This window comes from Pelobates fuscus, chromosome 1, assembly GCF_036172605.1.
Source record: "Pelobates fuscus isolate aPelFus1 chromosome 1, aPelFus1.pri, whole genome shotgun sequence".
NCBI classification, from domain to species: Eukaryota; Metazoa; Chordata; class Amphibia; order Anura; family Pelobatidae; genus Pelobates; species Pelobates fuscus.
The window spans coordinates 248,284,235-248,572,592 of NC_086317.1; the positions used below are offsets into that span (position 1 = coordinate 248,284,235).

The 288,358-nt window shown below is 42.5% G+C and overlaps 1 protein-coding gene and 2 pseudogenes across 1 annotated transcript; 1 reads left to right on the forward strand and 2 right to left on the reverse strand.

Moving 5' to 3' along the window:
* Positions 1-820: 820 nt before the first annotated feature.
* C1H1orf94 (chromosome 1 C1orf94 homolog) lies at positions 821-146,539 on the forward strand. Its single transcript, XM_063444548.1, has 6 exons — positions 821-1,201; positions 10,357-10,542; positions 28,310-28,491; positions 64,903-64,965; positions 143,833-144,029; positions 146,438-146,539. The coding sequence occupies exons 1-6, from the start codon at positions 853-855 to the stop codon at positions 146,514-146,516; spliced, it is 1,056 nt and encodes a 351-aa protein (XP_063300618.1). The 5' UTR covers positions 821-852; the 3' UTR covers positions 146,517-146,539.
* LOC134600777 (F-BAR domain only protein 1-like) lies at positions 49,234-50,214 on the reverse strand (annotated as a pseudogene).
* On the reverse strand, positions 50,106-51,829 carry LOC134600786 (F-BAR domain only protein 1-like; annotated as a pseudogene).
* Positions 146,540-288,358: the final 141,819 nt, after the last annotated feature.

The following is a 288,358-nucleotide window of genomic DNA, read 5'->3' on the forward strand; positions in this document are numbered from 1 at the left end:
CAAACAGTACACACATCCATGTGTATGATAATACACTGCTTGAAAACACTGCATTAGGAGTGGTATTTCAGACTCATTAGGCAAGAAGGTGGAAATAGTTAAGTATTGATATATCTTATTAGCCAAAATAGCTGAATTGGAGAAAGTCAGCTATGCGTTAACTTCGACTACTTTGGCCTAAAATTTGAAATTCACTCTGAATTCACTTTACATTCTTACTTTAGTGAATGATCCTATAAGTTTACCATTATTTACAATCAGTGTTATTCACTAAAGTGCGAATTTAAAGTGAATTTAAAGTTAATTTCAAATACAAGGTCATATCCGCCAAACTTGAAAAGTAAGCTATGCTTTTGGTTTGGTTACTCTCGCTTTTAATTCTCACTTTAGTAAATAACCCTGATTGAATATTTTTTTCAGGTAATTTGATTTAAATGTTATGTGGTGGAGCAACCTGCGTCTATATAGTATAATTCTTGAAGCTTAACATTTTGAGAGGAGTTGAAGTCAAAATCCACTATTTTAAGAGTAATTCTATTGAGTAGGAGATGCAACCAGTAAGAGACTTCACTAGATGTTATAATTTTTCATATAATTAGTAATCTAGTTTTGTGTTTACTACTAGCTGCTTTATAACATTTATCTACCAACAGGCTGGCAAGTGGAAACAAAAAAGGAAATGAAATGGATCTCTTGGTTGAACAAGAATACATAAGTCTTATAATTGACAATGCCTTGAGTGCAGAATTGAGTAAGTTATCACTTGACCAAAAAAGTGAAGAGAAAGCTCGATCTGTATCATTGGAAACAAACGATCCAGATTTAGCAGTAGAAGAAAAAAATAAGCCAACAATGGTCAATGGAGAGAGTAAAGTGACAATTCAACTCATGTCTTCAACAACAGCTCACAACATGAATACTTCTAAAGTAAAGGACATGGAGGCCAAGAAAGGAATCACCTCTATTGCACCGACCAAGAATGAAGCCAATAGCATAGTAAAGTCAATTGAAACAACCAGAGTTGTGCAAATCAATAAAGACACAAAAACTACCAAAAACCTTAAAAACACCACAGTTTCTAGTAGTGAAGTTGACAAAATCCAGGATAACAAGGTCATCTCTGAAAAGAAAAAACTCCCAGTATTTTCCATGCTCTGCTCCAAAGCTAATGTAGATATTCTACAGCATAATACTAATTCAGGTAACTTGATTATATATTTTTTCTTTAAACTACGTTGAGTATAAGTATCTACACATTTACACACACACAGAAAAAAAATAGACACGTGGGAAGTGGAAGGAGCATGATTCTAAATAAGTAAAGTATACAGTGAGGGAAAAAAGTATTTCATCCCCTGCTGATTTTGAAAGTTTGCACACTGACAAAGAAATGATCAGTCTATATTTTTAATGGTAGGTGTATTTTAACAGTAAGAAACAGAATAACAAAAAAAATGCATGTGTTTAGTACTTGATTGCAAAACACTTGTTGCGAATCACAGAGGTCAGACGTTTCTTGTAGTTGGCCACCAGGGTTTGCACACATTTTATGAGGGATTTTGTCCCATTCCTCTTTGGAGTCTCCAAGTCATTAAGATTTTCAGGCTGACGTTTGGCAACTCGAACCTTCAGCTCCCTCCACAGTTTTTCTATGGGATTAAGGTCTTAAGTCTGGCTAGGCCACTCCAGGACTTTAATGTGCTTCTTCATGAGTCACTCCTTTGTTGCCTTGGCTGTGTGTTTTGGGTCATTGTCATGCTGGAATACCCATCCACGACCCATTTTCAATGCCCTGGCTGAGGGAAGGAGGTTCTCAACCAAGATTTGACAGTACTTGGCCCCGTCCATCAACCCTTTCATGCGGTGCAGTTTTCCTGTCCCCTTAGCAGAAAAACACCCTAAAGCATAATGTTTCTTCCTCCATGTTTGACGGTGGAGATGGTGTTCTTGGGGTCATAGGCAGCATTCCTCCTCCTCCAAACATGGTGAATTGAGTTGATGCCAAAGACCTCGATTTGGTCTCATCTGACCACAACACTTTCACCCAGGTCTCCGCTGTATCATTCATATTTGTTCAGACGTTAACTTCAGACTTACATGTGCTTTCTTGAGCAGGGGGACCTTGCGGGCACTGCAGGATTTCAGCCCTTCACAGTATAGTGTGTTACCAATTGTTTTCTTGGTGACTATGGTCCCAGCTACCTTGAAATCATTAACAAGATACTCCCGTGTAGTTCTGGGCTGATTCCTCACTGTTCTCATGATCATTTAAACTCCACGAGGTGAGATCTTGCATGGAGCACAAGACTGAGGGAGACTGACAGTTATTTTGTGCTTCTTCCATTTGCGAATAATCGCACCAACTGTTGTCACCTTCTCACCAAGCTGCTTGGCGATGGTCTTGTAGCCCATTCCAGCCTTGTGTAGGTATACAATCTTGTCCCTGACATCCTTGGACAGCTCTTTGATCTTGGTCATGGTGGAGAGTTTGGAATCTGATTGATTGATTGACTGCTTCTGTGGACAGGTGTCTTTTATACAGGTACCAAGCTGAGATCAGGAGCATTTCCTTTAAGACATTGCTCCTAGTCTCAGCTTGTTACCTGTATAAAAGACACCTGGGAGCCAGAAATCTTGCTGATTGATAGGGGATCAAATATGTATTTCACTCATTGACATGCAAATCAATTTATAACTTTTCTAACATGCATTTTGTATGGATTTTCTTTTTCTGTCTTGTGCTGTTAAAATACACCTACCCTCTAACCTCCTGTCCAATTTATGATGCTTATCCAGTGTGTGTTTTTTTGTTGCTTCTCATTCTGCCACCTTTTCTTTTTTTTCCAGTTTTCTCTTTTGTGGTGTCAATGCCATATTTTAATGTATATTTTGTAATGTCTGTTACTATAAAACTCTTGTTTCCCATCTATTTATATATCTCTTCCCTTAGCCCCTTAGTCTTTGGTTGTCCCCTATTACATTTGTGCTTCCCCCCTTTAACTTTGTTGTCATGTGATATTTATGACCTGATTTCTCTCCAACTGCTAGCAGGTATATTGCAGTTAACCTTGCTCTCATATTAAAAAGTGCTTGAGCATATGTGTGCCTTAATGCTTTCCAGTGCTGGCTTCTTGGGGTTTTTTAGCTGCACAGGGCACCACGGCAACAGGAGGTTTAATTTACATGTTTTGTTTTTGTATGTATGAATGACTGAGTGTGTTTACTGTGTATGTGTGTTTGACCGCTTGTGGGACTGACCTAAAGTGCTTTCTTGTGGGTGGGTGTGTGTCTGTTTGTGTCTATGTCTGTGTGTCTCTGTGTCTGTAAATTTGGGTCAGTATGTGTCTATATCTGTAATCTGAATCAGTGTGAGTCTGTATGTGTTTATCTGTAAGGAGGTGTCTATATGTGTACTATTTAAGTGTATGTCTATATGTCTCTGTATGTGTGTACCTGAATGTCACAGTGTGGAGTTATTTTATTTATTTGTTTGGTCCAATTAATGCCCCAAATTTTGATTGCCCTTCAGCAATTTAAGCAATTAAAGTATTGAGCAGAACCTACCCACAGGCGCACAGTCCAGCTTTTATCAAAAAGCCAGTTCAAATCCAGGTAAATCCAAAGTACTCTAGCACATCTTTTCTGTATCAATGTCCATTTATTTAACTTACCAAAGTGTACAGCAACGTTTCAAAAGGTAACACAAAGACTGCTATTACCAATTGAAATATTGCTGTGCACACTGGTCACTCAATAAAGGGACACTGATTGAAGAAGGATGTGCTATTGTGCTGGGTATATGTACGTCAACTCTCATTCACATCCCATCTATGTACACTTTCACCCAGTTACTCAACCTCCCACCTAACTTCAAATTTAATGACACTCAATATCTATAACCTCACCTCCAATCCATGTACACCCACCTCCCTATCAACTCCGATCCAGTACCAGCACTTTTTTTAGTCTAGCTCAATAAAGAAAAGAAAGCGTCTTGATCCTAATTTCCCTACAGAACACCACAATTATGGAATAACCCTCAAGACTAGAGTTGAGCGAACCCGAACTGAAAAGTTTGGGTTTGTACCGAACATTAGGTTTTTTTGGACCCCGGACCCAAACACGGACATAGCACAGTATGTTCGGGTTGGAGTTCGGAGTTTAATGACGCGTTTTGAAAGGCTGCAGAGCAGCCAATCAACAAGCGTTTGACTCGTGTGCCCTTAGAAGCCATCACAGCCATGCCTACTAAAGACATGGCTGTGATTGGCCAGTGCAGCAAGTGACCCAGCCTCTATAGACGCTGGTCACTTAGTATTAGTAAATTATGCCCCTACTCACTATACCGCGAGTAGGGGAGTGTCTATTAAACAGTGAGCAGCCTGTGGCTGCTCACTTAAAAAAAAAACAACAACATTCCCCCCTCCTGAGCCCCCACCCGCGACACGCGAGTGTGGGCTTTTAAACTAAAGGGGGGCCTTTTGCCGCCACCAAGCCCCACCCCTGAGTGGCGGCTGGGGGCCCTAAATACCAATAAGGGGGGCCTATTGTCCCCCCTGGCCCCCACCCCTGAGCGGTGGGTGGGGGCCCTAAATAACAATAAGGGGGGGACCTAATGTCCTCCCCCCGGCCCCCACCCTGAGCGGTTGGTGGGGGCCATAAATAAAAATTGGGGGGGAGGATTAGGCTCAGAGCACTCTGATTGGTGGGTTTAAGCCATCCAATCAGAATGCTCTGACGGGTAAATGAAGAGACTGACAGGTACGTTTCTACATTTACCTGTTACAGCACTCTGATTGGTTGGCTTGAAATCCACCAATCAGAGTGCACTGTGTCATTTTACACAGTGTGGGAAAGTTCTTTGGAATTTTCCCACGCTGTGTAAAATGACACAGAGCACTCTGATTGGTGGATTAAGTAACCAATCAGAGTGCTCTGTGTCATTTTACACAGCGTGGGAAAGTTCTTTGGAATTTTATTTACGGCCCCCACCCACCGCTCAGGGGTAGGGGCCAGGGGGGAGGACATTAGGTCCCCCCCTCATTGTTATTTAGGGCCCCCACCCACCGCGCAGGGGTGTGGGTCGGGGGGGAGGACATTAGGTCCCCCCCCAATTTTTACTTATCGCCCCCACCCACTGCTCAGGGGTGGGGGTGGGGGGGAGGACATTAGGTCCCCCCCATTTTTTATTTATGGCCCCCACCCGCCGCGCAGGGGTGGGGACCGGGGGGAGGCCAGTAGCCCCCTTTATTGTTATTTAGGGCCCCCACCCATCACACAGGGGTGGGGCTAATAGGTTGTTTTTTTACAGTGAGTAGTTACTGGCTGCTCACTGTTTACTAGGCACGCCCCTACTCGCGGTATAGCGAGTAGGGACTGAATTTACTAATACTAAGTAATCTTTACTTAGTATTAGTAAATGTGGCTGAAAGACCAATTTAGGTGACCAATTTAGGTCTTTCAGCCTTTTGGTAGATAGCTCCCTAATATCGTGTGAATTAGGGAGTTATCTACTAAGCGGCTGCTTATTTTATGTTATTGTTAAGTGATTTCCCTATCCATATTTGTTTGCAGGGCACTTGTCCTACTCTTAGCCCCATTTTACTTCCTTTTGCAGCTCTCTAGCCCTTTCCAGGAGTTTTTTAGAGCCATTTTTGTGGCCAAAAGTTCGGGTCCCCATTGACTTCAATAGGGTTCGGGTTCGGGGTCAAGTTCAAGCCCGAACCCGGACTTTTTTTCAAAGTTCGGCCGAACCCGCCAGACCCGAACATCCAGGTGTCCGCTCAACTCTACTCAAGACACTTATAAATCTACCCCTGCCTAAAATCTTTAAGAGATCCATCTCTACTTATCTCAAAACACAGAATGCACCTGTAATCATGGTTGACTATATTTTTTATTGCTTTAAGTTACACAATTTTAAATAAAAAAGGTAACCAAATAGAACTTTTTATTGCTTTAAAATACACAATTTTAAATTGTGTATTTTAAAGCAATAAAAAGTTCTATTTGGTTACCTTTTTTTATAGGACCAATCTTATACTTATTTTATTGTATATACACTTTTTTTATTATTTTTCCTGGCATTTTAATTGTATCCTGTTTCAAGCAATGCATAGGTGGGGATAATTCCACCAGTGCTGTGTCAATAGAGCATTATTTTCTGCTCTTCCATTGTGAGTATATTTTATTTTATTTTACCTATTTCATTTACTTTTCCAATTGAGAGCACTATTGCTATTTTTATATATATTCTGTGGAGTACGACGGAACCAAAGTCGGACGGATGGACCCACTTCTCCAGTATATCCTTTAGCGGGGATTATACCGCTAAGCACCCTTCATCCCAGAGCTGGCCTTAGCTCCACCAAATGTGAGTGTACTATCCTCCTTTTTATTTATTTTACCTTTGGAGCTACAATATTTCACCATTGGAAGTTTTTTCGTGTTTTTTATCTTCACATATACGGATTACCTACAACCCGGACGGATCAACTCCTGAGGATTGTACACATACCCTATCCATATACCAGTGAGACGGCTTTATGATTTTTATGGAACATTTTATTATTTGATCTCTACTGAACATTTAAACACTTGGATGGACTCTGTTTTACCTACTTTTTTATGGTGTTTTAATAGAGACTATAATACCTAGGTTTATATATTTTATATATATATGCTCTATCTATATACTTGTTTTATCCTATAAGTCTGCATTGATTCATTTTGGCGCATTCTTGCACTACTGTTGTTGATATTTGCACAACTATACTGCATAGAAACATAGAATGAGACCGCAGACAAGAACCTTTTTGCCCATCTAGTCTGCCCAATTTTTTTTCTAAATATTTTTTAGTCCCTGGCCTTATCTTAAGTCTAGGATAGCCTTATGCCTATCCCACACATGCTTAAACTCCCTCACTGTGTTAACCTCTACCACTTTGTCTGGAAGGCTATTCCATGCGTCCGCTACCCTTTCTGTAAATTAATACTTCCTGAAATTATTTTTAAACCTTTGCCCCTCTAATTTAAGACTATATCCTTTTGTTGTGGTAGTTTTTTTTTTCTTTTAAATATAGTCTCCTCCTTTAATGTGTTGATTCCCTTTATGTATTTGAATGTTTCTATCACATCCCTCCGTCTCATCTTTCCTCCAAGCTATACATGATAAGAATGATAAGATCCTTTAACCTTTCTTGATAAGTTTTATCCTGCAATCCATGAACCTGTTTAGCAACCGAGATGTTTAGATGTCTGTTTAGATGTCCGAATATCCAAAATTTGTCTGAATGAAACAAATTGCACATGTCTACTGTTTAATATCCTTTCTGTGTACTCCTTCCAAAGTATCAATTTCCTTCTGAAGATACGGTCTCCAGTAGTGCGTACAATACTCCAAGTGAGGTCTCATCCGTGTTCTGTACAATGGCATGAGCACTTCCATCTTTCTACTGCTAATACCTTTCCCTATACAACCAAGCATTCTGTTAGCATTTCCTGCTGCTCTATTACATTGTCTGCCTACCTTTAAGTCATCTGAAATAATTACTCCTTTCCTCAGATGTTGAGGATAGAAGGGTATCAAATATTCTACACTCTGCCTTTAGTTTTTTACGTCCAAGATGCATTATCTTGCACTTATCCACATTAAATGTTAGTTGCCACAGCTCTGACCATTTTTCTAATTTACCTAAATCATTAGACATTTGGCTTATCCCTCGTGGATCATTAACCCTGTTAGTATCATCAGCATAAAGACATACCTTACCATCAAGACCTTCTGCAATATCACTAATAAAAATATTACAGAGAATGGATCCAAGTACAGATCTCTGAGGTACCCCACTGGTAACTAGACCTTGCTTCAAATATACTCAGTTGACTACAATCTTCTGTTGCCTCTCATTCAGCCACTGCCTAACCCATTCAACATTATTGGAATCCAAACTTAAATATTACAGTTTATTGATGTGGAACAGTGTCACAAGCCTTACTGAAATCTAGGTAAGCAGATTGGCTTCTGCATCACCCTGATCTAATATTTTAGTTACCCAATCAAAAAAATCAATAATATTAGTTTGGCATGATCGCCCTGAAGTAAACCCATGTTGTCTCTGATCTTGAAATCCATGTGATTTTAGATATTCAACAATTCTGTTCTTTAACATGGTTTCCATCACTTTCCCCACGACTGAATTAAGACTTATTGGCCTGTAGTTGCCCGACTCCTACCTACTACCTTTCTTGTGAATGGGTACAACATTCACTAATTTCCAATCTTCTGGGACTACTCCTGTTAACAATGATTGGTTAAATAAATCCGTAAATGGGTTTGCTGGTACACCACTAAGATATTTTAATAACTTTGGGTGTATCCCATCAGGCCCCATCAATTTATTTGTCTTTACTCTTAACAGTTGAAATAGAACCTCTTCCTTTGTAAACTCACATGTACCAAATGACCTATTTGTCCTTTTTCTTAACTGAAGTCCCTCTCCTTCATTTTCATATGTAAATACTGAACAAAAATATTCATTAAGGCAGTCAGCTACACCTTCCTTCTTTTGTTTTTAATCTAACTAAATCTTGTTTTACTTTTTTTTCTTATTTATGTATCTAAAAAATGTTTTATCCTCCTTTTTTACTGACTGTACTATTCTCTCTTCTGTGTGTGCTTTGGAGGCTCTTATAACTTGCTTTCACTCTTTCTGCCTAAGCTTATAGATCTGTATGTCTTCCTCACTCTGTGTTTTTTTTGTAATTACTAAATGCTAACTTTTTTTTTTTTTTTTTTACTATTTTGGCCACTTCTGCAGAATACCACAGAGGTTTCTTTTAAATTTTCTGCTCTTCCTGACAAGCCTAATGGAATTTTCTGTTGCTTTCAGTAGTGCAACTTTTAAATAAAGAGCAAAAAAATAGTACAGTGTATATAAGGGGCTTAACAGTGATATTCGTGATTATAATTGTGATACCAGCAGCTATTGCACACTTAATGGATATCCCAAAGAATCCAGTAAAACAAAGAATATATTCAAAGAATGAACTCGGTGTTTGGGTGATCGACCCCACCTCCCAGCACACAGTTTCCAAAAGTGCAGCCCTTTAAATATATTTACACTTACCCCTCAGTACATATAGGTGTTAGATAACTGGCTCCAAGTAAGGTGAGCCAGCAATTTTATACCAATATATATTGATTGTTGAAAAAGCCACACCTAGATTGTTTCTTTGTCTGCTTTATCTCCATATTGCTGCTGGGAGAAAATATACAGAAGAAGATTTCCTGGTGGCACCTAAAAGACCCAGACTCTCTTTTTGTTTAGAGCCAATATAGAAAAAGGCTCTAAAAATGTGAGTTTATTTATACACTCACTTTAATATACACTTGTAAAGTAACATATTACACTATTATATATTTTTCTATTCCTTGCATGTGGAAAAATCCCATATATGTACTGAGGGGTAAGTGTGAATATATTTAAAGTTCTGTACTTTTGGACTCTGTGTGCTGGGAGGTGTGGTTGATCACCCAAACACCGAGTTCATTCTTCAAATTTTAAATAATCCCATTTCTCCTGGACTCCATTGGACTACATCATAATCAGCCGCCTCTACACACAAGCAGCCTTCAAAAGCATGCACAAAATCCTTTTCTGCCCCTGTCCCTCTTTATCCCAGATCCCAGTTATGGAGACACCAGAGACAAGTCACCAACAATTGTAAGGTTTATAACAGTGAAACCCAGTGTTTTAACCCCTTAGGGACCAAACTTATGTAATAAAAGGGAATCATGACATGTCACACATGTCATGTGTCCTTAAGGGGTTAAGCTGTAAAGCTCTGTTTTACATTACTGGGAGATTTTTTGTGGCAGAGCTCTGTGATACACTCATACACACCATGCACTTCAGTGAGGTTTTTTTTTTTTAACATCTTTAGCTTGATTATTGCTGCTTTACTTAATAATTACACTTATATTTCACTTCAAAGTTAACAACTATGAGTAAAATTTGTATTTTTATTAAGCTTTCTAATATTTTAGTTTTGGGGTTGATAAGAATGGGAGATGGTGGGCAATATGGGGCAAGGGGTGTGGTCAGAGAGTGGAGCTGTGATATAAGATATTTTGCACAGGGTGCCTAAAGGCCTAAGGCTGACCCTGGTTCTGTCTACATGCTGATTTATACTTTACTGTAAATAATTGATAAAGTAAACATTGGATATGATGATCTAAAACATTTCACAAAGCACTGAATTTTTATAAATGAGGAATATTTGTTCAGGTGTGTGTGTGTGTTCAGTAAAGGTATAATACTAAAAAAAGTTTTTATAAAAAATATTTCATTCTAGAACATGGACAAAACTTACCAAAGACATCAAATAGCACAGAAAAATTATCAGATCAAAAGACTTGTGGATCTGACAACAAAGATGTGAGCCTCCCTCATGCTGAGATTAAAAAATACAATCTATTTCAATACGAACCTCCATTTAAAGTTCCAGGTCTTAAGGCAGGTGGCAAAATCGAGACCCATGGTAAGCATTTACAACAATAAAAGTTAAAAACTCTTTAAAAAAAGGGGCATAAATGATGTATGACTAATCCTTTTAGCAATTATACTTCACATAACATTGTTAGTCACACCATTGTTAGTCACCTGGATAATTTTTTTTTTTTGTAAATTGGGTGGGAAAATTGTGACTCATTCTTCTCAGGTATGTTAAATTGATAACTCCTATACATTGAAATAATTACAGTCAAAGAATTGAAACAAAGTGTACTCAAAATGTATGCATATGTCTCAATATGTAAGTGTCCAAATTTTCTAAAAAAAAAGTCATCTGTTTTATAAACAGGTTTGTAGAATAGTATGTTTTTTTGTCATGTTATAGGAAGCATTAAGATGCGTTTGAAGGGGTCTGTCTGAAATTTACCTCTGGTTATAGATAACATTGCAGTGTAAGCCATGTTATTATCCTCATTGATGTTAGTGATACTATATACCAGTATAGAGGTAGACAATCTTTGGCACTCCAGATGTTGTGGACTCCATCTCCCATAATACCCTTGCAGTCATAATGCTCGCAAAGCATCAGGGGAAATGTAGTGACTAAGGGAATAAAGGGTATTGATAACATATGTTGTGGTCCCACCTCCCACTAAACTTAACTCTTCCTGCTCTCATCTAAACAAAGTCTATAAAAAAATGACAAGATCTCGTATGGCATTGCATGGCAGGTGTACTTTTAAACAGGGGCAGAACTTTAAAGATTCTCAGAACAAGTAAACCACATGCCAGTAATGTTCTGATTTGTTTGTAGCAAATTCCTCTAGCTTGGTTCCAACACAATCAATGGTCAAGGAACTCAGTCCTGTTGAAAAAGGTAATTGCACAGCATACTGGACTGGACTATTTAAAAACTTATTTAGAAAAAGTTAAAGAATACAAAAAGCAGATTTTAACATACAAACAGCTCCATAGACATGTTTATAGATTGCAACTAACATCTATTGCCATAAGCATGCATGGCAGGTGCTTTATAATTCCCTTATACATGCAACCTAGGTAGATCGTATTTCCAGTGCTGACTAAGCAAACCAGAAAGCAATGGAAAAATGAAACTTAATAGACTTTGCTCCCTGTTTTTCACACCTTACTACACCTTACTATTTGATATCAGCAGTGCTACATTAATCCATATATTCTTTGCCAAGTTATCTGGGTGTATGCAGAGAACATGCTAAGTTATTCACAGAAAATGTTAACATTGTCAAAATACCATGTATATAATTTAATGCATACAGATATTGCCATTTATATGAAATTCAAATACACAAATAGTAAATATAAAATAAATAAAATAAAATAAAGACATAGGGAGGCTAAAAGGTGAAAGGCACGCATATTGTAATATCCATTGGTGGCAATAACTGGGGACCTGGCAGCCAATGTCTACCACTATCCCATTGCCAAGCAATAGTGAAGAGTATTATATTAGTGGTACTAGGGTTTTTTCAAACAGTGTGACCGGAAGACTAGGATCCCCCTGGTCCTGTGAAGCAGTTATTCATTAGATCATGCTCTAATAAAAGAAATGCCTAGTCTTCTGGTTACACATAATTATAAATAATCCCCAGCATCCCCTAAAATCCAGACCTGAAATGAAACTGTTGCCTGCATACACACTTCCTCTGAAAAGTATTGAAGTGAGACATTAATAGCTAACAAAATAATAAGAAAATAAAGAATGTAATTAATACTTGTTTGTTGAAGTCTTGCATGAAGGTCTATTTATTTTCTTCACAATAAACAACCGTCAAATCCAACTGGAACTGTTAAAATAAAACTAACTGTTCTCAAAAGAAAAAAAGTTGCATTAAAGAACTAAAAACACCAAAAACATCAACTTTTTTGTCATACGGTAGGTGTGAGATAAACAGATAAAATATAAATAGTCAAATATCCTGCTTATTTTTATTAGTAAGAATTATTTTTTGAAATCATTTTGAATATTGAATATTTTACAATAATAATAAAAAAAATAATGCATTTTTAGCTAATTAGTTTCATAAAAACCCTACCGACTGTACAAATTGTGTCTGCATGTGGATAAAATGTCTATTGAAAATATGCAGGTGGCCTGGACGAGCATGGTGCAGGACGCACACTGAAAGAGCTCCGCACCCCTGGCCGCCTAAATAGCGAAAATTAGCCACAAAAACGGGAGAAAATGGTCCGCAATAAGAGACAGCTAACAGCAGAGACAGCGGGAACAGACTCACCGAGAAGACACACGGGCCCGATGGATGATTTCGTCGCTACACCACCCGACACGCGAAAACCGCATGGTGAGCACAAAATGGCGCCCGCCTCTCCAACAACGCAGAACGAGGGAGAGCCCCGCACAGAAGTCGCACAGGGTAGTGAGCTAGCCCAGATCAGGGCTGAACTGGCACACATCTCTGCCAGCATGCTCACCAAGGCAGACACTGGCACCCTAGTGCAGGAAATCCGAGCCGCAATGCGTGGCGAGCTCGCTGAAATGCGCTCTGACCTGACTGCGCTCGAGCAAAGAGTGGATGAAATAGAGACAGCAGCCCAGGGTTGCGATGAACACCACAGGGCAACAGAGGTGGCGGTTACAAGACAGGGCAACATGCTCCTAACGCTCCGCAGGCAAGTGGAAGATCTGGAGAATAGGAGCCGGCGTAATAATATCCGGATTAGGGGCCTGCCAGAAGCGGACGCAGCTCAGCTCCAGGCAACGCTAATTGCCTTATTTCAACAGATACTACGGGACCAGGCCCCTGAAACACTCCGTGTTGAGAGGGCACACAGAGCACTGGGCCCTCTACGACAGGATGGCAACCCCAGGGATGTAGTATGCTGCCTAACCTCCCAAGAAGTGAAAGATCAAATAATGGCCGCTGCACGTGAGCAGACCCCCATCAGATTCCGCGGGGTCGAAGTTTCACTCTTTCAGGACTTGTCCGGCCTCACACTAGACGCTAGGAAGGCCCTGAGACCGGTGACGAGTACCCTCCGTGATAAACGCATACCGTACCGATGGGGCTTCCCATTCAGCCTCCAAGTGAAACACGGTAATACATGGCTCACGGCCCGCTGGCCAGAAGATATCCCACGTATGCTACGAACACTAGGCCTACCATCCGTTAGAGTAAGGAACTGGATCCTGGAAGAAGCTGTGGCAACACGACGAGACCCTCTGGTCCCACAGGCACCTATACCCGGCAACAATACCCCACCACGTCGACGAGGGGGCCCAGAGGGCCCGGAAGAGTAGGCTCCAAGGAGAGGTCGAGTGGCCGGGGATTTGGTGAGTCCTGAACACACCTGGGGACATATACACTTCTGGGCAATGGGGATCACAAGGCAACGGGGGGGGACTGGACACTTGGGGAGGGAGAGGGACGAGGGTATCTAATGTCGCTGATAGTTCTCCCATCTCCCCGGACCCTGAGGAGACACTGGGAACCAGGAGACTGGCGGGCTACTAACCTGAACTGCCATCACTGGGCACGGTGGACACAAGTTGGGTGGCCAACACATGCAACCCCTAGATGGGGGATTTGGGTGGGGGGACGAAGGGATAATATTGCCTGGGGAGGGCACATCTGCTGACCTACTACAACCCCAATAACGAAGCAGCAGCTCAATATGTTCTCTGGTATAGGCCCGATCGGGGCCCCTCTTGTCAAGGTGGCTGACGTGCCGCCTCTCCTCTCATAAGGCCTAGAATCGGTACAGTTCAGGGGGAAGGGACTGCCCCAAGATGGCTCCTAGAGACATATGCCCCAGAAGGGTCCAAGGGGGAAAAAGAAAAATGTGTATGCACTGTCAGAAATGTTATGTGATATTATGATGTACAGGAGAGTGGAGAGGGAATGTATACTGGTCGCAGAGGTCCTAATGCTTGATATTTGTCGATACGACTTGCTGTCCTAGACCGGGGGACCCACTCATGGGATAGATGACTGTTACCAGGAAGGGCGACGGAGCAGGAAGGGGACCCGACGGGCCACAGTAGACACACATATATATTTGGGAACGGGAGACTGTGTAGTGAGAAACAGTGATCTATAGTCACCAGCTGAGAGACAACGTCCCGTACACCCAGGCCCCCTAGGACCCCCCACAACTACGCGACGCAGTAGGCATGCGCCTCCCCTTACTCCAACGGTGAAGCCCGGGGACAAGATACATACGTACCTAGAAAATTCCAGACGCGCCCGACCCCACCCGGTGAACTTACCCCCCCCCCCGAGAACGATAGATGCCCCCAGGAGTCTAGGGACCCAACCCCATGCCAACTGCTCACATTCACTCACCGCTAACATACAAAACAGCATCTCTCTGTTCGGATCCTTATGCCTCCCGTTAAGCCAAGACACCGCTGGCCAGGGGGGTGTGTGATAGTTGGTTTATATTTCTACTTATTACTGTAACCCCGCAGACAGGGGAATTGAGAATAGCACTTGCTAGTAGTTTTTGATCACGCTCTTTTTGTATAGTGTCTATTGCCTGCAACTGTGCTCCAAGGGACCGGATCCCCCTAGACAGGCGCCACCCAAAGGTTGACGGGGGGGGCCGGGGGACGCACCTCTTGGGCGTCGCACGCGACACCCCCGCCACAGGTGCCGAATCATACAGGTCTGTATTGGGCCTGACAAACCTCCCCCACCTCCCCCCCTGCACCTATCCCTAACCCATTCCCCTTCCTAAGTAGGCTCGGGACCATGGGGTCGGGGTTTACGCCCGCTCCTCTGCGCGTCTGGACGTGTAACGCCCGGGGCCTGAACGCTCCCGAGCGGAGATCCCATCTGCTACGAACCCTGTGGGCCGACAGGGTGTCAGTCGCCTTTCTCCAAGAGACTCATTTCAAAGGCACGGAAAATCCAACGCTAAGAGACTCGCGATACCCGGTGGGTTTTATCGCGAACCACCAGACAGCCAAGAAGGCAGGAGTAGCAATTCTGTTCGCAAACACGATACCATTTGACTGTGCAGACACCCTAGCCAACAACATGGGACGCTATCTATTCGTAAAAGGCACAATAGCTGGCTGCTCGTATACCTTTGCAAGCGTATATGCCCCGAACACCCGCCAAGGCAGGTTCGTCCGACAGACACTAACTAAGTTAGAGAGATTCAGAGAGGGATTCCTGGTGGTTGCAGGGGATCTGAATGTGGCCCTGGAACCGAGGAGCGACACCTCCAGAGGCGTTAGCTCCCTCACACGCCAAAGTTTGCAGACCATCCGAAGAGCCCTCGGGGGCTCCGGACTCGTGGACTGCTGGAGAGTGATGCACCCTGCAGACAGGGACTTTACCTATTATTCCACGGTGCATCACTCGTATAGCAGACTGGACTACATACTGGTATCCCAGGAGTTTCTGCCTAAGCTGATAACAGCAGAGATTATGCCAATGACCTGGTCCGACCACTCGCCTGTCTCGGCTACACTTGAGTCCCCACTATTTCGACCGAGGGACCGTCAATGTAGGTTGAACGAATCGATCCTCAATGACGCACCAGTAGTCGCGGAACTCCGAACGCCCCTAACAACCTTCTTTGAAGAAAATGAAACCCCAGAGACATCAGCCATGACGGTGTGGGAAACACACAAATGTGTCATCCGGGGACACCTCATCAAAATATGCACCCACAGACAAAAACAACAGCGCCTGCGCGTGGCCGAGTTAACGGCACAGATAGCGACCCTGGAAGCCACACATAAGGCCTCCCAGACCGACACGGACTACAAATCCCTCCTAGATGCGAGACGGGCACTGAGGGACATTCTCCAACGCAAACTCCAGTACACGATACGCAAATCCCAGCGCTTTTTCTACGAGTATTCGAACAAATGCGGCCGTTTACTTGCTAGAGTTCTACAGAAGAGGCGCAGAATGTGCCAGATCACAAAAATTAAAAATAGAGACCAGACAACCACCCAAATACCAGATAAAATTCTGAGCGCCTTCCAAGGGTTCTACAAAGATCTGTACAACCTACCGAGGGTTGACACCCCTGACGCCCGATGCCTCCAGGACACACGCATAGCGGAATACCTACAACGACACGTGGAGAGGACCCTCACCCGAGAAGAAACAGCCACACTGGAAACCCCCATCACAATCGAGGAACTCCAGGCAGCGCTGAAAGGCTCCAAGACGAATAAGGCACCGGGACCCGATGGCCTACCGGTGCGGTACTTTAAAGAGCTTGGAGACATACTCATGCCCAAGCTCCTGCTGGGTCTCAACTCCCTCTTGGAGGGGGGTACGCTCCCTAGGGATACCCTAGCGGCTACAATTACGGTAATCCCAAAGGAAGGCAAGGACCCGACCAATTGTGCCAGCTACAGGCCGATATCACTATTGAACGCTGACCTGAAACTTTTCACGAAGGTCATAGCAACACGCATAAGCTGGGTTCTGCCAGAGCTGATACATCCAGACCAGGTTGGGTTTGTCCCAGGTCGAGAGGCCAGGGACAACACCATCCGAGCCTTGAATATCATACACGCCTCAAAACAGTCGTTGCAGAAGGTCCTTCTCCTCTCAACAGACGCGGAGAAGGCCTTTGACCGGGTAGACTGGCACTATATGCTAGCGACACTACAGACAATGGGCTTCGGCCCTCACATCCTGGCGTGGGTCTCCGCCTTATACACGATACCATCCGCTAGGTTCAGGGTGAACGGCGCACTGTCAGACCCAGTGCACATACGCAACGGAACGAGACAGGGATGCCCGCTGTCCCCCCTTCTGTTTGCCCTCTCCTTGGAACCCTTCCTGGGGGCGGTCAGACGGGATGGGGGCATACGGGGGTTTGCACTGCAAGGGCAGGAACACAAAGTGGCGGCATATGCTGATGATATGCTGTTCTTTATCAGCGAACCACTGGTCTCCCTGCCAAGTCTCCTGAGGGCCTTTGAGGAATACGGACAAATATCGAATCTAAAATTAAACACGGACAAATCGGAGGCTCTTCCCATAACTACGGGCGATACGATGACTACCCAACTTAAATCACAGTTTGCCTTCACATGGTGCCTGGAAAAGCTATCATACCTTGGCATCTGGCTACCTGCAGACCTCTCACGGCTATTCACTCACAATTTCGCCCCTATACAACAGAAACTGGGCTCGGATTTAGCCAGATGGGCTGGATTATGCGTATCGTGGTTCGGGAGAATGAACGCGATAAAAATGAATCTCTTGCCCCGTCTGTTATACTTATTTCAGACTATACCTATCACTATACCAAGGACCTACTTCAGAACCATGGACACAGCCATTTCCAAGTTTGTCTGGCTCTCCAAGGCACCAAGACTGAAAAGATCGCAACTGCGACTACCAAAGGCGCAGGGCGGAGTGGGACTCCCATCACTCCTGGACTACTATAGAGCCACACACATCCATAGAATTGTTGATTGGCATGCCACCCGCACACGGAAACAATGGATACAAATGGAACGGCTCCAGATGGGAGGCTCACTGCCAGCGGCAATATGGCTGAGTGGCCCATTAACCTCAGTAAGAACCCGCAAGCACCCACTTATCGGTGCGACCTTGCGAGTTTGGTACTCGATAAGGACTAAACTGGCGTGGACAACGACCCCGGGGCTCTGACACCGATCACACACAACCCGGACTTGGCGGGGGGACTATCTCCACACGACGTAGAGGCATTTGGGGACGCGGACTGGGCATACATGTATCAGTGGTGCACGAACGACGCGCTAAAGCAACTACCGGACCTGATCACCGATAGGGCACCAACGGGGCTTGAAAGATTCAGATATTTCCAAATTAAATCGTTCTATCAAGCCCTCCCAGGGAAACGCCTACTACATAGACCCCTCACAGAGTTTGAGAAACTATGCACGAAGCGGCAACACCTATGCAGAGGGATCTCGACCATATATGCGATGCTGATATCCTCCACACAACATGCACCTTTGAAACACATCGTACGCTGGGAGGAAGCCACAGGGGTAACATTGACGGCCCCCCAGTGGACGAACATTCACATCTTGACTCACCAAAGCTCTATTAGCTCCAAACAACAGGAACTCAACTATAAACTATTGACCAACTGGTATAGAACCCCAGCGAGAATACAACGGATGATCCCGGACTCATCGCCGACATGTTGGCGATGCAACAATGAAGTAGGCACAGCTCTCCACATTTGGTGGACGTGCCAAAAGATAACCCCGTACTGGCAACTGGTACACACCCAGATCGAACATATCACGGGCACAGTTATCCCCCTGCAACCACTTCAGATGCTGCTTCACCATACACCGCTACCCATCTCGATATATAAAAAGACTCTAACCAAACACCTCCTGAATGCTGCCAAGACGCTTATTCCGACACGATGGCGCACCACACAGATACCCACCCTGCAACACTGGATGGACAGGGTTGAAGAAATACATGCAATGGAACAGCTAACCGCCGCTCTCAATGGCACCACAGAAAGATACATGCAGGTTTGGATGCCCTGGATAACGTATATATCGAATAGACCACACTAAATACCAACACAGACTCCTGAAGTGAGATCGAAACAGGGAACGTGCCGGAGGGTCAAACCTTGGGGAGCCTCTTCGGGCCCTGGAGGGGTGCCCGGCTGGACGGTCCGGAGGAATGCGGGGGGCCCCGGCCTAGTTGGCGAACGAGCCTTCCCCTCCCTCCCCTCCCCCCTCTTTGCCACACCACCACCCTCCCACCCTGACCACCCCGACCCCTCCCCTCTCCTCTCCCCCTGAACACACCGCTCCCTCGAGCAACTTACAGGCTTAGGGCATACTAAGTCGAGGCTTTCGCCTCTTATATGTCACCTTGCAAAAGTTAGGGCTGGGCCGCACTTAGGCCCTACAGATCAGCTCCGAACCATGGACAAACACCATGACCCGGGGAGAACAATTGATTGAGGACAACAGGGACTAGAGGCTATCTGTACAAGGGACACGAGGGCCATTGGCACTTGCAGAGAGGCATAAGGAATCCTAGACCCTTACAAGTTACAGACTGTCTGCTGACCACCACCGACTACCCAAGCCGCCAAGACTGACGCATCCCACAGGCGGCTAGCAAGCTCAGACCCTACAGTCCACACCACTGGCAACGAAGGGGGGAAAGGTGACTGTGAACCCAAACGGAACACAAGTACTAATGCTGCTGACTAATGCTTGCTGCCCAAAGGTGCACTTAGCAAACACAATGAGGTCACATCAGTTACGGACTGACAACTATCCCCCCTCAGTATAGGAAATCAATAAAGAAGGAGGACAGAAGGGTGTAGTTCAGGGACGACAGATGGGAAGACAGATGAAAGGGTAACTCGGAGAGACACCTACACTGCTGTCCATAGTCCCAAGCTGACACTCCCACCCGACACCTCTGCTAACCCACTTGGTTATGCTGATATGCTTGTGAAATATACTTACCATGTGATTTTGGGTCTTACACCGCTAAATGTAAGGACGATGTAATGGCGAATGGGGTTACCCCTCACAATTGTACTATATACTGGAATAGACCCTACCGGGAGACGAGTGTGTATCCTTAACTATGTTATCGATGTTTATGTAAAACGTATCCCTTGAACCTTACTATATGTCTTGTTTGTTTCTGAAAAACTTAAAATAAAGATTGACTAAAAAAAAAAGAAAATATGCAGCAATCTATAAAAGTATGCACCATTAAATAGTACCTTTGAAATAATCTGATATTACTTATCCCAATGAATAGGAAATTAGCTGTACAATGTAAAGGGAATTCCAAGAGAATTCAAAGTAACTTTTTAATTAAAGGCAATTAGGAGAACTAAATTAATTCTCAGTCAATTCTGTTTTCAGTTTGTCTATTTTGGCTTTAAATTATAAAATTCGGGAGTGTGAGGCTGGACCGTGGAGCCATCTCATTCAGCTCCGGTCCTGAGCCCAAATAAACACTGATTTACCTCTCACAAACCGACCATCTGCCCCTCAAAATAATATATCTGAATAGAGAAACCAGCCAGCATTATAAGGAGACCAGTCGGCGGCTGCAGACCCCACAAATGTGAGAAATCTGAAGGCTCGGGCCTACTTGATGGCATGAACCTGCGGCCTATTGCTGAGACTGGAAACACTCTGCACACGCTCCGTGAACAATCACGATATGGCAGTGAGTTTCTTTCCCAATGTACAAAAGGCGACCAGAGAGACCACACTGCGGCCCCGCACCAACCAGGACCGGGGGGGGGGGGGGGTGAGGGTGGTTATCCAGGTCACTTGTTTACTCGTTTTAAACTGCAAGTTTTAAACTGCAAGTTTCCACGCATACGATCATGGTTCTCAGCCTGCAATTGAGAAACGTTGGACACAGCTTTGCCCGTATGTACCCAGCCACTATATTGGAGGCAACACTCACACTGCGAAAACTCCCTTCCTGCCTTACCAAGGAGCGGATAAGACGACTCTCAACACACTCACCCAGGAGACTGCCCACGTATCACTCAGGTGCATCGAGGGGATTGCCGACAAGCAGTGGCATCATGAGTACTGGGCGGTCTTTGGTTGAACAGCAGCGACATCTACCTCTAGGAGATCCAGAGGTCTGGAGGGTGTTGCTTCCGTTGCTGTGAGCTTGGCCGGGCTGGACTGTGGGGAACTGCAGCGGAACGGTGGCTGCGGGGCCGTGTGGACCATGCTTAGGAGAAGTGGCCGGCAATAGAGGTGGCCCATGGAGGTGCCATGTCTGACCGAGACTCTACCGGTACAGTGGAGTTGCAGAGGCCGTCCGGTTGGTCGTATCTAGGAGAGGGTGGTCTCATGAACTGGGGGTTCCTCGAGTGCATGCAGTACCGAGAAGCTCATGGCTTTACCTGGTGTAAGGTGTTAGTGCATATGGGTGCCTGTTGGTGCATTGGGTGTGGCCCTACAGAGGCTTCACACTACTCCTTACTCTCACGCGGGAACAGGGGCATGAAGGGAGACACGAGACACATTCTCATGCACGGATAGCCCCCACCTAAGGCAGAAAGCTATTCTTATTTTATTTACTTAATTATTTATTTATTTATTATTTTATTTGTCTTCTTTAATATATATAACCTGGACACACATGCTTGGATCAAGATCACTGGGGTTCACAAGAGGACCTAACTAGGAATCTTTACGTTGGGCCTTATGCCACAGGCCCCTCCTCACTCTCAGGGGCACTCTTCCCCCTTTTTTTCTTTTTTCTTCTTTTTATTTTATCGCATTATAACTGTCCGGATCTCTAGCGGGAGATATGCACGCTACAAACCTAACACATAGTCTAAGCTGTGGATCCACAACCCCAACAGCAGAATAGGGTAGATCATACAGCCTACTTAATGACATTGCTTTTGTCACACGACAAATCACCAGCAACCATTGGCTCACAGGTGGCAACTAACATGCGGGCTGCCCATGCGCTGTATCCTTCTTTTCGCACGTTAAGGCACAATGTTCACAACTGTAACCCTGTATATTGATTTAGTTCTTAGTATTACACCCTTTTTATTTTTAGAAAACACATACAGGAAAAAGGATAGAGCAAATGAGAATTAACAATCAGACATACATAAGCGATACACCATGTACTGATACACGCTTCCAAAGCTAACTTGGCATTTTACATATATGACTTATTATGCTGCATTGAGCTCTCGTAATAGGAATTTATTCCCAAGCTTATATAATTTGGATAGCAGATGGGCCTGAGGCACTGTTGAAACCATGAGATTTCTTACATACCAAATCCCATATAATTCCGTACCAATTATTAGTTAAGTCTATAAGGAATTCGTTCATAATTTTCATGTATTTAAACTAGTATTAATGCCGGTTCCTGAAGTTACCACTAATAGTCCTACATATTTAATTTTTTCGTTAGTTTTGAGTTCATTCAGCACATCTATGCAAATGCTTCCAACCTTCATGCAATATTCTCCTGCAATATTATCGTATGCCATATTTTACTGCAATACGTTCACACTCCTAACTACAAACGTTTGCAAATAGATACGGTCTCCGTAGTTTACTTTTATTGATGCGTTATTTTTAAGTTTTGTAATTACATTATTGCAACCACGACTAACCTCACTGCATTTGAATACTGCAATCATATTGTACATCAGTCTATACTGAAACATGTCCACATTTCCTACTGCAAATGTATGTAAACTGATGTAAATAAAAACACTTCTTGAATAAATGATAAAATTAACTTTGAATTCTAGGTAATTCTGGCTTTAATGAATAATCATGTATGTGTACAATGTTTCCCCTTTGTTTCTTGGTAGTTCCACTTGTCACCAGTATGAGTTACACTCACTTTAGAATACTCTAGAGTCTAGGTCCTAGGAGAGTACTTATTGAAAAGAAATATCTAATGTAACCCTTCAAAACACATTTTAGTTAAATATAGACTACTTCATTGGAGTTTTCTCAAAATATTAAGTGCTTTAAAATTGAGATCATAACCTTATTTTGAATGAAAATGTGGACCTTTATCTAAAACTATTTTATTATTGATTGACAAAAGAACTGCTATTTAAAAAATTTACTAGTCCAAATCTTAAATTTACCAGATTTTATTAAAAGTATGGTAATGACTAGCACTCATAATACTAAGCCATCAAGGGATACACTATTGTCTCTCTTACTGCCTTTCTCTCTTTCTCTGTTCAAATAGACATACCGTAATTTTGTGAAAATGACTGAAAATGTCAGAATTTGGTCTCCCCAAACGAATCTGCAGCAATTGTACTAAAGCATTCGGTGTCCATATTAAAATTGGTGCTTTTTCATACAAATCATATATAAAGTATAGGGTTCAGGAAGATTCACAAAGCACCAATTCTAAACTGAGTAGAAATTGAATGCATCCGGAAGGATTCACATTAACAAATTATCATTCAATTGCTTTCATGCCAGCAAACAATAATTTTCAGTACCATTAGCCAACCAGCAGGCAAATATTTAAACAGCCCTGCAATGGTTATTTATGTGGTCGCCGGCCGGTGCTTGCTAGCCAACTGCCACATTGATAATAATAAATAACGAAATAGATAAAACACTTATGGAGGTCAATAAGTCCTCCATATTACAATAAGCCGGGCGGGACATGTCTAGTAAATATTTCAAAATGTTGACTGGGCAGTCAGTGCGTGGACATTGTATTTCACAATAAACAATAGTGGATGGACAGAACACTTTCCACCACCTTCCTCCAGCGGTGGCAAGCTGGTAACATGGGAAATAGCTGGATAGTTCCATAACAGCGCTGTAGTACTTTACATTACGTGGGGAAAGCCTATATAAATGCTTCCACTGCTATTAGAGCTTAGTCTACCAGTAGCCCCACATGTGTGAATACGATTTTATTCTGTTGCTATTTAATATTTTTGTAGTTTTTTTTTATATTTGCGATCTGGCTTTTTTTTTAGTTGCATTGTGGGATTGATGGATTTTAACGAGAGGAGAGTGGTTGGATATGCTTTTATTTGGAGGGGTGGACATGCCACCTATAGGTATCATGATCTTGTCATGATGAAGCAACATCTACCTCGCTATACCCCTTTGGCATTGCATGCTCTTGAATCAGGTAATTACCACCAGCGTGGATCAGCAGAATCAGCAGTATAACTGGTTCCATCACATACCGCCGAAGTGATCACTCCAGATAAAATTGCTGCCAGGGCAATCCCCTGATCCCACACCACCTAACCTGGTGATAGGGAATACCAAGATTCTGGTCATATGACCTCTGGTCTGCCTGACCAGCTTGCCAATAAATAAAAGAATGCCCAATGATTCAAACATGTAGAGAATAACTAGAAATAATTATAAAAGGTGCAGGCATACAAGGGAAAAATACTGATGGATGGTTGGCGGATCTGGGCACCAAAACATTGGGACCCCAGGCACAAGGAACACTTCTTTCCTAAGGGAACTTATTACACACGTTTATGTTCCTGCGGCCTTCATCAAGACCCAAACCTCCATGAGGAAGGCGTTCTGTGGTAACATCCCAAAGGGGTGTTTTAGAGGACCGGTCGACACCGGGGCCATGTCGACAACCACTTCGGGACATCTGACCCCGGTATCTCGCTATCGCTAACTCTATTACCTGTAAGGAGCGAGAGACAACCTTCTGGTGCTCCAGATGATCGGACAGAGAACATAGAACGTGCAAATTCGCTAGTTACCGTTTTCCTCAGGTAAGCACCACTAGGGCATCATTGACTGTACTTTCTACTACGTTCACAGGAGATACCATCGCATCTAGGTGGAAGACATTCAAACCTATTAAGGAACCTTTTTCACGTAGACGACTGGCTTGCGAATCTGGATATGAAGACAGGTCATGTTGATTCTTTTCCACCCCTCCTGACAACGTTATCTAGGTTTCCTGTGACACGACCAACCGCGGCTCTTCACCTGATTCCTCAGCTCGGAAAATAGGGGGCTTCATGAAACTACCAAAAAAAGTGATCAATTACGTATGGGGAATGCGTCGCATTATTTTCCTGGACGATACCCTTCTGTTCAATTCAGAGAATTCAAGACTGCGTCAACACACTTCTTCGTGGTCCGGCTGGAATTGTCGTGCTTTCGTAATGGATGATCAACTTCTTAGGATTCATAAGCGACTCTGCATCTTGCACATGGACGCTTTCCCCTTCAAAGGTATCCTCTACCCTTGAGGAAATTCACACGATCCTCCATTGCAACACCATCACCTTAGACACACTCGCACGGATTGTGGGATACTTCCCTCCTCCATCCAGGCTATCTTCCCAGTTCTGCTACGGTACTGGGACTTCCAGCAATTCCTAGTAAGGTTTCCTCAGGCAAACGCCTACAATCAACTGGACTTCATTCTGGTGTCTGATACCAACTTGTTGGGCTGTGGTTGACAGAGCTTGCTTGCGAAAGCGGGTGCACAACTCAGGAATTATCCCTTAAAATTGAATGCCTAGAAACTTTCAAGCAGTACTTCACTATCCACAGACTGTTAAAGGAGTACTCCATTTGTTGCATCCTACTCCGAAGGGACAGAACGTCAACAGTAAAGTATACCAATCGCCTGGACAGACCCAACTCCTATAAGACATCATTAAAGGCTTCTCAGATTTCTGCCTTCCTCGCAGAACCTCCCTGGGGGTGGACTATCTCCCGCGAGAGAGACACATCTCAACTCGGATTAGTTCTCCAACCTTTAGAGGGACGCCAGAATTCAGTGTTCTCCAATTGGCACAATGGTGCACAATGGTGGTCGCACTCTTGCCAACTGGGCCTCTCTGGGGGACGTATGCTTTACCCTCCTTCGCAATGATTGTGAAAATTCTCCATCATCTCATTGTTCAGTGAATAACACTACCTTGGCCGTTCCTCTGTGACAGAAAAAGTCTTGTTGCCCGGACCTTGGGGGACTGATCTGTGAGAATCTCCTCCTCCTACATTCATATCTGACTATTCTCATGGACTCAAAAGGGAACCCACATCTTCTATTCCTGGAGGGTCAGCTGACCCTGGTGGCCTGGACTCTTTCTGGGGTTCTTGGCAGATTGGTGGACTATCGCAGGCTGCTAGGGACCTCTTAGGAGTCTCTTGGGACACAGGGACGTGATAATGCTACCTCTCCATATGGGCGTTCCTGGTCTGATTGGTGTTTGGAACAGAACCTCGATTCATTAGGTGGTGGTTTGGACAGTTTCTTCCTTAGCCTATGTCCTGCTCTGGGGACTGCTGATGGACAAGGAACCTCTTGTGTACCATCCACCCAGTGACATCCATCTCCGACATATGGGATGTGGAGGTCGTTCTCCATTTTCTATGGGACTGGGCATCTACTGATGTTTTTTTTATGCTTGGTCTGGTGTCTTTCCGTCAGGTACCGGATGTTCGGGCGTTCAACAGGGATGTTTCTTCCTTAGCCCCAACATTCTATGTTTCTGGTCGCACTATTCGGATTCTTCATAAATTTTCTATTCCTTTCTCAGAGTTAAAATTGCAAAATACGAAGCGTCCTGTCATGTGGTAAAATTGTAGATTATGCTAGTTTTAGTGTACTAACAATATTAATTTTAGTAATGACAGGAGGCGAATATTTTCCCTCCCTTCTTCGCTATCCCACCCTTTCTGTTCGCATTCTTTTATATGTGTCACTGGTCTAAGGTAGGTTAGGCTCTTAATGTTTTGTCTTTACATCGATGATTGTACTCCAATTGATCTAGAATTTGTCATTGGAGTTTTACATAATGGTTTTTCAGTTATCAGATTGTAGTTTACAATTTACTACTATGGAATGGTGTACACTGTGCGTTACTTGGATTTCCACGTTCATGACTACGTGTCTAAACCTGTCACACATTGTGGTTTCAGTATGATTCACCCCTGCAGACATTTGGTTGTTCTTATGAAATTCTCTGGAAGTTTGCTAACACTAACACACTAACCCTAGCACTATCTAATAATGCCATTTTAGGGTTCTGGGGACAATAAAAAAAACACACAAACTTGAGTCTTGTGTTTTATTATTTATATATAAATATAAATGTATATTGTAAGAGCCTCTTATTTGGTATCTACCAGAAAGTAGTAACCCACGTGCAGTCTTTGCCCACTATATATAAATACAAGTTAGAGATGGTCTTATAGAGGAATACAATGTTGACGTTTATTCCATTACTAGAAAAAAACAAACATCAAGCATTGTCAATGTTTCAGTCCCAGCTGGGATTTCATCATCTTGATACAAGTGTCAGGAGGGACTGAGATGTTGACAGTAAATACCTTTCACTCAACAATTATTACTTAGATGTGTAGTATGTACCAAATTCATGAGTTAATTATATATATCTTCCCATATCTGTTCAAGCATATCATATAAATACAAAAGCTAGTTTTGACTAGCAGCTATATATATTTATATAAACTTACAGTATATAAACTTCTTTCGGTTATCAGGTTTTCTGATTGAAGTTTTTTCATATTTCTTAAATGTATCTTTAGAGATAAAATATATAGTATATACAACCACAATGTCTTACATACAAACATTAGACCTTATATAAAATATCTTGAAGAGCAAATGATTATTGATCTACTAGGAAAGGTATGCATTATACTAATCTGTGTGAACATAAATCATGCTTTTCATTAATTAAGCTAATTTCTTTCTGAGCTGACATATAATGTGTGCTGCTGCTGTGCAGCTCTTTTATAGCAATCTATGAGAAAACATTCACATACTGTATATAGTAACCTCATGCACAATCTTGTACCTTAGAAGCCTGGTGTGTCCTTTTAATGAATCTAATGAAGTTATATTTCAAGGGTTTAAACCAGAGACTAGAAAATGATAAAGGTCTGAAAATCTACTAATATGCGTAAACTATACCTAGGAAAGTCGGCTGGCTAAGGCATAGTTTCAGTCTAATTTTTGCAAGGAAAGGCCCACATTTTGATCACTGGTCCTGGTTCCCAGAACCTTTCCCGATCTTCTGAAAGCAACCTTCCAATTTCATTTGAGACAGATACTATTGATACTGCACCTGAGATGGAATGAGACCAGGTATTACGAAGGCATGCCTTTAACACAATTCGTGTCACTCACACATCACATGTTGGCTATGCCCCTTCCCATTGACTCTTGCTCCAACTTAATACTTGCCAAAATTTCCATATTTGCTGTATTTTCCTCAGGTTTATCATTTTAAGAATGTTTACTTGTCCTTTACAGCTAAAACATCAACATCTTCTACTGTGGCATTGAGAGCAACTTTCAGAAGCAATGCATATTATGGCAGCCATTATTTCACCTCGTATTCATCATATATGGCTGCCAATGCTGTGATACCTTCATTCCACTTCAGCTCGCTGCCTTATCCTGCTCCTTTAGTCCCTTTTGGAACACATTACCAGGTAGTATTTCATATAATTAATGAGATTGGTATTGTTTTCACATGTGTTAATAAAGTGCTAAGAGTTACATTTATCAAAGGAATACATTAAATGGTTTTAACAAAACACTGTTATTTTAGTCAGAGTAACCTTCCTATCCTGACACCCAAAAAAGTTAAAACTCACCTAAAATGCTTCACATACAGACTACAAGCACCATGACCAATTCAAATCAGTGAGGTGGACATAGTGCTTGGAGTACTCCTTTAACGTCAATAAGGACGGAAGTTTGTTTATATTGATGGGTGAAATATTTGTGAAATGTTGAGGTAGTTTTTCTTGCTGTAGTTTTACTGTCGGAAAATATTGAGATAGTGTTTATGCATGTACTAATCATATAATAATAACAGCAAAGTATTACCCTATGAAATAGGACTTAAGGATGTAAGTATCAATATTAATACATTAAGTCATTGGTTTATGATAGAGGAATCCTTTGTGTTGAAATGGCAGAGCTATGGTCTGTGAAGGTAGTATGTGTAATACTAAAGTATATTGAAGTATAGTTGAAAAACCATATATTTAGAGTGCCTCAGAGTCTATTTGTGTTTGTGAATAAGAAAATATGCGAGAGAGAGAGAGAGAGAGAGAGAGAGAGAGAGAGATATTTAATATATATTTAAGTGGCGGGAGGCTAAAAATAGAGCAGGCAGATACGTGCACACAAGAAAATATATTTTTTTTCCTCACACCGCCTTCGTGGTTTTTTTTTTTTTGTGTATTGCTCATTCTCTGGTCTAAGGGTTCTGGCTAGTATCTTAGCTGTTCCTAGAACTGCACTCTTCTGGACTTCTGAACAGCGATCTCAGATGTTTTACCTGGAATCTGCTGAAACCACTCCCCCAACTTGGGGATCACTGAGTTCACAATACGGGACTACAACTGCCTTTACTTTCTACATCCCTCCTAGCTCCTCTTTCAATCCTTGATATTTTTCTAACTTCTCCTGTTTCTTCTTAATGATATTCTAATCGTGCGTTGGGACATCCAGCACCATTGCAGTCTTCCGTTCCTTGTCTGCCACCACAATGTCATGTTGGTTGGCCACTACTTGCTTGTCTGTCTGGATATAAAAGTCCCACAGGATCTTAGTCCTGTCATTCTCAACTACCCTTTGAGGAATCTTACATACATATAGGCAGAAGTATTTGAGCAGATACTTCAGTACACAATTCCAATAACTTGATCATGCCTCTCAACATATGCTGACACTGTGTAACGGATTCATCCGCACATATAAATGTTTATGATGGTATTTACCGTCCTGACAGGAATAGTTGTGCCCATCTGCAACCATGCGCCTGGATACGTGATGAACCCAGCATGTCTAGGGATGCCGGCCGCTGCAGATCTGTCACTGTATAGCCCCATGACCGCTCACGTTGATGACGATGTCGGAGTGCGTGTGACGTCACGTGTGCGCACATTTTGGGGTCGAAGGTCGGTCACAACCAATCGGAGTAATAGGAGGGTTATTTAAACTAATTTTTGCATTCACTCATTGCCCTGTCGTGGTTTCTGCCTGATGGTAATCCGAGAGTGCGTTCCTGATCTTGATATTTTGGTATTTGACTTTGGCTTTGTTCTGACTTCCCTGATTTCTGGTATCCTTGACTTTTGGCTTTCCCTCATCATTGTGTCCCTTTCTGTATCCCTGACCTCGGCAAGTATCCTGACTATTCTTTAGTATGCTAAGTCGGGCCATTCTAAGACCCGGTATCACGTTACCTTTTAGCCCTAGGTGTGAAACAATTCTGCATGCTAGATCAATTAGTAATACTGACACACTGCTACTGCGTGCTGGATTGTCTCAGAGGTCTTTTTGCAAAGTTTGCATCTAGGATATTGCCTGGTGTGGTAGACCTCCACATCTATTGATCTGGTGCTGAATGCCTGTTCCTGAGCTACTCGGATTAGTGCCTCAGTGCTGTTTTTCAGTACTGCATTTTCCAACAACTGGTAGGATTTTGTAATGTGAGCCACATCCACTATCTGCCCGTGGTACATCCCATGGAGAGGTTTGTCTTGCCATGGAACCTCCTCGTTTTCTGCATCAGAAAACGTTGTCTCATGCATCCCCTTAGCAGTTCATCTTTGGGAGTCATCTTGTGTACTTGTGGATGCTCTGAGTTTCATCCAGGACTGGCTTTGACACACATCAGACTCAGACCTCCTTCCATACTGCTTGTATATAGTCTCTGGGTGCTGGATTCTATTCATATTGAGTAGGTTCTGGGTGCTGACATCAATGGTGACCAGCTCTTCTCTTAAGCAGGTTATTATTCCATTTAGGTACCTGATGACTTGTATGGTAAATATGTTGATGGCTTGAATCTTGTTCTTGCCATAGAGCTTGGACTTCAGGACCTGTCTGACTCTCTGGAGGTACTTTCAGCTTCCTCATGATTGTCATGTATTTGTGGTACCCCCCTCCCCCTCCCAGATATTGTAGCTGTTCTGTAATCTCCAATTTGACCTTCTGGTACATAAACCCCTTCTGTCCTGATCATCGTCCTTCTTTTTGTTATTATCTGCTCACACTTATCTAGCCCAAACAACATTAGGATGCCCTTGCTCTTTATCCTAGCTAATTGTATCAATGAGTCAATATCCTGCTCACTATTGTTTTAATGCAAGGTCAATTTTACTTGTTGATGTGGTCAGCTTGATGTCGTCCATGTAGAGTAAGTTGCTGATGGTGGCACACATCTTGAACCTGTATCCGTATGCACTCTTTTGATGATCTGGCTAAGGGTAGTTGAGGCCTATGCAGAACCGCCTTGGGGATAGTGCATCACCTTGGTATATGCCACATTTGACGTTCACTTGTGTTATTGTCCTGGAACTAGAGTTTTTTTCCACTTGCCCATCGAGTTCTTGATGAAGACTCATATTATCTTGTCTCCTATTGTCTTGTTTGTGGCATTGTGCCATAGGTTTTCTTAAAGTCAATCCAGGCTGGGCACACATCTGTTTGGTCTTGGAATCCCATGTGACTGCTTGGTCTACCAGCATCTGGTGTTTTGAGTCTCTGGTATTGTTTCAATTTCCCATTTGAGTCTTGCTCATGTACAGACTCACTTGTCCTTGGATCTAGGAGGCTATAATAACTGACTGAACCTTCCATGTCATGGAGAGGCAGGTGAATGTTTGGTAGTTAGATGGTGTTGTTCCCTTCTGTGGATCCTTCATGATCAGTATTGCTGTGCCTTGTGTTAGCCATTTAGGGTGGGGGCATGCTACTAGTAGCTGGTTCATTTGTGCTGCTAGGCTTTCATATAGCATTGTTAATTTATTTTATCAGTAGGTGTTGGTCATACAGATCCTGGGGCTGACCAACTCTACTTGTGGGCTACTCATTGCTGGATATCTCCCACTATAATGGTGACTGTTTCCTGTTCTGGTAGCATGCAGTGGTCTGCTTTCAGGCATAGTAGCCACTGGGCCTTGGTGTTATGTAATATTTCTTTCTCCCAGATGTTCATCCAGTACTGTTCAGTCTCTGCTCTGAGTGTGTCTTGGGTGGACACATGGTTACCCTGTAGCTGTGCATACACCTTGGATGGTTATTTTAAAACAGGGCATTTATTATTTTACCCTTTGCTTCTCTGGTGTAACTGCTCAGTCTGGTTGCCAGTAATGTCAGACTTTTCTTAGCAGTTTCCAGTGCTTCTGGTAGATGCATACCCTTGTAGTTCCTCAGTAGGCAGGATCTATCCTTGATCTATCCACCTCTGAGGTGGATGAACTAATCTTTTTACATTTTGCCTTTATCTTGGCTTCCAGTCTCCATGGTTGGTCTTTTGTTTTTCTTCCAGCCTGAACATGTAGTCAAGTGTGTTTGCTGTTGTAGTAGCAGTCAAGCAGGTCTAGGTTCTCACTTCCTGCCCAGGATGGTTTGTTCCGGTAGCTCACTTATCGTCATATTGCCCTGGTTCCTTAGCATCTGACGCAGATTTTGTTAGTCCGGGCAACGCCCGAGTTGGTATGACTCTCTTTATTCGTGTTACTGTCATATGATTGAGATAAACAATGAAACAGGGTATAAACCATTAAATGTCCAGATATGTAATAGTTAGCACAGTGGTAATGCAATTTCTTTATAAATCCTTATATTTCTATAGCAAGTTCTCATATATGCTGTATTGTACAATATATGTTATGGAAAGTCTGACATTTTAATCCTTTAATATTTTAGTCCCTAAAATATAAAAAAGCTACTAATTAAGAACTTTGTTTAACAACCCTTTGACTCAGAAGAAATGTTGCCCATTTGAGCAACAGAGATTAAGCATTGTATCTATTGTAAGCCTTTTTGTTTTGATAAAAATAAAAAAAAAGTTTATTGTCAAATGCAGAAGATCATGGTAAAAATGAGAAAATAAATAATTCAAAACTGCTTAGAATTTTCTTTGTGGTAAAGTCAACAGAAATATTGCTTGCTTGATTGTGCCTTTCCACTTCCATCTGTCATTTTTAATACGCATCATTGTTCCATGTATGAGAACTGATTGCAGGTATAACAAGATATCCATATCCCAGAGACTGCCTGTTAATTATCATACAATTGCCGCCTGTGCACACACTACACACGCTAGCCACGTAACCAGCCTGAATGCTAAAATATTCTAACACTAATTAATAATATTTACAGTGACAGCCGCATTATCCTCTTTAGTTATTTTTCCCTACCTGACTCAGAGGTGATTGTCTGCAGTAATGACTCAGTGACAGTATCTGCAGGTGACCTTAACATTCACGTTCACTAGGCTGAAGCCTTTTAATGATGAGCATGTTTTTAAATAATGTGTTTGCTCTCACATTTCTACATATAGACAGATAAACTTTTGTCTAACACATTTTTCTTGAAAAAATAGTTTAATAAACATTGAGTGTACAAAACATTATTGACACCTTATTAAAACTATTTTCTCTGGGTGCAAGAATCAAAGCATGTATTAAATTCATGCGCATGTTATTTGGGGCTCTAAGAAAAACTGCCAATATAAGACTCGTGCACAGTGAAAAAAAAGAAAATAGTTTTGGCTGAACCATTTTTCCTGATAAATTTTTTTTATTTTTTTTGATGAACAAATTTTTGGTCATGTGGCTGTGCGACTTGAATGAATTTCATTAACAACTAAACATTTGAGAAAACGAATCAGACAAATCAAAAGGGTAAAATATATAGTATATGAATATAGATTTATTTTTTTCTTACTGCTCCTCCCATTTCCATCTATTGATCACTTCTAGCTTGATCTATGAATAAAGTCAAGATTTAGTGTCTGTTTCCAAAAATAATCACCTTTTTTCTCATGAGTCATCTCCTTTTTGGTACCATAGATGGATTTCTGAATCACAAATCAAAACTAATATATTTGTCCATTGCAGAATTTGTCTGGTTTGTGATTCAACTACATTTCAGCTCATAGTTCAGGAATTCAAACAATCACCTATTTGGCCCAAAGTCAGATGAATTGCAGTTTGTAACAAAATAAATCTCCAAGTCTAGTAACAATGCCTACTACTTAAAATTGCATTCTTGGTGGCCTGACAAGCTTCCGTTTGGAATGGACCTATTTGGAATGGACCTTTTTCAGACTTTGCCATGGTTAGTGTGCTCATGTACTTTGGTGCGGTTTCTCTTCTTGCAGACAGACGATTCAGTGATTTAGTTATGTCAAATGATAAGAGAGTGTGTATGTAGTGCTGGGTTAATAGATTATCTGAACTACGTATTGAGAAGACAATGAAATATTATAATTATTATCATTTATATAGTTCCAACAGATTCAATGCTTTACATTATTAAGATTACTTTAACGGCAAATAAGAGAAATATGGGCAATGTTTGTTAAGATGGAATTGGCATAATTTGGCAACAGACTGCATATAAAGCATGTAGGTAAGGCCCCAATAAAAGATGGCATCAAAATAGCGAATTGGAAGAACGACATGATGTCTGTGCCATCAACTTACAGGGAGAGCAACAAAACATGGGATTAGTATCATAAGGAGGGAAGACATCTAGGGCTTCTGGAAATAAGAAACCCTGGGACTGAAGGTCAAGTGGATTATGAATGTTACTTGAACCTCAGGGCGACTTTTTGTAACTTAATATATCTATAGTTGGTATCTGCTTTCTAGACTTGCACTGAGAAAAAATTAATTTCGACTGAACCACTTTGTCTGACAATAACAAAAGTTCAGGATGGCAGTATTTTGTGCAAATGGCTGTTTTTTTATAAATACAAATCAAAAATAAAAAGACTTGCTTGTAGTAATATATAACAATAATACTATTTCTTCTGTAGAAACCTATAAAATTACATGGTTGTGGTATCCATTCCCTCTCCAGGGTAACTTCTCTGACCTAGAAACAGGGTTGATTATGCTCTCGTACATGTTTAACCCCCATATATGTTAATACATCTATATAGTTTGCTAGGCCAGACTATCTGCACTAGTATTTCTTCATGTTATTTTGTATAGGTCTCTACGTAAGATATATTATTATTATTGTTATTTTAAGTATAAGTATTATAAGTATTACTACAAGCTCATCTCTTTGTTTTTGGTTTTGTATTGTTTATCACTTTGTGGGGTGAATGCTGCTGGTTGGTTTATACACATATTTGTTTACACATACACTCATTCAATTAAGCACTGTCCATGTTTTGGGTTTGATGCAGGGCCGTCTTTAATATTGACTGGACCCTGGGTAACCATTTGCTTGGGCCCCCTGGACTCTGCCCCCTCCCTGGCATGCAATCACACTATCCACCCCAAAGCAGTGGCAGAACTAAAGTACAAAGGGTCTAGTGCGAGAATTTTTTGGGCCCCCCTATTATCGCAAGCTTGATCCCTATCTGTCGTGCAACTACAACAATGCTTTGACAGCTGGGGCTCTACCATTTTCCCATGCTTGTAGGGCTGTGTATAGTACTGAGTAGTGTTTGTGTGTTTAAATGTAAGCGTGTTTTTGTATGGAGTATGTTTGTGTGAATGTAGGGAATGTCTGTGTTTGAAAGTAGTGTTAGCATTTGAATGCAAGCATACATATATGTGTAGTGTTGGTTTTGACCGCGGTGGTATGTTTATATTTAATTTTGGTGCTTAACACAGAGGTGTGCTTGTATGTAGTGTTGACGCTTCAATGTAGGAGTATCTTGGCTTTAACTATAAGACATATTTAGTTTACACTTATACTAGCCCAGTATCTGATACATTCAGAGATAACTATTCTGAAGAAATCCGTTGTTTAGATTCATAATTCTTGTGGTTGTACTTGAAAACAAGAGAAATCTCAATGTATTTGACCTGGAATAACTCTTTCTTAATAAATAACCAAAGTGAAAGAAATGATGCGATAAACAATATGATTGTCCAGCTTAACAAAATATGCACCATATCACGGGTCATTCATTTCAGCATAGGTGGAAGACTTATATATTATTTCGGGTTCATCACGAGTTAAAAGGGCATGCATGCTCATATGAATGACTGTTGAATTGGGGAGTAAGTTGAGTTGGGTTGCCATGGTTCCAGTATATCAAGGGAATTCGTACAACAACTAGGAGAACAATGACAGAACATGCTCACAGCTATCTGTGTCACAAAACACTAGACGTAATCTCCTCTGTTATTGCTACAAAAAAGTAATGCAGTATAGAGGGATATCAAGGCAACTTAATACAAAAACAAACACAATGGAGGTTTCAGGGACCATATGTCTCACCTGATCTGATTTAATTTCATCTAATGTTTTCCATCCACTAGTTGTGCATGTGTATATACAGTTTGGAAAAATTATGGTCCTTTCTAACATGGAATTTAAATGAATCTGCACTCATTTTCTACAGTATCTTATCTTCTAATCTAACTACTGAAACTTCTAGAAGGTATACTTAACCAAAACATGCACGTTTAGATTATTCTGTTTCATAAAAAACAGCTAGTTTCTCAGTCAGCTGAAGAGCCAATCTGTAGAGATGTGGTATTTATTATAATAATGTAATATAATATATTGTAATTGACAATGACATTACAACTCAGAGATTAATAAATGACATGCACACACATTTGACAGTAACAGTGTAAAACCAATGATGAATACATAGTAACATTTAAAATTTGCTTTGGGATGTTGGGAGTCACTTTCCTAAATATACATCACAGAGCAGAAGTACTACAAAAATCTAAAAATTAAAACAATGTTGATTTTTTTTTTTAAATTAAAATATGCATTGCAATATCTTTTTAAATATTAAACAAAAATGTCCTTATGCTTATTGCTGCATTTTTACCAATCTTAATGAATTGTGTTGTTAAAAAATAAATGAAAAAACAATAACTGGCAAACAGAGTATCACATTGGGTCATGTATCCAGCATCTGCAATTTAAACTCAGGCAACAGCAGATATCAAACTGTTTAAGCTGTGTTTTACTTACCTAGAAAAAAGATTGTTATCTGTCCAATGGACCATTGCATTGCAAATCATTATACCCATTACTGAAAATTTAGACAATGCTTTATTGGAAAGAGCATTTTATAAGATGTCCGCTTTGGCATCTCTCATAGTCTGCAATATGCATAAGGACATTTTTGTTTAATATTTAAAATATATATATATATATATTTAGTGATGTCCCGAATGGTTCGCTGGCTAATAGTTCCTGGCGAACATAGCGTGTTCGCGTTCGCCACGTATGGCGAACATATGCGATGTTCGGTCCGCCCCCTATTCGTCATCATTGAGTAAACTTTGACCCTGTACCTCACAGTCAGCAGACACATTCCAGCCAATCAGCAGCAGACCCTCCCTCCCAGACCCTCCCCCCTCTTAGACCAGGGGTGGGGAACCTTCGGCTCTCCAGATGTTTTGGACTACATCTCCCATAATGCTCTTACAGGCATAATGTTAGCAAAGCATCAAGGGAGATGTAGTCCAAAACATCTGGAGAGCCGAAGGTCCTAGACAGCATACAATTTAGATTAATTCTGAAGCTGCATTCATTTTTTTTTTTTTATTATTTTTTTTTTGTGTTTGTGTTTATTATACATTATCCTCCATAGCCAGTAACCTGTGTTTATTATACATTATCCCCCATAGCCAGTAACCTGTGTTTATTATACATTATCCCCCCATAGCCAGTAACCTGTGTTTATTATACATTATCCCCCCATAGCCAGTAACCTGTGTTTATTATATATTATCCTCCCATAGCTAGTAACCTGTGTTTATTATACATTATCCCCACATAGCCAGTAACCTGTGCTTATTATATATTATCAAAAAAACAATTTGTGCTGGCACTCAATTAAGTGTTAGGTGCCGGTATTCGAGGTATAACCCTACTAAGAAACCTCCTAATCAATATCATAAACAAATATGAATACCGCACTCAATCAATAGCATAAATAAATGTTAAACCTATGCTTAATTTCATAGTATTTATTGTAAAGCTTATAAGTATAATTCATAAAGATAATGGTATTTCATCAGATTGGCACATAATTCATCTTATATACACAAACTATGTACAAATATCTATCTAGACACAGTATCTTCCTATGTGTAATAAATAGTTCAAAAAAGTGAAAAAAATGGAAAAAATTGGAAAGAAAAAAAGAGTCAAAAAAGAGAAAAATGAAAAAAAGGCAAAAAAGAAAAGAATAAAAAATGAAAAAACTGCAAAAATGAAAAAAATGGAAAAATAATGAAAAAATGAGAAAACTGCAAAAAATGAAAGAGATGAAAAAATATAAAAGTCCTAATAAGTGGCAGTCCAGTATATAGTGCACTATATGTTTGCCCACTATCTGTGGGTAGATCTCACCAATGTCGTCTGTTTCTTTATGCTGTATCCTGTAGGAAGGTGCTGTAGTCTGTAAGAGATGGTCTGGATGGAAGGGATGAATAAAACGATTTCCTGATGGTAGAAAGAGTAATCACCACTCTGTATCCGCTGGTGGTTGGTCAGATCTGTTTGTAGTCAATGAAGTCAATCGGCAGTATAAGGCTCCTTTGGAGATGGACTGTAGTTGATAGAAGGGCTTTCCTTGTGAGCTTTCCTTGTGAATGGGCTGCGCGCTCGGGACATATGCGTCCCTTCGGTGGCCCCAGTGTCCGTGCTGTCAAAAGGAAAACATCAGGGTTTAAATATCCTCAGATTAGGCGGCAAACCCTGCCGCATTAAGTCCACGGTCCTACTTCCGCATTCCGACGCATACGTGCGTCATTGCGTCATTGCGTCATGCGTATTTCACACAACTTTATTGAAAACGAGCATTCTGATAGAATTCTTAAGCTAGCGAAAATACAGGTTGTTTGTGTTACCACAATGCATTTACAGATACAAATGTGAATCGGACCGTGCAGTAGGGATCTATATATAAACCCCAATGAGAATAAGGATATAAATTTTATATAAACAATGGATTAATATGTACACCAATGATAATGCATAGGTACTGCATCAATGGATGCATATCTTATAGACAGACTTGCATACACTTAAAACACAGAATAATATATTGTATCGTTATGTTAATGCTCACCTGTAACAGGAGATCAAGAGGGAAAAGCGAAATCTTGTTGTGAGAAAGCTAGTTGGGTAACCAGCTGTATGAAAAAGAAAGAACAACTATTATATTCTCCAATAGAGATTTGGTTAAAACTGCAAAAAATTTTTAAAAAAATTATACAAAAAATGTATTAAATAGACAATGAAAGGGAGGGGGAAGAAAAAGTTTTTTAACAGGTTTATTAGGAAAAGGTAACTAGTTCAATGCAATCGACCTGTCTACTATGACCCCACTGTGTCCTTAGACCCTGTCTGTGGGGGACCCTGTAATAGCGACAGGTAGCGGACCCTTAAGAGTCAAATTGTTGGCAGGAAAGAGCCACGGACCAAAATTGGTCAAGGGGAGCCTCTGTACGGAGCACAAAATCCCAGATCAGACAATAGTGAGGATATCGGGATATAAATATTTTATAAGAAATGTTTAAGGTCATAATCCTCATTAAGTCCTAGCGGTGACAGAGTCTCCAAGATACTGATCCATTTGGTCTCTCTCTGGAGTAAGAGCTTCTGTCTGTCTCCCCCCCTTCGTAGGGGTGGGATTCTGTCTAGGATTTGGAACCTCAATTGGTTCACGTTGTGGCCATGTATTTTAAAATGTCTGGGTACCGGAGCTTCCACTTTATTGTGTAATAATGCCGCCCTGATGCTCCTTTTGTGCTCCCCTATCCGCTCTTTCACTGGCCTGATGGTCTCCCCCACATAAAGGAGCCCACAGGGACACTTTAGAGCATACACGACAAAGTCCGAATTGCATGTATAATAATCTTTAACAAAAATTTTTTTACCTGATCTAGGATGAACAAAATATTCCCCCTTAATGACACTGTTACAATGTGAACAGTTAAGACAAGGAAAGGTGCCCTTCTTGGGTTCTGAGAAAAACCTAGTCTGTTTTTTAGAGGTACCAATATCTGACTTCACTACCATGTCCCTCAAATTGGAGGCCCTCTGATAAGTAAAGAGCGGTGGTTGTTGGAATATCGGGGGTAGTTGGGTATCTCCCTGGAAAAGTTGCCAGTGCTTCAATATAACTTGTCTAATGTCCCTATTGAGTGGGGTATATGGTGTGACAAGTGTGAGTCTTTCTACTTTCTCTGTGGTCCTGGTTCCCGATAGAGTATCTTGTCGGGAAAGGGTATCAACCCTCTGTCGCTGGTTATCAACCACCTGTGTGGGATAGCCCCTCTCTATGAATTTTTTGGCCATATAGTCTAGGCCCGTAATCACCTTATCCTCCTGTGAGACTATTCTTTTTACCCTTAGTAGTTGGCTATATGGTAATCCATTTTTTAAATGTGTCGGATGAAAGCTGGAATAAGTCAGTAGATTGTTGCGGTCAGTGGGTTTTATATACAAATCACTCTGCAGGCAGTTACCTGCCCTCTGGACCTGGACATCCAAGAAGGGAACAGTCGTAATGTCGCAATACATGGTGAATTTAATGTTAGCATCAAGTGTGTTTAATGAATCAAAAAATTCCTGTAATTGGGCCCTCGTGCCGCTCCAACAAATTTTTTTGATTCATTAAACACACTTGATGCTAACATTAAATTCACCATGTATTGCGACATTACGACTGTTCCCTTATTGGATGTCCAGGTCCAGAGGGCAGGTAACTGCCTGCAGAGTGATTTGTATATAAAACCCACTGACCGCAACAATCTACTGACTTATTCCAGCTTTCATCCGACACATTTAAAAAATGGATTACCATATAGCCAACTACTAAGGGTAAAAAGAATAGTCTCACATGAAGGCCGCCCTCTGAAGTCTCTGCGCATGTGCGGCGAAGTCGCGCATGTGCACAAGGGAGCAATGACGCTTCTCTCAGAGAAGCGTCCTATCGGGCCCCGCGATTTCGTCATTTTGACGAACAAGGGGGCGCGGCATGGTTTGGGAGCTCGGCGCTGGAACGGAGGTAAGTTTTTAATATTAAAAGTATTGAAAGTACATATAAAAGCAAGAAGGAAGGCTGGGGGACCTGTCTTTCTTGCTTTTATATGTAGACTATAGAGTCCCTTTAATAATATGCACTGGAGTGTCAGTGTTGATGGAGACCGAAGCTGCCCCTATTCTAAATGAAAGACCCGAGACATGGATACAACCCAATCTTAGGAGTAGTGTTCTGATGTAGAAAATGAATTTAGCCGTAGTCAGAGGGATTCAGTGAGAGTAGTGGTGAAATGTGTGTGGCATGACTGAGTGTGGGTAAGTAAGAGTCAAGTATTTTAACTAGGCACTAGTTCTAGGTGGGATAAAGTGGTATAGCGGATGGATGAGTAGTTTGGTTCGTTTTAGAGGTTTGTAGAGAAAGTATATAGTCAGAGGCGGCTCTCTAATTAGGCGGTTTAGGCGGCCGCCTAAGGCCTCGCGCTGGCTGGGGCCTCGCGGCCGCCTAAACCGCCTGTTGGCAGAGTGTGTCAGGTCCTCGGTCAGTGACCGAAGACCTGACACCTGGAGGGGGCCCGGCGGCTTGCCCAGTATGCCGCCGGGTGCGAGGCCCCTCCTTGCTGCCAGGCCGGCCACCGCAGACACTGGTCTGCAGCTCCGCAGTGTGCAGAGCTGCAGACCATGTGACTCGCGAGAATTGGCCAATCAGAGCGTTGCCGCGGGTTACCACGGCAACGCTCTGAATCTCGCGAGATTACACGGTCTGCAGCTCTGTGGAGCTGCAGACCGGGAGCAGGGGCCACCGGACCCCCAGGGAGCCCACTGGACCACCAGGGAAAGGTAGGCTCACCCACCACCATCACCCCCACCACCCTTAGCTTCACCCACCACCACCATCACCCCCAACACCCTCAGCCTCACCCCCACCACCATCACCCCCACCACCCTCAGCTTCACCCCCCACCATCACCCCCCACCACCCTCAGCTTCACCCCCCACCACCACCATCACCATCACCCCCCACCAACCTCAGCTTCAACCCCCACCACCATCACCCCCACCACCCTCAGCCTCACCCCTACCACCATCACCCCCACCACCATCAGCCTCACCCCCACCCTCACCATCACCCCCCACCACCCTCAGCCTCACCCCCCACCACCATCACCCCCACCACCCTCAGCTTCACCCCCCACCACCATCAGCCTCACCCCCACCCTCACCATCACCCCCACCACCCTCAGCCTCACCCCCCACCACCCTCAGCTTCACCCCCACCACCATCATCACCCCCACCACCATCACCCCCCACCACCCTCAGCTTCACCCCCCACCACCATCACCATCAACCCCCACCAACCTCAGCTTCAACCCCCACCACCATCACCCCCACCACCCTCAGCCTCACCCCTACCACCATCACCCTCACCCCCACCCTCACCATCACCCCCCACCACCCTCAGCCTCACCCCCCACCACCATCACCCCCACCACCCTCAGCTTCACCCCCCACCACCATCAGCCTCACCCCCACCCTCACCATCACCCCCCACCACCCTCAGCCTCACCCCCCACCACCCTCAGCTTCAACCCCCACCACCATCACCCCCACCACCCTCAGCCTCACCCCTACCACCATCACCCTCACCCCCACCCTCACCATCACCCCCCACCACCCTCAGCCTCACCCCCACCACCATCACCCCCACCACCCTCAGCTTCACCCCCCACCACCATCAGCCTCACCCCCACCCTCACCATCACCCCCCACCACCCTCAGCCTCACCCCCCACCACCCTCAGCTTCACCCCCCACCACCATCAACCCCACCACCCTCAGCCTCACCCCACCACCACCCTCAGCTTCACCCCCCACCACCATCAACCCCACCACCTTCAGCCTCACCCCACCACCATCACCCCCACCACCCTCAGGTACACCCCCCACCACCATCAGCTTCACCCCCCCCACCACCATCACCACCCTCAGCCTCACCCCCCACCACCCTCAGCCTCACCCCACCACCATCACCCCACCCTCAGCCTCACCCCCCACCACCCTCAGCCTCACCACCCCCCACCATCACCCCCACCACCCTCACCATCACCCCTCCCTACCATCACCCCCACCACCCTCAGCCTCACCCCCACCACCATCACCCCCACCACCCTCAGGTACACCCCCCACCACCATCAGCTTCACCCCCCCCCCCCCCCACCACCATCACCCCCACCAACCTCAGCCTCATTCCCCACCACCATCACCACCCTCAGCCTCACCCCCCACCACCCTCAGCCTCACCCCACCACCATCACCCCACCCTCACCCCCACCACCATCTCCCCACCCTCAGCCTCACCCCCCACCACCCTCAGCCTCACCACCCCCCACCATCACCCCCACCACCCTCACCATCACCCCTCCCTACCATCACCCCCACCACCCTCAGCCTCACCCCCACCACCATCAGCTACACCCACCACCACCATCAGCTTCACCCCCCCACCACCGTCACCATCACCCCCCACCAACCTCAGCCTCATTCCCCACCACCATCATCCACCATCACCACCCTCAGCCTCACCCCCCACCACCCTCAGCTTAACCCCCACCACCAACACCCCCCACCACCATCACCCCTCACCATCACCCCTCCCCACCATCACCCCCACCACCCTCAGCCTCACCCCCACCACCCTCAGCTACACCCACCACCACCGTCACCATCACCTCACCACCATCACCCCCCACCACCCTCAGCTTCACCCCCCACCACCCTCAGCTTCACCCCTGCCCACCCTCAGCTTCACCCCTGCCCACCCTCAGCTTCACCCCTGCCCACCCTCAGCCTCACCCCCACCACCCTCACCATTACCCCTTCACCCTCAGCCTCACCCTCCACCACCCTCAGCCTCACCCCACCCTCAGCTTCACCACCCCTCAGCATCACTCCCCCCACCACCTTCAGCATCACCCCCCTCAGCATCACCCCCCACCACCCTCAGCATCACCACCCTCAGCATCACCCCTCACCACCCTCAGCATTACCCCCCACCACCCTCAGCATCACCACCCTCAGCATAACCCTCCGTCACCACCCTCAGCTTCCCCCCACTCACCATCACCCCCTCCTTCTCACATCACCCCCTTCTCACTCTCACATTACCCCCTCTCACTCTCACATTACCCCCTCTCACTCTCACATTACCCCCCCACTCTCACATTACCCCCCCCACTCTCACATTACCCCCCTCTCACTCTCACATTACCCCCCTCTCACTCTCACATTACCCCCTCTCACTCTCACATTACCCCCTCTCACTCTCACATTACCCCCTCTCACTCTCACATTACCCCCTCTCACTCTCACATTAACCCCCTCACTCTCACATTACCCCCTCTCACTCTCACATTACTATCACCCCCTGCTCCCTCTCACATTACCATCAACCCCCCGCTCCCTTTCACCATCACCGTCCACTCCCTCTCACCATCACACCCCCCGCTCCCTCTCACCATCAGCTACCCCATACACATAGGGTCTCAGACAAAAACACAAACATGCTCACAGAGACATACATTCGCACACACAAGGATACTCTGTCAGACACACTCTCAGGCACATACACAGGTAGACAGTGCGTCAATGTGTATATGTGACACTTTTTTGTTAGTGGGGCCTCATGTTTGCGTTTCGCCTAAGGCCTCATAAAGTCTAGAGCCGCCTCTGTATATAGTGATCATGATTTTTAGCAATATCCATTATTTTTAAGGTGGTCCCAGTGCCACCACTCATATCTGGTGTCACAATAGCTTGCATTTAAAAAAAAACAAAAAAAAACTTTTTTGACTGTAATATAATAGCAGTCAGTTTCCTTCACACGTGTGCGTTTCAGGGCCTGCCAGGGCACAGTGTCACACCAGTGCAACTCATATCTGGTGTAACAGTAGTGTACATTAAAAAATAAACTAGAAATTTGACTGTGAAATAATAGCAGTCAGTTTCCTTCACACGTGTACGTTTCAGGGCCTGCCAGGGCACAGTGCCACACCAGTGCAACTCATATCTGGTGTAACAGTAGTGTACATTTAAAAATAAAAATACAGGGGGCTTGTTGTCACCTTTCGGGGACCCTTGGTGTTGTACGTGGCTGGGTGGAGGAAGAGACCTTCAATGACATCAGTGAGGACAAGGAACGGGACATGGCTAGCTTGGTATCCAACCTTGTGCAAATGGGGAGTTTGCGGTTGTGCAAATGGACTGTTTGCGTTTTTTTGCGGTGCATTAAACGGGGAGTTTGGTCTGTCACTGTGAACGCGGCGTAACCCTTACACTACCTGATCGATACAACATCATACCTGATGTTTTAATGCACATTATTCCAAACAATTTAGGAATGTTAGGTGATTTATGCCCTTTATGGATTAAAACCAGACTCTGCATCAACTATGTAATTTTCCACGGGAGTTTTGCCATGGATCCCCCTCCGGCATGCCACAGTCCAGGTGTTAGTCCCCTTGAAACAACTTTTCCATCACTGTTGTGGCCAGAAAGAGTCCCTGTGGGTTTTAAAATTTGCCTGCCTATTGAAGTCTATGGCGGTTCGCCGGGTTCGCCCGTTCACGAACATTTGCGGAAGTTCGCACTCGCCGTTCGCGAACGGAAAATTTTGTGTTCGCGACATCACTATATATATTGTGATTGGGAAACAATGCAGTGTTTGTACCACCTACCTAGGTAAACTCAGTTGAAGTGTGCCAGAACCGTTGATCAGGCTAGGCCTGTAAATAAAGAGGGCCTACCAGATGAGTAAAATAATAGAGTTAAAGGATATACAGGGTGGGACTTGTCCATGATACCCATGGTAGACTGTGCCGGAGTGAAGGAGTATGGCAACCCTTGTAACCGGGCGTAGATTGACGAATACTCACAGTAGAGGCACCCTCATGTCACTAGAACACACTAGGGTAAGCCTTCCCTACACACCACCATCATATATTTATTATATATATATATATATATATATATATATATATATATATATATATATATATATATATATATATATAAATATATACATTAATATCTTTATTATGTCCTTGTTATTTTGGTTTTGTGCAACCTTCCCTTATTATTACCAATATTACAACATTTGTATGTAAGTTGTTCATTATCTCTAAGTCTAGTGCAGTGCACCATCTGCAAAAATGATTGATACAACATTAATTCACTGACATGCTAGTTAGAGATAAAAAAAAATCACAGGTTGATTCCCTAGTGATTTAAACTGCAAAGAGGACAGTTCTGTGCTTTTATATCATGTATTTCTAAAGAATGTATAGAAAATGTTTTATTATAGTCAGCCTTTCCCTATTTTCACTCAAAGCAAGGCATATGTTAGTATACTTTCTCCCAATACACAGTAGTCATTGCGCTTCTGGAATTCTCTCCACTTCAAATCCTAATCCCTCTTTCGAAATACAAGTCAAATCCTTATGAAGTCTAACATACAGACTAGCCTAAGGCCACCAATCAAAGTGAGCTTTAAATCTATGTGCATTGATTTTATATTAAAAGCTACAGGCACACCAGAAGACTAGCATGAGTGGTATTAATATGAAAATCAATACAAGTAAATTTTCAGTATATTTTGATTAGCTGAGCCTTTTTTCATTGCCTGTGGCTTATTCCAAACTTTAGAAATTTGAGTTCTTTTAATTCTGGTTTGTTTCCTGCATACTGTGAGGTTTTGATTTGTTGATAATTAGAACATTTCTATGTTGCATTACACATTATAAGAAGAAGAGAAATACCACTAATAACACTTTAGGATTTTTAAATAAATTATGGGAATTTGTTATGCTAACTATGAATTTGATGAATGAGGCCCATCCTTGGATATAACTAAGGCAAAGGATCTCTCATAGTCTGCAAGAACAGGCTGGTTTGTGATGCATAAACATTTACTAACTACACGTATTAATTTGTTTCCAAATTGCAGTCTTGCCTATTGCATTTATTTAAAGATAAACATAGCCATGGCATTAGCAACAATTAGGAACACTATCGAATAAAACAAAAATAATTAAGAATTTATAATGTATATAAAGTGGCTTAGGATCCTGTAAAACTGCATTCAATCATGAAGTTTTGCATAGGTATTTATTCACCAGATGCAATCCTAACAGACAAGCATTGAGATTAAACCCAATTTTACTTACAAAATATAAATAATCAACTCAAAGTTAGCCAGAAAAGCATCTTAAGATATGTAATGTTTTATTTTCCTGACTGTAGGCAATTTTTTTTGTTGACTAAAGATAATGGAATTTTAAAATAAAATCGATTTGTCAAGTCCTCCTCCAGTCCATTGCTCCGTTGCCACATTAGAAGGAGACAAGGAGAGAGGAGGAAGTAGATTGTTGAGCAACACAGGTGAAACATAACTGAAGACTTGTGTATCATCTATATGGATATGGAAACTAAATTGGAACCATCTACTATTCTGTACCACTCACTTGATTTTTCATGCAAGTTATTAAGATTTGAATAAGGGCCAGGCGGCACTTTGACAGGGGTGGCATTTTACCACACCTGTACACTTTAGCTAGCCTGCAATATGTGGTCCTGGCCGCCTATTTGCATATATATTTATAAATCTTCATAAAGGCCTGAATGGGTCGAAACGTTGATTATTTTTTGCACAGATGATTTTGATTTGAATTAAAACCCTATCAAATACAGATTTTTTGGATTTAAAACCTTGGAGTGCACCCTTTATTTTTGCTTACTATACATTCAATGTGGGTTTGCACTCAGGCAAGTGGATTTTTAAAAAAATGTTGTATGTTGAGTGCCAAGCATGTCACAAGAGTCGTACCCCAACATGCAGGAAAGAGGAAACCCAGAAAAGGTGGATCCGAAAGACATATTCCCGAGCCTTAGAATTGCCGGACTTAATTTATTAATACAACAAGAACCAGGGTCAAGATAAATAACAGTCAGTATTACAGAAATATTCAGAGTCTAGACAAAGCTGGGTCAGGATACCAAAAATCATGAGTCAATTACGAAGCCGGGGTCAGGATACCAGAAATCACGAGTCAAATATGAAGCCGGGGTCAAGATACTAGAAATCGCAAGTCAAATACGAAGCCGGGGTCAGGATGCCAGAAATCACGAGTCAAATAAGAAGCTGGGGTCAAGATACCAGAAATCATGGGTCAAATACGAAGCCGGAGTCAGGATACCAGAACTCACGAGTCAAATACGAAGCCTGGGTCAAGAAACTAGAAATCACTAGTCAAATACAAAGCCGGGGTCAGGATACCAGAAATCATGAGTCAAATACGAAGTCGGGGTCAGGATACCAGAAATCACAAGTCAAATACGAAGCCTGGGTCAGGATACCAGAAATCATGAGTCAAATACGAATCCGGGATCAGGATACCAGAAATCACAAGTCAAATACGAAGCCGAGGTCAAACATAGGAAATCACAAGGGAATCACTAGGAGCGCTTAACCAGGTTCTAACAGAAACCACAATAGGGCAATGAATGGGGGCTACAACAAGCCTTAAATAGACTTACCTAATTTCTGATAGGTCCACATCATCACTGTGATCGAAAACAGATTAGAATTGCAATGATGACATGGTCACTTTAAGAATGAGCTTCAATAGCAAAAATTCTGTACATACATACATTATGTGCAAGTGACCATCTCATTACATACACGCTATGGAAAAGTAACACATTTATTTCCATAAGTTCCGAGTGTTAGTAACTGCCAAGTACTTGCCACCCCGTTTCAGAAGCCTGCTACCTAGGTAGCAGAGGAGTTTCACAATGTTGTAATCCTTCAATAGCATGTCACTGTACTAATGTTTACAATTTATCTGAGAGTTACTTGATACTGGGTGTGCAAGTCTGAAAATGTTTCATATTTCACAAACTGCAAGATCCTTTTTGCTAAAGATTGAGCAAGCATCTTAAAATGTCAAAGGTTTCCCACCATAGGAGGTACGCATATTAAAATGGTGGCTATGCCAGGCAGGGATCAAATTTTAGTTCATCCTGTCCCTCCCACTTTATATATTTTTGATATGACCAGCATGGAAGCTCCTGCCAAAAAGTGCAATTTTGAAGGTGCTTCAATTGCAATAAGTTCAGAAGTAGATTGATCTCAAACAGGTCGAAGATGAGCAAGCCAGGGACATCCTTCAGCAAACTACCTATTTACCTGCTGCAAACTTTTTCTTGACCAGCGACATTCTGTATCCTGAGCCCGCCAGTTCTATATCCACACCTGACAAGTTACTATCCTCACATGTAAACTGAGCCGCTGCTGGAGAAGGATTGCTTTGAGAGCAAAGTGGCTGCCATCGAGCACCTTACCTTCCCAAACCTTCTCGTTCCTTCCAGGATGATATTTGTCGGATCTGCCAGATCAGCCGTCAGGTTGGACAAAGGTTTTACTAGGGGAAGCATAACTTTAAGGTCACACAGGTCAATCCTGTTCAGCTTGTAAAATTCATTGGATGAGGGGCCACAGATCCATGAAGAGGAAAGATGCAGTGGTGCAGCAGAAAGGCCTGGCTTAAACACCTGATATATCAGCAACCTAACATTGTAGTATGGAGCAGTTTGATGCTCTGCTAGGTTCTGCAGATAACATGGCATGTTCTGCAGATAACTTGGCATGTTTAGCCAGAAATTCCTAATGTTTGGGTCACTCTGAGAAGGGTATAGAAAAGTTCAGGATGTCAGAATTTGGAGTGAAATACTCTACATAGGAAGTGTGAACCAGCTGGAAACTAAGCACTGGGGGTGGAGTGCTGCCCGCAAATACCTGGAAAGGATATTGTGAGCTCTCCAGAAATGTTAATCTATTCTATATTCCCCCCTTCAAATGCAGCATGAACATATTTGGTATTTCACTGAAAGTGATTCCTGAGATCCTAGGATAACTGGATTTGGCCCATGTGATAATCCTCAATCCTAAGGATGGAGGAGAGAAGAATCCATGATCATTGAGTGAAGAATACTAAGTTTTGTGTCAACAGGGACTGATTCATAGGAATATTCAGGTTACAACTCCTAGGAATATGGGGTGCTTTGACTGAGAGCTGAGTGTGAGAACAAAAAGGGTCATGAAGGCTTGAAGAGTCCCATGCATCAGGTTTAGGGGATGATGATTCCATGTTTCACAGCTTTGGTATGACTGGAGGACTATGGGCTGTTATTTCTTCCTCCCAGGCTTCTCTGGTTTCAGAGGTTTGTGTTTCAGATGTCATAACAGTAGTGAGATCTGCTGGAGAGTCTGAGCAAGAAGTGGGAGCTAGAAGAGAATCACCAGGTGAAGAGTCATCATGACGAGTCCAGGGTCTAGAATCTGGTGACGGTCCAGAAAAAGGGTGAAAGGGAGAATCTAGACCAGAGTCTTCTACATTCTCAGGGGAGGAGGAAGGAAATGGAGATGGTCTGGAGGTGAGATTGTATGCAGGATACCCTGTGAACCGGACTGGCTCAAAAGCAGATTCCAGTAGAGGACCAAATAAAGCCTGCAACGGAATGGATCAGCTTTCTGAACCTGCATCACAATTGCTGGTTAATGTGGATGGCGGAGTGTTGGAGTAATTTACAGCAGTTTTATCTGTTTGAACAAGTCTTTGGGAGTCTTCATTAGTAACGGCTACACCCACTGTTGTCCGTGTAGTCTGTCGCCGAACAGACACCCCAGCTGTTGGTGCTTGTATCAGACATCCCACTGTGTCTCATAGACTCTGCATCTAAACGTCCTGGTCCCCTTCACCGTCTCCAACCTGAGGGAGCTTGATCAGAAACCGGAATTGCCAAGGCTCATCATCATCGTCAAAATCAGAGTTACTTGAGGAACAGCAGTTAAAAGCAGAAATGGTTACATTTTCGGATTGTAAAACCCTCATCATCTACATCAGGAATCTCCACACATACTGTCTCGGAGGATTCCACAGGGTGAGTGTCTCTCTCTCTCTGGCTGAAGCCTCGAATATGGAAAGATTTTGACCATGTATGCTTTACAACTTCTATAGACATGGGGAAGCGAACACCTTCAAACTCCACAGCCTCTGGATGCTCTGTTCCGGTACCATTAGTTTCTGCAAACCTCCTGATCAGTTTTTTCTAAAGCTACATTTTCCATATGGTGTTTAAATTCTTGAACCTGCCCAATTTGCACGTGAGTGTCTTTCACCAAGCACAGTGCTCTGTCTGTTACTATAGGTGTGTACTGTATCTATATCATTACACAGTTGCCTATGGCATTTCATTAGGTTAGGTATCCTTTTGGTTTATTCACTTAACTGTGAGTTTGAACTTTCCCATATCCCCTCTGTATCTTCTCTGCCTTTGATTGTTTTTAGTCCTGGATGGTTACCATTGGTGTTGGGTGTCTGTGATTCTTGGACTCTGCAATTTAGGTACCTAAGTAGATGTTTTTATTTTGCCGGCTTTGACACATTGGTTGTTTATCGCTTATGGGTGCTCTTAGCACTACTAGGGGGCTTATTCTATTTCTCGATTTCTACTGTGTCACTGTCCCTTAGTGGGAGCACAGATTATTTAGACATCTGGTTGGGCCCTACAGCCTCACGCATCCCCCCCCCCCCTCTATTTGTCAAGGGTACCTATGTACAGAGGACCTCTCGGAAGGGGTGCACAGCCCATTTCTGGTTAGATCTGCACTGGCCAGCCAATCTGTGCCGCCAGTGGATCCTGCAATTGCTGTGGATTAAATGACTTTGCCTCCTGCATGCCTACAGGACTAACCTCCGACATGGCTGCCTTCATACCCAGGCCTGCTACATCTGTGCCACACTGATTGGCCTGCTGTGATTGTGCAACTCGTATTGGCCTGCTGTGCCTGTGCCACTCTGATTGGCCTGCTGTGCCTGTGCCACACGGATTGGCCTGCTGTGCCTGTACCACACGGATTGGCCTGCTGTGCCTGTGCCACACGGATTGGCCTGCTTTGACTGTGCCACATGGATTGGCCTGCTTTGACTCGTTTCCTAAAGGTTATCCCCACGGAACCTTTCACCTGGTAATGCTATTAGCAGGTGTAGATTCATGCGATGGAAAGCGCCTCCAGGAGAAGGGTTTTAGGCCAGGTTCCCTCAAGCTCTTCTAGGATGGGGCGCTAGAAGGGCCCTTCAGACGGCAGACGACTCAGCTGAGTCAGACTCTCCTAGGCGAGAAAGGACAGGTGCACAGAGGTGCTACTGGAAGGGTGAAGTCCCTGAACCACGCTCCCGGTAGGGTAAGGCTCTGGCAAGGCATCTGGACCCAATGCTTTTGGCCTTGCAAGCCAGGCACAGCCGCCTATATGGCACAGGGGAGGAGGTCTCCGTACCCTTCCCACCCATGACAGCCCTAGCTGAACGGCGGGCAGACAAGTTTTCCCCTCGGAGAGAGGGGACGATTGGAACAAGGACTATGATGCCAACACCCTAGTGGCAAGGACGACAGGGGATACATCCTCGCAAGGGGCGACGATGAGCGTAGTAGACAAGCACGCTTTCCTGTACTCCTCCAGCGATCCCGGGTTCACCCTTGGTAGATTCGACATCTAGGTCTTCGGAATGGTCTCTACCCGAACATCTGGCGCGATTCGGACACTGAGGGATCCGCAGACTGCTGGAGTGAGAAATCAGCAGGAAGAGTCAGGCGGAATGCCCAGGCCTGGCTCCTGGTCAAGGTAGCCATATCCCTGAAGTTCGGAGCCTGGTCGCCACGTATATGACGTGCTCAGGACAGGACCCTGAGACTATGGTCAAGCGCACCCTGAGACTATGGTCAAGCACACCTATCCACGAAGCCCACCTAGACCTGTTTTTCCCTACGGAGCTGGGCCCTGTGCCCCTTTGCCTGCTGGCTTCAACCACCTGGGAGGTATCCGACCCCATACTCCCTCGAAGGGTACGAAGGAGATCTACGGTTCCGTTTTTTCTAGGCAACGATTCTTCCGGACGGTTTTCTGTCGGGAGTTGGACCTGAAGACGAATTGGTTCTCCAGTCTTTGGAGAGACGCCGGCGAGTGTAGGATCTCTCGTCCCACCCTCCTCGAGACCGCAGACCGGCGGAATCCGTCAGCGGTGGACCCTTTCCACCTCACGGATGAACAAAGGGGTCCCGATCTGCTTCCTCAGGCTCATGGATCATGTTTTGTTCAGGGCTGGATGCTCTCCTCCAAGTGTGTTCGGCATGGGGAGTTGATGCATCACCTCCGGCTGGTGGCATGGACTCCTTCAGGGGAGCCAGGAGTGTTGAGCCGTTATCGCGATCAGCCTGTGGGATTAGGTGAGGCCATTTGTTGGCATGGTGGCCCGAGTGTAGTTGGGCCCGGAGCAGGATCCAGATTGCTTTCGGGTCGTGTAGCCTGCGTTTCTGGACTTTCGGTCACTCCTGTTTGGCCTGGGATGCTAGTATCATTTGACTTATATAGCTAGATGGACAGTCCATGTACCGATTGAAGGTCTTCACATTGGTCAGGAATCGCTGGTTGACGGATGTCTCAGAGTTAGGTGATTGTCAAAGGTTTTTTCTCTAGGTCGTACGTGCGGTTTGTCGTTCCTCCAGGATTGGCCTTATACACAGGACTTTTCCTTTGTCGACATTGTTTTGACATCTTACTACCTTTTATTTCTTTTGGGCGTGTTTCGGGCGTCCGGGCATTAGATGTTGATGTTTCTTTTCTTCTTCGGAAGGGGTCACTTTCAAGCTTTTACAGCTATATTCTACCCGTATTCCCACGACCTTCCTAGACTCTGCGTGGCGACAACGCGGTCTCGTAAGTGGCGATCCTTTCACTCTTCTTTCTCGTTCTGGTCAGTTGTTGATTTCTTATGTCAGTGCTATCCAATATCGTTTCCTTTTTCAGCGCTTCTCGCCAGGACATCATGCATTTACTTCTGTTTCCGAGGAGGTACCTTTTACGTATTTTAGGTTGGATCGGTTGATCGTGTTTCTTTCGCTTTGCTGTCTGTTATAAAATTGTAGATTATATTAGCTTTAGTGTAACTATAATCTTAATTTTATTAATGACAGGAGGCGAATATTTCCCTCCAAGTTTCACCCTACCCTGGTTTCTTGGTTTGTTTTTATTTGACCTGCTCAAACTGATGGTCTGTTTCCAACTCTGTGTCTAGGTAGGTCAATTATATGCCTTCCTAAGGGAAATCAAGGTATTATTTTCGGTATGCTGTACTGTCTGTAAGTGATTATGGGTCTTCATGTTTGCACAGTACGTTTCATTCAGTGTTGTACTGTCTGTAATTGACTATGGGTCTTCATGTTTTCACAGTACATTTCATTCACTAATGAGTGTTTAGATTCTGTTTATCTCATTTCAGTTTAATGGTTCGTCTATGGATCCGAGTTCAAGTTTTTCTTCGGGATAAAGTTCAAGGTTTTATTTACTTTTCTACGTTCGTTTCGAGTTTGGATGTCAGTCTTCAGCTGACTTCATTTGAGTTCTTAGGATGCTATTGTTGTGTTATTTGTTCATGTACTTGTTTTGTCGCAGCTTGAAAGAGGAAATAGTTATTGTTATTTCCACCATTGTCGTTTTGTCCTTGGCCATTAGAATTAGGCTGGGATGGCTGAGACTGTTGGGAGTTATTGGAAGTAGATTGGTTGTTTCTGTTTCCATATCTCCTATTTTCCTGAGGATTGCTTCTCCATTGGGAATTGCCTTGGTTCTTATTAAACCAGGGATGTTTATTCCCAATGACATTGGACTTTTCAGAGTTATAATCAGAGGAATTAACAGGATTGCTTATGGCATTTTCCTGTTTCTGAGGTTTTGGAATTTTCAGAACCTCAGAATAAGTCTTCTTTTTCTGTTGGGTTTCTAAACCTAACTGAATTTTAGTCTCTGACACCATTTTATCACCAGGTTTCTTAACCTTTTGGGGATTATTGCCATGTGCATGGTGTATAGTATACAATTTCATGCACTGACTGACTAGCCATTCTAACTGTAACTTACAATCATAATCTCTTGCGAGATTCATTTGTATGTCTACCGGCATAACATGAAAATACAGATCTTTGAATTCTGTACTTTCATACCTGGCTTTCCTTTGGGCCACATAATATGCATTTTTATAAATCAAAGGTCCATGTAATGTACTATTTCTTATGGATGTCATCATACATGCCCAATGAATTCATGGCTCATTCATAATTTCCTAGGTGTTCTATGCGTGCTATGTTTTTTAGCTGAAAGCAGTAGGATTTGACGATTGAATGGATATGAGGGGTGAAGGAGAGGTCAAAGTCAAAGAGAACCCCTAGGTAGCGAGCCTGCGATGTAGAGCTGGTGGTAGCATCATTGACTTGGAGGGAAAAAGACAAGCAACACTTGAGGGATGGAAGACCAGAAGCTTTGTTTTGGACATGTTAAGTTTAAGGAAATAAGAAGCCATCCAGTTGGAAAGAGCAGAGAGGCAGTCAGAGACACAAGTCAAGAGGGGCGGTGAGAAATCAGGGGAGGACATGTAGATTTGCATGTCATCCGCATAGAAATAATATAGAAAGCTGAAGGAGCTGATGAGTTTACCAATGTAGGCAATTTAGATTGAGAACAATAGGGGACTGTCAGGATCGGGACAGGGATCCAACACGCAGAGTACAAACAGTAGCCAGATACGTATACCGGACCTTAGAATGGCCGGACTAACGTAAGTAGTACAGTATAGAATGGTCAAAGACAAGCCGAGGTCGAGGGTAACAGAAGACAGGTAAGCGAGAGACAAGCCGAATCAAGGGTAACAGAGATAAGCAGAGTAAGGTAAACAAGCCGGGTCAAAACCAAAAGGGATAATAGAATACACAAGCACTGAGTGACTAGAACAAGCTAGAACCACGACAGGGCAATGAGCTAATGAAAGAAGCTCTGTTAAATACCCTGTTCAGAGCAGTAACCACGCCTCCGAGGCTTCCTGATTGGTCCTGCAGCAATTGAGTGACAGGTCATTCCGGAGGAGTGTCCTGCTGACAACTTCCTGCCTAGATGCTGTAAAAGGCAGTCACTCCCTCGCGGCCGGCCTTGCATGACCGGATAGACCGTGGGGAAGGGTGCCATCAGGCCATCTGGATGGAGGAACAGCTAAGTCTCTACCTCTTTCGGAGGTAGAGACCACAGGTACCCTGACAGTACCCCCCCTCTCAGATACGCCCACCGGGCGGAATACACCAGGGCGAGAAGGGAATCGAGAGTGAAACGCCCTGCGGAGACGGGGAGCATGCACCTCCTCCTGAGGTACCCAACTTCTCTCCTCAGGACCATAACCCTTCCAATCGACCAGATATTGCAGTTTCCCCCGGGAGATTCGAGAATCAACGATGGAATTGACCTCATACTCCTCCTGACCCTCCACCTGAACTGAGCGGGGAGGGTCGATCGTGGAGGAGAACCTGTTACATATTAATGGTTTTAGCAAGGAAACATGAAATGAATTAGGAATGCGTAAGGCATTAGGCAACGCTAAACGATACGCAACTGGGTTAATTTGAGACAGTACCCTGTAAGGTCCAATATATCGAGGAGCAAACTTCATGGACGGCACTTTTAACCGAATGTTTCTAGTACTTAACCATACTCTATCGCCTGGAACAAACACCGGTGCTGCCCTTCTACGTTTGTCAGCGTGTTTTTTAACCAGCGTAGAATTGTGCAGAAGGATTTGTCGAGTTTGATCCCACAACTCTCTTAAATTGGCAACATGAACATCCACCGACGGTATCCCTTGAGAAGAAGACTCCGAAGGAAGGATGGAAGGATGAAAGCCATAATTCAAGAAAAAAGGGCTAGAATGCGTAGAATCACAAATGAGATTGTTATGTGCAAACTCCGCCCAAGGAATCAAACCGACCCAATCGTCCTGGTGTTCTGAAACGAAACAACGTAAATATTGTTCAACTTTTTGGTTAGTGCGTTCAGCAGCTCCATTGGACTGAGGATGATAGGCAGAGGAGAAATTCAATTTGATGCCTAGTTGGGAGCAGAATGATCTCCAAAAACGGGAAACAAATTGGGAGCCTCTGTCAGAGACAATCTGGGAAGGTATCCCATGCAAACGGAAAATCTCCCTGGCAAATATCTCCACTAATTCGGGCGAAGATGGGAGTTTAGGTAAGGGAATGAAGTGAGCCATTTTAGTAAATCTGTCTACCACAGTGAGGATGACAGTCTGCTTTTTAGAGATAGGCAAATCAACAATGAAGTCCATTGCCAGGCAGGACCAAGGCTTTTCAGGAACCTCTAAAGGGTGTAGAAATCCGCATGGAAGCGAATGGGGTAGCTTGGTCTTGGTACAAACTTCACATGCCCCGATGAATTCTTTAATATCCTTGCGTAAGTCAGGCCACCAAAAATCTTTAGAGACCAGCGCATAAGTCTTGCGGATGCCAGGATGCCCAGCCACCTTACTGTTATGGAGACAGCGTAGCACCTCCAGTTGGAGAGCGGCAGGAACGAAGTGTCGATCCCCAGGGGTCTGTTTGGGTGCCAAATGCTGAAACTTCATGATCTCAGAAAGCAATGGAGAGTGAATCCTGAGATTCGTGTTCGCGATGATATTCCCCTTAGGAACTATGGAGGACAGAAGTGGTTCAGTTATAGTGGATGGTTCATATTGACGAGACAATGCATCGGCTTTAGAGTTCTTAGATCCAGGTCTATACGTAAGTACATAATTAAAGTGAGTGAGGAACAAGGCCCAGCGAGCCTGCCTGGCGGACAAGCGCTTCGCCTCCCCAATATAAGACAAGTTCTTATGATCCGTTAGAATAGTAACAGGGTGTAGTGTCCCTTCCAGTAAATGTCTCCACTCCTTTAAAGCCTTAATGACCGCTAACAATTCCCTCTCCCCGATGTCATATCTGTTCTCAGGCCCAGAAATTTTTTTAGAGAAGAAACCACAAGGGTGTAACGGTTTATCCACCCCTAACCTTTGGGACAGAACAGCCCCAACTCCTGTCTCAGAAGCATCGACCTCGAGCAAGAAAGGCAGAGTCGTCTCAGGATGAACTAGAATGGGAGCTGAGGCAAAAAGTTCCTTGAGAGTCTTAAAAGCACCAAGAGCTTCCTCAGACCAGAACTTAGTATCAGCCCTTTGTTTGGTCATATTGGTAATAGGCGCAATGATAGAGGAGTAACCCTTAATGAAGCGCCTATAGTAGTTGGAAAACCCAATAAACCTTTGGATAGCCTTGAGTCCTTTGGGCAAAGGCCAGTCTAAAATAGATTGGAGTTTACCAGGATCCATTTTAAAACCTTCCCCAGAAATCACGTACCCAAGAAAGTCTACCTGAGCCTGATCAAAACTGCACTTCTCCAATTTGCAGTATAGACCATGTTGCAGAAGTTTGTGTAACACCTTTCTGACCTGTCTATGGTGAGTCTCAATCTCCTTAGAGTGTATTAGTATGTCGTCCAGGTAAACAATAACACAATCATGCTGAAACTCCCTAAGTACCTCATTAATCAAATCTTGAAATACTGCAGGAGCATTGCATAGTCCAAATGGCATAACAGTGTATTCGTAATGGCCATACCGGGTATTGAATGCCGTCATCCACTCGTGACCTTGCTGGATTCTCACCAAATTGTAAGCCCCTCTGAGATCTAACTTGGTGAAGATTTTGGAGCCCTTAAGACGATCAAATAACTCGGTAATCAGTGGGATAGGATAGGCATTTCTGACAGTTATTTTATTCAAGCCTCGGTAATCGATACAAGGTCTCAGCGTGCCATCCTTCTTCTTAATGAAAAAGAACCCCACCCCGGCCGGAGAAGAAGACCTCCTGATAAATCCCTTTTCTAAATTCTCCTGAATATACTCCTCTAGAACCGAGTTTTCCTGAACAGACAAAGGATATACATGGCCCCTTGGAGGCATAGTCCCGGGTAGAAGCTTAATTTTACAGTCAAATGACCTGTGTGGCGGCAAAGAATCGGCATTCTTCTTGTCAAACACTGCCCTTAAGTCTAGGTAAAGGTCTGGTATTTGTCTCTCTGTGGACTGAGTAGGATTCTCCTGTATGTTAATATTAGCTAATGGAGAAACCTTGCACAGACACCGATCCTGGCAGCCCTGGCCCCACGAGAGTATCTCCCCTAACTCCCAATCGATAATAGGGTTATGTTCTTTCAACCATGGGTACCCCAGAACTATGGGAACGGAAGGAGACGAAATGAGCAGAAGAGATAAATTCTCCACATGTAGGACACCAACACCTAACTCAATGGGTATGGTCTCACGAAAGATAACAGGATCTAGTAGTGGTCTACCATCTATGGCCTCAACGGCCAAGGGTGTCTCCCTTAGCTGGGATGGGAAATTGTTTTTACTAGCAAAGTCTTGGTCGATAAAATTCTCAGCAGCACCGGAATCTATCAAAGCCATAGCCCTTACTACTTCCCTCCCGCAAGTTAAGGAAACTGGTAGCAGAAGCCTGTGATCTTTATAATTAGGAGTAGAGGACAAAATAGAAACACCCAAGGCCTGTCCTCTAGAGAGACTTAGGTGCGAGCGTTTCCCGGGCGGTTAGAACAGTTCGAGAGTAAATGACCCTTAACTCCACAATACATACACAAACCCTCTCTTCTCCTGTACTGTCTTTCCTCCTCAGAGAGGCGGGTATACCCTATCTGCATAGGTTCAGGAAGCAAAGATACCGTGGAGTCAGGACTTGGAAAAGCGGGGGCTAACCTAAAAGAAGGTCTCCGGTTCCTCTCTCGAGTGTTCTGTCTCTCTCTTAAACGTTCATCTATACGAGAGATGAACGAAATTAAATCCTCTAAATTCTCAGGGAGTTCTCTGGTAGCAACCTCATCAAGGATTACTTCAGATAAGCCATTCAAAAATACATCCATATACGCCTGCTCATTCCACTTGACCTCCGACGCCAGAGACCTGAACTCTAGTGCATAATCCACCAGTGTTTGGTTCTCCTGTTTCAGACGCAACAGTAATCTGGCGGCATTAACCTTTCTACCTGGAGGGTCAAATGTTCTTCTAAAAGCAGTTACAAAGGCGTTATAGTTATAAACTAATGGGTTATCGTTCTCCCATAATGGGTTGGCCATCTCAGAGCTTTCTCAATAAGTAGGCGGATAATAAATCCTACCTCTGCCCTATCTGTAGGATAAGAGCGAGGTTGCAATTCAAAGTGGATACTAATTTGGTTTAAGAAACCACGACACTTCTCAGGAGCCCCACCATAGCGTACTGGGGGGGTAATGCGAGAAGAAGCACCCACTGTGGCTACCTCTAGACCTGAACCGACAGGAGAAACAGGGGTATTACGTATCTCCTCTGGTGGGTTATTGGCACGAGATAATAGAGCCTGTAGCGCAAGCGCCATCTGATCCATTCTGTGATCCATGGCTTCAAACCTAGGATCAGGAGAAGCCAGCTGACTGTTTGTACTTGCAGGATCCATTGGCCCTGTCGTAATGTCAGGATCGGGACAGGGATCCAACACGCAGAGTACAAACAGTAGCCAGATACGTATACCGGACCTTAGAATGGCCGGACTAACGTAAGTAGTACAGTATAGAATGGTCAAAGACAAGCCGAGGTCGAGGGTAACAGAAGACAGGTAAGCGAGAGACAAGCCGAATCAAGGGTAACAGAGATAAGCAGAGTAAGGTAAACAAGCCGGGTCAAAACCAAAAGGGATAATAGAATACACAAGCACTGAGTGACTAGAACAAGCTAGAACCACGACAGGGCAATGAGCTAATGAAAGAAGCTCTGTTAAATACCCTGTTCAGAGCAGTAACCACGCCTCCGAGGCTTCCTGATTGGTCCTGCAGCAATTGAGTGACAGGTCGTTCCGGAGGAGTGTCCTGCTGACAACTTCCTGCCTAGATGCTGTAAAAGGCAGTCACTCCCTCGCAGCCGGCCTTGCATGACCGGATAGACCGTGGGGAAGGGTGCCATCAGGCCGTCTGGATGGAGGAACAGCTAAGTCTCTACCTCTTTCGGAGGTAGAGACCACAGGTACCCTGACAGGGACCAAGGACAGACCCTTGGGGAACACCAACACAGAGTTATTGGGGAGAAGAGGCAGAGCCATAGAAAGAAAAACTGAAAGAGCGCTGGGAGAGGTAGTAAGAGCACCAGGAGAGAGTGGTATCTCATAGACCGAGCTTACGGAAGATGAGAAGATGTTGATGATCAACAGTGTCAAAAGCAGCAGAAGGGTCAAGGAGAATTGGGATAGAGTAGTGGCCAAGGGATTTTGCAGTGATAAGAGCAATGGACAGATTGTATTAGATATGAGGGAAATCTGCTGTAGTGGGTGCAAATGAGCATAGGACAGAGGAGGGAGTGGGGTTGGAGGAAAAATTAGCAGGGCATGGAGAAAGAAGAGAAATCTCTTTCCTGATTGTAGAAATATTCTCAGTGAAGTGGGTTGCAATGTTTGTGGCGGTCAAGTTGGTAGGAGTAGGAGGAGCAAAAGGGCAAATAACAGAGTTAAAAGCATGAAAAAGGTGTTTGGGTTCACGGGAGAGTGTGGCTATGAGCGTATTGAAGTAGTTTTCTTTTGAAGAGGAAAGAGCCAGACTGTAGAAGCGCAGCATAAATTTATAGTGGAGAGTGAGACTTTCTTCAGCAGCATTTATCAGTTCAGGATCATTTTTGGAGGTATTAGGTCAGCTTGGTGTGCCAGGGTTGTAATTGGGGGCATTTGCTGCGTTTAAATGTAGGAGGTGCCACGATGTCTAGTTGAGAGGGGAGAGTGTAGTTGTAGAAGTAGGTTGCAGTGTTAGAGCAGGAGAGGTTTGAGATGGGTGAAAAGAGACTTTGGAGGTTGGTGGAGAATCGCTGTAGGTCCAGACAGTGTAGATTTCTGCATGACTGACGTGGTGAGGGAGCTGTAATTTGGGTATGAGGTATGCCGATTTCAAAGGTCAGCAAGTGGTGGTCAGATAGAGGAATTATACACACACACTGTACACACACACACACACACACACACACACACTACATTCATTACACACACTGTATCCACTATGCACAGACACTGCATTCATTATACACACTGCATAACCTAATGGATGTAGGCTTGTTTTGGTGGGTGTGGTTTGGTGAGGGGGGACAGCATTTCATTCAGGCACCCTTTGGGCTGGGTTGGCCCTGATTTGAATATGTATGGCTTGAAAATATGCCCTACACTTAATGCTTAGTTAGTGCAATCACTCAGGACCACTCCAAAAACCATAACTACTACAGGTTGCTGTACTTGTTATTGTACCTGAATTGTCCTGGTACCTCTGCATTGTAAGTAGTCAAACCCTTTTAGAATGTTTTGACTTCTTACCTGGGGTCTGTGGGAAGCCACTTCCCACCTCCACTACTCTCCACTCTGTTGGATCTAAGCTAATTGGCAAAGTACAATCAGCTGTGGCTCTTAGCCAATAGGCAAGCCCCACTCTGCATGGCTTAGCTGAGATATAATGGAAGCCCTTGCTTAGGAACATCTAGTTCTCTGTTGTTAGTAATGGAGAGATGGAGTGGCACCTGTGGACCTCGGGTAAGAAGCCAAGTCATTCAGTCTTCAGAAATGGCTTCACTACTTGCAATGTGGGGTGCAAGTAAGCTGTTATGGTGCTAGGAACATTCCTTTAAAAATATGTTAAACTAATAAACAATGTTATTAGACAGTATTATGTTTTATTGACTACCGTATATACTCGAGTATAAGCCGAGTTTTTCAGCACATTTTTTGTGCTGAAAAACCCCAACTCGGCTTATACTCGAGTCAATAGTCTGTATTATGGCAATTTGCATTGCCATAATACAGACTGGGGCTGTGGGGGCTGCAGAGAGATGTTACTTACCTGTCCTGCAGCTCCTGTCAGCTCTCTCCTCCTCCGCCGGTCCGTTCAGCTCTTCTGTCAGCTCACAGTGTAAATCTCGCGAGAGCCGCGGCTCTCGCGAGATTTACACTGGGAGCTGACCGAGGTGCTGAACGGACCGGCGGAGGAGGAGAGAGCTGACAGGAGCTGCAGGAAAGGTAAGTAACATCTCTCTGCAGCCCCCACAGCCCCCTCCTACACAGTGCCCATCCACTGGACCACCAGGGAAGGAGAGCCCCCCTCCCTGGCCAGCTAGCAAGCAGGGAGGGGGGACGAAAAAATGTATATATATTAATAATAATAAAAAAATAAAAAAATAATAAAATAAAAATAATAATAAAATAAAAAATAATAATAATAATAATAAAAAAATGTAATGAAACAAAAAAAATATTAAAATAATAATTAAAAAATAAAAATGCCCACCTCCCACCAAGGCTCTGCATTACACACACACATACACACACACTCATACACACACTGCACTCATATACACACACACTGCATTCTCATACACACACACTGCATTCTCATACACACACACTCATACACACACTGCACTCATATACACACACACTGCATTCTCATACACACACACTGCATTCTCATACACACACACTGCATTCTCATACACACACTGCATTCATTATATACACACACTGTAAATAAATATTCAATTAATATAATTTTTTTAGGATCTAATTTTATTTAGAAATTTACCAGCAGCTGCTGCATTTCCCACCCTAGTCTTATACTCAAGTCAATAAGTTTTCCCAGTTTTGGGGGGTAAAATTAGGGGCCTCGGCTTATATTCGGGTCGGCTTATACTCGAGTATATACGGTACTCTAAAATAAATACGCTATCTTTCTATGTTTCCCTGTTTCTGTGTTTCAGTTACAAATACTTGCCAGATTTATTTCTCAAACTTCCAAAACATAAGACATTATTAGGTTATAGCCATATTTGGTCTTACAAATTGACAGAAAAGACAATGGATGGTTCATGGATACCTTCTGTATGGTTAAGGAGAAATTGATGACCAGTATGTCTTCTTTGTTGGAATTATACAAGCAGAATAACAATGTCACAACAAAAGGAATATCAATCTTTTAAACTGAAGGAGCTTCAATGGCAAACTTGAGTAAGTGCATGAAAGTAAAAGGTGCTTTCATGCAAGGAAATTCAAAATAGTTAGTACACTGATAATCATGTCATATATCAGAGATGGGTGCTGGGGAAAGCTGAAGAAGAAAAGGACTTTAAATGAACACTATAGTCACCTAAATTACTTTAGCTAAATAAAGCAGTTTTAGTGTATAGATCATACCCCTGCAATTCCACTGCTCAATTCACTGTCATTTAGGATTTAAATCACTTTGTTTCTGTTTATGCATCCCTAGCCACACCTCCCCTGGCTATGATTGACAGAGCCTGCATGAAAAAAAAAAAAAACTGGTTTCACTTTCAAACACATATAATTTACCTTAAATTGAACTTTAATCATATACAGGAAGCTCTTGCAGGGTCTAGCTAGCTATTAACATAGCAGGGGATAAGAAAATCTTAATAAAACAGAAGTTGCAATAAAGAAAGCCTAAATAGGGCTCTCTTTACAGGAAGTGTTTATGGAAGGCTGTTCAAGTCACATGCAGGGAGGTGTGACTAGGGTTCATAAACAAAGGGATTTAACTCCTAAATGGCAGAGGATTGAGCAGTGAGGCTGCAGGGGCATGTTCTATACACCAAAACTGCTTCATTAAGCTAAAGTTGTTCAGGTGACTATAGTGTCCCTTTAAGCAGGTTACTTAGGGTGTACAATTGTAGAAAATATTTAATGTGAGATTATCCAAACTGAATCTAATTGATATTTATATCTGTCTGTCTTTCTGTGTGCAGTATATCTATGTTATTTCAACTGGAATGTTATACAGTATCATTGTTATCTAAATTATTATTGTCTTTTCTATGTTTCAGCAAAGACCTCCAATGACTTTTGTCCCAAATCAAAACTCACAATTTGGATACTTCTCCAGACGGGTAATATTTTCTTTTTTCCTGACAGTAGCGGTTTTTACTTGGATTTTACATATTTTGATATATGTTCTTTTATGCTTAGAACATTCAGGCTTCATACAGATTTACTAAAGGGTCTGGAATAAAGTACTAATCTTTTATTTACATTTTCTGTACTGATATAAGAACTCTTTAGAGACTGTCAGGTTGATTTAGTAGACCACAACACCATAAAAACTAGCTTTGCTTCTACCTACTGGTTACCTGTCTTAATGTGGTACAAAGATGAGGCTCACCAGTAATATGTTATTCTTCGATTGCAGTTCAACAGGACTAAATAAATTGGTCCTGTCTTCATAGACATGTTGCTTAACCCCTTAGTCACACATGACATGTGTGACATGTCATGATTCCCTTTTATTCCAGAAGTTTGGTCCTTAAGGGGTTAAATGGTTATGTGTCTGCCCTTATTTTGTTACCAATCTGTTTTACAGTTGATGTAGATTAATTTAGAAATAAACAAATATGTTTAAATGTCTATCTGTTCCTGTCCAAATCTGAGATGATTAAATTGCGTATACGCAGAAGTAAGTTCACACTGACACATGCAGTTCAGGTTAAAAATAACTTCAGAAGATTTAATGGCATCTGGGAAAACAAACAGGCTTGCAAGCCCTTATAAGACCAAAATGACATCATCATTGAATATCAGATAATAACAAATAAACATCATTAATTGGATTAAATGTTAAGTGGCTATGTCAGAGTCCACCCATCAATATTATTAATTGGATCAAGAACTAAGTGGTTAGCTAGGTGTCCTCCCACCGGGAGGTGGTATTGTTCTGGACACGGGTGTGGACAGATGGCTCAAGCGCCATCTCTCCCAGCATGAGGCTTACTCGGTGGGAAGGGGGGCTTGAGCGTCATTTTGGGCAGTTAGTGATGTCAGACTCGTGGTCAGGTGCAAGGTTCTTTTATGAATAGAACATTTCATTAGGCCGGCGTTCTCATGGCCTTCAGATTATACTATGTTGCAAATTACAGGAGATTCAGCAATTCCGGGGTTAGTCGTCTTTACAGAAAATACAGTCTCTATTCATTACACTAAATGCTGTTAGGAAATTCTGTCATGTAATGTGGACAAAATGGAGGGTCTGTCATAATGTGAGGTTATGTGAGATTAAAATGGAGTTAGTAAAATAATTCAATACAGGTTTAATAAAGATTTTTTTCAATAATTCTACATCAGTCCCCCCTATGAAATGTTAGATTCTAAAAGATAAACTTTATTGGTTAGTTCCAGAAGACATGTTAGCCCAAAGGCACAAAACCCTATGAAGTAACGGTTCTTAAAGTCTTCTTAGTTCTTCAGAGGGACATCATAAAATAGACTAGCTTACATTACCATATGGACTTGTGTTATCTGGCGTATAGGCACAACAAGTCATGGTGACAGGTAAACGTTGTTGGTTGCAATAGATATAATAAATGCAAATCAAAATATTATTATTAGCAGTGACGGTTGGGAAAATGGACTCAAACTTTTCTATAACTGCAAAATCATCTGGTACCCCCCCTTGGCACACCTATGGCATCAATATATATATATATATATATATATATATATATATGTGTCAAACTTTCCGTTTAGAGGGGTGCTCCTCTTTATGTTCTGAAGCATGAATGTGGTGTGTCAAGAGTACCTTGTCATGTATTATGTGTATGGACATAATAACCTTGGCTAGGGCACATTTGCTTATGCATCGTAGTATTAAACCTGTCCCACACTACATCAGTGTAGGTGGACTCGGATCATTTAGTCAATATTAATATCACCACAAACTCAGGATGGGCAAATAATCCTGAGGAAGCTTGGCGTTTGGATCTCTTTAGCTTCACGAGGTCTCCTTTTGGGGTCCCCGGCTTTCCATCGATGGCAGGTGGTCAGGCATTATTATGGCCATCAACCACCTACTTGTTGATATCTTTTTGTTTTCTAACAAGTCATTTTTCCTTTAGAGTCAAAGGTTTGTCAAAATCAACAAATGTTACTTCCCACGTTGCAGAGAGAGAGTCTTGAATCTGGAACAATGAATCCACTGAGTGATCTCTGCAACTTTCACAATGCACTATTGGGTATATGGTCTTGGTTGTCACATTGATGACCGGCTAGGCTTCTGGCCATCCTGACAAAATGTCTATTATAACTAGTGCATATTTGACCCAGCAGCTCTTTGTCACCTGGATTCTTGAAAGGGATAGTGAGAGTTAGCTAGGTGCTTAGGATTCTCCTCCTCTTCTGCCTGAGCTGTCCTTGGCACAAATAACACAGGATCGTCAGTAACTGATGATTAGAGGAGTAATTCTAGGTGCTTTAGAGTATTTAGAGATCAAAGAGTTCATGAGGGTCTTGGATAGGTATAAAGTTCCATGGGCCCACTGCCCAGTACATGTTTTTGGGTAAACAGAACTTGAGAGTGTTGGAGTACAGCCCGTCTTCAAGGGTTGCCCCTTTCTGTTTTTCCAGCTTTGTATTTCTTCAGGGTCAGCAGCTGCTTGCCATTCTTTCAGAAGCTTGAGATCTGTGGGTAGGATCTACATGGTGAGTATAGAAGTTTCTTCAGCGGACACCCTTCTGTCCACTTCCCTTGGTGCACTTGTGGCTTGGTTGGCAGCTTGGTCAGCTGAGTGGTGCTTCTTATCTTCCAGATTGATCCAAAATAATGTGCTGCACCCAGGGCATATCTTGAGTGTAGATATTGGCATGTCTTCCTTCAGGCATTTTCCATGCCACTGAGAAGGCTGTCAATTCAGCGTCTTGAGCAGATGTGGGTGAGGAAAGTGAAGATGCTTGACGTACCTGATCTTCTGTAGCAACAGCAAATCCAGTATGGTACCTTTCCTCTTTATCCGCAAACAGAGTGGAGTCAGGATCTGGTAAAGCTACTGCATGCTCTGTTGAAAGGTGTCTTGTTTCTTCTTTCATCTGTTCAAAGCAACCATGAGGAGCAGTAGAAGAGGTTTCCTCACCTATTTCTGTGTGAGATTGGGGGGTATTTGTCTTTCTATTTACAGTTCTCTTGCTGACCCCCCTCTGTAGAGAGTTGTAAATTGATTGTTAGTGTTTCATGTTTTGTTCTAATGAGTCAGGTTCCTTTCATGAGATTTCTGGGGACTTAGTGAAGAAAAAACATGAGGGACAGCCACCTCCCAGTGATGATACAGGTGTCTTACTTCCATGGGAATCTGGGTCAGGACCGCACTATTTCCTTGAGAGTGCCCAAAACAGTTCTTTCATGATGAAGTGCACCTCCACCAGTCTGAATAATTTTTCGTTAGTGTGGTATTCCCCCCTGGGAAGTGGCGGAAGAGTGGCCAGAGCAACTTTTCTTCAAAATATAATGTTGTCAGGTAGAGGACAAGGTGGAGTAGAGAGAGGAGTAGGAGGAGGAGAAGGTGGAGCAGAGGGAGGAGAAGGTGGAGTAGAGGGAGAAGTAGGAGGAGGAGAAGGTGGAGTAGGAGGGAGGAGTAGGAGGAGTAGGAATGAGTAAGAGGAGGAGGGAGGAGTACGAGGAGGAGAAGGTGGAGTAGGAGGAGGGGATGAGAAGGTGGAGTAGGAGGAGGGGATTAGGAGGAGGAGAAGGAGAAGGAGGAGGAGAAGGTGGAGTAGGAGGAGGGGAAGGAGGAGTAGAGGGAGGAGTAGGAGGAGAAGGTGGAGTAGAGGGAGGAGTAGGAGGAGGAGTAGAGGAGAAGTAGGAGCAGGAAGAAGGAGTAGAAGGAGGAGAAGTTGGAGTAGAGGGAGGAGTAGGAGGAGAAAGTGGAGTAGAGGGAGGAGTAGAAAGAGGAGGGAGGAGTAAGAGCAGGAAGAAGGAGTAGGAGGAGGAGAAGGTGGAGTAGAGGGAGGAGTAGGAGGAGGAGAAGGAGGAATAGAGGAGAAGTAGGAGGAGAGAGGAGAAGGTGGAGTAGGGGGAGGAGTAGGAGGAGGAGTAGAGGAGAAGTAGGAGGAGAGAGGAGAAGGTGGAGTAGAGGGAGGAGTAGGAGGAGAAAGTGGAGTACTGTAGATGAAGGGGAGGGATCGGTGGAAGGAGTAAGCGGGGGTGGGCAGGTAAGGGAGCAGACAGGTGATGTAGCAATGGAGGATACATCAGAAATCAAGACTAGATAGAAATGCAATGGGGGCTGCAAATAGCCCATGTACAACAACTATTAACTGGCCCTATGCTTTCCCTAGAGAAAAATAATAAAAGGCTAACATGCTCATCTTGTCTGCACAGGCCTCGAACATTTCACTCCGTGGGTGCCCCGCAGTGGCTAACCCACTACATCTCCCACACCAGACTTGTACCCGTGGAGACAGACGCTATCCCTGACTCTCGTTCTTTATTTTATTTATATCTAACATTTCAAAATGTAATTCTTACTTATATCACAAATATACATTATCACTATTTTATGTCTTGCAAATGGGATAAAACTTATTCTACTCTTCACTGATAATGTATTATTTTTTTTTTTTTAAACATACAAAATAGACAAATAACATTGTCTTCTGCGAAATAAATGAAAAAGATAATGGAGATTTTGTTAGGCTTATAAATAGCTATACATTAATTCACATTTCTTGTTTTCCAGTTTCTGGCTGTTAATGACAATGTACAATGTAATAGAGCAGCAGGAAACGCTAGCAGAGTGCTTGGTTGCATAGGGAGAGGTATTAGCAGTAGAGAGAGGGAAATGCTCATGCCATTGTACAGAACACTGGTGAGACCTCACTTAGAATACTGTATACAGTACTGGAGACCATATCTTCAGAAGGATATGGATACCTTAGAGAGAGATCAAAGAAGGGCTACTAAACTGGTTCATGGATTGTAGGATAAAATTTACCAGGAAAGGTTAAAGGATCTTAACAGGTATAGCTTGGTGGAAAGACGAGACAGGGGAAATATGATAAAAGCATTTTAAATACATAAAGGGAATCAACACAGTAAAAGTGGAGACTATATTTAAAAGAAGGAAAACTACCACAACAAGAGGACATAGTCTTAAAAATAGAGGGACAAAGGTTTAAAAATAATATCAGGAAGTATTACATTACTGAGAGGGTAGTGGATGCATGGAATAGCCTTCCAACTGGAGTGGTAGAGGTTAACATGGTAAAAATGTTTAAGCATGCGTGGGATAGGCATAAGGCCAAGCACTTGCTGCTAGTAACAGATCTAGAATCAATACACTATAATGCCCAAAGTCTCAACTTCTATGCATATGCAATAATAAAATATCTGGGCTTACAACAAAAATTATGTTAGTCAGTCTTCAAACTTGGAGGCAAACATTATCCAATAAAAAACAGACTGGAGCACACTCCCCCCTTATCCATTTGTTAATAGTTATGCTTATAATGTTAACTGGTTCCTTTTCAATTAGATCAAAACATTTTGAAACCAATCCTTAATTGTATTACCATTTGTTCAAGAAATCTTTGTTTATTAGAAATTTATTTTAGTAAATATTCTTTAAGATAACCCTTCTTCCAGCATGTTATCAATTTTTGTACACAAAGTTAAAACACATTTGTTACCTACACGTGAATCGATACATATATATTCTATCTACGTATTAACCATCACTTGTCACAGACACTTTTCTGATATAGGGAAACTAATAGCAGGATTATTTTAGTAATTGTAACTTTCTTGTTCATAATATGTGGGAATTAAGGAAGACAGCATGTCTTAGGATAGGATGAGCATGGTAGGAGTAGATCTCGTCAGCCATGGATGGCCAGAATTGACACGATATATGGGCGGATATGACCTCACTAAGGGCAGAGTGAGGGCACTTAAGGACAACCTCCTTTTGTTCTAGGGGCCATTTTCTTTTAGGGCATTTCAGCTTTGCACTAAGTTATAGCCTAATAAAATAAATCAAAGAAGCAACATTCTGTTCGGCAAAATGAAATACTAAACTGTGGACAGACTTGACGGATTAAATAAGACAGTTTAAAACATTATACATTTAACAGCCCGTGAAGCTTTGAAATAACATGGTGCAAAAAAATAAATAAATAAACTCACGGAATGCAACTAACCTCCCCCACCACTCACCAGCCATCAATCACCCAACACGTCCAAATACATATACAACGCCACGGAACCTGCTGGCGTCACACAAATGGCAACAACAACAACAATACACAAACCCTAGAAACCTCCTATACGACACATCACTCCTATGTAAGTAGCAAAATACACAATTAGAATATTTTCTAGCAAAAACTTCCGTTGCCAACCCAGTATTTTCTAAATAACTCTACGGAAGAAACAAATCTGAATTTACAAGCATGCAACCCCCCTCCCTCCCCCCCGAACCTCCGCACACGGAGACCAGAAGCAGGAGGGGAGAGGGGGGCAAGAGAGGAGAGAAACAAGCACAGGCACAAGTTTTAACCATGTCACTGCTGGAAGGACAGTAACCAAACAGAAGGATAGATACATTACAATTATTGCAAAAGCAAAGAGACACAACAACACAACATTTAGTAATACTCTCAGTGAAACTCAATACAAAACTCCCACCCTCTACCAGGGTGGCCTTCTGCCATCTAATGGCTGACACAAAAATACAAAAACCCCACAGCATTTAAGATTGGATGGGGATGGTGACCGTGGTCAGCTACATTTCGGTCATTACTGACGGGATGATGGGAGTGGTCACCTCCTGGACGCCATGACAGGGCTCTGGCTGGGAGAGCCTTCCAATAACACAATTATTATAATATACATACATTCTTAACCCTTTGTGATCTATTTCTTCCTCAACCCAACCTTCCTGCTGAATAGCTTTTGCTACTCTGTACCAGGCTTCTACTTGTATGAAGCAAATCATTATCTGTAAGCTTGCTTTCTTCTCTGTTAACAATCTGCGCCAGCACTCTGGCTGCAATCTACCACATGAAGGCACAGCAATTTTACACACTTTAGGAATCTTTTCAACTCCTTTAACCATCTCTTCACCCTCTCTATCTTCAACTAGCTCACACGCTAGTCAGCCCTTACCGGGCTTTATATTCCCTGTCCCACTCCCCCTATAAAAGGCGTCCCAGATATAGAGGAAAAAGGTTTTAAACAGAGTGTCTACAATGGTGGACTGCCACTCGAGAGGGGTGGGTCCCCCCAAGTGCGTCTTCCCAAAACGTAGACTAGTCACTAATTGGAGCGAGGTGAGAAGTGTGTGACCAATCACTTCTCTCACAAGAGAAATAGGAGTGGATAGTGTAAATAACACAGGAAGTATAGAAAAGGTAAAAGTAAAGTGGAATTTTAGAGACAGACACAGGAGTTTGAATGACTCCCAATTAAACAAAAACAACAATACAATTGAAATACAGTGCATGCATCACAGTTCAAATAAAATCAACAGTAATCCCTTTCCTTTACTCGTGTGACCAAAGTCACCTCCCTCAACCTCGTAGTGTCCCCGCTCGGAGAATGACTTCCTCAAGTCTCACTACCAGCGGCCACAGGAAACAGCAACCATCTCCGACCCGAATCCTGTATAGCCTCGCTCGTTACAGCAGTCCACTAAGTGTGGCCACCTCTATCCTCACTCCCGTAGCGCCCCTACGGACCCACCCGTAAGTCTCACTACTACGTGGTGCTGGAGACAAGCAATACCTGCTTGAATCCGCCCGCCACAAATAAAATTGGAATTCCACCAGCCTCAGCGCTCGAAGCTGGAGGGTACCACCTCTCTGCAAGCAGAGTTATGTGCACAATGAGGCTAGATAGGCTATCAAAGTGACACCAGAAGGACCCCCAGGAAACTATGAGTCTACACAATCTCCACAGATCCAACACCCTCTTTTTCCTTACAGCCACAGCCACGAGGCTCCTAAAAGAGGTAAACAGGCAAAGAAGACCCCCAGGAAAACTTCCACAGGTCCACCCCCCTTTTTCCTTACAACCACAGCCACGTGGTTCCTAAAAGGAGTAAACAGGCAAACAGAGGACCCCAGGCAAACACCCCCAGGTCCACCCCCCTTTATCCCAAAAGGGGTAAACAGACAAACAGAAGACCCCCAGGCAAACACCCACAGGTCCACCCCCCTTTATCCCAAAAGGGGTAAACAGACAAACACTCTACCCGGGTATTTAAGCTAAAACAGGCCAATACAAACACACCCAGGCAACAGATAGACTAAATGCAGGTAAACAAGTGAGTAACAAGACACCGGGCAAGATATTACCTGTCTTTGATGTCCTCCCGGGAAGCAGTCACAGACACGTGGACAGGTCAATCAAAGGGGTTGGAACATACCGGTGGCTCTGCAGAAGTCTCTACCGTGTAATCAGAGGTGATCAGTCTCCCTTCCTTCCCCCCGGATTCCTCCGTCCAACAGCGTCTTCCTTAGGACGGCTTACCGGCCAGAGGCCAGAGCCCGGTGCCCCACGTTCTGGGCGCCAAATTGATGTAGATTAATTTAGAAATAAACAAATATGTTTAAATGTCTATCTGTTCCTGTCCAAATCTGAGATGATTAAATTGCGTATACGCAGAAGTAAGTTCACACTGACACATGCAGTTCAGGTTAAAAATAACTTCAGAAAATTTAATGGCATCTGGGAAAAAAAACAGGCTTGCAAGCCCTTATAAGACCAAAATGACATCATCATTGAATATCAGATAATAACAAATAAACATCATTAATTGGATTAAATGTTAAGTGGCTATGTCAGTGTCCACCCATCAATATTATTAATTGGATCAAGAACTAAGTGGTTAGCTAGGTGTCCTCCCACCGGGAGGTGGTATTGTTCTGGACACGGGTGTGGACAGATGGCTCAAGCGCCATCTCTCCCAGCATGAGGCTTACTCGGTGGGAAGGGGGGCTTGAGCGTCATTTTGGGCAGTTAGTGATGTCAGACTCGTGGTCAGGTGCAAGGTTCTTTTATGAATAGAACATTTCATTAGGCCGGCGTTCTCATGGCCTTCAGATTATACTATGTTGCAAATTACAGGAGATTCAGCAATTCCGGGGTTAGTCGTCTTTATAGAAAATACAGTCTCTATTCATTACACTAAATGCTGTTAGGAAATTCTGTCATGTAATGTGGACAAAATGGAGGGTCTGTCATAATGTGAGGTCATGTGAGATTAAAATGGAGTTAGTACAATAATTCAATACAGGTTTAATAAAGATTTTTTCAATAATTCTACATCACAGTGATAATCATGTTGCTCTGTTTGAGTTTCTTCTTGAGCATCCGTGTTTTAGCTATGCAACTACATAGAGTCTCTCTTAGCTGGAGGTGAATGGCATTTCATAGTTGATGGAGAAAGCAAAGTTCTAAAAAGTGAGGCTGTCCAAAAATGACTGTAAAAGTGATGTGTATGGTGTTGTAGGAGGGTAAGAGCTGCTATTTCATTGGTGTCAAGGGGAGAATGGGGGGTGGGGGAGGGCAAGCCAGGCAGACTGTCTGAGCTGCATTGCCTTCTCAAAGTGTATTTGATGGAAGCTTGCTGATGATTCCTATGTTCTTAGCACTGTGAGGGTTAATGTTAAACTAGGAATCTTTTCTATGAAAAGGTAATACATATGTCAAAAAGTCTCTCCACCCCCTCAATGAATAGAAATTGTCATCTAAAGTAGAAACAGCAAAACAGTAAGTATGCCTGTTTTGTCAGACTTTGTATGGGACACAACCCCTCCAAAAAAAACAAAAAAACTAATTCTATCTCTCAACAGGTTATCCGTTTAGGTTCTGGAGAGCCACGTTGCTCACTGGTTTGCAGTCAATACCAAATAACAGTGCAGTCAATACCATTAAAAATAATTTAAATGAATAGACTTCACCATGCCCCCCAAATAAGTACAAGTGAGGTTTTATACCTCCCCTATGTCCTCAGTAGCAGTCAGTGGCCATCAGGAAGCAGTCAGTGGCTGTTATAAAAGACTAGCAACACTTGCTATTTATGTGCAAACTCCCATAGATCAGAGATCTCCCCCTCCGGCCCGCTAGCACTTTGCTGGCAGCTGGCAGGGAGAGAGAGGGAGAGAGGACCCGGGGTAGTTAAAACCTGCAGCTCCGCTGGGTTCTCCTCTCGTGAGCTCGGAGTGTTGCCATGGTTACTATGTCAATGCTCCGAATCTCGCGAGAGTGAGCTCTAGCAGCACCTGAGGCTGCTAGAGTTCACTGTCACCACCAGGGCTTCCCCACCAGGACCACCAGGGATTGCAGGAAATGTCCCCCCTCCCAGGCAGAGGTAAGCAGGGAGGGGGGATATCATGAATTTAAAAAAATAATATAAAGTATATATTTATTAATTTGCACTCCCACCGCCACAGACCCCACACCACACAATAGCTCCCCCATACACACACACTATCCCCCATACACACACACATTATCCCTTATACACACACACATTACCCCCCATACACACAATTACCCCACCCTAAAACACAACTACCCACCATACACACACACACACAATACCCCTCACACAGTGGCGTACATACCAGGGTCACAGGGGTCGCGTCTGCGACCGGGCCCGGACCACCAGGGGGCCCGGCCGCCCTGCGACCTGTTATGTACCCACTGTGGCCAGCCTCTTCCCCTGGGGGTCCCAGGAGCCGGCCACCTCAGGGCCCACCGAGGCTGGACCTGGTGTCATCCGGCGGGCAGGCTGGCGGGCGCGCGAGGGAGCACTCTCCTCTGAGTGCTTCCTCTTCAGCTTCCTCGCGCACCACACTGATACCGGAGCAGGAAGATGACGTCATCTTCTGACTCTGGTATCAGTACGCGGGACGTGAAGGAGCTGAAGAGGGAGCACTCAGGGGACAGTGCTCCGTCGCGTGCCCGCCAGCCAGATAGCCCGCCCAGCAGCACCACCACCACTGGACCGCAGGGAATCCCCTCAGCACTCCCAAAGGTAGGGAGGCTGGGGGGATTCAATTTAAAAAAAAAATGTGTGTGTGTGTGTTAGTGTGTGTGTGTGAGTGTGAGTGTCAGTGTGAGTGTTAGTGAGTGTGTGTGTTAGTGTGTTAGAGAGTGTGTGTGTGTGTGTGTGTGTGTGTGTGTGTGTGTGTTAGAGAGTGTGTGTGTGTTAGTGTTAAAGTGTGTCAGTGAGTGTGTTACTGTGTGTGTCTGTTAGTGAGTGTGTGTTTTGTAAGTGAGTGAGTGTGTATGTATGTCTGTCACTGAGTGTGTGTCTGTCAGTAAATGTGTGTGTCTGTTAGCTAGTGTGTATGTATCTGTTCATGAGAGAGTGTGTGTGGGTTTTAAGCACTTACCTTTCTCCAGCGCCAGACTCCCTTGGTGCTGGGGATCTCTCCGCCCAGATCCGCCACTCAGCTCCGAATGCCCATGCGTGGCATTACTCAATGCTTTCCTATGGACGTTCAGTGTCTTCTCACTGTGATTTTCACAGTGAGAATCGCAGAAGCTCCTCTAGCGGCTGTCAATGAGACAGCCACTAGAGGCTGGATTAACCCTCAGTGAAACATAGCTTCTAGAGGGACCTGGCACCCAGACCACTTCATTGAGCTGATGTGATCTGGGTGTCTGTAGTGGTCCTTTAAGTGTATGTGTATCTGCATGCACTGGCGTACATACCGCGATCGCAGGGGTCGCAGCCCTGTGACCCCTGCAACTAGGGCCTAGATTGTTTCTTTACAAAATTTACCAGTGCCACTACCAAGATTAGGGGCCCAGTATATGCCGCAGCGCTGTACATATATACAGAATAATGATTGTTTTTACTTGGGGTGCCTTGGAAAAATATTGAAATATTAAGGGCGCCTTGAACCTAAAAAAGTTTGGGTACCACTGGCTTAGAGTGTAAGCTGACACTCTGAACTCAATCGGCGACTCCCCCATCCGAGGCAATCTGAGGATTTCTGTTTCAAGAATTAGAGAGAGAGAAGCAGAGGTTTTGGAGAAGAGCTACCTGGCACTGGATTCAAGACTTTGGGGTTAACCTCTGATTGTAAGCCATCCAATTAGAGTGCTCTGATTGAAAGTTGCTTTTACATATGTCTGACTTACTTTTCCACTGATCTAGTAGTCTCTAGTATTGACTCTTGTCTTTGAAATTTCATTTTTTGTCAGCATTTTTCTATAATGTAATCCTAATCACAAGACGCATGCACCTCACCCCAATGGCTATTGCGTCTTGATGACCCGTGGGTTTCTGTTTTCTTTTTTATCCTACGGCCTCTAATTTTTTGTTTTTATCATGACCAGATAATTGTATCCTTGATGCATTAATACTCCTCAGAAACGAAAGTTAACGTTGTGAGAAATGAAGTGATTCAAGGCAAATGTTGCCTTTCTTTAGGAAAGTTATTTAAATAGATCCCATTCACTCAAGCTTACAGATACAATGTTTAATAGGGTACATACCTATGATGTGCTCCATAAACATAATGGGGTTGCATTCATTTTCCATAAATGTTCCCAATTTCACATATTGAATACTCTCAGTGATTCAGAGGGTTGCTATTTGTTAGTCTCAGGAACAATGGGGTCTCATAAGCCAAATTTTCTTAATTTATATGCCCCGAATGTTCCTGAGGCAGATTTCTGGGACAGGATTACAATGATGCTGGGTCCTCTTATGGAGAATTGTGTGCTAATAGGAGACTTTAATGCAGTCTTGTGCCCGGCAGTGGATAGGAGTGCAAAGCTTGGAGTGTTGTGCCCACACTGCAGGTTTTAGGGAGACAGATCCTTTCACATCCATCGAACAAATATGCAATGTAAGGGAATGCAGTAAAGATTTAATCTCACTTTTGTAAACACACTTATGTGAGGAGCCTTCCGTGTAGGGTCCTTTAAAATATATAGCAAACTGGGAGTCGGATTTGGATGAGGAGCATGAGGGTGGAGAATGGGAAGATATCTGGGAGGCAGGGAGGAGCAGATGTTTAAAATTCTGTTTCAATGGCATGTCACCCCTGTCCTGTTGTATAGAATAGGGACGAATCTAATTTAACTTTGTTGGAGACAGTGTGGTCACAAAGGCACATATTTTTACATTTGATGGGATTGGCCCATGTTGCATGGCATTTGGAAATGTGTGAGGGATCTTGCAGCTGCTGTTATTCAGAGGGCTATAGACCTCTAACCTTTGGTGTTCCTATTCTCCTGGCCTACCGATGGCTTGCCCAATCACAATAAAAAAAATTCTGAAACTGATAAATTTAGCAGGCTGGATGGTTTAAGACTGACCCTCTACTGATACAAGAGGTTACTCTGAAAATTGAGGAAAATCTATTGATGGGCAAACTGACTTCAAATGTCAGAGGCTCCTCCTCCTTTTCCAAAGTTTGGGATCCTTGAAGAGATTATGTTACGACCAGAACATAGGGACTTTATTGAATGATGGGTCGGTGCTGATGCATCATGGCACTCCCCACCACCCCACCCCTTCCTTCTTCCCCTTTTTCTGCTTAATTTCTTGTTTTTTTATTCTTACTATGGTTTTCTATATTTAAAAGTAAAACATTTTCCAGAGGTTAGTGAATACACTCTTAAAAAGAGCATTACTGTGAGTGATGTACTTATCAACCTTTTCCTATTGACGTGTTTTGTGTATGATTGTTTTATACAATTGTTTTTATGTTTATTGTACACTGCATATTGCTTGCTTACCTCTTTAAAATAAATAATGAAATAAATAATTGGTAAAATAATTTTTTTTTTTTTTTTTTTTTTGTGTTAGGAATGCTTTGTTGGGAATGCTATCATTGGATATGTCTTATAATGGCACAAATTGCACTCCAGTAAGAGGTTTATATCATTATTTTTTGGTCATCATATAAAATAACTACGGTAATTAGCATGTTATGACCTCAATAACTCACAAATAGGTAAATTTCTCAGAAAACAAGTGGGTTGTTACAGATATAATTGTAATTTTTTCCCATGACCCTTTAATGAGTTCAATATGGTTTGTGACTATGTGCTATTACTAAGAGGTAGTATAGTGCAGGGTACAAATTGTATGAAGGTAGTTCTTGGCCAGCACAGAAACTAATTATCTTTGCTGAAGACATGATCAGTTATCAGTTAAATGTAGGGAAAACATGTCCTCATGTTCTCTGCATGTTTTAATTTCCTATCTGGAGTTAGTTATAAATCGTCCTTTAAATGTGTTTAGCAGACATTAAAAACAGGTGATAAAACCCCGTTGAGCATTAAGGTTGAGTCTTTTTGGGGAATTCCTTTTATATTTGGACCTTTTTTATATGACTGAATCTTGCTAGATAGGCGTCATCCATGCATTACATTCAGTAGATTCTAAGAAAGTGTAATATGTTGTCTTTGGGTGTAAGGCTTTCTCTGTAATGGCAAATACTTATATCACACGTAAGCATTAGGACCTATGCATTGGACAAGCATTTTAACATTTATAATTTCTTGGTGAGTGCTTCTAGCACAGTTTTTTTGGGCTTATTCAATGCCTCCACCGCTTCCCTCACCCATTGGCAGTGGGTGGGTCTTATACTAGATAACCATGGAGATGGACCTAGTATCAGCTGTCAACCCACTGGTGGTGGTTCGGGGCTATAATAATAATATAATAATGACAATACTAAAATTAATTCATGGTCCGCTGCTTGGTTTGCTAGGTGTCACCAAGTCCCTTGCCACCCCCATTAAGTTAATGTAATCATATCTGCCCCCTCTATCTAATAGTAGGAGGGCCAATAAACTAATAACAAATAAAATTATCTGCAGCTCCCAAAAAGTCCAAACTAAAATTTGTAATAAGTGTTGCAACTGTTGTGGCGAATGTAACCATGGTTTTCGGAGGTGCCTGTTTGCCAGCCTCCTACCCTGGGACTATGGGCCCTGTGATAACCCATGTTCAAAAGTACTGTTTCTGCCCCTTGGACTTTTAACTGGAACAGATTCAAACATGTGGTGGCGGCCATCTTAAATTGTCCAGCAGTGTTTTGTCATCGAGTGTATGGAACTGTTTTGGACATAGAACCATGTGCACGGTGGGCCAAAAATAAGACTTCCAGGAAATTCCTCAACCCCTGAACTGATCTGGGTGATTTTTAGATATGTTGTTCACCCAGATCGGGGCTATCAGTGACTTGTATGATATGATCAGTGATATGTTGTATTTTGGGGTACTTTTTTGGGTTTGTTAAAATTAGTTTTTTCTGCTTAGAGTTAATTCAGTTAGTCCATTGTCTTCATTAATTATATAACAGGCAGAGGGGAGGGATTGTGAACACTGTATGAGAGTGACTGAATGTAAAACTATGTTTTTATTGGCTTGTTGTTCCTGTGTCCCTGTGCCCCACAAGGCCCACCTGGGTGGAAACCTTGTGGGGAAAACTGTATAAAAGACCAAGCTTTTCAATAAACCCTCAGATCTGCTGAGTTTCTGTTTAGAGCCTTGTCTCATGTGTTGGGGGAAAGGCTGCATCTGCCCTGGGGATTGCTATATCACTATACTCCCCAGGGATTATAATCACTGAGCTCTTTTACTCTTTCTTGGAGGAGAGGTTCACCCACTGGAACCTGGAGCCTTGTCGTAGGTCCAGGGTGGGTAGAGGACGGCGAGCTCCCAGCCAAGCTGTAACGCTGGATGTGGGGATTGTGGTGCTGATGGTGTATGGTGTAGTGTTTGCAGTCCTCGTTGAGCACTAGGAGCATCCGTAGGCAGAGGTACCAAACCGGGGTGCAGGAATCTCTGTTACACTGGTGGTTAGCGGTGGGATGATTGCATAGTGCGAGGAGCAGCTCGGAGGCACCGGTAACATATGGAGTTATAATTAAGGGCAACGCTTGTCCCCGTACAGTGCCCCTGACTACAGCAATCATGACGTATTGCTTTGAGGCCGACGCCTACTTTGATGAGGTAGACAGGCGGCTAGCCAGATATGGCCCAGATCCTTCGACAGAGACTATCACAGAAACCATGCAAGAATTGGACGAGGAGAACAGAGTGGCGCGGTGCTACTCCCTCAGGATGTATGAGTTACAACAGCAGTGAGACTGCGGTGCTGATGGTGTCTGGTGGAGTGCTTGGAGTCCTCGGTGAGCACTAGGAGCATCCGTCGGCGGAGTTACCCAACCGGGGTAGAGGAAGCTCCGTTAGAACTGTTATAAATAAAATAAAAAATAATCCAACAGAAAAAAAATCAAAACCACAAAGCAAAAAAAAATAAAAATTCATGTTCGCTGTAAAAAGACTTTGCGCAGAATGGGGCTTCAAAATGGGATAAAACTTTAAATTCTTATTGATTGGTTGGCTTGATTAACTTCTCTCAAGATTTGCTCGTCATACACGTTCATTAACTTGGGTACATCAGTTCCCTTTTGCCAATAATTATGTTCCGTATACAGCCCTTTTAATTCCTTTATGACATTTTTGGATTACGATTTTAACGGAATTGTATTCTCTCTTTTCTTCATTTCCTTTTTCTCTTTTCTATCCTTTCATCCCTTTTCTGTATTGACTACCTAATGTATTTCCTTCTTACACACTGATGCCTTCCACTTTATCATTCCTCAGGGTTCTGTAGCTTGTGGCTTTTCTGTGTACTGCAATCTTTAAATAAATTGTCTATCAATGCCAATCTTAGACAAACATGCTGTTGGTATGTGTGAAACATCTGTTAGTAAATGATCAGATCCAGGATGAGTTACGGAAAATTAACTATATGAAAAGACTTTCAGATTTTCTAGAAAACTGCTGTCCCAGTCAAATACTTAGTAAAGAACAGTTGTAAAGGAGGACATTTTGCAGATGTCTTTGCACAGCCAGGCATTCTCACCTCCCAAGGATTTTACAATTATCTTGTAATATTAAAAGTGAACTTTACATGCATTTCTATATATTAGGGTTGTCACCTGGTCGGTATTTAAAGGGACACTCCAGGCACCCAGACCACTTCTGCTCATTGGAGTAGTCTGGGTGCCAACTCCCACTACTCTTAACCCTGCAAGCGTAATTATTGCAGTTTTTCATAAACTGCAATAATTACCTTGCAGTGTTAACTCCACCTCTAGTGGCTGTCTACTAGACAGCCACTAGAGGTCACTTCCTGGTCCATAGCACAGGAAACCTGTGCTAGAGCGTCACTGGACGTCCTCACGCTGTGTGAGGACCTCCAGCGTGGCTCAAAACCCCCTAGGAAAGCATTGAAATTATTTTTCAATGCTTTCCTATGGGGAGACGTAATGCGCATGCGCGGCACTGCCGCGCATGCGCATTAGGTCTCCTCGGCCGGTGGGCGGGATCAGTCTTTCCCACCGGCCGACGCAATGGACAGGAGGAACGTCGCGGAGGAGGAGACAGCGACGAGGGACATCGCCGCTGCCTCAGGTAAGTGACTGAAGGGGTTTTCACCCCTTCAGTAACCGGGCACTGGGGATGGGAGGGAGAGAGACCCTCCAGTGCCAGGAAAACGGATAGTTTTCCTGGCACTGGAGTTCCCCTTTAATGCTATTTGGCAGATGCCACTATTGCAAAAATACAAAGGCCAGTATTTTTCTGTGATGTGACTGTGGGACAGTGGTGAGAGAAAGAGCCAGAATATCTTATTATTAAAGACATACATAGATTGCCATATACAGTTGAGTAGACACACATTCATAGTATAAAGACACTGACACACAGACAGTATTTTCGCATTATTATACATACATTTAGACAAAGTATACACACAGTGACACACACACTCAGAAAACAGTAGGCACACGCTGTTATACACTCATTTAAGCAATGGCACAATGGTTTATACTCACTACTATACACACACTAATTTAGACAGTATGCACACACTGCTACACAGGGCTGCCACCAGACATGTTGGGGCCCCTAACTCAGCTCAGGGTCTGGGTCGGCCTCCAAATACCGCCCACAGGAATACACACAGACACAAACACACACACTGATACAAAAGGACACAGATACATACTAACAGACACACATACTGAAACAGACATACACGCATACAGGCAAACATACTGACACACATACTGAGACGTACACATATATATATAGACACACATACAGACACAAAGGCATACATAGTGACAGACAGACACATACTAACATACATACAGACACAAATGCATGAGGACATAAAGACACATACATACATACACACTGACAGACATACAGACACTGACATCCATACACACATACACAGACATACATTCATAATGGCATACAGACATACATACATACATACATACATACATACATACATTCAGACTGACATACATGCATATATACAGACATACTGACAGACATACATACATACTGACATACATGCATAGAGACATCCATACACACAGACATACGTTCATAATGATATGCAGACATACATTCATACTGACATACAGACATACATATATACATACATAATGACATACAGACATACATACATACAGACATACATTCATATATACATACATGCATACATATATACATGCATACTAACAGACATACAGACATACATAATGACATACAGACATACATTGATACTTGCATACAGACATACAGACAGACATACAGACATACATACTGACAGAGACACACAGGCTCTGGCCTATCAGGTGTCCAGTAAAATGCTAATCCGAAAAGGTTGTGAAGGACAATCCTCAATTTATGCATTGCAGCACGTAGAGGAAGTGATTTCAGGTCACTTCCTCCCAGCACTTGTGAATGGGAATCTACACAGTAGAAGAGCAGCTCGCAGTTGCAGCTCCTGTCCTTGACATGTACCTGGCCGGCCTGGTCCCATATGGAACCCAGGATAGTCACCCACACTGCTAGATATACACAGAAATGAAGAATAACCCTCCCCTCATACAAATAATACGGACAGCCCACACACAAACATACACACAATCCGCACAAACACAACACCACTAACAATTCTTATACATGCACACAACCCCACATGCAGCTTCTCACATGCAATACCCCAAACAGCCCCCACACACTACCAAACACACAATGTGACATATCCATTCACACACACAATTCCACAAGCAGCCCCCATACACAACTCACATTCATATGTATCATACACAATACCATAAACTACTCATGAACATATACAATATAATAGCTAATATATGCAGGACCGTCTTTAACGTGGGGCAAACTGGGCAGCTGCACCGTGAGCCACGCTGACCTCAACTATTTCTAACCCCCGGCCGGTAATCCGCACACTAAGAAGGCCCACCAGGTAGCCCGTGCACAAAGGGCCACCCGGTGGGCTTCTGTCAGCAGGGGCCCGGTGGCGCGCTGAGGCGCTTTAACAGCGCGAGCGGGCCCCTTGCTTTTTGGAAGCAGGCTGGGAGGAAGTGATGGACGCACATCACTTCCTCCCACAAAGAGAGGAGCGCGTGGGAAAGAAGAGTAGGCAGAGTGGAGGGGGGCTGGCCGAGAGAGCCAAACCCCAACTCCCAATACCTTCAGCCACCAGCTGGAAAGGTAGGAAACTGGAGGGTGGGTTTTAAAGTGTAAATTTTGTGTGTGTCAGTATATCTGTGTGTGTGTGTGTGTATGTCTGTGTCAGTATGTCTGTCAGTATGTCTGTCAGTGTGTTAGAGTGTCAGTATGTGTGTGTGTCAGCTTATCTGTGTGTGTCGATATATTTGTGTGTGTCAGCATGTCTGTGTGTGTGTGTCAGCATGTCTGTGTGTGTGTCAGCATGTCTGTGTGTGTGTCAGCATGTCTGTGTGTGTCAGCATGTCTGCGTGTCAGTATGTCTCTGTGTGTCAGTATGTCTCTGTCAGTATGTCTGTCTGTGTGTGTGTCAGTATATCTGTGTGTGTATGTGTGTCAGCATGTCTGTGTGTGTCAGCATGTCTGTGTGTGTGTCAGCATGTATGTGTGTGTGTCAGTATGTCTGTGTATCTGTGTGTGTGTGTGTGTGTTTCAGTGTGTATATATATATCTGTGTGCGTGTATATGTGCATACATCTCAGCATTCACACACTAACACTACACACAAATACACCCCTGCATTCAAATTTCAACACTACGTACAAACACATGTCTGTGCTACAGACCAAAATTATATGTAAATACACCCCTGCATTCAAAAACTAACACTACACAAATACATGCTTGCAATCACGCCAACACCACATACAAAAATATTTCAGACAAAAACCTGTTTACATTCAAACACACAAAAACTGCTTAGTGCTAAATACAGACCTGGATACATGGGTAAATGGTAGAGCCCCAGCTGTCAATGCATTTCTGGAGTTGCACGAGAGATGGGAATCTACCTTTTAATCATCCGTGCAACAGGAAGGCCCAAAAAAATTATTGCACCTCTCTACTTTAGGTCCGCCACTGCGTTGAGGTGGAGGACGTGATTGCACGCCTGGGGAGGAGGGACAGGGTTTAGGGTCCAGTCAACATTAAAGACGGCCCTGCATATACGCACAAATACAACGATACAAAGCAATTACAGTAAAAATAACAAGCAGAATACGGCAGCATACACACCTCAATTTAAAAATAATAGGACCGAACAGAATGTGTCCCGGACCCTCACAGACGAACAAAAGGGCTGCAATGGAAGAACCTATCTCCCTGGAGGAACTCAAACAAGCACTCAAGATTGCCAAAGTCCATAAGGCGCCTGGCCCAGACGGCATATTATAAAAAATTCCAAGACATCCTGTTGCCACACCTCCTAGGTAGCCTTAACCACCTGCTAGACGGCGGCCGCCTCCCGAGAGACACACTGGCAGCCACCATTTCACTCATCCCAAAAGACGGAAAGGACCCGACGAATTGCTCCAGCTACAGGCCGATTTCCTTACTCAATGCGGACTTGAAATTGTTCACCAAAATATTGGCCATGAGGGTCGGGCGCGTGTTGGCTACGGACCAAACAATATCAGACCAACAATGGGAGAAAATCCACGTACTAACACACCAAGGCACACTCAGCTCAAAAATCCAGGAACTTAACTACAAAATTATGGTCAACTGGTATAGGACCCCAGCGAAGCTACATCGCATGAACAGAGAAATCCCTGACATCTGCTGGAGATGCAGAGTAGAGGGAGGGACAGACCTCCACATCTGGTGGTCATGCCCCAAAATCAAGCAATACTGGAAGCAAATTCACTCCAAGATCAAGAGCATAGCAGACCCGGACTTACCGTTCCAGCACCTACCGATGCTACTCCACCACACCACACGCCACATAGCTACCTACAAATGCTCTCTAACCAAACACTTGCTTAATGCAGCAAAATCTCTCATCCCTACCAAATGGCGCGCGGCGGAGCCACCGACTGTGGAGCAATGGATGGACCGGGTCGAGGACATATATAACATGGAATCCCTCTCGGCGTCGCTGCATGGCACGGGAGACATATGCGCTATCACCTGGTTCCCCTGGTGCACCTATATAGCTCGGAGACAAACCGCAGCGGCCGGGGACGGACGCCACCCAGAAGCGGAGAACTAGGGAGGCACTTGACCCCCCCCCTCCCACAGAGACCACAAAAGATAAAGACAGCCTCACACTCCCTCCCCCCCTTTTTTTTCTTTCTTTCTTTCTTTCTTTCTCTTTTTCTTCTCCTCTCCATCCCTCTTCCCTCTCTCTTCCCCTATCCCTCCCCCCCCCCCAGTCGGGAGGTCACAGGCCCCACGGGGATGGAACAGGGACGCAGAGGGAGAAGAGAACCCATGGTCCAATTAGGCGTACCTATGGGGAACATAGGGGAGGAGGAGCTCACCAGGAAGGGCCGGTCAGGGGGGGGGGGCGGCCTCTGGGGTCGGACCCCTGGGTCGGGAACAAAGCTATGACTGACAGATGGGACAGACGGACGCACCTGACCAGGTATCCTGGCCAGCCCGGACGTACGCACACCCAACCGGGGACCAATCTGGGGGGCTGGCCCTGGGTTGCTCCACCCAACACCAACATGTCTTAGATGGGTCCCCAAGACCGCAACAACCAGCGACCCCTAGGCATGCTACAACTTGGGAAACACCTCTCCGACCCGACGAAGTAGAGATAACCTTCTCTACGACACTGACCTAACCCCTGACATACACTACTACACTACTACACCGACCAAACATCCTACAACCATACACGCAGCCTACGAACATGCTTATCCTGAGGATGACATGACTCAAGGTTAGCGGACCACTAGGAAGTCAACTCACACCTAAAGGACTTCTCAAACAAGGGCTTCAATGTACTTCATGTTATACCTGGTTACTCGTTAGTTCCCTATGTTCACTAAAAAAGGTGGCCAGCAGAAGTTATATGAAGAGATATATCGCACGAGGCCACACCTGATGTGTGTAAATTCTAATGTTTACCTTTTTTTTATTCTGTACCCCATACACTCTACTGTTTCAATAAAAAAGTGATTGGTAAAAAAAAAAAAAAAAAAAAATAATAGGACCGGCACGCAATGGGACATCACAATCCTATATCGGCACAGTGCTGCTAAAAGGTTGCCTACCCCTGGTCTAGAGCAATAAGCTAGCACCTGTCCTGCATGGACATATAAGTAATTATGCAAATGAACAAAAAAAAATCTTTTCAAAGAAAGCTCTTTCCAAAGTAGCTCTTTTCTAAGTAATGCTAAAGTGAATCGAGCACTTGAAAGGGACAGGGGAACTGTCATTTACATGGATTTTAAATATTGTGTTTATCCATTTCTTAAACTTTGTAAAGATTTTGATTTCTCATCTGGTTGGATATAAAATTCATTAAAACTTGCATTTAGCTTTGCATTTTGCTGATTATAACTATGGCAAAGAATTGGTATAGTTTTTGGTACCTTCTTGGGTTTTTAAAGTTACATTTTATTGTACAGGTGAATAGTTGAGTTTCATTTTATTTTTATAAAAAAGTTAAAGTAATTTGTCATTGGATATTTTAATGAAAAATGTGAAATGTGGTGAAATTTGATAAAATATGAAATAAGGTAGGGTAAGGAGTAAGTGTACCTAGAGACTTGGTGTGTCTTAATGTACTTCCAATAATGGAACCATATTTCTTGAAAAAACTTTTTGAATAGCGCAATATCAGATAAAATTATTTGTAGATAAAAATGCAAAGTTATATCTATAGTGTATTTTGAATGAAAATAAGTGTTAGACATTCACTTCATTATCCATTCTTGGAAGAACATAAGTCAATTGTTTGCTTTACTTGTAGGGATAAATTAAGGGAATTTAATACTTAACTAATTTCTATGACGGGTTTAATCCCATGAATCTTTTTAACCTCTCAACATCTCTGATAGATATTCTATAAAAAATTCACCAACCCTTATATGAAAAGGAAAATATCTTGTTCTATGTAATCTTGTGCTTTTTGCTCTTGGTATTTAGAGTGCCATATTAACTTGGTCTACTGTCTACCCAGAGTGCTGGCATCCTTACAATGTCAACATCTAATGAGTGTGTTTTGTGGGCTGGGTTGGTGTACAGAGCAGTACCCTAACATGTGGCTTATTAAGAAATTAGCAATGCCGAGTTCCATCCGATCACATGATGGCGTGATGACGTAATTGACAATTGTCATCACGCCATCACGTGATCGGACGGAACTCCAAGTTCCAGGAAGTGTAACCTGCAGTGCCGAAAATTGTTAAAGACTGGTAGATATCTTTTACACAGCACTGACATATGGTTATTAGACTTCTATATGGGAACGGTGATCTTGGATTTTATTATAAGAAATAAAGGTTGTTTTACTTCTGATTGAGCTGGCATCCTGCTACTTTGCATTATCATTCAAGTCCTGGGTTGTGGACTACGAGCTGTATAAGTTAGAGCAGGCTTCTACTGCTCTTTCTTTGTGAGTGATATTCCAATTTTAATATTGTTGGTTTTAATACTTATTTCTTAAACAATATTATACTATGTTTCTCCTTTTTGTGCCTTTCCTTAAATATGTTCTAACTTGATTCGGAGCACCAAAGGAGATATATATTTTTTCTGTAAGTTATTAATTTTGATATTATTCTTTCACTATTCACTTGCAATTTTGCACATATGTTATATTTATTGAGTGTGTTTATATTGTGTATGCACTCTTTTCTGCACTATTTTGAAGCACTAATTTGCACTTTCAATTTTTAAAGGTACAGCGCACCTTTTTATTTGTATTTTCTGTATGGTGTTTTGTGAGCTTGTACACTCTTAGGTGCTGCTCTACCTTTATTATTTTAGTATTTGTACTAATATTTAGCACTTTTAGCGCCTTTTTTGCTTGTTTGTTTTTTTAGTCTATGTACACATATATATACACACACACACATACATACACTGCTGTGTGTGTGCTGTGTGAGGGTGGTGTTAGTGTGACGTGTGTGTGAGGGTGCTGGTAGTGTGCTATGTGGGTGAGGGTGTTTGTGTGTGTGTGTGTTTGTGAGGGTGCTGTTAGTGTACTGTGTGTGAGGGAGCTGTTTGTGTGTGAGGTTGCTGTTTGTGTGCTGTGTGTGAGGGTACTGGTAATGTGCTGTGTGTGTATTTGTTAGGGTCCTGTTAGTGTGCTGTGTGAAAGTGCTGTGTGTGTGCTGTGTGTGGGTGTTGTGTGCTGTGTAAGGGTGCTGTTTGTGTGATGTGTGTGGGTGTTGTGTGTTTGTGAGGGTACTGTTAGTGTGATGTGTTTGAGGGTGCTGTTTGTGTGTGAGTGTGCTGTTTGTGTGATGTGTGTGTGAGGGTGCTGTGTGTGTGTTTGTGAGGGTGCTGTTAGTGTACTGTGTGTGTGAGGATGATGTGTGTGTGCTGTATGTGTGTGTGTGCTGTATGTGTGTGGTTGCTGTGTGTGTGTGCTGTATGTGTGTGCTGTATGTGTGCTGTATGTTTGGGTGATTTGTAGAGGTGGGGGCGGATTAGTTAATAAATATCCCCCCTGCCTTCGTGTAGGGAGGGGGGACCGTGCTGCTGCCTTCCCTGGTGGTCCAGTGGAGGTGGGGGCAGATTGCTTAATATCCCCCCTCCCTTCTTACCTTATGTAGGAAGGGGGGATCCTTGTTGCTGCTGCTTTCCCTGGTGGTCCAGTGGAGAGTGAACTCCAGCCTGCGGGGCTAGAGTTCACTCTCGCGAGATCTGAGCGTTGCCACGGAAATGCTCAGATCTCGCGAGAGGAACCCGGCAGAGCTGCTGGCTAGAGCTCCCCGGTTCCTCTCCTGCCTCCCTCCCTGCATGTGGGTCGGTGAGGGAGATCTTTGATCTCCCCACAGACCCATGGAGGCTTAGAGCAGAGCCGGCGCTTGGATAGGAGGGTTAGCTACTGTCAGAATCTAAATAGCTTTAAAATCCTATAGTCTCGATCTATGAGAACTAAATCAAAAAGCATAAGTGTCTCTTAGTATTACACCTTGGTATGCATCGTTATTCAATAGATCTCAGCATCTCAATATGTGATAAATGAAAACGGCATCTAGACAGTTGTTTCTGCAAAGTAAACTGACACTTTCCTAGTGCTGAAGCTAAGACCCCCCTGTGCCTTCGAGGGCACCAGTCGCTAGTCCAACTGAGCTAGTGAACGCTAGTATTAGAGTGTTGACAGAAATTAAATGAAAAAGTAGATAGATAAATCAATAAACTAAGTAGCAAGGTAGCAGGTCCATGTGCTAGTCTCTAGGTCATAGGAATAGCATGCTAAGAACCCCTGACACGCGCGTTTCGCCTGACCTGGCTTATCAGAAGGGAACCGGTCGGTACACAGCATGTGGTTTAAATATGGGGAAAGATATTCCTGTTGGTGCAATGTGGCAATTTCTAATTGGTGAGTTTGAAGAAACGTATATGATGATGCAATAGTAACTCCATCGGAGGGAGAATCACCTAGGTGAATTCAGTTAACCCCTTCCTGAATGTCTGGAATCAATCACAATCTTCCTTAGTGTATGTTAAGTTAAACTTAGAGTTTAGCCTTTATCATAAGGATTTTAAGCTACTTAGACTCTGATTGAAGCTAACCTTCTTATTAAACATTAGACTGTTTAGTTCTACTACCAAGTACTACCTTGCTATAGTTTCTACTTAGTAGCTAACAATATCTAATAATTAGCATTGGCCGTTATTCAGATTGATCTTACTGGTCTGATTCTATACAAGCCAAGCCACCTGTGTATTTCTCACCAGCCCTGTGTAGACTGTCATTCACTTTAGATAGTCCCCAGTATCAATAGGACCTTTTCTGATTCAGGTATACGCAATGTATGGCAGGCTAGATAGTTTTCTGATGTAAGTAAGTGTCAGGAATAATAATAGACGATACCCTAGCTTGCATTCTTTGCAGAAGAATGCTTACAATCTGTATTAGCAGAGACCCTTTGATTAGTGCATCCTTTTGCTGCGCATGTGCACTAGCCTCACAATACTTTCATATGGGATAATCTCATATAAGCCATAGAAGCGGATCTTCCTGGTAAGACAGGAGCTGCGAGGGAGAAAAGCTAGGTAAGATATCTTTTTTAACCCTGGCAGTGCTCGCCTAAATGTGGACTAGGACATGATTGTGTTAGGAATACACATTTGTATTCCTAACTCTATAGTGTTTCTTTAAATTAATTCTGAATTTAAAAGGTCCGTTGGAAAAAAAATGTGAAAGCACTGAACTCAATTTTTATAACTGGGTTAATTACTTGGCATGACATTAGATAGACAGCGCCTGTTTCTTTTTCTCTTTGAGAGTTATTAAAACTTAAAAGTGTCCTATGTGAGTAATACCAAATCATAGATCCCAGAGATAGATCAAAGATTTTGACCCCCAACTGTACTTCAGAGAAATAGCAATCAAATGGAAGAATAATTTGTAGCAAATCCCATATGTGTTTAAATATAAAGTATTATTATATGTTGGGTTTGGGATCTTGTTTGTCATTCTAGAACTGTAAATTTGAGGACATGATTAGTTTGACAAGTATTTCCATGTGATGTTTTCCATTGTCAAAATGTTAATTCTGACAATAATTCATATATTAGAAATTTTTTTGTATGTCTCTAGCTAAATATTTTTTTTTAATTATTTACTAATTTATTTGTTTAATAAGAGCCTTTTAACAGCAAATTAGTCTACAATATGATAATGGAATTTCAATACAATGTCACGACTAGTAATGTGGTCCAGCACGCAGAAACTATGTAAACATATACATAGGTAAGAAAAGGAAAATAACAGGATAGAGCGTAAACCGGACCTTAGAATGGCCGGACTAATACGCTAGAGACAGAGAATGGTCAAAGGGAAAGCCGAGGTCAAGGAAGCCAGAAAATACTCAATACCGATAAAACAAGCCAAGTCAGGGAAACCAGAGATCAGAATAACCAGGGAAACGCCAAGGATCAGGATACCAGGAAATCAGAATAACGGAAATAGCACTCTCAGGAAATCAGGAAACTGAAACCACGACATGGCAAAGTAATGGGAAAAGCTAGGGGTTTAAATACCCCTCTCTAGGCTATGATTGGTCAGAGGGCGACCTCTGACCCCAAAACGTGCATGTGCGTTGATGTCGTGACGTCACGCACACGTTGGTATAATTTTCGTGGGCGGAGCTACTCTTAGGCGTGACCACGTGGTCGGCGCCATGTTTGATTCGGGCGTGATGCCCGGAAGAACGGAAGGAGCGGTTCCCGGCTCGTCGACGAGCAGGTAAGCTCGTGTTGTCGGCGTGGCCGTGCCGGTCGGGCACGGCCGTGAGGCTCGGCGGGCCGGTGACCGCAACAGTACCCCCCACTCGAAGACCGCGCACCGGGCGGGAAGGACCCGGCTTAAGAGGAAAGCAGTTGTGAAATGACCGGATAAGACGGGGTGCATGGACCCGGTCAGCAGGAACCCAACAACGTTCCTCGGGACCATAACCCTTCCAGTCAACGAGATAGGACAAGACACCTCTGGATAATTTGGAGTCCATGATAGAACGGACTTCGTATTCTTCTTGATCACCCACTACCAAGGGCGGAGGAGGAGTGGATAACCTGGTGTAGCGATTGCAAGTAAGGGGCTTGAGCAGAGACACATGGAAAGTATTTGCAATTCTCATATGAGCCGGAAGTGCCAAAGAATAGGTCACTGGATTAATACGTTGGGTAACTCAAAAGGGACCTATGTACCGAGGGGCAAATTTCATGGACGGGACCTTAAGCTTGATATGTTTTGTGGAGAGCCACACCCTGTCACCTGGAAGATATACAGGATTAGCGCCCCGTTTTTTGTCAGCTTGGGCCTTTGCTCGTAATGAAGCTTTCTGCAGAGCTGAATGGACGGAATCCCAGGTATCATGAATTGATTCCAAACGGATGTTCAAGGCAGGAATTTCCGTGTCTGAGAATTCAGAAGGAAAAACAGTGGGGTGATAACCCTGATTTACAAAGAATGGACTATGATTAGAAGATTCATGAGTGGCGTTGTTCCTGGCGAACTCAGCCATGGGTAAGAGCTCACACCAGTTAGACTGATTGGCATTTATAAAGCAACGTAAATAGGCTTCTAGAGACTGATTCGCCCTCTCTGCTGCTCCATTAGTTTGAGGGTGATACGCCGACGAAAAGGAGAGTTCAATGCCTAATTGCTTACAAAAGGAACGCCAAAACCTAGAAACAAACTGGGTACCTCTGTCAGATACTATGCTTTTAGGTACACCGTGCAACCGAAAGATCTCTCTCAAGAATATTTGAACTAGATCTTGAGCAGATGGTAATTTTTTAAGGGGGACAAAATGTGCCATCTTTGTGAACCTATCGATAACCATAAGGACTGTATTAAACCTGTTTGAACTGGGTAGATCCACAATGAAATCCATGGCTAAGTGGGTCCAAGGAGCACTGGGTATGGGCAGTGGTTGTAAGAGTCCAGGAGGCGATCTAGGAGGAACTTTAAAAACGGCACATATTTGACATGCCCCAACATATTCTTTGATATCGTTTCTAAGAGCAGGCCACCAAAACCTCCGGGAGATGGCAGAGAGGGTTTTATGGACTCCAGGATGGCCTGCTGTGAGGTTGTCATGGAACAAATCTAGTACCTTCTTTCGAAACTGAGGTGACACATACAGTTTGTCCGGAGGTTTTCCCACAGGTGCCTGAGTTTGATCTGCTATTATGGCACAGAAGAGTGGAGAAGACACTTCGGTAACTGTAGTGGCAATGAGGCATTCAGGAGGTATAATAGGATATATCACCTGTTCCGGAGCTTCATCTGTCTCAAACTGCCTAGAAAGTGCATCTGCCTTGGTGTTCTTAGTACCAGGCCTGTACGTAATTATGAAATTGAATCGGGAGAGGAACAATGACCATCTAGCCTGACGAGAGGACAGTCTCTTAGCGTCCCCAATATAAGCCAAATTCTTATGATCAGTAAAGATCAAAAGTGGCTCTTTGGAACCTTCCAAGAGATGCCTCCATTCCTTAAGGGCAAGTACAATGGCCAAAAGTTCCCTATTCCCTATGTCATAATTCTTCTCTGCAGGTGTGAGTTTGCGAGAGTAAAATCCACAAGGATGTAAAGGTGTATCAGGACTTTCTCTTTGAGACAGAATGGCTCCAACTCCTGTCTCTGATGCATCCACCTCTAGGATAAATGGTTTGGTTGGATCAGGATGGGTCAGGACAGGTGCTGAGGAAAATAAAGATTTTAACAGTTCAAATGCCTCTCTTGCTTCTTTGGGCCAAGATGTACAATTTGCTCCTTTTTTGGTTAAATTGGTTATAGGGGAAATCACGGAGGAAAAACCCTTCATGAATTTGCGGTAGTAATTCGCAAAACCTATAAAGCGTTGAGTGGCTTTAAGGCCCTTGGGTAATGGCCACTGTAAGACTGCCTCCAGTTTACGGGGATCCATCTGGAAACCAGACGGAGATATAACATATCCAAGGAATTGTATCTCCGTTTGGTCAAACTGGCATTTCTCCAGTTTACAGTAAAGGCCGTTCTGTAACAGGGTTTTCAGTACAATTCTCACATGTTCGTGATGTGTCTCTAGGTCTGGGGAATAGATGAGAATGTCGTCCAAGTACACTAGAACGAACATGTGAAGGTACTCTCTTAGGACATCGTTAATAAAATCCTGGAATACCGCTGGAGCGTTACATAATCCAAACGGCATAACCAGGTATTCGTAATGTCCCATTCTGGTGTTAAATGCGGTCATCCATTCGTGACCGTCCTTAATCCTGACTAGATTGTATGCACTTCGGAGATCGAGCTTGGTAAAGACTCGAGCTCCCCTCAATCTGTCAAACAGCTCTGATATAAGGGGAATAGGGTAGGCATTTTTTATGGTAATCCTATTCAAACCCCTATAATCAATACAAGGGCGTAGGTCTCCTTCTTTTTTAGAGACAAAGAAGAATCCAGCCCCGGCTGGTGAGGAGGACCTACGGATATGACCCTTTCTGAGAGCATCTTTAATATATTCCTCCAAACAAAGATTTTCCTGGGGGGACAAGGCATAGACTCCTCCCTTGGGAGGCATAGTCCCTTCTTGCCACAATACATACATAACCCCTCGTTACGTCTTTGTTGTCTCTCTGCCTCAGTGAGTTTAGCGCTACCCAATTGCATGGGTTCAGGTTCTGGAAGAGGCGTTTGGCTACTCACCACTGGGTTAGAGAAACGAGGAGCTATGGACAAATTAGAACGTCTGTTACGTTGTTTGTTTTTCTCTCTCTCTCTGAGCCGGTTATCAATGTCCATCATGTAGGCAATAAACTCATTAAGATTAACCGGAAGGTCTCTAGCTGCAGTCTCATCTTGTATACTCTCAGCTAGACCTTCAGAGAAAGCAGCCACCAGACCACTATTGGTCCAATCAACCTCAGACGCTAATGTCCTGAACTCTATTGCATAATTGGCTACAGAACGACTGCCTTGCTTGATTCTCATAAGGGCTTTGGCAGCGTTCTTCTCCCTGCCTTTAGGTTCAAACGTAGCCTTAAAGGCCGTAAGAAAAGTACTGTAATCACGGGCTACTGCGTCACCACTCTCCCATAAGGGGTTAGCCCAGGTCAAGGCTTTTCCAGTTAATTGGTTCATCAGATAGCCTATTTTTGATCTATCTGTTGGGAATGAACCTGGGGAGGCCTCAAAGTGGTATTCAATTTGGTTTAAAAAAACTCTGAATTCCTTAGAATCACCTCCATAGCGAGGGGGCGGTGACAAGGTTATGGACGGTGGTTTATGTGGTACGGGAACCACTACAGGTGGCGGAACCACAGGTGGTACCGGAGGGACCTCTAAATAGGCAGTCCTCTGGAGCAAGGTCTGAAATGCCTGGGCAAATTGGTCTAACCTGTGGTCCATATCCTCCACCCTACTCTCACAGGCGATCATATGCTTGCATAGTTCTGCAGGATCCATGGCCATGTCGTAATGTGGTCCAGCACGCAGAAACTATGTAAACATATACATAGGTAAGAAAAGGAAAATAACAGGATAGAGCGTAAACCGGACCTTAGAATGGCCGGACTAATACGCTAGAGACAGAGAATGGTCAAAGGAAAAGCCGAGGTCAAGGAAGCCAGAAAATACTCAATACCGATAAAACAAGCCAAGTCAGGGAAACCAGAGATCAGAATAACCAGGGAAACGCCAAGGATCAGGATACCAGGAAATCAGAATCACGGAAATAGCACTCTCAGGAAATCAGGAAACTGAAACCACGACCTGGCAAAGTAATGGGAAAAGCTAGGGGTTTAAATACCCCTCTCTAGGCTATGATTGGTCAGAGGGCGACCTCTGACCCCAAAACGTGCGTGTGCGTTGACGTCGTGACGTCACGCACACGTTGGTATAATTTTCGGGGGCGGAGCTACTCTTAGGCGCGACCACGTGGTCGGCGCCATGTTTGATTCGGGCGTGATGCCCGGAAGAACGGAAGGAGCGGTTCCCGGCTCGTCGACGAGCAGGTAAGCTCGTGTTGTCGGCGTGGCCGTGCTGGTCGGGCACGGCCGTGAGGCTCGGCGGGCCGGTGACCGCAACATACAACCATCTTGCTAATAGGTATTTTTTCAGCCTTGAAACACCAAAGTTGTGAATCTCTTTACCTTCTTCCATTCAAATGATAAAGGTGGTAGGGATCTCTGTCTCCAAAACAACGGGTCAATGTGACAAAGTGGCACTGTTGCCCCACCCCCCCTCCACCCCTCAAAAAATTAGTATTTCATTAAGATAGAATTTCACTTAAATTCCAACCAAGTCAAAAGATATACAAAGACAAAGTAGAGATATACACAGACAAGACAGAGTCTAAGAGACAATACCGATAGCTGTCACCAGTGACAGCTGCAGGGAATTGGCTGTGTCTATGGAGGATCCCCCATAGACCTCAATGCTCTACTATTTCGCAAGCGCTAGAGAACAGCAATGACATTGGTTCCTGGTGTTGAAGCCCCTAGAGTTGAAAAAGGAGCAGTGCGAGAAAGAGGGCAGCACCTGTGAGGGACAGGTTTAGGTAAGTAATCTCACCTTTACCTGCCCATCGGACAATCAGTGGCAATGTCACCATCAGGGGACATTGCGAATTCGGCAAAGTCCCGAGACTTGACAGTGCCTCTTTAAGTAACCTAGGGGCATATTTTGTAGGCACACCCAAGAGTGTGGTACAACAGTAGAAGCAGGTCGAAAAGAGGGGGTGGATCATCTGTCATATTTCATTAGTGTGTGTGTATATATATTAATCATATGTATATTGTACATGCATGTGTTTGCGTATAATATATCATTTTTAGTTTTCTTTTTTTTCAATTTTGGTATAAAGTAGTTGATATGATACGGTTGTAATCTATCCTGATGTTAGGAAATAGGTGGTAGTTCCCCCAGGAGACATTCTCAGTAAGTCTCCCTCCAAACAATTATATAGAAAGCCAATAGGGGATACAGCTGTAATCTAAAAAAAAAGTTGCTTTACCAATGTATGGGTAAATGTAGGTGCCAATTACGCATCCAGAGCCTTATGCTCTACTTCAAATAGAGACTCCAGCGAGGTAGAAATATATGACAAATAATATTTATAAAAAATATACAATAAAAAGCGGTCCACTCATATCTCCCAATATGAGTGGTGAGCAGATAAATCAGTATTGTGCCCTACCAACAAATCTTCGAAGGGTAAAGACTCAGTACAAGATAAGAAATACGTAGATTGATTTTGATTGCTGCTTTGCCATATCTGCTGTGAAGTGGGGTTTTAGTTAGTGCATTTTTATTGTGAGTTTAAAAAACCCAAAGAGAATAAATAAAGGATTATTTTTATTAAAAGTATGAGATTTTTTTTTTTTTTTACATTTTTGCACCTCTCTGCAGAGGAGTGAGTATGTAACATACTACAACAACCATTCTATGTAAAATTGTCATTATACACATTTAAGCAAATCTAATGTTTTGTTAAATTATTCTTCCCATGCAGTCACTTATATTTTGACCTTATGATGTTGCTAAAATGTATCATATATATATAAGGAACAATTTCTCTTCAATTTTATCTTTTAAAGTTTTTAGAAATGTTTGAATGACTTTAAAACATTTGGTGTATATAATTTGTTAATTTTTTCAGTATTATCTAAAAATTAAGTTTACATGATAATACCTTATGTTATGGTAAAATCTAAAGTAAGTAAAAATGTAATAGTTCCAAAACAAAAGTCATAAAAAAAATCCAAATTATAAAGACACAGCTTCTAAAGGTAAACAAAGAGAAGAATAAAATCAGAAATTGTAACAAGTTACTTTAAGAATGTTCATCTTCATCAGCGAATATTCTACTTGAATATGTTGATATGGCTCATCAGGTTTACGCACTCCTTAAGACGCTTTTCAAACTTCATGGTTCCATTCTCAACAGCATAAATTCCACCCAATTTTCCTCCAAGGTCAATAACTGCTCTGCTACATTGGGTAATAATAACATCCATACTGTGGAATATACTTGAAAATTTCAATGTATTCTTCCTGGTAAAACCTGCCAATGTTATTTTTATATCTTGTACTTACATCTGCAAAAGCTATAATTCTAGCTCTGAATAACGTTATAAACTGAGGGATCCCACTGAATACACACAGCTTATATGTATAAATAAAAAATACATGTTTTCTTCTTTCTGCCTTCATGGAGTGTATCATAAAATTAAGCGTATGAGTGAAAATATACACTGTTATCAGTGTGTGCAATGAGGAAGATTGGTAATTGATAAGCTTCTGTGATATTTTTCTAATGCAGTATATATATTTTCATGTGAATGTTACCACTGCAGTGTGTCAGTGTCCATGTGACATATTGCGGTGGGAATATTATATTGTCAAAATACACCATAGCTATTTTTCAGTCCTTACAAATTGCACTACAAATGCCAAACCTACATTCAGAAAGGTTACAACATACTGCAAGTCTCTAGGAAGTTGATTAAGATTCTGTTTTGCAGCCCCTAAAACAGCAGGATGAGCAATGTCAGGTTTAAACACCTCTTCAGGATTAAACTCTTCGGCATGGAAACATATTATAAAGGAACTTTCTAACGTGGATTTATCAATAATTGGATTGCGTTATATAAACTATACATTAAAAGATGCATTTTAAAAATTATAATACACTAACTAAGAAAATAATCATACCCTTGAATAATTCTCTTTTCCAGTGTTTTCATAAAATAGGCAGTTTGCTTTATGCTTATCATTATGCAGACACTTTTACAGCCTTGGGTGTTTCAGGGGTTATGGAGCACATTTGTAAAACCATCAATGTTTAAATATTAAAATTAATTTAAAATTTAATAGGGTACTTTTGCAGACTATTATAACTGTTTGTTTTAAGAAGGTATTTTAAGGGTATGCTACTCATGCTTTTAAGGTAAGCAGGGTTATTCACTAAAATTAGAATTAAAAATTAGCTTAGAGTGAAACAGAAATTTAAGCCAAAAAAGCCAACCTTGAAAAAATGTACGTCAGCTATGCTTCCAATTCAGCTACTTTGGCTTTACATTTGAAATTCAGTTTGAATTCTCAGTTAAGTGAATAACCTTGTTAGTGTCACGGTCGCCTAGGACACCCCAGCCTGGGACGCACAATGCCAGTGCAGTGTGCTCCCCTCCTGCTGCTCAGAGCGTGTAGTGTGGCTGAACCACAGACTGTGGTAGAGGAGCTTCTCTCTTCTCTACCCCAGTGGTGGAACTAAAGCAGAGAGGGCTCTGGTGCAAGAATTTGTTTTGGGCATTCCCTATCGCAAGGATGGAAAAAAAAGTTAGATCCCTGTCTCCCACAATGCTTTGCAAGCTGGGGATCTACAATCATCCTTGTAGGGTTGTAGTTAGCACTGAGCAGTGTTTGCATGTTTAAATGTAAGTATGATATTGTATGGAGTATGTGTGTGTGAATGTAGGGGTGTATTTGTGTGTAGTGTTGTGTGCTTTTATGTACTATTGCCATTCAGAGGCGGCTCTAGACTTTTGGAGGCCTTAGGCGAAAATCAAATATGAGGCCCTCCCCCATGCGCAATAAAAAAGAATAAAAAAAAAAAAGCAGGAAATATTAAAATTAACTGTATACATTGCATATTTTAAGGCAAACCTTAATAAACCCCATAATTTCAGTATTCAAACTTATTTTTGTTATTAAATTATTCTACAAATTATCTATACACAAACATTGGGTATAGATAAACAGTTTGTGTCTGACTTAGTTATTCTTGTTGGTGTCTCCTAAAACTGAAATAAAGTTGTCAACAGAGTATTAAAAGAGCACTATAGTATCAGGAACACAAATGTGTATTCCTGACCCTATAGTGTTAAACTATTTAGCCCCCTCCCCCCTCAATGTAGTAAAAACTTACCTTATTTCTTGAGCTGCACAAGTCTGCCAGCGCCGGATCCGCCCAATTGGCTAACATAATCTAAACTGATGATCTCAGTCTCCATCCCCATTTATTTCCATCTCCTCTCCGTCCCCTTTATTTCCATCTCCTTTCACTCCCCCTTTATTTGCATCCCCTCCATCACCTCTCCTTCCCCCTTTATTTCCATCTCCTCTCCTTCCCCCTTTATTTCCATCTCCTCTCCTTCCCCCTTTTTTTCCATCACCTCTCCTTCCCCCCATTTTTCCCATCTCCTCTCCTTCCCCCTTTATTTCCCTCTCCTCTCCTTCCCCCTTTATTTCCATCACCTCTCCTTCCCCCTTTATTTCCATCTCCTCTCCTTCCCCCTTTTTTTCCCCATCACCTCTCCTTCCCCCCTTTTTTCCCCATCTCCTCTCCTTCCCCCTTTATTTCCCTCTCCTCTCCTTCCCCCTTTATTTCCCTCTCCTCTCCTCCCCCCTTTATTTCCATCACCTCTCCTTCCCCCTTTATTTCCATCACCTCTCCTTCCCCCTTTATTTCCATCACCTCTCCTTCCCCCTTTATTTCCATCACCTCTCCTTCCCCCTTTATTTCCATCTCATCTCCTTCCCCCTTTATTTCCATCACCTCTCCTTCCCCTTTTTTCCCATCACTTCTCCTTCCCCCTTTATTTCCCTCTCCTCTCCTTCCCCCTTTATTTCCATCACCTCTCCTTCCCCCTTAATTGTCATCACCTCTCCATCCCCCCTTTTTTTTCCATCACCTCTCCTTCCCTTTTTTTCCCATCACCTCTCCTTCCCCCTTTATTTCCCTCTCCTCTCCTTCCCCCTTTATTTCCATCACCTCTCCTTCCCCCTTTATTTCCATCTCCTCTCCTTCCCCCTTTTTTCCCATCACCTCTCCTTCCCCCCTGTTTTCCCCATCTCCTCTCCTTCCCCCTTTATTTCCCTCTCCTCTCCTTCCCCCTTTATTTCCCTCTCCTCTCCTTCCCCCTTTATTTCCATCACCTCTCCTTCCCCCTTTATTTCCATCACCTCTCCTTCCCCCTTTATTTCCATCTCATCTCCTTCCCCCTTTATTTCCATCACCTCTCCTTCCCCTTTTTTCCCATCACTTCTCCTTCCCCCTTTTTTGTCATCACCTCTCCATCCCCCCTTTTTTTTCCATCACCTCTCCTTCCCTTTTTTTCCCATCACCTCTCCTTCCCCCCTTTTTTACCCATCACCTCTCCTTCCCCTTTTTTTCCCCATAACCTCTCCTTCCCCTTTTTTTCCCCATCACCTCTCCTTCCCCTTTTTTTTCCCATCACCTCTCCTTCCCCTTTTTTTTCCCATCACCTCTCCTTCCCCCCTTTTTTTCCCATCACCTCTCCTTCCCCTTTTTTCCCCATCACCTCTCCTTCCCCTTTTTTTCCCATCACCTCTCCTTCCCCTTTTTTTGCCCCATCACCTCTCCTTCCCCCTTTTTTTCATCACCTCTCCTTCCCCCTTTTTTTGCCCCATCACCTCTCCTTCCCCTTTTATTTCCATCTCATCTCCTTCCCCCTTTATTTCCATCACCTCTCCTTCCCCTTTTTTCCCATCACTTCTCCTTCCCCCTTTTTTGTCATCACCTCTCCACCCCCCCTTTTTTTACATCACCTCTCCTTCCCTTTTTTTTCCCATCACCTCTCCTTCCCCCCTTTTTTTCCCATCACCTCTCCTTCCCCTTTTTTTTCCCATCACCTCTCCTTCCCCCCTTTTTTTCCCATCACCTCTCCTTCCCCTTTTTTTGCCCATCACCTCTCCTTCCCCTTTTTTTGCCCCATCACCTCTCCTTCCCCTTTTTTTGCCCATCACCTCTCCTTCCCCCTTTTTTTCATCACCTCTCCTTCCCCCTTTTTTTCCCCATCACCTCTCCTTCCCCCTTTATTTCCCTCTCCTCTCCTCCCCCCTTTATTTCCCTCTCCTCTCCTTCCCCCTTTATTTCCATCACCTCTCCTTCCCCCTTTATTTCCATCACCTCTCCTTCCCCTTTTTTTGCCCATCACCTCTCCTTCCCCTTTTTTTGCCCCATCACCTCTCCTTCCCCTTTTTTTGCCCATCACCTCTCCTTCCCCCTTTTTTTCATCACCTCTCCTTCCCCCTTTTTTTCCCCATCACCTCTCCTTCCCCCTTTTTTTCATCACCTCTCCTTCCCCCCCTTTTTTCCCCATCTCCTCTCCTTCCCCCTTTATTTCCCTCTCCTCTCCTCCCCCCTTTATTTCCCTCTCCTCTCCTTCCCCCTTTATTTCCATCACCTCTCCTTCCCCCTTTATTTCCATCACCTCTCCTTCCCCCTTTATTTCCATCACCTCTCCTTCCCCCTTTATTTCCATCTCATCTCCTTCCCCCTTTATTTCCATCACCTCTCCTTCCCCTTTTTTCCCATCACTTCTCCTTCCCCCTTTTTTGTCATCACCTCTCCATCCCCCCTTTTTTTTCCATCACCTCTCCTTCCCCTTTTTTTCCCCATCACCTCTCCTTCCCCTTTTTTTCCCATCACCTCTCCTTCCCCTTTTTTTTCCCATCACCTCTCCTTCCCCCGTTTTTTCCCATCACCTCTCCTTCCCCCTTTTTTTCCCCATCACCTCTCCTTCCCCTTTTTTTCCCATCACCTCTCCTTCCCCTTTGTTTGCCCCATCACCTCTCCTTCCCCTTTTTTTGCCCCATCACCTCTCCTTCCCCCTTTTTTTCATCACCTCTCCTTCCCCCTTTTTTCCCCATCACCTCTCCTTCCTCCTTTTTTTCCATCACCTCTCCTTCCCCCTTTTTTTCCCCATCACCTCTCCTTCCCCTTTTTTTCATCACCTCTCCTTCCCCCTTTTTTCCCCATCACCTCTCCTTCCCCCTTTTTTCCCCATCACCTCTCCTTCCCCTTTTTTTCATCACCTCTCCTTCCCCCTTTATTTCCATCACCTCTCCTTCCCCCTTTATTTCCATCTCATCTCCTTCCCCCTTTATTTCCATCACCTCTCCTTCCCCCTTTTTTGTCATCACCTCTCCATCCCCCCTTTTTTTTCCATCACCTCTCCTTCCCTTTTTTTCCCATCACCTCTCCTTCCCCCCTTTTTTTCCCATCACCTCTCCTTCCCCCTTTTTTCCCCATCACCTCTCCTTCCCTTTTTTTTCCATCACCTCTCCTTCCCCCCTTTTTTCCCATCACCTCTCCTTCCCTTTTTTTCCCCATCACCTCTCCTTCCCCTTTTTTTTCCCATCACCTCTCCTTCCCCTTTTTTTCCCATCACCTCTCCTTCCCCTTTTTTTCCCATCACCTCTCCTTCCCCCCTTTTTTTCATCACCTCTCCTTCCCCCTTTTTTTCCCCATCACCTCTCCTTCCCCTTTTTTTCATCACCTCTCCTTCCCCCCTTTTTTCCCCATCTCCTCTCCTTCCCCCCTTTTTTCCCCATCTCCTCTCCTTCCCCCTTTATTTCCCTCTCCTCTCCTCCCCCCTTTATTTCCCTCTCCTCTCCTTCCCCCTTTATTTCCATCACCTCTCCTTCCCCCTTTATTTCCATCACCTCTCCTTCCCCCTTTATTTCAATCACCTCTCCTTCCCCCTTTATTTCCATCTCATCTCCTTCCCCCTTTATTTCCATCACCTCTCCTTCCCCCTTTTTTCTCATCACCTCTCCATCCCCCCCTTTTTTTCCATCACCTCTCCTTCCCTTTTTTTCCCATCACCTCTCCTTCCCCCCTTTTTTTCCCATCACCTCTCCTTCCCCTTTTTTTCCCCATCACCTCTCCTTCCCCTTTTTTTCCCCATCACCTCTCCTTCCCCTTTTTTTTCCCATCACCTCTCCTTCCCCTTTTTTTTCCCATCACCTCTCCTTCCCCTTTTTTTCCCCATCACCTCTCCTTCCCCTTTTTTTCCCCATCACCTCTCCTTCCCCTTTTTTTTCCCATCACCTCTCCTTCCCCTTTTTTTTCCCATCACCTCTCCTTCCCCCCTTTTTTTCCCATCACCTCTCCTTCCCCTTTTTTTCCCCATCACCTCTCCTTCCCCTTTTTTTGCCCCATCACCTCTCCTTCCCCTTTTTTTGCTCCATCACCTCTCCTTCACCCTTTTTTCCATCACCTCTCCTTCCCCCTTTTTTTCCCCATCACCTCTCCTTCCCCCTTTTTTTCCATCACCTCTCCTTCCCCCTTTTTTTCATCACCTCTCCTTCCCCCTTTTTTTCCCATCACCTCTCCTTCCCCTTTTTTTGCCCCATCACCTCTCCTTCCCCTTTTTTTGCCCCATCACCTCTCCTTCCTCCTTTTTTTCATCACCTCTCCTTCCCCCTTTTTTTCCCCATCACCTCTCCTTCCCCTTTTTTTCATCACCTCTCCTTCCCCCTTTTTTTCCCCATCACCTCTCCTTCCCCCTTTTTTCATCACCTCTCCTTCCCCCTTTTTTTCCCCATCACCTCTCCTTCCCCTTTTTTTCATCACCTCTCCTTCCCCCCTTTTTTCCCCATCTCCTCTCCTTCCCCCTTTATTTCCCTCTCCTCTCCTTCCCCCTTTATTTCCATCACCTCACCTTCCCCCTTTATTTCAATCACCTCTCCTTCCCCCTTTATTTCCATCTCATCTCCTCCCCCCTTTATTTCCATCACCTCTCCTTCCCCTTTTTTCCCATCACTTCTCCTTCCCCCTTTTTTGTCATCACCTCTCCATCCCCCCTTTTTTTTCCATCACCTCTCCTTCCCTTTTTTTCCCCATCACCTCTCCTTCCCCTTTTTTCCCCATCACCTCTCCTTCCCCCCTTTTTTTCCCATCACCTCTCCTTCCCCTTTTTTTTCCCCATCACCTCTCCTTCCCCTTTTTTTCCTCATCACCTCTCCTTCCCCTTTTTTTGCCCCATCACCTCTCCTTCCCCTTTTTTTGCCCCATCACCTCTCCTTCCCCCTTTTTTTCATCACCTCTCCTTCCCCCTTTTTTTCCCCATCACCTCTCCTTCCCCCTTTTTTTCCATCACCTCTCCTTCCCCCTTTTTTTCCCCGTCACCTCTCCTTCCCCTTTTTTTCATCACCTCTCCTTCCCCCTTTTTTCCCCATCACCTCTCCTTCCCCCTTTTTTTTCCCCATCACCTCTCCTTCCCCTTTTTTTCATCACCTCTCCTTCCCCCTTTATTTCCATCACCTCTCCTTCCCCCTTTAGTTCCATCTCATCTCCTTCCCCCTTTATTTCCATCACCTCTCCTTCCCCCTTTTTTGTCATCACCTCTCCATCCCCCCTTTTTTTTCCATCACCTCTCCTTCCCTTTTTTTCCCATCACCTCTCCTTCCCCCCTTTTTTTCCCATCACCTCTCCTTCCCCTTTTTTTCCCCATCACCTCTCCTTCCCCTTTTTTTCCCATCACCTCTCCTTCCCCTTTTTTTTCCCATCACCTCTCCTTCCCTCCTTTTTTTCCCATCACCTCTCCTTCCCTTTTTTCCCCATCACCTCTCCTTCCCCCTTTTTTTCGCATCACCTCTCCTTCCCCTTTTTTGCCCCATCACCTCTCCTTCCCCTTTTTTTGCCCCATCACCTCTCCTTCCCCCTTTTTTTCATCACCTCTCCTTCCCCCTTTTTTTCATCACCTCTCCTTCCCCCTTTTTTCCCCATCACCTCTCCTTCCCCCTTTTTTTCCATCACCTCTCCTTCCCCCTTTTTTTCCCATCACCTCTCCTTCCCCCCTTTTTTTCATCACCTCTCCTTCCCCCTTTTTTCCCCATCACCTCTCCTTCCCCCTTTTTTTCCCCATCACCTCTCCTTCCCCTTTTTTTCATCACCTCTCCTTCCCCTTTTTTTCATCACCTCTCCTTCCCCTTTTTTTCATCACCTCTCCTTCCCCCTTTATTTCCATCACCTCTCCTTCCCCCTTTTTTCCCCATCACCTCTCCTTCCCCTTTTTTTCATCACCTCTCCTTCCCCCTTTTTTCCCCATCACCTCTCCTTCCCCCTTTTTTTCCCCATCACCTCTCCTTCCCCTTTTTTTCATCACCTCTCCTTCCCCTTTTTTTCATCACCTCTCCTTCCCCTTTTTTTCATCACCTCTCCTTCCCCCTTTATTTCCATCACCTCTCCTTCCCCCTTTATTTCCATCTCATCTCCTTCCCCCTTTATTTCCATCACCTCTCCTTCCCCCTTTTTTGTCATCACCTCTCCATCCCCCCTTTTTTTTCCATCACCTCTCCTTCCCCTTTTTTTCCCCATCACCTCTCCTTCCCCTTTTTTTCGTCACCTCTCCTTCCCCCTTTTTTTCCCCATCACCTCTCCTTCCCTTTTTTTCCCATCACCTCTCCTTCCCCCTTTATTTCAATCTCCTCTCCTTACCTTTTTCTCTCTTCTCCTCTGCTCTCTTTCCTTCACCACCAGCAGCGTCTTTTTCTTCTCTTCTTCTTGGTACCGCAGGCGGGGGAATGCAGGGAGGGGCTACGTTGTTGCGTCGTGACGTCACCAACATTGGCATCGCGGATTGGCCGATTAGCCGGTTAGTGTGTAGGAGGAGGGGAGGGGACTCACTCCAGCACGGAACCCATATGAGAGGTTTCCATCTTTCGTTAGAGCCGGGCGGTGCCGCGGCAATGCGGCCGCCGGCCGGAATGAAAAGATAATAATTTATTGTTTTAGCACTACTGAAGCGTCTCTCTACTCACACGGTTTAGGCGGCCGCGAGGCCCCTTTTAGCGCGAGGCCTTAGGCGGACGCCTAAACCGCCTAATTAGAGAGCCGCCTCTGTTGCCATTTGAAATCAGTGGTTTACTTGTGTGTAGTGTTTGACTTTGAATGTAAAGGTAGGTATATGTAAAATTGAAGTAATATATACAGATATATATATACTTCCCAATAGACATCCACTCTAGGTAAGTAGTAGTACCACTCTTGGGATCTACAACAAATAAATACAACCACACATAGTGTAATCTGTACAATTATAAAAAAAAAAAATGAGTATTAATAAAAGTGTAGAGCCGTGCCAGGCTCTATATAAGAAGTATCAGGGTGCCAATGTTTGGCTTTGATAGTATCTCTGCAAGCAGACTCAGGGTATATTAAAAAAAAAAACGATTTATATGAATTAAAATTACTAAAACAGGACATGAATAAGCAGTGTGCAAAGGAAATACATACATACAGTACCGCAATAATATGAAAGTCTTTGAATATAAGGTAAAGTGCAAACGTGTTTCGACTGGATCCAGTCTTCCTCAGTGCACTATTCCACTGCTTATACATGGGATATACCCTGAATCTGCTTGCAGAGATACCATCAAAGCCAAACATTGGCACCCTAATACTTCTTATAAAGAGTCCGGCACGGCACTACACTCGTAAATATAACTTTTATTATTACTCATTTTTTTTTATAATTGTACAGATTATACTATGTGTGGTTGTATTTTATTTTTGCAGATTCCAAGAGTGGTACTACTAAGGCCAGGGAACCCATCAGGTGGCCCAATGTAGTAGTTTTGCCATGGCTCTACCTGATCTAACAGGAAGTGCTCACTGAGTACACCAAACAACTTCCTGTCAGATCAGGTGGAGGAAACAGAAGATCCTCCACTGGGGTTCGCCAGGCCACGCTACAAGGAGGAGAGAGGTGAGCAAGCATGAGGAGGGGGAAGAGACCACAAGGGTGTGGGGGACACACAGAGGGCTGAGTGGGGGTGGATAGGCTCACAGAGGGGTTGGGGAAGGAGAGGCGCGCACACAGGGGGCTGAGGCGGGAGACACACAAAGGGCTAATTGGAGAAGGAAAGGCACACAGGAGGCTGAGGCAGGAGATGCACAGAGGGCTGTTTGAAGAAGGAGAGGAAAACAGAGTGCTGAGGGGGGAGAAGATGCACATGGGGGAGAGGCATGCCAAGGGCTGAGGGGGGAAGAAAAAGGCAAACAGAGGGCTAGGGAAGTGGCACACAAAGGGTGGAGGGGGGAGGAGAGGCACACAAAGGATCGAGGGGGAAGAGGCATACAAGGGCCGAGGGGTGGGGAAAAGGCACACAAAGGGCTGAGGGGTGAGTTACACAGAGGGCTTGAGGTACAAAGAGGAACACAGAGGGCTGAAGGGTTTAAGGGCACAGAAGATTTGGAGGGTACGAAGAGACACTTAGAGGGGCTGGGGAAGAATAGATATACACAAAGAGGCTGGGGGGGAAGAGAAAAAAATAAGCTGTGTGTAAGAGATACAAGAGGTGCAAGCACCTGGTTTTGCCTACGGTGCAAAATAGCCTCACACCGCCAGGTTTAGTGTCAGTATAGTTGAATTTGAATTTTTTTGTTTTTGTTTTTCAAATTCATATTTCACAAGGTGTTAGTCTCTTGGGTGTACACCTGTGCCCTTCCAGCCTCACTGACTGCAAGTAATGATGGGGCTTTTACCTGAGTAACTGCAGTTCCACAGCCTTGGATTCTTTTTGACATAGGGAGAATAGACTTGAAGGGAAACTAGTAACAAAATGCTTCACATAATGTATGCAGTCACCCTCCTTCCTGGAGCATGGTACAGGCTGCTTTTAAAGAGAACCCATCACCATTTACCTCACCCTCAGGTCCTCCTACCGGAATCTCATCACAATGTGGGTGTTGGACTTCTGTAACAGCCACCTTCGGTTCTCACCTAGTATGCCTGGTCTCTTCACTGATTTTTCCTGCTTGGGGATGCTTCACCAAGGAAGGTAAAACTTTGCTGTCATTATGGTGATGTCAGTCACTCTGTTACAGCCAGGGCTAGCAGTGCCAGCTTGGGAGTTACCACAGCAATAAAAGCACATGCATGGTTGTTGCTATGGGTTGAGCGCAGAAGGACTTCCTTTGGGAGGTCTCTTCTGCTTTCTTTTATTAATAAATTCCTCAGCATAGAGTCTATGTGGAAGAATTACATAGAAACATGGAATGTGACGGCAGATAAGAACCAATTGGCCCATCTAGTCTGCCCAATAACAATTGATTGAAAGATGTGAGAAAAAGTCTAATTTTAAAGAAATATGATTTTTTTTTTTATTTGACAATTTTTATTCGGCAGTGCATGCGTATTTCAGTCATATGAACAAGTATTATGCATTATAGTGTACATGCTGAGACATAGTGGATATTGAGACATAGTGGATACTTTGGGTACTTTTATCGCACAGTTGTTACGTTTCTCTCATTGTTACCATGTGTTCTCGTAGGTGTGCGATGGTGTTCCGAGGGTTCCACAGCGACAATTAGATACATTGACATACATTGTGCATTAACAACCTGTTCTGACAGATATTTATAAGTCATTGAATACACTGTACCTTTTCAATGGTAATGGTTGGGATTGAGAGGGGTGGAGGGGAGGGTTAACTTGGTGGGGGAGAGAGACTTACAGTCGCTCGACAGGGCGATCCATTGGTTTGTGTTTCTGATACCGTGGTGCGTTCTAAAAAGTCATTCCACATTGTGTGTGCTATTTTTTATGTGTTTTTTAACCCCAAATTGGTGAGCATAAGTCATTTCATAGGCCCAGTTGAGCTTTATTTGGTTTACCAGGGAGGTTTTGGTTGGGGCTGTTTTTGTTTCCCATAGTCAGGCAATACTCATAACGGCTGATATGAGTATGTGGTATGTCATCGCCCATTTGTCTCTAGATAGTGATTCTGGGGGAATAAATAAAATGCATAGCTCCAGGGTCAGTGTGATTTGTGTCCGAATAGCGTCTGTTATGATGGTTTGCACATCCTGCCAAAAGGGCTGTAGGGAAGCGCAGGTCCACCAGATATGTGTCATGTTGCCTGTGTCCTGTCCGCATCTCCTGCATCTGTCTGAAGAGTGTGGCCAGATTTGGCGGATCCTGACTGGGACAAGGTACCAGCGGTACATCAGTTTACGTTGCATCTCAATGTGAGATGCGCATGAGGTTACACCTTTGTATGAGGAGTAGGCTTTAACCCAATCCTCCCTATCTATAGTGCGTCCTAGTTCCTTGTGCCATGATTGTATATACGTGTGTCTGTCTTGATCTGATTCCTGGAGTAGCGCTTTGTAAGTCAGGGAGATCATTTTTTTGAGTGTTTTTTTCTGGATACACACCTGTTCAAATTCAGACAGGTGCTTAATGGGTGTGGTGTGTATCTGGCAGAGTTTGTTTTTCGTTAAGTAAGATTTAATTTGTAGATAGGGGAAGATTAGTCTTGACGGGAGGTTAAATTCTTGTTGTGAGTCCGGGAAGGGTTTTATGTTTCCGTCGTGGTAGAGTTGTCTTATGTCCTGGATCCCCCCCCCCCCCCCGTAACCATGGTTGTGTGTTTAGGTTTTGGTATTATGGATTCGAGGGTCGTGAGTGGGGCTGCCATCGGCAGTGGGAGATAGTGTACCATTTGGTATTTTGAGGAATCCCATTGCTGTAAGATGTAAGATGTTTACTAAACTTTGTACAATAATACAATGTGAGCAAGATATTACTTTGCTGCAGAGGGATTTAGATAGACTGGAGGACTGGGCACTCAAATGGCAGATGAAATTTAATGTTTTAGCGATATCCAATATTTTTAAGGTGGTCCCAGTGCCACCACTCATATCTGGTGTCACAATAGCTTGCATTTAAAAAAAACAAAAACTTTTTTGACTGTAATTTAATAGCAGTCAGTTTCCTTCACATGTGTGCGTTTCAGGGCCTGCCAGGGCACAGTGTCACACCAGTGCAACTCATATCTGGTGTAACAGTAGTGTACATTAAAAAAAAAAAAATACAGGGGGCTTGTTGTCACCTTTCGGGGACCCTTGGTGTTGTACGTGGCTGGGTGAAGGAAGAGACCTTCAATGACATTAGTGAGGACAAGGAACAGAACAGGGCTAGCTTGGTATCCAACCTTGTGCAAATTGGGAGTTTGCGGTTGTGCAAATGGACTGTTTGCGGTTGTTTGCGGTGCGTTAAACGGGAAGTTTGTTCTTTCACTGTGATGCGGGCGTAACCCTTACACTACCTGATTGATACAACAACATACCTGATGTTTTAAAGCAAGTTATTCCAAACAATTTAGGAATGTTAGGTGATTTATGCCCTTTATGGATTAAAACCAGACTCTGCATCAACTATGTAATTTTCCATGGGAGTTTTGCCATGGATCCCCCTCTGGCATGCCACAGTCCAGGTGTTAATCCCCTTGAAACAACTTTTCCATCACTATTGTGGCCAGAAAGAGTCCCTGTGGGTTTTAAAATTCGCCTGCCTATTGAAGTCTATGGCGGTTCGCCGGGTTCGCCCGTTCGCGAACATTTGCGGAAGTTCGCGTTCGCAGTTCGCGAACGGAAAGTTTCATGTTCGCGACATCACTACTAGAAGGGTACCGATTCCTTTCCTCCTTATGCTATGGATCAAATTTAGGACTTTACGGGTGTTGTCCGCCCCCTGTCTCCCCGCTATGAATCCCACCTGATCATCGAGGATTAGGGTTGGTAGTATTGAGCTTAGCCGGCATAGATTTTGGCCTATAACTTAGCGTCTGTGTTGAGTAGGGATATTGTTCGGGCAGTGGGTCGGTGGTTTACCCGGTTTTGGGGAATGTTATGTTGTGTGCTAGCAATAGGTCCTCTGGGAGTGATTTGCCTTCTGTGGCTGAGTTGTATAGTGACGCTAGGGGTAGGGCTAGAGTGGATGCAATTTTTTTGTAATATAGGTTCGTGAACCCATCTGGGCCTGGTGCTTTTTTTTTTGGCAGAGTGAGTATTGCATCCTCCACTTCTGGAGCCGTAACTGGGTTCTGTAGTGTTGTGATTTGGTCCTGGGTGAGTTTAGGCAGGGAGATGTTGCCTAAGTATGACGCTATGTCTTGTTCTGTTGGGACGTGCAGTTGGTTCGAATGTGCTAGATTATATAGTTTCTCATAGTATGCTGCGAACGTGTTGCTGATGTCTATGGGGATATCACCTTCTTGCCGTTTTGTGTGTAAATGTGTGGTATTTTAGTCTGTGCCTCCCTTTGTTTCAGTCTAGCAGCAAGCTGTTTGCTAGCTCTATTCCCTTGTGCATAATGGGTGGCCTTGAGCTTGTGGAGATTGTAACCCACGCGCTGTAGCGTATGCATTTTAATCTTGTCCGTAATGTCCCGTATGTCTTTTTGTGTCGTCTCAGTTGGGTGAGTTTTGTTCTTGTTCGTGAGGTCTGCCAGTCGTTTATGCCAGTCCAACCAGTGGGCTTGGTTTGATTGTTTGTTGTGTGAAGCTCATTTAATTAGGAGTCCCCTAATTACTGCTTTGTGTGCCTGCCACGTTGTACTCGTGGATGTGTCTCCAGTGTTGTTTAGTAAGAAGAATTATTTGTGTAATTAAAGTCTTTAATTACACTAATATGCTCCATGGCATGGCTATCTGGGTTAAAACATGTCTGCACATAAAAGTGTCCGATTTTGGTGCATGAAAGCCGGGCAGAAAAGCGCTGGCTGCCCGGGGAGCTCCAGAACACTGCCACCTAGCGCCCGCTAAGTGTAACAGCGGCCACCCAGTAACAAGCAATTAAGCTGCGGTTAACCGCAGCTTCAGGGAGGTAAATTGGCAGCACACTCCAGCTTCTGGGTGGCCAATTAACAGCGCCGGACTGCTTCCCACGGCTCTGGGGAGGTTGCAAACAGGCTGTTTGTTCGGTTTGTTCGGTAGGTAGAACGGCTGTGCAGAAAGGGAGAAATAAATCCTTCTGCACAGTAAAATTAACCCTTTAGCTGCCGGTCCATAATCCAAAGGCAGCAGGCGGGCAACCAGACTCCTCCAATGCAATGTGGCGAGGTTGGTCTCGTCACAGTTGTCTTTGAGGGATAGTGTCAGTGGAGCATGAGCCGACCATGTGATCTGGCCTATAGTGCAGTCCATAACTTGGTCTAAGTGTAGGCTTTCTACGTGGAATCTATCTATTCTAGTGTAAGTGTTGTGTGTGGAGGAGAAATATGTGTAGTCCCTTTCTTGTGGGTGCCTTCCACACATCATATAGTTTGTTATTTTTTAGTAATTTGTTGTAGGATGAGCATGTTTTTTGTTGTTTGGTCTGTGTGAGTGTGGTGGCTTGGGTGGTCGAGTCTTCTTTGGGAACCAGAATGTGGTTAAAGTCCCCACAAAGAATCAGGATCCCCTCCTGAACTGGTCTCAGTAGGGTTAGAATCTTATGCAGAAAGTTTCTCTGGTTCGTATTAGGTTCGTATTAGGGGCTATACGTTAGCAAGTGTGTATTTAGTGTTGTTAATCGTGCATATCAGTATGAGGCATCTGCCCTCAGGGTCAACTTGGGAAGAGTGAAATTGGATAGAGACAGTGTTTCTGATCAATATGGACGTCCCTCTTGCTTTCTTCCCTGTTGTGGCGTGGTACTGGTGTGGATATTGGGATGGTTTCATGATAGGTGGCTTCCTAAAATGTTTCTCTTGTAGACATAACACATCGGGTTGGTCCATTTTGAAGTCTCTAAAAAGGCAATGTCTCTTGTATGGGGTGTTCAACCCCCTGACATTATAGCTTTGTATTTTCATACTTTGTTGTGATATTGTGAGGTGCTATATGGGGTCCCATGGTACGTGTTTGAGTCTTGCATGTGGTTTGCCCCATATTTGGATTTCCCTATCAGTCTGATTGAGTACATTCGTCTCTCTTGGCGAAAAAGGGGAGGAGAGGGTAGGGGATGAGGTGTTAGTTGAATCGTACTGTGAGGGTACGATAAATGTAGTAAACACTACAGCAGCCCATTCGTGGGCAGTGGGACTGAACTTTGGTCCCATAGAGAACGTGGTAATCTGAAAATAAATTTTAAACATTGGTACTTTGGCCTATTCTATTAGGTGTGACCAATTACTGAATAGGTTTGACCCCTTGGTACGATAAATGTAGTGAACACTACAGCAGCCCATTCGTGGGCAGTGGGACTGAACTTTGGTCCCATAGATAACGTGGTAATCCGAAAAGAAATTTTAAACATTGGTACTTTGGCCTATTCTATTAGGTGTGACCAATTACTGAATAGGTTTGACCCTTTGGTTGCTTACAAGTCCCGCAGCAGGGAGGGTCGGCTCAGAATTAGTTAACGCAGACTCGTGGTGTTCTAAATATGCTTAGGTTCCCCTATTATGTAACAAAGTATAACGTAATATGCAACAGTTTTTTTTTTGGTTTTTTTTTTTTGCTCTGTGGGTATGTAATTTTTTGCTCATGTCATTATGTGCTTCCGCATATTCTCCCATGCGGTTTTCCATGCTTGCCGTTCTATCTCCCAATTATTGGACGTCCTTCCTTAGATCCGAGATAGATTTGTTAAAACTGTGTAGTAGCTTGTTAGACATTTCATCCAGGCATGCTTGGAGTATGTCTTGCGTGACAGGAATGCCTCTGTCCCCTGGGGATCCCTGCAGCGGCAGCGTGTCGTTGCCATCTTGGTCTGGGTCTGGTGCGCCCTGGGGTTTAGGAGGCTGATTACGGGCCGTAAAGAACCCGGTTTTGTCGGGTTTTTCGGGATTTCGCTTCCCCTTAGCTTGAGCCATGTTGGGGCTTTTGAGTGAGAGGTTTGAGGGTCACTCACGCTGGTTTCAGTCGCTGTTTAGGCCAGAGTAGAACGGAGCTTCACTCACATGCGTCCGTCCTCGGCAAGAGCTCGGGCCAGAGATCAAGAAATACGATTTTTAAATAGTGTAAATAGATTTGTGTTCCAGTTTATACATTTGCTAGCTACACTATTATATATATTATGTATAGATTAATTTTGATGATCTTTAAAAAGATTAAAAATAGTTTTGGGCATGACATGTGCCCTTTCAAGTCTTCACAAGAGGAATAGTAATGGCGATCCCTGTTCTCAGAAAATTCTTCATTGAACAGAGACTTAAATAAACAGCTTAAAACTAGTGATGTCGCGAACCGCCATAGACTTCAATAGGCAGGCGAATTTTAAAACCCACAGGGACTCTTTCTGGCCACAATAGTGATGGAAAAGTTGTTTCAAGGGGACTAACACCTGGACTTTGGAATGCCGGAGGGGGATCCATGGCAAAACTCTCATGGAAAATTACATAGTTGATGCAGAGTCTGGTTTTAATCCATAAAGGGCATAAATCACCTAACATAACATTCCTAAATTGTTTGGAATAACGTGCTTTAAAACATCAGGTATGATGTTGTATCGATCAGGTAGTGTAAGGGTTACGCCCGCTTCACAGTGACAGACCAAACTCCCCGTTTAACGCACCGCAAACAACCGCAAACAGTCCATTTGCACAACCGCAAACTTCCCATTTGCACAAGGTTGGATACCGATCGATGGTTCGATATTGTGAGCCCTCTCTGATTTACTGTACATGACTATTCGATATTCCCATAAATTTTATATAGCATTTTATGTTTGTTTGAGACCACCTTAAAAATATTGGATATCGCTAAAAATCATGATCACTATATACTTTCTCTACAAACCTCTAAAACGAACCAAACTTCTCATCCATCCGCTATACCTCTTTATCCCACCTAGAACTAGTGCCCAGTTAAAATACTTGACTCTTACTTACCCACACTCAGTCATGCCACTCACATTTCACCACTACTCTCACTGAATCCCTCTGACTACGGCTAAATTCATCTTCTACATCAGAACACTACTCCTAAGATTGGGTTGTATCCATTTCTCGGGTCTTTCATTTAGAATAGGGGCAGCTTCGGTCTGCTTCAACACTGACACTCCAGTGCATATTATTAAAAGATTGGGTAGATGGAAATCCTCAGTCTACAACCGATATATTCCTCATCCCGAGAAAGAAATGAGGAAAGCTTTTAAAAGTATGGCTTTGTAAATTTGATGCAATAAGTGTGTTTTTCTTTAATACCTTTTCACCCTCTTTGCATGAACCCGATTTACATATATTACTAATATGTTTCTGAACATATATATTATAATTATATTATTCACTCACTCACTCACTCACTCACTCACTCTCTGGGCCGGCCTAAGACATCATGCTGCCTAGGTCCAACGATAAATGACTATGGGGGATAATGTATAATAAACACAGGTTACTGGCTATGGGGGGGTAATGTATAATAAACACAGGTTACTGGCTATGGGGGGAATAATGTATAATAAGCACAGGTTACTGGCTATGGGAGGATAATGTATAATAAACACAGGTTACTGGCTATGGGAGGGATAATGTATAATAAACACAGGTTACTGGCTATGGGAGGGATAATGTATAATAAACACAGGTTACTCGCTATGGGGGATAATGTATAATAAACACAGGTTACTGGCTATGGGAGGGATAATGTATAATAAACACAGGTTACTCGCTATGGGGGGATAATGTATAATGAACACAGGTTACTGGCTATGGCGGGATAATGTATAATAAACACAGGTTACTGGCTATGGGAGGATAATGTATAATAAACACAGGTTACTGGCTATGGGGGGATAATGTATAATAAACACAGGTTACTGGTTGTGGGGGGGATAATGTATAATAAACACAGGTTACTTGTTGTGGGGGGATAATGTATAATAAACACAGGTTACTGGCTATGGGGGAGATAATGTATAATAAGCACAGGTTACTGGCTATGGGGGGGATAATGTATAATAAACACAGGTTACTGGCTATGGGGATAATGTATAATAAACACAGGTTACTGGCTATGGGGGGATAATGTATAATAAACACAGGTTACTGGCTATGGGGGGATAATGTATAATAAACACAGGTTACTGGCTATGGGGGATAATGTATAATAAACACAGGTTACTGGCTATGGAGGATAATGTATAATAAAAACACAAAAAAAAAATACAAAAAAAGAATGCCGCTTCAGAATTAATCTAAATTGTATGCTGTCTAGGAGGTGGGAGGGTCTGGGAGGGAGGGTCTGCTGCTGATTGGCTGGAATGTGTCTGCTTACTGTGAGGTACAGGGTCAAAGTTTACTCAATGATGACGAATAGGGGGCGGACCGAACTTCGCATATGTTCGCCATCCGTGGCGAATGCAAACATGTGATGTTTGCCAGGAACTATTCGCCTGCGAACCGTTCGGGACATCACTACTTAAAACATATAAATGTACCTCAGATATTACTATTCTAGACAAAATCACAGATGTTCATAATGATCTTAATAACATCTCTGAGAATGTGATGTGCGCCCTATATTGAACAGATGAACTTTTTTTTCAGGAAAGAGATTAACTAGATAGGCTCCTGGTTAATGAGCTGCATGGATCAAGGCCTTCCAAATACATTGCGGGAATCTGTAATTCTACTGGCGGCATGCCTAGGGAGATGGCAGTTCTGTCCTTATAGTACTGCCAGAATCTGTACAAGAGTTGAACAATGGATTTTGGCTGTTGATGATTTTCTTTCCTCTGTTAATTTACAAACTATTTCATCCTCCCCTTGGAGCTGTTGTGTGGTAGATTTCTGTTATTGAAGTCATAAATGTTTTGAGAGGACTCAAAACAGAAAAGGCTCCTGGACCCAATGGTTTTGCAAAATCTTTCCACAAAAAGTTGAATTAACATTGATTTAATGTTGTTGGATAAGCTTTCCAAATGATTTCATATTTTTGGATAAACTTTTAAAATGATTTAATATTACAAAACATATTTTCATTTAAGAATATTTTAACATCTTTTGGTATAATTCTAAAGATCGAAAATATCACTCTTTGTGTTTCATTTATCACCCTATATCCCTAATTAATGTGGATGTAAATCTTTTGGTAGAATTCTGGCTAATATATTGAGTCTGTTACTCCAAAATTTATTACAACCATATCAGGTGGACTTTATTATAACTAGTGAAGCTCTGGATGCAATTAGAAGCATGCTTGATCTCATAGGCACTATCAAAGATAATGATTGAAGCCTAAAAGGGCATTTGAGCTTTCTGGTATTTTTTTTTTAAAACTATTCATTAACTAGGAATTCCAGAAAATGTCATATCAACAATTCAGAATTTATACAGTTTCCCAGCAGCAACAAGGTGTTAGTTACGGGGGTGCATTCATCTTCTTTGGATATCCGTAACAGTATGAGACAGGATTACCTCTTATTGACTTTACTTTTTGCACTGTATATAGAATCACCAGCTCAAGTAATTTGTGAACATGCTGATATATTCAGCATATAGTGTGGAGAGATAGACTATAAGATTGTACTGTTTGCAGATGATGTCCTCCTATATCTTTCAAATCCAAGATTTTGTCCCCCTGTCTATTTGAAATTATAGAATGATTCACCAGACTTTCCGGTTACAAAATGAGTGAAAAAAAAATGAAAAGGCTTAAATTATTATTATTATTATTATTATTATGTTATTTATATAGCGCCATCAAATTCTGCAGCGCTTTACAATGGGTGGACGAACAGACATGTAGTTGTAACCAGACAAGTTGGACACAGAGAAACAGAGGGGTTGAGGGCCCTGCTCAATGAGCTTACATGCTAGAGGGAATGGGGTAAAATGACACAAAAAGGTAATGATAGTATTAGACTACTAACAGTTGCAGAAGAGGAATCAGTCAGGAACTATTAACAGTTTCATTGATACGATTTTATGAAGAAGTGGGTTTTTAACGATTTTTTGAAGGAGTGGAGACTAGGTGAGCATCTAACAGAGGAGGGAAGCGAGTTCCAAAGGAACGGTGCAGCCCTCGAGAAATCTTGAAGGCGAGCATCAGAGGTGGCAGTACGGACAGAAGATAGACGTAAGTCTTCAGCGGATCGTAAGGGCTAGACGGGACATACTTGTGTATAAGGGAGGATAGATAGGTGGGAGCAGCATTATGTAGTGATTTGAAAGCAAGAACCAGAATTTTAAATTGAGCTCTATATAGGAAACCAATGTAGGGACTGACAGAAGGGTGAGGCATGGGAGGTGCGGGCGGACAGGAAGATGAGCCTCGCTGGCGCATTCATTATGGACTGTAACGGCGCAAGTTGGGGGCATGTAAGACCACTAAGAAGCGGATTACAGTAGTCAAGGCGAGAAAGGACAGTGGAATGGACAAACACCTTAGTCGCATCTGGCGCTAAGTAGGGGTGGATGCGCGCAATGTTTTTGAGATGGAAATGAGAGGATTTGGCGATAGATTGAACATGAGGCTTGAAGGAGAGGTCGGAGTCAAAGAGAACACCTAGGCAGCAAGCCTGCGTGGTGGAGCTGATGGTAGCACCGTTGACTTGGAGGGAGGCAGACACAGGAGTAACAACACTTGAGGGTGGAAAGACCAGAATTTCAGTTTTGGTCAAGTTGAGTTTAAGGAAATGGGCAGCCATCCAGTTAGAAATAGTAGAGAGGCAGTCAGAGACACTAGTCAAGAGGGATGGGGAGAGATCAGAAGAGGACAGGTAGATTTGCGTGTCATCTGAATAAAAATTATATTGGAATATAATAAATGTAGCTGCCAATAACAGTGTCCTCTTTCGGTTTTCACAAAAATGTATGAAATATTACATACCTTGGTGCAAATTACCCCACAAAGAGAGGAAGAGAGACTTTAATAGAGTGAACTACTACTACCAACCTACAGATCTCTCAAGAGTATCCGGTTGCTATGAGCCCTTTTAAGCGATCACTCTTAGGTCTCATCAATTCATTAAAAATAATGGTCCTACTAAGGTTTTGAATTTCTTTAGAATCTTACTGATTCAGGAGGAAAATCAAGAATTTAAAGTGTTTGTCAAGTCAGTGGTAATACAAAAGAAAATGACATGCTGGAAAAATTCTGTATAGCAGAAACAGGCCTGACAAGGTTCTCTCTTCTTGGCTGAAGTAGCGATATAGGATAGCAGTGGGGAGGTAATCGCACTTTGGATAAGTGAATATGTAAAACAATAAACAGAAAGAATACGATGGAGGAATATATTTTACTATCTGGACTGGGATAATAGTGGAAAGGAACTCCCATATAAAGCTTCAAAACAGCTGTAGCATACAGGACATGGGTGGAACAATCCCCGCTGTCTTCTTATACTTGGTATGAATCCTCAGCAAAACATGTAATGGGAAGATTCAGCCAAATATGTAAATACAAAAACACCAAATCTAGTGCTCTCTGTAGACAATAGCAGTGAGTTAAATGAAAGCTTTTAATATTAAACTGGTAAAGAAAAAACAAACAAACAAAAAATGTAGTAAAATATGCAATAAAAACCACAAATACATTTAACCTTCTCAAGTGGCTTCTTCAAACTGTACACTAAATAATGTGATATGAGCTAAAGAATGTCAAAAATATATGTGAGTAAAAAAGGCAAAAAAGTGTATGATATGATGTGCAATCAGTGTGTGCCAGAGTGTATTATAAAATGTTTGCGACGGTGTAAAAATTAAATACCCTGTGAAGATATGTGTAAAAAAGTATGAAAGCAAAAAAAAAAGAACATGAGGAAAGAAACATAAACAAAGTACAAAAAAGAATATAGTGCAAGAAAGATATGTGCTACCATGATAAGAGGATCACAATATTGCAGAAACGTACATAAGTATATACACTGTGTAAATCAAAAAATAGTTAAATATTAAATGTTTCAGGAACTAACAAAATATATCAATTGAGTAATGTCCTATGAAGTTTACTCAAACACAAAACTAGTGAACAAATGAATCATTTTAAAAGCTACAGAGAAATAGTCCAAAAGATAGAGTACTCGTAAAAAAATCAGGACAAAAAATGAAAATACAAATATAAATAAAATAAATAAAAAAATAATAAAAAGAAACCTTTGGACAGGAATACACAACTCCATTTCAAAAGTTTTCATCCACCAGCACTCAAAACATCACTTCCAATTTCACAATTCTGAGTGTTTTCAGAAATAATTTGTATCAAGTGAATGCCCAAATGCAATTGAATGGAATGAAAATGAAGTTTGCTGCTAGAGGATATCACAAAGCTATACTTGAACATTCATTTACTCAGGCTTCGGCGCTCTTTCATTAGAACACAACAAATAAGCTTACTTGTATCACACTGGCATTCGCATTCCACACTGCCAGCCATGTGATATTTAGATCTATCGAAAAGATCTATCTGCTGAAGGCAACAGAAAATTGCATTAGGCTTGTCAGTAAAAGCAAAAAAATTAAGAAACCACTGTGGTACTCTGCAGATGTGGACAAAATAGTAAAAAACAAAAAGTTAGCATTTAGTAATTATAAAAAAAACCCAGAGTGAGGAAGACAGAATGATCTATAAGATTATGCAGAAAGAGGCTAAGCAAGTTACAAGAGCTTCCAAATCACACACAGAAGAGAAAATAGCACAGTCAATAAAAAGGGGGATAAAACATTTTTTTTTAGATACATAAATGAGAAAAGGAAAGTAAAACAAGGATTAGTTAGATTAAAAACAAAAGAAGGAATGTATGTAGAAGATGAAAAAGGTATAGATAGATATCTGCCTCAATTAATATTTTTGTTCAGTATTTACAGATGAAAATGAAGGACAGCGGCCTCAGTTAGGAAAAAGGACATATTAGTAATTTGTTACATATGAGTTTACAGAGGAAGAGGTTCTATTTCAATTGTCAAAAGTAAAGACAAATAAGTCGACGGGGCCTGATGCGATACACCCAAAGTTATTAAAAGAGCTTAGTGGTGTACTTGCAAAACCATTAACGGATTTATTTAACCAATCATTGTTAACAGGAGTAGTCCCAGAAGATTGGAAGTTAGCGAATGTTGTACCCATTCACAAGAAAGATAATAGGGAGGAGTCGGGCAATTATAGGCCAGTAAGCCTTACTTCAGTAGTGGGGAAAGTGATGGAAACCATGTTAAAGGATAGGATTGTTGAACATCTACAATCACATGGATTTCAAGATTAGAGACAACATGGGTTTACTTCAGGGAGATCATGCCAAACTAATATTATTGATTTTTTTGATTGGATAACTAAAATAATAGATCAGGGTGGTGCAGTAGACATTGCTTACCTAGATTTCAGTAAGGCTTTTGACACTGTTGCACATAGAAGGCTCATTAATAAACTGCAATCTTTAAGTTTGGATTCCAATATTGTTGAATGGGTTAGGTAGTGGCTGAGTGACAGGCAACAGAGGGTTGAAGTCAACGGAGTATATTTGAAGCAAGGTCTAGTTACCAGTGGGGTACCTCAGGGATCTGTACTTGGGCCTATTCTCTTTAATATTTTTATTAGTGACATTGCAGAAGGTCTTGATGGTAAGGTATGTCTTTTTGCTGATGATACTAAAATTTGCAACAGGGTTGATGTTCCAGGAGGGATAAGCCAAATGGCAAATGATTTAGAAAAATTAGAAAAATGGTCAGAGCTGTGGTAATTGACAGTTAATGTGGATACGTGCAAGATAATGCACCTTGGATGTAAAAACCCAAGGGCAGAGTAGAGGATATTTGATACCCTACTAACCTCAACATCTAAGGAAAGGGATTTAGGAGTAATTATTTCAGATGACTTAGGCAGACAATCTAATAGAGCAGCTGGAAATGCTAGCAGAATGCTTGGTTGAATAGGGAGAGGTATTAGCAGTAGAAAGAGGGAAGTGCTAATGCTGTTGTACAGAACACTGGTGAGACCTCACTATGAGTATTGTACGCAGTACTGGAGACCGTATCTTCAGAAGGATATTGATACCTTAGAGAGAGTTCAGAGAAGGGCTACTAAACTGGTTCATGGATTGCAGGATAAAAAAAGGAAAGGTTAAAGGATCTTAACATGTATAGCTTGGAGGAAAGACGAGACAGGGGGATATGATAGAAACATTTAAATACATAAAGGGAATCAACACAGTAAAGGCGGAGATTATATTTAAATTAAGGAACACTAACACAACAAGAGAACATAGTCTTAAATTAGAGGAGCAAAGGTTTAAAAATAATTTCAGGAAGTATTACTTTACTGAGAGGGTAGTGGATTCATGGAACAGCCTTCCAGCTGAAGTGGTAGAGGTCAACACAGTAAATGAGTTTAAGCATGTGTGGGATAGGCATAAGGCTATCCTAACTATAAGATAAGGCCAGGGACTAATGAAAGTATTTAGAAATATTGGGCAGACTAGATGGGCCGCATGGTTCTTATCTGCCATCACATTCTATGTTTCTATGTTTCTAAGAGTTGGGATCTATTGTCTTTTGCATTGTCTTGAAATAGGCCCTTGGGGTCAAAATGTTGCCATTGACATAACATGCTGCAATTGTGCTTAATATATTTTGATATTTTGATTTATTTTTTGTTTTACCTATATTTCACTGGAGCAATCACTGGGGCCGTTTCTTTTGATTTATTCGATAGGTGTGAGTGTTGGATTAAAGTTTTATTTTATATATAAATACATATAAATCTTGAACAAAATATCCACATTTCACACCTCTAAGTGTGTAATCAAATGTAACTTACATGAGTATAATGATAACACAAGCAGTAATTATAGTAAATTGATTAAAAAGAAAAATAATACTAATAAAAGGTACGTATCCAATTGTTTGCTGAATTGCAACAATTTATTACAGTGTCTTAAAACAAAATGAAACTTATGTATTGATACATGTGCAAAGTTTATTAAAATGTAAATTTTAAAATAGTAACAAATAAGTAAAATAAATCACACAAAAAAGTGTACTGATGTAGAGAGCTTGGAAGTTAAACTGTTTTAAACTGCTTAAAGGGACACTATAGTAACAAAAACAACTTTAGTTTAATGAAGCCTTTTTAGTCTATAGATCATGCCTCTGCAGTTTTGCTGCTCAATTCTCTGCCATTTAGGAGATAAATCATTTTTGTTTCTGTTTATGCAGCCTTAGCCAGACCTCCCCTGGCTGTGACTGACACAGCACTGCATGAAAACAAAATTAGTTTCACTTTCAGATGTAACTTACTTTAAAAGTTTATCTCCTGCTCTATAAATTAAACTTTAATTACACACAGGAGACTCCTGCAGTGTATAGCACGCTTTTAACAGAGCAGGAGATAATATATTTTAAATTAAACATAATTTACAATAAAGAAAGTGTAAACATTAGATGACTCTTTACAGGAAGTGTTTAGGAAGGCTGTGCAAATCACATGCAGGGAGGTGTGACTAGGGCTGCATAAACAAAGTGATTTAAATCCTAATGGCAGATAATTGAGCAATGAGACTGCAGGGATATGATCTATACACCAAAACTGTTTCATTAAGCTAAAGTTGTTTTGGTGACTAAAGTGTCCTTTTAAATATATGGGACTTGTACAATCTATTTTTCTTTGTTGTATATTACATAAAATTCTTCTTTTTTCCCATACAAATCATGAAAGAATGTTACACATAATAATATATTATAACTTCAAGAACTGAATTGGCCCTTGATTCTCTTTTATCTTGTCTTATTGCTAAATTAAGTAATTGTTAAGTGTTGTATTCATTGCTGGCATAGATCAAATGAAAGTATGGTATAAAAGGGCTATGTATATAATGTACTTTCATTTTGTCACTTAGCTCTTTTACACATCCTGCTATTCAGTGCATTAGAAGGCCGTGACAGAACTGACAGAGGATGCACATACTGCGCAGCAAATATCATTACAGTCTGAGCAGCTCTGTCACAAAGGCATCTTTATTACGCTAAGTGCAGCATGCCAAACTGAATTACACTGCGATTCATAGCATGATAAAACAATGGTACCTGCCGTTAAAACCCTTGTCAAGCTGGCAATCACTCACAAATATTGTGAGGTTCACTGCCCTGCAAATGAATCATTTTAAGCCTCAGATTTAAACAGTATCTGTTAAACCAATGAATCTTACTACACTCGGCTACGAACTGCAGTCTTTTAGAAAGACCTGTCGTAGCTTTAAATTGCTTTCCAGCAGAGACTCTAAAGACGAGTATAGGGAGGAAGTTCAATGTAAGAAGGAAAGATGGATATGTTGCCATTATTTACATCAAGGTAGCAAAAATGATAAAGATCTACATTCTAAGAAAATCAACAGTTTTTTGGTTTTTTTTTTGTCCATACCACGAGGATTTATTAAGGTTAGGCTGTATATAACGAAAACATGATAATATTTGGAGCAGAAACTCCAATAATTATCACATTCTCCAATATTAACATGGACCTAATTCAGCTTGATAGTGGAGTAAAATTCCATGAGTCTTCTTGGGAGATAGGGTGACACCATTCATGCAAGTTTAAAAAAATAAATAAATACTGACTATTTCTTCATGCTATCAAGGAAGGCTTTGGTAGATTCCCAGATGGTAAGCTGTAGTTCTATAAGAGCTGGAGATCTAGGTTTGGTTGTGCCTGCTGTAGATACTATTTATTACAGGTAGACACTATTTTACCATCTGTTCTAAACAGCTCAACATGATAAAGAGATTCAAACAAACAAACATTTAATAAATAAATACGGACAGTTAATTTGTTAGAACATCAGTAGTGGATAATAATCTTTAAACATTATAAATATTAAGGCTTTGATGAAAGGAACACTCTAAGCACCTTTCAACATAGCTTACTGTTGTAGTTATTGTTCAAGGAAGCTGTCCCTAAAAGTATACCTTTTACATTTTAATTTTCACAAATCTTCATCTGAGCTGACTGGGCTCACCCCTGCCACAGCATTATTTGGGGAATGCTAGTGTGAATATATACATTTAAAAATCTAAAAGAAAAATCTAAAAGGAGACTCACATTTTCACTTCTCTTCATTTGTTGCAAATCCACAGGTTTTGCAACTTCTGCAGTGAGGTCTGACAGACCAAGAAGTGACTCACCCATTATAATGATGCTAATTTAAGATCTCTCCCCATCCCTGTTGACTAGTGTCTCTGACTGTCTCTCTGCTATTTCTAACTGGATGGCTGCCCACTTCCTTAACCCCTTAAGGACCAAACTTCTGGAATAAAAGGGAATCATGACGTGTCAGACACGTCATGTGTCCTTAAGGGGTTAAACTCAACTTGACCTAAACTGAAATTCTGTTCTTTCCTCCCTCAAGTGTTGCTACTCCTGTGTCTGTCTTCCTCCAAGTCAACGGTGCTACCATCAGCTCCACCACGCAGCTCGCTGCCTAGGTGCTCTCTTTGACTCCGACCTCTCCTTCACGCCTTATGTTCAGTCTATTGCCGCTTCCATCTCAAAAACATTGCACGCATCCGACCCTTCTTAAAGGGAATCTCCAGTGCCAGGAAAACAATCCGTTTTCCTGGCACTGGAGGTTCCCTCTCCCTCCCACCCCCCAATCCCCGGTTACTAAAGGGGTGAAAACCCCTTCAGTCACTTACCTCAGGCAGCGACATGTCCCACGTGGCTGCCTGCTCCTCCCCCGCCGCTCCACCTTCTTACTCCGTCAGCCGGTGGGCGAGACTAATCCCGCGCACCGGCCGAGGAGACCTAATGCGCATGCGCGGCAATGCCGCACATACGCATTGGCGCACCCCATAGGAAAGCATTGAAAATGAATTTCAATGCTTTCCTATGGGGAATAGAGCGACGCTGGAGGTCCTCACACAGCGTGAGGACGTCCAGCAACGCTCTAGCACAGATAATCTGTGCTATGATGCAGGAAGTTCCCTCTAGTGGCTGTCTAGTAGACAGCCACTAGGGGAGGACTTAACCCTGCAAGGTAATTATTGCAGTTTATAAAAAACTGCAATAATTACACTTGCAGGGTTAAGGGTAGTGGGAGTTGGCACCCAGACCATTCCAATGAGCAGAAGTGGTCTGGGTGCCTGAAGTGTCCTTTTAACGCCAGATGCAACTAAGGTGTTGGTCCATTCCAATGTCCTTTCTCGCCTTGACTACTGTAATCCGCTTCACAGCGGTTTACGTGCTCCTAACTTGCGCCGTTACAGTCCATAATGAATGCGGCGGTGAGGCTCATCTTCCTGTCCTCCCGCACCGCCCACGCCTCACCCTTCTGTCACTCCCTACGTTGGCTTCCTATAAGATATAGAGCTCAATTTAAAATTCTGGTTCTTGCTTTCAAATCTCTACATAATGCTGCTCCCACCTATCTACCCTCCCTTATACACAAGTATGTCCCGTCTAGGCCCTTACGATCTGCTGAAGACTTACGTCTATCTTCTGTCCGCACTCCCACCTCGGATGCTCGCCTTCAAGATTGCTCGAGGGCTGCACCATTCCTGTGGAACTCACTTTCCTCCTCCGTTAGATGCTCACCCAGTCTCCACTCCTTCAAAAAATCGTTAAAAACCCACTTCTTCATAAAAGCGTATCAATTGAACTGTTAATAGCTCCAGACTGATTCATTTTCTGCAACTGTCATTAGTCTAATACTATCATTACCTTTTTGTGTCATTTTACCCCACTCCCTCTAGCATGTAAGCTCATTGAGCAGGACCCTCAACCCCTCTGTTCCTGTGTGTCCAACTTGTCTGGTTACAACTACATCTGTTTGTCCACCCACTGTAAAGCGCTGTGGAATTTGTTGGGGCTTTATAAATAATAACATAATAATAATAATAATAATAAAATGACACTAATGTTAAAAAAAAAACACGTATTTTTCATGGTTTTTATGCTGTGTCTAATATATTATACTATAATCTATTAAAAATGGATGGATGTTCTCAGTCCAATTTATTGTTTCTCACAGAGAAGCTTGTGTGACAACCGCCACACTCCTTCAACTGGATGATTCTTAGAAATTAGTTCTCAGTCAAATGCTTCTCTATAAGAAGTATTACTATTATTATTATCATATTTATATAGCAAAATATAAAAAACATCAAATTCTGCAGCGCTTTACAATGGGTGGACGAACAGACATGTAGTTGTAACCAGACAAGTTGGACACACAAGAACAGAGGGGTTGAGGGCCCTGCTCAATGAGCTTACATGCTAGAGGGAGTGGGGTAAAGTGACACAAAAGGTAAGGATAGTATTAGACTAATGACAGTTGCAGAAAATGAATCAGTCTGGAGCTATTAACAGTTCAATTGATACGCTTTTATGAAGAAGTGGGTTTTTAACAATTTTTTGAACCACACTTGAGGGAGGAAAGACCAGAATTTCAGTTTTGGTCAAGTTTAGTTTAAGGACGTGGGCAGCCATCCAGTTAGAAACAGCAGAGAGGCAGTCAGAGACACTAGTCAAGAGGGACGGGGAGAGATCAGGAGAGGACAGGTAGATTTGCGTGTCATCTGCATAGAAATGATATTGGAAGCCAAAGGAGCTAATGAGTTTACCAAGGGAGGCAGTATAGATGGAGAACAGTAGGGGACCAAGGACTGAACCTTGGGGGACACCAACAGAGAGGAGTTGGGGAGAAGAAGCAGAGCCAGAGAAAGAAACACTGAAAGAGCGATGGGAGAGGTAGGAGGAGCACCAGGAGAGAGCAATATCTTGTAGACCGATATTGCGGAGGATGAGAAGAAGCTGTTGATGATCAACAGTGTCAAAAGCCGCAGACAGGTCAAGGAGAATTAGGATAGAGCAGTGACCACAAGATTTTGCAGCAAGTAGATCATTGGATACTTTGGTTAGTGCCGTTTCCACAGAGTGCTTAGCGCAGAAACCAGACTAAAGCGGGTCTAGCAGAGATTTGGACTCGAGAAAGTCTGTCAATCTCGCATACGCAATTCTTTCAAGGATCTTGGATGCAAAAGGCAGTAGTGAGATAGGACGATAGTTGGATGGGGAATTAGGGTTAAGATTGGGCTTCTTTAGAATTGGGGTTACAGTTGCATGTTTGAAGGGCGATGGAAATATACCAGAGCAGAGAGAGATTGAGAATTTTAGTGAGAGGCGGAGAAAGAGAAGAAGACAGAGTACGGATGAGATGCAAGGGAATTGGATCTAGGGAGCAGGTGGTGGGGCAGGAGGACTGGAGCAAAGCAGAAACCTCTGCTCTGCTCCAGTATTAACAGTGTATAAGTATTAACAGTGTTCAGTGACTTCATGTTGGGCATGAATGCGAAGAATGTAATTACCTACAGTACTTGAAGGTTTTGAAGGTTTTAATAAGAAAATGCCTCAAGTGACTGTCAGTCTGACTCTAGAGGAGTGGTTTAAAAACAGCAATGTTTACATTTGTCAAAGTAAAGGTCTAAGAATTAAGTCCTGAAAGAGAAAAAAAGTGAAATATCTATTGCGGAAAGGCATTTCTCTTTAATCTGTATCCATGAAGATGCCTGGACCATGGGCACCCAGGAGACACAGGTGGCTGAACTCTTAACTGTGGTTACATTGCCAGAGAACTCCTGGCACCATATCTACCACAGTGGGCGTTAGGTATTGTGCTCCTTTAAGGGGACTCTGAGGACATTTATGACTTAGGGATTAAATCACACATGCAGTACTAGCAACCACTACCTTTGTACCACCAAGTTTAGTTCTCAAACAATATTTGAGAAGTATACAAGCAGACCATAGATCATTTCTTCAAAATCTAATTTCCAAGGCTGCTTTAAGGCGACTTTCTAGTACTATAGACAGATTTACTTTTGCTGGTAAATGTTTTATGATGGGAATGCTTTCCATTACAATACAAATATGTTTTTTTTGTTTGTTTTTTTAAAGACAGGAATTATTAAACACAAGTCAATCTTAAATAAAATGAAAATTTAAATGTTTAAAAATATGGAATATCTATCTATCTATCTATCTATCTATCCTCACACACACACATATATTGGTCCAGAAAATATGCATTACATAGCAGATTGGGCTGTCATATTGCATTTTCTGATTGGTGACTAAGTCCTAAATTCAGCTGTACTCTGAATTTATAAAGCGCCAACAGATTCCGCAGCGCTGTACAATTAGTGGAGAATGTACAATATACACAGACAAATACAAGAGATAGAGAGACCCCTGCCGGTAAGCTGATATCTAGTCATTGGAGCTCTTTTATACAAAGTGCTTAGCTAGATGGCCTGTGAGCTTACATTTGGTTACTAAATATGCAGGACTTCATTAATTGTTTTTAGATGTGAACTTTTCTCACTTTGATTGGGAAATAAAATGTAATCAAAATTTTGAAATCTGTTTTATAAATTAACCCTTATTTAAAAACCCATGTATTTAAGGCATTACTGACTTTTTTTTAATTAACATGGCATCCTTAATCATAAAAGTATAGACAAGTGACATCAAAATTCTAATAGAAATAATATTAATAATAACTGCAATTCACAGCATCGTTTTATGTCAAGCCCTATGTAATCCTTGTGAGAAGAAGCCAAAGATCACAATGGCAAATTTAGTATTCTGAGTTTTATGCCCCTCCTGAAGTAATAAATCACTCTAACAAAGTAATAGCTTGGAGCTGAATAAAGTCAATCCGTGTGGTCACAACAAAGAACAGTAGAAAAAATGTGTCTTTGGAGTTTGAACTGGATAGCTATGTATTCTGTATGATCTAAGAATTCAGTGGTGTGTTTTCGCAAAACAGTGTGAGTGTTGTGACTCAAGATCTAACACAATTTAGGACTTAAAAAATAAAAATGTTAAAAAATGAATCCAACTTTGCAAGTACATCTTGCTAGTCAGTTCTCAAGCAATCACAGTAAATAATACCTATATAATGTCTGAAAGCACCCCCATTGCAGATAAATAAAGTCCCATTCTTCATTGCTAAAATACAGATACAGATCTTTAAAATAAAGCTCAAGTAAGCTGTAGGGATACATAATATATCTGGCAAGTTTTTCTGACATCCACCCTTTGACTTTATTTTATTATTAATAAAACCAGCAAAGATATATTGAAGTTTGACTGTCCTGGAGCATATATACACACTTGATGCGGATGTGTACAGGGAAAAGTATGAAACATGTCAACAGTAGCAGTTATTTCTATCCTTTTTTTCAGTGTAGGTATACAAATATTTTGCATTTTGGAACACACGAACACATACACACAAACACGAGCACACACACGATTTCTGCATCTTTATTATTATTTATATTAGGAAAGGCAAGTTGGTTCCTTTCCCTTAGGTAGTTCAGTATCAGAAATATTAAGTAGAAAATATACTTCTCACTGTGTACTTTCCAGAAAAGGAATTAGAAATTAGGCAGGGATATTTTATCTATACTAATGTTTAAAAAGCAACTGTATGAATACTTAATACTGGCAAAAACATAATGTTCAGGAATATAATTTTAAATTAGTAGGGTAATAGCTTCTTGATTCAAGAATATATCTAATTGTTATTCTGGGGTCAAGAAGGAATCTTTTCCTAGTTTATTGCACAATCGAAAGTGCTTCGCTATTTTTTTTTTTAATTCTTCTTTTGGATCAACAGCAAAAACAAATGTGAGAAAAGCTGAACTTGATGGACGCAAGTCTCTTTTTAGCTGTTTTAGTATATATTTCTGAACAAAGCATCTTAGGTTATGGTTTTGGCACAGTTTTATCTATGGAGAAGAAAATATTGTGGTCTCATTAGTTGCATAATTTTTTTTATAGGAAATTAATGAGAAAAAAAAATGAGATATATATATACATAAGACTTGAAAAATGTCCTGTGTTGGACTGAAATGTTGACTGAACTGAGGTGTATTTTTTTGGACACAATTAATGGGAGTGCACTTTTTGTCTATACTATATTTCGGCACCCAGGCATTTACAAGACCGGGAAAGCAAGTGCTGGACCCTGGAGGATATATATATGTATATATATATATATATATATATATATATATATATATATATATATATATATATTGGACTAACATAATATTTCAAAGACAAGCTTTCTGTAGTGGTACTTACCCTCTCCAGGGGCCGACCGGGGTCCTCAGTTCTCGCCGCGCGCGGTCCTGCTTCTGCACGAGCCGCGTGCGGCTCATCCGACGGCGAAATCAGGAAGGCGGGCAGTGACCGCGAGAAGCGGTCATGTGTCCCGCCTGATTCTAAGAGCGCACCGCGTGTCTCGGGCGCGCTCTTAAAGGGACAGTGGGAGCCGAAATTTGAAACGGTCTCCCATTGGCCCCTGTCATGCCACATTCCCCATACACTCACGTTTTGGGGGCGTGGATATGACAGGGGCCAATCAAAGTGAAGTCTAGGGTATTTATACTCACCTGTTCCTTAGTACCTATATATATAAACATAGAAAAAACACTCTTGCACTCCAACTTTAAAGTGTGGTACCAGGTGCACGGTTCCAAATAAATACAAGTATCAAAAAGAATTTTACCGGCACTCATGGATTTTCTTTTCCAATTTATTTAGAATAGGTACTGTTTCAGTCAACGTTTCAGCTCCCGGTCGGAGCTTTCATCAGGACACCAAAGACATTGAATATAATAAAAAACACACTTATATAGGACATCTAAAATAACATAACCAATAGACGCTCACCTGTTCAGCTGAAATCAGTTCCTTCCGATTTTCGGCGTGCACTCAGCGTCACTGCGCATGTCAGATGCCCGGCATACACTTCCGCGTCACATGACCGAGAGGAAGTTCAATGATTGGGTGCGTCACGGTTACTAGGCAACCGCTGAAACATTCAGCTCGGTTTGCCTACTGTGTGATCAACCGCTCTCGTAAGAGCTTTCCCCCTATGTTAGAACACTCCGCTCGATGACAGCGGATTGCATTGCTCGGTCGGCTGGTGCTGGACGAAAAATCAGATAGAACGAACTGTCCACTCTAAAATATAAGTCCAAACTTATTTAGACGTATTCTATCAGCGTGATCTCGGACAGAAATCAAACTAAACAGTCTATGAGGCAAAAGAAAATATAGAATTATATATATAAAGTGTATGGTGACGTGACAAAACTATTATATGCAAATTTGTGTAAAATGTGAAAATAAATAAACATAAAATTTAAGGAGATTATCTTATCATATATACAATCTCTAAAAGGCTATTTAATCAAATGTGACTCTGTAAGATTTGTAAGATGTATAGAAAATGTGCCTTGTATGCAATAAAGGTATAAAAAATATATTGTGTACGATATTTCCAATCAAGGAATAAAGGTATGACTAAAGTGTGCCTAAAGTGATCAAAGCTAAGGAGAAATAACTCCTATATATGTGCATAATTTCCATGACTATTAGAGATAAAGTTATTGCTCTAGATAGACGGATGGGAACCAAGATCACCAGGACCTATATTGAAAGATCAGCTTGAGTAGAACTAGGTGAGTGTCTATATTATAGCTATCACCATTTTGTATACATATCCTCATAATCTTAAGGACAAAAAAATTGTCCAAAATATTAACATAAAACATATAATTAAAAAATATATAATTAAAAAATACAACCCAAAGCCACATCCAAAGGTGACCATCAGGTGTATTTCAATTCCACATACGCTGTGTAAGAGGAGAATATATTGATTCACCACTGAAAGTAGTATATATAAAAATATAAACATAATTTACAGAAAAGGACTGAAAGAACATTTTTCATTTAACCCTCTAGGGGAAACAGTATCCAATTCTACAATCCAGTGAGTTTCTCTTTGTAACAGAAGTTTTGCTCTATCCCCACCTCTAGCTGCCACCGGCACATGGTCAAATGCCACGCAGCGTAAGGCTGAGAGTGGGTGTAGTTTTTCCAAGAAATGTCGGGCCACAGGCTTGTCCGACCTGCCATCACGATAGGCTAGTCGGATGCTTGATCTGTGGCCCCTTATTCTCTCGCATAGAGCTGTTTCTGTCTTGCCAATATAACTCAGTCCACAAGGGCATGTGAGTTTATATATAACGAACTCTGTGCGACAATGACTATGGTCACCTTTGGATGTGGCTTTGGGTTGTATTTTTTAATTATATATTTTTTAATTATATGTTTTATGTTAATATTTTGGACAATTTTTTTGTCCTTAAGATTATGAGGATATGTATACAAAATGGTGATAGCTATAATATAGACACTCACCTAGTTCTACTCAAGCTGATCTTTCAATATAGGTCCTGGTGATCTTGGTTCCCATCCGTCTATCTAGAGCAATAACTTTATCTCTAATAGTCATGGAAATTATGCACATATATAGGAGTTATTTCTCCTTAGCTTTGATCACTATAGGCACACTTTAGTCATACCTTTATTCCTTGATTGGAAATATCGTACACAATATATTTTTTATACCTTTATTGCATACAAGGCACATTTTCTATACATCTTACAAATCTTACAGAGTCACATTTGATTAAATAGCCTTTTAGAGATTGTATATATGATTAGATAATCTCCTTAAATTTTATGTTTATTTATTTTCACATTTTACACAAATTTGCATATAATAGTTTTGTCACGTCACCATACACTTTATATATATAATTCTATATTTTCTTTTGCCTCATAGACTGTTTAGTTTGATTTCTGTCCGAGATCACGCTGATAGAATACGTCTAAATAAGTTTGGACTTATATTTTAGAGTGGACAGTTCGTTCTATCTGATTTTTCGTCCAGCACCAGCCGACCGAGCAATGCAATCCGCTGTCATCGAGCGGAGTGTTCTAACATAGGGGGAAAGCTCTTACGAGAGCGGTTGATCACACAGTAGGCAAACCGAGCTGAATGTTTCAGCGGTTGCCTAGTAACCGTGACGCACCCAATCATTGAACCTCCTCTCGGTCATGTGACGCGGAAGTGTATGCCGGGCATCTGACATGCGCAGTGACGCTGAGTGCACGCCGAAAATCGGAAGGAACTGATTTCAGCTGAACAGGTGAGCGTCTATTGGTTATGTTATTTTAGATGTCCTATATAAGTGTGTTTTTTATTATATTCAATGTCTTTGGTGTCCTGATGAAAGCTCCGACCGGGAGCTGAAACGTTGACTGAAACAGTACCTATTCTAAATAAATTGGAAAAGAAAATCCACGAGTGCCGGTAAAATTCTTTTTGATACTTGTATATATATATATATATATATATATATATATATATATATATATATATATATATATATATATATATAAATATATTTGTGGTTGGAACACAAAAGGCAATGTAACATAGGGAGAATACATAAGTAGTCAATGAGACAGCCACTAGAGGCTGGATTAACCTTAATGTAAACATAGCAGGTTCTCTGAAACTGCTATGTTTACAGCAGGCAGGGTTAACCCTAGATGGACCTGGCAGTCAGACCACTTCATTAAGCTGAAATTGTCTGGGTGCCTATAGTGGTCCTTTAACTAAATTAACTAAACTGGTAATAACTAAAGATATTTTGATTGCTTCCTAAAGACTTTTTTTACTTTGATGCTTACATTTATGTTAACTGTCATGCCATGCTGGGTTGGTAGGTCAGACTGCTGAACTTTAGAAATATGTCTTGTGTATTTTTTTGTATAGTTTTGGCCCAACTTGTGTTGCAGTTGCTTCAATTGAAGGGGTATAAGTCACCCAAACCTGGTTTTATTTATTCCCTTATTTTCCCTTTCTTCGTTTTATTATACTGATAAATTTCATTTTTTTTTTTTTTTTGGTTCACAGATGTGTTGTTTCCTCGTATTAAATAGTGGTGCAAAAGTGAATCCTTTTTTCTGATAAATATGTGTGTCACTTCCATTGAATACTTATGAGAAGCAGTCACATGTGGCTTAAGCTACAGTTCAAAAAGAATAAGGCAGCAAATTTTCTCGATAGTTGCTTGACAGTCAGGTAGTGTTCGTGTACGATTCCTCCTAAAATTATTTAAACGTTTATAAAATAATCCTGCAGGATATTGAAGTTAACCATTTGAAGTACTTTAGAGAACTGAAGTGTCCCTTTATTACCAAATAACTCTGTTGTAACCAGTTGATTTATTTTCTAAATCTTGTAGAAGTCACACTTACATGAATAGTCAAAGAAGAAAAGATCACAGGCACTCCAAATGTTAAGCCGTATGCAGCTTTAATGTAACAAAATGCAACGCAACGTTTCGACCAACAAAGGTCTTTTTCAAGCTGGTCGAAACGTTGTGTTGCATTTTGTTACATTAAAGCTGCATACGGCTTAACATTTGGAGTGCCTGTGATCTTTTCTTCTTTGTATATTGTCCTGGGATTGCTGGTCCTGATCTGGAGCACCCTTGGCCATTTGGATTGAGTGCGGTTCCCACTATCTACTCTACTTACATGAATAGTGTCACATATTGTAATGTAGCAACTGCTCTGATAAGGGGATATTTGAAATAAGTAATCGGCTGCTGTTATTATTAACCCCTTCACTACAAAGCAGTTTGCAACAATTGGTTTGCAACAATGTTAGCATAACATTTATTTGAAACATGGGTCGCATTGTGTAAATATACAAATATTGGGTGAAAGGTACTTTTAGACTGTAGACAGTATCCTTTCTAAATATGTCACAGAGCCAAAAATAGTGTAAAAGCAAAATAAAACATTTCCTCACATACAGTGGGAGTAAAAAACTAAATATTAAAATGGTCAAACACCTTGCTAATATATAGCTGTAAGCAGTGGTGTATTTTGGTTTTGTGCTGCCCTAGGCATGACAAAACTTGGGCATTCCCCCATCTAAATGTATCTTCCTTTTTAAAATACACTGTTTAACCAACACACACTTTCACTGAAAAACACACACTCACTGACAGACACACACACACACACACACACACACTGATGGACACACACATTCACCAACAGACACACATACACTCACTGACAGACACACAAACACACACTCACTGACAGACACACACACACACACACACTGATGGACACACACATTCACCAACAGACACACATACACTCACTGACAGACACAAAAACACACACTCACAAACACACATGCACACTCACTCAGTGTCAGTGTTGCGGTCGCCGGCCTGCCGCGTCACATGGCCGTGCCCGACCGGCACAGCCTCGCCAACAACACGAGCTTACCTGCTTGTCGGCAAGCCGGCAACCGCTCCCCCAGGTCTTCCGGGCATCGCGCCCAAATCCAAGATGGCGCTTACCGCGTGGTCACGTCCATCTCTAGCTCCACCCCCGAAAATTATACTAACGTGTGCGTGACGTCACAACGTCAACACAGACGCATGTTTTGGGGTCAGAGGTCAGAGCATAGAGAGGGATATTTAAATCCCTAACTCACCCCAGTACCTTGCCCTGTTGTGGTTTCCATTTCCTGGTTTCCTGAGAGTGCTCTATATTCGTGTATCTGATTTCCTCTCTGGTATCCTCTGGTATCCTGATCTTGGCTTTTCCCTGGTTATTCTGAATTCTGGTTTCCCTGACTTGGCTTGTGTTTACGGTATTGTGTATTTTATGGCTTCCTTGACCTCGGCTTTCCCTTTGACCATTCTCTGTCTCTAGCGTATTAGTCCGGCCATTCTAAGGTCCGGTTTACGCTCTGTCCTTTTATTTTCCTTTCCTTGTATATGTATATGTTTACATAGTTTCTGCGTGCTGGACCACACTAGTAGTCGTGACATTACGACAGGGCACAGGATCCTGCAGAACTATGCAAACATATGATTGCTTGTGAGATATGGACCACAGGTTAGACCAATTTGCTCAGGCATTTCAGACCTTCCTCCAGAGGACTGCCTATTTAGAGGCACCTCCTGTACCACCTGTGGTTCCGCCACCTGTAGTGGTTCCCGTGCCACATAAACCACCGTCCATAAACCTTTCACCTCCCCCTCGTTATGGAGGTGATTCCAAAGAATTTAGAGGTTTTTTAAACTAAATTGAGTACCACTTCGAAGCCTCCCCAGGTTCATTCCCTACAGATAGATAAAAAAAATGGCTATCTGATTAACCAATTAACAGGAAAGGCCTTAACCTGGGCTAACCCCTTATGGGAGAGTGGATACGCAGTAGCCCGTGATTACAGTGTCTTCCACGCAGCATTTAAGGCTACTTTTGAACCTAAAGGCAGAGAAAAGAACGCTGCCAAAGCCCTTATGAGGATAAAACAAGGCAGTCGCTCTGTAGCCGATTACGCCATAGAGTTCAGAACACTGGCGTCCGAGGTTGACTGGACCAATAGTGGTTTGGTGGCTGCCTTCTCTGAAGGTCTAGCTGAGAGTATACAGGACTAGACCGCAGCTAGAGACCTTCCGGTTAATCTCAATGAGTTTACTGCGTACATGATAGATATCGATAACCGGCTCAGAGAAAGAGAGAAAAACAAACAACATAATAGACGTCCTAACTTGTCCATAGCCCCTCGTTTCTCTAACCCAGTGGTGATTAGCATAGGCGTGCGCAGCCTATTGCATTAGGGTGTGCACCCTCAAGCACACGCGGCGTGTATATATATATACACATATATACACACACACACAAAGCTGTGTGTGTGCTGTGTGAGGGTGCTGTTAGTGTGATGTGTGTGTGCTGGTAGTGTACTATGTGGGTGAGGGTGTTTGTGTGTGCGTGCTTGTGAGGGTGCTGTGAATGTACTGTGTGTCAGGGTGCTGTTTGTGTGTGTGTGTGTGCACTTGTGAGGGTGCTGTAAATGTACTGTGTGTCAGGGTGCTGTTTGTGTGTGAGGGTACTGGTAGTGTTTTGTGTGTGTGTGTTAGGGTCCTGTTTGTGTTTGTGAGGGTGCTGTGTGTGTGGGTGCTGTATGTGTGTGTGGGTGCTGCATGTGTGTGTGGGTGCTGTATGTGTGTGGGTGCTGTATGTGTGTGGGTGCTGTGTGTCTGTGGGTGCTGTGTGTCTGTGGGTGGTGTGTGTCTGTGGGTGCTGTATGTGTGTGGGTGCTGTGTGTCTGTGGGTGCTGTGTGTCTGTGGGTGGTGTGTGTCTGTGGGTGCTGTATGTGTGTGGGTGCTGTGTGTCTGTCGGTGCTGTGTGTCTGTGGGTGCTGTGTGTCTGTGGGTGCTGTATGTGTGTGGGTGCTGTGTGTCTGTCGGTGCTGTGTGTCTGTGGGTGCTGTGTGTCTGTGGGTGCTGTATGTGTGTGGGTGCTGTGTGTCTGTCGGTGCTGTGTGTCTGTGGGTGCTGTATGTGTGTAGGTGCTGTATGTGTGTGGGTGCTGTGTATGTCTGTGGGTGCTGTGTATGTCTGCGGGTGCTGTGTATGTCTGTGGGTGCTGTGTATGTCTGTGGGTGATGTGTATGTCTGTGGGTGTGCTGTGTATGTGTGTGGGTGTGCTGTGTATGTCTGTGGGTGTGCTGTGTATGTCTGTGGGTGCTGTGTATGTGTGTGGGTGCTGTGTATGTCTGTGGGTGCTGTGTGTGGGTGCTGTGTATGTGTGTGGGTGCTGTGTATGTCTGTGGGTGCTGTGTATGTGTGTGTGTGTGTGCTGTGTATGTGTGTGTGTGTGCTGTGTATGTGTGTGTGTGTGCTGTGTATGTGTGTGGGTGATTGTGGGGGGTGGAGGTGGGGGTACATTATTTAATATCCCCCCTCCCTTCTTACTTTATGTGGGGAGGGGGGATTCTTGTTCCTTGTCCCTGGTGGTCCAGTGGAGGTGGAGGCAGATCAGTTATCCCCCCTCCCTTCTTACCTTATGCCTGGGAGGGGGGATCCTGCTGCTGCCATCCTTCCCTGGTGGTCCAGAGGAGAGTGAACTCTAGCCCCGCAGGGCAAGAGTTCACTCACGCGAGATCTGAGCGTTGAGCGGCAACGCTCAGATCTCGCGAGAGGAACCCGGCGGAGCTGCTGGCAATAGCTCCGCCGGTCCTCTCCTGCCTCCCTCCCTGCATGTGAGCCGGGGAGGGGAGGCTGAGATCTCCCCTGCCGGTCTCAATACATAGGCGTGCCGCGGGGATTAGGGTGTGCCCAGGCACACCCGGCACACCCCGTGCGCACGCCTATGGTGATTAGCCAAGCTCCTCCTCCAGAACCTGAACCCATGCAATTGGGTATTGCTAAACTCACTGAGGCAGAGAGACAACACAGACGTAATGAAGGGTTATGTATGTATTGCGGCAAGAAGGGGCATCAAAGATTTTCATGTCCGGTTCGGCCGGAAAACTTGCACACCTAAGGCACGTACGGGGACCGACCTTAGGTGTGATTTATATGTCCCCTAAATTGACTAAGAACCGTTTCCTTATTAGAGTTACCTTGTCTTTTAAGAAAACTGCTGTACAGTTTTCAAATCATATCTTCGCCTACATGTCCGATAATGCTCGGTTTCCCTTGGCTCGTGAAACACAATCCACGGTTAGATTGGGTTGAAGGAGAGATTGTGAGTTGGGGTGAGAGATGCAAAGGTGTTTGCTTAAAGCAGATACCACAACCAATTGGTACCATCAATGTTCCCATTGCACCTCCCCTGACCACTCAGATACCGCCGCAGTATTTGGATTTAAGGGAGGTGTTCAACAAGGCCCAGTCGGAGGGGTTGCCTCCACAGAGACCCTATGACTGTGCCATAAATTTATTACCAGGTACTATGCCTCCAAAGGGAGGAGTTTATGCTCTATCCCCCCAAGAAAATCTTTGTTTAGAGGAGTATATAAAGGATGCTCTCAGAAAGGGCCATATCTGTAGGTCCTTCTCACCCGCCGGGGCTGGGTTCTTCTTTGTCTCTAAAAAAGAAGGAGACCTACGCCCCTGTATAGACTATAGGGGTTTGAATAGGATTACAATAAAAAACGCCTACCCTATTCCCCTTATATCAGAGTTATTCGACAGGTTGAAAGGAGCTTCACTAAGCTCGATCTCAGAAGTGCGTACAACCTAGTCAGGATTAAAGACGGTCACGAGTGGATGACCGCATTTAATACTAGAATGGGACATTACGAATACCTGGTTATGCCGTTTGGATTATGCAACTCTCCAGCGGTATTCCAGGATTTTATTAACAATGTCCTAAGAGAGTATCTCCACATGTTCGTTCTAGTGTACCTAGACGACATTCTCATCTATTCCCCAGACCTAGAGACACATCATGAACATGTGAGAGTAGTACTCAAAACCCTGTTAAAGAACGGTCTCTACTGTAAACTGGAGAAATGCCAGTTTGACCAAACGGAGATAAAATTCCTTGGATATGTTATATCTCCGTCTGGTTTCCAGATGGATCCCCGCAAGCTGGAGGCAGTCTTACAGTGGCCGTTGCCCAAGGGCCTTAAAGCTACACAACGCTTTATAGGTTTTGCGAATTACTACAGCGAATTTATTAAGGGGTTTTCTTCTGTAATTTCTCCTATAACCAATCTAACCAAAAAAAGAGCAAATTGCATATCATGGCCCAAAGAAGCAAGAGAGGCATTTGAACAGTTAAAATCTTTATTTTCCTCAGCACCTGTCCTGACCCGACCCATGCTTATCCAACCAAGCCATTTATTCTAGAAGTGGATGCGTCAGAAACAGGAGTTGGAGCCATTCTGTCTCAGAGAGAAAGTCCTGATACGCCTTTACATCCCTGTGGATTTTACTCTCTCAAACTCACACCTGCAGAGAAGAACTATGACATAGGGAATAGGGAACTTTTGGCCATTGTACTTGCCCTTAAGGAATGGAGGCATCTCTTGGAAGGTTCCAAAGAGCCACTTTTGATCTTTACCGATCATAAGAATTTGGCTTATATTGGGGACGCTAAGAGATTGTCCTCTCGTCAGGCTAGATGGTCATTGTTCCTCTCCCGATTCAATTTCGTAATTACTTATAGGCCTGGAACTAAGAACACAAAGACAGATGCACTTTCTAGACAGTTTGAGACAGATGAAGTTCCTGAACAAGAGATATTTCCTATCATACCTCCAGAATGCCTCATTGCCACCACAGTTTCCGAAGTGTCTTCTCCACTCTTCTGTGCCATAATAGCAGATCAAACTCAGGCACCCATGGGAAAAACTGTATGTGTCACCTCCATTAAGAAAAAAGGTACTTGATTCATTCCATGATAACCTCACAGCAGGTCATCCTGGAGTCCATAAAACCCTCTCTGCTATCTCCAGGAGGTTTTGGTGGTCTGTTTTTAGGAACGATATCAAAGATTATGTGGGGGCATGTCAAATATGTGCCGTTTCTAAAGTTCCTCCTAGATCACCCCCTGGACTGTTACAACCACTGCCCGTACCTAATGCTCCATGGACCCATTTAGCCATGGATTTCATTGTGGATCTACCCAGTTCAAACGGGTTCAATACAGTCCTTATGGTCATCAATATATTCTCGAAGATGGCACATTTTATTCCGCTTAAAAAATTACCATCTGCTCAAGATCTCGTTCAGATATTCTTGAGAGAGATCTTTCGGTTGCACGGTGTACCCAAAAACATAGTGTCTGACAGAGGTACCCAATTTATTTCTAGGTTTTGGCGTTCCTTTTGTAAACAGCAGCAAAGAGGGCTAATCAGTCTTTAGAATCCTATTTACGTTGTTTTATCAATGCCAATCAGTCTAACTGGTATGAAGTCTTACCCATGGCTGAGTTCGCCAGGAACAACGCGACTCATGAATCTTCTAATCATCAGCTCTGGTGAACATTCCTTCAGTCAGCATGTAAATTGCATGCTCCCTTAAAACTTGCAACATCTGTGGCATTGTAATGCGTGATAAAACTGCACATTTTAGAGTGGCCTTAGTGTGGTCAGCCTAAGGCATACCTTTGCAATAACCATGCTGTCTAATCAGCATCTTGATATGCCACACCTGTGAGGTGGATGGATTATCTTGGCAAAGGAGAAGTGCTCACTAACACATATTTAGACAGATTTGTGAACAATATTTGAGAGAAATAGGCCTTTTGTGTATATAGAAAAAGTTTAGATCTTTGAGTTCAGCTCATTAAAAATGGGGGCAAAAACAAAAGTGTTGCTTTTATAATTTTGTTTAGTGTACATACATAATACGAGACATTAAATAGGAGGAATGTGTTTTAGACAGATACATGTGTTACTATCTTATAGTTCTTGGTTTAAAAATAATACCAGGAAGTATTACTTTACTGAGAGGGTAGTGGATGCATGGAATAGCCTTCCAGCTGAAGTGGTAGAGGTTAACACACTAAAGGAGTTTAAGCATGCGTGGGGTAGGCATAAGGCTATCCTAACTATAAGATAAGGCCAGAGACTAATGAAAGTATTTAGAAAATTGTGCAGGCTAGATGTGCCGAATGGTTCTTATCTGCCGTCACATTCTATGTTTCTATGTTTCTATGTAAAAAATAAAGCATTGTAATATGTTATTTTTTGTGATCAATAACCTTACAAAAAATGTTTATTATGACTTTACTTTTACTGCAATATTAATAACATTATTTTTTTTCCTTTTTTTAGATGCCACCATTTAACCCAGTTCAAGTTGTTCAGCCACCGTTCTGGGCACCTTACTATCCCATGATGAATTTCATTCCTTACATGGGGCCAAATTACATGTTCCACCCATCAAATCCACCTCATCTTGCTTCGAGTGCTAGACACCTTACCTCAATGGGAGGAGATGGTCCACCATATTTGTCCCCTTCTATGAACAGGTTTGTTCTTGAATGTAATGGTTGGGACTAATAATAAGTCTGAGATAGCAATGTGATCAGAAGATACATTGATAAGATAAATTAATATAATTGTAAAAATTAAAGGGGCACTCTGGCCACTGATACAACTTTAATTAAATATTTGGCCATAAATGTTTTGCAGAATGCTGCACCATTAGCCTGCCTCCTTAGCCACGCACCCCAGAAAGACTTCCTTATCAAATGTACGTACAAACAACGTATATGGCATATACTGCGCCCAAAATCATACGTACATACACCTGGAGAGCGGAGGGCTGGTAAATACCTCAAAATAATAAAACAGAAAGACAATAATAGTTCAATACAATTTGATAAAGTGTGAGATATTTGCTAAATAGCTGTAGGAAAACCACTCACATTGGATAGAGCTATATAAGAGCCCTGCTGTATTGCGCGTGGACGGTATGATTCCCGTCTAAGGGTATAGGATGATAGAGATGGTACTGATCCTCCAAATGCGAGTGCAGATATTGATGATAAATATAAAAGTAGAAGAGAGAAAACTCTGATAGTATAGAGTAGATTTTTTTTCCAGTTTGTCTATTTTGACCTTTCAATTCATCTTGAATTATCATTTTATTGAATAGTCTGTGCCCCAACAGCATTGAGAGAGCTGATTTTAATTTACAACTTGGCTGCAGATAGACAGAGAAACTGTAAACGGACAGTATTATCATAACTATATGCCTCCCTGTGTGCCCTCTACTCCTGTGCAGGATACTTTATAATTTAGATCATTTATTACTGTTAGTGACTGAGCTGTGGGAATACGTTTAATAAGGAAGTATTTTTCTGCAGTGAGGGGGTGTGGCTAAAAGAGGCAGACTTATGCAGCAGCATTCTGCAAAACAATTTTTTTTTGCAAAAACTATAATGATTTGAGCATGCAAAAAATTCAGCATATTAATGAGGCCAAAACGTATCAAATGCATTAAAGTTGTATTGGTGCCAGGAGTGTCCATTAAATGAAAAATATTTTGGCAGCAGAGTTATTTTGAGTGCACACATATTACTCATAGAAAAGTTCAGAGAAAGAGGTCATTGATGAAGTGAAAAAGGTAATCAATAAAATAATCTTAGATAATCTAATCTTCTAGGTTCAAACACAGGTGATGTAGTCTGTAGAAAAGGTCACCTAAATATATTAAAATCTTTAATTGGACTTATGATGGGAGAGTTTTTTATTATGGCCAAGTAGACTAAATCCTGTGCACCCCTGCTAAGCTAAGTGGATTGGACACCATTAATTATGTACCTTACAACCCACAAACCAATGAGATTTGGTAAAGAAGATTACCACTGATTGGGACACTACCAATTTTTATTACTCTTTCACAGCACTATCAAGCAGAAGTAGGGACTGTTAGTCAAGTATCCCCCATTAACTTGTGTATTTTGAAATCCCATCACTAAGAGGGATTAATTACAGATAGCTATTCAGTTTCTGCATGTGTGCATTGAAGCTTTAAGTATGTATAAATTACTTAAGTCTTTATTGTTCATTTTAACACTTTAAAATTACTTAGTGACACTGAGATGATGCAGTCTTTTTTTTTTTCTTTTTTTTTTTCATTCATTAGGTAGATAGTTCAATCGGGGGAAATACTAAAATTGTTTTTATAAAGTACAGGAAAAAGGAGGAAAAGGCTGCGCCAAAAATGACCTAAAAATACAGTGAAATAAGTCCCAAATAAAGTAAAAAAATAAAAAGTATATAAAAAATAAATAAAAATAAAAATAAAAGAAGGATAAATGTCAATGTTTGTTGTACTAGTTGCACTGGTAGAGTGTTCTCTCTTCTTATGATGCTTTGGATCCTCCCGTGATATGTAAAATATAAAAGGGAAAAGGACCAATTGTGCAGGTTGTGGGATACGTAGTAGATGAAAAATAAAATGTAAAGAACTCACATTTGCATGCGCTATGACCAGCTCAGGGGGAATAGACGTTCTGCAGTATAATCCCTGTTTTTATAAAGTGCCTTGCATGGTTTTCCATTCATACAGCCAAACACTCAAGTTATTATAGAGCGTAATATCAATGGGTAGGGACAGGTTTCACTTTTGGTGAACTGCTGTCAGACAAGGCAAAGGAATCAAGATTTCCCAAAAACTTACAGTGTGCATAGAAGCACCAAAATAAGTGTAACTTGTATCTACGTAATGGCTGTGGTGCCCCATACAACATACCCATAGATGTTGTATGTACAAGAGAATGGAAGAGCATGGTGGTAAATAAATTGACTTCTATGGACTACTGATCAATACATCTAGCACTGTAGGTGGTACCAATGCATTTGTCATGTAGACAAAGGATTTAGCCCAGAATGTTGAACTAATACACTGAACCAAATTGTTTGTCTTTAGCTTCAGTCTTCCCAATAACAGGGCGATGGTAAACAACCCATACTTCACCTCAAGAGGGAATGGAACAAAACCAGTTTGATCAATTAAACTGCTTATGAATACACAAATGCAAGTATATAACCTTGAATAACCTATATTTTTGGTAGGCTGTATGCTTGTTCAAAAGGATTGCTTATTCATTTTGAAAAAGGATTACAACTCAATCTATAATCCCCTGAGTTGATACTTCAATGCTTCAGTGTTGCGTGTGTTCATTCATTTTTCTGTCCACATCTTCAAGTTGTCACATGACATGGCAAGCTACAAGCCATTATATAATTTTGTCTATAATTAAGGTACATCTTACATCCTGTACATGCTTTTTATTATAGCCTTGAGACTTTGGGAATAAAGTCTCTGATTATTCAATTCCTGTCCCTTTAGCAATACTCCTTTAGAAAAACATTAATGTTGACATGGACACCACAAATACAGAAAAAAAAATCGTACCTTAACAATTATTGGGAGTATCTTAAATGGTTGTATGCGTTTTAATATAGGACATTTTTGGCTTGTTGTATACAGTTATAGCACCAAATGCACACTAAATCTGAGATTTACATTGTTTAATCTAAAAGCATGAACACTTTCTTTTATTTGTATAACAAAAAAGAGTGACAGTAGTTCTTAAGATATGCATCAGGAGTTAGATTCAAGGTTCTTTGCTAATTTAAGTGGTATCCACCGGTTTTAACAATCTTTGGACAATCGTGCTGCATATCAGTTTTTAACTAACTAAACTTGCTAAGTCAATCAATAAGTCAATCAATGAATCAATAAGTAATCATTGGGCCCCATAAATGTGCACAGTACATTTCATTAGAGTGTACTCCCAGGAATTATTTCCCTTTGTCATTTTTAAAATGTATTAAAAGTTCACACCAAGCATCATAACCAGTGCAGTCTGCTGTAGTAATAATAATGCCAGGTGTGCTCTGGTGCTCCTACCAGAATAATTGGATAGAGTGTTTAAGAGCAGTCTGACAATGTACCTGGGACCATCAGCTCCACTGAGCTAGATCCTACTGTGCAGGGCTATATTTTTTATATTTTTTATTTTATTTTTATGCATTTTGTGTGGTACAATATTATCACATCTTATGAACAAATAAGTGCAACAATTAGAACAAGTTTACAATTCATAAAATATAAAAGTATAAAAGTATAAAAGTTAAGCAGCATTCTATCATATTACATTCGTGTAGAATAGATGACTCCACAGTTTCTCACGATTACCAACTGTTATATACATTTATGTTCATAGTGACTGACAAATGCAGACTAAGCCCAAGATCTTCAATTACGTTTATGCAGTATTGTATTCGTACCCATATGAACTATATTTTGCCATATCTAGAGAAATAATTCCCTTGAAGGATACGTGGCCCCTACCTAAGTTACCGATGTTAAGTTGATATTATTGATTTGTCCCTGCAAGAATTGTTTCCAGGGTTGCCGTGTACCTATGGTATTTGTCTAGTGATCCCCATCTTAATTCCTCTAGGGCGTGGAAATATTCAACTTTTAAGTACCATTCCTTCTTAGAAGGCGGGTTAGGTGACCTCCAATTTCATACTAGACAGCTTTTAGCTGCTGTCAACATAAAGTATGTGAGAGAATGTTTAAATTTCCTTCCTGGGATGTCAAAATGGAACAGCAATAGAGCATCTGGACTGAATGGGATCGTTATGTTCATCACTAAGATTACCGTGTTCCATACCTCCCTCCAAAAGCCTGCCACTAGATCACATGTCCACCATATGTGCTGAAACGTACCCCTTTGCGAGGTACATCTCCAACATTCAGCTGATGTCGAAAGGGTCGAACCTATTAACATCAGTCGGAGTGGTGTACCATCTCGAGACGAATTTATAATTAATCTCTTGCAAAGGTACACTGGAATGTGAATGAAAGATGGTTTTAAATATTGCATTCCAATCATCCTCTACCAACCTTTCTTCTATGTGATCCTCCCAAATTTTAGTAAAATAGGGTAAAGACCCTTGGGTTTGTGTTTGTAATAGTTTATAACATAGGGAGGTTGATTTTGTGGTGCTTTGTGTCGCATACATAGTTCCTCGAAAGCAGTTAGGTCCCTATGGGTCCAATTTATCAAACCCTGTGCTCTCAAGAAGTGTTTTAATTGTTCATATTGAAAACTCTGCATGAGTGAAGGTAATTTTCCTTCCGTCAAACATGTCACCGGTACTACTCCCTCTTTCCCCACCACTTCAGATAGTGTAATATGTGTGGTCTGCTTGTTCCTATTGGGTATTGTAAGCTGTAGACCCCTTTTCCCAGCTATGAAATTCGGGTTATTTGTTATTGGGTAAATTGGAGATGGGGTCGGAGCTAGATTTGATCTGCTCAGGATCTTTTTCCATAAATGTATTGTTGGTGTCACCGTTGGGTGTATGGGGACTGGCCAAGTTGAGGGTGACGTCAGCATCCAAGGAGTCGTTTTCAATGATTCTCCTATCAAGTCTCAATGAAAATCCACAGTTTAGATTTCCCTTTGTAAGACCAATCCATGATTGTCACGACTACTAGTGCAGTCCAGCACGCAGAAACTATGTAAACATATACATATACAAGGAAAGGGAAATAAAAGGACAGAGCGTAAACCGGACCTTAGAATGGCCGGACTAATACGCTAGAGACAAAGAATGGTCAAAGGGAAAGCCGAGGTCAGGGAAGCCAGAAAATACACAATACCGTAAACACAAGCCAAGTCAGGAAAACCAGAATTACCAGAATAGAATAACCAGAATAGAATAACCAGGGAAATGCCAAGATCAGGATACAAGGAAATCAGAAACACGAAAAATGAGCACTCTCAGGAAACCAGGAAACGGAAACCACGACAGGGCAAAGTACTGGGGTGAGTTAGGGATTTAAATATCCCTCTCTATGCTCTGATTGGTCAGAGGGCGACCTCTGACCCCAAAACGTGCGTGTGTGTTGACTTCGTGATGTCACGCACACGTTGGTATAATTCCCAGGGGCGGGGCTAGTGATAGACGCGACCACGCGGTCGGCGCCATCTTGGATTTGGGCGTGATGCCCGGAAGACCTGGTGGAGCGGTTCCCGGCTCGCCGACGAGCAAGTAAGCTCGTGTTGTCGGCGAGGCTGTGCCGGTCGGGCACGGCCGTGAGACTCGGAGGGACGGCGACCGCAACAGTACCCCCCACTCGAAGACCGCTCACCGGGCGGGAAGGACCCGGCTTAAGAGGAAAGCAGTTGTGAAACGACCGGACAAGACGGGGTGCATGAACCCGGTCAGCAGGAACCCAACAACGTTCCTCGGGACCATAACCCTTCCAGTCAACAAGATAGGACAAGATACCTCTGGACATTTTGGAATCCATTATAGAATGGTCCTCCTGGTCACCCACTACCAAGGGTGGAGGAGGTGTGGATATCCTGGTGTATCGATTGCAAGTAAGGGGCTTGAGCAAAGATACATGAAACGTATTGGCAATCCTCATATGAGCAGGAAGCGCCAAGGAATAGGTCACTGGATTGATACGTCGGATGACTCGAAAAGGACCTATGTACCGAGGGGCAAATTTCATGGACGGAACCTTAAGTTTGATATGTCGTGTGGAGAGCCACACCTTGTCACCTGGATGATAGACAGGATTGGCACCCCGTTTCTTGTCAGCTTAGACTTTTGCACGTAACAAAGCCTTTTGCAGAGCTGAATGAATGGAATCCCAAGTATCATGAATAGATTCTAAACGGGTGTTTAAAGCAGGAATGTCCGTGTCTGAGAATTCAGAAGGGAAAATAGTGGGGTGATTTACAAAGAATGGACTATGATTAGAAGATTCATGAGTCGCGATGTTCCTGGCGAACTCAGCCATGGGTAAGAGTTCATACCAGTTAGACTGATTGGCATTGATAAAACAACGTAAATAGGATTCTAAAGACTGATTAGCCCTCTCTGCTGCTCCATTTGTTTGAGGATGATATGCTGATGAAAAGGAGAGTTCGATACCCAATTGTTTACAAAAGGGACGCCAAAACCTAGAAATAAATTGGGTACCTCTGTCAGATACTATGCTTTTGGGTACACCGTGCAACCGAAAGATCTCTCTCAAGAATATCTGAACTAGATCTTGAGCAGATGGTAATTTTTTAAGTGGAATAAAATGTGCCATCTTCGAGAATCTATCGATGACCATAAGGACTGTATTGAACCCGTTTGAACTGGGTAGATCCACAATGAAATCCATGGCTAAATGGGTCCATGGAGCATTAGGTACGGGCAGTGGTTGTAACAGTCCCGGGTGTGATCTAGGAGGAACTTTAGAAACGGCACATATTTGACATGCCCCCACATAATCTTTGAGATCGTTCCTAAGAGTAGACCACCAAAACCTCCTGGAGATAGCAGAGAGGGTTTTATGGACTCCAGGATGACCTGCTGTGAGGTTATCATGGAATAAATCAAGTACCTTTTTTCTTAACGGAGGTGACACATACAGTTTATCCTGAGGTTTTCCCATGGGTGCCTGAGTTTGATCTGCTATTATGGCACAGAAGAGTGGAGAAGACACTTCGGAAACTGTGGTGGCAATGAGGCATTCTGGAGGTATGATAGGAAATATCTCTTGTTCAGGAACTTCATCTCACTCAAACTGTCTATAAAGTGCATCTGCCTTTGTGTTCTTAGTTCCAGGCCTATAAGTAATTACGAAATTGAATCGGGAGAGGAACAATGACCATCTAGCCTGACGAGAGGACAATCTCTTAGCGTCCCCAATATAAGCCAAATTCTTATGATCAGTGAAGATCAAAAGTGGCTCTTTGGAACCTTCCAAGAGATGCCTCCACTCCTTAAGGGCAAGTACAATGGCCAAAAGTTCCCTATTCCCTATGTCATAGTTCTTCTCTGCAGGTGTGAGTTTGCGAGAGTAAAATCCACAGGGATGTAAAGGCGTATCAGGATTTTCTCTCTGAGACAGAATGGCTCCAACTCCTGTTTCTGACGCATCCACTTCAAGGATAAATGGCTTGTTTGGATCAGGATGGGTCAGGACAGGTGCTGAGGAAAATAAAGATTTTAACTGTTCAAATGCCTCTCTTGCTTCTTTGGGCCAAGATATGCAATTTGCTCCTTTTTTGGTTAAATTGGTTATAGGAGAAATTACAGATGAAAACCCTTTAATAAATTTGCGGTAGTAATTCGCAAAACCTATAAAGCGTTGTGTAGCTTTAAGGCCCTTGGGCAACAGCCACTGTAAGACTGCCTCCAGCTTGCGGGGATCCATCTGGAAACCGGACGGAGATATAACATATCCAAGGAATTGTATCTCCGTTTGGTCAAACTGGCATTTCTCCAGTTTACAGTAAAGACCGTTCTGTAACAGGGTTTTGAGTACTACTCTCACATGTTCGTGGTGTGTCTCTAGGTCTGGGGATATGATGAGAATGTTGTCCAGGTACACTAGAACGAACATGTGGAGGTACTCTCTTAGAACATTGTTAATAAAATCCTGGAATACCGCTGGAGCATTGCATAATCCAAACGGCATAACCAGGTATTCGTAATGTCCCATTCTTGTGTTAAATGCGGTCATCCACTCGTGACCGTCTTTAATCCTGACTATGTTGTACGCACTTCTGAGATCGAGCTTAGTGAAGGCCTTCCATCAATGGCCTCGACTGCTATAGGTCTCTCTTTCTGTCTTAAGGGCAGGAGATATTTTGCAGAGAATTCTTTGTCTAGGAAATTCTCCGCTGCCCCAGAGTCAATCATAGCCTCACACTGTACAGTGGTTTTCTTAAAAGACAAGGTAACTCTGACAAGGAAACGGTTCTTAGTCAATTTTGGGGACATATACATCACACCTAAGGTCGGTCCCCGTACGTGTCTTAGGTGTGCAAGTTTTCCGGCCGAACCGGGCATGACAATCTTTGATGCCCCTTCTTGCCACAATACATACATAGCCCTTCATTACGTCTGTGTTGTCTCTCTGCCTCAGTGAGTTTAGCAATACCCAATTGCATGGGTTCAGGTTCTGGAGGAGGAGCTCGGCTACTCACCTCGGGGTTAGAGAAACGAGGAGCTATGGACAAATTAGGACGTCTATTACGTTGTTTGTTTTTCTCTCTTTCTCTGAAAGAAACTCATAAACTCATAAACTCATTGAAATTAACCAGGAGGTCTCTAGCTGCGGTCTCGTCCTGTATACTCTCAGCTAGACCTTCAGAGAAGGCAGCCACCAAACCACTATTGGTCCAGTCAACTTCGGACGCCAGTGTTCTGAACTCTATGGCGTAATCGGCTACAGAGCGACTGCCTTGTTTTATTCTCATAAGGGCTTTGGCAGCGTTCTTCTCTCTGTCTTTAGGTTCAAAAGTAGCCTTAAATGCTGTGAGGAAGACACTGTAATCACGGGCTACTGCGTCTCCACTCTCCCATAAGGGGTTAGCCCAGGTTAAGGCCTTTCCTGTTAATTGGTTAATCAGATAGCCATTTTTTTTATCTATCTGTAGGGAATGAACCTGGGGAGGCTTTGAAGTGGTACTCAATTTGGTTTAAAAAACCTCTAAATTCTTTGGAATCACCTCCATAACGAGGGGGAGGAGAAAGGGTTATGGACGGTGGTTTATATGGCACGTGAACCACTACAGGTGGCGGAACCACAGGTGGTACAGGAGGGACCTCTAAATAGGCAGTCTTCTGGAGCAAGGTCTGAAATGCCTGGGCAAATTGGTCTAACCTGTGGTCCATATCCTCTACCCTACTCTCACAAGCAATCATATGTTTGCATAGTTCTGCAGGATCCATGGCCCTGTCGTAATGTCACGACTACTAGTGTGGTCCAGCACGCAGAAACTATGTAAACATATACATATACAAGGAAAGGGAAATAAAAGAACAGAGCGTTAACCGGACCTAAGAATGGCCGGACTAATACGCTAGAGACAGAGAATGGTCAAAGGGAAAGCCGAGGTCAGGGAAGCCAGAAAATACACAATACCGTAAACACAAGCCAAGTCAGGGAAACCAGAATTTAGAATAACCAGGGAAAAGCCAAGATCAAGATACCAGGAAATCAGAAACACAAAAAATGAGCACTCTCAGGAAACCAGGAAACGGAAACCACGACACGGCAAAGTACTGGGGTGAGTTAGGGATTTAAATATCCCTCTCTATGCTCTGATTGGTCAGAGGGCGACTTCTGACCCCAAAACGTGCGTGTGTTGACGTCGTAACGTCATGCACACGTTGGTATAATTCCCGGGGGCGGGGCTAGTGATAGACACGACCACGCGGTCGGCGCCATCTTGGATTTGGGCGTGATGCCCGGAAGACCTGGGGGAGTGGTTCCCGGCTCGCCGACGAGCAGGTAAGCTTGTGTTGTCGGCGAGGCTGTGCCGGTCGGGCACGGCCGTGAGACTCGGCATGCCGGCGACCGCAACAATGATGCAGTTGAGGTGTATAGCTTGGTAGTACAACCAAATGTCAGGTAGCCCTATTGCCCCTCTATCCTTTGGCCTTGTAAGAATGTTGTAACGGATCCTTGGGCGTTTATTTGCCCAGATAAATGCCGTAAATAGTGTCTGTATTTTCTTAAAGAATACTCGTGGAATCCTGATCGGGAGCGTTTTAAGGAGGTATAATATTCTTGGAAGAGCATTCATTTTAAGTATATTCACTCGGCCAAACCACGAAAATGTGGCTTATTCCATCTCCCTAGGTCAGAGCTTATGGTTCCCAAAAGATGTGGGAAGTTTGCACTATACAATGATTTGGTATGTGGAGTGACGTTGATGCCAAAGTATTTGATTGAATGTTTGGACCATTGGAAGGGGTATAATTTTTGTAATTGGGTTTTTACTTTGTCTGGGAGTGTAAGGTTTAATATTTCGCATTTGTCCGTATTTATTTTAAAGTTAGAGAGGGTGCTGTATTCAGAAAGAATACTCATCAGGGCCGGGAGGGATAATTTTGGGTTGGCTAGGGTGAACAACAGGTCGTTGGCAAAGGCAGATACCTTATATTGTGAATGGCCTATCTGAATCCCTTCCACCTTCTTTTGTGCTCTTACTGCATTTAGTAATGGTTCTAGTCCAAGGATGAAAAGAAGAGGAGACAAAGGACACCATTGTCTCGTACCATTTGTAATTAAAAAAGGGTCGGACAATGACCCATTGATTTTCAGTCTTGCTGAGGGAAGTGAATAAATAGCCTGTATCCACTGCATCCATCTATTCCTGAAGTCAAGGACTTCAAGCGTCGACAGGAGGAAGCTCCAGTCCACCCTGTCGAACGCTTTTTCTGCGTCTATAGCTAACAAAATTGCCGGAGATTTAAGGCCCCGAGCCCCATGTATTAAGTTAATCATTTTTGTGGTATTGTCCTTGGCCTCCCGCGATGGCACAAATCCCGCCTGGTCTGGGTGGATGAGAGATGGTAGTAGTGGTTTCAATCTCAGAGCCAACATCTTTGTAAATATTTTTATGTCTACATTAATTAAAGAGATTGGTCTAAAACTACTACACAGGTCTGGATCTTTCCCCGGTTTATGGAGAAGTGTAATATTAGCTTCTAAACTTGGTTGTGGGATGGGATTTTCCAGACCTATGGAGTTAATGGCTTGGAGGCGATGCTGGCTTAATTCTTTTGTGTAAGTCTTGTAATAGGAGGCCGAGTAGCCATCTGGGCCTGGGCTTTTACCAGCTGGAGTATCTTTAATTGCGTGCGTGAGTTCCATCATGGAGAACGGTTCATCTAGGGACTTAGCTATCACCTGTGGAAGGGCATAGTCAAATTTATCTGCGAGGTATGCCTTTATTACATCCTTATCCTGGGACTCTTTCGTAATATTGTATAAAGAGTGGTAGAATTCCCTAAAGGTCTTTGCTATTTCCTCGTTTGTTTGTACTATTTTGTCGTTTGTCGTTTTAATCTGTGGAATATATGTTTTCCCTCTCGTCTGTTTCAAGGCGTTAGCCAAAAGTTTCCCACATCTATTTCCTTGGGCGTAGAACAACTGTTTGTTCCAACTCAAGGATTTTTTCGCCTTGGATTGTAATAGTAAAGTCAGTTCAGGTCTAAGGGATAATAGTTTCCTATAGTCTATATCTGACATGGTGACTTTATGTACCTCTTCTAAGTCTTTGATCATGTGCAATAGCTCCTGTTGTTTCTTGATCTTTGCTTTCCTAAGAAAGGAGCCCCATGTTCTAAGTTCCCCCCTTACTACACACTTATGGGCTTCCCATTGGAGAAAGGGTGTAGTATCATGTGTGTTATTTTCTCGAAAGTAAATTGTCGATTGTCTCTGCTATAGCCTTCTTGGCCTGGATATTGTGTAGAATAGAAGTGTTCAGTCTCCATTGGCCTTTCCCTTGGGCCATCGTTGGAATTCTTAGTGTTATCTGGACCGGTGCATGATCGGACCAAGTGATATTGTGTATTGTTGCTGAGGTTATTAATGAGAGGTCTCTCTGAGTTGTGAGAAAGAGGTCTATTCTGGTATACACAGATGCTGATCTAGAATAAAAGGAGTAGTCCTTTGTTGTCGGGTGCATGGCCCTCCAACAATCCACCAGCTGGTGGTCGTGTAGGAGGTGTCTTATCTGTGTTCTCGTGTAGTTTAGATGTTTAGATTGTGGGGCTGTGCTGTCTTTGAGACCGTCAATAGATATGTTAAAATCTCCCCCTACGATGAATATAGCTGACACCGTCTGTTGTACTTTGTTGATGATTCTACGTAGGGTGTGACATTGTTTAACATTCGGTAAGTATATGTTCACAAAGGTGACAGATTGGTTGCCTATCGAGCCTTGCAATATGATATATCGCCCTGAGTTATCAATAAGATGATTTTGGTAGGTGAAGGGAATGTCCTTCCTGATTAAGATTGCTACACCACGCGATTTGCTCTGGGTGTAGTTATTATAGTAGGCCAGAGGGTAGTGTTTATTAGTTAGTTTCGGTGCTGTTGGGTCCCTGAAGTGTGTTTCCTGTACGAATTCTACGTCTGCCTGTAGTCTGTGAAATTCTCTAAGTGCTAAGTTCCTTTTCTGGGGAGTATTAAGTCCCCTGGCATTGAAGGATATTATTTTTATTGAGTCTATTGTCGCTGTCTGGTTTTTTACATGTGTCATCATCGTGCTCACGGAGTGAGTACTGTCAGTAGCGGAGTCTGGACTTGTATGCTGCTGTTTCAGGAACAATTGTAAATTAAAATATGTGAAGTAACAAACTAAAAAATGTAAAAGGGTAACAGTATAGAACAGTGTCATTGAAAAATTACAAGTGTGAAATCTGGGTTCAGAAATCACGAACACAAGCTGGTGTCTTCACCAACTATGAAGGAGTCGGTACTCGATACACTCCCTTTCGGCAATAATTACCGAATCGGGATTAAAAGTCACTTAGAATATGCTAGTAGTTTTGTACCGCTCAGAACCACTGATGGTTCTTTAGGGGTTATATATTGATATATTTAAAAGGTTTGTATTAACCGTGGCCGTTAATTGTAGAAAGTAGTGGTATGTGAAACCCTGTGAGGCTCCCCAACCTCTCTCAAAGTCACTTATAGATTTTTTTGCGCCGCCTCACGCTAGTAGTAACCATAAAAACAACCGGATGGGTGTAACTCTAAAATTGCATTATTAGGGGTTTGACCTTGTCCTCATATTATACTCGCCTCAGCAGACATTTTAGTGTTAGTGTGTAGGGTAAGGGTGTGCGTAGGGTACCACATGTGCAGGTTGTAGGTTTATATAAAACAATATGAAACATACCAACACTACATCAATCTGCATCAATCCCCCCAATAGGCATTAATAGATCAATGTATAAAGATTCTGTCTCCTCCTTAGCTATCTGTTTCCAACCCCCTTGAATTACCAGAGTGATAAGAGGGTGTGGAAAGTGGGAGGGGGATGGGGTGCAGAGAGGATGTAGAGCCCATGGGATGGATATCATGTGATTTATTTTTTATTTTTTATTTTTTTATTAATTTTGTATTGAACTTCCCTGTGTAGTTTTTGCATATATATCCATTGATCCTGGCAGTTGCGGGGAGGGGGCCCAGGGTTGTGGGTGACAGGGTTTCCTGAAATGACGGATCAGGTGCCATTCTGCCTACCTCCCCCCGCCCAGGATTCCCCTCCCCATGCATATATCCCCATCTCTCTTCTATCCTGCATCTAAACAGTGTAATCCCTTGCCCCCTGTATACATTTATAAAATGTGTTCGTGGTACACTACCAGTTAACGGTTGGCGGTAATGTAGAACAGGCAATTTCCCCTTACATATTGTATATACATTACGTGTATCCTCCGTGCGTTATAAACTGTCTCTTTAAGTGTTTGTAAGTAATAAGGAGTCCATACTCCCGAGTAAGTCCTTGAGTTCCCCGTGTCTGACGTTTCACAAAAGACACGAAATGAGTTCCAACAAAGGCTTCTGAACATCGGCTGTAGTGAGTCTTCAAACTTCTCTATCAGTAAAGCCTTCAAGTGTCCTGAGAGGCATGTCTGGGTCTGGATGGTGGTGTGAACTAGAGTTTAGAACTACCTGGTAGTATGTGCAGCAGCTGGAGTGCTGTCTGAAAGCTGGAACTCCGTCTGCATTAGACACACCAAGCAAACCCTATGCATATGCTTATGTTTCACTAAATTGAGAATTGTGGGGAATTGAAAATGGATTCAAGGTGAATTTCCAATTTAGTTACACTCCAGGCACCAATACAATGGTAATGTATTTTGGCCTCATTAATCTGTTGCATGCTCACATCTTTATAATTTTTGCACAAAATAAATGAATGTTTTGCAGAATGCTGCACCATAAGCCTGCCACTTTAGCCACACCCACTTATGCATCAAAAACGTCCTTAGCAAATGTATGTACACAGTCTCAGCCCCAACTTTAATTCACAACCTGGCTGCAGACAGTCAGAGAAGCTACTGGTAGGGTTATTTTTATTATATGTCTCCCTAAGTGACCTCTTCTTATAATGCAGGTGTGACGGAGCTCCCTGTAGGTACCTCCGCCAAGGACCGTTCCTAGCTGTAACAGGGGACAAACCGCATCACTTATGCCCACAGTCGCCGTGGCTGGACTGGGGCCCTGGAACCGCTCTTTCCTTGAGCTTAATGGGGTATTTGCTCTAGACACCCCCAAACACTGGACAGCACTCAGTCCTGGGAGCTCTAGTCCTTACAAGGACTTTCCTAGTTGAATCCCCTGCAAGCTGGAACAGCAGACACAGGGGTTTATTCTTCCTTCATTCTAATAACAGGAAGACAAACAGTTTTGGGGGTCAAGCTGGAATGCTTTAATGTCAGCAACAACTGGTCTTATATGCATGTCCCCATGCAAGGGGCACTCCCCCCTGGACTTTGTGGGGGATTGCAGCACAAAGTCACAGACCAATGACAAAGGTGTTTAAATACATGACACTCCCATATACAATCATACAATCCCTCTCTTCTGCCTGGGAGATAATTGGATCAATAACTGTACTAATTCTAAACCATTTATCTCCAAGCACAGAAAAAACATACTTTTTTCAAAACACCCCAAAAGTACCCTAAAAACACATAAAACCCCACAGATGTTACATCCCCTGATAGCCCTGATCTTTATATAGTTATCAAAATATATGTAGAACGGAATAATATATGTATCTATATACCTAAGTATATACGTATATATCACTATATATATATACCTATATATAAATAAAATAATAATAAAAAAAAAAATATATATATATATATAATAATTCTATGTATATATTTATGTAATAATTCTACATAATTAGGTCATTTTATTAATTATAATTTGGGGGACCTGTCTGGCAACCCAGGCCAAAAGTCCAGGGAATTTAATTTGCTAGCTCTATATTTAACCCTGTAACTTGCCAAGACACCATAAAACCGGTACATGAGGGGTACTGTTTTACTCGATAGACTTCGCTTAATACAAATATTAGTGTTTCAAAACAGTAAAATTTATTACAATGATGATATTGTCAGTGAAAGCGATTTTTTTTTGCATTTTTCACACACAAATGGCACTTACACGGACAATATAATTGTTGTGATACGCTTTACTGTTTTGAAACACTAATATTTGTGTTCAGCAAAGTCTCCCGAGTATAACAGTCTCCCTCATGTACAGGTTTTATGGTGTTTTCAAAAGTTACAGAGTCAAATATAAAGCTTGCGTTTCAGTTTTTTCACATTGAAATTCGCCAGGTTAGTTATGTTGCTTTGAGACCGTATGGTAGCCCAGGAATGAAAATTACCCCCATGATGGCACACCTTTTGCAATAGTAGACAACCCAAGGTATTGCAAATGGGGTATGTCTAGTCTTTTTTAGTAGCCACTTAGTCACAAACACTGGCCAGAATATGCGTTCAAATTAGTTTTTTGCATTTTTCACACACAAACAAGTATTAACGCTAACTTTGGCTAGTGTTTGTGACCAAGTGGCTACTAAAAAAGACTGGACATACCCCATTTACAATACCTTGGGTTGTCTACTATTGCAAATAGTATGCCATCATAGGGTAATTCTCATTCCTGGGCTACAATACGGTCCTCAAAGGCTACGTAACCAATCTGGCGAATTTCAATGTGTAAAAACTGAAAAATGTAACATGCTATATTTGACCCTGTAACTTCCCTAAACACCATAAAACCTGTACATAGTGGGTACTGTTGTACATGTGAGACATCGCTGAATACAAATATGTGTATTGTATTGCAGTAAAATCAAACAGTATTATGACATTCAAAATTAGAATGTCATGTAGAACTAAAAAATGTTTTAAAATTCTTATTTTCTCCCATTTTTTTATATTTTATTTATATTAAATTATGTTTCATACCTAAATATTTGATGTTAAATGAAAGCCCTGTTTCCCCTGAATAAAATGACATACAATAAGTGTGGGTGCACATAATATGAAAGAGGCGAATTAATGCCTGAGCAGACATATAGTGCAAATTCCAGTTTTTGTTTATGTTTTGTTTTGATTACAACATGTAAATTTGGCTCAGTCCTTAAGGTGTTAATTACAAAGTAACACATATTGTGGTTAATTACTAAACACCTGATTTTGTCTGAATGGAAAAGATATAGTGAAAAGGATGAAATTGCAAACACAAAACAGTTTGTAAAACCTGCATTTGTTCTTGTGTGCTGCCTTTGCAAATCCTCCCCTTCTAACCCTGCTCAGATTTTTTATGTCTGTCCAATCACAAACTTCCCAATGCAACATAATGAAAAATCTCTGCAAGGCAGAAGCTCTGGGCAGTTGCTGCCTCTTGAGTTTAGCTGCACTGAGTGAACAACCAGGAAGTAACAGGACCAGTTGTCTGATTGACAGCCAGGGGGTGTAACCAGGTTAATTTATAAAAGTGTAAATTTATTTTGAAATCTGAACTTTTTGCAAAATGAAAATAAAGACACTCTTCACATATAAAGCCTTTCAGCAAGATAAAGTGCTTTAGGAATCTCTAGTGTCCCTTTAAATAACCCTTGGTTTACTCTAGATATTTGGTTGTTAGAGTACTCTTACAAGTGGGGTGGGACAGTGGACAATTCCATGCAGAGTTCTGAATTGAACACAGATTTGCAAGATTTTGTGCAATACCCTGAATTTTCACAGCACACTAATTGCTTCCAAATTAGGAATATTTAGTAATTTTTGAATATTTAGTGATTATTTAGTGATTTTAGGAATATTTTGTGATTTTGGAGAGAAACTGCTGAACTCTGCAATGTGCACACTGGCTGTTGAAGCACGTAGGATGACATAAGAGTGATAGAGAGATTCTTAGTCCCAAAATATCTGGTTCCCGGAGTGCAAATAGAGTGCAGACAAATGAAGCTGCAACGGAATGATATTTACTGATGACTATTACTATAATAAATATACACTGATTTTTCTTACCAATAATAGAAATGTAATTTCCATTATTGCTTAGGAAGACATTTTATGTATTTAAAAATGTGATTTATTTTGGAAAAATTTACATGTTTTTTTTATAATTTTTTTTTTTTACAGAAATACCTTACATTTGGAGTTATGTGACAACCATTGCTTCTACGTACAGTAACGTGATATATTAGTACATTACAGAAGAAAATCTTTAACCTTCGCTAAGTATATCATATGTTCTCTGTGTTCCCCTCCATAGAATTACAGCAATAAATTTGTAAATGTATACATCAGGTTTTCTTATTTTTTTTACTATTTTGCTCTACAGTATAATTAAGATAAATCAGACAATTTCTCTATGTTTTCATATGTCACATTCAATACTTTCTTTTCCATTCATCTTTTGCCTAATTCATTAAACTGTCATAGTATTTTTTTTTTTTTGCTGTTCAATTAGATTCCCTTCTTTTTTGCTACAAATGAAACCTGTTAGCTGTTTTTTAACCTCCCGTATTTATGAAATAATTGTAGCCCCTTTGTTGCAATTCCATGTTTTGATATTCCATAAGATTCCATGTTTTGATATTACATAAGATTTTGTGGCCGCAGAGAATTCTTATAGCATAACTCAAATATACCCAAATGCACCTCCACCGAAGACGATAGATCTGTCTAGAACTAGAAACTGGCATAATAATCTAATAGTTTTAGGGGGAATCGGTCATTTTCATGCTTGTGGATGCTATGAGAACATGTGGATAACTTGTACCAAGTATGAACATACTGTGGAGTTTATTAAAACATTATAGGGAGCAAAAAGCTGCAATGCAACATGTAGATTAAAAAAAGCAAAACTGTGACAAAACAGTGAGTTAAATAATGTTTCCAAATCAAAACTATTTTTTCCTAAATGTTGTAATCTGGTTTTCAATTGAATACAATTTTACAACCTTATTCCACTCTGTGATTGGACCTTCCAGTATCCATATGGTAAACTTGTTTCAGCAGGGTCCTCATCTACCTATTATCCCTGCTCCATTTTGTAACTGCCTCATTTATTGTTAAATATCCCCCCTTTCATAATAGTGTAAAGCGCTGTGGAATAAGTTGACGCTATATAAATGGATACACTTCGAGACAAAAACATAAGTAAATCGCTCAGAACTCTGAATTGGCAATTGATAACAGACTCAGGGGTACAATGCCCAATTAAAAAGAAATAAATGAAAATCATATTTTAGTAGATATACCCCATACTGAAAATATGCATTTTGTCTTTGAGGTATATATAAAAATGGCTTGGAAACATTACTCTTGTCTGAAGTCTTTCAAAGCTCTTCTCTTCTAACCTAGCCCAGACTTTCTTTGAGTCTCCAATTACAAACTTGCCGTTGCTCAATTTGAAGTCTTTGCAAGGCAGGTGCTCTGAGCAATTGCCTGCCTCTTGAATTTAGCTCCACTGAGCTAAACGACCAAGAAGTACCAAGACCGTTTGTCTGACTGACAGCCAAGAGAGGTGTAACAAGATACATTTATAAAAGAGCCAATTTCTATTGAAATCTGCAGTTTTTGTAAAATGTAAAAAGAAGACACCCTATTCACACATGCAGTACTTCAGCAAGCGGAAGTGCTTTAGGGGTCCGGAGTGTCCATTTAAGCAGTATAGCATGAATCAAAATTGTTTTCCAAGTCTGCTCTGTCTAAATGTTGCAAAATGATCACCATCTCTCTTCTGACAGGGTTATTCACTAAAGTGTGAATTTAATTTTTTGGAAATTTAACCCCTTACGGACCAAACTTCTGGAATAAAAGGGAATCATGACATGTCACACATGTCATGTGTCCTTAAGGGGTTAAAGTGAATCGCAAAATATTGCCATTTTGGATCCTTTTTGCTAATTGATGGGAAATATGAATTTCTCTGGGAATTCACTTTAAATTAGATTTTAATTCTGACCAATAACGTTGTTATTCTTTAACCCCTTCAGGACCGCTGACGGTTCAGGACCGTCAGCGGTAAAACGTGCGTTTGGACCGCTGACGGTCCTGAACCGTCATAACGGTTTTGAGCTACTTACCTGATCGCCGTCGGTCCCACGGCGGCGATCAGCTCTCCTCCCGGTCCAGGGGGACTGCCTGTCTGCCCGGGCAGTCCCCCCTCGGCAGATCAGGACCCCACGGCCATGTGATCACTCGATCACATGACCGCAATAGGGGTCTTTGTATCTGCCTGCAGGGGGACTGTCTGTGCTGACAGGCAGTCTCCCTGCAAGTGTAAAATCATAAAATAAAGTAAAAAAAAAAAACAATCAGTGTAAAAAAAATTATAATATGTGTATATATATATATGATATATATACATGTATTATATCTATATATATATAATATATGTATATGTATCATATATATAATGTCACACTAAGTGTATTTTTATATTTATATATACGTATATTAATATAAAAATACACTTATATTTAAATTACACACGAATATATACAATATATATAATAACTATATATATGGTATATATATATTATTATAAAATACAAATAATATGTTAATAAAAATAAATAACAAAAATAAAAATAATTTTTAATAATTAAAAAAAAATTATATATATATATTCAATTTTATTCTAACAGTATTTTGATATTGATATATATATATTTATATCAAAATACACTTAGAATGTAATGATATATATATATCTATGTATAAATAAATAAATAAAAATAATACGAAATATACATATGTCCACATACAAAATTACATTAATAATTTCATAAATATACACGTAGACGTCAAATATATAAATATGTATATATATTAAAATTCTACGTGCATATTTATGTAATATTTTTACCTAATTAAGTAATTTTAATGATTGCAATTTGAGGGACCTGCCTGCCAACCCAGGCCAAAAGTCCAGATAATTTAATTTGCTAGCACTGTGCTTAACCCTGTAACTTTCTATGACACCCTAAATCCTGTACATGGGGGTACTGTTTTACTCGGGAGACTTCGCTGAACACAAATATTAGTGTTTCAAAACAGTAAAACATATCACAGCGATGATATTGTCAGTGAAAGTGAAGTTTTTTGCATTTTTCACACACAAACAGCTCTTTCACTGAGGATATTATTGCTGTGATATATTTTACTGTTCTGATACACTAATATTTGTGTTCAGCGAAGTCTCCTGAGTATAACAGTACCCCACATGTAGAGGTTTTATAGTGTTTGTGAAAGTTACAGGGTCAAATATAAGGCTTGATTTTTTTTATTGAAATTTGTCAGATTGGTTAGGTTGCCTTTGACAGCGTATGGTAGCCAAGGAATGAGAATTAGCCCCATGATGGCATACCATTTACAAAAGAAGACAACCCAAGGTATTGCAAATGGGGTATGTTCAGCCTTTTTTAGTAGCCACTTAGTCACAAACACCGGCCAAAGTTAGCGGTTTTTGCATTTTTAACACACAAACAAATATAAATGCTAACTTTGGCCAGTGTTTGTGACTAGGTGGCTACTAAAAAAGACTGGACATACCCCATTTTAAATACCCTGGGTTGTCTACTTTAAAAAATATGTACATGTTAGGTGTGTTTCGGGGATTTATGACAGATAACGGTGTAACAATGTCACTATTGATACATTTAAAATATATATATATTGAAACAGCAATTTCCTACTTGTATTTATAGGCCTATAACTTGCAAAAAAAAGCAATAAAGCATGTAAACACTGGGTGTTTTTAAACTCGGGACAAAATTTTGAATCTATTTAGCAGTTTTTTTCATTAGCTTTTGTAGATAAGTAAAAGATTTTTCAAGTAAAAGTCCAAAAACATGTTTTTTTTTTTATTTTTCACCATATTTCATTATTTTTTTTAAATACAATATATGACATAATATAAATACTGGTATGTAAAGAAAGCCCTTCTTGTCTTGAAAAAAACAATATATAACTTGTATGGGAACCGTAAATGAGAGAGCGGAAAATTACAGCTAAACACAAACACCACAAAAGTGTTAAAACTGCTCTGGTCCTTAACGTACAAACATCGCAAAAACAGGCCGGTCCTGAAGGGGTTAAAGTGAGAATTCAAGATGAATTTAAAATGAATTTCAAATTTAAGGTCAAATAAGCCGATCTGGAAAAATCCTCTAAATCGCTCATGCTTTAAGTTAGGCTACTCTGACCATAAATTTTATTTTTTTACTTTAGTTAACAACCCTATTGTTTAAGAGAAATAAGCCTATTTGTAATTAAGTAAACATTCTTTAAATTCTTAAATATTTTTTGTATCAATCAAAAGCAATTATTTTGAGTAAGAATCAACAATGATATACCATGCAAAGGCTATAATTGGTTTCCCTGTGTTTAAAATGTTCATAGTTATATTCTTATACTCTGGTATATTTTTAGGCTTTTTGATGTTGAATTACTATAGTGTAAAATTGAGAAGACATTTGAAACAGCCACATAATTATTTTTTATTAATAATTCTCCCGCAATAATGAGACATCATACTGACATGATGGCAATCAGTGAGCAGTGTACCAGGTGCTCTCACCACTGGAAATTGCACATAAACAAGTGTTCATTCATTGGGGTTGGTAAGTGTTTGTCAGCAAGAGCAAGCACCAGAACAGATTGGCATCATGTGATGACACATATTGTGGATTTAAGAAATATGTTATAACTAGGACAATGTTTCCATTCTTCTAGGATGTTATAGTCACACAATAAGAAGTGCAATGGAACCAGGAAGGGGATTCTTCAAAATTGAACTAGTACTAGGGACGAGGAGCAGAGGGGGTATTCTATAATGATCCAGACTGGGCACCTGACATCCACACTATTTGGCCTTGAATATAATTATGTGAGCGTTATATGAGAGATCATCAGCTTAACTTGCCCTCCTGTAGAAGACACACTCAGAGACCTAAAAATCAGTCAATAAATTGTAAAGAGCTTTAAATAATTGAATTCAATATATTAATGATATCTACAGTATAAATGACTCTTATAAAATACTTTGAAGGGGAAATGGCTAAATGTGATTGTACAATTACAAATGTGCAACCTCCCCAGTTTACCTGGTTATAAAGGATTATAGTTATGTATAGTGCATTCAGACTCTTTATATTTTATTGTGGCTTCTATACAGTTGTGCTCAAAAGTTTGCATACCCTTGGAGAATTGGGGTATACCATTAAACATAACATAGATTTCCACATGGACCACGTAATATACTTATTGCAGTGCCCATGTGGCAAACAATATGTTGGCACAACAAAAAGAAAATTGAAAGTGCGGATCTTAGAACACTTTGAAAACATTAGAAGGAAGCTCACCAACCATACAGTCCCTACACATTGTAACTCTTGTTCATACTTTAGTTGGAATAAATTCTCTTATTTTGGAATAGAATATTGGAGAGTGGGAAATAGAGAAGATAGACTTACACAACGGGAGACTTTTTGGATCCATCAATTGGGCTCTTTTGAGCCAGGTGGTCTCAATGCAGATATAGATATAGTGTGCTTCCTCTAAATATTTGTTTATATAGAGCAGGGGTAGGCAACCTTCGGCTCTACAGATGTTGTGGACTACATCTCCCTTGATGCTTTGCCAGCAATATGGCTGTTAAAGCATTATGGGAGATGTAGTCCAAAACATCTGTAGAGCCGAAGGTTGCCTACCCCTGATATAGAGGGTGAATCTGCCAATTAGACATCAATTTTAACTGGATATTCCTCTCTATGAATGCATTTTTAGGTTACAATGGTTTTATATGTTTTATTGCCCTCTTAGTTTTTTGGACGGGTCATTTACTATACAAGTGCTTTGTCCTATTTAAATAAATAAGTCCCTTTATTGATAAATAAGTCTCTCTGCCATTAAATACATTATTATATTCATATAGGTGAGGGGTATATGCTTCTTATGTGTCTTATGTGTTTGTATTTTCCACATTTGTTGGATAAATATGTGGTAGCACTGCCTGATGGTATAAGGTATTAGATCTAAAATAGATTACAATACACTATAAAAGCAATAAACGTTGGAATTTCCATCAATATTTGGATTTCTATTTCATAAAATATAAGACCAAAATCATTTTATAACTATATTTTTTAATTTTTAAGCATAATTTTTTTTACATGTACAAGTTTCTTCTTCATTTATACAAATGGTGTTGTTGACCTATATACTGGGTAAGTGCTGTCTCATTGATGTATGTGTTCTATCTGGATTTCCTTCCATCTCTCTCTAAATACATTACATGCTGGATGTATTTCTATATGCATTACTATTTGCACTGTAGGCTTCCTTACTATGAACCAAGGACTCATTTATGTTTTCATCAACATTGGACTGGTATTGCGCATTACCGAAGTTGTAACGCAAAATGACCGCCTTTTGGAACGCATATGTCACCCTGAAGTACAAACCTGAAGTGACATACCGGAAGTGACGTCACACAAATCTGACACCCGCGAAAATCAACTGAGGAATCCCTTGAAACAGCTGGACAGTGAGGACAACGCCCCCTGGACCACCAATAGGAAGAAAAGACAGCCACATATAAGGAAGGACTGGGGAGGGAAGTGCTATGCTGCTATTTTGTCATTTTGTTAGGATATATTTGTATATACAATTTGTTTTTATTATTGAGTCCCTGAAGAAGTCTTTTGTTAAACGAAACATGTTGGTCCAAATTAGTTTTTTATCTTTTAAACCTATTAAATAAAGCAGATTATTTGTAATTGTTTCCTGAGTCTGGACTTCCATATTGTGGTGATACCATCAACCAGCTGACAGGGAGTCTGTGGCGGATCCGGGGGGGGGGGGGGGGGCAACGGGGCAATTGCCCCCCCCCCCCCCGAGATTCTCCCCTGCCGGCTAATGCAGGGCTGGCATTGTCCAAGCGCCAGCCCTGCAATGTGCCTGTGGACCGGGAAGGAAGATCAGTGATCTCCCTCCCAGGTCCGCAGGCACTATCCTGGCAGCCAGCAGGGGAGAGAGAGGGAGGAGAGAGGACCTGGAGCTCGGCCTGCAGCTCCTCCGGGTCCTACTCTCGTGAGCACGGAGCGTTGCCGCGGTTACCATGGCAACGCTCCAAATCTCGCGATAGGGGAAATCTAGCCCTGGAGCGCGGGCTAAAGTTCACTCCTACCACTGAAACCACCAGGGATTCCCCACCAGACCACCAGGGATCCAGAAATGTCCCCCCTCCTCCCAGTAAAGGTAAGAAGGGAGGGGTACATAAATATATTTATTTTTATTAAGTAAATAAGTAAAAAATGATTTAAAAGCCTCCATACCCTCCTCCCCCCATACACACACTGCCCCACAAACACTACCTCTCATACAAACACTGCCCCCCATACACACACCGCCCCCTATACACACACTGCCTTCCATACACACAATGCCCCCCATACACACACTGCCCCCCCATACACACACTGCCCCCATACACACACTGCCCCCATACACACACTGCCCCCATACACACACTGCCCCAGAAACACTGCCCCATACACACACTGGCCCCCATGCACACACTGCCCCCATACACACACAGCCCCCAAAACACTGCCCCCATACAAACACTGCCCCATACACACACTGCCCCCATACACACACTGCCTTCCATACACACAAAGCCCCCCCCATACACACAATGCCCCACACACACTGCCCCCCATACACACACTGCACCCCATGCACACACTGCCCCCCATACACACACTGCCCCATACACACACTCCCCCATACACACACTGCCCCCCATACACACACTGCACCACAAACACTGCCCCCCATGCACACACTGCCCCCCATACACACACTGCCCCATACACACACTGCCCCCCATACACACACTGCCCCAAAAATACTGCCCCCATACACACACTGCCCCCATACACACACTGCCCCCCATACACACACTGCCTTCCATACACACAATGCCCCCATACACACAATGCCCCACAAACACTGCCCCCCCATACACACACTGCCCCATGCACACACTGCCCCCATACTCACACTGCCCCCATACTCACACTGCCCCCATACACACACTGCCCCACATACACACACTGCCCCACAAACACTGCCCCCCATGCACACACTGCCCCATACACACACTGCCCCACAAACACTGCCCCACAAACACTGCCCCCATACACACACTGCCCCATACAAACACTGCCCCGATACACACAGTGCCCCCTATACAAACCCTGCCCCCATACACACACTTCCCCACAAACACTGCCACCCATACACACTGCACACCCATAGACACATTGCCCCCCACACACATACACTACACACATTGCCACACACACGGCCCCCCCATACACACATTGCCCTACAGACACATACAGTTCCGCACACACACTACTGCCCCACCCATGCACACACGACCCCCCCACACACACTTCCCCACACATACATACAGTGCCCCCCCACACACACTGCCACACATTGCCCAAACACATATACAGTACCCCCCATACACACACTGCCCCACACACACATACAATGCCCCCCACACACATAGTGCCCCACACACACATACAGTAACTCCCATACACACACTACCACAAACACACATACACTGCAAGCCTCACACACACACTGAAACTCTCACACACACACACTGCCCCACACATACACTGCCCCCTAACATACACGCTGCAACCCTGACATACACTGCCGCCTCACACACTTCACCGCTCTCACACACACACACACACACACTGCCACTCCTGGAACTAAAATATCTACATTCAAAAAGTATAGTCGCTAATCACTACCTGAAGTTATGCAGATAAAGGGTCAAGAATCAATCACCTGACCTACATGGTAGATAAGTTATCCTCAGCGAGCACTATGCCAGATTCTGAACCCTGCTGAACTATCCATCTTTATGGCTATCTATGTCAGGAGGGAGAGGAGATTATATACATATATATATATATATATATATATATATATATATATATATATATATATATATATATATAAAAATATATGTATATATATATATATGCAGTACTTTTATATAGGATTTATTAAATTAATAATGATTTCCCCCTTCCCTGTTACTTTGCAATGTGTGGGGAATGTTGATCTCTAGTGTTTCATTGTGCGGGGAATCTGGTCTGCACCCTTCACCAGGTGCAGACTATGAGTAACTGTCTCGTTAACTCAGGCATTTACAGTGTCAAGGCTTTCCTCTGGTGATTCGCAGCAACGTACTGATTGGACGGAGCTTTGAAGAAAGCTACTTATGGTCTGCAGCTAATAGAAGTCACACACACAGGCCAGTCACACACAGGCAGACAGTCACACACACACACACACACACAGGCAGACAGTCACACACACACACTCACACACACACGGTAACAGTCACACACACAGGCAGACAGTCACAAGCACACTTACTTCTTTCCATTATGGGCTGCAAGGGTGGATAGGAGGCAGTGCAGCTCCTGTAGATTAGCTGTTGTGCAAGCAAGGACTCATTCCTGCTTCCCCCTTCCTGTGCAGCAGTTACCAGGGGTTTTATCCCTGCCTCTGATTAAGCTTTTTTCCGCTCTGTAAGCTCCACCCCCGCTGCTTCGCTATTTTTTTTTCCATAGACCCAGGTGGAGAGTAATGAAATCCTCCACCCAGGTACCTGCTTTAGCTCCCCCTGCACAGCTCGCACACCCCTAAGGCCAGCCCTGTATCTATGCCTTTAGAAACAGATCATAAGATCTGCATGCAAGAACTTGCATTTTCTAAGCAACATATTTCCTTACATGGGGATCACCCCTTTGTTAATTTTTCTGTGTTGTTTTTTTTTTTTATGCATTCAGATTAGAATTAAATGTTAATTTTGTTCCATTTGTACAATCATCCAAATGAATTACAATTAGTTGAAACGTAGCTGAGTTACAAACCAAACAAAACGTGCAATTGTCAAACGTTCATTTTGATTTGTGACTCTGAATTCCACTCATGACATCAAAATAAGAGATGATTGATGGACAGGGGACAGTCACTACATTTTGTTTTTCTTCACAGATCAAGTGCGAAGTGAGCAACAGAGGATAAAAAAAGATCAGTAAATAAATATATATTTTTTGGACCAAAGTCCAAAGGAAGAAGTGACTGTTTTGCTCTGCCCTTCCCGCCGCAGCAGAATGTCCAGGCTAGGCTGCCAGGTCGACCAGTGCCTTGTAGGGTGAAGCCATCTCCGCCTCTGTAGCAGTAGAGACTCTAGCTGGACTCACCCCCTTTTTCTTTGCCTCGGGGAAAAGCCTATTTGGTGTCTGTGAAATGAACCCCCACGTGAGTACATATAACAGGAGGTGGCCCACAGGACCCCCCCACAGCTGACACACTGCTACCCCATATGTTGCACTTTAAGGTCTTTGTTATACGCAGCTCCCTCCGGCAACAAGGTTGGCCTTAGCTCCTGGCCCATGTCCAGACCAAATGGCATGCCTAGCGGCGCGGCTCATCTCACCAAGTTTGCCAGCTCTACCCCCGCATAACACCAGTGGCCCCTACACTTATGGTGGCGAGAGGGGTGCATGTTGTACCCGCATGTTGTACCCGTAATAGGACCTTTACTTCCCTCTATTTATCTAGTCCACCACCGGTCATGGACCCTTTCCAACTAAGCCCCCCCCCCCCACTACTGAGACAACCCTCTGCGGTGTTGCCTCCCCCCAGCGCAATGGGGACAGTGCACCCGTGGACCAGTCTCCACATAATGCTGTCAAGCTTATTGTATTGTATATACTTTTGTTATGTTTACTGTTTTTTGTTCCCATGTTGTACTCTACCCTCGAATATGTACCCCACTAGAGATGTCGCTCACCCTGAACCTCGGAGGCGCTGGGAGATTAGGGATGTAACCCCCCCTCACCAGAGATTACCACCTAAGTCAGTGAACCAGTTTGGTAAATGCTGCCTCGGAAACACCGAGGCCCCCCCCCCCGGTCTCAGCTGATGTCTTCCCAACACCAATTTAATGTTCTGTCCCTAAATGCACGAGGCCTGAACACCCCGCAAAAGCGCAGGCTTGCCTTCTCCCAGCTTCGCTCCACGCATGCTTCAGTAGCCTGCATACAAGAGACACACTTCTCGGCTACAAACCCCCCGAAATTCCTCTCAGTCCGGTACCCCGCCTCCTACCACGCCCTAGCGCCCAATAAAACTAGGGGAGTCAGTATCTTAATCCACTCGGATTGGGCCTTCACGTGCACGACAGAGTATAAAACTACTGATGGCAGGCTGTTGATTCTGGTGGGTAGGCTAAATGATGTCCCAGTAACCTTAGCAAATCTATACGCCCCTAACGCCAACCAATATGACTTTATCAGGAAATCCCTGAAAACGCTTGATAGGTTAAAGCAGGGCCAAACTTATGTCTGCGGAGACTTTAACTGTGTACTTGACCAAGACCTGGACAGATCAGGCACTCCAGGATCCCACCCTTGCTCTATATCTATTGGTGACAAACTCTCAGCTCTCTTATACTCCCATGGCCTTCACGACACATGGCACTCCTTATACCCGGCCACGAGAGATTATACTTTTTACTCAAAAGTCCACGACCAATATTCCCGCATAGACATGTGCCTGGTGGATGGGAAGTCCCTAGACACTCTAGCTAGGGTCACCATCGACCCAATCACCTGGTCAGACCATGCTCCTTTGCTATCCTCATTCACCACTTTACACCCGGTGAGAGGCCGAGGCACGTGGCGCCTCAATGAATCCCTCATAGACAGCGCTGAACGGGTTGCTGAAATAAGGAAAACCATAGTGAACTACTTCACGGACAACAAGCCCCAAGACACAACCGTAGCCGCGACATGGCTGGCCCATAAGGCCGTGATACGGGGAGTACTGATTAGGGCAGGAGCGACACTTAAAAGCAAACTAGAGGAAACCAGCTGCGCAAAGCTTAGGGAGCTAAAACTTGCAGAGGACCTCCACAAATCCTCACCCTCCGGCGCGAACAGACGGGCTGTTAATAAGATTAGAGCTGACTTAGAAGTTCACCAACTCCAGCGAGTAGAGAGGGCTCTCCGCAAACTCAAAAGCGAGTATTACAGACAGGGGAACAGGGTGGGGAAACTGCTGGCCGCCCAACTAAAAGACAAACACGCTCAAATGCGCATACCATGCTTAGTGGCTGGTACCGGGACGAAACTGACAAACCCCAAACTGATAGCAGATGAATTTGCGACATTTTATGGTGCCCTTTATAACCTAGCGGGGGACCCCCTACAACACCAGCCGACCCCGTTGGAGATGGCCGCCTACTTAGACAGAGTGGAACTTCCCCAGTGTCAGGATCGGGACAGGGATCCAACACGCAGAGTACAAAGAGTGGAAAGGTACGTATACCGGGCCTTAGAATGGCCGGACTAACGTACCGAGAGTAATAGAGAATAGTCAGAGACAAGCCGAGGTCGAGGGAACGGGAAGACAGATAAGCGAGAGACAAGCCGGGTCAAGGGAGAACAGAGAAGCAGGGAAGTACAACAAGCCGAGTCAAAACCAAATAGAGCAAACTAGAATACAGAGCACTGAGTGACTAGACAAGCTAGAACCACGACAGGGCAATGAGCTGAAGAGAGAAGTAAGCTTAAATACCCTGGCTCTGGATGGTAATCACGCCTCTGACAAGTGCCGATTGGATATCGGACACTTGAGTGACAGGTCGCTCGTGATAGCGTCATGACGTCACGTATTGAGCGTCCTGCTAGAAAAGGATGTGGATTCCTCGCGGCCGGTGTTTAAGTGGCTGGATGGACCGCGAGGAACGGAGGAAACAGCTCGCCTGGACGGATAAACCACCAAGTCTCTACCTCCCTTAGAGGTAGAGACCTCAGGTACCCTGACAGTACCCCCCCTCTCAGATACGCCCACCGGGCGGAAGGAACCGGGGCGAGATGGGAAGCGGAGGTGAAATGCTCTGCGAAGGCGAGAAGCATGAACGTCCTCCTGAGGTACCCAACTCCTCTCCTCAGGACCATATCCCCTCCAGTTGACCAGATATTGCAATTTTCCCCTTGAAATTCTGGAATCAACGATGGAGCTTACCTCGTACTCCTCCCGACCCTCCACCTGAACAGGACGAGGCGAGGAGACTTTAGAGGAGAATTTGTTGCAAATAAGAGGTTTCAACAAGGAGACATGAAAAGAGTTAGGAATGCGTAAGGCAGGTGGCAGAGCAAGGCGATACGCAACCGGATTGATACGAGTGAGAACCCTGTAAGGACCTATGTAGCGAGGAGCAAATTTCATAGATGGAACTTTTAGTCGAATATTCTTAGTACTTAGCCATACCCTATCCCCAGGAACAAAAACAGGAGCCGCTCTTCTATGCTTGTCAGCGTGTTTCTTGAACAACGAGGAACTATGTAACAGAATTTGCCGAGTCTGATCCCATAATTTCTTCAGGTTGGCGACATGATCATCAACCGACGGTATCCCCTGAGAAGAGGAAACCGAAGGAAAAATCGAGGGATGAAAGCCATAGTTCATGAAGAAAGGGCTAGAGCGAGTTGAATCGCAAACAAGGTTATTGTGTGCGAACTCCGCCCAAGGAATCAGACCGACCCAATCGTCCTGGTGTTCGGAAACAAAGCAACGCAGATACTGTTCGATCTTTTGATTGGTACGTTCAGCAGCTCCGTTAGACTGAGGGTGATAGGCCGAGGAGAAGTTCAATTTGATGCCCATTTGAGAACAAAAGGATCTCCAGAAACGTGAGACAAATTGAGAGCCTCTATCAGAAACAATCTCCGAAGGAATCCCATGTAGGCGAAAAACCTCTCTTGCAAAAATCTCCGCCAATTCAGGAGAAGTCGGAAGTTTAGGTAATGGCACGAAATGGGCCATCTTAGTAAATCTATCCACTACCGTGAGAATAACAGTCTGTCTCTTGGAAGCAGGCAAATCAACGATAAAGTCTATGGACAAACAGGACCAAGGTTTCTCAGGAATGTCCAAGGGGTGTAACAGGCCACATGGAGATGCATGAGGTAGTTTAGTCTTGGCACAAGTTTCACAAGCTGCGACGAACTCCTCAATATCTTTTCGAAGTGAAGGCCACCAGAAATCCTTGGATATCAAAGAGTATGTCTTGCGAATACCAGGATGACCAGCTATTTTACTTTCGTGAAAACACTGTAAGAGCTCCAGTTGAAGTTCAGGAGGAACAAAGTTTCTTCCCTCAGGAGTGTTTCCGGGAGCTAGATGTTGTGACTTCAAGATCTGGTCAAGTAGCGGAGAATGAATTTTGAGACTGGTATTAGCAATAATATTGCATTTGGGTACAATGGAGGACATAAGTGGTTCAACTGAAGCAGAGGGCTCATATTGGCGAGATAGCGCATCGGCTTTAGAATTCTTTGACCCAGGTCTGTAAGTCAGAACGTAATTGAAATGGGTAAGAAACAACGACCAACGAGCCTGCCTGGAGGACAACCGCTTAGCCTCTCCGATATAAGACAAATTTTTGTGGTCAGTTAGAATGGTAACAGGATGTAATGTACCTTCCAATAAATGTCTCCACTCTTTCAAAGCCTTGATAACCGCTAGTAATTCTCTGTCACCAATGTCATATCTGCTTTCAGTACCGGTCAATTTTTTAGAGAAAAATCCACATGGATGTAATGGTTTATCAACCCCCAACCTTTGAGATAGAACAGCACCTAAACCAGTCTCTGATGCGTCTACCTCAAGTAGAAAAGGCAGAGAAGTGTCGGGGTGAACTAAAATTGGAGCGGAAGCGAAAAGCTCCTTGAGAGTTTTGAACGCAAGGAGAGCTTCAGTAGTCCAATTCTTAGTATCAGCCCCCTGTTTGGTCATATTAGTGATAGGTGCGATAATGGAAGAATAGCCCTTAATAAAGCGCCTGTAATAATTAGAAAAACCAATAAATCTCTGTATGGCTTTAAGACCTTTGGGTAAAGGCCACTCTAGAATGGATTGGAGCTTATCCGGATCCATCTTAAATCCCTCCCCAGAGATCACATAGCCGAGAAAGGTTACCTGGGTTTGATCAAAGCTACATTTCTCCAACTTGCAGTACAAGCCATGCTGGAGAAGCTTGTGCAAAACCCTCCTGACTTGCTTGTGATGAGTCTCAATCTCACTAGAATGAATGAGTATATCATCTAGGTATACAATGACGCAATCTTGCTGAAATTCCCTAAGAACCTCATTTATCAGATCCTGGAATACAGCTGGCGCATTGCATAACCCAAAAGGCATAACAGTATATTCATAGTGACCATATCGAGTATTGAATGCCGTCATCCACTCATGTCCCTGCTGGATTCTCACCAAGTTATATGCCCCTCTGAGGTCTAACTTGGTGAAAATTGTAGAGCCCTTCAAACGATCGAAGAGTTCGGTGATCAAGGGAATCGGGTAGGCATTTTTAATGGTTATCTTATTCAAGCCTCGATAATCAATACAAGGTCTCAAAGAACCATCTTTCTTTTTAACAAAAAAAAATCCAGCCCCGGCAGGGGAGGAGGACCTCCTGATGAATCCCTTGTCTAAATTCTCGTGAATATACTCCTCTAGAACCGAGTTCTCTTTTGTAGATAATGGGTATACATGACCTCTGGGAGGCATGGTACCAGGGAGTAGGTTAATTTTGCAATCAAAGGACCTGTGTGGGGGTAAGGTATCGGCTTTCTTTTTGTCAAATACTGCCTTTAAATCTAGATACTGAGGCGGAATTTGTGTCTCTGTAGGATTGTCAGAGGTAGTCGATGTATTAGTTAATCCGAGAGGTAAGACCTTCCGCAAGCATTTCTCTTGACAATTCTCTCCCCACGAAACTATCTCCCCTGACTCCCAATTAATAATAGGGTTGTGTCTCCTCAACCAGGAGTACCCCAGGACTATGGGAATAGACGGAGAAGAAATGAGCATTAAGGATATATCCTCTTTATGTAGGATGCCAACAGTTAAGTTAATCGGTATGGTCTCATGGAAAATAACAGGCTCAAGTAACGGTCTACCATCGATGGCCTCAACAGCCAGTGGTGTCTCTTTTAACTGGGATGGGATGGCATGCTTGGCAACAAAACCCTGATCTATAAAGCTCTCAGCAGCTCCAGAATCGATTAGTGCCATAGTCTTTACTACTCCCTTCTCCCACCTCAAAGAAACGGGTAACAGAAGCCTGAACTCTTTGTAATTGTGAATAGAGGACAAAGTAGAAACACCCAAGGCCTGTCCTCTAGAGAAACTTAGGTGCGAGCGTTTCCCGAACGATTGGGACAATTTAGGCGTAAATGTCCTCTGACTCCACAATACATACATAAACCCTCCCTTCTTCTGTACTGTCTCTCTCTCTCTGTGAGATGAGTACTGCCTATCTGCATAGGTTCAGAAATACGTAAGTCCTCGAACTCAGAATTTTGAAAGGTAGGCGCTAGTTTAAAGGAGGGGCTACGGGTCCTATCTCGAGTGTTCTGCCTCTCTCTTATGCGTTCATCAATACGAGATATAAAAGAAATTAAATCCTCCAAATTCTCAGGGAGTTCTCTAGTAGCGACCTCGTCAAGAATTACATCTGATAACCCATTCAGAAACACATCTATATAAGCCTGTTCGTTCCACTTAACTTCTGCCGCCAAGGACCTGAACTCTAGTGCATAGTCCACAAGTGTTCGATTGTCCTGTCTAAGGCGCAACAGTAATCTAGCTGCATTGACCTTTCTACCAGGAGGGTCAAAAGTTCTTCTAAACGCAGCTACAAAGGCATTATAATTATAGACTAGTGGATTATCATTCTCCCATAAAGGATTGGCCCATCTCAGAGCTTTCTCAATGAGTAAAGTAATAACAAATCCAACCTTCGCTCTATCTGTAGGATAAGAGCGGGGTTGTAATTCGAAATGAATGCTAATCTGGTTCAGAAAACCACGGCACTTCTCCGGTGACCCGCCATAACGTACTGGTGGGGTAATACGGGAAGAAGCACCTACAGTGGCTACCTCTAGACCTGAGACTGCAGGAGAAATAGAAGGAGTACGTGTCTCCTCAGGTGGGTTACTAGCACGAGACAAAAGTGCCTGTAGTGCTAGAGCCATCTGATCCATCCTATGCTCCATGGCGTCAAACCTGGGATCAGAAGAACCAAGCTGACTGTTTGTACCTGCAGGATCCATTGGCCCTGTCGTAATGTCAGGATCGGGACAGGGATCCAACACGCAGAGTACAAAGAGTGGAAAGGTACGTATACCGGGCCTTAGAATGGCCGGACTAACGTACCGAGAGTAATAGAGAATAGTCAGAGACAAGCCGAGGTCGAGGGAACGGGAAGACAGATAAGCGAGAGACAAGCCGGGTCAAGGGAGAACAGAGAAGCAGGGAAGTACAACAAGCCGAGTCAAAACCAAATAGAGCAAACTAGAATACAGAGCACTGAGTGACTAGACAAGCTAGAACCACGACAGGGCAATGAGCTGAAGAGAGAAGTAAGCTTAAATACCCTGGCTCTGGATGGTAATCACGCCTCTGACAAGTGCCGATTGGATATCGGACACTTGAGTGACAGGTCGCTCGTGATAGCGTCATGACGTCACGTATTGAGCGTCCTGCTAGAAAAGGATGTGGATTCCTCGCGGCCGGTGTTTAAGTGGCTGGATGGACCGCGAGGAACGGAGGAAACAGCTCGCCTGGACGGATAAACCACCAAGTCTCTACCTCCCTTAGAGGTAGAGACCTCAGGTACCCTGACACCCAGCTCTCCAGCGTCCAAGCCTCACTACTTAGTAGCACAATCACTCCAGAGGAAATCTCCAAAGCACTTAGAGAAACCCCCCGACATAAAGCCCCAGGACCTGACGGCTTCTCTGCCCACTACTACAAAGTCTTTGCAGACCAACTCCTTCCTCATATGACCTCCCTGTTCAACAACATCATGGAGTCAGGCTCCATACCCCCTGAAATGTTAGAGGCCACAATAATTACCATCCCCAAGCCTGGCAAACCCACGGAATTTTGCGCAAATTACCGCCCTATCTCCCTGCTTAACGCGGACACAAAGCTCTTTGCCAAAGTCCTAGCCAATAGAATACGCCCCCTCCTGGGTACACTTGTCTCCCAGGAACAATCTTTTTTTGTCCCGGAGCGCCAGGTAGAGGACAACACAAGGCGTGCACTGGACATAATGGAACTCCTGACGGTACACAAAACACAGGGACTGCTAATGGCCCTTGATGCGGAGAAAGCCTTCGATCAGCTACACTGGGGCTACATGACGGAAGTCCTCCGTAGATTTAGATTCCCCGACAAATTTCTCAATGGCCTCCTATCATTGTATTCCTCCCCGACAGCCGTGGTTATGAGCTCCGGTTTTACCTCCCGACGCTTTGCCCTGACGAATGGCACAAGACAGGGGTGCCCACTATCGCCCCTCATCTTTATCCTGTCACTAGAACCGCTAATGCACACAATTAAACAGGAACACCGTGTCACCGGTATCCCCTCGCAGCTGGGTCCCCAAAAAATAGCCGCATTTGCTGACGACATTCTAATATTTCTGACTAACCCGACAGAATCATTGAAGCATCTCCTACTCCTGCTCCATGACTATGGCCAAGTGTCTTATTACAAAAACAATGAGGCGAAAACTCAGGTGCTACCCTTTAACGTGACCCACTCTACCCTTACCGCCCTGCGAGCCCAACATCCTTTTGACTGGCGGAAAGACGCTCTCTCCTACTTAGGCACAAAATTGGCACCCTCAAGACGCAACCTTCTCCGACATAACCATGACGTTTTACTGACTAAAACTGAGACGCTGCTGGAGGGCAAAAAACACATCATGGCTGGGACGCATAAACTCCTTAAAAATGATCATACTTCCTCAAATATTATTCCTCTTTAGGGCCCTCCCCATTGAGATACCAAAGGCGCTGCTACAACGATTCCAGTGTCTGTTAAACGCCCACATATGGAAGAAGAAACCACCTAGGGTCTCTATAGCAAGCACAACCCTGGCCATGGGGGGTGGGGGATTGGGTGTACCCAATATTTCCAAATACTACATAGCCACGAACCTATCCCAAAGAGCAAGATTGCTGATGACCCCTGTGGTACCACCTAGAAATGGCAAGCGTTATGCCCCATGCACTATTAGACTTACTTTGGGTCCCACCCAAATCACATCCACGCGACGCAAACATGTAAGTGACCACAAAACACTCTCTCCGCATATGGCACAGGTGGGCCCCGAAACTGCTAGCCCACCCTCTGATGCTGTACGCCCCCATGACTAGCCTGAAGTACCTCACACAAGACTTGACTCTAGACGGTTGGACAGCACAGGGGATAGAAAGGGTGTCCCAAATCATGGAGGTGCACTGAGTGAACAACCAGGAAGTAACAGGACCAGTTGTCTGATTGACAGCCAGGGGGTGTAACCAGGTTAATTTATAAAAGTGTAAATTTATTTTGAAATCTGAACTTTTTGCAAAATGAAAATAAAGACACTCTTCACATATAAAGCCTTTCAGCAAGATAAAGTGCTTTAGGAATCTCTAGTGTCCCTTTAAATAACCCTTGGTTTACTCTAGATATTTGGTTGTTAGAGTACTCTTACAAGTGGGGTGGGACAGTGGACAATTCCATGCAGAGTTCTGAATTGAACACAGATTTGCAAGATTTTGTGCAATACCCTGAATTTTCACAGCACACTAATTGCTTCCAAATTAGGAATATTTAGTAATTTTTGAATATTTAGTGATTATTTAGTGATTTTAGGAATATTTTGTGATTTTGGAGAGAAACTGCTGAACTCTGCAATGTGCACACTGGCTGTTGAAGCACGTAGGATGACATAAGAGTGATAGAGAGATTCTTAGTCCCAAAATATCTGGTTCCCGGAGTGCAAATAGAGTGCAGACAAATGAAGCTGCAACGGAATGATATTTACTGATGACTATTACTATAATAAATATACACTGATTTTTCTTACCAATAATAGAAATGTAATTTCCATTATTGCTTAGGAAGACATTTTATGTATTTAAAAATGTGATTTATTTTGGAAAAATTTACATGTTTTTTTTATAATTTTTTTTTTTTACAGAAATACCTTACATTTGGAGTTATGTGACAACCATTGCTTCTACGTACAGTAACGTGATATATTAGTACATTACAGAAGAAAATCTTTAACCTTCGCTAAGTATATCATATGTTCTCTGTGTTCCCCTCCATAGAATTACAGCAATAAATTTGTAAATGTATACATCAGGTTTTCTTATTTTTTTTACTATTTTGCTCTACAGTATAATTAAGATAAATCAGACAATTTCTCTATGTTTTCATATGTCACATTCAATACTTTCTTTTCCATTCATCTTTTGCCTAATTCATTAAACTGTCATAGTATTTTTTTTTTTTTGCTGTTCAATTAGATTCCCTTCTTTTTTGCTACAAATGAAACCTGTTAGCTGTTTTTTAACCTCCCGTATTTATGAAATAATTGTAGCCCCTTTGTTGCAATTCCATGTTTTGATATTCCATAAGATTCCATGTTTTGATATTACATAAGATTTTGTGGCCGCAGAGAATTCTTATAGCATAACTCAAATATACCCAAATGCACCTCCACCGAAGACGATAGATCTGTCTAGAACTAGAAACTGGCATAATAATCTAATAGTTTTAGGGGGAATCGGTCATTTTCATGCTTGTGGATGCTATGAGAACATGTGGATAACTTGTACCAAGTATGAACATACTGTGGAGTTTATTAAAACATTATAGGGAGCAAAAAGCTGCAATGCAACATGTAGATTAAAAAAAGCAAAACTGTGACAAAACAGTGAGTTAAATAATGTTTCCAAATCAAAACTATTTTTTCCTAAATGTTGTAATCTGGTTTTCAATTGAATACAATTTTACAACCTTATTCCACTCTGTGATTGGACCTTCCAGTATCCATATGGTAAACTTGTTTCAGCAGGGTCCTCATCTACCTATTATCCCTGCTCCATTTTGTAACTGCCTCATTTATTGTTAAATATCCCCCCTTTCATAATAGTGTAAAGCGCTGTGGAATAAGTTGACGCTATATAAATGGATACACTTCGAGACAAAAACATAAGTAAATCGCTCAGAACTCTGAATTGGCAATTGATAACAGACTCAGGGGTACAATGCCCAATTAAAAAGAAATAAATGAAAATCATATTTTAGTAGATATACCCCATACTGAAAATATGCATTTTGTCTTTGAGGTATATATAAAAATGGCTTGGAAACATTACTCTTGTCTGAAGTCTTTCAAAGCTCTTCTCTTCTAACCTAGCCCAGACTTTCTTTGAGTCTCCAATTACAAACTTGCCGTTGCTCAATTTGAAGTCTTTGCAAGGCAGGTGCTCTGAGCAATTGCCTGCCTCTTGAATTTAGCTCCACTGAGCTAAACGACCAAGAAGTACCAAGACCGTTTGTCTGACTGACAGCCAAGAGAGGTGTAACAAGATACATTTATAAAAGAGCCAATTTCTATTGAAATCTGCAGTTTTTGTAAAATGTAAAAAGAAGACACCCTATTCACACATGCAGTACTTCAGCAAGCGGAAGTGCTTTAGGGGTCCGGAGTGTCCATTTAAGCAGTATAGCATGAATCAAAATTGTTTTCCAAGTCTGCTCTGTCTAAATGTTGCAAAATGATCACCATCTCTCTTCTGACAGGGTTATTCACTAAAGTGTGAATTTAATTTTTTGGAAATTTAACCCCTTACGGACCAAACTTCTGGAATAAAAGGGAATCATGACATGTCACACATGTCATGTGTCCTTAAGGGGTTAAAGTGAATCGCAAAATATTGCCATTTTGGATCCTTTTTGCTAATTGATGGGAAATATGAATTTCTCTGGGAATTCACTTTAAATTAGATTTTAATTCTGACCAATAACGTTGTTATTCTTTAACCCCTTCAGGACCGCTGACGGTTCAGGACCGTCAGCGGTAAAACGTGCGTTTGGACCGCTGACGGTCCTGAACCGTCATAACGGTTTTGAGCTACTTACCTGATCGCCGTCGGTCCCACGGCGGCGATCAGCTCTCCTCCCGGTCCAGGGGGACTGCCTGTCTGCCCGGGCAGTCCCCCCTCGGCAGATCAGGACCCCACGGCCATGTGATCACTCGATCACATGACCGCAATAGGGGTCTTTGTATCTGCCTGCAGGGGGACTGTCTGTGCTGACAGGCAGTCTCCCTGCAAGTGTAAAATCATAAAATAAAGTAAAAAAAAAAAACAATCAGTGTAAAAAAAATTATAATATGTGTATATATATATATGATATATATACATGTATTATATCTATATATATATAATATATGTATATGTATCATATATATAATGTCACACTAAGTGTATTTTTATATTTATATATACGTATATTAATATAAAAATACACTTATATTTAAATTACACACGAATATATACAATATATATAATAACTATATATATGGTATATATATATTATTATAAAATACAAATAATATGTTAATAAAAATAAATAACAAAAATAAAAATAATTTTTAATAATTAAAAAAAAATTATATATATATATTCAATTTTATTCTAACAGTATTTTGATATTGATATATATATATTTATATCAAAATACACTTAGAATGTAATGATATATATATATCTATGTATAAATAAATAAATAAAAATAATACGAAATATACATATGTCCACATACAAAATTACATTAATAATTTCATAAATATACACGTAGACGTCAAATATATAAATATGTATATATATTAAAATTCTACGTGCATATTTATGTAATATTTTTACCTAATTAAGTAATTTTAATGATTGCAATTTGAGGGACCTGCCTGCCAACCCAGGCCAAAAGTCCAGATAATTTAATTTGCTAGCACTGTGCTTAACCCTGTAACTTTCTATGACACCCTAAATCCTGTACATGGGGGTACTGTTTTACTCGGGAGACTTCGCTGAACACAAATATTAGTGTTTCAAAACAGTAAAACATATCACAGCGATGATATTGTCAGTGAAAGTGAAGTTTTTTGCATTTTTCACACACAAACAGCTCTTTCACTGAGGATATTATTGCTGTGATATATTTTACTGTTCTGATACACTAATATTTGTGTTCAGCGAAGTCTCCTGAGTATAACAGTACCCCACATGTAGAGGTTTTATAGTGTTTGTGAAAGTTACAGGGTCAAATATAAGGCTTGATTTTTTTTATTGAAATTTGTCAGATTGGTTAGGTTGCCTTTGACAGCGTATGGTAGCCAAGGAATGAGAATTAGCCCCATGATGGCATACCATTTACAAAAGAAGACAACCCAAGGTATTGCAAATGGGGTATGTTCAGCCTTTTTTAGTAGCCACTTAGTCACAAACACCGGCCAAAGTTAGCGGTTTTTGCATTTTTAACACACAAACAAATATAAATGCTAACTTTGGCCAGTGTTTGTGACTAGGTGGCTACTAAAAAAGACTGGACATACCCCATTTTAAATACCCTGGGTTGTCTACTTTAAAAAATATGTACATGTTAGGTGTGTTTCGGGGATTTATGACAGATAACGGTGTAACAATGTCACTATTGATACATTTAAAATATATATATATTGAAACAGCAATTTCCTACTTGTATTTATAGGCCTATAACTTGCAAAAAAAAGCAATAAAGCATGTAAACACTGGGTGTTTTTAAACTCGGGACAAAATTTTGAATCTATTTAGCAGTTTTTTTCATTAGCTTTTGTAGATAAGTAAAAGATTTTTCAAGTAAAAGTCCAAAAACATGTTTTTTTTTTTATTTTTCACCATATTTCATTATTTTTTTTAAATACAATATATGACATAATATAAATACTGGTATGTAAAGAAAGCCCTTCTTGTCTTGAAAAAAACAATATATAACTTGTATGGGAACCGTAAATGAGAGAGCGGAAAATTACAGCTAAACACAAACACCACAAAAGTGTTAAAACTGCTCTGGTCCTTAACGTACAAACATCGCAAAAACAGGCCGGTCCTGAAGGGGTTAAAGTGAGAATTCAAGATGAATTTAAAATGAATTTCAAATTTAAGGTCAAATAAGCCGATCTGGAAAAATCCTCTAAATCGCTCATGCTTTAAGTTAGGCTACTCTGACCATAAATTTTATTTTTTTACTTTAGTTAACAACCCTATTGTTTAAGAGAAATAAGCCTATTTGTAATTAAGTAAACATTCTTTAAATTCTTAAATATTTTTTGTATCAATCAAAAGCAATTATTTTGAGTAAGAATCAACAATGATATACCATGCAAAGGCTATAATTGGTTTCCCTGTGTTTAAAATGTTCATAGTTATATTCTTATACTCTGGTATATTTTTAGGCTTTTTGATGTTGAATTACTATAGTGTAAAATTGAGAAGACATTTGAAACAGCCACATAATTATTTTTTATTAATAATTCTCCCGCAATAATGAGACATCATACTGACATGATGGCAATCAGTGAGCAGTGTACCAGGTGCTCTCACCACTGGAAATTGCACATAAACAAGTGTTCATTCATTGGGGTTGGTAAGTGTTTGTCAGCAAGAGCAAGCACCAGAACAGATTGGCATCATGTGATGACACATATTGTGGATTTAAGAAATATGTTATAACTAGGACAATGTTTCCATTCTTCTAGGATGTTATAGTCACACAATAAGAAGTGCAATGGAACCAGGAAGGGGATTCTTCAAAATTGAACTAGTACTAGGGACGAGGAGCAGAGGGGGTATTCTATAATGATCCAGACTGGGCACCTGACATCCACACTATTTGGCCTTGAATATAATTATGTGAGCGTTATATGAGAGATCATCAGCTTAACTTGCCCTCCTGTAGAAGACACACTCAGAGACCTAAAAATCAGTCAATAAATTGTAAAGAGCTTTAAATAATTGAATTCAATATATTAATGATATCTACAGTATAAATGACTCTTATAAAATACTTTGAAGGGGAAATGGCTAAATGTGATTGTACAATTACAAATGTGCAACCTCCCCAGTTTACCTGGTTATAAAGGATTATAGTTATGTATAGTGCATTCAGACTCTTTATATTTTATTGTGGCTTCTATACAGTTGTGCTCAAAAGTTTGCATACCCTTGGAGAATTGGGGTATACCATTAAACATAACATAGATTTCCACATGGACCACGTAATATACTTATTGCAGTGCCCATGTGGCAAACAATATGTTGGCACAACAAAAAGAAAATTGAAAGTGCGGATCTTAGAACACTTTGAAAACATTAGAAGGAAGCTCACCAACCATACAGTCCCTACACATTGTAACTCTTGTTCATACTTTAGTTGGAATAAATTCTCTTATTTTGGAATAGAATATTGGAGAGTGGGAAATAGAGAAGATAGACTTACACAACGGGAGACTTTTTGGATCCATCAATTGGGCTCTTTTGAGCCAGGTGGTCTCAATGCAGATATAGATATAGTGTGCTTCCTCTAAATATTTGTTTATATAGAGCAGGGGTAGGCAACCTTCGGCTCTACAGATGTTGTGGACTACATCTCCCTTGATGCTTTGCCAGCAATATGGCTGTTAAAGCATTATGGGAGATGTAGTCCAAAACATCTGTAGAGCCGAAGGTTGCCTACCCCTGATATAGAGGGTGAATCTGCCAATTAGACATCAATTTTAACTGGATATTCCTCTCTATGAATGCATTTTTAGGTTACAATGGTTTTATATGTTTTATTGCCCTCTTAGTTTTTTGGACGGGTCATTTACTATACAAGTGCTTTGTCCTATTTAAATAAATAAGTCCCTTTATTGATAAATAAGTCTCTCTGCCATTAAATACATTATTATATTCATATAGGTGAGGGGTATATGCTTCTTATGTGTCTTATGTGTTTGTATTTTCCACATTTGTTGGATAAATATGTGGTAGCACTGCCTGATGGTATAAGGTATTAGATCTAAAATAGATTACAATACACTATAAAAGCAATAAACGTTGGAATTTCCATCAATATTTGGATTTCTATTTCATAAAATATAAGACCAAAATCATTTTATAACTATATTTTTTAATTTTTAAGCATAATTTTTTTTACATGTACAAGTTTCTTCTTCATTTATACAAATGGTGTTGTTGACCTATATACTGGGTAAGTGCTGTCTCATTGATGTATGTGTTCTATCTGGATTTCCTTCCATCTCTCTCTAAATACATTACATGCTGGATGTATTTCTATATGCATTACTATTTGCACTGTAGGCTTCCTTACTATGAACCAAGGACTCATTTATGTTTTCATCAACATTGGACTGGTATTGCGCATTACCGAAGTTGTAACGCAAAATGACCGCCTTTTGGAACGCATATGTCACCCTGAAGTACAAACCTGAAGTGACATACCGGAAGTGACGTCACACAAATCTGACACCCGCGAAAATCAACTGAGGAATCCCTTGAAACAGCTGGACAGTGAGGACAACGCCCCCTGGACCACCAATAGGAAGAAAAGACAGCCACATATAAGGAAGGACTGGGGAGGGAAGTGCTATGCTGCTATTTTGTCATTTTGTTAGGATATATTTGTATATACAATTTGTTTTTATTATTGAGTCCCTGAAGAAGTCTTTTGTTAAACGAAACATGTTGGTCCAAATTAGTTTTTTATCTTTTAAACCTATTAAATAAAGCAGATTATTTGTAATTGTTTCCTGAGTCTGGACTTCCATATTGTGGTGATACCATCAACCAGCTGACAGGGAGTCTGTGGCGGATCCGGGGGGGGGGGGGGGGGCAACGGGGCAATTGCCCCCCCCCCCCCCGAGATTCTCCCCTGCCGGCTAATGCAGGGCTGGCATTGTCCAAGCGCCAGCCCTGCAATGTGCCTGTGGACCGGGAAGGAAGATCAGTGATCTCCCTCCCAGGTCCGCAGGCACTATCCTGGCAGCCAGCAGGGGAGAGAGAGGGAGGAGAGAGGACCTGGAGCTCGGCCTGCAGCTCCTCCGGGTCCTACTCTCGTGAGCACGGAGCGTTGCCGCGGTTACCATGGCAACGCTCCAAATCTCGCGATAGGGGAAATCTAGCCCTGGAGCGCGGGCTAAAGTTCACTCCTACCACTGAAACCACCAGGGATTCCCCACCAGACCACCAGGGATCCAGAAATGTCCCCCCTCCTCCCAGTAAAGGTAAGAAGGGAGGGGTACATAAATATATTTATTTTTATTAAGTAAATAAGTAAAAAATGATTTAAAAGCCTCCATACCCTCCTCCCCCCATACACACACTGCCCCACAAACACTACCTCTCATACAAACACTGCCCCCCATACACACACCGCCCCCTATACACACACTGCCTTCCATACACACAATGCCCCCCATACACACACTGCCCCCCCATACACACACTGCCCCCATACACACACTGCCCCCATACACACACTGCCCCCATACACACACTGCCCCAGAAACACTGCCCCATACACACACTGGCCCCCATGCACACACTGCCCCCATACACACACAGCCCCCAAAACACTGCCCCCATACAAACACTGCCCCATACACACACTGCCCCCATACACACACTGCCTTCCATACACACAAAGCCCCCCCCATACACACAATGCCCCACACACACTGCCCCCCATACACACACTGCACCCCATGCACACACTGCCCCCCATACACACACTGCCCCATACACACACTCCCCCATACACACACTGCCCCCCATACACACACTGCACCACAAACACTGCCCCCCATGCACACACTGCCCCCCATACACACACTGCCCCATACACACACTGCCCCCCATACACACACTGCCCCAAAAATACTGCCCCCATACACACACTGCCCCCATACACACACTGCCCCCCATACACACACTGCCTTCCATACACACAATGCCCCCATACACACAATGCCCCACAAACACTGCCCCCCCATACACACACTGCCCCATGCACACACTGCCCCCATACTCACACTGCCCCCATACTCACACTGCCCCCATACACACACTGCCCCACATACACACACTGCCCCACAAACACTGCCCCCCATGCACACACTGCCCCATACACACACTGCCCCACAAACACTGCCCCACAAACACTGCCCCCATACACACACTGCCCCATACAAACACTGCCCCGATACACACAGTGCCCCCTATACAAACCCTGCCCCCATACACACACTTCCCCACAAACACTGCCACCCATACACACTGCACACCCATAGACACATTGCCCCCCACACACATACACTACACACATTGCCACACACACGGCCCCCCCATACACACATTGCCCTACAGACACATACAGTTCCGCACACACACTACTGCCCCACCCATGCACACACGACCCCCCCACACACACTTCCCCACACATACATACAGTGCCCCCCCACACACACTGCCACACATTGCCCAAACACATATACAGTACCCCCCATACACACACTGCCCCACACACACATACAATGCCCCCCACACACATAGTGCCCCACACACACATACAGTAACTCCCATACACACACTACCACAAACACACATACACTGCAAGCCTCACACACACACTGAAACTCTCACACACACACACTGCCCCACACATACACTGCCCCCTAACATACACGCTGCAACCCTGACATACACTGCCGCCTCACACACTTCACCGCTCTCACACACACACACACACACACTGCCACTCCTGGAACTAAAATATCTACATTCAAAAAGTATAGTCGCTAATCACTACCTGAAGTTATGCAGATAAAGGGTCAAGAATCAATCACCTGACCTACATGGTAGATAAGTTATCCTCAGCGAGCACTATGCCAGATTCTGAACCCTGCTGAACTATCCATCTTTATGGCTATCTATGTCAGGAGGGAGAGGAGATTATATACATATATATATATATATATATATATATATATATATATATATATATATATATATATATATAAAAATATATGTATATATATATATATGCAGTACTTTTATATAGGATTTATTAAATTAATAATGATTTCCCCCTTCCCTGTTACTTTGCAATGTGTGGGGAATGTTGATCTCTAGTGTTTCATTGTGCGGGGAATCTGGTCTGCACCCTTCACCAGGTGCAGACTATGAGTAACTGTCTCGTTAACTCAGGCATTTACAGTGTCAAGGCTTTCCTCTGGTGATTCGCAGCAACGTACTGATTGGACGGAGCTTTGAAGAAAGCTACTTATGGTCTGCAGCTAATAGAAGTCACACACACAGGCCAGTCACACACAGGCAGACAGTCACACACACACACACACACACAGGCAGACAGTCACACACACACACTCACACACACACGGTAACAGTCACACACACAGGCAGACAGTCACAAGCACACTTACTTCTTTCCATTATGGGCTGCAAGGGTGGATAGGAGGCAGTGCAGCTCCTGTAGATTAGCTGTTGTGCAAGCAAGGACTCATTCCTGCTTCCCCCTTCCTGTGCAGCAGTTACCAGGGGTTTTATCCCTGCCTCTGATTAAGCTTTTTTCCGCTCTGTAAGCTCCACCCCCGCTGCTTCGCTATTTTTTTTTCCATAGACCCAGGTGGAGAGTAATGAAATCCTCCACCCAGGTACCTGCTTTAGCTCCCCCTGCACAGCTCGCACACCCCTAAGGCCAGCCCTGTATCTATGCCTTTAGAAACAGATCATAAGATCTGCATGCAAGAACTTGCATTTTCTAAGCAACATATTTCCTTACATGGGGATCACCCCTTTGTTAATTTTTCTGTGTTGTTTTTTTTTTTTATGCATTCAGATTAGAATTAAATGTTAATTTTGTTCCATTTGTACAATCATCCAAATGAATTACAATTAGTTGAAACGTAGCTGAGTTACAAACCAAACAAAACGTGCAATTGTCAAACGTTCATTTTGATTTGTGACTCTGAATTCCACTCATGACATCAAAATAAGAGATGATTGATGGACAGGGGACAGTCACTACATTTTGTTTTTCTTCACAGATCAAGTGCGAAGTGAGCAACAGAGGATAAAAAAAGATCAGTAAATAAATATATATTTTTTGGACCAAAGTCCAAAGGAAGAAGTGACTGTTTTGCTCTGCCCTTCCCGCCGCAGCAGAATGTCCAGGCTAGGCTGCCAGGTCGACCAGTGCCTTGTAGGGTGAAGCCATCTCCGCCTCTGTAGCAGTAGAGACTCTAGCTGGACTCACCCCCTTTTTCTTTGCCTCGGGGAAAAGCCTATTTGGTGTCTGTGAAATGAACCCCCACGTGAGTACATATAACAGGAGGTGGCCCACAGGACCCCCCCACAGCTGACACACTGCTACCCCATATGTTGCACTTTAAGGTCTTTGTTATACGCAGCTCCCTCCGGCAACAAGGTTGGCCTTAGCTCCTGGCCCATGTCCAGACCAAATGGCATGCCTAGCGGCGCGGCTCATCTCACCAAGTTTGCCAGCTCTACCCCCGCATAACACCAGTGGCCCCTACACTTATGGTGGCGAGAGGGGTGCATGTTGTACCCGCATGTTGTACCCGTAATAGGACCTTTACTTCCCTCTATTTATCTAGTCCACCACCGGTCATGGACCCTTTCCAACTAAGCCCCCCCCCCCCACTACTGAGACAACCCTCTGCGGTGTTGCCTCCCCCCAGCGCAATGGGGACAGTGCACCCGTGGACCAGTCTCCACATAATGCTGTCAAGCTTATTGTATTGTATATACTTTTGTTATGTTTACTGTTTTTTGTTCCCATGTTGTACTCTACCCTCGAATATGTACCCCACTAGAGATGTCGCTCACCCTGAACCTCGGAGGCGCTGGGAGATTAGGGATGTAACCCCCCCTCACCAGAGATTACCACCTAAGTCAGTGAACCAGTTTGGTAAATGCTGCCTCGGAAACACCGAGGCCCCCCCCCCCGGTCTCAGCTGATGTCTTCCCAACACCAATTTAATGTTCTGTCCCTAAATGCACGAGGCCTGAACACCCCGCAAAAGCGCAGGCTTGCCTTCTCCCAGCTTCGCTCCACGCATGCTTCAGTAGCCTGCATACAAGAGACACACTTCTCGGCTACAAACCCCCCGAAATTCCTCTCAGTCCGGTACCCCGCCTCCTACCACGCCCTAGCGCCCAATAAAACTAGGGGAGTCAGTATCTTAATCCACTCGGATTGGGCCTTCACGTGCACGACAGAGTATAAAACTACTGATGGCAGGCTGTTGATTCTGGTGGGTAGGCTAAATGATGTCCCAGTAACCTTAGCAAATCTATACGCCCCTAACGCCAACCAATATGACTTTATCAGGAAATCCCTGAAAACGCTTGATAGGTTAAAGCAGGGCCAAACTTATGTCTGCGGAGACTTTAACTGTGTACTTGACCAAGACCTGGACAGATCAGGCACTCCAGGATCCCACCCTTGCTCTATATCTATTGGTGACAAACTCTCAGCTCTCTTATACTCCCATGGCCTTCACGACACATGGCACTCCTTATACCCGGCCACGAGAGATTATACTTTTTACTCAAAAGTCCACGACCAATATTCCCGCATAGACATGTGCCTGGTGGATGGGAAGTCCCTAGACACTCTAGCTAGGGTCACCATCGACCCAATCACCTGGTCAGACCATGCTCCTTTGCTATCCTCATTCACCACTTTACACCCGGTGAGAGGCCGAGGCACGTGGCGCCTCAATGAATCCCTCATAGACAGCGCTGAACGGGTTGCTGAAATAAGGAAAACCATAGTGAACTACTTCACGGACAACAAGCCCCAAGACACAACCGTAGCCGCGACATGGCTGGCCCATAAGGCCGTGATACGGGGAGTACTGATTAGGGCAGGAGCGACACTTAAAAGCAAACTAGAGGAAACCAGCTGCGCAAAGCTTAGGGAGCTAAAACTTGCAGAGGACCTCCACAAATCCTCACCCTCCGGCGCGAACAGACGGGCTGTTAATAAGATTAGAGCTGACTTAGAAGTTCACCAACTCCAGCGAGTAGAGAGGGCTCTCCGCAAACTCAAAAGCGAGTATTACAGACAGGGGAACAGGGTGGGGAAACTGCTGGCCGCCCAACTAAAAGACAAACACGCTCAAATGCGCATACCATGCTTAGTGGCTGGTACCGGGACGAAACTGACAAACCCCAAACTGATAGCAGATGAATTTGCGACATTTTATGGTGCCCTTTATAACCTAGCGGGGGACCCCCTACAACACCAGCCGACCCCGTTGGAGATGGCCGCCTACTTAGACAGAGTGGAACTTCCCCAGTGTCAGGATCGGGACAGGGATCCAACACGCAGAGTACAAAGAGTGGAAAGGTACGTATACCGGGCCTTAGAATGGCCGGACTAACGTACCGAGAGTAATAGAGAATAGTCAGAGACAAGCCGAGGTCGAGGGAACGGGAAGACAGATAAGCGAGAGACAAGCCGGGTCAAGGGAGAACAGAGAAGCAGGGAAGTACAACAAGCCGAGTCAAAACCAAATAGAGCAAACTAGAATACAGAGCACTGAGTGACTAGACAAGCTAGAACCACGACAGGGCAATGAGCTGAAGAGAGAAGTAAGCTTAAATACCCTGGCTCTGGATGGTAATCACGCCTCTGACAAGTGCCGATTGGATATCGGACACTTGAGTGACAGGTCGCTCGTGATAGCGTCATGACGTCACGTATTGAGCGTCCTGCTAGAAAAGGATGTGGATTCCTCGCGGCCGGTGTTTAAGTGGCTGGATGGACCGCGAGGAACGGAGGAAACAGCTCGCCTGGACGGATAAACCACCAAGTCTCTACCTCCCTTAGAGGTAGAGACCTCAGGTACCCTGACAGTACCCCCCCTCTCAGATACGCCCACCGGGCGGAAGGAACCGGGGCGAGATGGGAAGCGGAGGTGAAATGCTCTGCGAAGGCGAGAAGCATGAACGTCCTCCTGAGGTACCCAACTCCTCTCCTCAGGACCATATCCCCTCCAGTTGACCAGATATTGCAATTTTCCCCTTGAAATTCTGGAATCAACGATGGAGCTTACCTCGTACTCCTCCCGACCCTCCACCTGAACAGGACGAGGCGAGGAGACTTTAGAGGAGAATTTGTTGCAAATAAGAGGTTTCAACAAGGAGACATGAAAAGAGTTAGGAATGCGTAAGGCAGGTGGCAGAGCAAGGCGATACGCAACCGGATTGATACGAGTGAGAACCCTGTAAGGACCTATGTAGCGAGGAGCAAATTTCATAGATGGAACTTTTAGTCGAATATTCTTAGTACTTAGCCATACCCTATCCCCAGGAACAAAAACAGGAGCCGCTCTTCTATGCTTGTCAGCGTGTTTCTTGAACAACGAGGAACTATGTAACAGAATTTGCCGAGTCTGATCCCATAATTTCTTCAGGTTGGCGACATGATCATCAACCGACGGTATCCCCTGAGAAGAGGAAACCGAAGGAAAAATCGAGGGATGAAAGCCATAGTTCATGAAGAAAGGGCTAGAGCGAGTTGAATCGCAAACAAGGTTATTGTGTGCGAACTCCGCCCAAGGAATCAGACCGACCCAATCGTCCTGGTGTTCGGAAACAAAGCAACGCAGATACTGTTCGATCTTTTGATTGGTACGTTCAGCAGCTCCGTTAGACTGAGGGTGATAGGCCGAGGAGAAGTTCAATTTGATGCCCATTTGAGAACAAAAGGATCTCCAGAAACGTGAGACAAATTGAGAGCCTCTATCAGAAACAATCTCCGAAGGAATCCCATGTAGGCGAAAAACCTCTCTTGCAAAAATCTCCGCCAATTCAGGAGAAGTCGGAAGTTTAGGTAATGGCACGAAATGGGCCATCTTAGTAAATCTATCCACTACCGTGAGAATAACAGTCTGTCTCTTGGAAGCAGGCAAATCAACGATAAAGTCTATGGACAAACAGGACCAAGGTTTCTCAGGAATGTCCAAGGGGTGTAACAGGCCACATGGAGATGCATGAGGTAGTTTAGTCTTGGCACAAGTTTCACAAGCTGCGACGAACTCCTCAATATCTTTTCGAAGTGAAGGCCACCAGAAATCCTTGGATATCAAAGAGTATGTCTTGCGAATACCAGGATGACCAGCTATTTTACTTTCGTGAAAACACTGTAAGAGCTCCAGTTGAAGTTCAGGAGGAACAAAGTTTCTTCCCTCAGGAGTGTTTCCGGGAGCTAGATGTTGTGACTTCAAGATCTGGTCAAGTAGCGGAGAATGAATTTTGAGACTGGTATTAGCAATAATATTGCATTTGGGTACAATGGAGGACATAAGTGGTTCAACTGAAGCAGAGGGCTCATATTGGCGAGATAGCGCATCGGCTTTAGAATTCTTTGACCCAGGTCTGTAAGTCAGAACGTAATTGAAATGGGTAAGAAACAACGACCAACGAGCCTGCCTGGAGGACAACCGCTTAGCCTCTCCGATATAAGACAAATTTTTGTGGTCAGTTAGAATGGTAACAGGATGTAATGTACCTTCCAATAAATGTCTCCACTCTTTCAAAGCCTTGATAACCGCTAGTAATTCTCTGTCACCAATGTCATATCTGCTTTCAGTACCGGTCAATTTTTTAGAGAAAAATCCACATGGATGTAATGGTTTATCAACCCCCAACCTTTGAGATAGAACAGCACCTAAACCAGTCTCTGATGCGTCTACCTCAAGTAGAAAAGGCAGAGAAGTGTCGGGGTGAACTAAAATTGGAGCGGAAGCGAAAAGCTCCTTGAGAGTTTTGAACGCAAGGAGAGCTTCAGTAGTCCAATTCTTAGTATCAGCCCCCTGTTTGGTCATATTAGTGATAGGTGCGATAATGGAAGAATAGCCCTTAATAAAGCGCCTGTAATAATTAGAAAAACCAATAAATCTCTGTATGGCTTTAAGACCTTTGGGTAAAGGCCACTCTAGAATGGATTGGAGCTTATCCGGATCCATCTTAAATCCCTCCCCAGAGATCACATAGCCGAGAAAGGTTACCTGGGTTTGATCAAAGCTACATTTCTCCAACTTGCAGTACAAGCCATGCTGGAGAAGCTTGTGCAAAACCCTCCTGACTTGCTTGTGATGAGTCTCAATCTCACTAGAATGAATGAGTATATCATCTAGGTATACAATGACGCAATCTTGCTGAAATTCCCTAAGAACCTCATTTATCAGATCCTGGAATACAGCTGGCGCATTGCATAACCCAAAAGGCATAACAGTATATTCATAGTGACCATATCGAGTATTGAATGCCGTCATCCACTCATGTCCCTGCTGGATTCTCACCAAGTTATATGCCCCTCTGAGGTCTAACTTGGTGAAAATTGTAGAGCCCTTCAAACGATCGAAGAGTTCGGTGATCAAGGGAATCGGGTAGGCATTTTTAATGGTTATCTTATTCAAGCCTCGATAATCAATACAAGGTCTCAAAGAACCATCTTTCTTTTTAACAAAAAAAAATCCAGCCCCGGCAGGGGAGGAGGACCTCCTGATGAATCCCTTGTCTAAATTCTCGTGAATATACTCCTCTAGAACCGAGTTCTCTTTTGTAGATAATGGGTATACATGACCTCTGGGAGGCATGGTACCAGGGAGTAGGTTAATTTTGCAATCAAAGGACCTGTGTGGGGGTAAGGTATCGGCTTTCTTTTTGTCAAATACTGCCTTTAAATCTAGATACTGAGGCGGAATTTGTGTCTCTGTAGGATTGTCAGAGGTAGTCGATGTATTAGTTAATCCGAGAGGTAAGACCTTCCGCAAGCATTTCTCTTGACAATTCTCTCCCCACGAAACTATCTCCCCTGACTCCCAATTAATAATAGGGTTGTGTCTCCTCAACCAGGAGTACCCCAGGACTATGGGAATAGACGGAGAAGAAATGAGCATTAAGGATATATCCTCTTTATGTAGGATGCCAACAGTTAAGTTAATCGGTATGGTCTCATGGAAAATAACAGGCTCAAGTAACGGTCTACCATCGATGGCCTCAACAGCCAGTGGTGTCTCTTTTAACTGGGATGGGATGGCATGCTTGGCAACAAAACCCTGATCTATAAAGCTCTCAGCAGCTCCAGAATCGATTAGTGCCATAGTCTTTACTACTCCCTTCTCCCACCTCAAAGAAACGGGTAACAGAAGCCTGAACTCTTTGTAATTGTGAATAGAGGACAAAGTAGAAACACCCAAGGCCTGTCCTCTAGAGAAACTTAGGTGCGAGCGTTTCCCGAACGATTGGGACAATTTAGGCGTAAATGTCCTCTGACTCCACAATACATACATAAACCCTCCCTTCTTCTGTACTGTCTCTCTCTCTCTGTGAGATGAGTACTGCCTATCTGCATAGGTTCAGAAATACGTAAGTCCTCGAACTCAGAATTTTGAAAGGTAGGCGCTAGTTTAAAGGAGGGGCTACGGGTCCTATCTCGAGTGTTCTGCCTCTCTCTTATGCGTTCATCAATACGAGATATAAAAGAAATTAAATCCTCCAAATTCTCAGGGAGTTCTCTAGTAGCGACCTCGTCAAGAATTACATCTGATAACCCATTCAGAAACACATCTATATAAGCCTGTTCGTTCCACTTAACTTCTGCCGCCAAGGACCTGAACTCTAGTGCATAGTCCACAAGTGTTCGATTGTCCTGTCTAAGGCGCAACAGTAATCTAGCTGCATTGACCTTTCTACCAGGAGGGTCAAAAGTTCTTCTAAACGCAGCTACAAAGGCATTATAATTATAGACTAGTGGATTATCATTCTCCCATAAAGGATTGGCCCATCTCAGAGCTTTCTCAATGAGTAAAGTAATAACAAATCCAACCTTCGCTCTATCTGTAGGATAAGAGCGGGGTTGTAATTCGAAATGAATGCTAATCTGGTTCAGAAAACCACGGCACTTCTCCGGTGACCCGCCATAACGTACTGGTGGGGTAATACGGGAAGAAGCACCTACAGTGGCTACCTCTAGACCTGAGACTGCAGGAGAAATAGAAGGAGTACGTGTCTCCTCAGGTGGGTTACTAGCACGAGACAAAAGTGCCTGTAGTGCTAGAGCCATCTGATCCATCCTATGCTCCATGGCGTCAAACCTGGGATCAGAAGAACCAAGCTGACTGTTTGTACCTGCAGGATCCATTGGCCCTGTCGTAATGTCAGGATCGGGACAGGGATCCAACACGCAGAGTACAAAGAGTGGAAAGGTACGTATACCGGGCCTTAGAATGGCCGGACTAACGTACCGAGAGTAATAGAGAATAGTCAGAGACAAGCCGAGGTCGAGGGAACGGGAAGACAGATAAGCGAGAGACAAGCCGGGTCAAGGGAGAACAGAGAAGCAGGGAAGTACAACAAGCCGAGTCAAAACCAAATAGAGCAAACTAGAATACAGAGCACTGAGTGACTAGACAAGCTAGAACCACGACAGGGCAATGAGCTGAAGAGAGAAGTAAGCTTAAATACCCTGGCTCTGGATGGTAATCACGCCTCTGACAAGTGCCGATTGGATATCGGACACTTGAGTGACAGGTCGCTCGTGATAGCGTCATGACGTCACGTATTGAGCGTCCTGCTAGAAAAGGATGTGGATTCCTCGCGGCCGGTGTTTAAGTGGCTGGATGGACCGCGAGGAACGGAGGAAACAGCTCGCCTGGACGGATAAACCACCAAGTCTCTACCTCCCTTAGAGGTAGAGACCTCAGGTACCCTGACACCCAGCTCTCCAGCGTCCAAGCCTCACTACTTAGTAGCACAATCACTCCAGAGGAAATCTCCAAAGCACTTAGAGAAACCCCCCGACATAAAGCCCCAGGACCTGACGGCTTCTCTGCCCACTACTACAAAGTCTTTGCAGACCAACTCCTTCCTCATATGACCTCCCTGTTCAACAACATCATGGAGTCAGGCTCCATACCCCCTGAAATGTTAGAGGCCACAATAATTACCATCCCCAAGCCTGGCAAACCCACGGAATTTTGCGCAAATTACCGCCCTATCTCCCTGCTTAACGCGGACACAAAGCTCTTTGCCAAAGTCCTAGCCAATAGAATACGCCCCCTCCTGGGTACACTTGTCTCCCAGGAACAATCTTTTTTTGTCCCGGAGCGCCAGGTAGAGGACAACACAAGGCGTGCACTGGACATAATGGAACTCCTGACGGTACACAAAACACAGGGACTGCTAATGGCCCTTGATGCGGAGAAAGCCTTCGATCAGCTACACTGGGGCTACATGACGGAAGTCCTCCGTAGATTTAGATTCCCCGACAAATTTCTCAATGGCCTCCTATCATTGTATTCCTCCCCGACAGCCGTGGTTATGAGCTCCGGTTTTACCTCCCGACGCTTTGCCCTGACGAATGGCACAAGACAGGGGTGCCCACTATCGCCCCTCATCTTTATCCTGTCACTAGAACCGCTAATGCACACAATTAAACAGGAACACCGTGTCACCGGTATCCCCTCGCAGCTGGGTCCCCAAAAAATAGCCGCATTTGCTGACGACATTCTAATATTTCTGACTAACCCGACAGAATCATTGAAGCATCTCCTACTCCTGCTCCATGACTATGGCCAAGTGTCTTATTACAAAAACAATGAGGCGAAAACTCAGGTGCTACCCTTTAACGTGACCCACTCTACCCTTACCGCCCTGCGAGCCCAACATCCTTTTGACTGGCGGAAAGACGCTCTCTCCTACTTAGGCACAAAATTGGCACCCTCAAGACGCAACCTTCTCCGACATAACCATGACGTTTTACTGACTAAAACTGAGACGCTGCTGGAGGGCAAAAAACACATCATGGCTGGGACGCATAAACTCCTTAAAAATGATCATACTTCCTCAAATATTATTCCTCTTTAGGGCCCTCCCCATTGAGATACCAAAGGCGCTGCTACAACGATTCCAGTGTCTGTTAAACGCCCACATATGGAAGAAGAAACCACCTAGGGTCTCTATAGCAAGCACAACCCTGGCCATGGGGGGTGGGGGATTGGGTGTACCCAATATTTCCAAATACTACATAGCCACGAACCTATCCCAAAGAGCAAGATTGCTGATGACCCCTGTGGTACCACCTAGAAATGGCAAGCGTTATGCCCCATGCACTATTAGACTTACTTTGGGTCCCACCCAAATCACATCCACGCGACGCAAACATGTAAGTGACCACAAAACACTCTCTCCGCATATGGCACAGGTGGGCCCCGAAACTGCTAGCCCACCCTCTGATGCTGTACGCCCCCATGACTAGCCTGAAGTACCTCACACAAGACTTGACTCTAGACGGTTGGACAGCACAGGGGATAGAAAGGGTGTCCCAAATCATGGAGGGCAATGAGATCAGACAATCCCCGATACTTCAGCGGACCTTCCTCCTCCCGGGTAGGGAACTCTTCACCTACGTGCTCATTAAGCACATAATGCAGGGAATCACCCAAGTAGCGCCAGATACCAGAGAGCCAGGCCCGTTCGACTCTCTGTGCCTGAGCCGAAAGACCCGGGCGAAACCACTCTCCCTATGTTACCGAAATCTCTTAGAGATTGGCAAGACTGATAAATTAAGCTACATGGTGCACTGGGAATCTGAGCTCAATAGCACAATAGAGAGTAGTAAATGGTTCGCAGCAATGGCACTTGTGAAACGAGCCACACACTGCCTAGATCATGTTGAAGCGGCTTATAAACTCTGGATGAGGTGGTATCTCGCGGAGACTGGCACTTATATACCCAGGGGCACAACAAGTATGCTGGTGCTGCTGCGCACAGACGGGTACTTTGAGTCATATATTCTGGCACTGTCCAGTATTATACACTTTCTGGAGACAGGTACAAACGCTACTCCAAAATAGTATACGGAAAGGGGTACCATTCACTCCGGAAGCCTACCTCCTACACATGCTTCCCAACTCACTGACCCATTCGGAGGCGGTGTTGACCACCCACATTACCTTGGCAGCCAAATACTGTATAGCTTCCCTCTGGAAATCAACCTCAGCTCCGGAAATAACAGTGGTAGTTAACCGAATAAACCACACGCAGCACCTTGAGAAAATAGCGCATACGATCCAGGGCACCCTGGCACGGTACAACCTGATCTGGTCTACCTGGTCGGGGCAATGAGACAGTGGCCCATGTTGATCTAGGATAGTGGGGTACGAATAGAGATAGGGGACCACCCCAGCCCAGATGTACAAGGAAAATGACATACAGGGAAGCCCGCTTAACCTAATCCCCATATAAGCAGAGGCAGCTGGAGAATTGTGGCTCAGCGGACCGTCACAAAACCCAACATGGTGCAGAGACATCTCAGCCTTTCCCCCTACCCTTACCTTTACCCGGTTGTTGTTCCCCCCCTTTCCCCCCCCCCCACCAACAAAGTAACCATACCATGTGTTTTACACAACATGTATAAAAATATCCAATATTTTTGTACTCGACAATGTGGTTTGATTATGTGTAACCATTTACCCTCACCCCATTTTATTTCTGTACCCCTTTGTTTACATTTCCATGATCAAAACCAATAAATATGATACATTGAAAATAAAAAGATAAGAGATGATTGATGGACAGGGGACAGTCACTACATTTTGTTTTTCTTCACAGATCAAGTGCGAAGTGAGCAACAAAGGATACAAAAAGATCAGTAAATAAATATATTAAATATATAATATATAAATATTGGTTTGTATTTTACTACACCTCCAGTTTTTCCAGCTATTGGCTACTTTTTTCTCAAATTCAGAAGATGTATATATTTAATACATATTATGTATTTTACAGTATTTTTTTACACTTTTGGTTCATCTGATTTGTTTTCTGAATCAGGTTATCGTTAATGAAATTCTGCCAAGCAGAACCGCCATATGTGCAAAATTAGGCCATCCCACAAATGTTCTATTTTTGGAAAAATGGTTTGCCCAAAATGTATTTTCTTGCTGTGCATAAGCCTAACTCAGTTGGCAACTGTGTTCTGCATATTGAATCTAATACTAAATAAACCAAACTAAACGTAATATCATAATATTAGTGCCAATAGCAGAGACAATGCAATAGCAAATTAAATAAGCAATTTATCGTCTGAAATAAGCATGCCCAACTGCATCTTCATCTTGTACTTTTAATGGGAAAAAAACAACAATGTGAATAATAAATTGCTTGTACTTAACATAAAAGAGAATCTTAAGCGTAAGTATCAGATAAAAGGTGGAAACAGCAAAGGAATAGACGTATGCTTTCATTTGTAACCTTCACCATACCTGCATATGATTGGACTTACACATGAATATTCACATTAAAATATTAATAATAAATAAAACATACAGAGGTAAGAGGACCTATTGCCATTTATTTTAATCATTTATATTTTTTAATGGAATATAGTATCCTATCCTTCTTGCTCAAGGGGTTAAGATCAGAATAAATTTATAGTATATATTTATATAAGTATTATTACAAAAGCAAGTAGGTTACTGCAGTCATTCGTTAGACAGAAGGAAGAATATATTTTAACAGTAATGAGAGGGAAAATTGGACTCTTGTGCTTTTTAAATTTCCCTGGTTATCCTCCAAAGTCACGTCTTTTATAGTTAATCGACGCAGCTATGTGCCTGATATATCATGGCCTTATTGTGATTAAGTACCTCTTAATATGTGCAGCAAAGTAAAACGCTTTTTCGCTATTTATAAATGATCTTCCCAATATTTGCAGTGCTTCAACAGGTGAAGCCTTAATTTACTTAAAGAAAACAAACAACACCTTGAGGCTTTATTACAGGAAGAATTTTCAGATGCAAAGAATCACTTAAAATAATCTGGGCTTGCTTCCAATATTGTCACTCTTTTTTATCAGCCTGCTGCTGAAAAAAGGAATACGATAGCATTAGGAATGCAAACCTGTTTAACATTAGTGTCCTAGTGCACAATTAGTTTTAGGTTCCAACCCCTATTTTGAGTAAAGACCTGCAAACAGATTTTACTTACCTTTTCTGCAGCATTAAGATAGCCTTGTTCATGCCACCTCTTCCTGCCGTGATGTTATCTTGCACCTGAGTCAATAGTCTAGTGCAATGCTCTTCATATAAGGGCATCTGGGATTGATGTACATGTGTGGTGAGAGCCGTGGGAATCTGAACATGCTTCTCATAGGAAAGCATTGAATTTAATGTTTTCTTAAAAGCTTTACTCGATCATTGTAGAGAAGCACCTATAGAACAAGTCTCTAAAGGTGTGTTTAAAGGGATACTGTAGTGCCAAAAATACAAAGCTATATTCCTTGCACTACCGATCCCTCTGCCTCCCCCTGCCTCCCCCTGCCACCCCTTCCGCCCCCTCCCTCCCCTGTAAATAATGGGTATAAAACCCTTTATTTACTTACCTTATCCCAGTGCTGATGTCCCTTGGCGCTGGTTCGAAGCATTAGACCTCCCCATAGGAAAGCATTGAATCAATGCTTTCCTATGGGGAAAAATCTGATGTAGAGTGTGAGGATGTCCAACGTCAGATAACGGACCAAAAGTCTGTTACAATTCCGGAAGCGCCCCTAGTGGCTGTCTGTTAGCCCCCGAGGGCAGACTTAGAGTTGCAATGTAAACATTTCAGTTCTCTGGAACTGCAATGTTTTACATTGTAGCACTAGGTGCAAAAGGGACACAGCACCCAGACCATTTCAATGTACAGTGTCCCTTTAACTATGCACTGTAAACATTGCAGTTTCTACAAAACATCATTTTAGTGATCATTTAAAGCATGTCTCTAACAGGGTTAACCACTAAAGTCAGAAATCAAAGAGAACGTCAAATTATATGATACAGACAATGCTTCATAATGTGAATTAATGAAGAACTGACACTTCCTAAGCACACCTAAGACCTAAGTTAATGACTAGTCGTGCTAATAACATTGTTTTTTTTAATAACATCCTCTCTTTTATTTTAACTTAAATGCTTTGTTATGCTAAATCAGGCAAAGTATGTAAATTAACTCTTGCAGTGATGTATGCCTTGCGTATGTACACCCACAGCACTGCTGTATAATAGGTTGACTGTCCATGTACAGGTGGAATTGCCACAAGGAAGTGCAGCAGAGTTTTGTATAGGTTTTTATCTCTTTTTGCTTCTACTGTATTATTCACCCCAGTAAACTCTGAAAAAGCACTGAGGTGAATAAATGAGAAGTGGTAATTTCTCTGGAAAATGAACAAATCAGTCTGGGTCTATTTTGATTAAAAAAAAAAAAAAAAACACAATACAATAGTCACCACCTCTAGCTAGACCAACACACCAGTTAACTCCAAAACACAACAATGAACATATATAAAACATTTTTTAAAAAAATGGTGTGGTGTAAGAAGCATGCAATTAAGGATAAGTATTCCTCTAATTGTGATAAAAGTGAGAAATACGGGGGCAGAGCTAGCGGAGCTAGCGGAGCTAGTGGAGCAACGCGGCGGTCGCCATCTACAACCGCTTCGATATACTAGCGCAAAATCAAGCGGAAATAACCGCGCAAACAGAACATCAGCGAAAAAAAAGTTACAGGAACTAATTCCCGACACCCGGCGGCACCGGCAGATGCCTTTCTTTCAGACATCGGGAATGAAACGCCCCACCAGAGGATCTGGGGCCTACCGCACACGCGACCAGTACCAGACCAGGGAGCTGTCGTCGTGGCTCGGGGCAAGCTCCCATTACCTTGATGAGGACTTCTACACTCCAGATGAAATGGGACGGAGATCAAACAGACCTCAAGCGCCCTCAAACCGCAGCATGCTTCAATCCCCCCCTCCTGCACGGACCCGAGCCGCCGAGGCGGTCTCGTCTGAGAGGTCAGAAACAGGGGACTCCACACATAGCATGGCCGCGGCAGGCACTGACGCCACACACACACAAACCACTACTGAATCACAACAGGCAACTAAGCCGGACATACAGAACATGCTGGCCGGACTCCAACAGAACCTACAACTGATGTGGCAAGCTGACCTGAAGGGGCTAGCAGCGGAGGTACAAGCGGTGTCAGCCCGCACCCAAGCCGCAGAACAGGAGGTGAGAGAACTACGCCAAGACCTCACCTCCCTTAAAAACTCGGTCACTCAGATGCAAACAGCGCAAGCTACCACAAGCAGACAAATTTCCATACTAGATGACAGGGGCAGGAGAAAAAACATTAAAATCAGGGGAATAGCAGAAGCAGTGCCACTGGACGAATTCAAGAAATGGTGATTACTGTGTCCAGTGCGCTTATAGGTATATTAGAGTGATACAAGCAGCTACACACTCTGGTGGGTGTTCTCTTTCCCCCACTCAATATAATTGGCTTAAATTCCAAGACGGATTTCCGAAAAAGCCCACAGGACGTGGGTGAAACGCGTCTTGGAATTGAAACCAATTAATTGGGACTTTGTATTTCACTTTTACTTATTCATTATTGTTTTAAAACTTTTGATTTTTAACTTAGAATAAATTTATATTTTTTTTTACTACATCCCATTGGCTGTTCATCTTATCTTGCTGCTAAAAGAAGGGTTGGTGCCCCCCTCCAGAGGCACCTAAGTCTACTATCCAGAGCCAGGTTCTCATTGGCTAAGAAGAAGGTGAGCACTACCATAACCACTGTATGTGCAATTACAAGTTTAAAACTTGTAATTGTAACACTAGGAGGTTTTTTTCCCTTTCTCTCTCCCTTTGCCTTGAGGAAATTCAATCCAGATTAAAGGGTGCAGTGTCTCCATACGACACTACTGTGGAAGTGATTTGAGCCTGTCCTGTTTGAGGCTCTAATCCATGTGAGTTTGACTATTGATAAAATATCACAATATCCTAATTTATCTACAGATTTACACTATATTGTGTTGTACTGTTTTTGTCTCACTTCTATATACCAACATACACCTGAGATTTAACCCTAAACCAGGGTAAGTGTAAATATATAGCGCTCCACTCACTTGACTAGACTCACTTGACTAGTAGGGTCTGGATTTTTATCCAGCTCATACTAGATTCACTTTGGTCCACTGGACGAATTGCCTCACTTTATAAGGTGCTTAGTGGCCTCACTCCTCCCCAACAAGCAGGTGAAATACTTCACATTTGACGGTGTATACCGCATCGCCAAACCCCAGCAAGCACCAAAGGCAGCCCAACGCGACATCATCTTGAGATGCCAATTCTTGACTGATAAAATTGCCCTAATGACAGCTATCAAAGGAAAATCACCATACGACTTCGAAACGCACCAACTTACCTTTTTCCAGGACTTGAGCAGAGACACTCTATTGTGGCGCAAGAGCTTGCCTCACTGCCACCCTGCAAACAGCGGGCATCACGTACAAATGGGCAACCCCCAGATCACTGTGGGTGACCAAGAGTGACCAACACTACAAGATCTCCACTCTGAATGAAGGCCCAGCCTTACTGACCACGCTTTGAATATCCACCGACGCCACAGTGCCAACCACTACCCACCCGGGGCCTACGCCCTGACACCCATACGGATTATACTAATAGCTCAACAGTAATGTCATTACCATTGTTTGTTTTGTTTGGCTTAATTTGTTTATGGCCACGCTAAGTTACTCACGACCTCAAGGAACCTAGTCCCAACCATTACGGTGGGCATTAGTTACACAGTCATATAGCAATAGGAAAGTTACTTTTAGAGGTTAAAAGGCATGGTATACCAAGGAGCACCCTCACAAAATAGCCATTCAGCCCAGCAACCGAAATAGACTAAACCCTTAAAGGCACAGACGCCTAAGCTCCGTATCATATTATATTCTCACATAGACGAAACACAGACGCCTAGTCCTTCACTCGCTACTAAACCCAACATAACTCAAGCCATGTACAGGGCCAGGCATTTTATGAGTCCACACCCTGTACCAGGGTCCCAACACTGCTTAAGTGTCCCATTGGGATAATACTAGACATACCCGCCTCACTCACCACTGGTACAGCAAGACACCTCACTAGAACTACACAGCCCTTGTTTAAAAAAAAAAAAAAAAATTGTGCAAAGTTGAACATCTCCCAACAAATACAACAACTAAATTGTGATTGTACCAAATGCATACGCTGTTGTGGCGTCTTTGACCATGTATGTATTACTGCAAAAGCACCAAAAATAAAGATTTAAAAAAAAAAAAAAAGTGAGAAATACAAAGGCTTACTCTGTTAGTGGACTTCACATACGATTAGAACCATAGAGTAAAAACACAGATGTCAGCAGTGGGTAAATTAGAAACTTTTCAAAACCTTTAATCATTTAAAAAAAACAAATATGGACAATTTGTAAAACCATAAGAAACTAATACAATGTGTAAAACACTAAACACAAAAAAACATACAGCCACTGCAATTGGCTAGAAAGGCATGTAGGTAGGTCCCAAGGACCTGTAAAATGTCAGGAAAGGCAACTGTCCCAGTAGTTTATCCACCACTGTACTTCAGGTCTGGATCCCTGGCAGAAGGTGTAGATCTTAATCCTGGTATTTAATACCATTACAAGCTGATAGTGGAGAGATCTCAATGCCCGACCGGTTTGGTCCTGGGGTCTATTTTGCATTTCTAATTCAAGTATAACACAAAACAAATCTCAGTAATAATCGAAAATGAATCAAAATATGTATTGATTTCTATTATCCTGTACTAGGGTTCAGCATTACTTTTAACATGCAAGCCACACAAGAAAAGAAAAAAACATCAGACGATGCAGACGAATCAGCTTTCAAAATTCTAATTGTGTTTAATATATATATGGTATACAATGGTGGTATATTATTTCTGCAGACTAACAGTCTCCGTAAATACTGCAAATCGAATAAACAGTATAAAGCATGCAATCTAATACATTCATTCTCTCTGTCCCAGCTAAAGATGACAAACTAGGAATTAGTTAATATATTCAATTACGCTAAAAGAAAAGGGTTGATTAAGCAACAGTATAGGATACAAAGTTATCATTTCTCATGTTAAAATATAAACTGAACTCAAAAATGTCTGATTATCTTTCATATCACTGTATGACCAATAAACATGATAACGATTACCCAGTGGAGAAACACAGAAAATCAGAGTCTTTTGTCCTACTCATTTGGTAGTTAGAAATGTGACTGTGAAATGAATTATAGACCGATTTCCATTTTAATTGTGGCTGTTCTGTGCATTATCCTGAATGCTAATCTCTTTTACTCATTTCTTATTTGTGTAATATGCTACTGCAACTCATTTTTATATATGGTAATCTGAGTTAATGTTAGTGTATTCAATCAAACTCTAGTCATATGTTCAAGATGCGGTATGCTGGGAGTGTATGAAGAAAAATAAAAACACTCACCGCAGTTACAACTTTGATGGTTTTTCTTTTTTCTTCTAAAAACAGCAGCAACAGTAAACTTTAGTATAACAGTGTTCACAAATATAATGGATGGTTCCAGTTTTCCAAAACATTTATATATTTTTTTTTATATATAAATATATATACACACACACAGAGAAAATATTTCCAGCACATACATTTCTGATACCCTATTAATCAAACTGAAATCTTAAACCTTCTAGAAATTAGTAATCAGGCGTAAAAGTATTCTTCTCACTGTTTATTTCAGAATTTTACAAGCTATGAATTTCCAAGTTTTAATGTTGCCTTCTTATTGAACATTGCAGACTAAAAGCTCAAAAGCCTCGAATCCCACATCAAAATATAATTTAGACCTTCTAAAAGCTACAAGCTAAACTTTGACCTCGGGGGCAGCAAGAAACCCTACAGATGATTTATAAATATTCAGAAGGTTGCTCATTCAAAGGATTTTCACTGAATTGCTTAACTTTGTATAATAGGGTCACTTTGAATATACATGTGCAGATTGCTGATGGATAGAAAGATCAACCAATTCCCTAATTATTGGAATGAACCTCGGTAATGCCAGAACAACCAAGGAATTGGCTATTAAGAAAAAAAGATAATTTAATGACTGTATTTAATCATTACTCATCCACTTGTTTTTCTTGTCATGCTGATATTAGCAGCATAAAGAAAATGAGTGAAAATAAGCATTATATGTTATGCACACTCTGATTTGCTATAAACCTTTACCTTAGTTTGCATTAGTTCAGGACAAGGTAGGTCACTATTGGTTATGGTGTTATTCTGCTCATGATGTTTGCCATTATTGACCACTTCAACCTAAGCTGGAAAACAAGCCATTGAAGCTCTTTTATATAAAGTGCTTAGCTAGATAGCATGTGAGCTTACAATCTAAAGTTCACTTGCTTCTATTTCATATCATTTCATTGGAACAAGGTGGGGTAAAAGAAGGCCAAAAGATTTAGGTAATTGCTAAGAAATAAGTTGTTCATAACAATTCCAAGAAATAAGTTGTTTACCAGCACATTTTATCTCTAATGATGCAGACTGGGAGTAATAGGTTAAAGTACATGCTGCCAACATGACTGCCAAACAAGCCACTTATGTAATTATGTAAAAGGTATACAGGTATAAGCTAGCTGAAATGTTGTCAGGATTTGTGCAATATCCTCATTCACTGACTGCAAGGACAAAAAAGATAATGTAGAAGAAATGCCTTTTTTTGCATTATTACATCTCCGTTAACATTATGGTAGAGAATGCGGCCTGAGAGGGGATTGTGAGTTAATTACATATATGGTAACATTGAGCACTTACACACCTCATATCAGCAGAGAGATTTCTTATTTTAGCTATAGATATAGGATAAACACTAGGGCTAGTGATAGGGTTACAATTAGTGTTAATGAGAGAGTTAGGGTTAGAATTAGGGTTAGGGTATGTTTAAGGTTAGGGTTGATTAAGGGTTAGAACAGACTCATCTTCAGGATTACTTGGTCATAAGGCAAAACAGTAAGGCAAATTATGGCAGAGATTGATGAGTGTTGTACTCCACAATATCTTGTGTGAAGTAGACATCCTATAATCCCCCTGTGACAAACTGCTATTTGCCACTGGGCATTGGAGAGGACTGATTGCTAGCCTCCTGCCCTGCGACTATGGCCCTGGGATGTATTACCCCTTTAAGAACTGTATTTGGGGATTGTGAACGTATATTATGCTGTTTCTGGCCCTTTAACTGTGCTGTACAGAGACATGGGATTATACGGTATATTGTTTATCCAGTGAAAGGATACCAAACTGTATAGAATTGAAAATGCTTACCTGCTTTCGTGGGGATTCTGCTTTAAAACAGTTTGTGTCTTTTAAAACGTTCGCTTAATTGTGAGACCCATACGGTATGGATCCAGCATTCATCATACGAATGCAAACTACCGAACACCGGACCACCCTGCTACCTAATTAAGTGGTAATTTACCTCCCTCATCGGCTTATCCAGCTCTTATGGGAAACACGCAAACGCTTTGTTTCAGTTCCTGGGTGGCCGCCATTTCGGGACTTTTACACGTGTTCGCGGCCATCTTAACTCACGAACAGCGATGATTTGCCGTCAAGTGTCTGGAACTAAAATCGGACACTCGAGTAGGCGAACACCGCTGAGACCTACATAACATCATAAATTTGTGCCAAAACTACCGAACACCCTGCCGTTCGGTAGAAAGACTTAATAGCATATGGGGATTCTAGCGAACGTCGAGTTATGCACAGATGGCAAGCCTTTTGTGATTTTTACTGCACGAACAAAGACTGACCGCAAGGCCAAAATGCGTGGAACTATTTTCGGCTACTTTGCCTGTGCGGTCGGTCAAAACTTTAAAGTCCCATATCTCCCAAACCACTGAACCGAATGGGCTGATTTTTTTTATATGTTGGTCCCCCAGAATAGGGCTATCTGGATTTATGTATGTACCCCAGGTATTTGGGGTACATCCAAAACTTGAGGGAAAATGTGTCTTTGTTAATTGGGTTACAAGCTTATCTGAGGGGTGGAGATGTGTGGGATGTACCTTATGTTTTATTGGTTGTTGTGTTAATTATGTGGGTTTCTCCCTTGCATGGGCAGAATCACATAAAAAGAGAATCCTTGTCATTAAACCAGAGTTCTTCTTGATCCCTCAAAAAGTAGCCTTGTCTCGTTATTGGAGGGAGCTGCTATAATCACACCGGGGATTGCTATGCTCTGCATACTCCCCTGAGCTTGAATCACTTAGCTCTTTTAAGAGCTGTTCCTGTTACGCTCTCCTTGGAGGAGGTCTTCCCCACACAGTCCTGGATGCTGGAGGTTCATACAGGGTGGAAGGAAGAGGTCTTTCCCACACGGTCCTGGAGGACAAAAGCTAATCCAGGGTGGAAGGAAGACGGCGCAGTTCCAGTTAAGCTACGGCGGTTGTGGAGTCTGCGGTGGTTGTGGTGTCTGCTGCAGTGCTTGGAGTCTTCAGGAAGCGCTAGGAGCATCCGTCAACAGAAGGTGTCCGCTACACCCCCATTCCCCCAAGCTCTTATCAAACTCTAACCCCAAATCAGTCTTGCTGTAATAATGTATCAGGAAATCAGCTGGTCAGCTAAGTGACATACAAATGGGGTGACAGGTAGCAGTGGGGTGCCAATTGCTAAGACTGATCCATGTACACCAGGAATAAGGTTCAACTCTCCTTTTACAGGTGAGAAAATGGAGGCTGGGTTGTCCTCACTTTAAAAAAATACAATAATACAATAAAAATTATGTGTTTGTCAGTAATTATGTTTGTGTGTTTGAGTCAGTGTATATGTATGTATGTATGTATGTAATAAAGTGTGTGTATAAGAGTGTTGAGTTTGTGTGTGTGAGCATATGAGTTTGCCTTTATTTGTAGATTAATTTGTCTGTGTACATGAATGCGTGTATGAGTCAGTGTGTATGTATAGAAGTCTGTGTGAATATGGATGTGTGTTTGTATGAGTATGTGTGTATATGAATGTACTTATATATGAGTCTGTGTGGGTCTGTGTATGTGGGTCCATACATTATTGCATGTGCATCTGAATATGAATGTGTATATATTTGATTGTGTATGAGTATATGAATGTCAATAAGTGAGTGTAATCTCTCTAACAAAAGTGGGTAGGAACACACATTTTAAAAATATATATATTTACAGTTCGGAGGATGGTTGCCAAAATGCATTTCTGTCCAGGGTGCCATGTAAACTACCTAAATGCTCCTCTGGGTCAGCTGCTACTAGTGCACAATGCCAAGCATTGGGAACACTAGATCAGGCAATCCGATGAGGCAATCAGTAGTTGATAGATAGTACACATATCACTAAATCAGGCAGTACCGAAAGTCTAAGGCACCAGGAGGCTAGAATCAAGCCCCTGAGTTTAAAAATAATATTTTAGTAATGTACCAGGCACCATGTGTGTCGATTCAAATGGAGAAACATCCAGATGCACAATCACAATTTGTAACAGCTGGAGAAGAGGTTGAAAAAGGAATGCATGCATCTTGCAAAGGACTTACAGGTCATGGTCAAGGACAGCATGAAACAGCTTGGGTGACAGTATTACATTTATTGAAGATATTCACTGTTCTCTATATTTTCAATGTGTTTCAATGACTGAAACAATAAATCATATATCCATAATTTCATGATCCCTTCAACTTCCTTTTCACCCAAATACACTCTGCAAAAAACCTAACTGTTTATATTTTCTGTTCTTCTCCTTATCTCCTTATCCCTTGCAGGTGACCAGTGAGTGAAGGCTTAATAATTACATCTGATGCCTAAAAGTAACCCTCTGCACAATGTGGTAGGCACAGGTTCCCCATTCCTATGTCATAAGTAAAAAAACTAAACAAAACAAAAAACTTTTTCTTTCAAGTTATATTTATTTATATGTAATACAATCCAATAAAGGACCATTTAGGTTATGTATTTATATTTCTAAGCAACAAATAGTCAAACTTGCACTTATTTCTATTCCGAAGACAGCAGCATGAATATTTATTTTCAGTTTTGCAGCTTAAATTACATATCTATCTATTTTTATAAACATATCACATATACATGGCTGCCCATCCTTTCTAATGGTATGTACAAACTTACGTAAGTGCTCTGAAACACAGATATTAACTTTTGTTGGTCTACAAGCCTGTTACTATATTTGTAGTCGGGGACAATAAGCCGAGTTATAGTAGGTGTATAAGTCGGTTGTGGTGTGCCGAAACTGACGTTTGGATAGGCCTGCAAAAGAGGGCCCACTAAGTGAATGCTTAATAAAGGGTGCGGTGGGTGGGCTGAACCAGGAAGTCTCAGCCCAGAGGAAGGGGAGGCCTGTGAATTTATAGGCCGGATAAACCTCTCCCACAACTACAGGCTCCGCCTTTCCATTTGTACTTGGGGACAATAAGCCAAGTTATATTAGTGGTGGTACAAGTCGGTTGTGGTGTGCCGAAACAGACGTTTGGGTAGGCCTGTAAAAGAGGGCCCACTAAGTGAATGCTTAATAGAGGGTGCGGTGGGTGGGCTGAACCAGGAAGTCTCAGCCCAGAGGAAGGGGAGGCCTGTGATTTATAGGCCGGATAAACCACTCCCACAACTACAGGCTCCGCCTTTCCATTTGTAGTTGGGGACAATAAGTTATAGTAGTGGTATAAGTCGGCTGGGGTGTGCCGAAAACCGACGTTCAGATAGGCCTGTAAAAGAGGGTAAAAGTTAACAATTTAATCCTTAGTACGTGTTGACATTACATAACCAGTACTTTAACCCCTTAAGTCCGGAGGACGTAATATTACGCCCTGCAGGAACCGGCTCTAAACGCCGGCGGGCGTAATATTACGTCCTCGCCATAATGGCCGCCCACGTGGCCGGCGCTAATCGCCCGCTGCAGATCGCGGTCGGGGGGGATGCCTGGCCCCCCAGGCAACCCCCCCTGTGGCCGGTGACCGCGATCTGCAGTCTCTGATCGCAGTGACAGGCTGTCACTGCGACCAGTATTCAGCATGTGTCAGCCGATTTCAAATCGGCTGACACATGCGGCCGGCGGCGTTCCCCTTCTGCAGATCGCGGTCGGGGGACTTACCTGGCCCCCCAGGCAGTCCCCCTGGGGTCAGTGACCGCGATCTGCGAAGTCTGAGATCGCAGTGACAGGCTGTCACTGCGATCTCAGAGCTCTCTGATCGCAGTGACAGGCTGTCACTGCGATCTCAGAGCTCTCTGATCGCAGTGACAGCCTGTCACTGCGATCAGTGTTACATGTGTCAGCCTATTGGCTGACACATGTAACTGGCACAGTGATCCCCCTGCAGATTGGAAGGGGGGAGTGCTTGTACCACCCAGGCACTCCCCCCTGTGGTCAATTACTCAATCTGCAGGAGGTGATCACAGTGACAGGCAGTCACTGTGATCACTGATCCTGTGTCAGCCAGTGAAGTGAAATCACTGGCTGACACTGTCATTGCCCCCCTGTCCTAAAATAAAATAAAATAAAATATTAGTTAAAAAAAATTACAGTTACAAATAAGATATACTTAGATCATATATATTATATATATATGATCTAAGTATATATATATATATACACACATACACACACACATTTACACATACACGACGTGTATTTAAATATTAATATATATATATATATATATATATTAATATCAAATTACACGTAAACTGATACTGATCAAATATATATATAATTATTGTTATATATATATTTATATATAATATAAAAAAATATGTAAATACGTAAAAAAATAAAATTTAAAAAATATTTAAAAATAAATAATTAAAAAATATATAGATGTGTTATTTCGTTCAAACTGTATTGTGATATTAATATATATATTTATATCAAAATACACGTAGAACAAAATAATATATATATCATAATATATATATCTATATACATAAATATATACGTATATATCACTATATATATACCTATATATAAATAAAAATATTTAAAAAAAATTATATATATATACGTATATATACACATATGTATATATATATATACATATATTAATTCTACACATATATTTATGTAATAATTTTACATAATTAGGTATCCTAATTAATTACAATTAGCGGGACCTGCCTGACAACCCATGCCGAAAGTATAGGGAATTTAATTTGCTAGCACTATATTTAACCCTATAACTTTCCAAGACACCATAAAACCTGTACATGGGGGGTACTGTTTTACTCGGGAGACTTTGCTGAACACAGATATTAGTGTTTCAAAACAGTAAAATGTATTACAACGATGATATCGCCAGTAAAAGTGACGTTTTCTGCATTTTTCACGCACAAACAGCACTTACACGGACGATATTATTGCTGCAATACTTTTTACTGTTTTGAAATACAAATATTTGTGTTGAGCGAAGTCTCCCGAGTACCCCACATGTACAGGTTTTATGGTGTTTTCAAAAGTTACAGCGTCAAATATAAGGCTTGTGTTTCATTTTTTTCACATTAAAATTCGCCAGATTGCTTACGTTGCCTTTGTGACCCTATGGTAGCCCAAGAATGAAAATTACCCCTATGATGGCATACCATTTGCAATAGTAGACAACCCAAGGTATTGCAAATGGGGTTTGTCCAGACTTTTTTAGTAGCCACTTAGTCACAAACACTGGCCAAAATTGGTGTTTTTTGCATTTTTCACACACAAACAAATACTAACGCTAACTTTGGCCAGTGTTTGTGACCAAATGGCTACTAAAAAAGACTGGACATACCCCATTTGCAATACCTTGGGTTGTCTACTATTGCAAATGGTATGCCATTATGGGTGTAAATTTAATTCCTGGGCTACTATACAGTCTCAAAGGCAACGTAACCAATCTGGCGAATTTCAATTTCAAATGTAACGTGCTATATTTGACCCTGTAACTTCCCAAAACACCATAAAACCTGTACATAGGGGGTACTGTTTTACACGTGAGACATCGCTGAATACAAATATGTGTATTGTATTGCAGTAAAAGCAAACAGTATTTTGACATCCACAGTTAAAATGTCACATAGAACAAAAAAAAAAAAAAAAATTATTTTTTTCTCCCATTTTTTTATACATTTTTTATATTAAATTATGTTCAATACCTAAATATTTGATGTTAAATGAAAGCCCTGTTTCCCCTGAATAAAATGATATATAATAAGGGGGGTGCATTTAATATGAAAGAGGTGAATTACGGTTGGACAGACATATAGCGTAAATGCCAGGTTTTGTTTACGTTTTGTTCTGTTCACAACTTGTACATTTGGCTGCGGTGTTAAGGGGTTAAATGCTTGTTTCAGTTCCCTCTCCGTTTGAGGGATATCTGGTGTATGCAGACGATTCCAATGTCCCAGTTTATGATGTGTGCTGGGATGTTTACTATAGGCAGCAGAAGCAGTGCTTATTCTAAAAGAATGACCTGATGATGTTGATGGGTCGTATCAGAGTTTTATGAATTGTGTCCTGACGTACAGGATGAATTTGATGTAGTGAGTGGTTACTGTGTAACCTTAAAAAAGAGCGTATGCCTGTATAGTCCTGTGAGTGTCTGACAATTGATATAGTATGTTGACCTGGCATCATTTATTGTTGATAGTATGTAGGCACATATCTGCAGGTGGGTTTGAGATAAGTTTAAGTGTGTGTTGGCTAATATAAGGTTGAGGTGGCAAAAGGATGTGAATGTTACCATGGTATCGATGGAGTACAGATTGACGATTCAATATTCAGAAGTGAACTTATTAAAATGGCCAGAGTTCTGGTATATAAATGGTTGGTATAAGCAGAGAGAGCTGCATGTGCCAGCAATCTACCATGACCTACAATCTACTATGACATGAGCTAATACAGAACGAGATCCTGGAATGTAGGAGTTTTAGTATGTGGTTAAGCAGCCATGGAATGTTTGGAGGAATATCTGAAATGGGATTGAGACAAGGCTTCAGCTGCTATGTTGTGACAGGTTGGTAGGTGTATGCAGACAGGGCAAATTTGTTGTGTTGCTGCCAGCCAAGTAACTTTCCATACTGCTGTGCTTGAGTAGTAATTGACAGACTTCCTCCCCCAGTGGCTGCAACGGAGTATACTACAATGAGATCTAAAGGTTACTCGTTGGCTCGTCTCTGCAGGCCATGTGTCACAAAACCAGTTGTCCTTGGTGATAGCTGCAAACCCAGTCTAAAATAAAAGGGGAATCGTTGCTCAGTGGGGGAATGAACCTTTGCCGATGAATGACTTTGTCTTCCCTGATACGCTGGACACTGCCCGGGGTAGCAGAATACCCAGGATGAAACAGGGCCATGAACTTGTGAATGCTCTAGGGTATAGCAATAGGTTCCTCAACAGTCAGAAATGTGTCATGATAATGTATTGCTGTATAGCAGTCACAGACAGTCAATATCAGCCATGAAAGGGTTACAACAAATACATTGAATAGTTTAGGGCTGTATAGATCCCAGACATGAAACGGGTGGCAAATAAAATGCCCCTACCATTTAATACCATGCAAATGCCACAGAGACGTCCACTGTGGCATGTTGCGGGGAACTACTTTGGAATGAATTAGTGAAGTCAGGCAATCTACGAGGAGACCAAATTGATGTCTTTGCCTACCAATATGTACTTCCTAATGACTTAAAAATTAAATGAGCAGAGGGAATGTGTGCCAGATAGAGATGTCCCGAATAGTTCGCTGGCAAATAGTTCCTGGCGAACATAGCTTGTTCGCGTTCGCCACGGATGGCGAACATATGCGATGTTCGGTCCGCACCCTATTCGTCATCATGGAGTAAACTTTGACCCTGTACCTCACAGTCAGCAGACACATTCCAGCCAATCAGCAGCAGACCCTCCCTCCCAGACCATCCCACCTGCTGGACAGCATCCATTTTAGATTCATTCGGAAGCTGCATTTTTTTTTTTAGACAGAAGTGTGTTATATTTGAGCATGCTAGGCTGAACGTGCGTATATCATGGCTAGTTGCACTGAGGGTATGAGTATATAGCAGTACATTGTTGTGAAAGATGGCTGTCATGTTTAGGGTGTAGCTTGCACGTTATCAACTGTGTATTTATATCAGCAGCTCCACCACTAGTTATAAATCAAGTGTGAGTCGCCCATGAGATGAGACTAGTAAATAACGTAATACATGAACGGTTGAGGTAAAGGCAAGTAAGGAACTACGACAATAAACTCTTTAGGAGGTGAAATAATGACATGTTTAAACGCTTGCTACTTTACGATTAGTTAATTTGCAGAGAGCAGTTCATGTGATCAAAGGCATGGTGTGGAGGATCGGCTATAGTGGGACATGCTTGGCAGGCTGCTGTTTACTGCTTGTGCTCATCCGATCCCTTCTGGGCGCCAGGTGCAGACCCTGGGAGTCCCTGATACCTGGAACAACAAAGGCAAGTCTCTGGCTGAGTGCCGAGTTCGCGGCTTGAGGTGGTGGAAGCTTGTTTTGTCGGGTGGTCGGATCTGTCCCGGTGGTGCTTCACGTCCGGTGCGGGATTGTGGTGGCTTAAGGTGGAGGCGAGTGCTTGACTTGGGGCAGGCTCTGCATTTCTGTTTGTGCCTCCGGTCCCGTCTTCGACGCCTTTTGTGTTGGTGAATTTTAATGAGGATTGCTTTGCTTAGCTGTGGTGGAGCTTGTTGGGGCTGTGGTGGAGCTTATTGGAGCTTCCTGCTTGTTATTTGCTTCCAAAATTGATTAAAGAGTCTGTCCAGCTTAGACTCAATATCCTGCCATGCTTTGCTGGTACCAGGAGGACACGCGGCTGCCGCCATATTGGGAGAGTCGTAGATGAGTATGTCAGCCTGGGCGGCTGTGCTCTGTGCGTCCATTAGCTCCAGACAGCCTCTCAGGGGTGGACTGGGATTACCCCCACCGGTCCGAGGGGGGGGGGGTAACGGAGCTCCTGCCGGGAAGTAGCTGCTCCTGGGCATCCCAGGATCGGGAGATCGGCCGCCTCTCCCGCCCGGTGAGCACCAGGCCACACTTGCCACGCGGAGGTAAGTAAGACTCTGTTGAGTTGCTGACCGCTATTAAGCATGTCGGGTCGGTCAGGTAGGAGCAACATTGCTGGGTCATCCCCTTCTGGGGTGAAATTCGCTTGTTGATAGCTGCTTAAAGTGAGATATTGAGGGAGCTCACACGAAGTGCGTCTTTCCTCCATGACAGCTAGGCCCCGCCCCCCGGAAGCTGCATTCTTAGGGACAGTGTAGCTGCTGCTGATTTAATAGGGAAATCGATAGCTAGGCTAGTGTATTCAGTGTCCACTACAGTTCTGAAGGACTCATCTGATCTCTGCTGTAAGGACAGCACCCCAAAAAAACCTTTTTAGGGCTAGAACATCAGTCTGCTTTTTTTTTCTGTGTAATCTAATTGCAGTTGCCTGCCTGCCTGCCAGCGGGTGTGTGTCAGGCTCACAGCGTATACTGTGCCCACTTGCCCAGTGCCACCACTCATATCTGGTGTCACAATAGCTTGCATTTAAAAAAAAAAAAACTTTTTTGACTGTAATATAATAGCAGTCAGTTTCCTTCACACGTGTGCGTTTCAGGGCCTGCCAGGGCACAGTGTCACACCAGTGAAACTCATATCTGGTGTAACAGTAGTGTACATTAATAAAAAAAACTAGAAATTTGACTGTGAAATAATAGCAGACAGTTTCCTTCACACGTTTGCGTTTCAGGGCCTGCCAGGGCACAGTGTCACACCAGTGCAACTCATATCTGGTGTAACAGTAGTGTACATTTAAAAAAAAAAAAATACAATTTTGAATGTAATAGATTGAATAGCAGTTAGTTGTCTGCAAGTGTGTGTGTCAGGCCTACAGCGTCTACTCTGCCAACTTCTGCCAGTGCACAGTGCCACTCATATCTGTTGTCACAGTAGCTTGCACGCATAGTACCACTAATCGAAAAAAAAAATGACAGGCAGAGGCAAGCCACCCCGCAGGGGTCGTCGTGGTCGTGGTGCTGTGATTCCCTTTGGCCCTAGAATAATGCCCAGTGTTCAGAGGCCACGTACCCTGAACTCGAAAAGTTCTGAGGACATAGTTGACTGGCTAACACAGGACACCCAATCTTCTACAGCTTCCGCTCGGAACCTCGACGCACCACCCTCCTCCAGCTTAACTTCGGGCACCTCTCAAGTTACCACTCGCCCGCCTGCCGCCATCACCAACACTAGCACCACAGCCGCTTCACTTGCGCAACCATTATTGCCAGAGGATGTAGATAACAGGTATATGTCTCAGTCAGGCAGCATTACACACATGGACGTACGGTGTGATGATGATGATGTTGTACCCGCTGCTGCTTCCTTTGCTGAGTTGTCAGATACAAGTGAAGCGGTTAATGATGACGATGCGTCCGTGGATGTCACGTGGGTGCCCGCTAGAAGAGAAGAAGAACACGGGGAAAGTTCAGATGGGGAGACAGAGAGGAGACGAGTTCAGGGCCGGCGCCACCTGTAAGGCGACCTAGGCAGCCGCCTAGGGCGCAACTTACCAGGGGGCGCCGGATCCCTGTCCCCGCTGCGCCTCCTCATGCTGCGCCGCCTGAGCGCTTTAGCAAGCCCCAGGCGGCGCAGCACTGCTGCCTGGAGGGCGGCCGGGTTTATGACCGGCAGGAGGGAAGCGCAGAGCGCTCCCTCCTGCCGGTCTCTCCATGTAGCATGGCCGGGCAGCGCGGAACGCGGGACAGGAACCTTTGTTTCCTGTACCCGGCCGCCGGCGGAAGGACAGGAAGTGCTCACTCAGTGTACAAAGGTTCCTGTCCCGCGTTCCGCGCCGCCCGGCCATGCTACATGGGCAGGAGGGGAGGGTAAGGACCACTAAGGGGGGGGAGGGGGGGTTTAAGGACCAGTAAGGGGGGGAGGGGGGGTTTAAGGACCACTAAGGGGGGGAAGGGGGGGGTTTAAGGACCACTAAGGGAGGGGGGGAGTTTAAGGACCACTAAGGGAGGGGAGGGGGTATAAGGACCACTAAGGGAGGGGAGGGGGTATAAGGACCACTAAGGGAGGGGAGGGGGTATAAGGACCCCTAAGGGAGGGAGGGGGTATAAGGACCACTAAGGGAGGGGGGTATAAGGACCACTAAGGGAGGGGGGGTATAAGGACCACTAAGGGAGGGGGGGGTATAAGGACCACTAAGGGAGGGGGGGAGTTTAAGGACCACTAAGGGAGCAGAGGGGAGTTTAAGGACCACGGAGGGGGGGGGGTTAAGGACCACTAAGGGGGGAAGGGGGGGTTAAGGACCACTAAGGGAGAGGGGGGGGTATAAGGACCACTAAGGGAGGAGAGGGGGTATAAGGACCACTAAGGGAGGAGGGGGGTATAAGGACCACTAAAGGGGGGGGGGGTGGTATAAGGACCACTAAGGGAGGGAGGGGGTATAAGGACCACTAAGGGAGGGAGGGGGTATAAGGACCACTAAGGGAGGGGGGTATAAGGACCACTAAGGGAGGGGGGGGGTATAAGGACCACTAAGGGAGGGGGGGGTATAAGGACCACTAAGGGAGGGGGTGGTATAAGGACCACTAAGGGAGGGGGGTATAAGGACCACTAAGGGAGGGGGGTATAAGGACCACTAAGGGAGGGGGGGTATAAGGACCACTAAGGGAGGGGGGGTATAAGGACCACTAAGGGGGGGGGTATAAGGACCACTAAGGGAGGGGAGGGGTATAAGGACCACTAAGGCAGGGGGGGGTATAAGGACCACTAAGGGAGGGGGGGGTATAAGGACCACTAAGGGGGGGGGTATAAGGACCACTAAGGGAGGGGAGGGGTATAAGGACCACTAAGGGAGGGGGGGTATAAGGACCACTAAGGGAGGGGGGGGTATAAGGACCACTAAGGGAGGGGGGGTATAAGGACCACTAAGGGAGGGGGGGTATAAGGACCACTAAGGGAGGGGGGTATAAGGACCACTAAGGGAGGGGGGTATAAGGACCACTAAGGGGGGTATAAGGACCACTAAGGGAGGGGGGGTATAAGGACCACTAAGGGAGGGGGGGGGTATAAGGACCACTATGGGAGGGGGGGTATAAGGACCACTATGGGAGGGGGGGTATAAGGACCACTATGGGAGGGGGGATAAGGACCACTATGGGAGGGAGGGGGGGATAAGGACCACTATGGGAGGGAGGGGGGGGTAAGGACCACTATGGGAGGGAGGGGGGGGATAAGGACCACTATGGGAGGGAGGGGGATAAGGACCACAATGGGAGGGGGGGATAAGGACCACTATGGGAGGGAGGGGGGGGGTAAGGACCACTATGGGAGGGGGGATAAGGACCACTAGGGGAGGGGGGGATAAGGACCACTAGGGGAGGGGGGATAAGGACCACTAGGGGAGGGGGATAAGGACCACTAGGGGAGAGAGGGGGGATAAGGACCACTATGGGAGGTTGGGGGGGGGATAAGGACCACTAGGGGAGGGGGGATAAGGACCACTAGGGGAGGGGGGATAAGGACCACTAAGGGGGGGAAGGACCACCAAAGGGGGGTAAGAAGGGAGGACTACTAAGGAGAGGGGAGGAGGGTGATTACCACTAAGGGGGTGGGGGAGTAGGGGAATGTCTACTAAGGGGTTTGGGAGAGGGAGGACCACTAAGGGGTTTGGGAGAGGGAGGACCACTAAGGGGGGAGTGAGAAGACCACCAAGGGGGACTGCAGAGGGACAGGGGGCCAAGGGAGAGCACTAAGTGACAGAAGGGGAGAACACGGAGGGACAGAAGGGAAGGGGAAATCAATAATTGAGGGGAGAGCACTATGAATTTTTTTTAAAAAAAGAAAGCTGTTCCCATCTCAGTCCCTATCCTACCCCACAAACCCTCTCTTTTACACTACACACATACACAATGCACCCCCCCCACACACACACAGAAACATACAATGCATTCCTACTCACACACAGACACATCCGAAACACACAATTCATCCCTTACGTTCTCTTACATAATTAATGCACCCCTTACAGACACACACTGCATTCAGTTACATACACAGAAACAAACCTTGCACCCCTTACACACACACACACACACACAGAAACATACAATGCATTCCTTACACGCAAACACACACTACATCCCCTATAAACACACTACATCCCTTACACAAATTGCACACATAAAAAATCCCCAACTCATGGATGGGCCATGTAGGTGGATTTATGGGTGGGCATTGTAGGCATATGCCCCTTGGGGGCCCAGACCTTGAGCTGTGTAAGGGGCCCTAAAAAATGGAGCTGCTTCCAGTTCGTTAATTGTTGTGAGCACTGTTAAAAACAGTCTCCAGAGAGCCTCTTCTACACCAGACCTGTGGAGCCAGACTGAGCCCATCATCAGCCTCTTGTCCTCATCTGGTGGTAAGTAGGCAATCCAATATATTATTAGTGGCACTAATCTCTAATTTACCTCACATTAAATGGATACTATAGTCACCAGAAGCACTACAGCATAATGTAGTGGTTCTGGTGTCTATAGCCTGTGCCTGTAGGCTTTTTAATGTAAACACACTGTCTTTTCAGATAAGACACTTTGTGAAGACTGGCTTTGGCCCATATGGCAGAGCATATGGGCGGGGCATTGTGATGTCACATGGTGGTCTGGACATATGGGGGGGGCGTCAAAATTTTTTTTGCCTAGGGCGGCAAAAATCCTTGCACCGGCCCTGGACGAGTTGGAAGCAGGGGGAGGTCGTCGCAAGAAGCTAGTGGCACAGTCAGACAGCATGCATCCGCACCCGGGGTCAGCCAGACAGTACGCCAATAAACGCATGCTGTTGCCACCACCAGAATGCAGTCATTGCAGAGCTCAGCAGTGTGGCATTTTTTTGGTGTGTCTGCCTCTGACAACAGTGATGCTATTTGCAACCTCTGCCAAAAGAAATTGAGTCGTGGGAAGTCCAACACCCACCTAGATACAACTGCTTTGCGAAGGCACATGATCACACATCACAAACACCTATGGGATCAACACATGAGTACAAGCAGCACACAAACTCAAAGCCGCCATCCTCCTCCTGGTCCAGCCACGTCTACCACTGCTGTCCTCCTTGCCCCCTCTCAACCATCTGCCACTCCGTCTCTCGCCTTGAGCAGTTCCTGCTCATCTGCCCACAGTCAGGTGTCTGTCAAGGACCTGTTTGAGCGTAAGAAGCAGGGGAGGGCTGGCAGCCTAAGCCTGGGGGGCAAATCCAGTCAAGTGGCCCATTGCACCAAGATGAGAGTAAAAACACCTTTCCCATGTGAATGAAAGTGTGTGTGGGGGGGGGGGGGGGGGGGGGGGGGAGCCGTCACCTAAACAGACAATCAATGACAGGCACACACACTTGCTGATTTGGCACACACTAAAAAACACACACTCACTGACAGGCACACGCACACACTCACTGACAGGCATACAGACACACACAGAAAGACACATTGTTACAGGCATACTGACTCACACAGACAGACATACTGACATACACAGGCATACTGGCTGACACAGACAAATTGGCACACACACAGAGACATACTTGCACACAGACATACTGACACACACACACAGAGATACATACTGTTACTCACACAGAAAGACACACTGTTACAGGCATACTGGTACTCACACAGACAGACATACTGACACACACACACACAGGCATACTGGCTGACACACACAGACAAACTGGCACACACACAGAGACATACTTGCACACACATAGACAGACATACTGACATACACACAGACAGACATACTGGCACACACATAGACAGACATACTGATGCACACACACAGACATAATGATGCGCACACACACTGACATACTGACGCGCACACACACACTGACATACTGACACACACAGACATACTGACACACACAGACATACTCATACACACACACTCAAACTTTACACTTTTAAAACCAGTGGACAGGGGCTGAGTAAGGGGACAGGGCTGTAGTGGGGGACAGGGGGTGGTAGTGGAGGGTATAAGCTGTAATTGGGGGTTTAGGAAATGTACGGGGGGATAGGGGCTGAAGCAAGTTGATGGCTACAATTTGGGAAAGGGGCTGTGGTGTGGGTAATATGGGTTGCAATTGGGGGAGAGGAGCTGCAGTGGAGATGTTATGGGGCTGTGGTGGGGGGCATGGGGCTGAGGAAGGGGGCAGGAGCTTAGAGGGGGGAAAGGAGCAGGGAAAGAGTGGGACAGGGGCTGATCAAGGGGACACGGTCTTAGGTAGGGGACATGGGTTGACTAAGGGGACAGGGGCTGAGGAGGGGGGGGGACAGGGGCTGAGGTAGGGGACAGGGGCTGAGGTAGGGGACAGGGGCTGAGGAGGGGGACAGGGGCTGAGGAGGGGGGACAGGGGCTGAGGAGGGGGGACAGGGTCTGAGGTAGGGGACAGGGGCTGAGGTAGGAGCTGACTAAGGGGACAGGGGCTGACGAAGGGGAGGTGGGGACAGGGGCTGATGTGGGGACAGGGGCTGACTAAGGCTGAGGTGGGGGCAGGGGCTGAGGTGGGGACAGGGGCTGAGGAGGGGACAGGGGCTGAGGAGGCGACAGGGTCTGAGGTGGGGACAGGGGCTGAGGAGGGGACAGGGGCTGAGGAGGGGACAGGGGCTGAGGTGGGGACAGGGGCTGAGGAGGAGACAGGGGCTGAGGAGGGGACATGGGCTGAGGAGAGGGCAGGGCTGAGGAGGGGGCAGGGCTGAGGAGGGGGAAGGGCTGAGGAGGGGTGGCAGGGGCTGACTAAGGGGACAGGGGCTGAGGAGGGTTGACAGGGGCTGAGGAGGGGTGACAGTATGTGTGTCAGTATTTCTCAGTGTATGAGGAGAGGGCAGGGCTGGGGAGGGGGGGGGACAGGAACTGACTAAGGGGACAGGGCTGAGGAGGGGGGGCAGGGGCAGAGGTAGGGGACAGGGGCTGAGGTAGGTGCTGACTATGGGGACAGGGGCTGACGAAGGGGAGGTGGGGACAGGGGCTGAGGTGGGGACAGGGGCTGACTAAGGCTGAGGTGGGGACAGGGGCTGAGGTGGGGACAGGGGCTGAGGAGGGGACAGGGGCTGAGGAGGGGACAGGGGCTGAGGAGGGGACAGGGGCTGAGGTGGGGACAGGGGCTGAGGAGGGGACAGGGGCTGAGGTGGGGACAGGGGCTGAGGAGGGGACAGGGGCTGAGGTGGGGACAGGGGCTGAGGAGGGGACAGGGGCTGAGGAGGGGACATGGGCTGAGGAGGGGACATGGGCTGAGGAGAGGGCAGGGCTGAGGAGGGGGCAGGGCTGAGGAGGGGGCAGGGCTGAGGAGGGGGGGAAGGGGCTGACTAAGGGGACAGGGGCTGAGGAGGGGTGACAGGGGCTGAGGAGGGGTGACAGTATGTGTGTCAGTATTTCTCAGTGTATGAGGAGGGGGCAGGGCTGGGGAGGGGGGGACAGGGGCTGAGGAGGGGAATAAAAAATAACACTAAAGTGTATTTCCCCCGTCCCTGAGTCTTACCTTAGGCCAGGGAGGGGTGGACAGCAGCCAACAGGAGCAGCAACCAGCAGCAGCAGCCAGTGAAGTCGGCCTTTCCTGATGATGTCAGGAGGAGGGGCTGTGACTTCCTCTGCTCTTCTCCCAGACTCCCCAGCGGTCCTGTGAGAAGAGCAGTGGAAGTCACGCCCCCTCCTCCTGACATCATCAGGAGAGGCCGGCCGACTCCACTGGCTGCAGACTGCAGGAAGAGTGAGGTAAGTTGAAAAATCTGAGTCCTCAGCCAGAGGCAGGGGATTCAGATTTTTCCTTTTTTTTGCTGGGTGTGGGCGGCCCTGGGTTTAGGGTGGCCTGGGGGGCAATTGCCTCCCTGCCCCCCTTCCCAGCCCGCCCCTGGTAAGAAGCCAATGTCACAAAGTCACCCCCTTGCCCGGCATCTGACAGCTGGCTTGTCTGAACTCTTAGCCCGCCAGCTTTTACCATACAAGCTGGTGGAGTCTGAGGCGTTCCAAAAATTTGTAGCTATTGGGACACCGCAGTGGAAGGTACCCGGCCAAAATTTCTTTGCACAAAAGGCAATCCCAAACCTGTGCAAAAGGAAGTAATGGCATGTCTGGCACACAGTGTTGGGGCAAGGGTCCATCTGACCACTGATACCTGGTCTGCAAAGCATGGTCAGGGCAGGTATATCACCTACACTGCGCATTGGGTAAACCTGCTGACGGCTGCCAAGCATGGAATGCGTGGCTCTGCAGAGGAGTTGATGACATCACCACGACTTGCAGACAGGCCTGCTGCCACCTCCTCTACTCATCCTACTCCATCCTCTTCCATAACCTCCTCGGCTGAGTCCTCTTCTGCTGCTGCGTCTTGCTCCACATCTACGGCACCCCCCAGCTCCCCAGGTACTATTCCACATCCCGGATACGGCAGTGTCACGCCTTGGGGTTGACTTACCTGAAAGCAGAGAGTCACACCGGACCAGCACTCCTGTCTGCCTGAACGCACAGGTGGAAAAGTGGCTGACTCCACACCAACTGGAGATTGGCAAAGTGGTTTGTGACAACGGAAGAAATTTGTTGGTGGCATTGGATTTGGGCAAGTTGACAGATGTGCCGTGCATGGCACATGTGTGTAATCTGAACGTAGAACGCTTTGTGCATAAGTACCCAGGCTTACAGGACGTCCTGAAGCAGGCCAGGAAGGTGTGTGGCCATTTCAGGCGTTCCTACACGACCAATGCGCACTTTTCAGATATCCAGAGGCGAAACAACATGCCAGTGACGCGCTTGATTTGCGACAGCCCGACACATTGGAATTCAACACTCCTAATGTTCGACCACCTGCTCCAACAAGAAAAAGCCGTTAACGACTATTTGTATGACCAGGGTGCTAGGACAGCCTCTGCAGCGCTGGGCATTTTTTTGCCACATTACTGGACGCTCATGCGCAATGCCTGTAGGCTCATGCGTCCTTTTGAGGAGGTGACAAACCTAGTCAGTCGCACCGAAGGCACCATCAGCGACATCATACCATTTGTTTTCTTCCTGGAGCGTGCCCTGCGAAGAGTGCTGGATCAGGCCATAGATGAGCGTGAAGAGGAAGAGGAAGAGTTGTGGTCACCATCACCACCAGAAACAGCCTTATCAGCATCGCTCGCTGGACCTGCGGCAACGCTGGAAGAGGATTGTGAGGAAGAGGTGTCAGAGGAGGAATGTTGCTTTGAGGAGGAGGAGGAAGACCAACCACAACAGGCATCCCAGGGTGCTCGTTGTCACCTATCTGGTACCCATGGTGTTGTACGTGGGGGGGGAAGAACATACCTTCATTGAGATCACTGAGGAGGAGGAACGGGAAATGAGTAGCTCGGCATCCAACCTTGTGCAAATGGGGTCTTTCATGCTGTCGTGTCTGTTGAGGGACCCTCGTATAAAAAGGCTGAAGGAGAACGACCTGTACTGGGTGTCCACGCTACTAAACCCCCGGTATAAGCAGAAAGTGCCTGAAATGTTACCGAATTACCGCAAGTCGGAAAGGATGCAGCAGTTCCAAAATAAATTAAAAAGTATGCTTTACACAGCGTATAAGGGTGATGTCACAGCACAACGGGAATCTAACAGGGGAAGAGGTGAAAGTAATCCTCCTCCTCCCACGACCACACCGGCAAGGACAGGACGCTATACAGACGTGTTGTTGATGGAGGACATGCAGAGCTTTTTAAGTCCTACGCATCGCCACAGCCCTTCGGGGTCCACCCTCAGAGAACGACTCGACCGACAGGTAGCAGACTACCTCGCCTTAACTGCAGATATCGACACTCTGAGGAGCGATGAACCAGTAGCGATGACTACTGGGTGTGCAGGCTTGACCTGTGGCCTGAGCTATCCCAATTTGCGATAGAACTTCTGGCCTGCCCCGCTTCAAGTGTCCTGTCAGAAAGGACCTTCAGTGCAGCAGGAGGTATTGTCACTGAGAAGAAAAGTCGCCTAGGTCAAAAAAGTCTAGATTACCTCACCTTTATTAAGATGAATGAGGGATGGATCCCGAAGGGACTGACAGTGGGCGATACATTCGACTAAAAAAGGCCTGATGAGGGGGACGTAACAGGGATTAAACTGATAAAAATAGTACTACTTAACACACCACTCCTATCTGTTGGCACATTAGAATGCACGCACAGTTCCCGAAATTTGAAGTAGGAGGACCGACCAAGCATCTTTTTCCATCTCCCGGTTCCTAAAATCGATGCCATATACACGTCCCCTGATAGGGGACGTAACAGGGATTAAACTGATAAGAATAGTACTACTTAACACACCACTCCTATCTGGTGGCACATTAGATTGCACGCGCAGTGCCCCAAATTTAAAGTAGGAGGACCGACCAAGCATCTTTTTCCATTTCCCGGTTCCTAAAATCGATGCCATATACACGTCCCCTGATAGGGGACGTAACAGTGATTAAACTGATAGGAATAGTACTACTTAACACACCTTATAATAACGCAGAGAGAGGCAACGCAGAGAGAGGAGTCTGAAGAAGAGGAGTCAGAGGAGGAAGGTGGCTTTGAGGAGGTGGAAGACCAAACACAGCAGGCATCCCAGGGGGCTTGTTGTCACCTTTCGGGGCCCCTTGGTGTTGTACGTGGCTGGGTGGAGGAAGAGACCTTCAATGACATCAGTGAGGACAAGGAACGGGACATAGCTAGCTTGGTATCCAACCTTGTGCAAATGGGGAGTTTGCGGTTCTGCAAATGGACTGTTGTTTGCGGTGCGTTAAACGGGGAGTTTGGTCTGTCACTGTGAAGCGGGCGTAACCCTTACACTACCTGATCGATACAACATCATACCTGATGTTTTAAAGCTATTATTCCAAACAATTTAGGAATGTTAGGTGATTTATGCCTTTTATGGATTAAAACCAGACTCTGCATCAACTATGTAATTTTCCATGGAGTTTTGCCATGGATCACCCTCCGGCATGCCACAGTCCAGGTGTTAGTCCCCTTGAAACAACGTTTCCATCACTATTGTGGCCAGAAAGAGTCCCTGTGGGTTTTAAAATTTGCCTGCCTATTGAAGTCTATGGCGGTTCGCCCGGTTTGCCGGTTCGCGAACATTTGTGGAAATTTGCGTTCGCTGTTCGTGAACGGAAAATGTTATGTTCGCGACACCTCTAGGCCCTGACTGTAACTTGTGATGTTTTCCATAGTTGATGAAAGTAAAGGGTATATAGTTGAGTACTCCGTGTGAGGGTTAGGAACTCTTAAATTAGGAGACTCTAATGCTCCAGACTATCATAGAACATAATTATGATGAAAGAATGGATGTCATCATAGCATGCATCTCTGCCATCTTGTCTGTGATATTTGCACTGGCGCAGATACCCAGCTGGGGAGTTGACAATCATGAGTCTGTACAGCTTGACTTCAGTACTGTTGTTGGAATAGTTACATAGTTACATAGCTGAAAAGAGACTTGCGTCCATCAAGTTCAGCTTTCCTCACATTTGTTTTTGCTGTTGTTCCAAAAAAAGGCAAAAGGCAAAAAAACAGTTTGAAGCACTTTATCCTTGGATCAAGCAGTTATTATCCTACATTGAAAGATTATATCCTTGAATATTCTGTTTTTGCAAGTATGCATCTAGTAGCTGTTTGAACATCTGTATGGACTCTGATAAAACCACTTCTTCAGGCAGATAATTCCACATCCTGATTGTTCTTACAGTAAAAAAACCTTTAATTTTCCTTAGACAAAATCTTCTTTCTTCCAGTCTAAATACATGACCTTGTGTCCTATGTAAAGTCCGGTTTGTGAATAGATTTCCACAGAAAGGTTTGTATTGGCCCGGAATATATTTGTATAATGTTATTATATCCCCTCTCAGGTGACGTTTTTCTAAACTAAATAGGTTTACATTTGTTAACCTTTCTTCAGAGCTGATATGTTCCATTCCTTTTATTAATTTTGTAGCCCACCTCTGCACTGTTTCTAGTGCCATAATATCCTTCTTTAGAACAGGTGCCCAAAATTGCACAGTATATTCAATATGTGGTCTTACCAGTGGTTTATAAAGAGGCAAAATGATATTCTCATCCCGAGAATGAATGCCCTTTTTCATGCATGACAATACCCACTGGCCTTAGCCACTTCTGATTGACATTGCACATTGTTGCATAGTTTGTTGTCTATAACAATTCCCAAGTCCTTTTCGATTGTTGTTATCCCTAATTCGCTTCCATTAAGGGTATATGTTGCTTGTGTATTCTTTACGCCGAAGTGCATAACTTTGCATTTTTCAACATTAAATTTCATCTGCCATTTGAGTGCCCAGTCCCCCAGTCTATCTAAATCCCTCTGCAGCAAAGTGATATCTTGTTCACTTTGTATAATTTTATAGAGTTTTGTGTCATCTGCAGACACTGAAACATTAATTTCAATGCTTTTTTTTAAAAGATTGTTAAATAGAAGGGGTCCCAGAACAGAACCCTGAGGGACACCACTTGCCACCTCTGTCCAGCTTGAAAATTTACCATTAATGACAACTCTTTGTATTGCATTTTTAAGTCAATGTTCTACCCAAGAACACACATTTTCATCTAGACCGATTTCCTTGAGTTTGAACACTAATCTATTGTGTGGAACTGTATCAAATGCCTTAGCAAAATTCAAATAGATCACATCCACTGCAACACCCTGATCTATACTTCTACTTACGTCTTCATAAAACACAATCAAGTTAGTTTGACATGACCTGTACTTCATAAAACCATGCTGATTTTTGCTGATAACCATGTTCTTCTCAAGGAATTCTTGAATATTATCCCTTAATAACCTTTCAAATATTTTCCCAGCCACAGAAGTTAAGCTCACAGGTCTATAATTTCCAGGCAAGGATTTTGAACCCTTTTTGAATAGGAACCATATCTGCCTTCCTCCTATCCTCCGGAACACTTTCTAAAAGAAAAGAATCTTGAAAGATTAAAAACAGAGGTTCACTTATTTCTACACTTAGTTCCTTAAGTACTCGTGGGTGGATACCTGCCCTGGAGCTTTGTTTAGTATGGGTTCTTCCTGGTATTCATTAACTAACACCCCCATTTCAGTTTTTAGTGTACCTACACCTCATTTGTTTTTGTTTTTTTTAGAATTTATGTACTTAAAGTACTTAAAGAATGTTTTGGGTTGGTTTTGCTCTCTTTGGCTATCATTTTTTTCATTTTGAAGTTTAACTTTTTTGCATTATTGGCTTCCTTATATCTTTTATAGGATGCATCTGATTTGTCTTTTCTTATTTTTAATCTCTTGTTTGACTTCTCTACTAAGCCACGTTGGTTTTAATTTGTTTCTTTTTTATTTATTACCCAACGGTACATACTGAGAAATGTACCTTTCTAATATTTATTGGAAGATGTTCCATGTTCACTAATGGTAAGTCTTTATGCATGAGTTCGGCAGCAATTAGGAACTGTGTTAGTGGTATCCTGGTACTTGACCAGAGTACAATGGACTAGCTGGGGTGGTGGGTCTGGTGGGGTACTTGTGAATGAAATTACCTCTTTTAGTTCCATGGACATACTATGATGAATGAACAATGAGTAAATGTAATGGGCATCTCGATGAGAGTGTAGCCTTGTATCAACTGGCAGCTTCCTAAGTGCAGGAAGGCGAAGAAATTAGCTTTATAAGGGGAAGGTGAGGCCTTGCTAAATACCAAGTGGCTCAGAGAGGCTCTAGCTGTGATTTTGGCCGAGGGACTGAGGCCACCTAAAGAAGTGGCGAGAATGTTGGCCTCTCAGTGACAAGAGATTGACCGTGACAGGTGAGGCCCTATCTAATAACCTTATAGAGGTTGGAGCAAGGCTCTAGCTATGAATTGGGTGTTGGAATTATGAACATACTATAAAATGTCTTGCAGCAAACCCTTTGCAGCCAGTTGATTTATCCCTAGGGAATGTAGGGGATTAGAAACGTAATGGATTGATAGAAAGTATGTTGGAACATACGTACCTTGAGAAAGGAATATCATAGAGAGAAACCTAAAGACACAATGGGAATATGTATAGGATGATGCTAATTGAGATAATGTACCTGTGTTGTGGTTAAGGATTAATACGTCAACAACAGGTTGATAAGTAAGGATGGTGGGAACCTAGAAAAATAAGGGAACTTATGTATAAGTACATACCTAGGCCAAACAAAATGAGAAAAAAGAGATACCTGATTGAACTGAATCTAGAAATTAGTTTCCACTGTGCGTCCTTCTACAGAAGGACCTGAGGTATGTGTGAGAAGGAATAGCCTAAGTAATTAAACACCAAAACATCTCTAGCTTACTAGCGTGTAGCGAATTCTGAGATCTAGTAAGCGCCTTAGTTGAAGGTGTGGGTTATACTAATTTAAGTAAAATAGACAGATCGAAGAGATCTGAATATTATTGCATAATCAGGGGTTCTTGTGTGGGCCTAGCGAGGCAGTGTGGAATAGTAGAATGTGATATGACAGGGTTGTATTTTTCCCTCGTAAGCAGGAAAATGTTGTATGTAAATGCTCAAATGGGGGGCAGAAATCGGATCGTACTTGATTGCCCAAATAGGGACATATGTAACCGTATGGAGTGAGGGCCACATGTAGAGATATCGTAGCGAAAGGCAGAGTGCGCCCAATGTAAGTCCTGAGCTGCAGGATTAAAAAAAATAGGGCTGTATGAGGGGTACAGATGTATGGAATGAACAAATGTGGAATGAACATATTAAGGTTGTAAGAGTTGTGTAGAGGCCAAGAATGATGCCTTTATTGCTTGAACTGGTCCATATGTAGTGGTAGGGAGAATTGTCATGAATACCAGGGTGGCAACGTTGTACGTAATGGAGGGCTGTCTGAGGCTGTGATCAAAGGATAAAGATATAAATAACCAACATGATAGATTTTTAAGTGTCTAGATATAGGCGTCATATGTAACGTTGCCAGTACCATGCTAGACCGAGGTGGCTTAATATGTAGAGTAAGGATAAAACTTATCAGAAGAGGAGGGCCATATAGGTTGGGTTAATGTAGGCCTGCCGTATAATTAAACAAAGTAAGATAAGATATATAACCCTATGTAGGTGATGATGATCCCGCCTAATAGATACTGCTGAACCATAGTGTTTGACAGTTTCCCCAGGAGGATGACCTAGTGAAAGGTTTATCAATATCATGTAGTGTGGTGGGGTAGGGTAGTATGCAACCCCTGTAAGTGGATGCTATGCAAATGAAAAGCCCAATGAAGGGCTGAAATAGGAACATAGCATGTTGCCCATTGAGGGCATTTTGCAAGGACTATGTATATGAGGCAGAGAAGGGGGCCAATGTAAGTCCTGAAGTGCAGGGTGTCTACATGAGGCTGTGAAAAAAAGTAATGGGGGGAGGGGATGCTTGGTGGATGAGATATTGGTTGTAGAGAAAATACATGTTAAAAGTTATACAACACATACTTACTGAGCCAGTTGAACAGAGAGTATAAAACAGAACTGACAACAGGAATGAGGTGTAGACCACTAGAATGCAATAGTGCTGAATTGGTTTGAGGCTATGATGGCCATATGCTAAACGTAGGAGGAGACAGAATGTACAAGACATACATTTTTTTAAAACGTCTAGCTTGTGAAATGGTCAATGTAATTTTTTATTTATTTTTATATTTTATATACAATACATACGTTTATAAGACATACTGGATACTGGAGGATGATTAAGACTTATGCATACATAATTGGTATGGAAGAATAGGGCTGAAAGCAATGGCAAAGGCTAAAATAACAGAGTAACATGCATTAATGTGAGGCTAGTGACGGTTGAATCGAATGCCAGTACCATGTGTTAAAGGTTCTGTAGGGTTTGTTAAGACACACTTGTAAATAGAATCCCCCCTCCCCCCCCTCCTCATAAAAAAAGAGCGATAAATAAATACAAAATGCATGTTTTCATTTGGGGTATATCTACTAAGCAGTTTTTTTTTTTGGGGGGGGGGGGCAGTGGAGTGTCCCTTTAAGTATGTTTACAGATGACACCCAAGTGGCAGACCTGGTTCATAACATGTCTTGATTGAAGTGCGACTATACCATTTAGATGAGAGTCATGTATATGTCCGTATAACCATAGAACAGACATAATTATGACCGACATAATTTTAAAGTATGGGTAACTAAGCCCGTGCTGAGCCCAGAAAGGGCTAAAACAATGAAAATATTGACCGTAAAATAAGACAGATTATTAACAGGCTGTACCCTAAATGATGAACACATGTATAGGCCCAAGTTTGGGCCAGACATAAATTTAGACAGTCAGTAGCAACACTTTGCCACATAATTACTAAACAGTGTAGGCCCAATGAGTGCCTGAATACTATGAAGGCAACCATGAAACATACATATAGGTACTGAGGCCTGGTGAACATATGTAACAAATGCTGAGTATAACCGAGGCCATGTGGGCTAACAATAATAAGCTACAAATATGAAAACGGAACATGGCATAGCATTTATTATACAAAATAACATAGGGTGACTAACTAAATTGCATATTATAAAATACGATACGTTTAAATACAGTAAGCATAATGCATGGGCCGAATTGAGGTATTACTGTGATTGAAATAAGCTGTATTTGCGTTAGTAGTGAAATTCACCATATCCGAGTGAGGAAGGAATACGGACTGAAATGCTCATGCCACCCTAGTTTAGTGAAAGGTCAAATGTGGGCTGAATATGTGTGGAATGTCAGTGATAGCGTGACTCAACACGGACCAAAGTGAACAAACTTACAGTTTTGTTGAAAGGAAAAACACACGAATAGCAACAGGAAAAGCCGCGGCTGGGCCGGATGTGGCAGTGCCCCATGAACTTCGAGGGAGGGCTGTTTTTTTACCTCAAATGAAGTCAAATGAATTCTTGCATAGGCTTCACTAAGCCAAGACCAGCTTGCTTGTTTGGAGTTCAGGTAGTTTGTGTTGATCACCTTTGAAGCAGAAGTAGATGTTTCTGTACTGAACCAGGATGTCTCAGCCCAGAAGAAGGGGAGGCCTGTGAATTTATAGGCCGGATAAACTCCTCCCACAAATACAGGCTCCACCTTTCCATATGTCCAACTATTTCAGCAAATTAAGACAATTTATTAGATAGTTCCCTACATATATGCTTCTAACATTTAGTTATGCATAAATGATTGCCTGACATCAAATCAGTTATTAATATCACTGACAATGATAAATAACCATATTAGTGTTAATACAATGGCTAAGTGATTATTAATGGCAGTAATGATGCTTATGGCTCGTGATAAGTTACCCACACACAGAGATTCATTTTGTCTGCTTCTGCTACCAGTGATACATGCCTTTATTTATTACTTAGAGGGCTATCTAATGAACATCTAATTTTAGCCCACACAGATTTCCACAAATAGAAGTAGAAATTGTGATTAGAAATTGATGAAACGTGCAAATTCAGATCATGAAGAAAAAAAAATGATAAACAACCCACACCTTTTTCCTATTACAGTAATTTCCACATAAGACCATGTGGCCCCAACTGAAGAAATAAAACAAATGATGGCCAATTACTGCATTTAGTAAGATTGGGTAGTCTATACTGACTAGATAAACAGTGCAAGTTAAAGTTAGTGAATATAGAAAAGTATTTATTATTAATATTATTGTCATTTATATAGCGCCGACTTTTCTACAGAACTTTACAATATATCTAGTACAGTATAACTTGAAGAAGTTGGTGTTTAGCGGTGAATAGGAGACAGTCACCAGCATGAGCAACCGAGAATCCCAAGATTGTGGTATATTGACGTTGTGGAAGGCTTATACAATGTGTGATCATATACTGTAACTAAACCATTATTTTTTGCCTAGGTGAGGTGTTTTTAAATAAAACTATTACAATCTGTGAAACTTGAAATAGCTGTTTAGTGAATGAGCGAGTGCTCTGGATCTTGTATATTGTATGAATTGGCCCCAGCAGCACCCTATAATGTATGCATGTTCAGGTGAGCACCCTATAATGTATGCATGTGCAGCCTCTTGGTTTCATAAATATATATTTCCATGGCAGCACAACAATGGGTAGCTCCTTCTACCCCTAAAAACAAAGGGGAACTGTCTGTGCTTAGGAACAGAGATGTAAGCAGCAACCCTAAAAGGGAATCCCTCAAGACCCTTGATAAGATAAGAGAAAAAAAGGAGGAGTTAAGGGCTGCGCTATTGGACAGAGAACAGTACCATATAAATAAGACCAAATGGTCAAAATAAACAGCAAACAATAAACCTGGGTATTATAGTTTCTATTGCAATACCATCAAAGAAGTAAGTAAAACAGAGTCCATCTAAGTGTTCAATAAAAATCAAATAATAAAATGTTCAATAAAAATCAATAAAACCATCTCACTGATATATGGATAGGGTATGTGTACAATCCTCAGGAATTGATCCGTCCGGTTTGTAGGTAATCCGTATATGTGAAGATAAGAAGACACAAAAAACTGCCAATGGTGAAATATTGTAGCTCCAAAGGTAGAAAAAATAAAAAGTAGGATAGTACACTCACATTTGATGGAGCTAGGGCCAGCTCTGGGATGAAGGGCACTTAGTGGTATGATCCCCACTAAAGGATGTACTGGAAAAGTGAGTCTGTCCGTCCGACTTTGGTTCCGTCGTACTCCACAAAATATAAGAAACAGCAATAGTGCTCTCAGTAGGAACAATAAATAAAATAGGTAAAATAAAATAAAATATACTCACAATGGTAGAGAAGAAAATACTGCTCTATTGCCACAGCGCTGGTGGAATTATCCCCACCTATGGATTTCTTGAAACAGGATACAATAAATGTTTTTTCCTTGACATTTAATCCCCAAGAATACGCAGGCGCTAGTACTACTAAGTGCAGAAGACATTGCTTACCTAGAATCAGTAAGGCTTTTGACACTGTTGCACATAGAAGGCTTTTCAATAAACTGCAATCATTAAGTTTGGATACCAATATTGTTGAATGGGTGAGGCAGTGGCTGAGTGACAGGCAACAGAGGGTTGTAGTCAATGGAGTATATTCGAAGCTTGGGCTTGTCACCAGTGGGGTACCTCAGGGATCTGTACTTGGACCCATTCTCTTTAATATTGCATGATGTCTATAGATTTGCAGGATGCTTATTCCCATGTATTCATTGCCCCACATCACCAGATGTTTCTCAGTTTGCAGTGGAAGGACACTTTTATTTTTATATTTTCATGGTGAAAGATGAATGTCACCTTGCTCCCTCCCAGTTCAGGGTATAGCTGGGAACATGGCTTGACACAGTCTAAGGTACAGCTCTCTTCAGAAAGTGCAGTAAGACTGATCAAGTGAGTAAAGAATGTTGACTTTCATATTACCTCAGCAGAGAGAGTTTTAATCCATGCCCTTCGCCATAGGTTTGATAAGATGGCACAAGGGAGGAGGTTAACTTTCCTATAGAAATACCTTGGACAGTGATAACTATGAATACCATCCACTAGGGTTGTGGAACTTTTCTCCAAAAAGGACACCCTTAACATCCAACATTTCTCCTCTGCATAGGTTGCAAGAGCCAATAACAATCATCCTGACAGTTCCATATTGGTACCCAGTCCGTGGCTTCCACTTATGCTTATCTTCTTCAGTACCTCCAGAGAATCTCCCAAAAGAGTTCTTACCTCTTTTACCAGGTCCAGTGCTACTTTTCTCATTCTGAAGGTTTTGGATATTGTAAAGAATGGCTTAAACATAAAGGTTTGTCAACTGCAGTAAATTATACCCTTCTGAAGGCCATGGAAAAAATATATATTCTCGGCTACCTTTACAGAGGTGGGATGCCTTTTTTCTGGTCTATTTCTAATTAAGAAATCATTCAAATGCATTCTACCAAGGAGGTTCTAAGTTCTTCAATCCAGGACTCATCTAGGGTAGGAAGGTATCTAAATATCTGTTTGCTGTATTTACAGTATCTTTTCATGTGACAACACTAAAGAAATTACAATCTGCTACAATGTAAAGTAGTAAATGTACAACCTGTATAACAGTATAAATTTGCTGTCCCCTCAAAATAACTCAACACACAGCCATTAATGTCTAAACCGTTGGCAACAAAAGTGAGTACCCTAAGTGGAAATGTCCAAATTGGGCCCGAAGTGTCAATATTTTGTTTGGCCACCAATAATTTTAAGCACTGCTTTAACCCTCATGGGCATGGAGTTCACCAGAGCTTCACAGGTTGCCACTGGAGTCCTCTTCCACTCCTCCATGAACACATAACAGAGCTGGTGGATGTTAGAGACCTTCCGTTTGAGGATGCCCCACAGATGCTCAATAGGGTTTAGGTCTGGAGACATGCTTGGCTAGTCCATCACCTTTACCTTCAGCTTCTTTAGCAAGGCAGTAGTCATCTTGGAGGTGTGTTTGGGGTCGTTATCATGTTGGAATACCGCCCTGCGGCCCAGTCTCCAAAGGGAGGGGATCATGCTCTGCTTCAGTATGTCACAGTGCATGTTGACATTCATGGTTCCCTCAATGAACTGTAGCTCACCAGTGCCGGCAGCACTCATGCAGGCCCAGACCATGACACTGCCACCACTATGCTTGAATGTAGGCAAGGCACACTTGTCTTTGTACTCCTCACTTGGTTGCCGCCACACACGCTTGACACCATCTGAACAAAATACGTTTATCTTGGTCTCATCGGACCACAGGACATGGTTCCAGTAATCTATGTTCTTAGTCTGCTTGTCTTCAGCAAACTGTTTGCAGGCTTTATGTGCATCATCTTTAGAAGAGGCTTCCTTCTGGGACGACAGCCATGCAGACCAATTTGATGCAGTGAGCGGCGTATGGTCTGAGCACTGACAGACTGACCCCCCACCCCCCTTTTCAATCTCTGCTGCAATGCTGGCAACACTCATACATCTATTTCCCAAAGACAACCCCTGGATATGACGCTGAGCACATACACTCAACTTCTTTAGTCGACCATGGCCAGGCCTGTTCAGAGTGGCACCTGTCCTGTGAAACTGCTGTATGGTCTTGCCCACTGTGCTGCAGCACAGTTTCAGGGTCTTGGCAATCTTCTTATAGCCTAGGCCATCTTTATGTAGAGCAACAATTCTTTTTTTCAGATTATCAGAAAATTGTTTGCCATAAGGTGACATGTTGAACTTCCAGTGACCAGTATGAGAGAGTTTGAGAGCGATAACATCAAAAATTAACACACCTGCTCCCCATTCACACCTGAGACCTTGTAACACTAGCAAGTCACATGACACCGGGAAGGGAAAATGACTAATTGGGCTGAATTTGGACATTTCCACTTAGGGGTGTTGTAATGGATCACTTGGCACCCCGACTGGGCACCTCCGCCAACAGATGCTTCCTAGCTGATGCTGAGGACCATAAGCACTGCACCGGACACCACACGTACTGCAGACTCCACACGTACCGCAGACTCCACAACCGCTGTAGCTTAACTGGAATCTCGCCGTCTTCCTTCCACTCTGGAACAACCTCTGACATCCAGGACCGTATGGGAAAGACCTCTCCTACTCCAGAGAGCGTAGCAAGAACAGCTCTTAGAAGAGCTAGTGATTAGAACAAACAGTATAGCAATCCCCAGTGTGAATATAGCAGTTCCCCTCCAATCACGAGATGAGGCTACGTGTCGAGATGAGGCTACGTGTTGAGGGTTAAACAGGAACTCAATTTTAATGGAGGCACACTGGCAACTTTTATGCAAGTTTCCCAACAAAGGTGTTGCCCAGGTGGACCTTATTGGGCACAGGGATACAAAGTATACAAGTCAATAAAAACAATGTGACAATGAATGACACTCCCACAAACAGTACACAATCCCCTCTGCCTCTGATATAATTAAGGCAGATAATGCATTAACTTAATTATCCCCAGGCAGAAAAAACACACTTTTTTATAAAGTACCATAAGTACCCCAAGCACAACATATCCCCATAAATGTCCCATCCCCTGATAGCTCTGATCTGGGTTAACAACATATCCAGATCAGATAAGGGGTTCAGAAATGTTATAGAAGTCATATTTTTGGTGCAGGCATGGTCCCGTGCCCAAAACAGATCCATAGAATCGCAGCTAAGTGCCGCTGGAGGACCAACCGGGAACCACAAGGTTTTCATGCTGAAAATAGTTCCAGAGCATGCGCGGCTAAGTCCCCCTGAAGTCTATTCGCGGTTTTAGTCCATGCGAACAAGATGGCCACTTCGACTGTTCGGGAGTTCGAAGAACCATTGTTTAAAGTCCCAATAGCCACAATTAGGGTCTCTTAACCAAAATAAATTAAAGGGGGCATAGTCACAGGGTTAAAGGCTGGCAAGAAGTCCCCTCTAAAACCCAGTGGCAAAGTTGTTTTTGTCACAGGTGTACTCACTTTTGTTGCCAACGGTTTAGATATTAATGGCTGTGTGTTGAGCTATTTTGAGGGGACAGCAAATTTACACTGTTATACAGGCTATACACTTACTTCTTTACATTGTAGCAAGTGTCATTTCTTCAGTGTTGTCACATGAAAAGATATAATAAAATATTAAAAAAAATGTGAGGGGCGTACTCACTTTTTTGAGATACTGTATATGATCCCTCGGTTAACCATTGCTCCCCATGGAATTATTTCCTATGTATTTTTAAGGGCTTTGAAATCTTCTCACCTTTTAACCGTGAGACTCTATCTGTCCACAACTGCTTAATATTAAGTTAGCTCTATCAGTGACATTAGCATCGGACTGAAAGATATCAGCTCTTCAAGAACTATTTTTCATAGAACCCTTCACTGCCTTCCACAATATATCTAAAGCCTATTGATTAGAAAGTAAAAATCAGTAATTAAACTTTCCCCTCCTGACCTAAAAACGTATTAAAAGCATAAGCTGAACAATTGCAAACAAATGGACACATTTGATAGATGTCTTAAGATCTATTTCTATATATCCGCTATCTTGCATTCTTCTGATAGGTTGTTTACTAATGGACCAGAAAAGGTCTTCAAGCCTCTATATAAGCCATCAGCAGATGGATAGTCTTGGCTATTTTCAGTCTACCAAGCCCTAGATGTTACAGTACCTGTGTTTGTTTGCTCTCCACTAGTGCCATCTCTCCCTCTTGAGCATCAGTGGCCAAGTTCCCTAGAACTTGTAGGTAAATGGCTGCTTGGTCCTCAACCAATAATTTTCAGACATTTGATAATATGTCATTAGTGGGCAATCCGTTTTTAATTTCCAATGTCCTTATGAGGTGTGTGTTATCAATTTGCATTCATATTTTGGAAGTATTGTGTATTTTTTTCCCTCCCTTCGTTATTGCTTGGGTATTACCCATTGTTGTGCTGCCATGGATATGGCCAGGAAAAAGGAAAATGGATTCCTGCTTACTGTAATCTGTTACTGGTCATAGGCCATGGCAGCACAAAGATCCCATCTGGATTTTTTGCTGGTTACAATACTTAGGGAGGAAAGTGTGGGCGAGATTAATTGTGGCAACACATTGATTGGAAATGGGATATTGCTGGAAACAAGAAAGTGGGTGCGAGGGGCAGTATGGGTTACTTATACCTTCTGTTTTAATTAGGTTTCTGTCTGGTTAGGGATAGGGAGGTGCTACCAATTGTTGTGTAGGTTAGGGGTAGGGGTAGGGGTAGGGTTAGGGTTAGATTCCTGTCATCATTCCCTTAATTTTCCCTCCCTCTCCAGTTTTGCCACTTTTCAGAAATCCGAAGCACTTCAGCACTTCAGAAATTCGGCATTTCTGCAATTCGACACTTCGGCAAGTTGGTTTGGTTCGGCACTTTGGAAATTCAGCACTTCGGCAATTCGACCAAAACAAATTGCACATGTCTACTTTTGAATCCATATCCCCTTACCTGTTCACCATAAAGACGGCATTACAGGTGGCTTCGACATCAGGCAGGAGAGTATTGGAACTTCATGCCCTTTCACCCAGAAAGCCTTTCACAATCTTCCATAAGAACAGAGTCATTTTACACTCAGTTCCCTTTCCATACTAATGAAGAAATTGTTCTTACTGCCTTGCATTCAGAGATTTGATCTAATGATGAAGCATCAGATCTGTCTCCACTAGACTTAGTAGGAGATCTTAAGATTTATGTAAATAGAACTTCCCCCTTGCGTTCCTTTCAAAGACTTTTCGTGCTAACGGAGCTAGGAGAGTTACTAGGGCCTCTAAAGCAATCATTAGCAGATGGATTGTATCAGCTATTATTAAAGCTTATCAGGCTTTGGAAATGCCAGTACCAGAAAGTTTTAGAGCCCATTCCACGAGGTCTCTCTCCTCTTCTTGGGCAGCAGTGGCTAAAGTATCTCCAGAGCTTATTTGTAGAGCAGCCACTTGGTCTTCAGCTAACACATTTATAAGACATTACCAATTGGATGTCAAAACAGGACAAACTAAAGAAAACAAAAACTATTTTTCTTCAGAGGCAGGGCATGATACAATATAGTGCTAAAGCAGCTAAACACATAAAGTGGAATACCCTTTTTTCCCCACTATCAAACTTAAGTGCTCAGATGATATATGGTATAAAACATATACCAATTAGTGGAGCGCTATACAAATAAAAAATTGTGCAGGGGTTCACTTACCCCATAAATTGGGTGTAACAACACACTTGAAAATATATAGTGCAGATGGTCTTAGATAGTAATTGGTGGTAAATAAATAACTAGAACCAACTGGTGTTGGCAAAAATTTTTACTTCATGCAGCCAATATCATATAGGTTCCAGACCATGTGAATGGTTCTATTTATTTATCTACCACCAATTACTATCTAAGACCATCTTCACTATATATCTCTGTATTTTTTTCTTTTTCATATATACCTTCAAAATGTGTATATTCAAGTGTGTTGTTACACTCAATTGATGAGGTAAGTGAACCCCAGCACAATTTTGTATTTGTATAGCGCTCCACTAATTGGTATATGTTTTATACCATATATCCTCTGGTCAAAACAGAACAGTTTGATCAATTTGGTAAAAGTGTTATTTCAGCATCTGTCATTTGTATTTCATTATTGTGTGTTTTTTTGTTCACGTTTTGTTTGTTGTGATAATTCACTTTTGCATTGGGTTTCATCTAGTGTCTGTGTTTTTTTCTTTCCCTCCCTTAGTTATTGCTTGGGTATTACTGTTACAAACCCCTCTGTACTTACGTTATAGTATGTTCGTTTGCACTCTTCTGAACTCCTATAAGGTAGTGTGAATTATAGCCTGTTAGTATAGTACGTTCATTCATACTCTCCTAAAATCCAACCAGGTCATGAGAAATAAAGTGCTTCATCGTTCGCATACCCAAGCATCAGTCGAGACTTGATGAAGGGTACAAAAAGAATGTGTTATTATGGCAAGGTGGCCCACTTTTATACACAGACCCACAGCATGGGGTCTTCAGCAAAAGTATAGGAAAAACACGCCCAGGCGTCTCTGTGTCCTGGAGATAATCGAGTTTACTCTACTTAAACTAATTATCTCTCAGACACTAGAGTTACAATGAATAAAACATAAAGCACCCCAAATCATACACAATATTTATAGGGACCCCTGCAAGTCTTATATCCCCGAATAGCCATCTGAGCGCCCAAAGTTTCCAAATAGCGCTCAGATCCCACATATACAGCCGAATCGCCACCGGGGTAAAGTTTTGACCGACCGCACACAATGTGTCTGCCCAAAATAGTTCCAGAAAAAAAGTGGTAGCAGTCGTCACTTTTGAGGATCCCAAAATGAATAAAATACCCAACGGTTTTCCTGGCTCATAGGTAGCGATTGTTCATCTAGTTTATGCATACCTTTGCACCGAATAGCGATCTTCTGACTTGTCGGGAATAAAAGCAGGTGGCGGTACAAAGTTACCAATGTTCGCGAGTTATAGTGTCCGGCTTGGAGTTCCAGACAACCAAGTACCGCTGCCTGCATTCAGGAGACAAGATGGCCGCCATTTTCCAGCGCACGTGTCTTTTGGTTATACAAACGACGGCCGCCCAGAGAGAGCACTTAACCTTGTGGTTACTTTGAAGATAATGAGCCAGTAGAATAAAGGGAAAATAACTTGGGCTAGGGGAATCACAGGGTTTTCAGGGTAGTTTGTCATTATTACCCATTTTTTTTTTTTACTACAATTCACAAGCACATTAGTACAACAACACATGTGGATACATTAGATATGTTTAAATGTAGAGCATGTGAGCGACAGGAGAGCGTGTGAAGGAGTTTAACCATGTGTGAGATAGGTATAAGGCGATCCTAGATATAAGATAAGACCAAGGACTAATGAAAGTATTTAGAAAATTAAGCAAACTAGATGGGCCGAATGGTTCTTATCTGCCGTCACATTCTTTGTTTCTATGTTTATAGACCTACAGGGTAGCGATTAACCAATAGAAGGATTATTTGATCATTATGAGTGCACATATTTTAAAGTGCTGGGAGCATCCAAACCTAGCCTCCTATGTAGATGCATTATTGTGGTCAATTGAGCTCTGTGTGGGCTTTGTTGTGGCATTAACTATCGACTATGGGGACTGCTGAGGTCAGATGCCTGAGGCAAGTATTTTAATAGACATCTGCGGATACCTGTCAATTGTGTCTAGCTCAGGGACTTTTCTTAAGATGGGGGGGTGTCTTGGGCTTAATTAACCATTCCAGCTGAGGGTGGTAGACTTATGTGAGATATATGTTGTAATATCTTTGTACTAGTGATAAACTGAAAGTAAGGTAGCTAAACATGCTAAAGTAAGTAAACAGAAAAGAGATTAAACATATTAAGGCTTTATGAAGTGTAATCTTATGTCAAGTGAGTCAAGTCGTGAGAGTAATCTTATGTCAAGTGAGTCAAGTCGTGAGAGCAGCATACAGGTCCGGAGCAGATCGCTTAAGGATGAACGTTGTCGTTGTTGGATTCCACCTGTGTGGTAAGCCTTCCTCTGCATTGTGCCCTGCAGAGTCTAAAGAGTCCTGTGGGAGGTTTATGGTAGCCAACAAGGCCTTTCCTTTGGTGAGGTCCCGATTCAGATGTCGGTCATACCCCTTGAGGACCATGAGTGTGCACGCCTGCCACCAGCGGCATTGGAAATTGTGCTTTCTGAGCAGGGATGTGAAGGGAGTCATTGATCGATTTATTCTTCATAGCCTCCAGCATCGCAACCTTGTCTTTCATGCTCAGGAAATGGATCACTATGTCTATGGGAAAATTCGGCATTCGGAAGTACCCATTGATCCTATCCCCTTCCCTTGCTTCTGGGGTAGGATGTCAGCTAGTAGACGCCTAAGGAGATGTGGCAGTTCAGCTGCATTGATGTCCTCCCTTATGCCCCTGGCCTTCATATTCTTCCTGCACCTTGAGTATTCCATAGCTGTGAATCATTGGGTATGGAGCTTAGCCTGTTTCTGCAGCTCCACCACAGCCTGCTGCAGCAGGGGCCAGTTGGGAGGAATGAGCCCTGGTTGTAGTGAAGTGGATCATAGCTGAACATATATGCGCTTTTAGCATGGCAGTAATCACTGGTGCTGAATCTGGCTTTGAGGGGGCTGGTTAGTGTATTGGTGGCACCTCCTCCTCGGTGTAGAAGTCATCAGAGCATTCTGAGTAGGCCTCAGAGTATGTGGCCAATTTGGATCCTGCTGCACCATGTGCTTGCCTGAAGAGATCTCCGATTTTGGAGCCTAAACGTGGCTTGTCTGACTTAAATTTTTTGGTCTTACGACCCATCACGTTCCCTCACTGCAATGCCAGGCAGGGCAATCAGGTTGGGATATTGTGCCCCTGAAGGAGGGAAAACCGCTCAAGGTGTATGTAGCTTGCGATCGCTCAGTTTGGCTGCTTAGCTCCGCCCCATTGTATCCATTGTTGTGCTTACATGGATATGGTCAGGAAAAGATAAAATGTATTCATACTTACCGTCATTTTATTTTCCTGGTCATAAGCCATGGCAGCACAAAGATCCTATCCGGATTTATTGCTGGTTACAATACTTAGGGAGGGAGCTGTGGGTGGGGGATTTAAAAAAAAAAATTATAATTCTTTTTTTATAATTCTTTATTTTTGTAGTGCATAGTTTGACATTCTGGCAAGCAGAAACATTTCACAAGATGAATTACGACAACAAATGGATGCAACTACAGTATGAAATATCAAGAGAGCACTGTTTGGATAGTTAGAAAAAGTATATATGTTAAATCATAGGATAAACATACATGTCTGGATCAAACTGGCATTGCAAGCTTTTAAAGTAACAGTAATAGCCAGACATGAGGGTGATAAAGTAATCATCAGGAATCAACGATAGTGAACTACAATAGGAGTTATCCACTGGTATCACAGGCATCCACAGAGCCCTGCACTATATGAGAGCATTAGTATGTGTTAGCAGAAAGGTGAGAATGTGGTGTGTGCTAGCAATAACTGAGTGTATGTTGGATAATAGAGGGTGCAAGCACAAGGAGAGAGTCCCCTCTCCTTAGAGCTGTCCTCAGTAGGCCTCAGCCCCAGACATGACTCCTCGACAAGTGACAGGCAGTTGGAGCTGCAGCTTGCTTCGTCGGGGGACCCCAGAGCACAGCAAAGCCCTTCAGTGGATAAATATATTTTGTAGGTGGGGAATATACCCCAAATTATGTTCAAGATGCGGGCGTTCAAGCACCATACGACTGCTCAGCTCCGAAGCTAAGCTTCCTGTGAAACCACTGCTGACTTATCTACAGTATGTAGTGAGTGTCTATATTGTAATTATTTTCATATAAAACAATTATTCAGAAATGGGAGCACTCACGGGACTTGCATGCTTGTGTTCAGAAAGGACCAACAGAGGTCCAAAATTGGTTGACAGCTTCACGTATGAAATAAAAATATAAATATTTGAATTCAAATCATGTGAGTGTCCACTTTAATTTTTTTGAGTGTGAGTCCCCCAACTGGCACGGAGGGTAAATATTTGGGCTGAAGGGAGGGCCAGATGCCTATGGCGTTCTAGGCCCCCTATTGGCGTTAGAGCCATCTTTTTGTAGGACAGCACAGCACGCCATAACTTCAGGAAAGGGTTAACACCCTGTCTGAGAATTGAGAGGGAGACTGTGCATTATCTATACTCAAAAACTGCTTCTTTAAGCTAAGGATGTTTTGATGTCTATAGTATCCATTTTATCTTGTATGTTTGTATTTGGCTGTATTGGACAATATACAGTCATTGAAGTTAAAAGACAAACTATATGAGATTTTTACTACAGGTACATACACTTTCATGCTCTGAACAATCAAATCTTGTACGTAATGACATGAGCAACTGTGAGTTTTGAGCACATGAATCACAGGTTGTTGACATCACCATCTCCAGTGTTGTAACCACCTTAGGTCTCTGCATTCAGTGCAGACTTTGATTCATTTATCCTGTTTTGTGTTCTGCCTTCATGGAGGACATGTTTGCCTGTTTTCATCTTTAATGCATTTATAAAATGTCTATGATAACATGGGAGAGATACAGAAAATCTGAAAAAATATAGAGAGAGTGTATATAGAGTGAGTATATAGAGAGAATGAATATAGAGTGTAAATACCTCCGATTGCAGAAAGAAAGGTAATGAACCCCCAAAATGCTTTGGGAAAATAATCTTAATGGGAGTATTCCCATTCTCTGTACTTTAAACATTATTTTGTAGTGTAAACTAGTGATTAACAGATAATCAGGTTTCCACTACATTCAGCACTAGAAGAGGTTTACTAATTACAGCTAGTTAGTGGTAGAAGTGAACTAGACTAGACAAGACTGATTTTACCATCTTGGTGCATAACATGTTAAAAGCATGTTTATAATAGTACTGTGTTCTTTTAACACATTAATTTGTGAGAATGTCATTTACAATGCGCCTTTTTTCCGCTATTTGTCACACCTGAAATATACCAATTCTGTATAATAATTGTGGATCTATCCCATCATCCTGGGATTTTGCCCTCTAATCGCATGCTTCAGTTAACGCCAGAGACAATGCCCCTTAAAGCATAGGGTGAGTTCTCATTCTGCATTTTATCTGGGCATTTCTACCCATAGGAGACCGTTTAGCAGCATGCTGTACGTGAACAGCCCTGGTTGACTGATTGCAGAGATTCTTTACATTAGTGGTAAGCTCTCTGGTCAAGTATGTTCTTCCTCTCTATTGCTCTGTTCTCAATACATTGTAAACATTGTAAGAGTGCATCTAATTTCTCTTTTTTATACCTTTTATTTTAGAATGTTTGTTTTGTGAACAAACTTTTTATTCGATATTGTACCTTTCATAAAAGAGTGTAAGCTCTCTGAGCAGGGATCCACTCTCTCTCTCTATTGTACTTGTCATATTAGAGTGTAAGCTTTGTGAGCACTGACTTTCTTTCTCTGATTGTGACCTTCAGTTTTTAGTATAAGCCTTGCAGGTCACGTTGGGGAAAAGAAGTAAGTTGATTGCATTTTATATTAGTATTGCACCACATATATAATTGTGTAATCAATGCATGCTTTATATTTAAATATGAGTGTAACATAACCAGCAGTATGCAGTTAAACACATCAGGTGACTGATCCAGGTTACAAAACTGATTGCCATAAATGGAGTCAGCAAGGATTTTTTTTTCTCCCTGTGATTCATCATCCACCAAGGTTTTTATTTGCCATTCTCTGGGTCAGTCAGATATTGACAATTATAAGAATTTCAACAGTATTAAAATAGCTACCTGCGTATTGCTACATAATAAGAACATAATATGTTATGATTAAATAAACCTTGGAAATATATCTCTTTCTTATTGTCTGATTCCTGATTAATATCACTGCATAGGCTGTAATGCTACACATCGTGTTAGTCTGAATGAAGGAAGTGCATTTTGGATGGAAATATATATATATATAGGACTAGTGACATAACCAGTATTAATAGAAATATTAGTGGAATAAATAGTTGCCCTGCAGTTTACATACATACACTAATACAAATATGCACTCAGAAACAACATTAAAAGCACTGACAGGTGATTTGAATGACATTAATCATATTGCTATAAAGGAACCTGCAAAGGGCTGAGTTGTATTAGGCAGCAAGAGAACAGTTCTAGAATGTCATGTGTTGGAATCAAGAAAAATGGGCAAACAAAAATATCTGAGTGACTTTGACAAGGGCCAGATAGTGATGACCCACTGGGTCAGAGCATCTCCAAAACTGCAGGTTTTGTGTGGTGTTCCTGGTATGCAGTGGGTAGTACCTACCACAAGAGGTGCAAGGAATGGCAAAAGGTGAACTGGCATCAACGTCATTGGCACCCAGGGATCATTGATGCACGTGGCTAGCCGGTCTGGTGCGATCACCCAGAAGAGCTAAAGCTTAAATTACTGAAAAACATCATGCTGGTCATGATAGAAAGGTGTCAGAACCCATAGTGCATCACAGTTTATTGCATATGGGACTGTGTAGCCTCATACCGGTCAAAGTGTCCATGATATAGATACAGGGATAGCGCATACACAGACATACAGTTTTGAATTTTACATTGCTACTTAAAGGGATTCTATAATATTAGAAATACAAAGTTGTCTCTTTAAAATCCCTTTAAAATCACCTGTCTCAGCAAACAAATATTGGCATTCAGCTCCACCATATGGCCATATTATGTTAAGCCACCACTACACCACAGTACCTTAATATCAGTGAGTCCTACACTAATCTTAACATGGGAGACAAATTAAATAGCACTAATGCTAAATGAACTAAAGTGTATTTAATTAATCTGTTGTAAGAGCATTGTGAATACATATAATGCTAAATAAATGTAATAAAAATACAGTGTAAAAATCATCCAAAACCTCCTCCAATTTATACTTTCCTGTGGTCACCCACAAAGGGACATCTCGAGCTGGGGAGAGGGGTGGGGTGCTCAATCCAAAAGGAATCTAGTTTGGACTCCGAATAGTTTAGAAAAGGGAAGTGAGGGCACACCTGGAATATGCATTTCTTAGAAAAACTGCTGCCGTAGAGTCCAAAATGGATGTAAAATACAGATTAAGGAATCGCACATCAAACAAAAATATAGTTTTAAAACTACTTATAATCACCTATATCAGCAAATACATATGGGGTTGCAGTTCCACCATATGGGTCAGAGCCAACACGGTCAGACCACCTGCAAAATGGCAAGTCTCGTGTGTTATTCTCAGTATGCAGTGATTAGTTCCTGTGGTGCAAGGAAGGACACCTGGGCATCCAAGGATCATTGATGCACGTGGGGAGCGAAAGCTAGCCCATCGGTCCAATCATAGAGAAGAGCTACTGTAGCTCAGATTGATAACAAAAAACTTCATGCTGGCCATGATAGAAAGGTGTCAGAAAACACAGTGCATCACAGTTTGTTACATATGTGGCTGCGTAGCTAAAGACTGGTCATAGTGCCCATGATTACGTCTGTCCACCTCTGATTGCCTGGTCCGATGAGTCATGTTTTCTTTTAGATCAGGTGGATCGCAGGATGCATGTGTGTCATTTACCTGGGAAGAGATGGCAGCAAAATGCACTATGGGAAGGAGGCAGGCTGGCGGAGGCAGTGTTATGCTCTATGCAATGTTCTGCTGGGAAAACTTGGGTCCTGTCATTCATGTGGATATTACTTTTACCACCTAAATAGAGATTATTGCAGACCATGTACACTCCTTCATAATAATTGGGTTTTCCATGACAGCTACCTCTTTCAGGAGGGTAATGCATCCGGTTTTAATGTTTTGGCTGATCGGTGTGTATGTATGTGTATATATATATATATATTACACAAGATCAAGCACACTCACTGATCCACTAAACAGCAACTTCAAAGCTCAAAGATTTGTTTTTTGAATTCGTTTTTTTTTTTTTTTTTTTAATCTAATCTAGGCAAAAATAATGGGGGTTAAGTTACATTATATGATCATACATTGCATAACCCTGCCAAAATGTCACTGTACCACATCTTCAACTCTAATGTCTGCTTTTATGAGATTAACCCACTTACTTGGGGTGAAAAAAATGCAATTTCTAAAAGGTAAATAGGGCCCTTGAATGAGGCACCTGTGACAGGGAGGGATGCAGAACATTTATGCATGTTCAGGTGAGTTCAGCCTCTTGGTTTCATAAATATATATATATATATATATATATATATATATATATATATATATATATATATAGGCGTCCAGGCCAATTCCTTGGTTTTGCACCCCTCCCTGTCACATGTGCCTCAATCCAGGGCCCACAATCCAGAAAGCACCAGATGGAATTTATCCCCCCAAGTAAGTGGGTTAATCCCATAAAAGCAGACATTAAGTGGTTAGAGTAGGACCTGCCAAAGATGGGGTACATTGACGTTGTGGCAGGCTTATGCAATGTATGATCATATAATGTAACTAAACCCCCATTATTTGTGCCTAGATAAGGTGTTTAAAAAAAAACACAAAAAAAAACCCTTAAAAAAAAAACAAAAAAAACAACTAATAAACTCTGTGAGCTTTAAGGTTGCTGTTTAGTGGATGAGTGAGTGCACTGGATCTTGTGTATTGTACAAATTGGCACCAGCAACACCCTATTAATGCATGTTAAGGTGAGTGCAGCCCCCTGGTTTCATGTATGTATGTATGTAAAAACTAGAAAGCAAATATATAGATAATGGCTTGCACAGTAAATTAGATTAACACCAGTAACATAAAATAAAACTGTGAAATACTAATGCTTATAATAAGTATACTTCCAATGCACCTGTGGTATGTAGTTATAACTTAAGAGAGAAATAAAAGTAAGTTTTGTTATTTGAATTACAACTCTTTAATATGTAGCCCCCTCTTTGTCAAGGGATCAAAAGTATTTGGACAATTAACTCAAAAGCTGTTTCATGGACAGGTGTGGGTTATTCGTTCATCACTTCTTCATCAACTGAGAAGGTAAACGTTCTGGGGTTTAATCCAGGTGTGGCATTCACATTTGTAAACTGTTGCTGTGAACCAACAACATGCGGTCAAAGGAGCTCTCAATGCAAGGGAAACAGGCCATGCTTAGACTGCAAAAAAGGACATCCACCAGAGATGGTACTTCCCTTTACAGATGGACAATGACCCAACACATACTGCGAAAGCAACCCAGAGTCTTTTTAAGATAAAAAAGTGGGATATTCTGCAATGGCTGAGTCAATCACCTGATCTCAAACCGAGTGAGCATACATTTCACTTGCTGAAGACAAAATTTAAGGCAGAGAGTCCAAATTCTTTCTAAAAAGTAATCATAGATAAACAATATGCAAATCAAAGGGTTGGGTGGGTGCTGTTGCTGAGCAGATTATGGAAATAAAATGGGTGAAGAAAGAACTGTAAAATACAGTGTGTGTGTAAAACACACACACTGTATATCCTGAACCTAGATCCCCCTAGCATGCACTTAACATTAACGATTCACTGCCCTACACTCACACAAGGACCTTGTCCTGTCGAGCTTGGTTTCCCTCCCAAAGGTCTCCTGATTGACCCGCTGAAGTTGCAATGCCCAATGCTGCAGTGATAGTTCCGTTGCTGGTACCTGTCTCTGCCAAGTCTCATCTATGAGTTCCATTAGATGTTGACTCCTGTCAGTTGCATCACAAGGAAAATGAATTGTGTTACAGGTAAGTTATAAATGATGGTCAGTAGTCAGGAACCACACAAAGTCACACATGCAGCACTATTTACTAAAGTGAGAATTCAAAATGAATTAGAACCTTTAGCCCACAACAGCTGAACAGGTATAATTCAGCTATGCTTTCAGTTTTGCTATTTTAGTCTTCAGCACAATTCACTAAACACCAGATTTTGTCAGAATGGACATAATTTGGTGAAAATCTGTGTATTCCACCTGAAATGGCAATTTTTATATTTACTTATTCCAGTTGGAGTTCAGACAATCTGACCGAATCAGTGTTGTTTGGACAGAATTGTTTGGAATAATGGTTTTAAAATCTGTACTTGTTCGCATCCAAACTCTATACAAAGTATAGGATTCAGAATATATACAAGACTCCGATGTTATAATAAATTACAACCGACTGTGTCCACCAGGACTCATATTCGCAAATTATTGTCTACTTGCTTTTGCAAGTGAATGATAATTTGAATTACTATTCACCCACTGGCTAGTTCTAGCTGATATGAATTCAAAGTAAATTTTAAATTTAAGACCAAAATAGCCCAACTTTAAAAATGTCCATGTCTTCATACTTCAGTTTGGTTACTTTGGCCTTAAATTTTAAATTTAATTTGAATTCAACTTGAGCTCTCAGATCAGTAAATAAACCAGTTAGTGTTTCACTGTAAATAAGAATAGCTTTCCTATACCTCTTCTTCATGCAAGCAACTAGAAGAACATTGAGATAGAAAATTTTCAAATCATTAGGAACTTTTAAATAATTAAAAAGATCATATAAAGAGTGTTATCAATATATATTCTAAAACCTGATGAATGTTCTATGATAACAAATTAGATTATCCCAAAATAATATAAGTAAAAAATAAATAATATATAAGGATTAGAGTTGAGCGGGTTCATACCGAACATTTAGTTTTTTTGGACCCCGGACCCGAACACGGACATATGACTGTATGTTCGGGTTGGAGTTCGGTGTTCGGCGATTAAATGACGCGTTTTGAAAGGCTGCAGGGCAGCCAATCAACATGCGTTTGACTTGTTTGCCCTTAGAAGCCATCACAGCCATGCCTACTAATGGCATGGCTGTGATTGGCCAGTGCAGCATGTGACCCAGCCTCTATATAAGCTGGTTACTTAGTATTATTAAATTATGCCCCTACTCGCTATATCGCGAGTAGGGGCCCCCAACCCTGTGCGGCGGTTGGGGGCCCTAAATAACAATAAGGGGGGGACCTACTGTCCTCCCCCCTGGCCCCCACCCCTGCGCGGTGGGTTGGGGCCCTAAATAACAATAAGGGACCTACTGGGACCTACTGTCCTCCCCCCTGGATCCCACCCCTGAGCAGTGGGTGGGGGCCATAAATAAAAATTGGGGGGGGACCTACTGTCCTCCCCCCCCGGCCCCCACACCTGAGCGGTGGGTGGCGGCCATAAATAAAAATTGGGGGGGGACCTACTGTCCTCCTCCCCCCTGGATCCCACCCCTGAGCAGTGGGTGGGGGCCATAAATAAAAATTGGGGGGGGACCTACTGTCCTCCCCCCTGGATCCCACCCCTGAGCAGTGGGTGGCGGCCATAAATAAAAATTGGGGGGGGGCTACTGTCCTCCCCCCCAGGCCCCACCCGTGCGTGGTGGGTGGGGGCCCTAAATAACAAAAAGGGGGGGACCTACTGTCCTCCCCCCCAGCCCCCACCCCTGAGTGACAGGTGGGGGCCCTAAATAAAAATTTAACCCCACCAGGTGACTAGGGGTCCCCAAACTCCTAGTCACTCCCCTTCCCCCAAAAATAATAACCCCTACCTACCCCCCTCATCCTACAAATAATGACGAGGGACCCTTATCTAAATACCTGTAAAAAAAAAAATAGACTTACCATTCGATGTCTTCTTTCTTCTAAACTCTTCTTTTTTCAGCCCCAAAAGAGGCGAAATAAAAATCCAGAATAACAGACGCACTTTAAAAAAAAAAAAACGAGAGCAAAAAAAAAAAGAATCCATTTTAACCCATGGAGTGCCCCGCGCAGACTGAGCTCTGCAGGGTGGGGCAAGGCTTTATAAGCCTTGCAATTAGGCTCAGAGCACTCTGATTGGTGAGTTTAAGCTAGACTCTACATTTACCTGTCACAGCACTCTGATTGGTTGGCTTGAAATCCACCAATCAGAGTGCTCTGTGTAATTTTACACAGTGTGTGAAAGTTCTTTGGAATTTTCCCACGCTGTGTAATTTGACTCATAACTCTCTGATTGGTGGATTAAGTAAACAATCAGAGTGTTATGAGTCAAATTACACAGCGTGGGAAAATTACAATAAACTTCCCCACGCTGTGTAAAAGGACACAGAGCACTCTGATTGGTGGATTTCAAGCCAACCAGAGTGCTGTGACAGGTAAACATAGAGACTTACCTGTCAGTCTCTACATTTACCTGTCACAGAACTCTGATTGGTTGGCTTGAAATCCAGCCAATCAGAGTGCTCTGTGTCATTTTACACAATGTGGGAAAGTTCTTTGGATTATTTTTCTTTCTTTTCAAAGTTCTTTGGAATTTTTTTAATTTTACTTAATGCCCCAATCAGAGTGATCTGTGTCATTTTACACAGCGTGGGAAAATTCCAAAGAACTTTCCCACATTGTGTAAAATTACACAGAGCACCCAATCAGAGTGCTCTTTGTCATTTTACACAGCGTTTGAAAGTTCTTTGTTTTACCCTTCCTTCTTTGCCTTATTGTGGTTTCTGTTTGTGCTAGACAAATAATATAATTTAAATCTCCCAAAAATAAATTATATTATTATTTAGTGGCTCATAGAATTTAGGATGCAAATATGTAGCGTTGGGTTACATTTTACTTCATCTTAGTGTAGCTGACATTTTTATGTACTTTGTTTATTTTGTTTATTATTTTTTAATTTACATAATAAAAGTTATATTTTATAATATTCTAGGCTTGGTAATTGGTTTGTCTTTTTCAACTGTTTTTTGCCCTTAGATGTTTAGATCATGTCAAAAAAATATGTAACTGTCAGAAATATGAAAAAAAACAACAACTATATTTACTAGGCTCATGGTCTGCATAACACATTCAGTGTATTAGACTTACGCATGATGTAAAAATTAGTTAAAGCCTAACCACTATGTAAAAAAAAAATGTTAAAAAAAAATAGGATTGTGAAATTTCATCACAACACCATTTCATCAGTTACAAAAGATTTAGGAAAACAAATCAGACAAACCAGAATGGCCAGAAAATTATAAATATCATCAGTCTATATGGTGATTTGTAAATCACAAATTCTGACAATCACCTGATTGGCCCAAATTCTGACAAATTGCTGCTGTTCAGAGTTTTCACAAGTCCAGAAAAAATGTGGAAGTAGTTAATTATGGATGCAAAAAGTGAGCTTTCAAAAAAGATTGAAAAAGTAGTGCAGAAGGTGGGGGATGAAAAATTGGGATTTATAAAAAAGCATTCACATAGTTTAATATAAAAGATGGAGGTCTAGCAAATGCCCCCCTCGTTTGCCACTCTGAGGCAAATGTGGCAGGTAGACTATGAGGAGGTCTCTTTGTACTTTAAGAAAAAAGGTTAGGTTAGCGCTAATAATACAGTGGATAGGCAGCGGCCTAACAGAGGGTAACCCTCTAACCCTCTATATGAGAAATGTACAACAAGAAAAAAAAAGTAAGGCTACGCCAAAAGGTGATGGAAATATTTAAAAAATAAATCACTATATCAAGACATTTTTTTTATATCATATTATCAGAGAGCACTATTTGCTGTTTTTATTTTCTTCTTCTCCTGAAAATTGGATATTAACAGCCCCTGGAGGACAAGCATTGACATATCCTACAAGCGGGATTATTCAGCTGTATGCCTGTTATACCTGAGCTGGCCATAGCTCATGCAAATGTGAGTATAATACTTATATTTTATTTTATGTAATATTTACTTTATACACTCCGCACAATTGGTCCTCTTTTTTTTTTTTGTGTGTCTTCCATATCACGAGACGATTTGAACTACAATAAACAGAGAAGATACTCTACCAGCGGAATCAGTGACTATACCTATTCACCTTCTGATATTTATTGGAACTTAATTTTTATATTTTTTATATTTTTATATAAAAAAAAATTCTTTATATATTGATTTATTTTTTAAATATTTCCATTTCCTTTTGGCGCAGACTTACTTTTTTTTTCTTGTTGTACATTTATCTTTGTACTTTACCCTAGGTCCTTGCAACAGACAAGGAACAGATCCTGAAGAGCCCTACTTATACCAGTACTTATACAAATTCACTTTACTATAAAGCCATTTTTACTTTAAATGTTAAAGTTTTTTTTATTTTTTTATTTTTAAAGCCAAATAGTGTGTAGGGCATTCAAAAGTCATGGACATCTTTTGACCTTCCTGATGTGTTTTTGTGTCTTTAGGAAATGTAGCATTGATTAAATTACCAAAGAATGAGTATTTGAGTATGGCTAGTACCTTTAAGTTTTGGGTGGCCCAGAGATTGATTGCCTTCCTACTATTAAGCTGTAGGTCAGAAAAGCGCAGAGTGAATGGAACAATTAATTCTCATTCGTTTTTATATCCTATATTTCTATGACGTTTAGTGTTGCTAGGTTTAACAAAAAACACCTGTCAGTTTCTGTTATACGAGACTCTTGGCATATATTTTATTCTGCAACCTTCAGAAGAAGAGATTGAAATACAAGAGAAAAATCTTGCTCCTACGCTTGCTTTTTGTGTTTCCAGTCCATTTATGCAGTTTATGACTAAGTAATGAAGCATATTAAGACACAGGGCTTATTTATGTTTATATAGAAACCTGGTGCCTTTAGATTTTACTTATTTTAAGTTTTCTTCTCACAATTCTGACACCCCCTCTCACAATGATAGACCATATTACGAAACACAAAGACTTCTGTGCAATTAGGACAAGCACAATGAAAATTGTCATGGTTATATAGGTAAAGTAACTAAAAAAAAAGGCTTAATATTTCACATATCTAACATGAATTTGGAGTAAGGAAAAATTGGAGATATCATTTGCAAACACAACTTTACCAGACATTTTGTATCAGCATGGAATATCATTAAGGCAGATGTGGTAGAGATGACTATATCGGGAGAGTTGTAGAACTGTAGAATAGTGATGTCGCGAAAGTACAATTTTCGGTTCGCGAACGGCATAGACTTCAATGGGCAGGCGAATTTTAAAACCCACAGGAACTCTTTCTGGCCACAATAGTGATGGGAAAGTTGTTTCAAGGGGACTAACACCTGGACTGTGGCATGCCGGAGGGGATCCATGGCAAAACTCCCATGGAAAATTACACAGTTGATGCAGAGTCTGGTTTTAATCCATAAAGGGCATCACCTAACATTCCTAAATCACAATGGATATGGATTGACACCTGACATATGACATATTGACACCTTGACATATGGATTGACCCTGAGGACAGGTGTCAATCCATATCTGCCAAGTGACCCTATGTAGGGGGAACAGTCCCTATTCTGCTCTGTGTCAGTGTGTATCAGGGATCATTAGGATAGGTGTCAATCCATATTTGCCAAGTGACCCTATGTAGGGGGAACAGTCCCTATTCTGCTCTGTGTCAGTGTGTATCAGGGTCTCTGAGGACAGGTGTCAATCCATATCTGCCAAGTGACCCTATGTAGGGGGAACAGTCCCTATTCTGCTCTGTGTCAGTGTGTATCAGGGATCCTTAGGATAGGTGTCAATCCATATCTGCCAAGTGACCCTATGTAGGGGGAACAGTCCCTGTTCTTCTCTGTGTCAGTGTGTATCAGGGTCTCTGAGGACAGGTGTCAATCCATATGTCAAGGTGTCAATATGTCATATGTCAGGTGTCAATCCATATCCGTTGTGATTTTGGAATGTTAGGTGATTTATGCCCTTTATGGATTAAAACCAGACCCTGCATCAACTGTGTAATTTTCCATGGGAGTTTTGCCATGGATCCCCCTCCGGCATGCCACAGTCCAGGTGTTAGTCCCCTTGAAACAACTTTTCCATCACTATTGTGGCCAGAAAGAGTCCCTGTAGGTTTTAATATTTGCCTGCCCATTGAAGTCTATGGCGGTTCGCCCGGTTCGCCGGTTCGCGAACATTTGCGAACTGAAAATTTTGTGTTCGCGACATCACTAATTGAGAACAGTGGAGAGCATCTGCTGGGATCATTTTAGGGTGTTGCTGCATAATGTGCAGAAAGTGCTCGCTCTCTTGTGGTGGTGGGGGCTCCTTGTTTCTTACCAGTTCAGGATAACTGTTTGAAGAGGTATGTGACTATGTGGTCCAGACAAGAACCGAACAGCAGCCTGTGCACACCATGGTGTCCTCCAGAGCTGTGAGCCCCTCAGAGAGATGGAGGACAGAATAGTTTTTTGCACTTTAATGAGTGCCTAGTAGGTAATGTGCAGATTACCTAGTTAATGTGCAGATTACCTAGGTAATGGGAGAAATATTTGAGAAACAAAATCATTTTCTGCACTTTAACTGATCGCCCTAGTTAATCTGCAGATTAACTAGGTAATGTGCACATTAACTGATTTCTACACTTTAACCTTAACAGATACATTGATTTGACAGCCATCTTGGACAGTTTAGGCTGTAATATGAACAGTCACGTAAATAGGGAATCCGGTTGCTTTTATTTTAGTGGATAATAAAGTTTAAAACCAAATTGGGAAAATAAAAACTTTTTTTTTTTAACTATGAAATATTATAAAGTGACACCCTGTATACAGTTAAGAATAAACTAGGCATTCCATAGAGTTTCACTTTAAGTGTTAACAACTCCAGTGCATAATTTGTCTTAGTGCTCAATCATATATCTAGGAGTTAAATGCTTTCCTCCTATCTATTACTGCCATCTTGCAAGGTCCATGGCGTTACATCAATGCAGGTCTCCCAACATAGCCATCAATTTAACTTATTTGAATCAGAAGTTATTCTGATATGTTAGAAAAATTACTTTTCAAATGATTTATCTACAAAAAAAATATTCTGATTCAAATGATATAAATTGAAGCCCTAGTGAGCTATGTAAATTTTAACTAGAAAGGGTGGTCTAGTGAAGCGATATTTGTCACTGACACTGCCCAAAATGGGTCCAATCATAGCTCTCTGCACATGGTTCCAGTGCCCAGACCATGTGCTTGTGCTTGTTGTAGGGACTACTTTGTTTCTGTATATCTCTTCCCTCTGACTTTCTTAGACTCAGGGTGGAGCCTGAGTGTCAATCCCGACTGCTGCTGGGAATTGGCTGTGTCTACGGAGGATCCTGCGGTTTCATGGGATCCTCCACAGACCTCTGTATTCATGCTGTGCTGTACTCATGTAGCTCCAAAGAGGACCTGCCAGATATAAATTTCCATGTGGGACAGGTTCAGATAAGTACATCTCATCTGCTCCTCCCCCTACCCCCCCCCCCCCCCCCCCTCAGCACTGTCACCATTAGGGGTCTATGTGAATTTGGCAAAGTCCCCAAAGGGTGTAGGTTAAGAACAATTTATGCTAGCATCAGGACACATTTAAATAATATCAAGTCAACATCAGGCCATAGATGATGGATTACCCATTTCCCATAGCTTTAGTATTGCCATTTGGGCAACTACTCTTAAGCTGCCACCTGCATCCATATACCAAGAAATGCATCTTAAAATTTTCCACAATGCCTATTTAGCACAGAACAACTTTTCCGTTTGAAGCTCAGACCTTCATCCAACTGTTTAAAGTGCGGTTGGGAAGGTCCCTTCGAAAATACTTTTCTATATACTTGCACCTCTACTTTCTTCTTTCACGTGCTGGGGATCCTGGTATAATTTCCTGATTCTCTACCATCACATTCTAAATGTGTTTTTATTTTAGCAGCAGTTGCCAAGAAAACTATTCAACATAATTGGTTCTAACCCAGGACCCCTCCAGGTGCATCATTTCAATTACTGTTTGTATTGTACTGTAATTTTTTTTCCATCTTCATCATTGCACAAAGAATGACAATTGTCTAATGTATCTTTTATACTGTCATGTCCATTCTTCCACTGTCAATATTGCTACCACATTGTTATCTGATATCACATTTCTTCAGTGTCAACTTTAAAATGCTTAATAAATAGTGATGAACCGTTCGCCGGCGAACATAGCGTGTTCGCGGTCGCGAACACGCGCGATGTTCGGTCCACCCCCTATTCATCATCATTGAGTAAACTTTGACCCTGTACCTCACAGTCAGCAGACACATTCCAGCCAATCAGCAGCAGACTCTCCCTCCCAGACCCTCCCACCTCCATGACGAATAGGGGGTGGACCGAACATCGCGCGTGCTCGCCAGCGAACGGTTCCCGGAGAACTATTAATAAACAATATTTATTAATATTAATAAACAAAAATAAAGCAAATATAAATACATGCTTGCAAAGGGGAGAAAGAGACACACAGAGGGGCTGGGGAAGAGGAAAGATACACACAAAAGGGCTTTAGTGAGAAAAACATACAGAGGAGCTGAAAAAGGGGAAAAAGAGACACACAAAGGGACTGCGGGAAATACACACAAGATGGGCTTGTAAGAGACATACAAAGGTGGTGCAAGACACAAAGAGAGTAAAATGGGGGATAGGATACACTATGAGACACAATATGTATCTTCGCCTGTATACCCAAAACATCTTTGCACTGTCTGTCAGGCTAGTGAAATTGTTGGGATATAGGGAACACTGTGTGCATAGGGAGTACACTGTGTGTAAAATGGGGAGGATTGTGTGTGCATAGGGTGTATAGTGTATGTGTATTGGGCATGCACTGTGTGTACAGGGGAGTAGTGAGACAGCTACCTACTCATGGTCTGCACCCAGAAGAAATCTAGACTAGAAGCTTCTGGCTCCTTCCTGGCATTAGAGTGGGAAGACTATGTGGAGGGTACCTGAACTCAGCAGCACACTGGCCAAGTTGCTAGGCCCTCATCCATGATGGAGGACCCAATGGGTCAGTTCACCTCTGTGAATGCAATGTGAATTTCATGTTTAGTCAAAATAGTCAAACTGGAAAACTGAAATTTGAAATTCACTTTGAATTCACTTTGAATTCTCACTTTAGACAAATAACATTTCTCCGTCTGGAGTAACAGGAATAAAGCACAAAATATATAAAGGGTAGAAATGTATTGGATTGGGGGATGTTGGGAAAAAAAGTAAAAAACCCAAATCACGAAGAAAATATATATTTATATATTAACACAACTGTTAGAATATAAGCATGCACATGTGTTTATCAGTGTCACAGGGATATTATCCTTGTTGTCAATCAGTGATATGATGCAATGTGGAACACAGGTATTTTGACATTGGAATACATCTGATAGAGATGGATTCTGCTCTAATCCCTTGAAATATGCCAGCTTGGTTATAAATAACTAGATTGGGACCTCATTGACCAGAGGTAATCCGTCTGGTTGTCACAAGTGATCCAAGATTTGCAATGTCAGCAGTTATCGACATTTTGTGTCAGAAACACAAGTACAATCCATAATAAGCCACAGAAAATATATCATTGGTGTAACAATATTGAAACTAGATTAAAAGCTCTTCAACTAAAGAATCACATTATATAAATGTGATAAATTCCTGTTTCTGTAAAATGCTGCAAAGTGGTATAGATTCTCCATAGACTAGTAGGATGTTATGTGGCTAATTCCATAGCAGTATCTATAAAATGAATGTATTTCAGCTTTGCTGATAATGAATTAATACCTGTCGTATTCTATAGAAAATAAATGTTCCATCATGTCTTTTGTTCCCCTTTCTGATGTAAAAAACATTATTTTACTAAACTAGATTTCTTCATGCCTCATATACTGCTTCTTTTGATTTTCTGCTCTAATCTTTCATATTAACAATTTGCTGTAAACTAATACATTGTCCAGTTTATTCATTTGTTTTCCTATCTTTTATAAAACCTCACATTATTTGCCTGCTCAATGCTATGCTCCATGTTTATAGGTTTTTTGATATTGAGTAGACTTGGAGATTCTTTTCGGTTCTCACTGCAGTTTGTCTGAATTCTGGGTGGTCGAGTGATTGGTCAGAATCACAAAATCTGAGCTGAAATTAACCGAATCACAAACCAACCGAAACGTGCAATGGCCGACCATCTTTATTTTGGGTAGTGTTTCTGGATTCTGCCTGTGGCACCAAAAAAATATGATTGATGGAGAAAAAAAGTTGATTGATTGTTAGGAGGCATTATATATTATGTACATCATGAAATATGATTTTATTCTTAGATAAAGTGAGAAGTGAGCAATAGGTTGAATAAAAGAAGGTGCAGTACAAATATCATATATTTGTATACTGTAAAATACTGTAAATATATAAATATATATATATATGTATGTATATATATATATATATGTATGTATATATATATATATATATATATATATATATATATATATATTTATTTATATATGATTCAAAATGCTTGCACTCCTGGATTATGAGTATAAATGCTCGGTTCTGGTCAGGCACAGAATACAAAAAGAGGATGAGAATGACCGCTTTCCAAGGACTTCATAAAGTGGAAATAAAAAATAACTTTTAATTTATATCATTTAAAAGTATATTGACGTTTCCGCCTCAATACATGGGCTTTCATCAGGGTGGCATCCTGATGAAAGCCCATGTATTGGGGCTGAAACGTCAATATATTTTTAAATGATATATCATAACTCATCACAACTCAAAATGAACATACTCGGCCATTGAACATTTCAGTTGGTTTGTGATATGGTAGATTTTTCTCTCTCACCAAATGGCAGGACAATGCTCCTGTTAGTGTACTGCAAAATATATACATAATCTTTTGTTATTTATATATTTTTCAGTGCAGTGATTAGCCCATTTTTATGCTCTTTTAGTTTATCTGATTAGGTTTCTGAATCAGTTTTTCGGTACCAAAATTCTATCAAACTGAACCAACATGTATCTGAAATCTGAAAATGTGGTTCTCCCTGTGTGCAAGTCTAATATTGAGGATGAGCAGTAAAATCATTGCATTTTTTCATATTTGAAATCATGGAAATCCATATTTAATTGTTGCAAGGGTATAAAGTAAGAGGTGACACCCCTCCATTATCGATGTACCCCCACCCAATGGTGGCTGTGGATCCCATCCAGACCAAGACTGACCATAAGATGACTTGAGAACCCATCTTGGGTCCAGGTGTTAAACTTGAATTTCCTTGACTCCATTCACCATCTCAATGTGAAGAAATGTGAGGGTATCTCAAACTAGTAACCTGTTAAAGGCCCTGTGAGATCTTAATCATTCTCTGGGCCCAACCACAATTATATTTAGCATTCCACTTGATGTCCATGTGTGGGGTTTATGGGGGGGGGGGGGAGAGGGTGGTACAAGGGCAGATCGTCCCCTTGTATTATTAAAGGCTCCACCCCAAAACTTTTTGTAGATACATTATTTATAAAGTTTTTTTCTAATAGCATTAAATAATTTGGAAAGCTCATTAAATCAGAGCTGATATACGTTTTCAGGATTCCATGTAAACCCTTATAGTTTTCTGATAGCTTTAATCTGGTAGAGTACCTCACAATGCCACTGCTGAAGTGCACGCAGACTGAAAATATCTGACTCTGTAATTATCTGAAATTATCTTCTGCCTATTTAGTCTAACCTTACCCCTTTTCTGTTGCAAGTTCATCGGCTTTGTTTCAGACAAGCCCATTGGCTAATGGAGGCCTTGCTCCCTGTGTCCTGCTTACTGGCTCCTGGAAGCCTTACTCCCTGGCAAGATGGCCTGAGTCCAACACGTCCTACTCCCTGTATCCAGAAGGTCTGAGTCCCAGATGACTTGCTTTCTGTATTCAGAATGGCGAAGTCCCAGAGATCCTACTCCAAGTATCCAGAGATATTTGAAATCTATAGGCCCTGCTTCCTGTTTACCATAGTTGTGAATCCCACATGTTTCCCACATGTTTATTTGGATTGACTTTTCCTGTTTTCTTGTTTTGCATTTGTGTTCTTGTAGCTAATATAATTGTTTTCCATTTTACATTGTTGTGTATTGTGGTTTCTTTGCATATTGGGTTCCTACTTTTAGTGGTTACTGCTAGTTACAGCTACCCTTCCAAACCAAACCTTGACATAAATTGGCATAAGTTTTTAATTTGGGTTGTTACAAAAAGTATAGATGATGTGATAATAAATAAGAGGGTAGGATGCTATAGGATGGAGGATAACTTGTTGAAAAACATCCACATGTAATGCCGCCGATCCAGGGAGTTCACGTGCCTGCGCCTGATCAGCGTGGATTCGCTGAAGTTAAAAATAAACGTACCTCTTGCCGGGTCTCCCTCAGCTCTCCACGCTACACAGCTGGGAGTCGTGCTGGCAATGCCATTATTCTGTCTTCTGTATCTCTGACCTCAGCTTGTCTTGTATATTCTAGTGGCGTTTAATCCGGCCATGTTAAGGTCCGGTATTAAGTTTTCTGTTGTTTGGTATTTGTAGTGCTTGTCTTTGCTTGTTGGATCCTATCTGTCCGGGACACCACTTCAGCACAATTGGGTCTGGAAGCCAGCTGAAGTAATTCTCTATTTGATGGTCCAGACAGAAAGCAAACAAACCAGAGAACCCCTAAAAAGGTTCAGGAGATAAAGACCAACATCGCACCAGGGCATGAGAACCAATCCCTGAGAGATTCTCTGATTCTGTTAAATATTGCTCACACTACACAGGAAGGTCCCCTAAGCCCATCTTCTCCTACCTTATTATGAGCCGCCCATCCTCCAGTTCCAAACCTGCTCTTCTCTGCTCAAGCAGGCCAGACGCTGGAGGCAAGGGGGAGTGGCTGGCCTGCTCTGCAGGCAGCCAGCCACCCTGCACTCTTTCAGCCGAAGAAGCACGTGGTCGGCCGTGGGAGGGAAGACAAGAATCAGACAGGAAAGATCTTTCCTGTCTTGCAACTGGTCACAGCCACAGCCCTGGGCGGCCCTGGCCAGGCGGGCCGCAAATATATTCATCGAGGGCTGCAAGTTTGACATGCTTGCGGTAGAGGAACACCTGACATCTGATCCAGGATGGGAAAGGGTAGGAGGGGGAAGAAGGGAACATTGGAAATTTATTTATTTTATTTATTATTTCTATATTAAGTATAGAAACTATATTAAGTATAGAAACATAGAATATAATGCCATTTGGCCCATCTAGCCTGCATATTTTTTTTTAAAATACTTTTATTAGTCTCTTATATATAGGATAGCCTTATGCCTATCCCACGCATGCGTAAACTCCCTCACTGTGTTATCCTCTGCCACTTTAGCTGGAAGGCTATTCCATGCATCCATTACCCTCTCTGTAAAATATTGTCTCCTGATATTATTTCTAACCCTTTGCCCCTCTAATGTAAGACTATCTCCACTTTTTGTGATAATTTTCCTTCTTTTAAATATAGTCTCCTCCTTTACTGTGCTGATTCCCTTTATATATTTAAATGTTTCTTATATCCTCCCTGTCTCGTCTTTCCTCCAAGCTATGTTTGGATCTTCTAGAAGAATGTAGAAGAATGTGGAGAAATACAAGGCAGACATGAAAATATGTGGGGGGAAGGTCACATAAATAATTATAGTGACAGTAACAAAGAGAAACACAAGGAAGTAATGATAATATGTGGGTAAACAAATCACAATAACAAACATAATCGCAAGAGCAATAAAAAAGGTCCCAAAAGGAACAAGGCCCAGGGCCACAGTAATGGAGCAGACCCACCTGGGAAGCAGCAGCAAAGAAAGAGGATGTTATGCCCCTTGTTATGGTGTTAATGCATACTACTGATTTCTGATTGGTTGATTGCTTTTTTTCACATATCTCTTTCTTTGCTGCTGGGAGGTCTCAGTAAAGAAAGAAAAACAAATATGAAGCCTCTGTTAAAATTAGAAAGCTTTACCAATCTTATTTCGTTCCATTATAGCCTCTGATCATTACCTTGTATCTGAAATGTTTTCACTGCTGTCTACTGCGTACAAAAAACTCCTTACCTCACAACTACATTGGCTTTAATGAACTGTGCTATTACATAAAAGACTGAATAACGTTTAGTAGAGGAAAATGTCAGCTTTACGTCGCCGCAAATAATTGCACCTGTTGAGAGTTTTGTTTAGAATGAGCTCTGCTAATGACAATAAGTGCAGTTTATTCCCCACATTGCCTCTGAACTGGTACCACGGGTATTACGTTGAGTAGTGTGGTTTATTCATACAACTACACATTGTTCTGCTGCCTGTTAAGAGTTAATAGAAAATAGCATTTTATTCCTGTGGTGTTGCCAGTAACAGGATGCAGAAAATGATTCCCAAATTGTCTGTAAATGGAGGCACAATTCTGCAATTTTTCCTTAATAGGGAACGCGTTTCTTCAGGGCTGTGTATTAAATAAAAAGCTTCAAATAACAAAGAAAAAATGATACTAATGTTATAGCAGGAAGGATTTTCCTTCCATCTGATAAGATCAAAGTAGCAAGGAGAAATGCACTATTTTACACATTATGGGCAAGAGAACTTGAATATATGAATTATGTGATGAAGTCGTTAGATAAAAGGTCTTTCCATTAAGATTTCATTGACTGCTGGTGGCCTGTGTCCATTTTAACAAGGATAACTCATATTTCACATCCCCTTTATGCAACTGTACAATAGACATAACAGTATCAACACTTATTTAAGGGTAATACCAACTTAACAATGTTTAACTTAAAGGTGCCTTATAATGCTCTTTGTATTCCTGACACTATAGGTCTAAATAGCTGTTTAGACCCTTGCCCCTGCCACCCACCTCTGTTTAAATAGTTGATTTACTCTAATATTTCAAGCTCCACATGGGTCCGGTCGCGATTGATCCAACCATTATTTGCACCCTTGGATGAGATTATCAGACTTAATTATCTCAGCCAATCCAGGCTATCGTGCATGCACGGCACAAGGCCATGCTGCGACAATCAGCACCTCTTCATAGAGGCGCATTAACTCAATACCACACGTTATATTAGGAAGCTACATATCTACGGTGTATGCATGGGAGTCCAGCAAGACCACCTTAATAAATATTTTATTATTATTATTTATATTGCTACCATGATACATTGAAATATTGCTGTATCAGTCTGTGGAGATCACGGTCTATGTCTTGTTTCAGGGGAAAAAAATGTTCTTAGTTAAATTAGAAGCAAGGCTTCCTCTGAAAGCACAAGAATAAAATATTGGGGTTTTCACGGTGGCAAGAGTTAGAATGGGAATTATTTCCACATACAGGAACAGTTTTCATTAAATTTTGAAACAGATACATTGTCCACATACCATAATATTCATATTTAATTTTAATAGCAGTTTGAAAACTTAAGTTCCTACAAATTCCTTAAAATAACTTATGAGTAGGGTATTTGAACATGTTTACTTACATTTTTTTATCTACTATTTACTACAAATTTGCTATTTGTTCTTCTACAGGAATTTCTCGGTAATCTCTAATATTGTATAAATGTAAGTATTTCAACAAATTCTAAATTAATAATAAAATTCTATATGTGTATATAATCTTCATTTTAGAAGCCCCTGAACTGATATATATATATCACATCTGTTTCCCTTCCTCATATGCAAGCTATGCACCCCATTTCTTAGGAAATACTAGTGAGGGGGTTAACTAAACAGACCAAAAATATAACCCCTGTGTTTCACTGACAAACCTTAAAGACCTAACAGTTATATATCATTATAATATCGGCCACAGAGAACATTTATAGTCCGACAATTAAAAAAAAATCACTTGCTCTTGATACTTATGAACATTCCATTTTCTTGAATCACATTACCCTGAATGAAAACTTTTGCAGTTATTGCTCCGTAACCTCTATTTATTCCTTTCAAATGTCTTACCCGCATATGTTTTATTTAGATTGTTTTCAATATGTAGTTGAACTCTGCATGGTGAAAAGTTTCACCTTTCTTGCAGTGCCCTGAATACTGAATACTGATTTGGAAGCCAGGAGAGGCTGAGGTGCCTCCAGTATTAATAAAACCAGGGAGTTCTTTAAAGACTAATGATGTTTTGTTGTTCTTGACTTCAGTCATGTTTTAACTGTCGGCAGTAAGATGAAACGAGTTTGTCTCTCTACATCTGCCAAACACAATATGATTGTGGGTGTTTAATCTTTGGTGCCCTACTGTTTTTCTCCTGACGTCAGATTTCTGAACTTCCAAAGCCAAAGTGGTGACATAGCAGATGGAGCTGTCCTTCACAGGAGTGTACAAAAGCTGTAACTCTTGTCTCGAAGGGGATAAGGACGTCAGAAAGCTTGGATGTCAAATGTACTAAAGTCACATCCCTTGTCTGTTGCGTGAGGGTGTCTGTTGTTTGTCAGTAGTGCAAAGTCACGGCTTTTTTTTTCATCTGTGATCTCAGAACTGAGGGATAAGTAAGCAGTAGAGTGGGGGCATATGCAAGCTCTGTGGGGGATTAATCTGTCCTCAGGCAGCAATGATGTGTGATTGTATTAAGAAATACATAAAAATCGAACAAATGTACAAATGAAACAGATTAAAGGGTTATAATACGTGTAATATTTTTTCAATATTTAAACATTGCAATGATGGCATAAATTATATGGAACAAATACGGTATGTAGGTTAAAATATTGAAGGAGAATAATGCAAAGATTAGACAAACTAAAAATCCACTCCAGGCATAGAATGCATCTATTGGAGCACCACACAAATAATTATCCTGATATTATTTATTTTGTATTATGTCAAAGACGTGAATATTATCCTCTTAGTGACTGACATTTTTTTTCAGAGATTCTGCTCGTTAGTGCCCACTTTTGTTTATTTTTTCCACTCATTAAATGCACCTATACATAGTATATATTATTTTATAAATTACAGAGTTTAAAGTAGTTATAGAACACAATCTAAATATGATATTATATATATAAATATATATAACATTAAGAAATATTTTAAATAGGTTTGCTAACAATATTGTTAGCACAATGTATATAATGTATATATGAATTTTATGTTTGCGCTAAAGTTGTTTTGGGCACTAAAAATGCCCTTTAACATACTGGTAATCATTTTATTTCTAGCATCCAAATGTCTGTTTTTTGTGTTTTTTAATTCTTTATTTACCTATTTATTTATCTATCTATCTATCATTTCCCATACTTATGCAAGTGCAGCATTGTGTTTTTGCAGTGAATATTGTAATCATAATGCAGGATAATACAGAAAAAAAAAACAGTAACCTCTCTAACTAGAGCAATACCCATAACTGCAAATTCAAGGTGATTTTTTAGAGTGTTACAAGGTCAAATTAGATATCTGACAATGTTCAAACTGATATGCATATTGGCAGGGGCGGACTGAGAACCCTCAGGGCCCCCGGGCAAAATAAATCAAGGGCCCCCTTACAGGCCCCACCCATACTCCGCAGCAAGCGCCACCCATGTCCCGCCTCCATGCACCGCCTCCAGCCACACCCTACACAATCTTTAGACACAAGGAACAAAAGTGCAATAATCCCTTCAAGGCCCCAGTAGAGACTACAATTGAGGGCTAATGGGCCATGGAGGGGGGTCTTTCTAGCAGAGGCTCTCAGTGTCCTTTAGAGAGTGTGTTAGAAAGAATCCCCTCCAGGCCCTATTAGAGACTACAATGGAGTCTAACAGGCTTGGAAGGGGGTCTTTCTAACAGAGGCCATCCCAGTGTCCCTGATGGAAACCGTCGCCTCCAGGCCCCAGTAGAGACTACAATTGAGGGCTAATGGGCCATGGAGGGGGGGAGCATTCTAGCAGAGGCTATCTCAGTGTCCTTTAGAGAGTGTGTTAGAAAGAATTTCCTCCAGGTCCCATTAGAGACTACAATGGAGTCTAATGGGGCCTGGAGGGGGGTCTCTCCAACACTCTGGTTCCTATTCACAATATAGCAACACAACATAGCTGATACCTAGGCCAAGTTGGCTCCTCTTACCTTAATTACTGTTGCTGGCTGGCAGTCTGTGGGCTTGCTGGAAGGCTGTGGGCTTACTGGCTGCGGCTGGCAGGCCGTGGGCTTGCTGGCAGGCTGTGGGCTTGCTGGCTACTGCCGGCAGGCTGTGGGCTTGCTGGCTGCGGCTGGCAGGCTGTGGGCTTGCTGGAAGGCTGTGGGCTTACTGGCTGCGGCTGGCAGGCTGTGGGCTTGCTGGCAGGCTGTGGGCTTACTGGCTACTGCCGGCAGGCTGTGGGCTTGCTGGCTGCGGCTGTCAGGCTGTGGGCTTGCTGGCTGCGGCTGGCAGGCTGTGGCTTGCTGGCTGGCAGGCTGTGGCTTGCTGGCTGCGGTTGGCAGGCTGTGGGGTTGCTGGCTTTAAGCCTAACTGGTGGCCTGTAGGCTGGCTGGCTGTCTACTGGCCAGCCTGTGGGCTGGCTGGCCTGTGGGTTGGCTGGCCTGCTGGCTACTGGGGCACTCGTAGATTATTTAAAGAAATAATCCATGCACAATAACCACTACTACTCTGTGTAGTCGTTATGGTGCCAGGAGGGCCGGGCCCCCCTCCCAGAGTAAGTAGTCAAACCGTTTAAGAACAGTTTGACAACTTACCTGGGGTCTGCTGGGATATGAGGCTGTAGTAGGGTATAGGAGCAGTGGTGCAATGTGTAAGGGGTGCAGTCTGTGTGAAAGGTTCAGTGTGTGTGAGGGGGTGTAGTGTGTGAATGTGTAGGGTGTGTGGGGCAATGTGTGTACGAGGGGGCTGTGTATGTGTGTGGCAATGTTAGTATGGGGGGCTGTGTGTGTATGGGTGGGCAGTGTATGTGTGTGTGTGTGAGGCAATGTGTGTAAATGTGTATGGTGTGTGTGGGGGCAGTGTGTGTGTATGGGGGGCAGTGTGTGAATGTGTATGGTGTGGGGGCAGTGTGTTTATGGGGCTAAAGTTCACTCTCACCACTGCGACCACCAGGAATACCTGGTGGTCACAGTGTTGAGAGTGAACTCTAGCCCGTAGCTCCAGGGCTAGAGTTTACTCTTGCAAGAGCCGTAACGTTGCCGTGGTAACCGCGGCAACGATCTGTGCTCGCGCAATAAGGACCCAGAGGAGCTGCAGGCTGAGCTCCCGGGTCCTCTCTTCCTCCCTCCCCTGCCGGCTGCCCGCACGGTGCCTGCGGACAGGGGAGGGGGCAATTGCCCTCCTCTTACTCCCCCCTCCCCCTCTTCTTACCCCCTCCCCCTCTTCTTACCCCCTTCTTACTCCCACTCTCTTCTTACCCCCATTCTTACTCTCCCCTCTTCTTACTCCCCCTCTCCTTACTCCCCCTTCTTACTCTCCCCATCTTCTTACTCCCCCTCCCCCTCTTCTTACTCCCACCTCTTCTTACTCCTCCCTCTTCTTACTCCTCCCTCTTCTTACCCCCTCCCCGCTCTTCTTACCCCCCTCCCCCCTCTTCTTACTCCCCCTTCCTCTTTTTACTCCCCCCTCCCCTCTTCTTACCCCCTTTACTCCCCCCCTCTTCTTAATCTCCCCTCTTCTTACCCCCTCCCCCCTCTTCTTACTCTCCCCTCCCCCTCTTCTTACTCCCCCCTTCCTCTTTTACTCCCCCTCCCCCTCTTCTTACTCCCCCCTCCCTTCTTACCCTCTCTCTCTTCTTACCCCCCCTCCCTCTTCTTACCCCCCTCTCTTCTTACCCCTCCCTCTCTTCTTACCCCCTCCCTCTCTCTTTTTACCCCCCTACTCCCCTCTCTCTTTTTACCCCCCTCCCTCTCTCTTTTTACCCCCCTCCCTCTCTCTTTTTACCCCCCCTCCCTCTCTCTTTTTACCCCCCCCTCCCTCTCTCTTTTTACCCCCCCCTCTCTCTTTTAACCTCCCCTCTCTCTTTTAACCTCCCCTCCCTCTCTCTTTTAACCCCCTCCCTCTTTTAAACCCCCTCCCTCTCTCTTTTAACCCCCCTCCCTCTCTCTTGTTTACCCCCCTCCCTCTCTCTTTTTACCCCCCTCCCCTCTCTATTTTTACCCCCCTCCCTCTCTTAACCCCCCCTCCCTCTCTCTTTTAACCCCCCCTCCCTCTCTCTTTTAACCCCCCCTCTCTCTTTTTACCCCCTCGTAGCGTGGCCGAGAGGCTCTGCGTCCGCGGTGCCGACCGGATTGATAGGAAGGTGCACACACACTGAGTGTGCACCTTCCTGTCAGTCCGGCCGGGTACAGGAAACAGAAACTCCTGTTCCGCGCGGAACAGGAGTTTCTGTTTCCTGTACCCGGCCGGACTGACAGGAAGGTGCACACTCAGTGTGTGTGCACCTTCCTATAACTCCGGCCGGCACCGCGGACGCAGAGCAGCTCGGCCACGCTACGGGGAGGGGAGGTGAGAAGCTGCAGCCGCCTGAGCGCTCTTAAGAGAGCGCTCAGGCGTCTGCAGCATTTAAAGGGGCGGCCGGGCCCCCTGATGGCGGGCCCCCCTCCCGGCCGGGCCCTCGGACCATGTCCGAAGTGCCCGACCGGTCAGTCCGCCCCTGCATATTGGTTTACTGGACATGTGTCACATTTTAGACAATATAGCAGCCCCTTACCTAGACTAGCACTTTCATCTGATTAATCACTGTAAGATAAAAACACAATGATCACATTGCATAGCTGTTATTCAAAGCAATGTGATCTCAAGGAATGGCTCTCATGGCACTCACAGAGCTTTATAGCCAATTAAGATCTACAGCTGGACTGCTTCATTGTGAAGCATCCAGTAATAGCCAAGTGTATGCCATTTTTGGTATAGTGGGGACAGGAGTTGCAATCCTTCTTGCTGAACATAAAGGTTAACACACATAAGTCATAAACTAAAGCGTTTAGCCTCTCTAGAAGTTTTGGAATAAGACAGAAAATGCTAACCCTAAAAGGTGAAGCAAAGTAAAAATAGAACAATAGGTTATGTGTTTTTAATGATTATAACATCATGCATGATTGTTAGGTGGAAGGAATACAATTAAATGGGCATCCCTTAGTCACATATCTAAAGATTTAATTTCAAAAATATGTTTTTTTTATTTTCAATATTTTTTATTAAAAATAATACATTTGAATACTGCACTTACCCTTCCTTATACAGTGCAGAGCTACTCATACAATACAACAATACAGACATGCTCATACAATAAATCAAGCTGGGTACAACATATATATATATATATATATATATATATATATATATATATCTCATAGAGCTGAGTTCAATACATAGATAATCATACCATAAACAGAGCTGAGAAACAAAAAATAGAGATATAATAGACAAATCTGAATACAATACAAAGATAGGTAAACACAGGAGAAACTCAGAGAAACTCCGTTCTTTGCAAAATACTGATATAGTTCAATAGGCAGCCTAATCACCAAGCCAAACCTCTCTTGTCTGTTAAATGTAGGATAAAACAAAAGGGAAGGTGTAGAGCTTGAGATATCCTTAGAAGATATTTGCAACAACAAGACGAGAGGTAACGGAACCTGATAGTGTATCAAGTTCAAATCTTTTGAGGAAATAAAGGTAGAAAAAAAATGTGCACTCACATGTTTAACCCCTTAAGGACCAAACTTCTGGAATAAAAGGGAATCATGACGTGTCACACACGTCATGTGTCCTTAAGGGGTTAAGGAGCCAAAATATTGTTTAAAATATACCTATTAGTAGAGTGCTAAATGTTTTTTTTTTTTTTTTTTTTTTTTACTTATCCCAAAAATTTTAGTGAATGTCAAAATACATTAAAGAGAAAAAGAGGGACAAAAAAAATGTTCAGATGGTATAAAAACTACAATATGTTATAGTAAAGGAGGCTAAAAACCACTCACGTGTAGCGGAGTCTACACCCTGTTCCAAATTATTATGCAAATTCTATTTAAGTGTCACAAAGATTAAATATTTTGTTTTTCAGTTTAACTCATGGATGTCATTGTGTCTCAGGGCTCTTTTGATCACTGAAAACAATCTCGGACACCTGTGATAATTAGATTTCCAGGTGAGCCCAATTTAAGGAAAAACTACTAAAGGAGGGTGTTTGACATAATTAAGCAGAGCACCATTTTCAGGCAATATGAGGAAGAAAATGGATCTCTCTGCTGCCGAAAAGAGTGAAATAGTTAAATGCCTTGGACGAGGTATGAAAACATTAGATATTTCACGAAAACTTAAGCGTGATCATCGCACTATTAAGAGATTTATGGCTGATTCAGAGCCCAGACGGGTTAGTGCAGATAAAGGCACATTGAGGAAGATTTCTGCCAGATCCATGCATCGGATCAAGAGAGTAACTGCTAAAATACCATTACATAGCAGCAAACAGATATTTGAAGCTGCTGGTGCCTCTGGAGTCCCACGAACATCAAGGTGTAGAGTCCTCCAGAGTCTTGAAACTGTGCATAAACCTTCTATTTGGCCACCACTAACCAATGCTCACAAGCAGAAATGGCTGCATTGGGCAGAAAAATACATGGACTAATTTTCAAACAGTCCTGTTCACTGATGAGTGTCGTGCAACCCTGGATGGTCCAGATGGATGGAGTAGTGGATGGTTGGTGGATGGCCACCCTGTTCCAACAAGGCTGTGACGTCAGCAAGGCGGTGGTGGAGTCATATTTTGGGCCGGAATCATGGGTATAGAGCTGGTCGGCCCCTTTAGGGTCCCCGAAGGTGTAAAGATGACCTCTGCAAAGTATGTGGCGTTTCTGACTGACCACTTTCTTCCCTGGTACAGAAGGAAGAACAATGTTTTCCGTAATAAAATCATCTTCATGCATGACAATGCACCATCTCATGCTGCGAAGAATACCTCTGCATCAATGGCTGCTATGGGGATAAAAGGAGAGAAAGTCATGGTGTGGCCTCCATCCTCCCCTGACCTCAATCCTATTGAGAAAATTTGGAGCATCCTCAAGCAAAAGATCTATTAGGGTGGGAGGCAGTTTACATCCAAATAACAGCTCTGGGAGGCTATTCTGACATCTTGCAAACAAATTCAAGCAGAAACTGTCCAAAAACTCACAAGTTCAATGGATGCAAGACTTGTGAAGCTGCTATCAAATAAGGGACCCTATGTTAAAATGTAACATGACCTGTTAAAATGTTCAAAAAGTAAAAATGTTTTTATAAGTTTGATTGAAATAGCTTTTGATTTCTGTAAATATGCTGCAAACACAACACATGACAATTTTCAGTTCTTTACAACCTATAAAGTGTTTTGAAACTTACTGTGCTTAATAATTTTGAACAGTGATTTGTAAGTTTTTTTAAGTTTAAAAAAATACAGTTATCATTAGGAGATTTGTTCAATAAAATTTTAATTGTACTCTTAATAGTTGATAAAATGAGAATTATGCTGACTGTTATTTACATCAATTATTTAGGTAAATGAGAAAAATATCATTTGCATACAAATTTTGAAAAGGGTGTATATAGTATTGAACTTTTATGCTCTTAAGGCAGCATCACCAACCAATCATGGATACCATGCCCCCCCCCAGGTCCGACTTCCTTTCAGCACACCGACTGGCCTTCATTAGGTTGGAGAGACATAGGATGGGCTGGCATCGGCTGGGGAGAGGAACTATGAATTCACAATTACATTGGGTGTCTACCCACCCCTTTCAGCTCGACGTGCGGCTCAGTCCTCCAGACTTCCTGCCCAAACACATAGTGCCATATTACATACGGGCACAGCGGGATTAGTTTATAAGGGAGAAAGAGGGAAGAAGGACATAAAATAAAAAAACACATAATCTATTTTAGATGGCTTAAATAGAGCAAATATATTATGCAGACCTCCCTGATTAATCCTCCACAAACTCCAAGTCCCTACGGCCATCTGTCACGGGTGGCGGTACGGAGAACGGGATTCCTGAGTGCCTGATGAAAAGATGAGTCTTCAGCGTGGAAGTGGATTATCAGGGCCTGGTGCAGGGTAACCACACGCCCCCTGGTGTTGAGCACCAGCGTTTGTGCGGCCACATACCAGGTCCCTGATGCAGCTACTGCGGATCCCAAGAGCTAGGAGCTTGATGATATGCAGACCTCTCAGGAACTGGATAGGGAGGCTGGAAAGGGTTATCCAGTACAGAAACAGGCACATAACAAGAAATCAAGGCAAGACTAGAAGAACCCAGGAAAGGGTGTTGCAACATAAAACAAACATATAAAGGAATCCAGGAGACTGGGAATTCCAGGAACGGAATAAAGGAATGGACCCAGAAAACTCAGTATAAAGAATACCAGACATAGAATAGAAAACCGGAAAAAACAAAGAAATCTAAACAAGAATTGTAAAAAGAGTACTGGATACCAGAAGCCAAGGCCAGGCATCTACGCAGAACAGAACAGGATGTGACACTGAGTGTTTTTAATAATGACCACTTAATCTGGATTTGAATTTCTAAAATACATTATGTGTATTTTTCTACTATTTGTACTCCTGCATGTTAAACACATACCACAACTGAAAAAAAAAAACACATTTCCTGTATTTATAGGTGTGACGGTCTGAGTAGCTATCACCGTCTTGCATTCCCTTTTCCCATAAATTAATAACACCAATAATGCACAGGTTCCAATATCGCTGGTGTCGCATAATAACCCACACATGAGCCAAAGCTTAATGCTGGGACAAGACTGGTTTAATGGGAAAACAGGCATCCAATTTATACAGGGCATAACTCCTCCTCTGAGCCAGCAAGATAATTGAGTTTTGAGAACATACTAAACTCAATTATCCGCTGGTCAGAAAATTTAAAATGTTTCAAGATTTTCAGAAATGCCCCAAAACTACATAAAACCCCCACAAAACTGTCACATCCCTGGGTAGCTGATCTCTGTGGGAGAAACATCAAAATTTCAGCCAAATCCGTTTGGTAGTTGCCGAACGGCACTGTGGAGAGAGTTGACCAGTCTGCCACGAGGTTGAAGCTGAGAGACAGTTCAAGAGGATTTTGTAGCAAGAGCCGGTTTCTGTTCATGGAGATTCATACAAAAAATAGGTAGAATAGAGATGGTTCATGCAGAATGCTCTTTGCGTTCGTCTGTTTCAAACTCCCGAACGCCGTTTGTCTAAAGTGCTGGGAAATAGAACGTAGCGGAGTTCCATATAGACCGGGATTTGTGCGATTGCGTTGCCCGAAAACAGTTCCAACTATTCGATGACCAAGTCCCGCTGGCCGCGTTCGGGAGACAAGATGGCCGCCACCCATTGTTCTCACCACGTGTATTCATATGCATGAAATGGTGGCCACCTATGAGCATTTAATTAGTCTGCGGTTTTCGTATGGACACATAGTGTTCCACGTTCTAATTAGTCCCGGGGTGGTCTCCGTTCAGTAAAACGAACAATTTAACGAATGGCATTGAAAAAGAAACAAATAACTGGAGAAAGTTAATAGCAGGGTGATGGGTATTTCCTCACAATCGGTATTACATTGCTTTCCTTTTTAATATGATTCTTCTTTCATATTAGGAGCTACCCTGAAAATTACTCTCGGTTGTAAAGTGCGTACTAGTTTTTATCTTTTTTTTTTTCTTCAATAAATATACCCAAATCTAAAAAGTTGACCAGATGTTTGTAGTTAAGGTGATACCCCAATCATTTGTATTTAATTTCATAATAAAATCTTAAAAAATAAAAAAAATCCTGTCTTTATTTTATTGGACTTAGTTACATAGTTACATAGCTGAAAAGAGACTTGTGTCCATGAAGTTCAGCCTTTCTCACATAGACTGAACATTATTTTCCCAGTATAATAATTGGGACAAGTGTGTAACAGATCGGATATCCTGGAAGGTGCTCTTTAGTGCACCTGGCTTCTGTTCTACCTTTGTTGATTTTACAGGAAGGAAGAACACAACAAAGGTCTAAAATGCATTTAACACCAACACAACATGCAAACACAATACTGCAATCTAAGACAAATATTACATGCAAACACACCACTTCACTCAAACACCAATACTACACACAAATGTACATCTGCATTTAAAAGTCAACATTACATCTAAACATGCCCCTGCAATCAAACATAAACATTACCTACACTCACCACTGTATTAAAAACTAAAATTATATACAAGCACACTTATAAGCAAACTATACATACAAACACCCTGCTGCATTCAAATGCAAACACTATACACAAATACACCACTGCATTACAATGTCAACAGTGACAAACATGAACCCCTACACTCTATACAAAACATACTTACATTTCAACACACAAATACAACCCTGCAAGGATGGGCAAAATGTAGATCCCCAGCTAGCATAGCATCATTGGAGTTGTACAATAGATTGGGATCTAACATTTGGCTATACTTGCATTAGAGTGGGGCCCAAAAACTTTCTTGCACCAGGGCCCTCGCTACATTAGTTCTGCCACTGATCAAGGTACTGTCAGGGATGGATATATGAAACTGAAAACGTAGAACTTGCAATAAACAACAAACAAAAGTCCAAATCCAGTAGGGCAAGGCAAAGGCAAAGTCAGGCAATCCAAAGTTCAAAATTCATGCAACAAAGGTTCAGCAAAGGTGAAGCAATGCAAGGTCAGGTAACAGGTATGAAGGAAAACGGTTAACACAGGTAACAGCAGGAAGTAGCACAGAACAACTGAGAAATGAAGGCTCAGCTGCTTCAGGTTTAAATAGGGTGCCAGACTGAAGGCACACCTACTTTGACAAGCCGCACCCACAGGGCTGACCTGCAGCATGGAATGATCATGCACATCTCCCAATTGTCTAGTTGCCTGGGAGATGTGATGTGATCGAAATTTGAAGCTTACGGTCTGCACCTGGCACTCGTACATGGACAGTTATGGCTCGGAAATGCCTCTGTAGCATCGAGGGATCAAAGGTAAGTAGTAACAGGTACTATTTTATGTTACATGCTTGTCAGAAACTAATTTCTTTTTTACTTGTATTTTACTTCTTTGTATCTCTCTTATTTTGTTTTATGGGATCTGTTCTTTATTTTGTAGAATTATTACTTTATATTTATTTTTTATATTGTCATAACAAAGTAATGGAGTCCAGCTGCAGGTGAATGACTCTTGTGGTCTGCAAAATACAGTAATTATCCACGTATTATTGAGCCCAAGGCTTTGAACACTTGTAATACAGATCAACAATTATGTTGATAACAAATAAATGATACCACAAAGCAACAAAACTCACTCTTGACAAATGCGTGTTAGAATGCCGAAACACTCATTGAGCCTCAGTGCAGATGGGCTCACTGTATTAATTTATCCCTCACTACTTAGAATAAGGAATTTACACTATTACCAATGGGAAAATCACGTTGTTTCCTTCTTGTGAGCATTAGGGTATATCTGATAGATATCTGATAGATTTAATAAGGGGACTGCCTCGAAGCAGTGGGATGGGAGGGATGGGTGTAGTATAGAGGGTATAGGGGGGAATTTTAAATGTCTTTCACCCTAACCAATATTTTCTTTACTCTTATAACCTAACCTTATACTGGGAGATGGAATTACACTTTACTGCTTGAGTTTGTCTCTGGTTCAATCTATTCTAACGGTCTATTTCTAACTTGATAAGTATTAATGGGGACCTGTGGTGATATACAAAGAGTGTATTGGGATGAGCTTTATTGTGGTCAATGTTTTCTAAGTTTAGTTACAAGCTACCTTTGCTTTTTTCATTAGATTTGCTGCATGAGAATTATATACTGAGGAGCTTTTGATGTTTGAGCCTTCAGTTTATTCATAGTTTGAGTAAGGGTGATTGATTTCCAATTTTGTAGTGTGTGTTTGTCCACCCATACCCATATACTTTATACTATTTAATGTATTATAAAAGGGTTTTATCTTACACTTCCACACTCTACAAATATTTGGCTACTATACCACCATCAATACAGATTTTCTCCTCAATGGATGAGACATATATACACCAATCTAACTCCTATTTGCTGATGTTTAAGATTGCTGTTTAATTAATATTTTCCCAAGTTCCTTATTTAACTTGATGCATGTATCTCTTCTCAAATTAGAAACAAAGTATCTTGCTATACTGTTACACATCATAGATCCAGTATAATATCGTATGCTCTTTTAGAAGGATATTGCAACACTATGTGAGCTCAATAATCACATGTATTAGGATTGGTATATTTATACCATATCTGTTCCTCGTTCTTTTTATTTGTTTTACCCTTTTTTCATTTATAGCACATTTTGCACTTTTTCTGTTTGTTTTTGTGTGTCTTAGTATTAATAAAATTGTATCTAAATTATCTTCTATCTAAGAATGATCTTCTGACTGGTGGCAATTCTAGTGATCGCCCACTTTTATACAGGTGGTTCCATCACATTCATTTCCTGGTTTGTAAAGTTTATATAGGGTTACCTAACTTACATCTGAAGCTATTTTTTCTTAGCCCCCAATGTTAGTTATGATACCTGGAGTCTCCTGGTGTCATTCCTTGCTAAGGGGTCAAATCATTTGTGAATGGTTTCATATTTGCGTCGGTCAGTCATGGTGTTCAAGCTGCTTGTTGTTATTTTTACTCCAGGTCAATTTTGTTAACTTTTCAGAGGATTCAGGAAAATACATCTCAATTCTCAACACACTGTTCTATCACATAAACTACACTTAACTTAAATGACTGAAAAGAGTTGAGTAACACATTCAAGGTTATTTGATTCCATTACATTGTGAAGCATTTCTAAGTGCCTGCTTACTGTAGGGCAAATCACATTGGAAACATCCTCCAACTCAAAAATGTTTCCTGGCTTAACTATTTTATCCTTGCATTTGCTGTTTCTTGGTGGATTCCTAACAATTTGCAGTTTACTGAAAAAAATGTTTTTTTTAAAGCAATGCACTTACACTGACAAATTGTATTGCGTTTCCTTGTACACTACAAATAAATATATATATATTTATTTTTTTAAAAGCAAAGCACTGATCACACCTGAATAGTTACTTATCATAGCCCATAAAGACAACATTCAGCAATTACATTGTGCTTCTTTTTTCACAATGTTACCATCCTCTCATTCATGTGTAATAAAATAATCAATTCTGAGTCACCTTTTCCTGAACCATGGGAAGCAAAGATGCACAATATTCTGAATGAAATCAGCAAGTATTTCCCTTGGTAACCTTGAAAATACATTCAATTTATTCATACACAGTGTGCAGGTATATATGACCCAGGTATTTTCTGAGACAATACAGTGGGGTGCACTGTGGCAGTCTCAATTCAAAACAGTACTTTTTACTCCTATGGTACAAAGAGTATTGTATACACAAACACACACATACACGCACCAACTTAAAACCACACATCTTACCAAAGGAATATGAGGGTTTAATAATACCATATGGCCATAGTGTGTTTAAACCCACCACTGATTCTAAGTACCTCAATATGTGAGTCCTGCACAAATCTAAACATGGGAAATAAATATGCTCATATACCGTGTGCATACCCTGCCAGAAATTGTGAAATGTTGGCATTGATTTTGAAAATATAACTGATCATGCAAAAAAATGGCTTTTATTGAAGGATAGTGAACATATGAAGCCATTTATTATCGCATAGTTGTTTGGCTCCTTTTTAAGTCATAATAATAACAGAAATCACCCGAATGGCCCTGATCAAAAGTTGACATACCCTTAAATGTCCTTGTTACAGACACACAAAGTGACATACACAAGTTAAAATGGCAATTAAATGTTATTTCCCACACCTGTGGATTTTTCAATTGCAATTATTGTCTGTGTATAAATAGTCAATGAGTTTGTTAGCTCTCAGGTGGATGCACTGAGCAGGCTAGATACTGAGCCATGGGGAACAGAAAAGAACTGTGAAAAGATCTGTGTAACAAGGTAAGTTGACTTTATAAAGATGGAAAAGGATATATAAAGATACCCAAATGCCCTTGATACCAAGCCATGGTTAGGTAGACCAAGAAAGATTTCAGTCAAAAGGGTTTAACCCTTTATTTACCAGGGAGGAGGGAGGCAGAGGGAGCTATAGTGCCAGGAATACAGCTTTGTATTCATGGTACTATAGTATCTCTTTAAGCATATATACAGTTGTGCTCAAGTTTGCATACCCTTGGAGAATTGGTAATATATGTACCATTTTTATAAATTCGTTATTTTTGTAGTGCATAAGCTTAGTACAATCGCTTGTGAGGTACCCCAAAGGTAATCCTCCAGCGCGTTATAAAACATTGAAATATAGAGGTACAGGGTTGATCTTGCACATTTTAATAAGATTGAGATATGCGTTATACGGTATCGATTGTCGTTTCTTAAGCATTTTTATAACATGAAATAAACTAAAATAACGTTGTTGAAACTGTCTGCTCATAGAATAAAATTAAGATGTTGTGTCCAGTGTAATGATAACTATACTAGCACACCTGTGGAGGTGATTCAGTTTTGGAAGTCGCTTAATTTAATTATGTGTTTCTATTCAAACTTAAACATAACTTTTAATACAGGCTAGGTAAGTCTTGAGGTGTATATCATAGTAAAGGTAAGGTAGACATGTAAGTCAGCTGGTGTACACTGGACTTGTAAACTGTAAAACAGGCTTATTAACAACCAATGATTCTGGTTCTGAGTATGACAATGCTACTCCGTCTGTGTTATACTTATTAATGACAGTGTTAGTCGGTCTGATGGCAGTAGATGTGTACATTCTAGGCTACAGTGGTGGCTTTTGAGGCTTAGCACGCATATAGTTGAGCGCTCTGTTATATTGTATCAACCCCTGGGGTCGAGCCAACTGCATTTAAGGTAGGTAGATAATGTTCGCAGGGGGCATTTAAAACAATCAGTAGAGGTGGGATACTAGTGAGGGTTGTCCTGCAAATAATTTATAGCCAGTGGGTGTGACACACCGTGTCTGTTGCTGATCAGTGAGGCGCAGAGAGTTTACCCGATAGCTAAGCTTGCTACTGGCGTCTCATGTCGGGACTGAGGCTCAGCAGCTTTTCGTGTAGCGCAGTGCTGAGCTGGGGCGCACAATGTGTGAACATACTAGGTCTATACGATATTTTCTAAGAGTAATTTTATGTAAAACACAATAAAGGAGTATGTTACAATTAAGAGATATGTGTGTTAGTATAGAGCTGTGGCTAATATACATCAAGTTAAGCAGTGGTAGGAATCTGTATATAATCAGGCTATTTGCAGTTAACAGTTCAGACTCAAAAGGACCTGTGTCCCGTGCGTGCCATGGGCATCTGTATGGACTGCTCAGCTGCTGCCCTTTAGTGGGGATCTGCAGGTGTACAGGTGTCTGTCTCCATTCAGGTTAAAGTTTTAACAATAGGTAGGTTGTAACAGTAACCATTAAGCAATAAGGGTAATAGGGGTTAGGCATGTCATCAACGTTTGACATTAGGCATGGCATCAACATTTGGAAGCGTTAAACACAGTTCAGTCAGGAATTAGTAAGCTGTGTGTTGACTGTCCCGACCACGTCATGGTGACACTTGAAGGGCGGTTTACAGCATGTTTGGTGTAAATGTTCTTGTCGTCTTGACAGGTATCCCGTGTTTGTACCATTTTTAAAAAACACATGAGTGAGCAGGCAAAACAGATTTCTTATATTTCTTATATGGGATTCATATTCAACTGTAGGTTAAACAGAATGGCACAATCATAAAAAAATGAAATGATCCCTGTTCAAAAGTCTACATACCCTTAGTTCTCAATACTGCATCACTTCTGCCCCAGTCACCATGGCTTGACTGGGGTTCTCCTTGAAGTTCTCCTTCCAGGAACAGGGTAGTGAAAATAGCTCTATTCCTCCCAGTAACTGGACGATACACAGTTCTGGGAGTACAACAGACTTTATCGAGCCAAACTCTGCCTTTTATGCACAGACCCCAGCATGGGCTCTCCATACAATACAATGCAAGCCCTGCCCATGTGTCTCTGTGTCTGGTAGATAATTGAGTCAAGGACCGGTAAGTTAATTATCTACCAGATACAGAGAACCAAACATAAAAACATAGAAGTCCCCCAAAACATAGTTAAACATACAAGAACCCCACATGTTCTATATCCCCAAATAGCCCTGATCTAAGCGCCCAAGTTGTCTAAATAGCTCTCAGATCCATGCAGTATAGGGGAATTGCCACTGGGGTGAAGTTCTGGTCGGCAGCACATGTGGTCCTATGCCCAAATTAGTTCCAGCGCGAATAGTGCTTTGGCCGGTCAACTTTCAGGGGGCTTCTGCAGACGAAATACAGGGTGCTGCTCCTGGCTTTCATGGAGCAATTGTATTACTTATTTTGTTTTCACAGTTTTTCATTTGAAATATGCATTGTGTAAGTATTATGGCAGTTTCCAAGGTTCATAGTCAATCCTTTCTATACATTTTGATTTTTCTGTTTGATTTTTTTTTGCTTTGTACGTAAATAGCAGTTACATACAGTTGTAATCAAAATTATTCAACCTCCATTGAATATCAGGTTGATTGTCAAAATATACAGACTTTCAGCTTGTTTGCAATGAACAAATCAAGCAAAAACTATTGAAATAGCTCAACACAACGAATGCTTTAAGTGGTTTCTCCAAATTCAACTAAAAATTAAACTTATATAATTACTTCTTCAGTCTCAAAATGATACAACCCCTTCATGGAAAGCATCTTTAGTACTTTGTAGAGCACCCTTTGCTGTTATGACCTGCTGCAAACGAGATGCATAGTCAAACACCAGCTTCTGGCAGCATTCCTGAGGAATCTTAGCCCATTGCTCATGAGCAATGGCCTCCAGTTCAGGAATATTCTTGGGTTTGCGTGCTGCAGCCGTCTTCTTTAAATCCCAACAGAGATTTTCTATGTGGTTCAAAATCAGGTGACTGTGATGACCACTGTAGAATTTTCCAGGACATCTTCTGCAACCAAGGCTTGGTGGAATTTGAGGTATGCTTGGGATCATTCTCTTGTTGGAGGGTTCAATGACATCCAAGCTTTATCTTCCTCACAGACGGCATGAAGTTTCCTCCTAGGATTTCCTGTTACTTCAATCTTGAATCTTGCTTTCCATACACAACAGGTTTCCATTGCCAGATGATGCAAAGAAGCCACAGAGCAACACAAGTTTTGCTGCAGGCCTTTTGCAGTCACTCAAGGGTTCTTCACAACCTGCCTCCGCAAAAATCTGGTTGCAGCCATTAATATCTTTCTTTTTCTTCCCCGTTCAGGTAGTGTAACCACTGTTCCTTCAACTTTGAACTTGTGAATAATGCTTCCAACAATGTCTCTAGGAATATTCAGTACCTTCACTTTTAACTTTTTGGACCTTTCTTATGACTTGGCCATATTTGTAACATACAGTCAAGCATAACACTTAAGAAATTCCTAGACAGTTCGGGTATTTCAAGTGTTCCAGCTCAAGCATACTCTTTGCAACTAATGAAGCCCTTGATTAGTTGCATCAGGTGTGCTTGAGACAACACCTATTTTGCAGATTTGTGTTGTTGTGAGGAATTCTATTCAAGGGGTTGCATAATTTTGATACTGTAGAAGTCATTATAAGTTGCATTTTCAGTTGAATTTGTGGAACCACTTGAAACATTCATTATGTTGAGCTATTTCAAATTCTTTTGTTTGATTTGTTCATTTGTTCATAGCTAAAAGTCTGTAATTTTAAAAATAAACCTGATTTTCAATGGGGGTTGAATAATTTTTAATACAACTGTACGTACACATGTACCTTGGTCTATGATTAAGCCCATATGATTCATTTATAAAAGTGCCAATTTCTATTGAAATCTGAACTTTTTGCAAAGAGAAAAAATAGGACACACTCAGCAAGCTGAAGTGTTTTAGGGGTCTGGAGTGATATTTTAAATCCGTTTGACCTGCTACAGCTTGAGGGAACAAAGGAATCCGTATTGGGGAGGTATGGGGTATTGGCTATTTGCAAAATGAAAAGTAACTACAGTGAAGGAGTACATGGCCACATAATAAAGGGAGTCCTACCTAGCATGAAAATGGAGAATAAGCAACTTTCTAGGACTTACCCTTTATGATAAAGACAAGGAGAACAACACTAGTGATGAGTTGTACATCATAAAATCCAGATTATGATGTGTAGAGGCATATTGATTGTGGAGCTAAAAATCT

What these genes read in the sequence shown, in the direction of transcription:
- C1H1orf94 (XM_063444548.1), top strand. Translation starts at nt 853, where the DNA reads ATGGTCAATGGAGAGAGTAAAGTGACAATTCAACTCATGTCTTCAACA. An exon ending in TGGCAAAATCGAGACCCATG is followed by an intron (nt 10,543 to 28,309) that starts GTAAGCATTTAC and finishes TGTCCTTTACAG; the next exon opens with CTAAAACATCAACATCTTCT. An exon ending in CTTTTGGAACACATTACCAG is followed by an intron (nt 28,492 to 64,902) that starts GTAGTATTTCAT and finishes TCTATGTTTCAG; the next exon opens with CAAAGACCTCCAATGACTTT.